The sequence below is a fragment of the Tachypleus tridentatus genome, chromosome 9, assembly GCF_004210375.1.
Source record: "Tachypleus tridentatus isolate NWPU-2018 chromosome 9, ASM421037v1, whole genome shotgun sequence".
NCBI classification, from domain to species: domain Eukaryota; kingdom Metazoa; phylum Arthropoda; class Merostomata; order Xiphosura; family Limulidae; genus Tachypleus; species Tachypleus tridentatus.
Window position 1 is genome coordinate 85,605,204 of NC_134833.1, and position 258,287 is coordinate 85,863,490.

The 258,287-nt window shown below is 33.7% G+C and overlaps 5 protein-coding genes and 1 long non-coding RNA gene across 9 annotated transcripts; 4 read left to right on the forward strand and 2 right to left on the reverse strand.

Moving 5' to 3' along the window:
* The first annotated feature begins 300 nt into the window (after positions 1–300).
* Positions 301–29,343, forward strand: LOC143225667 (uncharacterized). Its single transcript, XM_076455488.1, has 8 exons — positions 301–830; positions 4,331–4,495; positions 15,695–17,623; positions 18,584–18,663; positions 21,603–21,709; positions 24,054–24,319; positions 26,439–26,593; positions 26,971–29,343. The coding sequence occupies exons 2-8, from the start codon at positions 4,339–4,341 to the stop codon at positions 27,130–27,132; spliced, it is 2,856 nt and encodes a 951-aa protein (XP_076311603.1). The 5' UTR covers positions 301–830; positions 4,331–4,338; the 3' UTR covers positions 27,133–29,343.
* A 25,468-nt stretch (positions 29,344–54,811) lies between these two features.
* Positions 54,812–71,463, forward strand: LOC143227412 (serine protease 33-like). Its single transcript, XM_076458864.1, has 7 exons — positions 54,812–54,917; positions 56,950–57,213; positions 61,739–61,815; positions 64,523–64,608; positions 65,155–65,435; positions 66,832–66,989; positions 71,263–71,463. The coding sequence occupies exons 1-7, from the start codon at positions 54,812–54,814 to the stop codon at positions 71,416–71,418; spliced, it is 1,128 nt and encodes a 375-aa protein (XP_076314979.1). The 3' UTR covers positions 71,419–71,463.
* A 17,203-nt stretch (positions 71,464–88,666) lies between these two features.
* LOC143227170 (uncharacterized) lies at positions 88,667–90,993 on the forward strand. Its single transcript, XR_013014917.1, has 2 exons — positions 88,667–88,742; positions 90,701–90,993. It is a non-coding gene; the product is annotated as an uncharacterized LOC143227170 (long non-coding RNA).
* A 4,228-nt stretch (positions 90,994–95,221) lies between these two features.
* Positions 95,222–153,707, forward strand: LOC143227413 (transmembrane protease serine 9-like). The gene is made up of 16 exons (XM_076458865.1): positions 95,222–95,383; positions 103,521–103,678; positions 105,216–105,476; positions 108,508–108,587; positions 108,749–108,834; positions 114,433–114,719; positions 116,507–116,664; positions 120,816–120,970; positions 126,819–126,935; positions 138,968–139,179; positions 142,322–142,492; positions 143,820–143,896; positions 146,802–146,902; positions 149,297–149,565; positions 151,566–151,723; positions 151,907–153,707. The coding sequence occupies exons 2-16, from the start codon at positions 103,567–103,569 to the stop codon at positions 152,060–152,062; spliced, it is 2,400 nt and encodes a 799-aa protein (XP_076314980.1). The 5' UTR covers positions 95,222–95,383; positions 103,521–103,566; the 3' UTR covers positions 152,063–153,707.
* A 6,555-nt stretch (positions 153,708–160,262) lies between these two features.
* Positions 160,263–215,035, reverse strand: Zwilch (zwilch kinetochore protein). Of its 4 annotated transcripts, XM_076458673.1 has the most exons (17): positions 214,874–215,035; positions 212,361–212,491; positions 211,693–211,751; positions 209,574–209,669; positions 208,545–208,777; positions 203,290–203,459; positions 201,191–201,276; positions 199,457–199,606; positions 195,472–195,543; positions 186,197–186,290; positions 185,603–185,749; positions 184,199–184,278; positions 181,744–181,900; positions 180,595–180,760; positions 163,962–164,060; positions 160,959–161,080; positions 160,263–160,499 (listed from the first exon to the last, which is right to left on the reverse strand). In XM_076458673.1, the coding sequence occupies exons 3-17, from the start codon at positions 211,741–211,743 to the stop codon at positions 160,435–160,437; spliced, it is 1,788 nt and encodes a 595-aa protein (XP_076314788.1). In that variant the 5' UTR covers positions 211,744–211,751; positions 212,361–212,491; positions 214,874–215,035; the 3' UTR covers positions 160,263–160,434. The 4 variants fall into 4 exon arrangements, 3 of the variants coding, with proteins under 3 accessions (XP_076314788.1, XP_076314787.1, XP_076314786.1); XR_013014918.1 differs by lacking the exons at positions 212,361–212,491; positions 214,874–215,035 and adding an exon at positions 214,349–214,536 and having other exon boundaries at positions 163,962–164,034; XM_076458672.1 differs by lacking the exon at positions 212,361–212,491 and having other exon boundaries at positions 214,874–215,034.
* Positions 215,036–231,040: 16,005 nt separating this feature from the next.
* On the reverse strand, positions 231,041–240,376 carry LOC143225668 (MICOS complex subunit MIC13-like). The gene is made up of 4 exons (XM_076455489.1): positions 240,247–240,376; positions 235,647–235,788; positions 233,031–233,082; positions 231,041–231,331 (listed from the first exon to the last, which is right to left on the reverse strand). The coding sequence occupies exons 1-4, from the start codon at positions 240,264–240,266 to the stop codon at positions 231,219–231,221; spliced, it is 327 nt and encodes a 108-aa protein (XP_076311604.1). The 5' UTR covers positions 240,267–240,376; the 3' UTR covers positions 231,041–231,218.
* Positions 240,377–258,287: the final 17,911 nt, after the last annotated feature.

Sequence of the window (258,287 nt, forward strand, 5' to 3'; positions counted from 1 at the left end):
TTAAAAAAATAAAAGATTATGCTTACAAATTTAACAGCCATATTTAGGGGTGTGCTAACGCTGCAAATCGATCATTCAGAGTGTTTCAAGCGCCAAAATAATCTGAGGTTGTAGTATTTCAGTCAATACATTTTCTTATTTATTATGAGAATAGTATAAATGAAAAACCCAACAATTTGGGCCCGGCATGGCCAGGTGGTTAGGACGATCGACTCGCAATCCGAGGGTCGCGGGTTTGAATCTACATCACGCCAAACATGCTCGCCCTTTCAAATTATCACACTATTCCTTGGTAAAAAAGTAACCCAAGCGTTGGCGGTTGGTGGTGATGACTAACTGCCTTTTCTCTAGTCTCACATTGCTAAATGAGGGACGGCTAGCGCAGATGGCCCTTGTGTAGCTTTGCGCGAAATTTAAAATGAAACACAGCCAACAATTTATAATAAATAAATGGTCTGTTGTTTGATGACTGGAACCGCCAAGGCGTAACCAGGTAAAGAAGTACGTCTACAAATAGTACGGGTTGCTGCCACGTTTCCCCAGTGTAGAACAAAAACGAGTGCGCCTCGGTCCATAACGGGACCCGAAATGTGCAGCAGTCACTCGGTCTCGTCAGGTCAGTACAGAACCGGTCTCTTGTTAGCGTGTTAGCAGCCATAGTGGCCGCCAGACGAAGGGTCAATAACACCTCTGACGGCGGCCTATCTCTCTAATTTTCTATTTCTCCAAAGTCCTGTCAACAGCTGTGACAGAATGCTAGAGGGATGGTGTCTCCTACCTGGATATTTAATCGCAAGGTAAAGTAATCGCCCCTGCAACTTAAAAGTTCGGTAAGTAGCATGTTCCTATAGGGGTAAGAATTACGTATTAGACAACATTCTTCCGTATTTAATTTTTTTTTTTATTTATCTTTACGAACATGATTACAAATATTTTTCGTTACTTTGTTTGAAATCTGAGAAACTGATCAGTGAACGTTTGTAGAAAATTAGATAGGTTTGTGTTAGTACTATGTGATTATGGATTTCCCCTAGGAAGAACAAAGGTTTGCTTCAGTGTAAATATATATTGTGCTGTCTGCAGGTAAGTTACCGTACATCATCTGAATATAAATAATGTTCCAAAGCCAGTAGAGACCTGATGTGTTCTCTGTGGACCCAAATTAAGGTATATGAATCTAGCTTACCCTTCCCCTCAGGCCTCTAGGGGTGCGGAAAGGAGGAAGCGGAAGGAAGGCGGGCACGAACATATGTGCCTGGGATGAGGTCGTGCTGGCTGAGTTCATACAGGTAACTTGCTGTGTGATTTGGTGTTTGACGACAAGACTGGAACGTCGTGTCCAAGAAAGTGGATGAAAGGAAAGTGGAAAAGACCTTATCCAGTTCAGAAGGGAAAATAAAAATGTGTTTAGTTTTAATCCAATAGAATCCTGATGGATAAAAAGTAATATAGGGTGTGTCAAAACAACACGTCGATCGTACACGAGGAGCAAATTTAACCAAACTTCTTGGAAATAAGAGATTTCGTAGAAATAGTTTGATTTTTATTTGTAGAGCTACTCTACAGTGTTGTCATTGGAAGTTCGTAAATAATTTCTATTTAACTACTGTCCGAACCTACACGACATCATTGCATAACAAAACCTGACGCCATTAAGAATATGGTTCTTTCAACTCTAACAGCAACTCGTCTGTGAAGAGATGAATATATTCTGTGTATTAGAAGGTCATAAGAAGGAGTCTCACGAACCGTAATGCCTGTGTGTGTATACATAAGTATATATATTTTTTTTTTTTTGTAAAATGTAATGTTTTCATTTATAACAAAAGACTTTGTGACATTAGAATATTCTTTCCACTATTTCGTTCTGGTGCGTTGACGAAGTCGGACATCTTATGTAGCCAGCTAAGTACTTAGTGACCAAGATATTCTACCACTGGAACTGTTTCGTTAAGTATACCAATTATTTATCTAATACAGAACACAGAGAGTATTATGTGTGATATCGAGTTTATAATTCTTTGCCACAGTTGGAGCTGTTATTCTTGTTGATGTTGTAATTAAGGTTAATTTTGAAAGACTGACTTTTTAATCAATGACAATATAGTGTGACGGTTCACCTTGACATTCAGCAAGTTGTTGATTTACTATACAATTTGATTTACATCTATTTTTAAGCTTTCTTTTGTAGCCAATATTAAATTATTAATCAGGTATAGAGTTTGGTTGTTATCCAGATATGTGGGTGTGGAATGTGATTAATTTACTCATAATTGTGTAATCTGATCCTTAAGAAATTCGCCTGGAAAACGTTACGAAGGCAGACAGGAATATTTTAACTGTTTAGATGTTCTAGTAGTATAAGTGTTGTCTAAAACCTTCGTTATTAACAGTTAGATAATACAGTTGAGTTATAAGCGATTGTTTTGTGCTGATTATTTACCAATATATCCATTTCAAAACAAAATCCTAGATTGATACCAACAGAAGAACGAAAATTTGTAACAAAAAGAAAGTACATTGATTTAACATGCAGATGATATCATGGTAAAAAATTCATTACTTACTTTTATATATATAAATTTAAATCATTTTTTAGAATATGGCTTTGCCCCACCATCAATGTAACGCCCTTATGTCTGTAGACTTACAACGTTAGAAACCTTGTTTTGATACCTATGGCTATCAGAGCACAAATTACCTATTATCTAAGTTTGTGCTTAACTACAGACCAATCAACCATAGTCTGGCCTGTTTTAGTATTATTTTTATTTCATTATATAAAAATCATTTCACACTTTGATTTTCTTTTCACAGCTGGATCCATTCATACAACCTTAAAAACTTTTAATTGTAATAGCTTTAATTGTACAATAAGGTAAGAATGACGCTATCGATATAGAGGTATTCATTGTTTAGAATAACTGTTTTTTATATTTGCTGTGTTATTTTATTCTTTATTGAGTAATGGTTCATTGGGGATGACATGGTCTTCTGCTACAGATAGGTTGTTTATACTTACGTATCTCTAAATAATTCATAGGTACATAACACTTCAAATAAATCTTTCATGAATCTTCTCTTTTCCTTCTTTCCATCATTAAAATGTTTTATTTTAGATTAAGTAAACCATTCATCAGTTTGTATCAGTTTTGATACTCCAGTCACTAAAATGCACCCAACCAGACCAGATAAACTGTTCATAACTTGTGCTATGCAAAGTATGTTGCTTCCTTAACAAAAACAGTTCATTATTGTATGCTATTCTACAGGGTGTTCGGAAAGTCACTGGGCAGTTTTGTAATCATATGTCTATTCAGTCTATTTCAAGCCAGCAACTGAAAGCGGTGTTTAGAAACAAAATAAGAAGGATCCAGGCCTGTATTGATGCCAACAGGGGTCACTTTCAACATTGTTTATAATTGTCATTCATATTTACCGCCTGTATTCTATATTGAAGCATGTCTGTTAATAAATATATGAGTGCTCAGTGACTTTCCAAACACCCTGTAGTTAAGCTGTTCATTATGAAACACATCACCTAGTATAAACCATTCATTAGTATATAACAACTCAGTTAAAGAACTCATCACGATATACTGCTAAATTTCAACCATGTACACGCTTAAGTTAAGTATTATTCATTATATGATATCTACATTTATCACTATATACCTCTCAAGTTAAACCGTTTGTAATAACACTACTTTAGTTAAGCTGTTGGTCATTATACAATACTTTAGTTAAATCGTGTGTCATTATTTAGCGCTTCAGCTGGTGATTCATCACCACATGGTACTCCATTTAAACCTGGTCACCAGGTTAAACCATTCTTTAGTTACATACTACTCTGATTAAAGTAAAGTATTCACTACTGTTTACCACTTGTGTTAAAGTGAAGTGCTTAACTTGATGCAAGGGAAAGGTGGACGAATTTCAGAAAAACACACAATCGCAATAAAAAGAAACCCAAAAAAGTAGCACATTTTCAAAGTAATTAACTGGTTGGTAATCACGAATATCTTTAAGTAAATTTCGTTATCAGTATGTGACTTTAAATTAATTTAAATGATGGTAACTGTGCTAGCAAAACTAGTCGGCTGTAATTAATAATAAATATTTTACCTTTTATTACTCAAAAAAACGACCGATTTTTTTTTGTATTTTGCACTCTTGATATAGTAGCCTGAAAAAAAACTATTTTAATTTCTGTACCTTAAATCTTTGCTTATACCGTATTGCAAAACCAAACCAAAGATAATTGTTTCTTTTTAATTTATTTAAATGTCTCAGCAAACAACAGTTGATTTGATTATCTGTTTTAATGTAGATTCATTGATGTTGACAATGTCTGCAACTTTGAGAACATTGATGTTGACAATGTCTGCAACTTTGAGAACATCCATGAGACAACTTCAGCCATTTCAGTTTCTTACAATCTTTATGACGTTGGTGTCTATGGGCTTGTCCAGACCGGCTGCTCCCGTGGATCGCTGTAAGAACATTTTTGTTTTATTTATTAGCACAGCGTATAATTTTAGCACTTTAAGTCTGTCTGGAGACTGTTCTTGTTTGTTTTGTTGAATTTCGCGAAAACTACACGATGGACATTCGCGCTAGTCGCTCATAATTTAGAAATGATGAGAAGTGAACAACAACCATCACCAACTCTTGATTTACTCTTTACCAGTAAAAAGTTGGATTTTCCGTTGCAATAAAACAGCAGAAAGGCAGAACAGTTCCGTATCGAGAATCGAAACCGCAGCTTGTGACACAAGCGCCACATCCGCCCAAGAAAACTGTATACTTTTGGTAACTAAAGGAAAGATACCAAGGTTATCCGTCACAGTTCTTAATTTTTAAATACTGAGTAGAGTGAAAAACAAACTATCACCTACCATCCAAACTAAGTAAGGGATCGACTGCTAATTTTATAATGCATCTACAGCTTAACGTACGAAAAAATATTTTAAAGCTGGGTCGTCAACTTCGAAATTTAGTTAGATATCCCAGGGCTAACTCGCGCGCCTAATAATTTAGAAATAAAGAGCTATGATATATAAATATAATAATGTTCATGCATATGCATATATATATAGATATATGTACACACTATACAATAAAAACCTGTATAAATACAAATGTTATAGCGTATGTATATGATACATCAAACGTCTACAAGACAAGTCTCCCGCTGGTAAGTATACGGATTTACAATGTTAAAATCAGGGGTTCGATTCTTCTCTGTGAACTCAGCAAATAACCTGATGTGGCTTTGCTATATGAAAACACGCACACTACGAAACAATATTAAATCTAACATTGTTAGTGTGTATACAAATAATGTGTTTATATGTGTTCACTAAAGTTGGGCGCGGCATGACTAGGTGGTTAATGCGCTCGAGTCGCAATCTGAAGGTCGCGGGTTCGAAACCCCGTCACAACAAACTTGCCCGCCCTTTCAGCCATGGGGTCGTTACAATGTTACGGTCAATCCTAGTGTTTGTTGGTAAAAGAGCAGCCCAAAAGTTGGCAATAGGTAGTGATTACTAACTGCCTTCCCTCTAGTCTTACACTGCTACATTAGGGGCGGCTAGTGCAGATAGCTGTCATGTAACTTTGCGCGAAGTTCAAAAAGAAAAACAAACATTATCAGATCGCTTATTGTTAGAATAATGTTTTGTTTTATTTCATTCCAAACGCTAGGTAAATTTATAAGACAAAGTAATTTTGGAACGATTTGTTTATTTTGTTGAATTTGACACAAAACTACATGAGCGCTAACCTTCCTTAACCTTAAAACAAAAAAAAAAGATGGATTAAATGAAAGCCAGCTAGACATCACCCATCACAAACTCTTGGACTACTCTTCTCATACTGAAACTCATTACAAACTCTTGGACTACTCTTATCATATTGAAACTCATCACAAACTCTTGGACTACTCTTCTCATACTGAATAGTGGGGTTTGGCTCTCACTCTTAAACACATACACGTTCCAAATTACTGAGATAATATTTTTTTCTACTGTAATGGGACTCGGACCCCAGATCCATAGTCCAACACATCAAACACTGGGTTAACCAAGTCCATATAGCTATGAGTAATATTCGTTATTATTCTTATTACGTCAATGAAGACTCATTTTGAATTGTTTATACAATTATTCTGCATTTTTGTATTTGAACACGACGCGTAAAATTTCTATAGGTTTGATCAAATAGTGTAGCATGAACTTTTAAGTATTTTAAAGTGTTTATACATGGAAATTCTGCATATAATAAAGACATATAAACAATGTTTTACAGAGCGTAACTCGCAAACAGTACTCCTTAAAATTAACACATAAAGAATACGTTTTTGCTATATAATTGACAAAAGTACTTTTGTAATAAAGAGCACTTTAACAATGTGTATTTCATAACATGTTAGCATTACTTGTTTTAACTTATGGATACGATGTTTATTTTTTAACTTCACTGTAAAAACGTTAATTAACTCATGACATTTTAAATGTAGTTTTATGTAAACGTCTTACAAAGCCCTTGGTCATGAAATATGAGTTGGGACACCAGGCCTTGTTTATTACAGATCAGACAAGCGGAAGTAATTCAGTATATTGCTATGCCTGAGGCCTTTGTGTGTCTGGGTTACGTGAGTTTCGAGTAAATTTTTTTCCTCTTAACTTCTGAGGTTATGGGGTACAAACCCAAAAGGGGAATGTGTTCTGTTTTGAATCACATAACCCTGTAGGTATACACGTTTCGTCATTAAAAGTCAAGGGTGATTTTCTCCTCAACTAAACTCCACAAGTCACAAGACTTGAATTACTGCTAATGTGCTCTTCCTGGTACTCAGATGCAGTAATGTGTTTTTTTTTTTTTGCTTCTTTAAATGTTATTTTAACAAGCACCTAAAATAAGGAAGTGTACAATATGTAAACCGAAAGAGCTTCAGAGATAGTTCATGTAACAACCATTTCTCTGAGCAAACCCTATTGAATACGGTTTTTTCAATCATAAGCGAAACCTTGAAAAGAAATAAATAACGTATTAATAACATTTCTTACTTAATTCAGGAAACAGCAACAGAAAACGCGCAGACACACACATATATTGATGATACATAATAAGCTTTAACTGAACGATCTGGTGAGTTAAAACAAAATACTCCATATAATAAGCGTAGAACTTTCGTCTAGAGTGAAGAGTAAAAATAAAAAATAGAATAGTGCGTGAATCTTCGTATAATTTCAAACTAACCCACCGTATTAAGATAATTGTTGTGGACATTCATGTTTTATAAGCGCACTCGCCATTATTTTCAAATAACCGTATCTGTATGTATTCGGTTATTTCTTTCAACAATTGTAGTTTGTAGATGCTTTAGTGATTTCAAGAATCGCATTTAGAGTATTGTTGAAAAAACGAATAACGTAAAGCAGGCGTTAAGGTCTCACTATGTTCAGTCAACCATGGTTGACAGTCATATTAGAAGACAAAATCTTGACATGTACCTTCTTTTTCAGTTATTTATTTCACTTTTCATCTGACTTGACGTGTTAAATTTTTTTGTTTTAGAACTTTGTTGAAATTGATGCGTTATAACACTGACTATCAAATCCAAATTATTCGGTTAGCAGACAGTAGCCCAAGAGTTGGCTGTGGGTGATACTGACTAGTTGTCTTCTTTTTAGTCTACTAGCTCAAAATACATTAACGGCTTTATGTAAACAACTAATTGTGCATCTCTGTGCGAAATTGTGAAACAAGTAAAGAAACTTTTTTCGAGGTTCTGAATAAACTTACAAAGTGCCATGGCTGTATTTTAAGTGTTTCTTGTGGCTAAGTACATTAGGTTATTGAACCTAAATCTTATTTGTACAGTACGAAGAATGTATTGACTCAAATTATCTAAGTACTGAGGAAGAGGTGTTACTGTCTATTTTGTATCATCTTAAGGCAACCACACTTGGTAAACTGCAACCTTTTTTCTGATAGCCAAATAATTTCCTGAATAGGCCTGGCTTCTTTTTAATATTTAATTCTTATTTTAAGCCATTTAAACCAACGTAAGTTATTTTTTATTTTGTTAAATTGGATTGGAAGACCTGTTTTATACAAGGTGTTCGGAAAGTCACTGTGCACTTATATATTTATTAACATACATGTTTCAATATAGAATACAGGAGGTAAATATGAATGACAATTATAAACAATGTTGAAAGTGACCCCTGTTGGCATCAATACAGGCTTGAATCCTTCTTATTTTGTTTCTAAACACTGCTATCAGTTGCTGGCTTGAAATAGACTGAATAAAATATGATTACAAAACTGCACAGTGACTTTCCGAACACCCTGTATATTGATTTATTTTTTATGCATGGTTTGAACCTAGTTTCTTAAATTATTTTTATGCATTATTTAGGTAATATGACGATTTAGTATATATATATATGTTTGCTGGAGTTAAAATTGCTGTTTATAGCATTAATACAAATATGGCCCGGCATGGCCAGATGGGTTAAGGCACTCGACTCGTAATCCGAGGGTCGCGGGTTCGAATCCCCATTACACCAAACATGCTCGCCCTTTCAGCCGAGGGTGCGTTACAATGTTATGATCAATCCCACTATTTGTTGGTAAAAGAGTAGCCCAAGAGTTGGCGTTGGGTGGTGATGACTAGCTTCCTTCCCTCTAGTCTTACACTGCTAAATTAGGGATGGCAAGTGCAGATAGCGCTGGTGTAGCTTTGAGCGAAATTGCAAAACAAACAAATAATACAAATACTAAGATTGTGCATGTTGTATACGAGCCATATCACGTTGTTACAGCCCATGTCGTCACGTCTGGTTTGTTTGTTTGTCTTGAATTTCTCGTAAAGCTACACGATGGCTATTTGCGCTAGCCGCCCCTAATTTTGCAGTGTAAGACTAGAGAGAAAGCAACCAGTCATCACCACCCACTGCCAACAAATAGTGGGATTGACCATCATATTATAACGCCCCTATGGTTGAAAGGGTGGCCATGTTTGGTGCGAGGGGGATTCAAACCCTCGACCCTCGAATTACGAGTCGAACGCCCTAACCACCTGGCCTACCGGGCCTTTTCACATCTGGTAATGCTCTATCTGATGACTGACAGTAGCCTTAAGCGTAGATTCCATTGTAAAAGTCACTGTCGTAAGACTGTTATGTTCAAAACACACCATTCTTCTTTGTATGAGTTCCATAACCCATTTAGTTTTCGAGGACAATGATTTTCCAGCGCACGTTTCAACAGTCGAATCACAAACTGGGTCATGCGGAACTGAAATAAAACTTTTAGTTATAAATAAAACCCATAACAAAAGTATGTGTTATACGCAAAAATAGAGAAAGATACAGTAGAAGTCGTCTGGAATTCATTAAACTGCAGGTACAGACAACAACAACATCAGTTTTAATGCTAGTGTGTGTATTAGTCAACCAACGACAGAGGTACATAAAATACTAGTGTGTATTAGTCAACCAACGATAGAGATACACAAGAATATCAGTAAATAATTTACAATGTTTCTTCAATATAAACTATCCCAAGGTTAGTTTCAGACTCGCTTTTAAGAATGAAGTGCTCATAAATTACAAGTTTCAATTTCCTTGTCTTTTCTGTAATCCTTTTGTCTTATTGTTTAGAATACCCTTATTATTACCATCCTACTGTGTGAATTGTTATAACTATTGTCACACATTTGAAAAGGTGGTAGATAGTTATTCTTTACCTATAATAATTCAATAACTGTCTGCTTTACTCTATGCAAAACTAGTATTTATAATGAAGTTCTATAAATAATTATTATTTGAATATATTTGTTTTTGAAATGAATGACACAAATGACACCTTCCAAACAATATTTTATTTTGACATAAGATAATAAAACGTTTTCTAACTTGCGTTAGTTTATCGTGACCTAAGCAATAAATAACAGAACTGTTTTTGAAGGTTTCTTTTCTTAATATTTTGCTCCTTAGACGCAATAACCATTCAGTCTATTAAAATACGTTTTTCACACCGATAGTTTGTATCAGTATATTAAAGTCATTAGTTCGGCAGATTTGTTAATTGTTAAAATATCATTATTTTTATAAACTTAGTAAAATAATTAATTAAAAGAGAATATTTTTGTAAGCTTTGAGACCACAGTCTCATACTCAAGGTAGCACAATTCGCCCCTCAGTTGCTCAACGGCATATCTGCGGACTTACAACGCTAAAATTTGTGTTTCAATACCCGTGGTGAGCAGAGCACAGATAGCTTATTGTGTAACTTTCTACCTAATTCAAAACAGCAACATACACTATTCAATAAATAATAAGCAATATATTAAAAATAACAAAAAAGGACAAAGGGATATAACGTTTGTACATATGCCTTAGAAGACAAATTTAAATGAATACCTATATAGTCTACTGGATAGATTGAAAAACAGAAAGCTCAATCAGTGATATTAATCCTTATTATATGGTGTAATCTGATACTTCTTCGTTGTGCTTGTAAATTGACAATACTTGACCTTACATCCATACAATAATTTTGTCCATATTTGTTCTGCAAAAAATGTTAATAGGTTTATTTAGAAAATTAATTTGAAGTACAAAGAATCTGAGAAACTTCCTTAAAAGCTTAGTTACTGGGTATAGAACAAGAATAATTTAAGATTACAATTGTTTTTATAACCGTAATTGCAATGCTGTAAAATAGTATTTAGTATTGTGGTTGAGTTGTGAGATTGAAGATATGAACGGAGTTATGTAATTTACGGTTTAAAGCTTTTGTATAACCATACTTAAACATTAAAAAAAATTGCAAAGACGGTAGAGAACAACATTAGACGGTTAGTTTGATAGAGCAAAGTTTTATTTTCTTAATAATGGAATATGAAAGACCTGTGAATAAACACCATATTCCTTTTGTTACAAATATAAATACAAACATTTACCCAAAGATTGCGCATTTGTCATGCACTCCCAATGAAGGGCAGAAAACGGATCTGTTGACATATTTAAATACGTTCATTTGAAGGGTATAAGACACAACATTGTGACCCCACCAGGTTTTTTGTTGTTTTTTTGTTGTTGTTGTTGTTCATGACACGTTTGTCCTAGTTACGTGGCCTGTTCAAAAGTACTGGATGAATTATTCATACGGTCTTCCTATGTAAACAAGTAACACTTTGGTAGTTATACAAGTTTTGTACTTGGATTAAGTGTAGATCAACGACAGAATCAACTCCAAGAAAACGTTTTAACTTCGCGTTTATATATTTATATCATATCGTGTATTCTAACTAAACATAGTATGTTTTATTCCTATATGTTAGTACAAGTACTTCCCATTTTTTCTCGATTACCCCGCTGGGGTATCGTTAAGTCTATAAACTTAGAATGTTCAAGCCAGGTTTCGATTTCTTGCGGTGGACACAGTAGGTAGTCCACGGTAGCTTTACCATAAAGTAACCATAACATACTCCTTTAGTTTTATTGCGGAATAAACTGTATTTCATTTTTCAATATACTGAAACTCGTTATTAGCGTCTGTCCCTGAATTCGTGAAGGAAAACAAATAGAACTTCCATTTAGATGAAATATCCACCAGTTAAAATTAATTTAACTTTCATACTTAGTTTAACTGCAGGAAAGCTTTTATCTTGTGTTATAGTCATCGACATGCAACTGTTAAAATATGTTATCCGATGTCATTTGTCGCTACATTTAAAGACATTCAACTGTAGCAATCTCATACCGGGTATTATATTCAAGCTACTTAACTGCACAAAATATGTCATCTGACGTATGTAAGGACACTTTAACTGCAAAAAAGTTATGTGGTAACATATTTTTAGAAAATACCTAATTTCTTATTCAAAATATACCTAAAAGTTCTTTTCTGGTTTCAAATTCAACAACGTTTTACTACAGAAAACTGTTACTTGATAAATGCACATGTGACAGATATATATCTAATTGGTTATTGTTGATTTGTTACGTTAATTTTCAAGTAATGTTTTTGATAAAAGAAATGAAGACAATGTGTAGTACTTAATACTAATTTTCCTTTTTTTCCTAATTTTCCTTTATTGAATCATTAATTTTTAGCAAAAATACTTTATTACAAATTCTAATTTTTTCTGTACAAAATATTTACGAAACGCTTCCCATATTTTTGTGAAAATACATAAATCGTATTGAACGATGTATCGATATAATCGTATTACGGCTTCACGTTACGTTACTCATATCGTATCGCTGTATTGCCACATCCTTAATATATACCAGACAGGGTACCCGTACCCTGGACAGAAGTTATGTAAATTCATGATTAATGAAAGGTTACCTTAGGACAAGAAAAGTTGTTTCCTTTATATATAATTAAAAACCCCAAAAAACACCAAAGCACCCATAAAAACTGCAAAACACAAAATGTGAAACTGTAACTTGAACGTATCTCCTTATGGACCCAACAAACATTCATGCCAAATTTGGTGAAATTCCATTAACAGGGGCGAAGTAGTGCTAAAATAATCCGCAAAAACACTCGTAAAAACAGCAAAATGCAAAACTGAAAATGTGTGTTTGTGAATTTCCCCATAGAACTAATGAACTTCAATACCAATTTTGGTAAAAATCTATCCACATTTTCCGAAGTATTTATATGGACATAGAACAGACACTACTATTATTTTTACATAGATGGCGATAGTGCATTAGATCTGCGTTTGATGCATACATGACGTCATATCTACACCCTTCAAATGGAGAAAAATAAAGTTCCTTGTGACAGGAAACGGGGGGAAAACAGGAAAATTTTGACCCTTAATGCAGATCTACTTGCACACAGGATAAAAAATTTCGTGACGTTGGGAGTTGCACATTGCGTAATAAAAAAGTTTTCCAGTATCATTCAATTAACATTTCCATTATAGTATGATATATTGTAGATGATGGTAATAATAGGTTAAATTAGCTTTGAGGTTCGCGTCTGGAGCATAAAACATTTCTAAAAAGTTCCGTTTGTTATCTTTAGATACAAAAATAGTTTAGTTTAATTTACTCTTGGAGTTTAGCATTTGCAAAAAGTAATATATTCAAGAAGGTAATTTAAGGTAGAATGTTCATTTTTCTCAACAAATAGTTCGTACTAGGTTATGTTTTCATAAAGTTAAAACAAAAGCTGGAAAAAGTGGTACTTAATGCAACAGAAAAGTCTCAGTAAACTTATTGATGCTTATTACATAGTGTAAATTTGTAACCTGTTGCAAACAATTATTATTATTATTTTTTGCATATCCAAAACAACGCTGAGGAAAAGCAAATAATTTGGGTAATACGTAGTTTTTTGAGTTGCATACACATTCTGCCAATACAGTATTTGTATTTATGTATTTGATTATGACTTTATACATAAAAAAGTCCTATGTGAGTTATAATCCAAAGTCACTAGCACATCCTTTAAATTTCAGACAGGGCCGATTTCAGAAACACATAACCTAGTCATTTATGAAGTTGTGCAAATTAAATAACTATGAAACGCTCTAACTTAACGAAATGACACAGTAATTGGTTATTATACAGAACGGACTCGGATTATTTATCATTTAAATGGAGTTATTGCATTATACAAAATCCAGTTAATAAAACTATTTCTAAATTAGCTACAACAACAATATAAAATGAAAATATTACTTTTTATTCAAGATGTCGTAGAATGGAATAATTGTGTATATAGCAAAAGTTGTGCACTAAAAAACGCAAGTATAACGAATACAAAACAGATTATATAACAATATGAAAACCACACTATATACATTATATCCAGTTTCAAATCAGGGGGCTCTAAAGATATGGTTTCTGAAAACTTCAAAGATGCCAAACATGTAATATATATATATATATATTTATATTTATAAAAAACGAGGCTTACATGAATTAAGTTACGGAAAATTACATACCAAAGAATGCCTCTCAGAAACACAAGCATTACAACAATCTACTAGGAATCAAAGAGAGAGATAACATTGATGTACGTGATACACGTGAGTAAATGAAGTTTTGGGCAAATTACGTGAATTTAAGGTTTGTTTCGGGCAACACATTTCATGCCAATTTGTCACTTAATACGAATTACAAAATACAATGATTTAAACTGGACCGTTATTGGACAGGTTTATATATGTTATCGGATTTGTTAATAAATATATACGAGTTTCACTTTTGACTATTTCATAGGTAGTTTAGGTATAAAATATACTTTGACTAAATGCACGTCTATAGAGTTTATTGGCCGCGCCGCCATCACGGGGAACTGTTCTGTGAAAATGATATAGCATCTCATAATAGATCTAATACAAATACCACTATATATGTGGATTTTTTTTTTTTTAATTTCGCACAAAGCTACTCGAGAGCTATCTGTGCTAGCTGTCTCTAATTTAGCATTATAAGACTACAGGGAAGGCAGCTAGTCATCACCACCCACCGCCAACTCTTGGGCTACTTTTTTTACCAACGAATAGTGGGATTGATCGTTACATTATAACGCCCCCACGACTGAAAGGGCGAGCATGTTTGTTGTAACGGGGATTCAAACCCAATACCCACAGATTACGAGTCGAGCACTATAACTATTCACATATTTGTGTGTATGTAGAATAGAACATCACAAGAGGAGAAGTTGTTCGGGATCAGAAACTATTTGTCCCAAACATTTTAAACCCGCGACCCTCAGATTATGAGTCGCACGCCTTAACACGCTTGGCCATGCCGGACCATATGTGGGAATATTCGTCCAAATTTAATACTGTTATTTTAAACTCTTAATAGCATAAACAACTTTGTATCGCTCAAAATAGTGTAGTCTTTTACTTTGCTATGCTAAGACAATTTGACTTATCAAGTAATGTTTTACTACTTCTATTCATTTTTACAACACCTTTTCAAAGATTGAAATTGTATTTATTTTGGGAATAAGGCTTTTTCAACATTGAATAATATATATCTATTACATAAGAAATAATACGAGTAATCAAGCTTATGTTCTAAGTTTAATAATTGTTAAACATTTACATTTACATATTATACTTATTTAGCGGCCTGGCATGGACAAGCGTGTTAAGCGTGTTAAAGCACGCGACTCCTAATCCGAGGGTCTCGGGTTCACGCCTGCTTCGTGCTAAACATGCTCGCCCTTCCAGCCGTGGGGGCGTTATAATGTGACGGTCAATCCCACTATTCGTTGGTACAAGAGTAGCCCAAGAGTTGGCGGTGGGTGGTGATGACTAGCTGCCTTCCCTCTAGTCTTACACTACTAAATTAGGGACGGCTCGGTGCAGTGGGCTAACAACCTACTCACTTAAATACCTGTTGAAGAATCCGCAATCGACTGCGGCCCTATGTTCCTTGATGGAATCTAATGGTGATAACTAAACTAAACTAACTAAAACTTATTTAACAATGTGTATAATATATATATAATTCAATTCACCTTCATAGGCAGTGACTAAAGGAAACTTCTGTTCCCTGAATCCTCATGTTTTGTGGATGTTAGTTGAAGTTTAACTTTAAACTATAAAGTCATTTTGAATAATTTACCCAGTACTAGATGTTATAAACTCTCGAATTTTGTAACTATATGTTTGAAGTACATTTCTATTTCTTAGGGAAGACTTTGAACCTCAGCAGGAAACCCTGTGAAGACGCCGCTGGCGAAGTGGGTGTATGTATGTTCAAATGGGACTGTATCAATGAAAATGGTGTGTTGCTTTCTACCTGCACCAATGGATTCTTATACTTAAGTTGTTGTAAATTTCCTACATCTGATATGACACCTACTTCCGTAGAAGATAACATGACCTTTGATAACCAGCAATATAGTAGAGAACCTGAAGTACCATCTAACACAACAGATGTTTCAGTGTCAGTATTAAGTCAAAAGAGTGTTCCGCTTAACCTGGAATCAACAACATTCTCTCTCGTGACGTGGACGAATTTCACAGAAGAGAATTTCTTTAGTATTTCTTCTAGTCTCGCGAATAATGTGAAAGTAAAACCAACATCCTCAAACCTTCACTTAACAGAAAGCTCATCCATAAAAGTAAGTGGTCTTTCAGAACTTACTTCCACTAGAACCCATCCAACCAACAATCCTCTACATCTAAATTCTTCCGTGGTGGTATTTGTGGTTCAGCAGCTGACTAATGCAACAGAACACAACAATGCTTCGTTCGCGGTGAATTACAATACAATTGATTCTACTGCAGAGATAGATACTGGTAAACCTGGTAACACTGTTGCAGATATGTTTGATTCAACCACTAGCTCCTCGATCTTCATAGAAGAAGACACTAGCACAGGAGCAGGATATTTCAACATTAATGAAACCAACCACAGTAATAATGACAAGATGACTACTGATAACAATTCCAATAACTACGTCTCCGCCAATTATGATATTCAGGAAAATCTTGACTCCAGTATTTATAATGACGTAAGAAATATTACAATTTCAACAAAATACCCTAAAGTTTCATCCAAACTACCACAAACAACGATAAAACCTCCTGATAAAAAGGTGACGAATGTCAACTTATCAACATCACATCCTGTTTCCAATAAGTTTCCAGCTGCACATATTCCAGAAATTGTCACTCAGCTAGAGCCAACTATGCAGTTTACCGACTCCAGTACAAAACCAAATTATAAAGAAGAAAATCAACTAACAACTACAAATATATCAGACAGTGAGAAAACATCACAGGTCGTATCAAGTACTTCAGAACAACAACCAGATGAAGTATTAAACATACCAGACAACGAGAAAACATCACAGGTCGTATCAAGTAGTTCAGAACAACAACCAGATGAAGTATTAAACATACCAGACAACGAGAAAACATCACAGGTCGTATCAAGTACTTCAGAACAACAACCAGATGAAGTATTTTCAGATTCCAATAACCAAGTAATTGTGGTAACGGAATCAGTAATCACTGAAAAAGATCCGTCGTCAAAGTTCGACAGCATGATTTCCAATTCAAATGTCATTTCTATTATTCCTACACATAATTCTGAATCATTAATTTTAAACACAAAACTTACAACACATACTGTGGCAGTTAATTCATTGACAGCAAATTTCAACAATCATCTTCACAATGTAACATCTTCTTCTGATTCCGAACATGACAATTTTCAGGTGTTGACATCTAACGAATATCTGTCGTCAACGGTTCCCGTCTTTGACGCGATTAAAACATCATTATTTATGACAACAAAACCGATTGTGAACACAGGCAGCAGTACAAGTACTGGTCCGAATGTAAACATCGTTAACAGTAGCAATGCAATTTCACCACCTAATAACAAATTAGTTACCGTAATCCATAAAATAGCAAATAACGATAGTCTTGGAACCTCATTTGTCGAGACTAGTAGTGCGACACCATCAAAAACAACAGCGGCAATCAGTCTTACCAGCGGAAACGTAAATACTGGAATATCCATGACAGTTAGAGCATCGACGATGTCTATTAGTCCAACAAGTTTAGCTCCTGTTACAGGCACTAAGCATAAGTGGGACTACAGGAAACGTAAGTTAGATTTTATTTCATTTTATTTTCGACAGCCAGTAGCAAAATATGACTGCACTGGACTGACATTTGGACAATTTCAGCTAATGGCAATTCTGGTCTGAACTGTTCATTTTGCTTAGAACTATACTTAAGTTTAAACTATTCTATTATTTTTCAGAAGTTTTCTTGACAAATGTCATTATCAAAGAAAGGGAAGGTAACCTGTTTATTTCTGCATGTGTTCAGTGTGACAAATCTCATGACAAACAAATTAACTACTTGTATTCTCAAGACCTGAACATGACCTAAGAAGGATGAAAAGTTGTTCTGTATTTAATTTTAATTAAATAATTAAAGTTTTAATACCCATACCAGCCGTCTTAAGAATACATTTTTACTTCAAGTGGGTTTCTCGTCATCACGAATTAACGACTTATCAAGTTTACTAGTCACATACAGAAGTAGACATGTATGCGTTAGCCCTGACCATGCATGACAGTCTAAGAGTAAGATTAGCGTAATATACAGCTTGTTACATCCTGTTCAAGTAGAATATTTGACAAGATCAACCTGTATGGAAATGTTGGTAAAAATTAATTGAATATGCTTTGATAAATATATTTCCTTTTTCTAAGTTATAAAAGGGTTACAGCCATACCATCTACATATTATAATGTAGATACTGCAACGGTAGATTTTAGTCCCACATGTTTAACAAAAAAGGTAGTCAGTCGTGTTTGTTACGTGAAAGCTTCGAGCCCAGTAGGTAAAATGTGACGAAATATTAAATGGCAAAAGAACTCTCATATAAAATATTCAAGTGAAGTACCTAAGGCCAATTAGCTTTAGAACACAAACTTATGGAGAAAAATGGTGGTATTTTCTTTTCAATATTAAAGGAAGAGAGGATAGCTAATAAATTATTTTATCTTACAATTTTCAATTCATATCTAAACTGTGACTTTGTCTTACCCATAGATTGTGGAGTTCGTTCTCTGAGGCCTTATGGTAGAATAGTTGGTGGTCGTAATTCTTACTTCGGACAATGGCCTTGGCAGGTAAATCATACATATAGATATGCATATAAATATTTCAATAGCGGCAAGAAACGACCAGTTCTACTATATTTATTTAAAACCTTTATAGAAACTTCAATAATTTAGTAATTGTGTACGAAAAACTCATCTAATTAAAATATATAGTCTTTGAACACAATTTTTCTTGCGTTTCAAAAATCGCTAAAAATTATAATAACGATTTGAGTCGCAATATTTCTGTTGTAAACTAAACAGTTGTATTTATAATTATCGATATTTTGATTTAGATATTTTTCACGAGATCGTAAAAAGTTTTACTTTGAATATCATATGGGATAAGAAAACATTCTTCACTTAGAAAGAATATTCTAAAAAGCCTAAACAATAACGACTAGTTTAATATTATATTTTTCTAGATTAACAACTCTAATCATCTTTTTATTTGAACTATTTCAGTTTATATTTTCAAAACTGAACACACCAACTATCTTAAAATAAATTGTAAGATTTTACCGTTAGATATGCTTACATAATTACGCTTTGATAAAGTATAAATTTACTCTTTTGATAAAGTAAGAATATCGGTTAGTTTCTAATACAAACCGAAGAACGAAGAAAAACAAATAGTCTGTCATAACTGAGGTAGTTAGGGTTTGTACATGTTTATCTATATATGTTGCATAAATCTTTTGAGAAACAGCTAAAAGGTTTAAACGGTACTATAACTACTGATTTGATTGTCTACCCATAAAATCAGAACAGTATTTATCGTAGCTTTATTTAGCATGACTTATTCATTCTCTCGAATGTAACGTGAGGGTTTTGAGGTTTTTAAGGATGCCAACGATTGTTGCTCCACAAGAAGTTTTTCTTTACGTTTTAGTTGTTTGACGTTGAACACAAAGCAACAAAAGAGCTAACTGTGCTCTGTCCACCACGGGTATTGAATCCCAGTTTCTAGCGTTTTACACCCGCAGACATGCCGCTGTGCTAATGAGCTGCAGTTAGATGTAGTTTTTAGTGTGGCTAGAAGAAACAGAAAGATGGGTGAAAATCTTGTACATTTTATTTCTAAACTCTGTTCGTGCATGTGTGTGTATAATAAAAATACAACGACCACTTTATTGGCACATTAGCTTTCCGAAACGGAATATCTTACATGTTATTTCCACACAACTCAATGAACTACCAAAACAGTCAATAAGTTATACTTTACTGTGGTAGTTCACAATAAATGATTGCATTAAAAGGAAGAGAGAATACAACTTTTTTGAACGAATTATGGTATAAAGTTTATTTTTATAATAACAAAAATAGCAAAAAAAAGTCGATAAATAAAACCCATGCTCTTATTACACCGAAGTCGCAAGATAATATTTATTTCAAGACATTTCATGTTCTTTAGTTTGATGTTTACCAAAAGTAAATTAATAACGATGAAATTAACGCTTGGTTATTTGCTTAGAGTGTTAGCAAAATCCTTTCAAATGTCTTATGAAAACAGTATCATTTTTAATATATCTTAATAGTTCGACGCCAGTGGGATAACCGTAAGTTTGCGGACCTACAACGCCAAAATCCTGAGCTCGATTCCTCTTGGTGGACATATAGAGAGCCTAAGTGACTTTGCTTTAAAATTAACAAATTTAAAAGTTCACATTTATGTGGAGTTTCGTGCAAAGCTACACGAGGGCTATCTGCGCTAGCCGCCCCTAATTTTGCAGTGTAAGACTAGAGAGAAAGCAGCCAGTCATCACCACCCCCCGCCAACAAATAGTGGGATTGACCATCATATTATAACGCTCCTACGGTTGAAAGGGTGGCCATGTTTGGTGCGAAGGGGATTCGAACTCTCGACCCTCAGATTACGAGTCGAACGCCCTAACAACCTGGCCTGCCGGGCCTTTTCACATCTGGTAATGCTCTGTCTGATGACTGACAGTAGCCTTAAGCGTAGATTCTATGGTAAAAGTCACCATCGTAAGACTATTATGTTCAAAACACACCATTCTTCTTTGTATGAGTTCCACAATCCATTTAGTTTTTGAGGACAATGATTTTCCAGCGCACGTTTCAACAGTCGAATCACAAACTGGGTCATGCGGAACTGAAATAAAACATCTAGTTATAAATGTTACGGTCAATCACACTATTCGTTGATAAAAGAGTAGCCCAACAGTTGGCGTGAGGGGTGACGACTAGCTGCCTTCCCTCTAGTCTTACACTGCTAAATTAGGGACGGCTAGCGCAGATAGCCCTTCTGTAGCTTTACGCAAATGTCTGGTTACAAACTGATTAAACAACTGTAAATTTTAATACTGGTGCCAACCTTTATCCAGAAACAAACTGCATGTAAGGAATACTGGAAAGAAATGTTTTAATTATATAATTATTAGAAATGGAAAGATTAAGTATCCGCAAGCGAAAATTGTGCCTTCATATGTTATTATATGATATAGGGTGAGCTGAAAAAGTTGTATAATCTCGCACATATCTTCAGGTTATTCTAGTCGAAGGCTACACTTAATTACAGGACTTTTTTAACACGCAAAACAGTTCTCAGGCTTTGGTTGTAACGGTACATTTAGAAGTATGCACGGTATTTAGTAAGCGAATATTGTTTTTACATTAAAAGTGTTAATTACATACATTTTTAGCAAATAATAGCACCAAGACGATTAGTCCAAAATGTTCGTAATATCCCGTGTAAAACTGCAAAATCGAATCCAAATAATGCAACAAGTTAGAATGTAGATATCTGTGAAAAATATGCATTTTTCAGACACATTACAACGATATTCTTAGCTACGTTTATAAAATTGTACTGTTACAATATAGCTTACGCACTGTAAGGTTAACACTTCGTTTAACCTGTAATATTAGTGAGGTTTTAGTGATATTTTTGTGAGTTTGTTTGCTGGTCATTTTTAGGTTGTGTTTGTGGGTTTTTGTTTCATTAGGTTTTGGTGAAGGAAGCAACGTGGTTGGGACTCTTCCAGAAGAATAAGTGTGGAGGGGTGTTGTTAAACTCTAAATACGTAATAACAGCTGCTCACTGCCAACCAGGGTAAGAATATCTCTATTACTGAAACAACAATGAAATAGGTAATATTACTAATTAAGGAGATAAATGTACTTTCACACTTAATTTTATTTTATTAGGAAGAACAAAACATCAAGTACTTTTAAGATCTGTTCATAAAGCAGGATGACCAATTTAAAGATTATTTTAGAATAAGTTTAACATTATTGTTTAAAACCTAAACTTAATATAACGATAAAACACTTAAATTAAGTAATTCGTAATACGATATAAAAACCAACAAATATACATAATAATTTAAGTTTTTCACGTTTCACTATTTCACACCTAAAACCAATATATATATTTGAAATTTAATGCTCGAAATTACAGAAACAAAATGTTATACTGTAACCTTGCTTGTTTTAATATTCATTATTCAGTAATATCAAAATACTAACTTATGATGGTTAAACACAAACTTTCTATTTAAATTATCATTTCTATAAAAGTTTTAACGGTTTTTAGGTTTGGTTTGGCTTAAATTTCGCGCAAAGCTACACGAGGGCTATCTGCGCTAGCCATCTCTAATTTAGTAGTGCAAGACTAGAGGGAAGGCAGCTATTCATCACCATCAACCGCCAATTGTTGGAATACTATTTTGCCAATGAATGGAGGGATTGACCGACACATTATAACGCCTCCACGGCTGAGAGGGCGAGCATGTTTGGTGCGACGGGCATTCGAACCCAAGACCTTTAAATTATGAGTCGAGCGCCCTAACCACCTGTCCATGCCGGGCCTCAACGGTTTGTTAACTGTATTTAAAAGACTGAGATCTGACTGTCTTATTCCAACGTTAATTTACTATAATTCTGGTTTTCAATTTACCAAACTGTTTTAGACTTTTTAAAACTTTTTTGGATTATGTAAGATACGTATGTTAGCCCCTCCTGGGTTTAGCAAAATTGCTCAAAATGTCGGTCGACAATTTGCTTGATTAACTCTTTGTAACTTTTGAATCAGAAATGATTAGCATTCATTTGAGATCCAACTTTTTGTCTACTACCCATCTCAACTCAGTAGGCATCAGATGGGGCGAATTACGATAATCAAAATTATATTCGAAATTAACTCGCTTAAATATGTAACTTTGTTTTTTTTCTAGATTTTATTAGTACTGACTTTCGACCAGAGCAAACTGCCTGTTTCGAGCAAAATTAAAGGTCGACCATATAAAGAGTACAGCTAATTAAATATTCATTTCTCACGTTGTAATTTGTAAAGATTAAAATCATTGTTTCATCATTTGAGTACGTTTTTAATTACACTTACTTTATTGTTCTATTCTAGAAAAATCGGAATTTAATAAGTACTTACGACAATATATACAAAATCATATAAACATATTTATAATAAAAATATTTACTAAATTAATAATACGATATGCTACCATATAACAGATCTTTTCTTTTCCACTTCAAGATAAGAAGGGCGCTTAGGATATTTATTTTAAAACTGTGGGTGAATAAAATGTTGAAACCTTATTAACTTAACCCGGTGAGTAAGGAGTAAATCTACGGACTTATAACGCTAAAACCCGGGATTCGATTCCCTGCAATGGACGGAATACAAATAGTCCTCTGTGTAGCATTGCGCAATATAAACACCATTAGCAACTCAACTAACTTAAAAGTATATTTTATAAATCTGCGTTGTCTTTAATTTTATATTATTTAATAATGTTTATCTACTACTCTCTAATACTCTTTCGAACTTTAAATATACACGATATTTGAGTATTAACATATTAGACTTGTGCTCATTGTAATACGTTTTGAAACTGAGAAGGAGAAATCATGAGGAAGGTATCACAAGTTTTTAATGCTGATATAAACACTGTGTGCACATATTATTAAACTATTTTGCATATCGTCTTCTCTCTGAGGTACAGCAGAAAGTCTGCAAGCTTATAACACTGAAGTTTTGAGTTTCTGTACTTCTAGTTGGCACAGTTGTATGGCTTTGTGCTTAACTACGAACAAATAAATTTTTACATCGTTAAATATTTATCCTGTTAGGAATATTATTCAGAAATTATAAAATGAAATCGCTGTTTCTTGTATTTGACTACGTGTGTACAATGCTAAATTTATTATTGTTCTATATTTACGCATAGCACAATGTTAATAATTTATAAATATCGATTTCTTAATAGCAGTTACATATATCGTTTACCGAAAGTGTTATTTACTACGTTAATGATAATTAATTTTCTGACACTCCAGAAGTGCTGTAATTAATTACACAAGCTAAGATTTTCAGATGATTATTTTCTTTATCGTACTTGAAACTATTATTTTATACTAAAATACTACGTATTTTGTAGGTTTCTGGCATCCCTGCTGGTTGTACTTGGAGAGCATGACGTGGGTGGGGATTTTGAATCTTTGAAACCTGTAGTGAAGAACGTAAAGAGAATGATTGTTCACAGAAACTACAACGCTCAGTCTTTCGAAAACGATTTGGCGTTGTTGGAACTGGAGACTCCCGTCCAATTCCAACCTCACATTGTACCTATCTGTCTCCCGAAAGACGGAGAAGATTTCACGGGAAAAACTGCCTTTGTGTCCGGCTGGGGAAAGCTTTTCCATGGTAAGCATTAGTTTGTGTGCTACGAAAATTAAGCAGAACAGACAAACAAACAAAAAATCAGGGTATTATCTTCCTTTTAATGACTCCCAGAAAAATCTGAATTTATCCTTTGAATATTTGCATCTACCCGATTAAATCTGGTCAACTATTTATTAGAATAATTGATCAAAGATATCACATTGATACCACTAGAGATATCAGGCTGATTCTGAAACTTTTCATTGATTAGTTACAATTTTTTAACTTTCATTACTGAAATAAATTTATGTCTCTTGGTAGTGTTAATGATAATGCTTCAGAAGATGTGTTGTTACGAGATGGTATTTTGCGAAATATGTTTTGTTTTTCTATCATAACGGTAACGAACTTTAAGCCCCTTGTGCTTTTTTGTATTAATAAATCCCTAAGTGTATGAGTACAGCAGAGGGAATAGTTATAAAGAAAGAGAGTGAAAAAAGGCATAAAAGTAAATGCAAAATACGTACGAAAATATAACAATTTCATCGTGTGTAAACAAGCTGCAGCAGAGTGCAGTGTCATAGTTTTTATCTAACCAATCACAAAGTACCACAACAGTAAAATTTGCATAAAAGTACAAGCAATCATACAAAGTGCAGTAGTAGTAGTGCATCCAGTATTGAATCCCAGGACTGAATATATAGACTCAACAATAATTATGGAATCTGTGAGAGACAATAGTACAAAACAATTACTATGGGAGTTAACACCGTTATGGTTAAGAGTGAAGTAAACCAGAGTACAGTTTTATGTCGCTAATTTACACTGTGACTGGTTATTATTCAGCTAATCAGGAAATTACACGCCAGTATAATCTTTTTTTTTTTTGTAGTTAAGCACAGAGCTTGGGCTATCCGTGCTCTGCCAAAGACGGGTATCGAAACCTGGTTTCTAGTGTTGTAAGTTCACAGACAAACTGCTGTGCCACTGGGGAGAGTGGTATAAAGCTTCTAAATAAAAGTACAGACTTTTACGAAAGGTCCTCTAGTGAGAAATGATAAACGCCAGAAAACTCGAAAGAGTAGCGTGATATTAGCTATCGTTACAAGAACAGAAATACTGCATGAAAAGTGTGTAGAAATAAAGATTTCGGCTGAGAATGGATCCTTCAAGTTTTCGTGTTTCAGTAGAAAGTGCATACAAGACTGGTAAGTGAAACTGGCATTGTTAATAACAGAAATAGAAAACCGAAACTCCCGAATGATGATACTAAGTATCTCAGAACGGTCGAGTACAAATCTTGCCAATGACCTAGAGGTGCGAATGTTACCTCGAAAACATAAAATGCACATTAATATCCAGTAATCTTGAAAAACCACTCTTAAAATCACTTCTGAGACATGTGCCCTTTACAGGTTAATCCAATTTGATATCGTTTGCAACAATATACGATAGTTTATTCGACAGCGGAGTGGGCAATAGTATTATAGTGGATGGGCAACATATACGTTAGAGTAATAGAAGTTTCACATTGTATTACAGCTAGCTATGTTGATGATCTACACAAAACTGATAGGACCCTAACTGTTGAGAAACACATGTATATTTTGATACATCATGCTGTTCTCTCAAAAATATAATTGATGGTGTGACTATTAATTTTCTAGCAATAAAATAACCCCAAGCATATAAGAGATAAGTTGAGACGATGTATTGATGTAAAATACTGATGCAGGAACAACATTTCTTAATTGTATGTTGACAAACTGTATAAAAAAATATTTAATGCTTTGGGTAAAAGAAAAGGTTCGAATACAAAATATTAGTGCACTGTATAATTTTTATTTTTATTTTTTACTCTGCGATAATGTTTTGCATCATTAATAAATTCACTATCTAGTTATTGTTATTCGTTACCCGTAACTTGTGTATGTACATCGCTTGTGTGGTTCCGTAAATAATATTCATTACTGTGCACAACTTAATTTTTCTCGAAATATATATGCAAAAACGGCTCGTTTGGGTTGAGAAAATATTTTACGTATAAAAGCGAACAACGTTTCGACCTTCTTCGGTCATCGTGATGACCACGAGCCGTTTTTGCATATATATTTCTCTGCAAGTGGATTTTCTCGACATCACTGATTATTTTTTCCGCTAGGTGGCCCTGTTCCGGAAATTTTGCAGTACGTGAAAGTCCCCATAGTAAGAAACAGTAAATGCCAACAGATGTTCCTCGAAGCTGGCCATATTAAAGCAATAAGAGACAATTTCATCTGTGCTGGATACGAAACTGGTGGCCAAGACTCTTGTGAAGTAAGTACTATTCAAGCTTAACGCTTGTCCTTCTAATGTTTCATAATATAGCAGTTCCAACGTATTGAACTGAAGAAACGTTAGTAAACTACATGCACTATTTCGTTGTCATGTCAATCATCTCTTTGAACTACATAATATATTTTTAATATAATGATTTAAATGTACATGGCTTAATGAGGGGTTTCTGCTTTATTCATTAAAATATTGCATTTTAATTTTATTCTTAATTTAAAATACTTTATCTGAGGCATAAACATTTTCTATTAGGAATAATATACACAACTGGTAATATATTTTGAAAAAAAACCAAAAAAAACTATACCAATGAAATAAAAATTATAATTCATTTTTTTGTGTTTACTTCTACCACTTAGGGCGACTCTGGGGGACCACTAATGGTACAGAGGGACGACGGTCGTTGGGTTCTTGTTGGAACAGTTTCTCACGGTATTAAATGTGCAGATCCAAACCTCCCTGGTGTCTACATGAAAACGACTGCTTATAAACCTTGGATCGAGAGTATCCTCAATTCATGATTTTCATGAAGATCTATCACATTTGCTGATTGACTAATGACGCACGCACAAGAGGCCCTCAAGGGGCAGCTGTTGGCCAGATCAGATTTTATAGAAGTATCTGCATTAACATAGGTTACACTTATCTAGTACTTTACCAAAACATTAAATGCGTATTACAAGGGCCTTTGGAGTTGACTTGGAAGAACGAAATAGTTCTAACATAGAAAGAACTTTAACTCTACAATGTTATTTTGGTCCTCGTAGTATTGAAACGTTGCATTTTTACTCAGTTTCTGTGTAAAAAGAACTATTGTGAAACGTTGCATTTTTGCCCGGTTTCTGTGTAAAGAGAACTATTGTGATGTTCGAAGAGAGAACAATTCATTGAAATATTATACATATATATGAAAATATGTTGTGTTTGTTATCTGTTTCAAAATGTTGTAGTTGAAGTTTACAGATATTATAGTGTCTTCTATTGTATTAAACTTCTATAAAAAACACATCCATACCAGACTTTAAAAGTTCAAAATATCACTTAAGAAACCAAAAATACTCATCATGTACCAAACACAACATGTTTAAGTGTATATCAATAACCTTTACTTTTATCATGGAATCAATATTGAAGAAATTGTCATATTTCTTTTGTTTAACGATTTCACAAAAACAAAACAGAAAACAATTAAAATTAAAACGTTTGCTGTTCTAGCGATCAGTGGATGGTACTGTAACTAAACATATTGTTTTATTTTTCTTTTCAATTTAAATCTCGGCCCTAAATAAGTAATAAATTTACCTTAAAAATGAAAGGCATTTCTCTAAAGAAACTATTTATTTTCGATGAGCCCCCCAGTACTGCAAGAAACCTGGTTTCTGTATCCGTGGTGGATATAGCACAGATATCCTCTTGTGCAGCTTTGTGCTTAATTCCAAAAAATAAATAAATAATATTTTAAAAGAAAAAGGGTAGATCATAATTTTTAAGTAAGTTACTAAATATTTTACAAACACGTATACATACACTATATATTTTTTACAATGACCAATCTTAAATAGTTTATATGTATAAATGTACAATATACGATCCATTTCTTTTCTCTACTATCGTATTCAACTTGCACAACCTTTCGTTAATTTTGTAACTTATCCACTAATTGACTGTCTATTTGTGTTTGGTGATTCGATATGTATTTTTGGCAGCATTTTAGTTTAATATAATGAATATCAAAAATGGATACTGCAACCATGATGGCATCAGTACAACTGAAGAATAAATCATTTACTTTATTTGATGACATATTTTCTAAGTCTTCTCTGGTTTTGTGTATAATAATGAACGTATATTAATATAAGTACAATGTGTTGTTGGTTGGAACTTAAGATGTTAAAAGTTTGTCTGGAAGCATACCCTTCTTTGCTCTTTGAAGTCAAACATTTACTAATATTAGATGCCAATGCAGGTAAGTGTAACAACCAATGTTATCTTCCCTATAAGTTACACTTCTCTGGATTCTAATCTTTTATAGCAAGAATTTTTTAAAGAAGATGGATTTGCCTTTTCGATTGCTAATTATAATACTATAATATATCAATGATTTTAAGTCCATACACATTAAAATAAATACAGTTCGTACAAAGTAACAAATTTATGTTTTAAAACTTCAAGTCATCTACTAAGGATTTACAATGCTAAAATTAGAGATTGGGTTGCCCTCGGTGAACACAACAGATAGCCCGATGTGGCTTTACTATAAGCAAAATACCCACACATACATACAAACACAACTTCAAAAACAACTGCCACGTGTTCTGTCAATTTTGAAACGTATAATGTGTTTTATTTAGTCCTAATTTAATTTAGGTATTAGCCTGAACTTTTATTACAAGAGAAATAAATATGCATATATACATTTCTATAGATACATATCTATGTATGAACGATATGATATCATAATCATATGGAGAAAAAAAATTATCAAAGCATTATAAACCCTTGTTTTCTTTAACGTAATGCTGCAAAGAAAACTTTTATAGAGGTAAAAGTGTAAAGACGAACTCTACGGAAGTGTTATACCGTTTATAATTTTAATAAAAATCCAACTGTAATCTTACTGTAGTGTCATATCGCTGTTTTCTTCATAAAACACTGTTAACAATAGGAATATATTACTAAAGCTGTTTATAGATGATTCATATAATTCTTATCGCAACTTGCATTCACCTCTGTGGTTTAATCATTGCTCATTGTCTTGGTTTAACATTTTTGTTTTGTTTTATCAATTTTCATTGGTCATGTAAAACCTTTTGAAATTAAATGCATAAAGATATCTTAAAAAACTGATGAATAATGGTTATTGAAGTGGCTGATTTATCTAACTCTTATTTCTCTTACACTTTTGTTGCGATGCTCGAATGTGCTACATTCTTCTATAAAATTCAAAGTGTGTGATTTTCTTTATTGCTACTTATTAATAATTATTAAACGAAAATTTATTCTAATGTATCTTAATCAATTTTTAGATTGAACCTTTGAATAATTTTGTAAACCATCAGAGAAATATGTAAGAAAATTACATAATTCATGGAATATCTGTTTCTAGAACTCTCGCAGCATCTCATGCAAAGCAAGTAAGCTTACTAATTTTGTTTCATAAATAATGTTTCATGTGAGTGAGTGTTGTTTTATCTGGACGAAATATAACATTTCATAATAATTAGTGAATTTAAAAAAAAACGTATTAAATATGTTTGTTACACGGTGTATTTGTGTATAAAACCATATGAAACTAAATTGCAGTTAAGAAGTAGATTAATCAAGCAAAAGTAACAAGAAAAACTCTTCGTGTAATATAATTTATTACAACTTTTGTCTTTAAAAGTCTTCTTTTTTTTTTCGTAGTAAAAGTCATTGTATGAAATACAAAATAAATTATGCGTTGTGTCAACGTTTAACATTTTGACAAATGTTTTGCTTATCATTGCGCCATCTAGTAGCATATTTAATAATTAAAATTTACTCAAAGTATGCAACCTTCGGTCATTGTTTTACAGATCAAATTTCAAAATGATCATAGCAATACATGTAGAAAATTTACTCTGATGGAGAATAATTTAAATCCATGAATAGCTACAGCCTCTATTTTAATGATTTATAATAAACAAGAAGGCAAATAGAAATTAAGGAAGCATGCGTATAGGAATAGATACTTTTTACTCAGAGTGACACCTAAGCTATTCACAACTTGCTTGAAATATATATGTTCTTTTCCAGCATGTTTTGTATAAGATATCTAATCATTTCGAAGGGGATTCTGTTGTTATTGCTAAATTAATTTACACATAAACGTTCAGTAGACGAATGTAAGTTTTTCCATGTGAAGTTTCTTTATTCACTTATTAAAAATACTTCATATGCAAGTCATGTATGTATAATGTTTCGAACGTTAGGCTTAGTTCAAGAAATAGGCTAAATATTCAAAAGAGTTGCACTTTTAAAATAACTCCCTTATCCATAACCTTTATGGAATATTACATGTTTAGAATTAGTACAGAATCTATGTCGTGAGTGAAAGATTTCGTCTGAGACTCAGACAGGTTTTTCTGACTGCCTGCTGAAGAAGGCTTCCAGAAAGTTTCCAAAAGTTAACATAAAAAATATTAAATATTCCTAACAATTCCTATAATAAGTATACTTTTCTTAAGATTAGATTTTTTAATCTTATGTAAAAATATATCACATATTAATCGATACCTGCAGTATAAATACACATCTTGGTGAGGCGATCTTAAATTCACTAACCATGTTATACGCTAATTATCATAGGCAGGGGAACGTGTCCCCCATCCTCTAATTTTGATGGATTAGAAATGTGCCACTTTGAATTGGAAATAAAGACTCGTGTATAGTTATCATAGAAAGCCGCTGTTTCAGTTTTGAATTTAGTGGTTACGGTTAACATAGCAAATAAAGTGCCCCTAGTCATACTTCCCACCTCCATCCCTACCAATTGATATATTTCCACTGCTTACGCTAATTATTAAACTTTTAATAAGAGTCTCGTTTTCACAATGTTTACTTAATGAACTGATAAATCGCTAAGTTAAGTGAATTGATTTATTAGAATTTTTAAACTAGGATTGCTTTGTTTTAACAGCAAGGAAAATTACCCGACTTTAATGTCTTTTTTAAGAGTTAAAGTTATAGTTTTGTATTATTAGAGTAACTTCCCATTTCAAACACATATATAGTATTTGATATATTTAACCTGAAACGACGCCATATTTAACACACGTATTAAACGACCAGGTCAGAGATTTCAAAATTCAGGCATGCTCATTCCTTATTTAAAATTGCTGGCCAAAAGGAAAGCAACTATTTAACAACACTTGTCGCTTACATGGATACTCTTAACTGAATACAGTGACTAACTGTTACTTTTGTAATGCGTAATAAATTGAAAATGCAGATCGTATTCAACGCCATATGCTGACTAGAACTTTGGGTCTTCCGATCCACAGTCCAACTGGCTAACGCTAGGTCACGTACAATCAGCTAGTTATAGATGAATAATCTCACAGGGTATCGAAAAAGACAACTGTGATCACAAACAACAAATATATAGTTTGTATCATGTCTCTGTAAAAGTGTAAAAGTCATGCAGTTAACGTTAAAATTTCTATAACTTATAACAATGTTATTATTCACCTTTGAACAATAATTCAATAAGATTTACACTGCAGTAAAAATCCTTTGTCCATTTCCCAAATACAACAAGCTGTATTCTTCAGAAACACCTTTCTTTCTAGGATTAAATTACGTTTTTGAATTTTAATAACAGTTTGATGCTTATATAACTCGAAGACGAAAAATTTGTCTATTTATATTTTTGAAAAACGAAAACACGATTATCACGTGAAGAAGGTGTTTAATGTCTTTTATACGTCACTGCAAAACAACAGTAAAACTATATCTGCATTTAACATTTGATTCCTTACGATGTTTGAAAATTGTCTTTGCTTCATCTATTGATCCAATATATTAAAAATTACAATAAAATCTCGATTATGTGCTTTCTGAGAAAATATCTACTTCAGGCAATATACCTTATATAATTGTTTTATATTTATATATTAACTGTTGACTTTCAAGTTCTGGTATCGAACACAACCGGTCTTTTCAATTGTATATATTATAAGCACTAAAAATAAACTGTCGTCTCCAGCGGTAAAATAAGCCTTATTTTCATCCCATTTACTTTTAAAGGTTTATACACATTTTTTTTTTCTGTTAAGTATTGATTTTTTTTTTTATTTTTGTAACAGGATACTGTTTTTGCACTTCAGAAAGGTTATTGTACGTTTCCAAGAAGATCATTAATAACTAGGAATTTCTAGTGCTGCCATCTACCCAGTTTCATCGATAACATTTAAAGTTCATAATGAACTGTTGTTATTTGACTTTTTATGTTTGCAAACTTGACACTTACATTCGTGTGACACGTTCTTTTCCCAATAACAAACTTATTAGATAATATACTGTTTGAAAGCATGAACTATGATTATGAATTGTATGTGAAAGAATTTGTGTTTGGAAATAAAGTCAATGAAACATTGTTATTACGCCAATATGCAAAACGTCCTTAAAGACAAAACTCTATTTACTCTAGCTACACTGTTTCTGGATTTATGACACTTCTAGAATACACAATGCATAGTTCTGTTAATTACAAATCTTTATATATCTATAGTATATTAATTTACTTTTATGTTTTCATCAACGAACTCTTATTAATAAGAAACAAGTAATTCTACAAGTGTTGAAGTTATCCGTGGATTGGTGGAGCTGGTTTTCTGTCAGCCATTGCAATTAGTTTTATGAACGTAAGAGGAAAGAAACGTGAGATCAAGTCTTACGTTTAATTTGGTTGATTGCTATATATGTGTGAAATTATAGTTCTCTGTATGTACATATTTATTTTTAAAATATTGTTAATTCTTTCTCTTCTCTAAATAAATGTAGATTTTTAATTATGGACTATTTTGTTTTTGATACAACAAAATCAGTTGTCAAATTCGATTTGAATATAGCTAGAATCATATTTTTGTGTACACTTTAATCCGCAGAATTGCTGATACTAGAATAGAAAATATCTGAATCAAATCACAGTATTACCAAATAACTGATATTCTGTTATTAAATTTTTGTGGTTGAAATTTTATTACATTTTTTTATTGTATTGTTTCATAATAATTTTTACTGAATATGGAATTAAATACCTTTTAACATTGATGGTCTTAAAATTTTTATTTGAAAAGGGCGACGGTTTGAGCCTTTGATTAATAATCACATTAAACGAAGATATAATGAGATATGTTTTTCGGGATAGTAGTCAAATGCTGTGTACACCATGCCAATGTTTAGGCGTATTTTATATATTTTTGATTGTACAGTTTTGAGACGTTTTCTTAATATAATTTGTATTTAATTTCATATTGCATTTTACTTCATGGTAATATTACATCGATTTGCTTGTATTATCTTGTAGTACTTTTTCTTTATTATGAATTTGTTTTCGGGTCATAAAAATGTTCATCATGTTGTATTTAGTTTGAAGGTTGATTTAAACCAATTATTTCCTTTCTTGAATGCTACCTGATTTCGTAATAAACAATATAATCTTAACAATGTTCCGTTGGAGCTCTTTTCTTTTCAATTTTCTGTCACTTTCTAAAAAAATTAAAAAACAGTTTCATCTCTATTTGTTTTTTCAGTGGAGGAAGAAACTTCTCGATGGTATATTAGTGAAAACACAACACATATTATCATTTATCTATCCATATGCTCGTATGAGTACGTGAATAAAATAAAAACAAATAAAATCTTCTCAACTTCTCACAACATAATTTTAGGAAATATATATATGTTAATTTATTTTTACGTTTTCATCAAAGAAGCCTTATTAATAAGAAATACAAATGTTAAAGCAACTGATGGATTGGTGGAACCGGTTTTCCATCAGTGAGTGCAACGTGTTCTGTGAACTTATTTAAGAGGACAACTGAATTATCAATATACTTATTTCTGTACAATTTGCTTTTAGTAATGTTTTGTATTCAGTAATAACTTAGTAAATTGAGGCTTATTAACATGAATTAATAAATTACTTTCATTGTTATACATATTTTTAAATTACGCTCTAAGTGATCATGTCAGTGCATTTTATGTTCTGCAGTAGATGGGTGGATGATAGTTTATGAATATATATATATATATATGTATGTGTATTCTTTTAATTCATCAGTCATAAAGAATAAACTGCATGATCGTTTAGTTGTTTTTCATCAAAATAAGTATGAAACGGCGACTAGCTATTATTTTTTCAAAGTTAGTTAATTTTCCTTAACAAAACACTCCTGTAATAAAATTTATTGTAAATGTGTTTCAAAAAATGTTCACTCTTTTTTTTAAGAAATCTGAAAATACAATTTTCATGTTAGTCTGAGAAGACTTGTCGTCAACGTAATGTGCTGAACGTTTGATGGCGCTAGTGCATCTAGCACCTCACAGCAAAACTAGAAAACTGGTTTCGGCACATATAGCCAAAACAAACTACAGGAAACAATATTATACCAATAAACTGATAATAATAAAAAGTACCACATACGTTTTGTAACCAGCATCATTGCTTGCTGCGTATAAAAACATGACACTTTGTTTGTTTACCTTTAATTGGACTCATCTGATGCGGTATTTAAGAATCGGTTTTAAGGTCCTTCTTAGAAGTGAATAAAATTTGTTTGCTTTTTCATACAAGCAAAATGTAAACGTTGTATTTGTTTTTTTTATTTTTTAAGATTTGTAATAAGTTAAAAAAGCTGAGTTTATTTCATGGTTTAGGCTTGCACTTGCATCATATTTGTTTCTGCCATTAATCACTAGAATATTATACAGCAAAGTTACCCATTTTATAACAACATTAACATCCAAACACTCAACGAACAAAGTAAAAACTAACGTCAGCTTGTGAAAATCACTTTTTAAAATTAATAATAATTCAGTGTTACAGTGGTAGTTTTCTATTATTCCTAGCCAATTTAATAATTTAACCGTTTTTTAAGATACGAAAGAAATCAGGTACACCGTATTCTCCGTTTGTTTATTTACTCAGAAAAAAACGTTTCAATAAGAATTTTCTTTCTTTATTACAGAGGCCCGGTATGGTTAAGGATCGAGGGTTCGAATCTCCGTCACACGAAACATGCTCGCTATTTCAGGCGTGGGGGCGTTATAAAGTAACGGTCAATCCCACTATTCGTTGGTAAAAGAGTTGCCCAAGAATTGGCGGTGGGTGGTGATAAATACCTGCCTTTCCTCTAGCCTTACATTGCTAAATTAGGGACGGCTAGCGCAGATATCCCTCGAGTAGCTTTGCGTGTAATTCAAAACAAACCAAATAATCTTTATTACAGAACTAAAACATTTGTCACATAATTGATAGACAGGGGTTTCTTTTACGTAAAATTTTGTCATAAAGAAAAAGGTTAACGGGGTCAAATATATATTTTTTTCAATATTTAGACCCTACACTAACTTAATCTGCAGCTTTATACGTATGTTTGTCTAGCTAATTCCTTCCGCGGTTCTAGAGCTGGAAGGACCAAATGTAACAAGTAGACTCGAGGTGACCTGGGAAGTATTTTTTAGCCATCTGTGTTAGCCATCATTTACATATCGCAACAACAGAATATTAGCTCTTTAACGGAAGCGTATACGTCTTGTTTAAGAACAGAAAATTTTCTTTCTTACTCAACAATACAGCATTAGATATTTTACTCAACAATACTGAAAACGTGGTGCTTTAGTTAGTTATAAAATTGTAGCTCCCTGAAAAAGAAATCAAACATTGGGTAGCTTACAAAGTAACAAAATAGTCGCTATCTTAAATTTGTTATTAAGTACAAGGCTGCGCAATGGGATATTTTTTGTCTAGCGATCACGATGATAGAAACGCAATTCTGGACTTTCCGATGAGCTACGGAGAGGAACAATAAAATATTAATTATCTTATTAAAAAAAAACAACATAAAACAACTTTCTTCTCTCACGGCAATGAAACATTAACTTCTGACATCATAATCAAATCAAGGATCTGACCAGTCGTGTCTAGTGCTTAGCGTGCCGCACTGTAGATCTGACTGTCTATGATTTTGGATCAGTTATCCTAAAAACGCGCTGCGTACTTTGGGGCCATAGGTGTGTTCTAAGAATAGTAATCAAGTCCCACTACCTGCTTCATGTAGCTCGTAGAGTTGACGGTGGGTGCTACTAAGTAGCTGTCTTTTTTTCCCTAGTTTTTCAGTTTAGCATTACGTACAACTAGCACATATGCGCCGTATGAAGTTCTGGGCAAATTTTTGAAACAAACTAAACAAGATAAAAAACATAATTTTACTAATACTTAAAAATACATATTTGTTTTATGAACCATAGAATGTAAATTTCTTTTCTTCCAGTTTTAAGGAAAACTCATTATATTGATAATAATTAAAAATAGAAAAACTCTTTTTCTTTAGTTAATGAAAGAACAACAATAATTGGCACACTTTTCTCATTTTGTTAGTTATTTTGCGTCTTTTCATAATTTTTATGTCATTCGACTACCAATCAACTATGAAATATATTATAAATATCTATATTTTGTTTGCAAGAAAAAAAAAACAGCTAAAAGCGCGTTCCTCCCCAACTGCAGTGAGAACGTGTGTTTGTTTGTTATAACAAAGCAACATCGGGATATCTGCCTGTCTACCTAGGGGAATCGAGCCCCACATTTTAGTGTTGTAAACGAGAAGACTTACCGCTGTCACATCGAAGAGCACAATTAATACAGAAACAAAGTTTGTGACAAGCACATACGTCCTTGGGAAACCCAAGAATCCTGAAACTTTGGTGCAAAGCAGATACATGCAAGTAGGGAGTTTGAATCTCTTAAACGTCTACTTCTTTTCCTTTCGTTAGCATGTTGTCCCACATTGTCACAGCGGGATATCTGCGGACTCACACCGCTATAAACCTGGTTTCAATACCTGTGGTGAGCAGAGCACAGGTAGCCTATTGTGTAACTTTGTTTCAATCAGTCTTAAGAATCTTAAAGTGTTTATTTTAAAGTTTTTACCTGAATATTTGACGATTAAAAATTCTTATGAATTAAAGTGGTATGGATTTATAAATTACAAATTTATAAATAATCAATAAATCTGTTAAGCTAATAATGAAAACTAGAAGGCTTAAAAATATAACATATGGAGGTAACTGTTGCTAACATTTCAACAGAATGTAATATGATACAGTTGAACTACACCTCTTTGTTGTAAGATGTCCTTCAATTTGACAACTTTTACTTTCATTTCCGCTGACATCTCAGGATCAGATGTTAGCGAATCAAAGCATTTCCTCTAATGATGAATAGCTAGAGGAAGTGCCTCTTTGTGGCTATTGTCCAAGTGCTTTAAGCCGGACTGTAGGTCCACAAACCTGAACATTTTTTTAACCTCTTTATTCTACTAACATAGATTTTCCGGGCTACGATTTGGTAACAGCTGACAGAGACTACGTTATTCTCGGCTGTTGTTCCTGACATTGAACCTTAAATTTAATAGAAAACCATCATCGCAGCAGGTCAGTGCCTTGGTTTCTAGACTCAGCTGACGGAACTATGGCTCATGCTACGACAAGCAAGGGGAAAGGGCTATCCACAAGATACAAGCGGGGGCTAAAGTTTTTCGGTGTCCAACATGTTCTAAGTGCACTGGGAAGGTGTGTATTTCAGAAGAGATACCCCATAAATTCAGTAAGCATTTTTTTTTATCCTGAAAAGGTTGGTAATTGTTCTTGTTTAAGACTTGTAGCGGGTACTAATGAACGAGTATCTAAACTTACTAGTGCTTAACAGTGTTTATTATTCATGTATTATAAACGTTCGTTCTCCACAGTAAAATTTTAGCAAACAACTGTATGCTGTAAACGAAAGTTATTGAAGTAGTGATTTAATATTAGGAAAGCCACACAAGCATAACGCGAGTGTATATGTTGCGTAGGTTGTGTTCAAAATGTGTTAATAATTTCATGTAATAAAATCATAGGTTTTCAAAGTTAGAGACATTAGTCAATGACGTCGTAAAATAATGATCAATGTATATTCATTATTATGTTGATTGAATATTGATATATATGTTTTCTCTGTACCAAATCTTACATATGAATTGGGTAGAATTTCAAAACATCTTGTTTCTCTTTATATATACACATCCAATCATCAACACAGATGTTTAATGAAACGCTTTCATTAACATTACGTGTGCTAACAGTGAACAAAGTTTGAACAACGTGCATATGCTATGAAATATGAACAATCTCATTTAATTTCACCAAGTTAGTTCATGATAAGATGTTGAGACATTTACACATCGGCATTCAATCTACTTATGTTTGCCATTGAGTCAAAGCAATACCTTTCTAACCCGGTTACAGTTCTGGTAGGAAACAAATTGAAAACAAAAATGACATTTTACAATGCAAAAGTATAGGACAGGGGCAAGCAAAGAAGGGTTAGGTGTGGGGAGGGTTAAAAGAGTAATATGAAATGTAGTTAATTTGTTATTTTATTTGTAGTATCAGGAAACATAATGGTCTAATGAACTGTTCTATACCAATTTCAACAAACCTCAATTCTTTAGGTGCACGTAAGCTTTCAAAAACACACATAATGGGATTATCAAATAATGATACGTGAGCAACCATGAAGGTATATGTAGTTTGTTTTGTTTCTTCTCTGTCCGACCTGCACCTAGAGGCTGCGATTTAAGGTTGAAACTGCTAACTTGTTAAAAATGAATAATTTAATTTAGCATTTTCAAATGGCATGTGTGCTGGTTGGCAATACATTTCAATGAGCTCTTGGAATAATTTATCGATGAATGAGTAACGAAAACGGCTGTGACACGATTGGTTTATTGGTGGTCTCATGCAGATCTTCATTGTTGAAGATCTCGTCATAGGACGATAATTTAACAGCTTCAAAATAGTTCTTATGTTACAATAAATATCCAATTTTCTGCAACCAAGATTTGTTTTGTTTTGGATTGATTTCATACGCCAGACAACTCCTTTCATAAGGAATTTTATATATCATCCTTTCAGACGCGCGATGAAGCCCATGATCAATGGTAACATGGCATAAGAACACAAGCATACACCTTGAAGACTGAAAATCTGCTCATAACGTGTTGCACCACCACAGCGAATTTCCATTTGGGTTATATAGTGGTTTAAAAATGATATGTAGACCACAGCATGGTAATATGCTCGTGACATGCTTGCGGTTAAATAACTTACATTCTCGAATATCTCACTTGATTTGTGTTCCATTTCTTTACTCTTTGTGGAAAGATATGACTGCATTCCACTTTTCGTTGTTGTTGAAGGAACAAACTATGGGAAACTGTAGTTAACGATTTTGCAGCAATGTTATAGAGAGAAGTTAAAACAAACACTTCTAGTAGCGTAATAAGATTAAATAGTAGTATATTAAATAAATTAATTTAAAAAAGTCTCTAAGACTAGCATGACTATTGAAGCAGAACTTTCCTTTGAAGTTCATTCGTGTTTACGTATATTCACGAGTTAACTGTCCAATCGTCAAAATACCTGTTCTTTCATCTGCTAAAATGCTATGAAAAGGGTGATTTTAATCTCTTTCTGTATCTTTTCTATAGTAATATCTTCACAATACTCAGTTGTACCATTATGCATTATTTTCTTATCAGAGTAGCATTCTTCAGTTTGTTTGTTTCGAATTTCGAGCAGGGATATCTGCGCCAGTCATCCATAATTTATCAGTCAAAGACTAAAGGAAAGGTAGCTAGTCATTTCCACCCACAGCCAACTCTTGGGATACGCTTTTGCCAAAGAATAGTAAGATTGGCCGTCACATAATGACGTCTCCACTGTTGAAAGAATGAGCATGTTTCATGTGACGGGGATTCGAACTCGTGTGCCCCAGATTACGACTCGACCGCCCCAACTACCTAGCTAGGCCAGGCCAGCATTCTTCAGGACTGTGTTTAAACGATCTTCGAGCATCTTATCATTATCACCATGTCGCTATCATAATGTGTAACAGAATATTATTTCACTTCATGTTGAGCTGGTTTATCAAACCCGTTCATGAAAATAATGAAAACCGTATAGATATATCACGAAAGAACGTACATGTATAATAATAGCCCAACCGTTGGCAGAAGGTTTTCATATGCATATCATGTCACTAAAGAACGTATGATGGCCCAACTAGAGGCCAGCAGGTTGTATCTGGCCTCCTTATTGAATTCATCAAGCAGTTACGCCGATATGTGAATTACGCGTGCAGGTTTATGCATTACAACAATGGAATTATAAACAGCTAAGGAAACAGTTGAATTTCAGAAATGATACAAATAACGAGTAATATCTCTCCAGTTAGGCATCAATGAGTTTACAGATTTTAAACGTTAAAATATGGGATTCAATATCATTCTTGGTAACTTAAACATGAACGTAATTTATTTTAAGCCTATAAAAACCGGTATCAATCATTCCTTGTAACAGTCTTGTTTTGCTAACATTTGAATTTATCGCGTTAATCAATCATGGAACGGCCTTGTGGTCAGAACACGAAACTCGCAATCTGTGGATTGCAGGATCAAAATCAGTTTCTAAGCAAGTTTGCTCCTTCAACGGTGAGGACATTATAAGTAATTATCGCTATTCGTTGGTAAAGGTGGAGATGAATAGTGCTGGTTAGGTCTCTTATCTGTAGTCTATCAGTTCAAAATTAGGAACCATGACGAAGATAATTTCTTGAGTTAGCTTTGCACAGATTTAAACAAACAAATGAGTTAAGATGATTATCTCACAGTTGGAAAGCATTCTGTGAAATGGTGAAAATTGTAGGAACATTTTATGGTCCACTCACCTTACGTTATTTCCATTTTTATCTAGTGTGATGTGATTTTAGAATTACGGAAAACGTTCAAACGTAGAGATTAGGCGTCATAGTTGTACCAACTTAACAGTCAGAAGTTGTTTCTAATGCATTTTTCATATAGGCAAGATTTGTTTTCTTTGTTAAAACTTAATTAGTGAAGCTTTCTCTATATAAAATATATATTGTAATAGCCACTAGTCATTTTCAACTTATAAAATAAGTTCTTCAGGTGTGTTTTGGGGCCAGAGATCTTTAGAATGGTATTTTGAATCACAATGCTGCAATTGTGACGCCCAGATCACCTCCATGAGACTTCAAGAACAACTACATGCGATGTCACAATTATGTTTAATCATTACCTACGTCCTGTAGTTTTTTATCCGTTAGAAATATAAATACTGTAACCATTTTTGATCTGCATTCGTAATTTCTTTTTAGTTGTCCTGAACGCATTTGTGTAATTGTCTGAATCCATAAAATATTGAATATTATATAAAAAAAAACTCACAAATTTGAAACAACAGTGATCTTAATGGAGTTTCCTAACTTGAGAAAAGTAAGGTGGCCGGAAATATATGAATTTCGAATATCTAAACGCTTTGCTCGTGTTTGGATGTCGAAAGTGTGTTTACACTTCCAAAGTAAAATGAATACATAGTTCATTTTTATTTAAAACTGTAATATTGTTTCTAATGTGTATGATGTGTTGATCACATAATTACAAACTTTGTAATCACGTCTATGTGTGTAATGGAGTGATTAGAAGCTTAACAATGCAATGACTTTCGATACTCAAGTGAATGGTATTTATTTTCTTTGTCTTTTTTAGCTTATTTCGACTGAGACTGGTTCAAGAGATGATATATATAAATGTGTGTGTCTGGATATGTTAACTGACATGATAAAAACGAAAACTGACACACGACCCGTATTAAGGTTGTCTGTGCAACATCTCTGAATTAAGATGTATCGATACTGTTTATGACTATAAACCAGCTTTCGTTTATATTCCAGTTTAGATGAGACTAAGAGATCATTCAAAAGCAAAAATAACTATCCAGTCTAAAATATTAATCGCAGTAGAGAAGAAGCCGTGAATATCGTGATGAAAGTAACAACTGATATCACATATAGATAGTCTCGGAATCGTAAACACACATGTAGACAGTCTTGGGATCATAAATTTATATATAAAGTACCCTAACTACATAAAGCAGAGTCAGACAAAAAAGAAAGAAAAACGAATTATATGAGATGAACCATCATGAAGATAGAATATTATCTGTATTGTAACAATAAAAATACAGTACTAATTAAAATTACCAAAACCAAAAAACTAACTGAATGATTTAGATCAAAATCTTTGCTTAAACCATAATTTTTAAAATAAGAATCAAAAAGAATATTTCCCAACAAACAGTTTATTGTTACCACTAGCAAGTGTTTTGTAACGGCTCTTTTATCTCTTAGACATTGTAACCTGGGGATTTATTGACATGAGTAAAGTCAGTACAATGTTTATATAAGTTATAAAACATATAGAAATGTCTCCAGTGTATCATACCGCCCAGGTGGTGAGGAGGCTTGACTCGTAATCTTGGGATTGTGGGTTCAAATCTCCCCCGCACAGAACTAACGACGAGCACAATAATTTCTAGAGTATTTTTAATCTGTTCACATGTAATAGAGAAGTAACTGATTAACTTCTCCAACACCATCCAGGAGATAAAACTAGATCGCAAGACCTTAGCCGTTTATATGTCTATTATAACAACAACATACGTACACTGCTGGCCAAAATCCTAAGGCTAATGAACATAAAAAAAATATATACATTTTGCGTTGTTAGACTCAACCACTTATTTCAGTGGAGCTTCGAAAGATGAAAGTAAGGAAAGGAAAAATAAAAACGTTTTTAGCATTTAATACTGAAAATGTTAACACTATGAGATTAGCCTAAATACTAGATGATCAAAAGTTTAAGATCATATCAAAAAGAAGTCTTAAACAGGGTAGAAAATGCCCAACAAGAGGTCTCAGCAGTGTGTTGCACGGCCGTCATTGTGAATAACTTCAAACATTTGCTTTGGCATGGTCGATATAAGCGTTTGCAGAAGGCTGGCTGGAATGTTATTCCAAGTGGTAAAGATGGCTTCACGAAGATCATGCACTGTTTGGAATTGATTCCATTTCTATAGATTTGCCTTGCCATCCACCCACAAACATTTTCAATGGGGTTCAGTTCGGACGACACGCCAGATGGCCCAAAAGAATCACGTTATTCGCCATGAAAAGTCCTGTGTCCTGTGGGCATTGAGGATTGCAGCGTTGTCCTGCTGAAGGATCCAGTCATTTCCACACAAGCGAGGACCTTCAGTCGATAAGGATGTTCTTTTCAACATGTCAATATAGCCAGCTGCTGTTTGACGACCCTGTATAACCTGAAGCTCCATTGTTCCATGGAAGGAGAAAACACCCCAGATTATGATGGAACCTCCTCTACTGTGTCGTGTAGAAAATGTGTCCGGTAGGATATCCTTATCGTGCCAGTAACGTTGGAAGCTATCTGGATCATCCAGGTTAATTTTTTTCTTATCAGACAACAAAATCTTCTACCACTTTTCTACGTCCCATGTTTGGTGCTTCTCAGCAAAGTTTAACCGAGCTGTTTCGTGGTGTAAAAGGAGGCGTGGCCTTTGAAGACGTTTACGGTTTTTAAAGCCTTTCTCTCGTAGATGCCGTTTTATTGTTCTTGAGCTGCATTCTGAGCCCGTAAGGGCTTTAATATGGTTCGACGATCGGCTGATGTCTTGCTGGACAGCCCGTCAAATTCTCCTGCTCAATGTCGGTGAAATTTTCTTGGGCCGACCACTTGAAATTCTCATTTCGCATCCCTCAGGGTTTTTAAAGAAATTTGCAACAGCAGTTTTACTTCGCTCAATCTCACCAGCGATGGTATGTTGAGAGAGACCTTGCTTTTGCAGCTCGACAATTCTCTCAAGTTCAAAGTTTGTCAACGTTCTAGCCTTTGCCATGTTTTTACCCAATGTAGCACAGGAGATGTCAGTGAGAGATGTTGACAACGCTAATGCTTAAACAAATGACTACATTTTATTATGTGTTTACCGATTAACGTTTCGTTTCAGTATGGTCTTAAACGTTTGACCAGCTACTATTTATGCTAATTTCATAGTGTTCACATTTTCCCTATTAAATGCTAAAAAGTTTTTTATTTTTATTTTCCCTTTTCTTACTTTCATCTTTCGAAGCTCTACTGAAATAAGTGGTTCAGTCTACAAACGCGAAATGCATAATTTTTCTTTATGTTCATTGGCCTTAAGATTTTGGCCAGCAATGTATATATCTAAATCAATCAGTTTCGATACCCGTGGTGGGCAGAGCACAGATAGCCAGTTGTGTAACTTTGTGCTTAATCCTAAACAGACAAACACACTAAAAATGACGTAAAAATTACATGTTAGGATGTTTTCAGTTTATTATGACTTTTCTTTCAAAATGTATATCAAATCAAATGATAATGAAGCCAATTTTTTCTGGGTTTTTGTTTTGCCACACCCCACACCAAGCTAAGACGGTCAATATATTCGTTTTGTTTGACACTTTTTCGCTTAAAGTAACAAATCATTTAATCAAGACTGATACACCATTTTCAGTTACTTAGGGCATCTTTTTCGTCCATTTATTTGTATTGAATAAATCTAGGATTTAGATCTTTTAAGAATCAAGCACAAACAATCCATTTTATAGAGGAAGTTACTGCTTATGTAGATGAAGGTACAATTGTAAATTTGGTGCATTTGGATTTTCAGAAAGGATTTTGGGGGATAGGTTGTCTCATTGGACAGAAAATTGGTTGGATGGAATATAGCAGTATTTTTTATTTTTTTAATAAGTGTCATTCAGTCAAGCTAGATTGAGGTCGCAAATGGGGAATCTCATGGATTAGTGTTAGTATCTTTGCCCTTTTCGATCTTCATTAATGAAAGAGATGAAGGAATCGGGATAGTCAATCGATTATATAAATTTGCTGATGTTAAAGATTTCGGTGTTGCTATCTGGTTCCGGCATAGCTGGGTGGTTAAGACACTCAAGGGTCGCAGGTTCGAATTCCCGTCGCACCAAACATGCTCACTCTTTCAGCCGTGGGAACGTTATAATGTGATGATCAATCCAACTATTCGTTGGTAAAAAAGTTGCCCAAGAGTTGGCGGTGGGTGGTGATGAGTAGCTGCCTTTCCTCTAGGCTTACACTGCTAAATTAGGGACGGCTAGCACAGATAATACTCGTGTAGCTTTGCACGAAATTCAAAATAAGCCAAACAAGTTCCTATCTGTTAGAAGAAGGATGCTGCATTACAAAATTATTTGGATTATTTGCTGAGTTGGACGAATAAATGACAGATGGCTTTAATATTTAATAATTGTAAGGTAATCCATGTTTAACACTGCAATTTGAATTACGAGTATAATGTTATGTACCATGTTATGGAAGAAAAGAAACTTGATGTAGTGGCTGATCAGTTTCTTAAGCCGTCCAAAAAATGTGTTATTGTTAGAGGAAGAACAATTAGAATTTTTGGTTGTATCCACAGAAGTATTGAATACAAGTCTGCATAGGTTATGATGTCATTATATAAGTCATTAGTCAGGCCACAATTTGATAACTGCGTTCATTCTTGAGCTCCTTATCTGAGAAAGGACATTGAGTTGTCAAAAAAGGATAGGTTAAGATATCTGAAGTTGTTTTCTTTTGAAAAAGAAAAGTTGAAAGCGGTATCTGATTGAGGTGTATATGATGGTGAAAATGGTATGACTAGAAGACACAAATGTAACTGTTTGCAGAGTGGGAGTTAACTTCAAGTAAAACAACTTTGTTTCTCTAACAAGGTGGTTAATCTTTGGAACGGGTTGTTTTCAGATGTTGTAGGTACAGTTAATTTATGCGAGTTTAAGAGGCAATTGATAAATATTCAAATGAGGCTGTTTTGACCAGTATTTATATAGGTTCGGTTTTATCTTTCAAATTTATTTAAAAAAAATGAAAATATTATGCTTTTATTTTCTTGCAGGTTGTTCTATAATGTTTTTAACAATCTGTTAAACTAACGTGCATAAACTAATCACACGTGATTATCAAAACGTAAACTTAGAAATATTACTAAAGAAAATGACTTTTTTACTAAGCAACTCAAGAATCTGTGTGTTAAAATTGAAGATGTAGGTCAAGGAGTCAGAATAATATATTTAAAGATCGTTAAACCTTCACAGTTTTACTTGTATCTGCACATACTTGTTATATAACTGAAAAATTTCCTTATTTTCATTCTTGCTTGTTATCTTAAAGGTCTGGTTTATCCTACCACATGTAAAAAACACCTGATTAGATGTAAACCACGTTCATAAAAGCACATTATAAAATAAAACCTATATTTTTAGGTTTTGCAATATATATTACTAGGTAATACTCAAATTTTTATTGGCATATACAGTGTAGAGAACTTTAATGATATAAATCGATTTATGTATACGAGAAACGATTACAAACCTCTTCCAATAAGAGATGAAATTTTGTGAAGCTATCTAACTGAGACACATGATATATTGCAACGTCAACAACAGACTAGATATCATGTTTTTTTTTTTCTTTTCATAAACACAAAAATAATCTTGCTTACACTGTGTGACACAGTGGACGAGAAAGCTCAATGTACTAGCTGTGGCTAAATATGGTGTAACACCTGTATCATGACGTATTTGGAAAATTCTAAACGTCATGTTCATTAGAGTAAGTGGAATTAAATAAATTCTAACTTTTCTTTTCTTTTCAATTACCTAGTATAATTAAACTTTAGTAGCTTAATCTTTTTACCAATGATAACAGGATGTTCCCTCCCTGAAAGAACCCTTATGGTCATATATAGATATCTTTAAAATAATTAAATAATGCATTTAATATTATTCCTTTTTTGTTATTGCTATTTATTATTCACTTGGCAAAAGATAATATATATACAGTCATGTGAAAAAGTTAGGACACCCTATAAAAGCCTGTGTATTTGTGTGACATTTTTGAATATATAGATATTTAATGTCAATTTTAACAATAGTGAGAGATTATAGAAATATGACTAAACAATTAAAACTGAAAAAAATACTTTTCAAGATCTTCTGTAAATGTAATTCTACAAAAATACATATTCTAACTGAGGAAAAAGTTAGGAAACCCTACCCCCTAATAGGTAGTGTTACCCTCTTTGGCTGAAATAACTGCAGTGAGACGCTTCTTGTAGCCATCTACCAGTCTTTGACATCAGTCTGAAGAAAGTTTGCCCCACTTTTCAATGCAGAATTCTGTCAGCTGTGAGATGTTTGAGGGGTTTCTTGCATGTACAAATCATGACACTTCCACCTCCATGCTTTACAGTTGGTATTAGGTTCTTTCCCTGGAATGCTGTATTTGATTTACGCCAAACATGTCTTCTGTTCTGGTGTCCAAATAATTCAATTTTGGACTCATCTGTCCAAAAAACATTATTCCAGAAGTCCTGGTCTTTGTCTAGATTCTCTCTGGCAAACTTCAGTCTGGCCTTGATGTTTCTCTTAGAGAGCAAAGGTTTCCTCCTTGCACACCTCCCATGCAAGTTAAACTTATGCAGTCTCTTTCTGATTGTAGAGGCATGCACTTTCACATCAACATTAGCCAGAACTTGCTGTAGGTCCCGTGATGACATGTTATGGTGTTTGGGGACCTCTTTTAGCATCTTGCGGTCTGCTCTCGGGGTAAACTGGCTTGGACGACCAGACCTGGGCATGTTGGCAGTTGTTTTGAAAGCCCTCCACTTGTTGTCTATTTTCCGGACAGTGGAAAGGCTGATTTCAAAATTCTTTGGGATCTTTTTAAATCCCTTACCAGACTCATAAGCTGCTACAATTTTCTTTCTGGAGGCCTCAGACAGTTCCTTTGCTCTCACCATGGTGCTCACTCTCATCTCAACAGGCAGGAGCACACCAAATTAAATGTCTGAGGTTTAAATAGGGCAAACCTCATTCAAAATGTTGAGTAACCATCTTCTAATCATGTGTACCTGGTGTGATACAATTGTGTGTGAGTTGAGCCATTTTAAGTGGGAATAAATGTGGGGATGTCCTAACTTTTCCTCAGTTAGAATATGCATTTTTGTAGAATTACATTTACAGAAGATCTCGAAAAGTCTTTTCTTCAGTTTTAATTGTTTAGTTATATTCCTATGATATCTCAGTATTGTTAAAATTGAGATTAAATATCTATATATCCAAAAATGTTACAAAAATACACAGACTTTCATAGGGTGTCCTAACTTTTTCACATGACTGTATGTATAACTGCTAGTAACGTTTCATGATTTAACACATGGAAAAAAAAAGCAGCATTGATGGCAGTACCATCTTCTGTACTTTGCAGAATTGTACCATTAGTTCCACATATCACAGAGAACACATTCTATGGTTACGTGTGTTTTTACATTCAGACCCTAGGTTCAGGATAATAGATGTTAATGCCAAATTTGGCTCAATAAATAAAACTAGATTTCTATCTCATTGAGCGTGCGTAGGATATTACTGAGATATTTGCATGATACCCTAAAGTAATTTTAGGTATTAAAGATGCCCTAGAAAAATCTCTAACGAAAGAGTGGTGGAATATATTTATTAACACTCATATTTTAAGTATGAAACGTCGGTTACTGGTTTCCCTTGCTGTTCGAGGTGACCATAGCTCATATTGAAGTAAAATGTTATAAATTGGTAAAGATACAAAGCTATCTTTATCAAACGCTCATAGACTGATCCACCAGTCACTTGCATTTCAAAACACGTCTAATCTTCACATACTTGATTTGCATTATAAACAACAACAACTTTGGAGCAAGTAGTTTCATGAATATTATATTTTAAAGTGATGTTTTTACAATGTGCATGATATTGTCTTAAAATAGTTTGAAAAAAAAACTTTGAGGACTTTGTTCATTTTTGAGAAAAACTTCATTGTACAATAAGATGTACTTAATAGGTTTCCAATATACATCGTTCTATAAACTTAAGCCTCAGAGCTCTTAAAAACCCACTATGAAAAAATACATTAACGTTTCATGCATATCAAATAAACAGTTGAGTACCTTCTTTTAGAGCTGAGTGTGACCTAATGGTCAGCGGCTGAGCTGAAAATCAGAAGGTCTCAAAGTCTAGTCGCTGAGCACACCATGGATGCATTATAAGAGGAACAGTCAGTTCTCCTATTCGAGTAACATCAACTATAATGTAAGTAGTGGCTCGCCTGCCCTCTGGTCATTAGGGATATCATGCCTCAATATTGAGTCGATTAATAATTTGGCCATTAAACGCAAGTGTCACATAAGTTACTGCTGTTCTTATTGAAAATACTAAGTACGAATAATACACAAAACTGAAATATTTCAACCTAAATGTAACTTTATGTGTACTTGGCTACACTTGCCTTAATGAGGCCGGAGATTTTTGTATGATTCAGACGAAACAGTATCTAATTTGTGCTACTGACGAGAAACATGACATAGAATCAAGAGCATCTGCCACGTCAAGAGGCTTGTCTGTCTCTTTGAACCGAATAACAAGATGAACCGACATTTCTACAGAGCTCCCACTGCTGAAAATGATAAGTTTTTCATCAGTATCATGTCTCCATCGCTGGACTTCATGATTCACAGTCTGACATGTTAGCTATTAAACCATGTTCTTTCTACCAAAACTATTTTCTTCTAATTGAAACTTAATAATCAATAATCAAAACCAAAATCATGTTTATGGTTGTCGTTAGTTATGAAGTTTTTAATGTGTTTTGAGCAAAATTTCCCGATGTGAGAGTGAATGGTGCAACATGTTTCTTTCGTTGTCTTAAAGCTTTGTTAAGTTGAAAATGATCACCTTAAAACTTTTGTCTAAACTTTCAAACGAATCTATCTAGATGGATCCGAGGATGCTCTGTAGATTTAAGATCTGGATTCTGAGCAGGCCATTTCAAAACACTAGTAACAGTGCTTTGTGGTAAGGGATACTAGGTATTCGACTAAAAAATACTGGGGCAAACATGGCAAAAAATGTGTTCAAATAATATATCTGTAAACACTTAAGATATACAGCCGCTTTACAGATATCTCACGCGTACATTTTACAAACCATAACTCTTCCATAATCACTCATAATTACCACAACGTAGACTTCAGTAAATTGATCATTTGTCTACTTCCAAAACCACATTCGACCATCCTGAAAACTGAGTTAAGTGTCTCTTATCATTCAGTACTCAATAAATTTGTGACAAGATGTAAAGATTTCTTTAGTAATAGTTTTTACATCAAACGAAATGTCGTTAAGCGTTTTTGTGCAGTGATGAAAAGTTTACTACACGGATCACACAGATTGTGCCTTTTCTCACATGGCCATATTGGATGTTATAAATGAGTTGCATGGGCGATTTCTGACATATTTTTATAATAACCCTTCTCTTACTAACTCCAACAGCACTCGGCCAACGTGAATACTTTGTGATATTCTGAATAAGAAATTGGCACATCAGATTCTATACAAATGTTGTAATGGTGTTCAAACGAGACCCAAAACTCGAGCGCCTCCGAATAGTTCATTATTGTTCTTTAGGAGAATAAAGGGTCTTTTTTTACATATCATACTATCAAGTAACTATTAACTAAACGGTCTCATGTACAAAACAAGAAAGTAATCAAGAACTGCAACTGTTATATATTTCAATTTTCACTCTTTCAAAAGTCTATATATTTCCTTTCTCAAATTCATAAAGTTCAGCATCTTGCACGTGCTTCACACTGTTCGTCTTTTCTGTTCGTATCTTTGCATTTTTGCACTTCAGTTCCCTTGAAAAGTATGATAGACGGTTTACTTAAATTGTGAGAGGAAAGCACAAAAAATTATTTTTCGCAGACCAGTATATATTATCTATATGTGTTTATAATCCAAAAAAGCTAAAGGTACATGTACTGGCCCAATCCCTCGAGTGTTCAATTGTGAAATTATAATTCAGTCAATGATATATTAAGTTATATTTATTTGCAATGAATAAAATAACCTTAAAAACAACTATTGTAATGTAATCAATATTAATAATGTTTTGGAGGTATTAAGCATAAGTTAAATTTATTAATACGGTTTTATGAAGAGTTCAATGATTTTCTACGAAGCTTAATTGATAAATACAAATGGAAGGAATTTAAAGATAACAAAAATATTTCTGTTTTATTATTAATTCCTTCGTCAGATAAATGTGCAAGTCATATGAGCAAATCTTATGTTTTTGAGTTTGTAAACATAGATCGATTAGCGATTTATTCATAGTTGTTTGTATTATGCTCCTGATGAAGAAACAATTTCTTATTGATATCTAACCAATTCTTAAGTCTCACGGCTAGACACATGAAATGATTAATTTCTGTCAGGTTTTTTCTTCTAACGATTTAAAGCAGAAGAGAATATCGAATAAACAAAAACAATAACTTTAACTTTCCAAAATTTAAACCTGTCAGAGAACTTATGAAAAATTCAAGTAGCCCACCAGTGGTTGTTGATTACAATCCTTTAGGGTCAGGAGACTTCCCCCACCTACTACATAGGTAAACCTGCTCTAGCCCCACGGCCACGGGGAAATAGAAACGCAGAGGAAGCGCTGCTTAAACGAGATCCGATAAGGCAATGGCCGGGTAGATATCCTCGTCGTGTCTTGTCCCACGTGAGCCAGTTTACCACGGTCAAGGTCTTGTGGCTATCACAGGAACGACATCTACTGGGAGAAAACGGAGGCAGCAGGCTTTGTTTCAGTAAGTAATGAGTTACCATAACACAGTCTATGTCGGTCACTTATTGTTGTATTTGTTATTCAATACAGTTATTACTTTGGAAGCATGTTGTATTCGTGTAAGCATTTTCATTGTGGCCATTCCAATTTATTTTCATTTGCAACCCACAAAACATGAATCGTCAGTTGTATGATTTACATTTTTTGTTAAATAATTTTTTTCTTCAAAAATGACTCATGGTGTCATAGCAGTCTAAATTTAATGCATTCATATAACTAAAAGCTCAATTCTACCTTTTCACTACGGTCTACCTATAGTCACTCCCGTTTAGCCAATACACATTGTTACTTGAAACTTGTTTGTTTAATATATACAGTGGTCACCAATTCGTTCATGTATTATACATGCAACTTCCTGTTTGATAAGTCAATAATGCTAGTTTACTTGTTTTTATCATCCATATTGTTCTATCGACATTTATATTTTTGTTTCTTTCTTAGAGCAATTGTACATTACTAATCTATTTATAAATTGTGGTTCTATATATATTATCTCCTTTCACCCTACTTCATTCTACACATATTTATCCAATAATTAGGTTTATTCATTTCGATTGTGTTTAGCCTACTCATATTGCCACAAAAAATATTTTTAAGTTTGTTTTTTCGATGGTTTATTTATATATTTTTTCAGGGTTATTAGTTTACTTTATCAAAATAATATATGCGAAATAACTTCACTTGTTCTGTGATTTAACCAAGGATTATTATGGTTTCATACAATCGCTAATCTGATATATAAAACACCACGTTGGTTTTGCTTCTTAACCACATCTACTCGTATTCTTTTAGCCTATTCTAAAGATGTACAGCTTCAATAGGCTTAAAAGCAGAATAATTTCAGTTTCATTTCGTTGTTATTTATGTGACATCAAAGGTGATTTTAGGTATTGTGTTTCAATATTCATTCATAAGTTTACTTCGCTATAAACTGTAAACGTAGGAATGTTAAGGCCAAGTTTTAGTTGAGAAGAACCAATGTTTTACCAAATATTAAATTGGTTGGTCTGCACCCCGGAACTAGTTGGTCTCCTTACGACCTGTGTGATTTCTCGTGAATACTTTTTGTTTCATTAAGATGCAGTAAGTTCATCCATTTATTCAGGCCAAGAATCTTAGCCCACGGGCTTGGGTATCGGGAAAACATAAAAGGATTTGAAGTGTTGCCTTTCTTATCGCTTATCTTAGTCTTTATTTACGGGCATAAATATTTCTGTAATCCTAGTTAGCGAAACATTATAACGAATCCCGATAGCGGAACATATTATCACACATACAGAAAAAGAGTAATAGCCCACGTAATTATAATGGACAGTTCACTATTTTTACAATAGTTTGCACTGTGTTTGAAAAAAAAAATTGCTATAAGGTTTCGTTATTTGATGAAATAAAAACCAAAGAAGTTAAGCTGTGAGCTGTGTCATTTAGTGAATTTATTATTTGATTTTCTGTCCTGCTAAAAGACTCATTTAACGGTACAAGATAGCGAAATGTTACATTATTACTCACAATCTGGTCACTAAATACATGAAACGTTAGCGAGACTCACAAAAGAAAAGAAAAATGCTTGATAAGCAAATGACTTCACAGTCTTGTCGTTGTTTCATTTTTCTTGTATATATTGATTTATTATTTTTCGTCAAAATTTTATAATGTCCGAAATGAAACTTTAATACACATGAGGATAATTTTATTTACAACCATCATTTTGACATAAAAAACAAACAAACAAATAAATGAGATCGTTTCCATTTTCTTTATGTGTCCGCTTACAGCGTTTGTTTGCGTAGCGTTTTATAACTGAACAAAAACTGTTTTGTAGTCTGACTTATAATACTGTGTTTACCTTAGTTAATGCTTACAACCACAGCGCCAGTTTTAAATCTGTTGTAAATTTAAATATTATGAAAAAAAATTATGTAGAGATTAATTGTAAGAAAATTAAAACAGATTTTCTTCATTCTTGAAAATAATCATTTTCTTTATAGCAAATGAAATTTGAAGTAGAGTATTGGTCAAAGACTGGCGGGGAGGCAAGCGTGACCTATTGCTTAGTGTGACGGATTTTAAATCCGAGAAATTCTAACCTTTGCCCTGCACTTTTGGGCTGTGGGTGAGTTGTAAGAGTGACGCTCGAGACTCACAACTCAGTCAGACAGAAGTAGTCCACAAGTTTAACAATGGGTGCAGTTGGGACTAGTTGGTTTTTCTCTTATCTGTCAACTTAAAATTAGGTGTAGATAACTTTGATGTGGCAATGCAAGAATATCCCGAACAAACAAACAGGAACGGCGGTATTTAAATTGTATATCTAAGGTAATAATAGTAATATATTATTAATTATACATTTAAGATTTCTTTCATTACCTACCGCAGGTGATACCCTACACAAAATGAAAGATCTTAAAATATAGTTAATGAAACTAATTGAATTTTAACTTTGATAATAAAAATGCCATCTACTTTTGAAACAAATGTCAAATCATAATTTAACTGAGTTCACGGTTAAAAATACGTATATTTCGAACTTCTAGTACATGAACGAAGTAGATTGAATAAAGAATAGAATTAGAAAAGTCCAAGTTACGAAATAATATTTTTAAAATCCACTAAGAACTAGATATCTGAGGACACTTCATCTGTTTCATTCGTTGTATCGCAGGTCAGAAGATAAACTCAACGGGGAGGCATTACGCGGATGTTTCAACCTGTCATCCTGAAGACATCAAAGAACACATGAGCTAGTAATAGGATGTCTTCAGAAGTCTTGTGGCTCCTCTTGGCGTTAATATTTCATATTCAACATGTTTCTACATACAGCAACTTTCCAGCATACCATAGCCGAATCCGTCAAAGAGGTAAGTTGAAATATTGCGTGAAAGTTAATGCTCTGTTGAATTTCAATTTCTTCAGATTCTGTGAGTCAGCTAATTTTTGTATCACGCTGAAAAAAATGACTGTGCGTATTTTCACGTTTCGATGTGTGAACATTTAAATACATCTCACTTGTCTTTCGGGCCCAGCATGGCCAAGTGTGTTAAGGTGTTCGACTCGTAATCCGAGGTTCGCGGGTTGGATTCCCGGTCGCACCAAACATGCTCGCCCTTTCAGCCGTAAGGGCATTATAATGTGACGGTCAATCCCACTATTCGTTGGTAAAAGAGTAGCCCAAGAATTGGCGGTTGATGGTGATGACTAGCTGCCTTCCCTCTAGTCTTACACTACTAAATTAGGAACGGCTAGCGCAGATAGCCCTCGAGTAGCTTTGCGCTAAATTCAAAACAAAGACAAAGACACTTATCTCTCTTGAACGGATTATTTGCAAGGACTGTTCTAGAGTTATATGAAGTGTCAAATTTTATTAGTTAAATCTTGCAAAGGGTGTATTGTATATATGTATATATATTGCTGATGTTAAAATGTAACTAGAATCAATAATTCAGCAGAAAGTGCAAACAATTTAGTGCCCGTGGAAAAAAAAATGTATAATACTACACGCTATGATGTTTTTCTAAGCTATGATATAACTCATTATATGAAACCAAGTTGCTGTAATATAAACAAAAAATTAGCAAAACAGTATGCTCACGTACACAAAATGATATTGTTTAAAAGCCCAGGGGGTCTGATTGAAGACTATACGTTAAACATCCACTGGAAAATATGTTCACAGCAATTGCTTGGCCATATTTGTGTGTGTGTGTTTAATAGCCGTTTTTTTATATACATATAACAGTCTTAGAATGTGCATTGTGTTAATGACAACCAAGACTAAGGGAAGTAATTCTTGCATATATAAATTACGCTTACGAGTAAACACCTGCTATCAAGCTTTGGAACTGTGTTATTTCAGTTCTCTGATGTTTACATATTATTTAAGTGAACAGTTTTTGCTGTGTAGTATTCGAAACACCACAAAAAGCAAGTTTTCTTATTACTTCTTAACTCGTATATCTAGTTTAATTTTAATTGGTTATTCTTAAATCTAAATTTGATTACAGTTATGGTTTACTAAAAATATATTATTTCCTACAAAATTACATTGAACTGTGAAAGCATTTTGTAAGGCTTAATAAAGTTATTTAACAGAACTATGTTTTACTGAAGTAAATATAATATAGTTTACTTCAAAGCGTTGAAAATTTTTATAAGCACAAATTATAGTCAACTTTCCTCATTATTTGAGTTATTTACTTCTATAAGATGGCGTTATGTCTACAAATGTTACATCAGGAAATACAAAATAAGATTAGAATGTTGTCTTGATAGAGTAAACCTGTTTGATTTCTGAATTGGATCTTGACAGACCTAAATCTAAAGTCAACCAGAAATAACGTTATCTAACATTTTTTGTCAAATGGTCAAGGGTCAAGATTACGTTACAGTCAAAAAAGGTTCGGTCTCCCGAGATAACTATTAATGCCGCCATAGTTATTAGACGCAAAGCACAGGAACGGATGGCCATTAAAGGACCAGCTCGTGTAACATCATATGTTGCATCCCGGCAAAAAACAACAACAAAAAAAACAGCATAAAATGAGTTTCTAAAAATGTGTCAAATATACCAGTCCATCGAACAATTGCTCGGTGTACCCCTGGGCTAGCTCACCGTCCCCGCTAAAGCAGTATAAACTTTTATAACTACCAGTCTTATTTTTTCTTCATATTATATGGTGTGAAATATTTAGTGAACAAGATTATCGAACATTAAGAGAAAATTAAATAATTTAGCTTGTAACAAAAAACCTGCTTTACAGAAATAAACTTTAACTGGCAGACTCATCAAGGTTCAACACAGTATTAATAAAGATAATTTTTTTATTTTGTCTTTATGTTACTGGATAATAAACTTAAATTTTTGTCTGATATGCATTCATTCACTGTCGATAGTTTATGTTTTAGAAGTACAACAGTTTGCCAGGAGAGGATTTATCCGGGACTTTTTGGAGCTGTATAAGCGACCTCTACCGATCAGAAAGAGTATTTTTTCTCTAGATGATTGTACTGGAAGAGGTCGTTGTGAATTCACACTATCTTGCATGATGTCTGGAGGTCAGGTTGGATCATCTTGTGGTCCGCTGTTTACGTGCTGCATTTATCCCACTGAGGAAAAGATTAATCCAGAATATTACGGCCTTGTGCGTAATGACCCATGTAAGCTTCAATTGTTCTAATTTATTGTCATGCGATATCCATTTCTTACTTAAGTATTTACCCCTGTATTTACTAAAATATATTTATATCTTCGTTCGTAATTTGCAATTCTGACAAACGTTTCGAGATAATTTACATACAAATTATTTTCAAGTAACTCAACTATTTACAATTAATCGAAGTTCTTCTTACCACTGCTGTTCGGTATATATATATACATGTATATATTAAAAAGGACAAAATAACAATATAGAAAGACTATGAAATACTGTACCAAAATGTGTGTGTATGTGAATAATGTAACCGTTGTTAATTTTGATGTTTCTCTTGTGATTGGATATCTTATGTATACCTGGCCGAGAATTATAAAATGGTTAGTGTTATAAAATTATAAGGTGGATATGTCGGCGTAACGTTCGTATCCTGTTACTTTGTAATTAAGCACCAACCTGCACAATGGACTATCTGTGCTTTGCCCACCACAGGTATAGAAACCCGATTTCCAAGGTTGTAAGTCCGCAGACATACGAAAAACAAACAAACAATATTTTGTCAGAAATATGTATGCAAAAACGGCTCGTTTGGGTTGAGAAAATATTTTACATAGAAGAGCGATCAACGTTTCGACCTTCTTCGGTCATCGTCAGGTTCACAAAGAAAGAAAGAGGTAACTGACCGGAAGCTGACCACATGTTTGGAAGGGGTTGTGTAACTGAGTGTCTTAATGTAGAGGGCGATGTTAGATGTTTGAATATATAATTTTATTTATTTTATTATATTAATATAGGTATAAAGGCGTTCCTTTATATTGGTTTATTTTGGGTTTAAGTTGTTGTATAAGTAAGGCTTCTTTAATTTTGCGTTTGTTTATATTTGTTTCTTTATTTAGTATTTGAGTGTTTTCTATGGTTATGTTGTGTTTATTTGACTTGTAGTGTTCGAAAACATGTGAGGGTGACTTTTTATGTTCTTTGAATCAGGTTTCCATTTTTCTACTTGTTTCTCCAATATAGAAGTCGTGGCAGTTATCACATTGTATTTTATAAATAATGTTGGTATGGTGTTTGTCAGTGTAGTTTATAAGTGAAGTTAATGTGAAGTTAATGTTGGGATGTATAGAGTTAATGTGATTGAAAAAATTAAGTATGTGTTCTGTAGATCTGAATCCCGCAACCGTGTCATCTACATATCTGTACCAGTATAGTGGTGGATGTAATGCTGTGTTAATTGCTTGTGTTTCAACTTGTGTCATAAAAATTTTGGCTAGAACTGGTGATACTGGGTTGCCCATGCTTAGGCCATTTGTTTGTATATAGTTGTGGTTGTTGAACATGAAGTTTGTCTTTATCGTGGTGAATTCTAGAATTCAATCACATTAACTCTATACATCCCAACATTAACTTCACATGTGAACACGAAGAAAGCAATCAAATATCATTTCTTAACCTCAAAATTACAAGAACCGACACACAATTCAAAACAGAAATCCACCGACCGAAAAATCACCCATACTGGACTATATATTCCTTGGGACTCAGCACATGAAACAAAACAAAAAACTCAACATACTAAGAAACTAAACCAACACAGCCATAGAACTATGCTCACCAGATAAAATTAACGATGAATTAGACAAAATAAAGCAATACTTCATCAACATCAATAAGTTTCTTCCACAAACCGTAGAAAACAGTATACGCACACACCTAGACAGAAAGCAAAATCAACCAACAAAAGTAAATATATCTCACGAATCAAAAATCACGAAACCATATACTGCTGCATACCATATATTCCCGACATCAGCAGACAAATAACCAACATTTGGCAAAAACTAGTAACAAAATATGACATTCCAGTTAATACCAAATTTATTCAAAAACCAGGCACAAAACTGAGGTCTATACTATGTAAAAATTGCACTGACAAACACCACACCATTATTTATAAAATACAATGTGATAACTGCCACGACTTCTATATTGGAGAAACAAGTAGAAAAATGGAAACCTGATTCAAAGAACATAAAAAGTCACCCTCACATGTTTTCGAACACTACAAGTCAAATAAACACAACATAACCATAGAAAACACTCAAATACTAAATAAAGAAACAAATATAAACAAACGCAAAATTAAAGAAGCCTTACTTATACAACAACTTAAGCCCAAAATAAACCAATATAAAGGAACACCTTTATACCTATATTAACATAGTAAAATAAATAAAATTATATATTCAAACATCTAACACCGCCCTCTACATTCAGACACTCAGTTACACAACCCCTTCCAAACATGTGGTCAGCTTCCGGTCAGTTACCTCTTTCTTTCTTTGTGAACCTGACGATGATCGAAGAAGGTCGAAAAGTTGTTCGCTCTTCTATGTAAAATATTTTCTCAACCCAAACGAGCCGTTTTTACATATATATTTCTCTACAAGTGGGTTTTCTCGACATCACTGAATATTTTGTCAGACTGTAGTAGGTCAAGATCTGGCAGTGGGTACTGTTGACTGTCTTCTCTTTAATCTATGAGTTTTACATTAGATAAGCATAGATAGTCCTCAAATAGCTTTAGGTAAATATCCCAAAACAAAATAACAACAAAGAAAAACACAATAACGCTTTTAATAATGTCCACAAAAACACTAGTTTCTTAATACTCTAGCGACTATCTTTTGGTGCGATAACAATCGTAAGATATTAATGTTATAACCGTCCTAAGTTCTCGAGCTGATTTAATGTGATAACCAACCTAATTTATCGTCATGACAATCATCCCTCGTCTTCAGTGTCACAACTAACTCAAACCCTCAGTGTGATAGTCAACCCAAGTTTTCATTGTGATAATCATCCTAAGTTCTCACAGTTACAATGAACCAAGTTTCGTAGTGTTATAGTAAATCAAGGTTCTCAGTGAGATAATCATTCTTAGATATATTATCGCTTAGTATCATTCATTTGCATTAGTGTTTCAAGAATGATGTATCGATTGCCACTTTTCTGTGTTTGAGTCTTAAGGACAATAGTACCTTAGAAAAATGAAAACCGAAGTATTATCTTGATATTGTGATAATTACTGTTGTTATTTTATGTTGTAATATCTGAGTTATATTAATTCGCCAGGATTACTGTTGAGTCACAAGTTGAAACTAAGAAACGTTTTTCAGTGTATGAGCTGGTGATGAAAATTGTTTTCCTTCTTCTTTGTAACAGTTACGAATAAGCAAATAAAATAAGAAAATTCAAATTTAGAGTTAATCTTTTGTTTTCTAGCTCTCTCTTTTGCGGGTAACATCAGCAATATGGCAAAGTAAAATTGATAAATGAATAATGTTATTTCGACAGTTCAATTTCAGTTTAATCATTTCCAGCTGTATGTTTCTAATATTCCGAATAATACCATAGCACACTGTAATTAGGTGAACATAAAAAAACAAAAACTAGTCTATTCCACTTATATAGTTTACTCATAACTTAGTGAAGACGATTATGCCGGTTGAGAGAGATATAAGTAGGTTTCTCTTTTTTATCTTGAGAGAGAGCGCAGTTTATGTGTTGTATTTTGTTTTTTCTCATAGCAAAGTCACATCGCGCTGTCTACTGAGTCCACCGAGGGGAACCAAATCCCTTATTTTAGCGTTATAAATCTATAGACTTACCACTGTACCAGCGGGAGACATGTTGTATTCCAACCTTAAAGTGTTTTTTTTTTTCATACTTTATAAATAATGAACAATTTAGAACCTAAATTAATCACAAATTATTGCATCTTGTCGTTTTCTGGGGATTTTAAATGCTCAAAAATACGTTGTACCAGCGGGGGACATGTTGTATTCCAAGATTAATGTGGTTTTTCATATTTTATAAATAATGAACATTTTGAAAACATAAATTAATCATAAATTATTGCATCTTGTCGTTTTCTGGGGATTTTAAATGCTGAAAAATACGTTGGCAGCTGGTGTTTTAACCGAAACTCGTAGCTGGAACGACGTAGGCATATCCTCCTTTATCGTTCAATTTTCGCCGGTGACACTCAGCTAATACAGATAATGTTCGAAAATCTCTTGAATAAATCCAAGATCCTTGTAATCCACCATAAACGGTTGTTACTTTCATACTTTGTACAGTAATTGTAATGAAACTTCTAACGTCTCAGTCTGTTGAAAGGTTCCAACTGTAGTTTATTGACTTTGAAGATCAAATTATTGTCTTTTTTATGAATGAAATAACAAAGACGGAATCTGGACGACTAGGTTCAAATATTTTTGATGAAATAAATTTTACATATGAAATTTATATAACACTATTGACTAGCAGTTTATAAGTTGCACCGTCAGTTGTCCGTAACAAATAAGCTGATGTTTGTGTTACATAGAAATAAATAGAAAGTTACATTTTATATCAATTAATGGTATTGTTTTAACCAAACATATTTCTTAGGGATTTTAGGTTGTGCAGTAGTATTACTAAAATAAACCTATTAACCTGATTAAGCCTATTCGCGTTCTATATTTAAGATTGTGGTAGAAACGCAAGAAGAATCAGCCGTGTTGTGGGTGGAGATGATGCATCATTTGGACAGTTTCCTTGGCAGGTGAGATTTAAAATTTATTGTTATCTAACTGCTAAACTGAAATTGTACACGTTTCTAATATGAAGATTTATCCGAAGAATCAGGATTATTTTTGAGAAAAAAAACGACAACATATTTCTCATTATTTTTTTCTTGTTAAGGAAAAAACTCAAAAATGGGCTATCTGTGATCTGCTAATCGCGGGTATCTAAACCACGTTTTTAGCGATGTAAGACACACCGAGGGTCATTGATTAATTCTAAAGCAACTTATAATAATGTATTAACTAGCTAGCCTGCTAGAAGACAAAGCTAAGTAGCACAATTTTTCTGACGTTTTCATTTTTATCGCTACTCATACGTGGCCCGGCATGGCCAGGTGGGTTAAGGCGTCCAACTCGTAATCTGAGGGTCAAGGGTTCGAATCCCGGTTGCACCAAACATGCTCGCCCTTTAAGTCGTGGGAGCGTTATAATGTAGCGGTCAATTCCACTATTTGTTGGTAAAAATAACCCAAGAATTGGCGGTGGGTAGTGATAACTGGTTGCCTTCCCTCTAGCCTTACACTGCTAAATTAGAGATAGCAAGCGTAGATAGCCCTGGTGTAAATTAAAAAAAAAAACAAACAAATACTCATGTATATATATCTTGATTTTTATTGCTACTTCTGCAAGAAGACTCATCTCCCCAAAACTTCGATTCTCACTCTCATGTAACCTAGACAGTGTGAGTCAGCTACCGGTAATTTTCGGCACAAAAATGTCAGGTACTTTTGGTTTGGATTATCAAAATATATTCCTTAAAGATATCATTAGAAACATAAGCTAAGCTATTTGTGCTTGAAAGTATCAAATATTTTTGACTTACTTTGATAACATACTCTATGTTCCCTTGAATATCAATAATACAAACATGTTTCAGGTTCGCTAGTATGTGCACATTGGGAAATCCGGGAAGCTTAATCTACCTGTTTTCGTTTACATAAATTTCAATTTATAGTTGCTTCAGGTGAAAAAATAATCTTCCGAAGTATTTGTAAATAAATTGTAATAATCAATTATGATGATGAATCCGGTAAAAGTGTGTATTCGATATAATATACGTGAGATCAACTTTTACTGGTGTTACAGAAATGATACGTCAACTATATATATATATGCTCGGTTTGACCAGGGACTTAAGACATTCGGCTAGAAATCTCAGGGTCGAGGGTTCGAATCCCCGTCACAACAAACATGCTCGCCATTTCAGTAGTGGGCGTTATAATGTCACTATCCCACTATTCGTTGGTAAAAGAGCTGGCGGTGGAGGGTGATGACTAGTTACCTTTTCTTTAGTCTTAAACTGCTAAATTAGGGACGTGTAGCGCAGATAGCCCTCGAAATTCAAAAACAAACAAACTATATATAAATACCCACGTCAATCTCTTAAAAGTATGTATTTGACATAATGTAGGGGAGGTCAACCATTACTGATATTACATAAGCAATATGTAAACTATACATAGGCGCATGTCAACCTAAAGATGTGTTTAGAATTTCTGGAAAATACATTTATACGTATTATAAAAATGTGTATAACTTTTCTCAGGTTTACTGCACGTACACTACTAGTACTACTTACTAATAAGAGCTGTTTTAATCCAAGTTATGAATACTCTGACTACATCTCTTGTCGTGTTTAGATATTCTTTACATTTTCCTGTAGTTGTACGATAACATTAAGGTTCCCCTTTATCCACATTAAACCCAAATAAGTATATTAATTAAAGTACAGATGACAAAAAAAGAAGAAAAGAAAAATGTCAGAGTAAATTTTGTTTTCACAAAACAGCAAGTTGCTCAGTATGGATAACACATGATGTCTCCTGAAACGTTAAGAAAAAGATATCCATATACAATATAAACACTACTCTTCCCAATGAGAATATAATAAATTCATATATATATATATATATAGGTCTGAAGGACTTTACACGTTTAGTCACCTGTATTCTTAATATGTAAATAATTTTGTCAGAAAGGAATCTTTTTTCAGAACTTTATTTCAGAATATTTATTACTTATAGCGATCAACTGTTTTTCCCTTGCAAGCTTACACCTTAAAAGCAGTTTATTAATTTAGTGAAAATAACAGTAGCAAATAAAAAATTATATGTTGCCTTTGATTGTTTAAAAACTATCTGCTTGTGGCGTGTATTCTCTCACTTCGATCAAAGTAGACTCTTCCCTACTCCTGATGTATCAGTGAAAAAAATACGTGGGTTTGTAATGCTTAAATTTGGATTGCGATACCCGTGGTAGGCAGAACACAGATAACCCATCATGTAGCTTTGTGCTTAATAAGAAACACACACATACAGAGAATATATCGAAAATTATGTAGAATATTTTTTATTTTGTACTCCAATACACTCTATTATAGTGTTAGTTGTAAAATGAGAAACATCATAGTGTACTACATAGAGCATTTCATTTACTGTTAAGGGATCTATTTTGAATATTAAGATCTATCAAAGGGTCAAGGACCAATATAAATTCAACAAATATAAAATTACGACTACTTAGATACAATTGTTTTTAATATTCGATAGTAAACCATTTGAATGAATGTTGGCTAAACAAAATATTTAAAGACAACTTTTTTTTTAATTAAACGTAATAACTTAAGGTATTTTAAGTATGATTTTAAACTCCTGTGCTTTCAATTAAAATTTTCTGTGTCGTTAGGCGCTGATAAAGGTTAAAGGAAGTCGTTGTGGAGGAGCTTTGGTTGGTCGTCGACATGTCGTCACAGCTGGACACTGTGTGGCCAAGTATGTCTATATATAAAACAAACGTAGTGGAACTGCTAAAGAGTAATCGTAGTAACTGATTTAGCACCAACTTACTACTGCAGTTATTATTTCTCGTCATATTTATTATATCTATATAATTCTGAAAATAATGCATAAGGAGAAAGTATGCAATGAACGTAACATGCAATTGTGACGCATAGTATAAAACAGAGCTATATCATATGTATATTCCGTAATATCGTTAGTCTAAAGTAAGAATAAATGTTTATTATAGCCTAAAGTAATTTTATTATATCATTTATGATGTATTTTCTGTTAGAATGTATTTCCTGAGCTTAAATATCACAAAATTAATTAATCGCACTTGCAATGACTGAATTTTTGGAATGTCAGATTACATTTGGTTTATTATTTGGATTAATAATATATTAATTAGGTATTTTAAACTTATTTATGCCTATATCTTTAGCAAAATCTTAATATAATGGTACACGTACGACTATGGTTATTAATTATTGTGTATTTTGTTTTCAAACCACATGTAAAGCTCCAAGTGTTTCGCAGGTCGCAGCACGAGCCTTATAAAATTGAGGTAAACCTCGGAGAGTATGTTCTTAATTCCAAGATTGAAGGCTTACCCAGTGAAAAGTTCGGTGTTTTTGAGGTCCGTCTGCATCCTAGATTTCAGTTTACACCGCAAGCAGATAGGTTTGACGTGGCCGTATTGATCCTCGACCGTCCAGTTCAATACAGAGGCAATATTAGACCCATATGTCTTCCTGAAAAGAACGCGGACTTCCTCGGTCAAATAGGCTATGTCACGGGTTGGGGAGCTCTAGAACCAGGTACAGTTATTTTCCTTTTATTTTTACATGTAATTGGAAGAAAGAGCAAAAAACGAATTTGAAAAATCATATAAATTATGTTTTAGCCACATGTGTTATGAAGTATTTTAGAAAATCACAATCACACCCTCCAGTAAAACACAAAACAACTAACAGCGCGAAAAAATAAACATGAACATAAGTGTTTCTTTAAAATGTCAGTACTTCAGCATAAGCAAATAGAATTTAATACGGGAATGAAATAAGCCTAAATGCTAGTAAGATTTGTTTGTTTGTTATTAAGCACAAAGCTACACAACGGGCTATCTGTTTTGTGCTTAAAACGGGTATCAAAACCCAATTTGTAGTATTATAAACCTCCAGACTTATCGATAATTCACCAGTTAGGGGAAAGAAGAATGAATGAGAAGCAACAAAGATACTGTAATATTTTTCACTGGTGTCCATTGTTAGAAGTATATTGTTTCATCGTATGTTTCATACAATTGCTACAAGAATACTGTTATGTATCGCAAGTAGACAATTGACTCATGCTCACTACAAACGAATGTTGCGTATTTTATGTTAGAGCAGCACAAATTCTTGTTTTATGATTTTTATATCATAAAGTGTTAATGGGTTATCATTCTGGAAATCTTGCAGTTAATTTATTGTTTAAGTTTTATATGTTTAAAATTATAATAATTTAATAAATCTTCAGTCCAGAAAAGATCGGGCGTGGCCTAGTAGTTATCATGAGGGATTGTGGAATGCAGTACACAAGGTCTGTTATATGCCGCTAACACGTTATGCACATTCAGATTTGGGAATTTGACAATCAGTTACTCGATTCAGTCCTTTTCAGCTCATGTACTGAAAAAGGTGCAGTCCTGTTTAGCCCATGTACTGAATAAGGCGCAACTCGGGTCGAGTATTCTAAACATCAATTCAACAATTATTTTCTTGTACTTAGAAATAAATAACGAGTTGTTTGAATCTTTCATTTTGATAAACTTTATTATTATTATTATTCTTGCTTGAAAATATATGATAGTGCAATGCACCATTCTTATATTTTCTTATGCAAGAATAACTCCTTTTTGTTTTATTATTAGAACAAATAATTAAAAATTTTAATGAAAATATAATGCAAAAAAATGAAGCAAGAAACAAAATTTTCAACAACGAAAAACTAAATTCTTACAATAGAAATTAAACTAAGCCCAGGAGGCTCGAAGGTAAACATGAGGCTTATGACATTATTAATAGGAACTGTGCAGATAGTTTTAAGCTTGAAAACAAACAACAACAAAAGAGAATCTGAAAGCTTGGATTGGTGTGAAAGTCAGACTAATGTTAAAATTCTAGCCAGTTTATTCTATAATGTTTTATTTCACACATCATGTGCCTTTTGCAGGCTCGAAGCTCCGCCCGAAAGTTTTACAGCACGTGCCCGTTCCTGTTATTAATAACCAAGTGTGTGAAATATGGCATCGACGTCAAGGAATTCAGATTCGCATCCACAGAGAGATGATGTGTGCTGGTTACGAACATGGCGGAAGAGATGCTTGTCAGGTACCATATCTGTTCGTAATCTTGTTTTTTTTTTTTGTTTTAACACTAATTGTATTATAAAGTTATCAAGAAAGAAAGTTCATAATCTTGTATAGTGTGTCACCAAAGGATTATAAATATTTAACTTCTCCAAAATTAGGAATAACTTTTTCTGATTTATTTTGTTTCTGTGGAGAAGCGTATGACGTTTAACATAATATTGTGTTTTAAATAAGTAAAAGTGAGAGCATGCTTGCAATGTTACAATTATTAGAGTTGCCAAGAAATGTACGAGGCGTGTTTTAAGACACGACAATATAAAATCCGTGCTTATTGGTTCTTTGCAAGTGAAATGCCAATCTAAGGTTTGCAAATGATGATCGCATATAACTTTGAATCCCTGGTTTGAAAAATCACACACAAATCTCTCTGTTAAAAGGTTCTACGGAAACGTTAGAACAGTTCTTTCTCAAATAACATCAATGGTTGCTAGTTTAGAGTAATATTTTGACAGGGCAGGAAAATATTATTGACAGTGAAGAGTAATATTATTAACAGTATAAGGTAATATTATTGACATTATAAGGTAATACTGTTGACACACTAGGGTTTAATTATTATCAGTGTAGGTAATATTGTTGACAGTGCAGAATAATATTATTGACAGTGTAGAGTAATATTATGGAAAGGGTTGGATAATATTATCAATAGTGTAGATTAACATCATTGACACAGGGTATTTTTCGGAACTTTTTAAATAAGTTGTTTGACATTTCCATTTTTCTCTAAATATTTTCATACGATGCTACTGTCGACGTTCATTGGAAAGTAATTTTTCCATTAAAAATTTGTTATGTTATCAAGTTGTTTATATAAATATTCATATAAGCTAGTGATCTAACAAGTATAATGAACCAAGATTTTAGCTAAATGTTCCTTGAATAACGATGCAACAAAACAAAATTTTTTAGATTAAGATCACGTGATGGTCAACATGACGTTTTATATGGCACGATAAAGCACATGACAAATGTGACTTTAATACTTCACACTAAAACAATTAATCAATGTTGTAATTAAATATTACTTCATTTACATTTGATATTTTAGACGTTGGTTACAATTTTTAAGTGTTACTAACAGTTACTGTGTTTTAGTGTCAAATAAAACATTTAACTAAACATAAAGCGTTGTAATACACTGCTGGCCAAAATCTTAAGGCCAATGAATATAAAGAAAAAATATATATTTTGAGTTGTTAGACTCAACCACTTATTTGAGTACAGCTTCGAAAGATGAAAATAAGAAAAGGGTAAATAAAAATGAAAAACGTTTTTTAGCATTTAATAGGGAAAATGTGAACACTATGAAATTAGCGTAAATACTAGCTGGTCAAAAGTTTAAGATCATACCAAAAAGAAGTCCTAAACAGTAGTGAGTTGCACGGCCGTCATTGCGAATAACTTCAAACACTCGCTTTGGCATGGCTGATAAAAGCGTTTGCAGAAGGCTGGCTGGAATGTTATTCCAAGTGGTGAAGATGGCTTCACAAAGATCATGTACTGTTTGGAATTGATGTCCATTTCTATAGACTTCCCTTGCCATCCACCCCCAAACATTTTCAATGGGGTTCAGTTCGGGCAAACACGCTGGGTGGTCCAAAAGAATCACGTTATTCGCCATGAAAAAGTCCTTTGTCCCGCAGGCAGATTGCAGCGTTGTCCTGCTGAAAGATCCAGTCATTTCCACACAAGCGAGGGCCCTTAGTCAATACGGATGCTCTGTCCAACATGCCAAAGTAGCCAGCTTCTGTTTGACGACCCTGTATAACCTGAAGCTCCATTGTTCCATGGAAGGAGAAAGCACCCCAGATTATGATGGAACTTCCGCCACTGTGTCTGTAGAAAATGTCTCTGGTGGGATATCCTTATCGTGCCAGTAACGTTGGAAGCTATCTGGATCATCCAGGTTAATTTTTTTCTTATCAGAGAACAAAATCTTCTACCACTTTTCTACGTCCCATGTTTGGTGCTTCTCAGCAAAGTTTAACCGAGCTGTTTCGTGGTGTGACAGGAGGCGTGGTCTTTAAAGACGTTTGCGGTTTTTAAAGCATTTTTCTCGTCGATGCCGTCTTATTGTTCTTGAGCTGCATTTAGTGTCCGTAAGGGCCTTAATTTGGTTAAACGATCGGCTGGTGCCTTGCCAGACAAACCATCAAATCCTCCTGCTCAACGCTTTCGAAATTTTCTTGGGCCGACCACTTGAGATTCTCGTTCCGTAACCCTCAGGGTCTTTAAAGAAATTTTCAACAGCAGTTTTACTATGCCCAATTTACCAGCGATGGCATGTTAAGAGAGACCTTGCTTTTGCAGCTTGACAATTCTGCCACGTTCAAACTCTGTCAACTTTTTAGACTTTGCCATGTTTTTACCCAATGTAACACAGGAGATGTCAGTGGTGGATGTTGACAACGCTAATGCTTGAACACAAATGACTAAATTTCGTTTCGTGTTTACTAATTAACGTTTCGTTTCAGTATGGTGTTAAACTTTTGACCAGCTTGTATTTAGACTAATTTCATAGTGTTCACATTTTCCTTATTAAATGCTAAAAGAGTTTTTTTATCTTTAAAAAACTTTTGGGTTACTCTTTTACCAACGAATAGTGGCATTGACCGTCATATTATAACGCCCTTTCGGCTGAAAGGGCGAGCGTGTTTGTTAACTATTATACTTCAGTTGGTTTCATTCTTTCTTTTAAAAAGTGATACAGCGCCCTCTCTCAAGAAGACAATTTAAATGCCATTGCGTTAATTTGATGTTGAGGACACTAGAAAAGTTCAACTAAATCATAGGCATAAAAGCGTGAAGTTGTTTTTGTCAAAAGAAATCATTCGAGCACACCGACACAGGAAGATAATTTTCTGGATAGTACAAACCATTCTATAAATAGAAGGTCATTAGATCCCATACAAAGAACTTACACAACGCAGTCTAATAAAAAAAACAACTTAAACCATGAAACTAAGTCAATTTCAAAATAATAGGCCTGGCAAGGCCTAGTAGTTAACGTACTCTGGTTCTGAATCCAAAAATTCGTGATTTACGGTCCGTTGCTGTGTAAACGCTCTTTACATTTGGGCTGTAGGTACACTTCCAAGAGTGGCAGCGAAATCTAACTATTCTTTTAGTCAATAGCAACCAAGAGTTCACCCTTGGTTTTGTTAATTAGCACCGTTCCCCTTAATCCATCAATTCAGAGTTAGGGACATCTATGCACAGATATTACTGCATAAACATTTCTTTAAACAAGATTACAAATTACTGAACACACTATTTGCAACAGAAGACATTTAACCTATCAAAGGACTACTGACATATTTCGTCTTCGAGTGTCGAGTTAATTTAAAATAATATTTAATAAACCTTATACTGCAATGCGTTTTACTAATCTCTGCTATAGAAATTATAATTAAAACTAGGATATGTGACATGTCATATTAAGGACATTAACTTGTGGTTGACATCCTAGTGTGTACTGAAGTTTGCTGTACGTCGTATTTATCGTATAAATTTAGTTTCGGGTATGAAAATATTCATTTTTTAATCCATTTCCTTCGGCTGAATACTGAATGCACAAAATTATATTTATCTTAAAAATACCTTAATATTTTCACCATGTTTATTTTTCATGTACAGAAATAAAGCACATTTAGATGTCTCTTAGGTTACAGAGCCTGTTTACAGAAGATCTATGTGTGCATCGCCTCACTAACTTGTAAAGTGATAGACCAGATAAAAGCATCTACATCATCTACAACTAGTTATTGATCTACTAAAAGACAAACCTGGGATTTGGCCGTATATCATATAAAACATTGACGGCTCCAAAGTGTACAGAGCGATTTGGCGTCCATAAGACACTAACCACGACCCTCCGGATTCATAGTCCGACCCAATAGTCACTAACCAACGTCTAGTCCTATTATGTCTGTATGGGTGTTTCCTTATAACAAAGCCACATCGGGTCATCTGCTGTGTCCACCGAGGGGAATCGAACCCCTGATTTTAGTATTGTGAATCCGTAAACTTAACGCTGTACCAACGGGGAACAGCCCTATTATATAAAAAATAGTCATAATTTTCATAAATTTGCTTCTTTATTATAACAAATGTTTGACTCATGAAAAAGTGTATCCCATGTAATAAGAAACGGTTAGCTTGTGTTACACAGTAAGCATTTTCTTAAATGTACGCGATCAGTCTGAATGCATGTTTTTATTTTCTATTTTTAGGGTGACTCAGGTGGACCACTGTCAGTTAATCATTTCGGTATCTGGTATCTTATAGGAGTAGTTTCTGCTGGCTATTCATGCGCCAAACAGTATCAACCTGGGATCTACCATCGAATAAGTAGTTCGTCTGATTGGATATCAGCTAATATGGTTTGACATAGAACATTTAAAGTTTAACAATTAGACTTTTCGTATCTTTACATCGAGACAAGATAACTTTTTCATTAGATGTGTTACATAACTTTAATTAGCTGAGATTCGACAAGTCAACATACTTAGTTTTCACGTTTGTTGACCTGAGAAAAGATGTAAACAGCTTGCATGTATTATTAATTTTTTTCTTTTACCATAATACTTTCCTTTACGTAATTTTCCCGTCTCTAAAAATTGCATTTTACAACTTTTTTGCATATATCATGTAATATTTTTTTAAACTTGTATTCAAATAATGGAATATCTATCTATTTATTAAATTATGTATTTTATTTACGTGTGAAAAGAGAATGTTGTGGTATTTGTCTGAGATTATACTCATTCGAGGGTACGTTCATGTGAATATGTAATACAAGTGTAATAGGTATTTAACTTGTAAGTAAAAATATCATCAATTTTATGTATTCCCACATCAGACTAAATCTAAGAATGGAAATAGGTCATTAACATTATTATTTTTTCTCTCAAGACGGAAAAGCTAAATAGATTATGAGAATTCTCACTTTCACAAAGCAGGTAAGGGGCACCTTAAGGTAAGGTATAGATAGATCACTGTGTAGCTTGGAGCTAAACAACAAAGAAACATACATCTGAGAAATTTTGTGGATGAGCTAATGTATGATGCAGTTTTTCATTTTAGAAATGTGTTGATAGGTAGAATAAAACCAGTAACAACAGATTTCGTACAGTTATTTCAAATCTTACATAGATGTTTTTCATTGGTATATCGAAAAACAACAGTTGTGGAATTTAGTCTATATTTGCATATGTGCATCTGTTTAGCATCAAGCCCAGTTCTCTTCAACAGTTTTTTCAAACATCATCTTTTACTCGGTAACGGTAATAGTTATTTCACGATAAATATTAAAATATGTCTAATTTCAATAAAACTAGAGCGATAGCACGTAACTTTATCTACTTTATTCCAAAATATACACATCACACGGTTGGTACTGCCGACCAAGTTTAGACAAATATATAAAATGTTGAAATCAAGGTATTTATAAATAAAATAATAAACTTAGGTATAATTGTACTTATTTTACTTTTTCTTTATTACTGTATTTTATTAATGTAAGATAATTTATAAAATTTACCGAGACTCAGTGGTAAGTCTCACAGTCAACAACCCTAGAATTCTGTTAACTTAATTTTTAGTAGTCAGAGTACAGGTAGCTTCTTGTGTGACGTGTTTAATAGCAATAAAAAACCTGGTAGCTCTGGAGATAAACTGTAGTTTACAGAAAAATGTTTTCTCGACGCTTATCCTCCAGAACTTTATAACTTAACTTTAGTATATCTTAATAACACCCCATTCATTATCCGACTCTGATAAAGAAGTTTTAGACGTATTTAACATATGTTGGATTCTCTAGTACAGAATAAAACAATAGGCAGTTAACATGAAATGTACTCAATGTTTTAAAAAGGTTATTTCCGATGTTAGGTACTTTTACATTTATAATGCTGAAAAAAAAAACCGTGGTTTTTAAACATACTTATTAAGCATATACTCTGTTAGATCTTTACTTTCAAAGATTTTGGGAAAGAACTAACAAATGGAAGATCTTTAGCACTTCGTTTTCAATTTCTACCCACACCTTCAATACTATCCGTGCGATTTATTAATTTGAAATACTTTTACGCTGGTGAAAAGGTCCTTATTTATTTAATACTTTTTTCTATGTTGTTTTAAATAGTTTAAACAGGATTTGATATAATGACGGGCCACTGTTGAGTCTAACCGATATCGTTGTTTAATGAACTGATGATCGAAGTTATATTGATGACAATTCTTTTTAAAACTATTCCTCCCTGTTGTTGCAGATTATTTTGTACTAAGGTAAAATACATTTTTCTTTTTGACTTCATTATTTTCTTTTTTTTAGTAACTGATCCATTGGCCATCAGTATTTATTTGTTTATAACAACAAGACTATATCATATGGATGTTTGTACTGTATACTGATTATAACAGATATACCTTTGGTGTAAATAAACGTCATTCTTTAAACTTAATAAAACTTAATATTGTTTCAAATGTGTATAAATAGTCATTGTATAAAAACAGTTTGTGAAGTTCTTAAAATGTTTATGAATATTGCAAAAATAAACTTAAATTGTTTTAAAAGCGGAGCACTCAGAAAATAGAATAAAGGTGACAACACTACATTTTTTGATAGATTGATAGAGAAGTGATGTAAAATTTTCAAATTAGGTTTTTTTCTCACTTTATAAATGAAAAAGTAAAAATAAAAAAATTCTCAGTGTAAATTGTACTTACGTTATATAAATTCTACGGCTCACAATAATATCAAATGCTTAATTCAAACTTGATAAGATATTTCTGCAGAATATGTAGAGTACATTAAATTTGAAAAAAAATCACATACAGTTTTGATAGATACGCATTGAAAGGATCTAAAACAGTGATAATATAATGTAAGTGGGGCCAGGCATGGCCAGGTGATTAAAGCGCTAGGCTCATAATCCGAGGGTTGAGGATTCGAATTCCCCGTGAAAAGAAACATGCTCGCCCTTTTAGCCGCAGGGTCTTTATAATGTGACGGTTATCCCACTATTCCTTAGTAAAAAAGTAGCCCAAGAGTTGGCGGTGGGTGGTAATGACTAGCTGCCTTCTCTCTTATCTTTAAGTGCTAAATTAGGGACGGCTATCGCAGATAGCCCCTGTGTAGCTTTGAAAGAAATTGAAAACACAAATAACCAAATTATATAAATAGATTAACACAGAATCGTGCATTTTCATAAGCAATGTGATTATGTTATGTGATAAAGGATGGTCATATAAAGTTTGCTTCATTGCTATAAAACACACTATAAAACAAAGTAGTTTTACGTATTCAATATCACTCACTTAAGATTTCACAAATCAAAACGTAAATATATCGGAGCGTATGGATGTTGAATCAGGTAAATATTATTATGACAAAAATCAGTTTTTAACCATGTGAATGTGAACGATCAAAAAGTATCACTAAGCTTTTCGCTTACGTACTCATAATTAATGACTGATCTGACTTAGCAGTGTATTATTTGAGTCTTTCTTTTCCTCTACCTGTGTATTTTATTCTCTCTCAAACAAATCTTGTTGACCCTATGGTTGTTGTGATATTTTGTACTGACCCATTTGACGTCAGTCATCTTGAATATTTCACACTAATTTTCAGATTACTATGTTAGTACCGTGCATATATATTAGTATTGTTTATTTTAAATCTGTTCCTTTGTTTCAACTGAATATGATTTGTGTACAGATTATAAAGCATGGTTATGTAGGGGTGCTTTCTGAGATCCTGAAGAATTTATGGTAGAGAGAGAGGAGGAAGCTGAAACTGAGATGGTGAAATAATATCATTTTGTAGAAGTAACAAGGATAAACAGTCCTCTGGAATAAGGATTATTATCAACTGTGTTAAGTAAGAAGGATAGTCAGTCTTCTGGAATAAGGATTATTATCAAGTGTATTATGTAACAAGGATAGTCAGTCCTCTGGAATAAGGATTATTATCAACTGTATTATGTAACAAGGATAGTCAGTCTTCTGGAATAAGGATTATTATCAACTGTGTTAAGTAAGAAGGATAGTCAGTCTTATGGAATAACGATTATTATCAACTGTATTAAGCAAGAAGGATAGTCAGTCCTCTGGAATAAGGATTATTATCAACTGTATTAAGAGTCATCTTCATATTCTTAGTCTGTCCTCAGGAATGAAAGATTTTAACACGGTTGAAGAGATTTTCGGCTGTTGTACTAACTTGCATATGACTGTTACCTCTAATATGCAGAAAGGTATGGTGATAGGGATGAGTTATACTGGTGATTATCAGTCCGGATGTTCAGAAAAAATATAAAGTGTGGTCAATAGGATTTTTGTTGCTAGGCATCAACTAAGTTGTCTGGTTATCAAACGAAACTTCCTCGAAAGATCTGCGACCAGTGACAGAAGTGAAATGCTTGTGGTGAATGATATTGGTCAGGAAAAATAACAAAAATACCAAGTGAAGCACCTACAGTTTCATTACAATATTATAAAGTTTTGACACATTAAATGTTTTGCAGGTTGCCAAATCATATTGATGACATTCTAACTTCAGTTGCAAAGGTACATTCTTAATATGAAATGCACCACTAATACGTATCCTACCGCTCCTTTTGGTTTTCCGTTACGACCTCACCCAGTGACATAGCATTCACCAGAAAGTATATATTTCAAAATGAATGGTGTTACGCAAGCACAACGCTAGAGACACTGGAAGCAGATAACAACAGATTGTAATGGATTCTGGAAAAGAAGAGGAAGCGGTCATTACACATAGTATTGCCCATAAAAGATATTTCTTATGAAGCAAAAACAATTGATGCAGATTTTATACCTGGGATAAACTACATCAATTGCAAGAGGCTAAATGGCAAGATATAGTAGAGTTTTAGTTGGTTTTGGCAACCAGCCTATGTTCATAGACATGATTGCGGGTTTGGACAACATTGGACTGTAGAACACGTTGTTATTCCCTGTGATGATAAACTAGCATGCAATTGAGTGTCTGTGTCTCAAACTTGCGAAATAAAGACATCACTTTTCCCTGTTAATTTCAACTTTGTTTTGTCAAATGATAACGAATTGAGAGTATAAAGATAAATGGTGGTAGTTGTTTAATGTCTTCGTTCAAAGATCGATATATAGGGGATGGGCTTATTGTGGAAGTTACCAACTAGATTTCTTGGTGGAATTCAATGATACAAAAACACTATCCAGTGTCAATCAGTTTGAGCTAGAGAATAGTGAAATGCGCGTATGTAAATTGAGTTGGACACTGTAGTGCTTTTAAATTGCGTACTGATGCCATCTTCTGTAAGTTTTTTCCAAAAAAATAAACTACATTCCCTCAAAGAATTATTTGTGCAAGGCCTGGGATTGTGACAGTATTTGTCTGTAGTTATGAATATTGAGCTATTCAGGTTCCAAAGTAAATGGTCATTGTGACAGTGACAATAGTAGTTGTAGTACAGTTTAAGCATGTTGAAGGATGGAAAATATAATATATGGAAGACGCTTGGCTAATGTAGTAGTTATCATTAAAGGAATAAAACAACTATAAGATCTAGTATGGACTTTTGGTGAATTAACTTGATAACACACATTTATACATTTCTTTATTAAAAATGTCTGAATGTGCTATAAAAGTATATGACGATTCAGTGTGATAATTCTAACTTTTAGCTATTGGCAAATCAAAATGAATTATGAAAGCAGATTGAGAACTGTTTTAATGATTGAATAAACAATGTATGTATTCCATATTACACTATTCAATGAGTTTAATAAACAGTGTATATGTTCTATATTACACTATTCAATGAGTTTAATAAACAATGTATATATTCCATATTACACTATTCAATGAGATTAATAATCAATGTATGTATTCCATATTACGCTATTCAATGAGATGAATAATCAATGTATGTATTCCATATTACACTATTCAATGAGTTTAAGACATCTGACAATTTACAGAGATCATACAAACTAAAACTTTGCAATGTGAACAATGTTTCATCTATATACGATATTTTGAAATATCAAGAAAGATTTGAAAATAAAACATGTAAAATAGTTATTAATGTATATAGAAATGAAGTTTTTTAGTCATACATTGGGCATTGACAGGGTGTTCAGTGCTGATATCAGAATTTCAGTGATAAAAACTGAAACGACTGATGAACTTCAAAAATTTGGAAGGTATGATTGTGCATTGAACAATGTTTCTGCCAAGGAATATCCACATTGCTCAATATTACTAAGATCAGCAGTACAAACAGGGAATCTTACCTGTGAGTAAGAACATGATAATTCGTTAAACCTCCATATCTTGGTCACTGTGCGTTGATCAAAGCTGATGTTGTGTTAATACAATGGGTGGAGAATAAAAGCCGTATTACATTGCAGTATACTGACAAAGCGAGAATTACAAAGGATTTTGTAAATATAATATGTATTGGGTTGAGGAATAATTCGTGAGCGTTTTTTCAAGTTAAAAAAATATTTCATGTCATTTGGCAGATAATTTTTTGCTCTAATAGATGGTGTGTTTGATTTTCATATGTCTTTAATTTTTGCTTTCATTTTCAGTTCATTAAATGGAATGTCAAGTGGACAAAATCGAGCGTTTTTGACACCATCTGCTTTTCGCATTTAATTTCTTGCAATTTCGTTTACAACAATGCATGCTATATACCTAGGTATTACATGAAATAAAGTATCATAATAAATGTTTTGGGTGTAATGTGTTCATGCATTGAAGTATTGTATAGTCTTGCATGTAATGCTTGAATGAAATTATTTAAAAACGCTCACGAATTATTCCTCAACCTAATATAAGTTAGAATGTACGTACAATACGATATATATATATATACAGGGTGAGCCAAAAGTAGGTGGACAGTAAAAAAACATTTATTTAGTGATCACGTATACGTACAAGACAATTATATTAATGAAAATAAAATGTTATTTATTAACGCAAATGCTCAAATTGTTTTCCTTCTTGATTTATACAGCTTTGAAATATACCTCTTACGCTTCGACAACCATTTTTGCACAAGTCACTCTGGGCATTAATTTCTTGAAATGCATCTCTTATGTAATTTTTTAAATCACCGACACTTCTTGGTTTTTGACTATAAACTTTTTCCTTGAGTACTCCCCAAAAGAAAAAATCCATAGGGGTCAAGTCCGGTGAACGTGCCGGCCAATCGATTGGACCTCTTCGACCAATCCATTTCAATGGAAATGTTTCATCAAGATACTCACGAACTCCTTTGGAATAATGTGGAGGGGCCCCATCTTGTTGAAAATAAAAGTCATGTAAATTAGGTTGTTGCTGTAACTGGGGAACAACTTGATTCCTTAGAATTTCGAGATACTTATCTCCTGTAATTGTTCCGTCCAAAAAAAAAAAAGGTCCATAAACACCAGAACTTGAAATATCACCCCAAACATTGACACCAGGCTGATTTAGCTGTTGTTCTAATGTTAAATGCATGTTCTCACTATACCAGTAAACACAATTATGTCTATTGACATGACCGGATAATTTAAAAGAAGCTTCATCACTCCACACAATGTTATCTAAAATTCCTGGGTTTTCTTCAATCTTGTTCAGCATAATTTCACTAAATTGCAGTCGCCTGTCTGGATCATCCTCCAATAAGCCATGAATTAGTTGTGGTCGATAGGGTTTCAACCCAATTTGCGTTATAATTCGCCTAATAGAGGTTTGTGGTATGTTCAATTCCATAGAAGCTCTTCTGGTGGATTTGTTTGGACTTTGAACAAATGCATCGGCAACACGTTGCTTATTATTCTCTGTACAGACTGTTTTGGGTCGACCAGTTTTAGCAGCATTAAGGATTGAGCCAGTGGCGTCGAATTTGTCACGGATACGGTAAATAATTTGTCTTTTTTGGAACTGGAGTATCAAATGTTTCAACCCACTTTCTCCTTACGGTTTCAGTATTTTGAGATTTCCAATACTCTTTTAACACCCATATTCTTTTATCTGTATTTAAAGTATTTGACATTATGGGTTCTATTAACAATCTAAAAAAAAAGAAAACAGATTAAATTAAAACAAATGTAATTATAAAATTGTAATTATATAACGAAAATAATATAGTTGCAACATAGTTATAATATACAATTGCATTAATATAACCGATACATAAACCTATTCCAAATGCTGTCCACCTACTTTTGGCTCACCCTGTATATATACGGTCAATCCCGCTATTCGTTGGTAAAAGAATAGCCTAAGAGTTGGCGGTAGGTTGTGATAACTAGCTACCTTCCCTCTAGTCTTACACTGCTAAATTAGGGACAGCTAGTGCAGATAGCCCTCGAGCAGCTTTGCGCGAAATTCAAAACAAACCAATCCATCCGGGTTCTTGTTTGAAAACGCATGTGCTATTCATTTGTACAGGCTTTCTTTCCTGAGCAGCTAACAAACTATTGCCTCTAACAAGGATATCAATGTTCGAATCTCAGTTTCTGTTATTATATACAGTCCGTCTCTGGACTCATAGCAGTAAATTAACAGCTGATATGACAATATAAAAAAAGTACTTAATTAATAATTAGACTGAGGTGATTATGTGGGCTACCAACCATGTCCACGTTATAAATAATTTTTTTTTATAGTCTGTCGTTGAGTATATGTTTATTTCTTTAATCGTCCTATTGTATAAGTTTGTAAGCACGTTTAATATTGCGAAGAAAATTGTTTTAGTTATTGTACCTTAACACCAGCAAACTCGTAAAACAATTAAATGTTGTGATGTAGATTGTTTTCGTTTAAATAAACTTGTACAAATTTTGGTATTGTGAGAAGATGTTTTAGTTTACATGTAAAAATTTCCGCAATTTTTGTAGACGTTGCTAATACTATATTATTCTGATATCACTTATATTTAACCCGTAAAGTAGAAAATTCATTCAGTAGTTTCCGAGCTTAGCGATAAAATAAATATATTTTTCGTTAAGAATTTGCTCTGCTTATGATACATTTTAATAGTAAAAACACTTTTGATTTTTATAGTTCTAACCTTATCAGGCATTGCTAATATTAACACTTAGAATCAGAATAAGCCACTTCAGAAATAAACTAAAAACCAAATTGGTAAACAGTAACTGAGCTAACATATTTTTTTAAGGTCACACCTAAAAAGATTAGAATGCACTGTTTCATCAGTTGGGCACTCTCACTGATTAAAATAATAATGTATAGCACTCTATATTAAAGACAGAACGATTAAAATAATCTAAAACTAAGAGTATGAGACACATTTTACAATCTAACTAACACTGTTAATGAAAGTAATAATAGAGAAATAATAAAGTTTAATTTACATATGGAACACATAATTTTTACTTTATTTCAACTGCTATTACAGATTTAATTTTCTTTGAAAACGAAGCACTAGTATAACATGTCTGGGTGTTTCTCAAACTTCCATAAAATGTTTTTAACCAAAGAAAACTTTACGGGTATGGACAATTTAAACTGCACGTGTCACGAACGTTTTACAGAATAGCATTGAACATTTTGATAAACTACTTTATTATAAGTGTATGGCAATAAATTTAGCATCATAATATATTTTATAATTGAACCTTTCATGTTATCTAATTTTTAATTTCTTAACGAAATGACCCGGGATGGCCAGGTGGATAAGACACTCGACACGTAATCTGAGGGTCGCGGGTTCTAATTCCCGTCACACCAAATATCCTCGCCCTTTCAACCGTGGGAACGTTACAATGTTACGATCAATCCCACTATTCGTTGATAAAAGAACAACCCAAGAGTTGGCAGTGGGTGGTAATGACTAGCTGCCTTTCCTCTAGCCTTACACTTCAGAATTAGGGACGGCTAGCGCAAATAGCCCTCGTGTAGCTTTGCGCGAAATCCAAAACAAACAAACAAATTTTACGAAATATTTGAATCAATTATCAATCTACTCCTCTAAGAATTGCACAACTTGATGGCACTCTGACTTTCCCATTATGGATATTTTTTTCTCTTTCTTTAAGAGAGCTTCAGATTCTTCAACCCAATAGAAAAAAAAATGCAAAATTTTAGCACCTTATGTTCTTGTTTTAGTGGGATAATGATATACGTGTTTAGTACGCACTGACACGTCCCTAACCTATCCTTTATGTTTTAATTCTCTTTTACATTGAAATCGGAGAATATAAAAATTAAACAAAGTGATAATGGTTCGAACATTAAAGACAATATAATTATTGGGAAGACATGGTTGTAATCAATCGAAGAGTTGATGCATTTTTTACGTGTCAGTGTTTTATTTCATGTCACATATACTTCTGGAGTCCTATAAACTAGAATGGCATTTTAATAACACTGCTGAAGTGTAACATCCGAAACGAAAATGAAAAATATTGTTATATATTGTAAAATATAATCATATGATGTGAAACAGGGAAAAGAGGTCTAAAAGAAATGCGTCGATTAGATTAATACACATCGATATTTATTTTAATTAATGATGACACTTTGGTAATTTTTAATAAAATATTATAATTAAATTTATGTTTAATAATTTCCACGTTCCATTTGCTCTATTAAATATGAAAAATATAAAAATAAATAACTAAAAATAATATTCAAATAAATAATTACGAGGTTTTTTTTCACAGTATTTGCAGTATTGCATTAGAAGTTATTCCTACAACATTAACTTAAATTTAACATAAACAAACGTTTGATCCTAATTTTCAAATAATCATAAAGAAAGCCACCCTGCTATCTTTCATATCTTGACTGGTTTTAGATTCCTTTAGAATAACGACTCATATTATTTTTATTTTGAGAATATAAAAACAATCACATTTTTCCTTCACTTTAAGACGTTTGGAGTGTAAGCCCCATTAAGTTTCTTTATTTGTTTGTTTATCAACGAATAGTAAGATTGACTGTCATACTATAAGGGCCCCACGGCTGAAAGAGCGAACATCTTCAGTGTGACGTAGATTTGAACCCGCCACTCTCAGATTACGACTCTAGCACTCTAACCACCTGAAAACATAGAGCTCACTACATTATGATTTGTTTTATCTATTATATGCATTTTCACATTATATCGGGGGGGGGGATATTTGAAACATCGTCGGCACATCAGGTGAATAATATTTCAGGCTTGCTTGCAGTTGAGTTCAGAAGTGTAACGTTTTCTTGATTTCAACAATCAGAGAAACGACAGTGAAGCGTCGCTTAGAGAGAAATGTCTTGCACTAATTCCATTTCCACACATTTAGTACATTCAACTTTGATTAGTGTGCAAACGGTGAGTATTTCTGGTATTGAATTACTTATTAGTATGTGAACCAGTAACGTAAAAGTGTTAAAGAGTATGCATACAAATCTTTTAACAAAAACATTATAATTGTTTAGTTGTAAAACAAAAAACATATACTTGCGTTTCCTATCATAGGGTCAAAAAACGCCTTAACACTACATCAAATTGTCAAGTAAAAAATACATGTTTTAGACTGCTGTTGTTGTTTTTTCTTATCGTGTGAAAATGAATTTTATTATTTTGTTATCAGAAATACTAACAGTTCAACGAACTGCACACCAGCAAGCACAGACATAACTTTTCATAATTTGTGATCTGAAGAAAAATGTTTTTGTTTTTCTCAAAAACATGACATTCCGTCAAAAACAACACCGCTCACTTCCGACTGTCTGATTAAATGATTACAGAAGACAGGTATTACAAGTTTTGATTGTAAGTAACATGGGTCATAAAGTACCAAGAATATACAAAATCATCAGGTTCAATAACTTTGAAGCACTATAAGACTGATATGACAATAAAAAATAAAGATCAAACCGGACTACAAAATGGAGTACAAATTATATTTACAATTTTTGTAAATACACAGTGCACGTTAAAAATGAAGTGAAATAATACTGCTTCTGTGAACAGCGAGAGAAAAGTCAAACATTTTTAATGGAAAAAAAACAAATCAAATAATGGTTATAAAAATCCCCAAACATAACTAATATATAAATGATTAGAGTTAGCATAAAATCCGCTATTATAACGAATACGTAAATAATTAGTGTTAGCACATTATTCAGAAATATCCTTTACAGTTGATAATGAATCTTAAACTGTTCAGATTTCAATGTATGTACTTCCTTACCTCTAATTATTTAAATTCAGTCTTCTGATAAAAATACAATAGCTTCTTTTTTCTGATTTCTTTGGTAAATTATGATCAAATTAAGACAGCTGTATTAGTGGATTTAAAACACAGATTAAAGTAATTCACAGAGATTAATAAGGCGAATGCTGGAATAACTCTAACTCCACAAATAAAAAGAAACTATTATCAATTTGTAAAATTCCCTTGAAATATGGAAACATTCAGTGGTGGTTTTTGTATTTATATTCTTAATTTGATTTTGATGAATTTGAAGAAGAATTACGTTTTCTATAGGCTACACTGAAATTGACATATATGATAAAGTTTGCATACGAATATTAATGAATAGTTAGTTAATTGATTGTTTGGCTTTTATTCGGGCAAAGTAACTAGGCAACATGAGCGAAGCAATCGGAAAAGAAATTTAAAAAAAAAAAAAGTAAAATTACTGAAATATGTAAAAAAATAATCACTTTAAAGCGAAAGCCAAGTCTCGAAATAAAAACTTAAAGAGAATTAAAAAGGCCAATAGCCCTTAAAAATTTTAAAATCCAACTGAGGTGGAGAGAGTCACCATCGTCACTGACGTCAATGTCAGGGGTGAGCCCATGGTAAAATCATGTTTAAAATGATGCCTTGCCAAGATCGTGACTGACGGCACGATAGTAAAATGTGGACTATTGTGATTTGAATGTCACATAGATCACATATTTATGCATTAGTCTCAAATAAAAGAAGATGATGTAACTGTAACCAATGCGTGGTATATCCAGGACAACTTCCACCTTCCGACTCGCGAATGTTCTTTAAATTCCTCTCAACTATAACTCATCTAGAAAATTCCAGAGTTGCATGGGGAGTAACCTCGATGGGTATATTCTCAATGGCGTTCAATTTCAAGAGGTGTTTGGTATGTTGTGGTGAAGATGTTTCCACCAAAATATATCCTGAGCGTAACTTCTTTATTGACTTGGGGGAACCAGTAAGCCCTCTAATCCCTTTTGAACATCTGATCTAAGGATTTCTTGAATAAGGAATGCATAATTAGAAATCGAGGTACAAGATCTGACTGTGATGGCTACTCTACGTGGTCGTTTTCGGATAATCTGCTTTTAGTTTTATTTATTTTTCTTGGATGAAAGTATCTATAATAAATAAAATACAAAGTGGACCAGTCGAATGACCAAGGGGGATCCCAAAGGCCACCCTTCTACAGGAATTTAAGGCCAAAGTGATGTGTTAGAGTTGGACTTCTGAACCACCAGGATCTTTTCCTCATCTTCAAGGGTCGCCACGCACAGCAAACACGTGGGTGGATATTTAGATCCCAGGGGATGTAAACTGAAAGTACAGAACCTTCTCTGGGAGATCCTCTCACAACGTACAGGCATCCATCACGAGAGGAATACTGACGAAATAATGTTCTTGATTGTGATGATTTTTAACACTGTTGATTGAACGCTTCTCTCTTTTTGATTTACTATGTGGGAAAATATTTGATTAAGGTATTGTGAAATTACTTCCTACAAGAAGAAATAACGATTTAGTAGTGTCTGATCCTATGGGGATGAGCACTGGTTGTGCTGTGATAGGCTTTTTGTCGCCATCTAGTGGGATTTAAGTAAGTGATAAAAGATTAGAATCCAATAAAAAATATACTTTAACTTGGTGTACTTTCGCAGGGTTCCCAAATTGTTCTTTTTTAAGAGTAAATAAAACCGAAATTAACATTAACAAATATTTTAATTGCTCTTGAAGTTCATACACCATGCTGTATTGTAGATTACAGAGTGCATTATCTCTCGTGATTCATGACACGCTCACTTTTTACTGACATCACGACAGTACAAATTGCGTTAAGTGTTCCTTACGTAACGTCATTTTAGTGTCTATTAACTATTTTACAGCACATTACTGTTTAGTAGTGCGAGCAGTTAGTATAGATGACCTTTTCAGACGATGTTTAGCCTCAATTCGGAAAAATGACCCATTGTTCAAATTAGATGACATTTAGTAATTGTAATAAGGACAAAGCCTGAAAAGGATTTGTGTAGTGTTATAAGCATGTGCTGAAAAATTTGGAAGATTAGACGGCTTGTCCACCATTATTTGATAGTTGCTAAATTGTAAACACATCTTTAATTTCATAAAATATCTGTACAAATCCTAACGCCCTGGAATGGTTCAGCGGCAATCTACAGGCTTTTAAAGATAAAAGTAGAGTTTCGATACCTGCAAAGCGTAGATCACCCATTATGTAGTCAATACAAAAACAAAAGTACCTGTTTTCAGGTAAACTGAGTATTTGTTTAAAAATTTGTATTGTACGGGTAGGAAGTTTATAGAAGTTTGTTTTTTGTCCTTCAGCAAGAAAAAACGCCAAGTCAACAGTTTAAATATTTCTAGTAACGAATCTCTATTTTAAATCAGAAAAAAAGTGCTAAAATCACTTTCTTAAAAACAAACAGAATAATTTAAGACTCTATATCGAAAGTCATTATAAATATTTTATAAAAGAAACAATGGGTGTACATAGGGCTATGCAATGAAATTTTAAAGTAAGACAACTTTAATAACACCATTTGAAAGGTGCTGGTTATATTCTATTTATTCATTTTCTCCCCTAAAGTACGCGAAGAACCAGGAGGTTTGAGAAATACATTGCTTATATATATATATTATAATAATAGTTTGTGTTTGTCCTGGAACATGGCCAAATGTGTTAGGCGTTCAACTAATAATCCGAGGGTCGCGGATTCGAATCCCGGTCGCACCACACCTGCTCGTCCTTTCAGCCGTGGAGACGTTATAATGTGACGGTCAATCCCACTATTTGTTGGTAAAAGAGAAGCCCAACAGTTGGCGGTTGATGGTGATGACTAGCTGCCTTCCCTCTAGTCTTACACTACTAAATTAGGAATGGCTAGCGTAGATAGCCCTCCAGTAGCTTCTCCCGAAATTCAAAAACAAATTGACAAATTCTCCTGAAAATGCAAACGCACCTTACAATCTAAATGCGCGTGCGCATCTACTTCATTTCAAAGATGTAAACATAAAGGAGTATGTAACAGTAGACATTTTGTACAACAACGTATTAAAACTCTGATGAGCTTTAAAAAAAGGTTCAATGTTCTTTCGTAGGAAACCATTAGAAATTTGTTTATTGATAGTATTAATTACGGTAAAATTGGGACTAACCCAAATGAAGCTCAAAAAACGTACACAAGTTAGTGAGTGTTAATACACATTTTTTTATGGAATAAAGGCCTAACTAATGCTAGGCTTTATGTGGACTTATAAGAGTTCGGCATCTGGGATTAGTGGGTTTTTTTCTTTGTTCTATAAATTCTATATTTAAAAATGTACCGTTATAATAAAGATACTATATTACTGCAAATTTTGTGGGTCTCTACTGGTATTATATTACTTTACATTTGTTTATTTGTCTACGACCACCTCTTACACTTTGTCCAGTAGGATCCAACTCGGCAGGCAGACACAGGATGACTTGTGGAAGGGAATGTCTACATCTAGACTTCATAATGCCAAAATAGCCTTCTGAGCGCGTTTTAGCCACTCTTGATATCTCCCTGATAGAGGAAGTTATACTCTACACAATAAACATGATATCAGATTCTGGTTCATACCCCCTTTCACAAGCTAGTGGGACCAAAGTTGCCACATTTGCCTCAGGTACTACTATTTGGTATCGTAACGATTTTTCTAACCCCCTCTCACTTGGGTAATTACATCAACAACTGGAAAAATGGAGGAGATAAATCGATCTATTAGAGTAATTTAAACCCGCAGAAGATCAAGAGTATTTTTAGTCGTGTAAACAATTATATTACTTGCAAGTACGAAACAAAATTACGTTTCATCAGCTGATGAATATTATTATTTAGATAGCTTCTACCTAGAGTTACAGTAGGTATCATATCATAAAATAATTTGATTCGGAATTCTTCAAGATAACAAAATATAGTTTTGATGAAACTATAGCTTTGAAATGTTTAGCTGGGGGATGGGGAGATTATTCACCCCAGTGACACAGCAGTATGTTTGCTGACTTCCACCGCTAGAACAGGCTTACGATACCTGTGTGGACAGAACACAGATAGATCATTTTGTAGCTGTGTGCTTAATTCTAAATAATCAACCAATCAAAACCGAGCGATCAAATAAAACCATCTTAAATGTTAGTATATTTTCTTTATAATTGCATAATAACATATATATTTTACCATAGTTAACGTTTTTTTCTCTTGTACTTCATACTTCAGTGGCTCAGCTGTAAGTCTGGTAGCTTATAATGCTGAAATTCGGGTTTCGATACTCGTGGTTACAATAGTATAGATAACTTTGTGCTTAATAACAAACGTGTTTACTTCGTAAGTCTGGTATGTCTGCAGATTTGCAATACTAGAAAGAGTACTTTGATAGCAGAACACAGATAATCAATCCATTGTGAAGCTTTGTGCTTAACTTCAGACAAACAAATTGTACTTCATGGCGACGTCTTGTAGCGTTTATCAGCTGAGAATCGGTGACGCTAGTTGATTTTATTTTGTCAGTAACATTTAAATATTTCTTTTTTATATTCAGTCTTCTAATTTTATTTGGTAAAAAGTATTTTCGTACTTTAATTGTAAGTGGTCAAAATATTCAAGTTTCTTTTGTAACTGAAACGTGGAGAAAATGCCACCTTTGATTAGTTTGGTTTGTTTTGAATTTCGCGCAAAGCTACAGGAGGGCTATCTGCACTAGCCGTCCATAATTTAACGGTGTAAGACTAGAGGGAAGGCAGCTAGTCATCACCACCCACCGCCAACTCTTGGCTACTTTTTATCAATGAATAATGGGATTGATCGGTCACATTATAACGCCCCACCAGCATGTTTGGTGCGACGGGGCGTTTCATTAGTTGATTATTCAAATACAGGTAAACATCGATATAAAACGCATCGATAAAGCGCGATAATCAGTTGGGTGCGATGGGGTCTTAGGCCCCAATTTTTTTTGTGTTTCTACAGAGGCCGCCGCTTAATATTACCACTGCTTAATGTAATCAGCCGGTTAATGTGATCAAAAATCAAAAACCAAATCCACTTCAATCTTTTTGTATGGTTTTTACGCCGCATATTGTGATCAAACCCCGGCCTGCATGTAATAATTCCTGGCGCTGTCAGCTGCAGTAAAGTACATAATCTGCCAGTCATAGGATAGCTCTCAGTGCGTAGGCAAGAAGTATCAAAACTTTATTTTCATTAAAACCACAAGTCATCCTTGATCGACCGATGGATGACGAAGGATGAGTCATATACACTCATACACCAGTGACAGTGGCATGAAGTGCTGCAAACGATAGCGTCAATGTTGAAACCATATAAATTTCTAAGAAACAGCTCGCTCCCCAGAAGCTTTCAGACGAAATGCGGAATGTAATGCGGAACCAAGGAGGAAGACAACAGACACTTTTGGAGGCTTTTGAAAGAAAGAAGACTACTGAGTAACTATAAATTTGTGCATTTCAACTTGTTTTATGTGCTTACTATATTTTATTGTTATTAAATTTTTTGAAAAATCCGTTTTTTGTTTCAGTACTGAATTCGTATTTTAAACTTTGCCATGACATTTTTTTATCTGGTAATTATTTGACTTCAGTTTGTACTTCGATTTTAATAATTAGTAAATAAATTATCAAAATTAACTACTATATGTATTAACTTTTAAAATTGAACTAATTTTAATCAGCGTCTAATCGTAAAAACGATCACATGATTGCTCTGACGGAACTACTTTTAGAATATCAGCCCCCATCAAAGTAATGAATTCGATAAATTTCTTTAGAATTCTGCTTTTTACATTTAATTTCAGTCTTAAAATTGAGTTTAATAAATAAAAAAAAAAAAAAAAAATGCTATATCATTGGTGTAAGTAGTTTTGTTTGTTTTTCTTTATTTCACTACAAAACGCGTAAATTTTGCATTATCGCTCACCCCGAGGGTCAAAAAAATATATAATCAAATCGGTATAAGGCGCAATCAGATACAACGCGGTCGAATTTTTTGGACCCCAACTAGCGCCTTATATCGATGTTTGACTGTACTTTATATTTATTAAACGTTAAAGTTCGTATCATAGCAATATTTAATTTTTGAATAAAATTTAAAAAAGCAAAAATATATATGGTCGACAATGTATAATTGATATCTATTTGAGTAAATCAAAGCCAAGTTAATTGCTTAAATTCAAACAAATATGAAATTTCTTGTGCTGTAAATGAAATGACAGAAGAAATTTTACTTGAAATTTTAGGTACGAAAGATATTAGGACGGTTTACTGTAAGCTGAAAGGTGGAATCCTTTAATAATTACACCGTATTAAATTTCGACCACGTAATTGGATCAGTTTAGGAAAGAATGTGTAGTATCAGGGAAAAACATCAATTATTAGGACTTAGCATGGGCCAATTTATTTCCCTTAAGTGCTAAATTAGGGACGACGAGTGTAAGAATCAACAATATATATATGTATGTGTGTGTGTGTGTGTGAGTGAAAACTAAAATTTCGAGAAACTTTCCTCAAGCCTACAAATATAACCAACGCGACGCGTCAAAAGACAGTATATATTATTTGTTTGATATAGTCGATATGCTATAGTCTTGGAAGTTATAACTGTGATTGTTATAATGGTTATTAATCGAAAACTTCAAATATTTGACCAGCAATGTTTATAGACTTCGAACATTACAAACCTTTTAACTTCAGCGATGAACAACATAACGTGTGATCAGAGAAGAACACAGAATTAATTAGCTCTCTGTTAAGTAAGTTTCATCCATACCAACTCAGAATTAATTTGTTCATCGAGAACCCTTGATAAGGCACCAAGGAAGTTCCAGACCGGACAGAGGACTCAATATTGTTTGTATGTTTGTAAAACTTTTGTGGGTAAATCGTTATTTGTAAAAACCGTCATTGTGAGTTGTGTTATTGTTTGTATATCAAAATATATTTGTATTAAAAAAGAAAACCGTGTGTATCAATCTTATTGGCAAATATCATAAACTGAATACATATCAATATTTATTTCACTGCTAAAATTAAAATTATAATTTAACACATTTTCGTACTATTTGAAACTGTAATACTTAACTTTGTATAAACATGGATGAAAGTTATACGACATATGTACGCTCGTGTGTTATCAACTGAAAATTAATTTGTTCGGGTTATTTTTAAGAATAATGCAAAATCACAACACCATTACATACAACTCACATAAATTCAAGTGTAACTGACGATACAAAAATATGCGTAAGATATCGTACTATATACATACAATAAAAAGACACTTGTAGAGCATATATTTTAAAAGCACACAATTCTTTAAAATAATAGAAAGTTCTAGTTTAAAGCTTGTTAGATCCAGACTAGGTCATAATTGTTGTTATTCTCTATAGCATGACCTGTTCAAGGATGTTATACGGTGTTTCATGGCACACTTACGTACTGCCCAAATTCAGTGTGTCTGTGAGTCTTCTTCACTACTGTCCTATGGATCAAAGATACTTCCGGATTCTTGCAAATCAGATAGCTATAGAAAGAGTGTGAATTGACACGGCTTTCGAAAAGATCCGGTCAAACTTATATACAATCAAAACTGACCTACCCTGTACTCAATTTTCATAGATTGTTCTTTACTTGCCAGCTAGACTCTTATCTTCTTTAACTTTGGATAAATAAAATTTGTTTAGTTCTGTGTAGGTTTGTCAAGTTTTTGTCTATATTGCTGACAACAAGAGAATCACATTTCCTTACACCCGTCACATTTTCAAACGTTTTGGTAACAGCAATGGTCAAACACCTGCGTGTCCTGAACTTCGATTTGCATAAAAGTGGTTACATGGTGAAAAATATGGAAACTTTAGCAAGAGAGAAGATAACAATAAAAATAAATAATTAACCCTAAGACGGCTTGGTAAGCTCACTGGCTTGTAACACTAAAATTCTGTGCATGGTTCTCCGTCGTTGAGGTAATGGAGATAGTCTATTGTGTAACTTTGCGCTTAAAACAAAAAGAAGCGAAATATTTTGTATCGTAGCTAGTTAAAATAAAACACTCATGATTAATACATAAACATTACTGGTTAAAAGATAACTAACAATAAATCAATTCAATAGATAGAATATCATTTTATTAAAGTACCCGGACTGGATGAAATCTATATAATTACAATTAGAACTATACATAAAGACAACAATAAATACAGCCAACAAACAATGTTTAATTAACGGGTTTTGAAAGTACTAGGTGATTGTAAAGAGCTAATTAAACAAAGTATTTTAAGTATTGACTTCATGTTCGTTACACTTCTTGCTGTACATTGTCTTCAGGTTACTTAATGATGAATATCATTTTCTGCAGAGAATTTCCAAATTTGCAGAACTATATATTCTTGTTCTTATAATGTGGAAACATAACGTGAACGATACAGCTTATTTTTGTATAGTATAAAAGGAATAGTGCGGATTAACGTTATTAATAGAGACACAAACTCGAAGAACCGACACAATGGTAAATGATATATGTATAAAACTAAAATGAAGAGTAGTAAATATTTCATAGTTTGCATGTTTGTTTTTGAATTTCGCGCAAAAATACACGAGAGCTCTCTGCGCTAGGCATCTCTAATCTAGCAGTGTAAGACTAGAGGGAAGAAAATTAGTCATCACCACCCACCGCCAAATCTTGGGCTATTTTTTTTTTTACCAACGAATAGTTGAACTGACAGTTACATATAACGTTCTCACGGCTGAAAGGGCGAGCATGTTTGGTGTGACGAGGATTCGAATTCGTGACTCTCAAATTGCGAGTCAAGTGCCCTAACCACATGGCCATGCTGGATCTCATCACTTGCTTTTAAAATTCAAAAATCATGTTATGTTGTAGCCTACAGAGTGTATAATGCTTCTTATGATTCATTGCATGTTCATGTTTTACTTGCGTTATGACAGTACAAATTGCAACACTAAGTGTTCCCTATGCAACATTATTTTATTGTCTGCAAAAGATTGGCAAATAATACATTACAACACATTAGTATATTGTGGTTTGAATGGTTAAAACAGGTGACTTTTCCAAGCAACCTTTGGTTCCCTTTCGGGGAAATAAGGGTGAATTTCAGACGATTCAAAGCATTGAAAACTAATTTTATAAAACTGCTTAATACTGGCATTTATTTATTTGTGTACGAAATTGTAAATATCCACTACAGTACTATAGTACGAGTTTTGCAGTATTTACTATGCAATTAACTTATAAAACATACCCAAAATCCACAGAGGAAAGAGAACTCCAAACAGGTTGATTTTTTATGTTTTGATAATTGGTTCTTAAAAACACGATTAGAAAGAAAACTGTAAATTTAGGCAGGCAAGATAACGTGATTCTAAAATAACATTTTCTTCCTAGTACAAGATTAACATTCAAAACTGGTAGAAAAAAACAAACTTATAAAACAATAAACTATAATTGTGTAATGTTATGTACATAGCGCCAAACTGAAAGTTAGCATCATAAAAATTGCCATTAAACTTCAGGAGAAAATATTACATTTATTCCAATTATTTTAAGTTTCGCTTTACAGCTTCTTCGAGAGTACTTTATATAAATGCTGTTAAGGCATGTTATGTCTTCTTTATTTCATTTTTTTAGAATTATACAAAACCTAATTAATTTTTAATAGTATTATGTCATATATTCCCTCGCTGATACAATAGTAAGTCTAATGATCTACAACGCTAAAATCAGGAATTCGTTTTCTCTCGGTGGACTCAGCAGATAATCCGATGTGGCTTTGCTATCAAAAACAAACAAACAATCAGTCAAAAAATTTGGGTTCCATATTAAACAATTACTACATTTACAACAGTTTCCTACCTATTTGATTAATATCACTATTAGGAAGTATTTATATGTTTTGTATAATTCTAGATGTAACAAATGTTCTACAGCTAGCCAAACTCTTAATACGTTAAACAATGACAAATTAAAAACTGATTTGTTGAATAAAAGAGGGAGTGAAAATACATTGAAACTTGCAAGACTTGTTAAAACTCAATAGGACGACTGTCGTTATAGGAGTATAGAGGACTGAACACGATTCTGTTCTGTAATTTGTCTTGTTTGATATAAAGGTGACTGCTGTCTGTAGGAGGACGAAATTTTGTACAAATTCCATTTCAAGTACGAATATGATTCTATTATAGTTTTTCCCTTTTCTTCTGTGAGAACTTGGTTTCATTTTTAAAGCAAAACAGTAGTTATTCAACCAAACTGGATTCGATGTTCATGGTGATATTAAAATCCCGAATACTTGTTCGTGTGATTACTATAATATGCAGCTGAAGAAGAAGAAAACTTTGACCAACTATATGAAAACTTAATATGATTGAACAATTAATAGGACTTATAATAATTAGGTAATAGAGCAAAGAGATGATCAGTACGCCTGGCTAGCGTGTCAGGTTTTGGGTCGTAGGATCCAATGTTTGAGACACGCATCTGTCCGCATTTTTATCTGTGGGAGTGTCATATATATCAGTAATTTCTGTTAATCATTCCAAAGAGTCAGAATCTAAGGTTTCAACACATATCGAAAAGATAATAAGTTACGATGTACGTTTAAAGCTTTACATTTTAAATGTCAAATTAATGAAATGTTTGTGATTCAACTTCCGATGATCACAAGCCTAAGAAGTACTACTAACAACAAACTACCCCTATAGAAATCCTTGTCTTCAATATAACGTTTAATATTAGCTTTCACTATTAATTTTCTATGTCATTAAGGTATTCGAAGAAAGAGTTCAGTGATGAGTTGTTGTGAGTTACAGTTAAAGTAAACCTCACATACAAGAAACAGCTTGCAGATGCATACATTTACATAGTTTTTACACAGAGAGGTTACCTGTCAAAACCCTAGGAAGTTATTGTGTGTGACAAGCTGTTATGTAGTGATGACCCATAATTTTTCATCATTTGGTTTTACTCATGAAATTACATGTACAAAGCAGAATTATCCTTTGTTTGCAGTCACGAATTCTCATGAAAGCAGGATAACAATATTGTATTGACAACGAAGAAGACGACCTTTTCCAGCTTCGAGTCGTCGAGTCGGTTATTAACTTATGTGAAAGTTGCCACAATAGGATCTTTAAGGTAAAGACTTCCATACATTTTTCGTACGGATCAACGACCCTTGTGAAAGTGTTCTAACTGAAGAAAGAGAAACAATTTTCGACGTGGTTTATCAAAATATTGATTTGAAGTTTTATGAAACAGTTTTTAAAAAGATGTTTAAGGTTTCGCTATAGATCAAACACGTAACAAGATGAAATGACTAGGTTGAAAAAAAGAAATCGATAAAACTCGACAACTTAATATGATTTTCGCATAATGTAACATTTTAACTGGAACATCTTATTGTTTAATACTATCATGCAAAGAAGGGTAAAGTGCAATTTCCTTGTAAATAAGAAATTTGTGAGAAAATTATCAGTGTTATGTAATTACTAATATGTATGTCATTGTGATTGAATTCTAAGCTTTTAAGAAACTATTCATACAATACTTCCAGCAGTTGACGTAATCCACGATTATTGTGTATTGTACTTGTGGAGCTGAAAAATAAATATATAGCCATAATGATAACATATAAAATAAAAACAGTCAATTGCAGTTGTATAAGCAATCTGTTGATTGGTTAAAAATTAAGTGTGACATATAAGGAATTGAACATATATGTAAGATTATTGGGAGCATGAATATTGGAGCCACTAACTGTTTTCGGAAAACGAAAAACAGTAAAATCAGTCTTAAGACACTAGACAAAAGAATTTCGTAACCTTCTCCGATACTGTCACGTGTGTGTATACGTCAAATCCAAAATCAACACTCTCAGAACGAGTCTGGCTCTTGGAAAGGTGTTCAGTAGGGGAGATTGACCTGGTTCCCCAGCACAAGAACACACGGCTGGTGGGAAGCTTCACAGTGGGTTGTATAGAAGGAACAATCGGTCAAGATTCATGTGAGCTCAAAACATCATGAGCTGTTGGTTTTCGGTTTGATGTTGACAAATAAGGTTAGTGATATATCTTCCTTTCTCATGCGCATTGAATAAAGCTTTAATTAAGTCTTGAAATTTAGGGTGTTTTTTTAGTAAAATGACAGTGTACAAAAACTCTAGCTACCATATTTTAATCAGATATTTTCATATAGAAGTAAATTCTCTAATAATATTATTGTGTTTGGTTCAAATGATGTGTTTAATAGAAAATACTGCGTGTACCAAAGATATTGTGTTATTCGAATGTTCTCTTGCTTTGTGGTAAGGTACTATTTAGATAATTTTATACTTAAAACTGTAGTGTACATAATACGGCATGTGTGTATCATTTGCTGCAGTAATTTATATATTCCGTATTGTATGTAACATTAGTTTAATTTCTTTTATCTATCGTGCACAAAATTGTTTTAAATACCCGTATTAAAAGTATGAATTTGGTGATTAGAGCATAATTAATTTATGTGTTTATTTTAGGCCGTCGTTCAGAAAACTCATCTTATATGAATTAGGCGGCTGAAGTTGACAGTTCTTATAGTATTGTAGTAATGTAGTACATCGAAATTAGTATTTCTCATGATTAAAGTAGTTCTTCTGTACACCTTTTGATAGGCATGTAAAAATCCACAGGCACAACACACAAAACGCTAATACTTCTTTCTCATAATACCTCATTCTCACAGATTGCTTGTTACGTTGTCATTATCTTAATGCAAAGCTATTTGCATCTGTAGAGTTCTCTGCGTTATGTCCAACGTGAGTAACCCAGCTTCGGGTTTTAGCGTTATAAGTCAGTAAACTTATCGGCTGTGCTTCTTACATTCTACTTACATAACAAAAAAAGAATTACAATACATAAAGTACTAAATATGGAGAGTAAATACTTTTCTTTTTTTACAAAATAATACATGAAAATTGACTCTGACCCTCAAACAAATCGACTAATTAAGTATCAGTATTTTTACTATTTACTATACGATTGTTTTATTAGTTAAATTTGGTATACTTTTAAAGTTTCATAAATGTTAGTTGTTTTTATTGTTGTTGCTGTTGCTGTATATACATAATCTTGCTATTGGACTGTACAATTAAATTATAAAATGTGTCAGAGTAATTTGTGTTAGGTGTTAAGTTACTCTATTACACTGTTAGAGCTTTTTGATGAATTTACACCCTCATTAGACGTTATTACTAAGGATTATGTAAATGTTTGAATACACTGGTGTCACACTTTAAGACACATGATATTTACGTGTATTATATTAACAGAATTAGTTTAAATGTTTAATATATTTAATTATTTTTTCATGTTTTAATATTTATTTCTAGCTTAAGAATCATTTTGCATTATTAGCTCGCATTAGAAATTTCGGAATAACCTTGGTTTACTAGGATTAGTGTACAAAATATCGTTAACAATTAGGAAACCTAAGTGATGAATCAATACATTTAATCCTTATAAGTACGAAAGATGTACTTTATTAGCTGTATTAACTATTGGTTTGATTTTTTGTCTGTAGATGGCTTGCTTTAATTAAAAGTTTATTATAATAACGTTGATTTCTTGTTAGTACGAGTGTATTATATTCAGTTAGAATCAGGACGAACTGTAAGTAAATAAGTATTTGTTGGTGGTCGATGTTTTAAATAGAATTGAAAATATTGATGAAACTGCGTATGAATACTCAACCTAAACAATCTCTCAAAGAACTGAAAATATTGTTTCACCATCTTGTTCGTGTTGAAACAGGTATTGTTGAAATAACTGATAATACTATCACCACTTCTAGCACTACACATGTTGGTTCGAGTGGTCAGCAACAACAACAACAATAAAAATGACGCTATCCGCGCTATAGGTACGTGCATGCTTTATTAGGGAGACTGTACAATCATATTATTTTATTATAATAGCTCTGAGGTTGACGTTGTCTTGTGTTGAATAGATCTCTTCCCACACCAGTTTATCACTTCAAAATTAGGGACAGCCATAGATAGTTCTTGAGTAGTTTTACACGAAATTAAAGAAACATAAACCATGTTTGTCGTATCTTAGTAGGTGCTAGTTACAGTAAATATTGCATGTTTGACATATTATTACATTATTATTTACTTTCATTCATAAGTTCTTATAATTAATATGTGATGCTTTTATGGGAACATTTAAGTAAACAACTGAAGCTTGAAGAAAATGTAAGCTCTACGAACATGTTTATATATTATTTAGTTTGGATTTGTCTTCATGCAAAACTCTTTCAGTCTCTTTACTGCAACTGAAATGTTGGTATAGTTTCATCTAGCTGGTGAGGCATTAAAGATGTGCAAGTTCGCTCGACTAGTGATGCAGGAAGTGACGTTTAATTAAACATGGTTTGTGGTGCAGGAAGTGACGTTTCATTGGCTCTAATGCAATTACGCCCAATAATAGTATGCGACTTCAACAAGGGAATTTCACCCAACTTTTTTTTTTTTTCTCACACTATTGCTTCTCCTTGATAATCTTAGGCATTACATAAACCTTTTCTTAATGAATACATTAGTGGTTTAACAAATACGATACTGTACATATCACAGTAAAAATAATAATGTAATCTTACAGATCATTACTTTGCATGTCTCATGTGGCATATACTTTCAACCATTAAAGAACAGAGCTTAGGCTTAACAGGTTACAACTGTTTGATATATACGCTTTGTATCAGTCAAGTGATGGTTGCACATTTATATATCAACACAAGTTTCCATTGTTGTCTGCATAGCCAAATACTGATTCTTTCTTCTAAAATGGGGAAACATTTCTCTTTTTATTAGATTTATTTAATTCTTTGTGCATTTTGCTTAATAAGTATGAATTATTGTTTCTTGATTAACGAAGGCACCAAAATCTTTGATTCCTTATCACACCAACCAAGAATGTTTAATTTGTTTCATTTAAATAAAAGAAAAGTCTATATTATTATCACATATGAAAATATATTATTTGTACTGATTATGGTTGAATATCAGATTTGATAATTCTCTTTATAATATACCGTCTTTTTCTGAGAGGCTTCAACAGAGAATCAACTATACTGAAGAAAAGTGGATTTTTATGAGGTTGTTTGTGTTATTACGAATTTTCGTACACTTGTACTAAGGAATCAACAATAGAATATAAGTGTTTTAATATTTATTACCGAAACTAAAAAATTCCGAGTTCTGCACAGTGGTAAATGGTTTTGTATAGAAATATAGATGCTCAAAGTTGTTTTTTTTTTAATCCCATAGTAAGAGCTAGTTAAGAGAACATTGTAACTGCGGTCACGTGTAAACCGGTGTCTTTACATATACACGGATATGCAGGTGGTTGACATTAAATCATCCCCTGACAAAAATTTCTCAGCTTTGATGCTGTTAAACTAAGCCACTGACCTTGAAATTAGTCCTCACTACAGCTAGCTCCTTCCGAGCGAAAAAGTAGGACGATTAACTAAAAACTAATTTTATTTTTACCTGTTTTATCGTTTAAAATTACTTACTGTTTGGACGTTACAAGGTTCATTACATTATTCTCTGTAATAAACCTCATTTATATAGATAATCCACAGTTGGTTCGTCTCCAGCCATAGGACGTAGTTTTTGTGTATGCATGTGTAAGACAATGTTAACATGTCTTTTCACACATGTTTCACTTATATTAGTCTATTATTCGTCTTTTTTACTAAGTTAATTATTTTTTTTCATAACCTGCGGATATTTGCTTTGTTTTCCGAAATGCCTAACTTATTTTCAAGTCGTTCGAGAAATTCAATTTAAACATTTACATTTCATATTGATAATAAGAACGCAATTATTTCATTGTCACTTTATTAGTTTTGGAGTTTTCCTCACAACATAATTCCAGGAAAATAACCTGATTTATTCACATGTTCATTTGTTGCCAAAAATTCACAGGTAATAACGACGTCACAAACGACTTGTTTATGTTCCAACTTTTATTCGACATGAAATTTATAGAGTGGAAATGTAACCCCTAACCATCAATGAAAAACTTATTTTTTAATCTTCAGGAACGTGCTAGTTTTCATCCACTCTTTGTTCCACTGGTGTAAATTAGATTTCTATCGAACAGTTTTTATACGAGTTCACGAGCATCACGGAGCATCAGTAGAGTCAACAAGACTGTGGCGTATAGTTTGTTTTTATGTTAAATGTAACAATTCTTCTGTCCCATTCGATTGTGAGAAACATCAAATACATATCTACAAACTATTTTTGCTATATCAAATTTAGGACAATGCAATGTTACTGACCTGCAAACTTGTTCCATGAAGGCTTTTCTTCCTGCGGTGATTGATCTTTAAATATTTTAGCGGTAAAATTCTACGTGTTCTGGTGTTTCAGCTGCGATCACTGACAACGTAGCTATGTGTTAATCCTTACGAAAACTCTCGTGGAGAATACGGGTAATTTAGTGTCCACACTAAATTACCCAGTAACTGTTGGATGACAGGACATTGTTCTCAAGTACGAATTATAGTCTGTATCTTTATTGACTGTCAGGTTAGTAAGCAGTATAATGTAATCAATATCTGTAATGATATACTGTCGACTTCAGTAACGTTGACACAATTAGTTTTGTTGGGTAATCAACTGGGAATGCCTGCTAAGGTAATGTATCCTAATAACCACTTCGAAATTTACATAAGCCAAATATTGCATTGGGGCCTGGCATGGCCTCGCGCGTAAGGCGTGCGACTCGTAATCGGTGGGTCGCGGGTTCGCGCCCGCGTCGCGCCAAACATGCTCGCCCTCCCAGCCGTGGGGGCGTTATATGGCACGGTCAATCCCACTATTCGTTGGTAAAAGAGTAGCCCAAGAGTTGGCAGTGGGTGGTGATGACTAGCTGCCTTCCCTCTAGTCTTACACTGCTAAATTAGGGACGGCTCGGTGCAGTGGGCTAACAACCTACTCACTTAAATACTTGTAGAAGAATCCACAAGCGATTGCGGCCCTATGTTCCTAGATGGAATCTAATGGTGGTAACTAAATAACTAACTAACTAAATATTGCATTAGATTAATTCCTACTAATATAAAGATGCATATAAAATATATTAGGATTGCAGCATTAATTAGCTAAATCGAAGAAGATTAGGTTTTGGAATAAAAAAAGTTTATCATATGAACTGTATTTAGATTAACTTGAATCGAAGCCTTCTTTGTAAATTTTTCAGCTATTGTTTAAAGATGCAGCTTACAAATTTGTTAACAGATACTCTAAGGTAGAGCAAAAAAACTATAACCTATAGCTTGAAGGTTTGTTTGTTTTTTGTTTTTTAATTTTCCCGCAAAGCTACACGAAGGCTATCTGCGCTAGCCGTCCTTAATTTAGTAGTGTAAGACTAGAGGGAAGGCAAATAGTCATCACCAACTGTTGCACTAATCTTTTACCAACAAATAGAGGGATTGACCGTCACATTATAACACTCCCACGACTGAAAGGGTGAGCATGTTTGGTGCAACGGGGATTCGAACATACCTTGAAGGAAATCAGTTCGTAGAAACAAGTGCCTACAGGCATTTAATGGAAACAATCAAAACCACGATTCACCTTGATAAAGACAACAATAAGTCAACCAACCTTACGAGTGACAAAACAAGCTAAATGCTATATTCCTCGAAGAGAAATACACTATTTTTTTTCAATCTAAGTAGGTTAACACCAACTTTTTGAAACCAAACTATCCTTTGGTTTGTAAATTGTTTCTTTCAAAAACATAAACAAGTTTTGGTTTTTGTTGAAGAAATTCAACATATAAAATAGGCCACATAAAACAATAACGTGAACAGCAAACGTAAAGTGAGTCGCTGTAATTTTACAAACCAACAGAGTTGCAGCTAATGTCAAACTACTTTGCAACCAGCACTCAAAAGTTTCGTAAGTCTGTAGGCTGCTTATTTTCTTCATGATTTTTCTATCCCACTTTATTTGTCCAAAAACTAGTTACATCTTATACATTTATTAGTGTTCTTTTAACAGCAGGGACCTTAGTGGAATCGAATTTAATAAACCTTTCCTGTTTCTTGTTTACTTTTCATCACCTTGGAGAGTAAGCATACAATGAATTATTTTTCGTAATTTAATTGATTGAAGAATCTCATCTGGTTGTTATCAAACAGGTAAGCTAATAAAGCGACCTTAAAACATTTGTACAATTAATTAACAACTTAACAATAGCTGAATTTGTTTCAAAAGAGGTTTTACTTAATTAGACAAAGCGTTATTCCAATTTGTCTCTATACGTACTTCAATTTTTTCAGCTGTATTTTGTGTTGAAAGTTAGGAGTTTCTAACCTGGGGGTGCAGGAAACGTTTGAAGGGTGGGTGGGATTCTTGTGCTGATAAAATTTTGGTACCTTTGATGTAAGTTCCAATAAAAGCCTTCAGTATAAAATCTAAAGATGTGGCACTGAATATGCGTTTTGTTTTATCTTGAAGAAGTTAATATTTGTGTCTATTTTCTATTTGGTTTGAATAAGTTTATGATTTCTTTTTTTTAGTTTTTCTATTTTAGAGAATAAAATATAAAAATCATTTGGTTTACTATATGTGTTTAGATTTGCATAAATATCAAAGTGTTAGATAATTTTTCAAGCATTTATGGTGATTGAGTTAGTTACACTGTAAGTAATTTATATTTATATAAGTCACTCAACAATATTAGCATTAACCTATTTACTAATTCTTATGAAGCCTTCAGCTAACAACTTGTATTTTTTCGTGTATTTCGCAATTTTGGTATTAAAAAAGTACAAAGTCAAACAAATGTAGTTGGGTTTTTTTTTTTGGATAATCGCGTGAAGCCTCAGTAAAACTATCAGAGTTATCAGTCCCTAATTTTGAGCTGAAAAGTAGAAGGAAAGGAAGTAATTAAATAGCATTCATGCCAACGTTTAAGCTATTGTAATAGAATATAGTAATTTGACTGTCAGACTTATAAAGAACTTATGGCTTCAAAGTACAGAAGGCGAATTTACGAACCTTGGATCCTCAGATTCCCAATCTTACACATGAACCACTAGGCCACGCTCAGCCCATCAGAGAGTTAGATATACTCTATTATAATAAATATATTTGAATCTAAAGTCAAGAATATTTTATAAGACTTTTAAAGCGCAAGAATTTATAGGACTTATCAAGTCATAATATTATTTTTTCATTCTTTTGCCAGTCGGATAATAGTAGCGCGTAACTGCAGTGATAACAGGCGGAGGAATGAATTAATAAGTAACTTGTAAGTAAATTGAAAAGTGTTAAATCATTAAGTTTTGAACACATGATTTCTTATCTTTATAATTAAAACTGTGATAATTCTACATTTAACGTTGTTAATTAATTACTTTGTTGGAGTTGATAATTACTGACATACTCTTTATTGCAAGTAAAGTAATCTGCAGGATTCAGGTGTTAACATAGATAAAAAACGTTTTATGTTCTGATTTTATGCCTTGTTATGGTATTACCTGGCATCACTACACAAGCAACAACAGAATGGTCCGGCATGGCTAGGTGGTTAAGGTATTCGACTCGTAATCTGAGGGTCGCGAGTTCGAATCCCCGTTGCACCAAACATGCTCGCCCTCCCAGCCGTGTGGACGTTATAATGTGACGGGCAATCCCACTAATCGTTAGTAAAAAAATAGCCCAAGAGTTGGCGGTAGGTGGTGATGACAAGCTGCTCTACCTCTAGTCTTACACTCCAAAATTAGGGACGGCTAGCGCAGATAGCCCTCGTGTAGCTTTGCGCGAAATTCAAAACAAACCAAACAACTGAATACGCGTACGTATATACATGTTATTTTAGGACCACATTCATGTATGAGGAGATGAAAAATAAAATGTTATTTATTTTGTTCATCTTAGTAAAATTCTATTAATAATTCCAGTTGAAATAAAACTCAATATATTTACCAATATATATATTCAGTTAACAATAACCATAAAGGTGACGGCTGCTGTTGGCTGGTTGTTATTAATATGTTCAAGTGGCTTATCTTATGTTTTGCATAAGGTATTGCTTAAGTTTAAAATACTAAACATTTACTGCATGATGTGAGATTTAAGTTCAAATCTTAAGCTCTATTTCGTTTTTATGTAAAATATTTTCCTGCAGGATATTCCATCTACACCAGAGTTCCTTCCAGATGCTGTGATCGGCAATGTTTCTTAAGTTGAATGGTGGTAAACACGTATCCCAAGTCGGTATCTTGTTCCTGATCTTTGTGATTTTGTCAAGTTCTCACGGTCAAAGAAGCTACTATCGTCCTCCTTGTAAGGAAGTTTCACTTTGTTCTTCTTACTTGTTCTTTAAGTTTAACTACTTGACCCCCAGAAGAAAAATTTGGAAAGGTAGAAATGAAGTTAATCTTCATGATTCATGCATAACGGAAACAGGCATATACCAGCTACATACACTAAATCAGCTATCGCATAGATAGCCCTCGAACAGCTTTGTGCGAAATTCAAAACAAACAAACAAACAAACAAACAAATCAGCTATCATATATAGATGTTCTCACTGATCATTTTGTGAAAACAAACAGATTAGATCTTAAGACAAACAACTATAAGGAAAAAAATTATCGCTAATTATAAAAGCTACGTAGGGTTGCCTACTGAATTTGAAAAAGGAATCAAACAAGATAAGAATATAAGTGGACATGTCACTTATCTGGTTAATGATCACATGGCAGACTAAACCGTCTCGACTTTACATGGAGAATAAAATCCCCACATTACTGGCTTCCCCACTTTGTCTATCGAAACCTCGATGTTTGAATAACATCTCAGCTTTTACTGTTACAACTTTCATTTAGTTAATTTTAGAATATTACGTTACAATAGAGTAGCATTTCACTATTGAAAGTTCTAGTTCTATTTGTTTTATCAATGAGGAAGTGTGTAATATAGGAAATGTATTTTCCATGTAAAGTCAAGACGGCTTAGTCTGCTCTGTGGTCATTAGCTAATCAAGCGACATATCCATTTCCATTTCTATCTTGTTTGTTTCCTTTCTTTCACAAGTTCAATAGCCCCGCCTGCATAACTTTTATTTAACGTTTACATTTTTCTGTATAGTTGTTTGTTTACTTTTTTTTATAAACTGTTTTATGTGAGTTATTAAGTTATAGAGTGTATTTTAAGGCTCTATAAATTTTGCATGGGATAATAATAATAACAAAGGAAATAGTTAAACATCGTGAATACTGTTTTACTCTATCAAACGATGAATACTGGTTTACTCTAACAAATGATGAATACTGTTTTACTCTAACAAATGATGATAAAATAATAGTTATTGTTAGTATTAAGTAGGCGCTAGGCATATTAAAAAAAGATAATGGTAAACTAAAGAAATTTCAGCTTTGGTTATTCACCGGTTTTCGACTTTGGACACTCCGAATAGCTGAAAAGCGTTATGTGCACTGAAAATAGAGCGACTGCGTCAGGTGACTCTTCATATCTAGTATCTGATTATCTGCAGAAGAGAAAGTCCAGATAATTATTTTAATGTTTGAATATGGACGCCTGTGACATGTCACCGTAGAACGTGCTGGAACACTCTCCAGTTGTTAAGAAAAAAACAAGTAATATGCTAACTTTCTTCATTTAGAGTAAGTTACCAAACAATATGATACTGGGAACTCTACAATATTTCTATAGTTTTTCAAACCAAAACTTGTCATTTAGCATTTTCCCTTAAAGTCAAGAAAAAATATATCGTTACTTATCTGCAGTGTTTTGTTTAAGGTAAAGGTAAAACGTTATAAATCTGTTATGCTTTTACTCAAAATCTATCTATTTCCAGATGAAAGATATTCTCGTCCGACTAGCAGAAGAAATGGCTCTCAAAGTGCCTGTTACAACAATGGGCTTCAACTTCAATGTTCCTTCTCACTATACTGTGTTCTCTCCGGAGGCACATCAGTGTCGTCCTGTGGAGACAGCCTGTTGTACGCTTGCTGTGATTACAAACGAAGACCGACACGAAGGCACAAGCTTGCTCCACCACAAGTATCCTATCCTTCATCTCCAGTTCAGTACAGAACATTAAGCACACGAGTCACTAGTGAGTTAATGTTTCGGTGTTTCCGCTAATATACACTTAGTTATTATTGGAAATGACCAGGAACTTATTTTGTTTTAATAGTTCAATAATTTGATTATACTGTGTGTTTGTAATATATATACATATTAATTAACTCGTTAATTCTGTTCGTATAGCTAATACAGCTCTTCATATAAAGTTACGAACATTTGTAGATAAATATGTTTGGAATGTTGCATTAACGCTGATGTGTATTCCTGTGCTGAAAGTTATTCTAAGAATCAATGATTACAAGCATAGAAGGATGTTATATGATGTACAGTAATCCCGTCATGGCCAGGTGGTTAAGGCACTTGACTCGTAATCTGAGGGTCGAGAGTTCGAATATCCGTCACACCAAACATGCTCGCTCTTTCAGCAGTGAGGGCGTAATAAAGTGACGGTTAATCTCACTATTCGCTGGTAAAAGAGTACCCCAAGATTTGGCGGTGGGTAGTGATGACTAACTACATCCCTTCTAGTCTTACAAATTAGGGACGGCTAGCGCAGATAGCCCTCGTGTAGCATTGAGCGAAATTATAAAACAAACATATATATACAGTAATTTGTTTTACAGCTAATATTTTTGCCGGTACTGAGCCCAGATATAACTTCTACAGTCATGAACTGCCTGTTTTACTGGCATGTTCATCGTATAGAATCAAATATATATCAATTTAGGTATAAACAAACAACTCTAAAACACATGGAATACATTTCATAAACTTGGTAGTTCTTAAGCAGCATCTAAACGTATAGCAGATATTAGTACCATACAGCTATTTGAACAGTCGATTGTCCACGATGGGACAGCAGTAAGAATTTGGATTTGCAACGCTATAGTCAAGGGTTCGATTTCCCTCGGTGGACATAGCAGATAGCTTAGTGTGGTTTTACTATAATAAAACACGCACACGTACAGCGAATTAGAATTTTATGAACTATCAAATAGTTTTTAACAAGTATTCTAAAAATAAAGTGATCGTTTCTCTCTGGTATCATTACGTATAGTAACTGAGGTGTAAGAAAGGCTTAGACGTGAGGTCTGTCTGTGGCAGTTGGCACCATTTACACCTCTGGAAGGCACCGAGAGTGTCTTGAAGGAGAAGAATGTCTAGGCAATAATCGGTCTTCACCCACGCACTTACCAGCATCTCTGGAATATCGCAAATGAGATGACGTTTAGGACACACAAAAGGTGCCATATCTGGTAACCTGAGCCTTAGAGACAATGCTCTTAACACCCCCACCACCACCACATTTAAACTACTGGAGAGAAATTTAAACGTCAGCCTCCAGCTGCACACCGTAACTGTTTATCTGGAAACAATTTCTGATCTAGTCGATGAAGAACAGGTTTTGAAAGCCGGTTTAATCACCAAGTGTAAACTGTATTAAATTTTACTTATTGTAAATTATCTTCAGTGTCATTCTAGTTTATATTTATATTACTTTGTGTGGTAGCTTTTAAATATTAAAGACTATTGCCATGCGGATTTAATATGCATGTTAAAACGCATATTATTAATAAAACCGAAATTGTATTCATACAAGCCACAATTTTCGAGTCCCTATTTTAATACAGTTCGGTAAATATGTTGCATTAGTTAGTTAGTTATCACCATTAGATTCCATCGAGGAACATAGGGCCGCAATCGCTTGCGGATTCTTCAACAAGTATTTCAGTGAGTAGGTTGTTAGCCCACTGCACCGAGCCTCCCTAATTTAGCAGTGTAAGACTAGAGAGAAGGCAGCTAGTCATCACCACCCACTACCAACTCTTGGGCTACTCTTTTACCAACGAATAGTGGGATTGACCGCACATTATAACGCCCCCACGGCTGGGAGGGCGAGCATGTTTGAAGCGACAGGGCGCGAACCCGCGACCCTCAGATTACGCGTCGCACGCTTTACGCGCTGGGCCATGCCAGGCCCAATATGTTGCATAATGCATTTAAATTATTTTAAGGCAGGATTTTAACACTGTTTTAGAGCAAAGTCACATTAGGCTATCTTGTCTGTTCATCGCAGGTAATCAAACACCGGATTTAAGCTTTGTAAGTCCATAGACTTGTTGCTGTCCTGTGTGGGGAGAGTTTATATCTTAGTTTGCTTATGATTTCAAGAATACAACTTTTCGTTGATTACGTTTTGTTCATCTTCCTTTTATATAATTTTTGTTTATTTGTTGTTTAACACAAAATTACACAATGGTCTGCCTATGCTCCACCTACAGCGGGTATTTAAATCATATTTTTAACGTCACTAAAACCACAGACGTACCATAGAGCAGGCTAAAGTAATGGACCTGTTGATGAAAAGTAGCTTTTTTATTATTAGTGTTTATTAATATTAATTAGTGGTCATCAATAAATAGGAGTTATACAAAATCAGTAGTTTATTATTAATTTGAAATGTTGACTAAAGGTAATCGCTACTAATAAGTCAGTTCATATTCTAGGTACTTTCTGTGCAGAACTGCCCAAGTACTGTCATAGGATACCATCCACAGCAGCAATCACTCCATAGTCTAGAATGCATGCCCCTAGTTTGGAAATTTGGTTAAAACACCTCTACCAACATCCAGTGGTTCCCTTCCCTCAATGACACAGTGGTTTGACTTCGGGTTTACAACTCTAAATACTGGGTTTGAATACCCGTGGTTGGCAGAACATTCATAGCCCATTATGTAGCTCTGTGCTTAACTATAAACGGTCAGTGGTTAACTCCCTACAAGCACGTTTGAAAACGAAAAAAAAAGGAAAAACTAAAAAAATTAACCTTTTATTTTCTCAAGATGATTATTTTAATGACAGCTTCTCTATCACCTTTCATGGTTCTTTAAGTTACTGAAAAGGTGTTACTGTGCTTATTGACAGAACAATAGATATTGCATACATCGATACTATCCTTGACATCTTGTTTACACTACCTAAGATTGACAGTTAACATAAAACTTAACACCTTGCTCTAAAACATGGCTGATCTGAGTTTCTCTTACTTTTTTTCTCAGGGTGTGGTCGTCCAATAGCAAAACCTCAAAGCCGAATCATCGGAGGTCAAGATGCTTTGTATGGTGAATTTCCATGGCAGGTAAGAATTTATTATTGTTCGTTTTACTATAACTTTGTTGACATTATGATAATAAAAACACAGTTTTTGTTACACAGTAAGCTATTAACTACACCTAAATGAGCAATGAAAACCTAACGAGTAGAGATGTTTTAATAATAAAATATTTTTTCTCATATCAGGCCCATATAAAAATTTCCCGTCAGCAATGTGGGGGCGCTCTTGTCAGTGAGAACTTTGTTGTGACAGCGGCTCATTGTGTACACAAGTAAGTTTTCAATAATACATGAAAAATATCAAATTATTATTATTAAGGCATTCTGAGACACCATTACATTCATTACTTTAGTACCCGCAATTGATTATGTTTCTAAATCTACTATTCTAAGATGACAATACACGATGTCCGAAACATTTTGGGTTATGTTGTTATGTCCACGATTCGGAGCAGAAGTTCTTGAAAAACAAATTTTGTTCCAGCTTTGGTGTTTTACTTTTAATGATGACAATACACAACGGATTTCGGTTAAAAGATGTTTGAAGCACCCATTAATTTGACCACAAAGTACTTAGAATCCTCCTCTCATGTTAAAATAACGTTACAGGCTCATATAATGTTAATTAATAATTGCTATTTGATAAATGATTTTCTAAAAATAATTGATGTACAAAAACCTAATGCTAACAAAAGTTACACAAAGATAGCATCAAATACTCAGCATGATATTTCCCGTCTAACGCCGAAAGGTCTTATACTACAGTAGCTTTACAGTTTGTTTTTTGGCTAAAAAATAGGAAAATAAGAGTATGTTCCAAATACTATAAAATATTTCCTTATTTGGGTTAGCAATACTTAAGTTTCATTTACTTAGCGTTTAAACCAACAGTTATTAAAAAGTCTAATTTTCCTCACATTTGTTAATTCAGTGGCTTCTTCTTTTTTGATTCGAGAAAATAGGTTCATCATACGGATAGTATAATTACATTTTATTCTGTATGTGCTTTTTCCGTCTTGTTAAAACGTGGTTCGTAAACTTCATCCAGTCGTTTTAATGAGTGAGTTAGTTCGCAGCTAGTTAGACAGTGAGTTAATTATATGGGTATTTATTAGGCAGTTGTATTTGATTACCTTTTGTTCATGGAACTGTGTAAACTGTAAATATTTTGTCGAAGAAATAAAAGGATTTAGCTTTCTGTAAGTGGCCTGCACTTTGCAATGCTTTCACTGAATGAATAAAAATACCCCGTTCAGAGATTGAAAGTTTTAAAACACCGATGTCAGGACTGTGGTGATTTTGATTAAAGGAACACAAATCTTGTTTAAACTTTAAACTGACGAAACGTTTTCAGTACGAAAACAAGAGAATGTTGGAGATAATGAAACTTTGGAAAGAACAAGAAAAAATACAGATTTATTTATAAGATCAAAAAAAAAAAAAAAAATCAATAATAGAAGTTAGAAAAAGAAATGTGCGATTTAAAGAAGACTTAAAAATAAAAAGATACTTTACTAAAGTTTATGGGTTATGAAACACCAATCTACACAAATGGCTATCTAGTCTATGACCTTCATGGGTATAGAATCCTGATTGTTATTGTTATAAGCCTACCGGCTTGTTGCTGCAAACAAGATCGAAAGAGCTAATAATGATGGATAGAAAGATTATAATACAAAATTGCAAAGAGGGAAAAAATACATTAACAAAGCTCAGAACGATTATGACAGCAAAACTATCTAACTAGAAAAGAACATCAGTGACAGAATAAAACGCCTAGAAAATGAAATTTGTAACTGCAAGGATAAAACTAACTACATCTCTTCCCGATAATTACAATACCAAACATCATTAAATATGAAATACGAAACTAGAACCCATCTTGTTTACACCGACTACCAGTACTGCTGTACAATTTATATCTGCAGTACCTTTATGGACCACTACAACTATGGCATCAATTTCCAGAATATAGCAGTCTGATTGAAAACGTAACCCAATCAAGAAACTAACTAATTATGACAGAAAGGTAATATGGGAGGTGTATCTGTCTCATTTCGAAATACTTTCCCAAGTGTAGGGGTGAAATATTGACAACATTTGCTCTATTAAAAAAGACTAAATTTAAAAATATTACGCTGCATTCCAAATGATAGCCTAAACAAATACCAAACATTGGTGGCTCTTTTGTCAAACGGGTTCGGAGTGGCAAACTACAAGAAAGCTCCCAAAGCAAAGTATAGATGAAGGACAGACCTCAGCCAAATTTTCAGAAGTTGTGAAAAGACTTGTTTATCAATATTATCTAGACCCTTAAAGCGGGAAAAAATTTCTTAAAGGATGATGACATTCGAATGAAGCAAAGTAAGGATACTTCGTGAAATGAAATTATCCAATTTGCGACCGAACATGGTTCAATTAAAGTTGCAGTTAAACATCTTGAGTTAACACACATTAAGTGAAAATGAAAAATAAACCACAAGAAAGAAGGTTTCTCAATTGCAACTGAAAGGGACTTATTGCCAGGAATTGCAGATAAAGCCTGTAGGTACTAAAAAGTTTTCCCAGAAACTGTCAGAGGAATAGAACCGTTATGAATATTGGAATGTGGACATTACAGCGAAGACTTTGATGAATAAGCCATTAACACTGAATCAAGGAGAGAGCGTCTTGAATGGAAGTGCTACATCTGTCTCAATAGAAATGAATAATGTATTACTTAAAGAAACCAATCCGCGAGTTATTCAGCTTATTGCTTGATAAGATTTCAGCAACAATTTATGGTAAATAATAACGAAAAATGTCTTTTTTTTTTTAAGATAACATGACTCACCAGCCCTCTGGATGGCACACATTTCTATATCTGTCATATATAAGACACTGAGTGATATATTTATTGTCGTCAGGGCACTATTCCATCAAAACGATAAGATATGCGTGCTGATGGGTTTAAAACAGCAAAGACTTAATTGATTAATAGCTATGTACCTTTCATTTTAACTTCACACTGTTTAAGTAACTCGTTTAACTACTGCTAATAAGAGTGAAAATTAAGAGTTTTAAACTAGAGCGAATAACATGTACGTTCTTGAGTAGCTACACATTATAATATTATTTAAAATAATTCTTCAGTGTAATCGTGTAGTCACACAAGAGCTTATTGAAAATATAGTAAAGAGATGTGTAGAAACTATGTTCTTGCAAGCTACGCTAACATGCTCATACTATTCTAAAACAACTATTAAATTCACATAACTTATACCTACGTGTATACAGTATATATCTTTGTTGATGTGGTGAAGCATTACTGTAAGTTAGATATTTTAAAGTCCCATTGCCATAATCTTATAAGCACAACAAAAATCATGTGTACCGAAACACGTGCTTCACTTGTTTTGAATTTCGCGCAAAGCTCTACGAGGGCTATCTGTGCTAGCCGTCCCTAATATAGCAGTGTGAGACCAGAGGAAATGCAGCTAGTCATCACCACCCACCGTCAACTCGTGGTCTACTCTTTTACCAACGAATAGTTAGATTAATTGTCACATTATAACGCTCCCACCTCTGAAAGGGCGAGCGTGTTTGGTACGACGGGGATTCGAACCCGCGACTCTCTGATTACGAGTCGAACGTCTTAGCTTACCTGGCCATGCCGAGTCCAAACGTGCTTGAACTACAACAGTTTATAGTTTTATATTTTTATAGTTTTCTCTAAATCTGTATGCAGACACACAAACAAATATATACACTTTAAAATTATTTCAAGTATATTTACATTACTGAAATGGACTTTTCATTTTGATTGATAATAAAAAATTAATCATCACAGCTTAGTTAGTTCTGTAAAACGTGAATTAACGCAGTGATATAATCTTAATCATAATATCAATTTTTAGAAATAAGGCCAATGGCGGCCCGGCATGGTCAGGTGGGTTAAGGCGTTCGACTCATAATCCGAGGGTCGCGGGTTCGAATCTCGGTCGCACCAAACATGCTCACTCTTTCAGCCGTGGGGGCGTTATAATGTGACGGTCAACCCCACTATTTGTTGGTAAAAGAGTAGCTCAACATGTGGCGGTGGTTGGTGATGACTAGCTGCCTTCCCTTTAGTCTTACACTGCTAAATTAGGGACAGCTTGCGCAGATAGTCCTCGAGTAGTTGCAGTCGAATGCAACTGTTTTTTCATGAAAAGAAGAGTTGATTTCGAGATGTGGCTGAAGCTTGTGAACCTTTGGCGTGCGAGTAAGGTTAAAGTATTTGTGTTTTTTGGGGTTTTTACTGACACCAAGAGATGTATCAACCTTCATCGTTTTGGGTCGAGAAGCTCTTCTTCGTACCCATAACCTTCATCAGAATGTTACTCAGGATTTAATGAGAGCATGGTTTTTGGAGGCGATGTTATTTTTAAACCATCCCTTATGAGAAATTTTCCATTTCCATGGAAATCGTTAAAGTCTTCTTTTTCCTGCATCCTCAAACCCTAAAGGTCCACAAAAGTAATACTGCGGATTCTAAAGATATTTTCTTTAGTTAAACAATGCACGAAAGAACACAAAATAATAACACTTAATTTCTAAGACTCTTCTATAACTGTGATTTTTTTCTTGTTCTCTATTTGTGCTAGAAAATCCGCTAAAAATCAGCTAAGCTCTTCGATGGGTTCTTGTGGGAAAAACTTCGTAACATTGTTTCAATAGAGCAATATCCACCATCTTATTAAACAAATAACCTTTTTAATATTGCTGTTCGTTTAATTGCACACTCAGTTATATGTGTCTTTTACTTGACAGTGAAAAACTGGAAATAAGAGTTAACAAAAAGTCTGTTGGGTAAACGGAATTTTTGTAAAAACATGATGACCGTGGAGAAAACTAATGAAAAAGGGGGTCCTTAGTGGTGAAAAAGGTTTGGAACCACTGTTCTAGACTTTGTGTCATTTGGCTGTAGGTGCCCAGCTTGTCACCATATCTCTCATTTGTTGCGACGATACGTTAATGCAGGTACCTATAAAATCGTTTTCATAAATTACATTGAAACTGGAAAACAAGAAAAGTGTGCTTCATGGAATGAAATTCACTTCCGTAAAGATAAAGTTTACCAAGTAATTGTGGTCAAAACTGCAGCCACATATGTATTAGATACGTTTTGGCTCTTTACTTGTTTATGTTATATTATTATACTTACCTTTCATTAGGAATATAAAAAAAAAACATGTTATGTATAGTTCTGCAAAGAAGACAAGTTTATCGCATTTCTTCAGCTTTATATGAAACGTACTACTTTAACGAAATATGTTTTCAAGATTCAAAGGTTTCAGTGATAAGAATTGCGTTTTAAGTTTACTTGCAGACGATTATATGTTAACAACTAAATACAGTTTGACAGCAGATACAAAGCTTTAAGAAAGAAAAACTAGAAATATTACTTTATTAAGACCTAAGTTCAGAGTATTCGGTGATAAAATAATTTTAGCGTAAAAACAAATAATTGAAATTCAAGCCTGAGACAGTGTTTTAAATTAATAAATATTGATTGTGCAACGTTCATTTCAAAGATCAAATTTTGTTTCTTTAAAAGAGTTGAAATGAGTAATATAGTAACTTATATTATCAAAGTAAAATGTAATTATTCAGATATGTTAACGCGTAGAATTATACACGGATCTTTGTCTCCGTTAAAATACTTTTATTCACGAGCTTTTGGTCCTTTACTTGAGCCTTCACTGGACAGCATTATACTGAAGGATAAAAAAAAGCATCCAGGCAGCAGTCACAAAACTAACTTACATCTGGTATTAATGTTAATTAGAAATATTCATTTGGTATTTTAACATGTATATTATCTACTTTATATATTGTTTACTTTACAGAGCGAGGCTACATGAGATGACCGTGGTTTTGGGTGTGTACGACATCCAAGACCAACGCTACCAGGACCTGCCTCCTCAATATTTCAGTGTGAGTGAGGTCAAGATTCATCCTCGATTCCGCTTTTCAGCTTCCAATCCTGACCGCTATGACGTTGCATTATTACGTTTAGATCGACCGGTTTATTTTCAAGAGCATATTCTGCCCATCTGTTTACCACAATATGGGAAAAGCTTTGAAGGATTAAGAGGACTTGTTACAGGTTGGGGTAAAACCGACACTGCTCTAAGTAAGGAAGAAATTCCCCATAGATCATATTAGTGAAATTCCTCCGTACTTACTGTTTCTTTAAGTTTTGCTATACTATTAAAAATAGAATAATTTGGGTAACGGATAAAAACCAAAGAGTACAATTTTAAATCCCCAAACTTCTATTATTAGAAATAGAAAAAGCCTTACTAAATAATCTATAATAATTTTGTTAACGGATAAAATCAAAGCGTAAATTTTCAACCTTTCAACACAGAATAATGCACTATGTGAATTAGTTAATAAATTGTTGTTTTAACTTCTACTTAGCTATTCTAGTTTATTGTTTTAGGCATATAAAAAAAATCAAAAAGGATTTTTAATAAACTACACAATCTTCCAGGATTCCCATTTCTCTAAATTGACAAGAGGAAAACAGATCTATCTACTTTAAGGACCGCAATGCACATTCGCGTTGAACTAATTACTCCTTGGATTAAAGATGAGGCCTAACTCGTTATTTCTATATACATATTTCTAAATTATTTATACGCCAAACTTCTTGTGGGTTGATTATTTTGTTGGTTACACAGAGCATTTAAACAGGCATGCTGTAAATATCACAACTAATTTCATTAATAATTCATGGTGTTCCTGTGTATTTTGGATAGAAAATGAGTAATTTCACTCAGTTGTAAAAACAAAGGAAAAACAAAGATGATACAATATGTGAATCCCATCCAAAAATACGTCTTTGTTGTTTTATAATTTTAAAGAAAGACAGTCAGCCAACAACGCCTTCTGTCAACCTTTGTCTGATCGAATAGAGAAATTTTGACCCTCGTTTTTAAAACTCATCCACGTCTCCAAATAGAAGAGCGCGTTTTTACCACAAAGGGTCGCGAACTAGAATTTACGAATTCACCGTCTGCTCAGGCAAATGTCTAGTCACTGATTCATATACGAGATAATAGTATTTAACTATCAGTAAAGCTACATTTATTTTCGTTACTACAATTCCTTCCCTATTGGAACTCTCTCTTCGTTTACTTTAGCACGTCATTCAGTGACACAGCGGCATGTTTACGAAATCACATCATTAAAAACCGAGTTTTGATACTGTGGTGGAAACAGTACAGATAGCCCATTGTGTAGCTGTTTGCTTAATTCCAAACAAGTGAACAATCAATACTCTATCATTGTATACACAAAATCTTGAGTTCCAATACACAACGTCAAAAAGCAACGTCCGGTATTACCAGGTGGTTAAGGGGTTCGAATTTCTGTCACACCAAACATCCTCGCTCTTTCAGACGTGGAGACGTTGTAATGTGACGGTCAATCCCACTATTAAAAGAGTAGCCCAAGAGTTGGCTGTGGGTAGTGATGAATAGCTGCCTTCCCTCTAGTCTTACATTGCTAAATTAGGAACGGCTAGAACAGATAACCCTCGTGTAGCTTTGCGCAAAATTAAAAACAAACAAACAAACAGAAAGCAACAATTACATTTTAATCTTAAAAACTGAAGACCAGAGACTGTTATAACTTGTTTCGAAATTGAGTAAACAGCCTCAGTAGCAGTGGTGTACGACAGTATGCAGATTGCGTTCCTATAATCATTCTATTATCTGAGCCAATTAAGCCCCAAGTATAAAAAAATATTACCAGTTTCATTACGACGTTAGATCGCAGCTATCCTCTTAAATGACGTGTTTCACGTATTTCGGTCTATGATCTATATTATCAAGCACGAATCTAAATAGTTGCTAAAATTATCAATACACTTTTGAAACACTTAAGCTATTCTTTCACTGGCTTCACATATAGGCAATCGATATGGGACCAGAGTTCTTCAGAAAGTTGATGTCCCAGTAATCAAGAACAGAGACTGTGAAATTTGGCATCGTAGTCGAGGAATTGACATTCGGATATACCCAGAAATGATGTGTGCAGGATACGAACAAGGTTTAAAAGATGCATGTGTGGTAAGTCAAGAAATTATTGTGATTGTTAATATCAACTTAACGAACTGTCTGTCGTGATGACAGAGTTAGCACAACGAATAACCTAAAAACAGTTTTTAAAAGATTCATAATTTTGTACGCTTTTGAATATTTGACTGTTCTCCTGTCCATGCACAAAGAACAAATATTGAAGAAAATAGTACAAATATGTAAAATAAGTACATGTCACGTGATTAGAAGATGTTTGTAGAAGTGTCTGTGAAGGCTAATCAACTAAGACTGAGAGGGAGTGTCATAAAGTGATAAAACTATAAAGAGGTTACAAGATTAGATATTAATAATTATTATAACTGAAGACTAAAGTGAAATAGTTTACTTGTTTGTCTGGTTTTGAATTTCATTTAAAGCCGCTATAATACACACATACACACACAGATATGCACATTAGTGTCAATAGCTTATTTAACAGAGCAAGAGCACTTGTGTCTTGAGTTCTAAACGTAAAAAAAACAACAGAAATTCAAAAGAAACTTATTTTTACGAAATTAATTTTTTTAAACATTTGGAAAATCTGTAAAGCAATAAAATAGTAAACGGAAAGGGATTAATACTTGAAGGTATAAAGAATAGTAATAATAATTAATAAAGGAACAGGACAACCTATAACATAGATTGTCTATGAGTAGCTGATATATGTTGCTAATAAAAGAAATTTTATTGTTCCTTATGGTGTGAAGCACAGTTTATCTTCATCAACGTAAAATGTTACTGGTGTTTCTGGAATAGGCGAGTATACCTAAACTAATCACGAAAAAGCAAATTACTTACCTAAAACGATACATTACGAAGCTTTGTAAATAGTGATGTTAACGTAATAATTTAGCCCATAATAAATAGAATGAGCAATGGAATACATGAAATTAACTCACTGCTCCTGGTGGCTCAGCGGCAAGTCTGTAGGCTAAAATTCAGGCCTCAATTCCTGCTGTAAGCACAGAGCAGTTAGCTCATTGTGTAACTTAGCATTTAAACAAACGAAAACAGTAATCTCATTTATTAATTTAGAAAAAAGCAATCATAAACATATTTATGTAAATGTATGTTAAACGTTTTATTACAATTACATTTTAGTTCAATAAAACAAATTTTAGAAAATGATATCGATTTTCACTTGATCAGAATTTTTTGAAAATGGAAGGATTACTTTTCACTTGTCAGTTAATACCGAAATATTGCTTATAATTTACATTGATAAAACAAAATCATTAGTTTTTTCAAAGCTTCGTGAGGATCAAGTAATGGTAAGGTGATTTAGTTTAATAGGTTAATTAAATAAAATGAGTTTTTCTGATATGTACTGCTAGTTATGAGCGTAGGTTAACAAAATCACTAAGAAAAGTAATGTATAATAGTGAGTTTGGTTTCATTAGGAAAAATAGCACAAAGATAACTGTGCTTCTCTTTGAAAGTAATTACTGGATGAGTCCACCAGTTGTGTTAATGTTGAATTTTTTTTGTTTGTTTTAGAATTTCGCACAAAGCTACTCGAGGGCTATCTGTGCTAGCCGTCCCTAATTTAGCAGTGTAAGACTAGAGGGAAGGCAGCTAGTCATCACCACCCACCGCCAACTCTTGGGCTACTCTTTTACCAACGAATAGTGGGATTGACCGTCACATTATACACCCCCACGGCTGGGAGGGCGAGCATGTTTAGCGCGACGCGGGCACGAACCCGCGACCCTCGGATTACGAGTCGCACGCCTTACGCGCTTGGCCATGCCAGGCCTTTTAATGTTGAAATTAACAAATATAAAATCATGTCGATGTTATGCTATTGACATTCTCTTATTTTTTCTGCGTAAAATTTGCAGATCTTTGGCAGCTGCAAAACGATCTGAACTACAATAGAATATTTCTTAATATTTGTGTATTTTAATGTGCGAAGTATTAAAGCGCATACTGTTTGCATTCCACACTTTCACCTGCAGTGTTGCGAAAACTGGTGAAGGCAAAACACTTAAGCAGTGAAAAGGTTCAAGGTTTCTGTTTCAAAAAACACAAGTAATTAATTAAACGGTATATACACATAAAAGATATGACACTGATAGCATTATCATTTGGAACATTTCAGCGTGAATATTTCAGCAACATATGGGACGATTGGGTTAAAGTGTGGAGTGTATTCAGCTGTTGTTGTTTTGAATTAAGCACAAAGCTACACAATGGGCTATCTGTGCTCTGCCCACTATGAGTATCGAAACCCGGTTTTTAGCGTGTAAGTCCGCAGACATACCGCTGAGCCACTGGGGGGCTATGTATTCAGCACAGTATAATTGGTCACATCTTAGGCCTGGCGATCCGCTACCCAGTACACTGCCTGATCCTAACATTTCCAATTAGTCCTTAAATATATGACATGCTATTTTAATACACTGTATGTGAAGTAAATTTGAAGAAGTTAAAACCGGGGTATTTGAAACTATGGTGCTCTAACCAAATATAATGGTGAAATGTCTAAACTATTTTCTGATGCACTTTTCACTAAATTAATAACGAAAGAAATGAAATCCTACACGTAGAAAGCTAGAGATCTATCTTGTTTGTTTCTTAAAGTGCAGGTTCTAATTTTTCTCTATCGCAGTTTTCGCTTCATTATAAAAACTAAATAATTTCTAGATTTTATACAAATAGCAGCTGACAATAACACCTCACTCGTTCTTCGTTGATATCAATTCCTTGTCTTATTAGATAAATCGATGGAATGTATTTAAAAGATAAGTATGTAACCAAGGACTTTTTTTTTCTAATTGCACCATTACTGTGGCCTGAAGCATCCTTTGTAGAAGTTATTGGGAAGGTATGTGAAAATATATTCTTCGGTTACGAAAAGTTTAGATTTTTGTAGCGAATATTTGTTTGTTAAATTTTTCGCGAAACAACACAACATCTTACCTGCGCCCTCATAAATGTGGGAATCGAACCATGAATTTAACTTTATACATTTTATGTGCGAAGAAGTGAATAAACGCATTAACAATTTATCATTACCCAGCTAGCTGGTTGTTTCGTCTGAAACATCTCTAAAACATTTGCAAAAGAGAATAAAGATTTTTCGATTATACATTTCGAGCACGGTTATCAATATCTGTTGTTCAATTTTTCACTCAAATTACTTTCCTTTTTTACAATACATCTCCAACAGCAAATGTTTCTTATCGTCTTTTTTCTGTACATCATGTAGAAAACAATTTCTTCAGACCCCCTTTCTTATAGTATATTATCAACAATATATGTTTCTTGTCACATTATACAAACATGTGAAGCAGATAGAAAATCGGGGATTTGAGGGGCATACTCCTCTGGAAAAAGTTTGCAACTAGAATGATTATTTGGGCCCATTGTTATGTAGTGTTGTCTAAAATATGAAAGAAATTTGGAAAAAAATACACATCCAAAATTAACGTGAAGATAAACAGTTTAATATCACTTTTACATTAAATTGTATTTCTACCTTAAGTCCCTTTACTCAGGTCCAGCATGGCCAGGTGGTTAAAGCACTCTACTCGTAATCTGAGGATTGCGGGTTCAAAACCTCATCACACCAAACATGCTCCCCCTTTCAGCCGTGGGAGCGTTATAATGTGACGATCAATCCCACTACTCGTTGGTAAAAGAATAGCCCAAGAGTTGGCAGTGGGTGGTGATGACTAGCTGCCTTCACACTGCTAAATTAGGGACGGCTAGCGCATATAGCCCTAGTGTAGCTTTGCGCGAAATTCAAAAACAAACAAACCCTGAAGTCAATATTGTTATTTTTTTGTAGCACACCACCTATGTTTGTATTACATCAACAATAAAATAATGTCTCTGCCATGTTGTCTGTAATAGGCAAAACTAAGTTATAAGTTAATTAAGATGATTTAAACAAGATATATTGTAAATTGTTTACTGTTCTCTTATTAAATTCACACAAATATACGAATCTAGTAGGTACCATAAGGATACAGTTACAGACATACGGTTTTACTCCATTAAAAATGTTTTTGTTATCCAATTTACTGTCGTTGTTTTTTAACGAAATTTATTAACAGTATGTTGAGATAGTAAATAGTGAACAGTAGCTATTTGGCGTTTGTAAATGTCAATGATTTCATACTTTGTTTATTACAAAGGGCGATTCTGGAGGGCCTCTGATCATGTACCTCAACAACAGGTGGACTCTAGTCGGAATTATTTCCGCAGGGTTTGGTTGTGCAGAATCTCGTCAGCCAGGGATCTACCATCGTGTTTCTTCCACAGTGGACTGGATCTCGGCTAACATCCACTAGCCCAAAAGACTAAAAGGGGTGACTGTGATATCTGTCAACTCAGGGTGTAAAGCCATCCGTTCGTCAGTATCTAGTAATGCTTAACACCATTGCTATCGATAAAGAATTTTTTTTAATTTTACTTTTTTTAAAACAAACTAGGGGCGCTAGCGTCGCATAGAAACTTCATAATCGTAACCAATTCAACATCGAAACCTTTGGGAGTACTTCTTTATAACAGCCAGTAATTATTAATAATAATATCATCAAAATCAGTATTTAGGTCATAAGGGAACCTACAGTCTTATGATTTGGATGGTTCTTGATCGTATACTAAGTGGAACGTTTTAAAATCAGAATTGCGGTTTAACTCTCCCTGATATTATACTTACCGCATACCGAAATAGTTTTTTTTGTTTTTCGTAATGACTGCTGTACTTGTCGTTATTATAAGCTGTCACTGATATTGTTGAAACCTGTTGATCGGGGATGTTGTTTATGTTAGTTTGAATTACACAAAACGAAATGTTATACAGTCTTCATTACACAACATACACAGACTGTGCGGAGGTAGCGAATTATTTCACAATCTTTATCATTCATATAGATATACATTTAAATAATAAAATATTTACGTACATATTTTTAGGATATAGGAAAGACCATTTTTATGAATTTTGAGATTTTCAGAGATGTTTCCTAATTAAACATGATTACATCACGGAAGTTTTTGATAAATTAAAAAAACTCGAGTAATATTTTTTAAAATGAAAAGAAAAGATCAAACAAAAAATGAGATTTTTGAAGTAAATATTTTTGTTAAAGTAAAAAAAAAAGTTACGTTAATGATAAGACTTGATGGCATTATCTACGTAAAAATATGAAGACGGAAAATTATGTACGCTAACCTTGTTCTTGTGTATTTTGTTACCAAGAAAAGTGAACGAAACCTGTACCTATATAAGCTGTTTTAGACGAAATAAATGTGCAGCCGTAAAAAGATTGTTTCGGATAACACAGTTATTAAGTGGAGACTTAGAAATACTGAACAAAAGGCATAAATGTTCTAAGAACAAAATTCAAGATACAATGATTAAAACTTTCGGAAATTTTGAAAAAGTATTTTAGAATAAATCAAGGTTGAAAAGTTATTATATATATACACACATATCGAGGACATTCAAACTCTAGAATTTCATCAAAAACATACGCTGAAAAATAAATACTTATTCACACTAAAATATAAATATCAATAACAATAAATTATGAAGACACTAAAAATATAAATATTGCTTTAAGAAGGAATTACAAAAAATACCATGGATAATATTAAAAGGATGAATTTTACAAATACAGAGATGTTGCATTGCAGAAACAAAGCTGGTGATATACAAGAATGGAGCAATAAATAGTGTATAGGAACAAGAATGGAGCAGCAAATACTGTATAGAAACTAAGTGATGCATTCGCATGATCGCTACATAATAGCACAAGCAAGAGTTAACACAAAGCAATAGATACAATTATTCAATCATAACTGAATTAAATTTATCTTATTTTTGTTTGTTAAAATTTTAATCTACTGTGTGTCTGTACTGTTATGTTGGGATAGTGTATTGTTCTTGAAGAATTGATATCAGCCATCCATATATTTATTACCTTTTTAAAAACAATTTTTCCTTTACTTCTATTAAAAGAAATTCATAAAGTTATTTAAATCTATTTAGTATAATTCTCTTTCTAAAGCCCGTGCATATCTTATGATTGTGATTTTAGTGATATTCATGTTTGTTATTTAAACTTAGATAATGTTATGTCTATAAGTTCACTTTATACTAAAAAAAAATTCACTGCGTCTGCAGTTGAGTCTTTGTCTACGGCTGAGTCTATGTCTAGCTAAAGCTGACCATGTAGACGCTACCCCAGAACTGCAATTACTGCACTAAAAATAATATACTCTCAAAGTTATGTGTTGGTTTTGATATCCCAGGAAACACATTCACTTTCACAACCAAAAGATTGTACACTGTTTTATTATTAAACGAAATTAATTCAAGAACTTACATCAGTCAGCTGAAGAATATCTACTTGTCTATTATAACGTTGTATCCAGCAACCTGACAAACAACCATCTCTCTTTGCCATGAAGAGGAAACGTTATTTAGATACTCCAGCAATACGAGCGGAAAATGTGAGAGAACATGGTTGTGTTAATCTTATCTGTCTAAACATCTGCCCTCCAGTGGCTCAGCGGTATGTCTGCGGACCTACACCACCAGAAACCGGGTTTCTATACCCGTGGTGGGCAGAGCACAGATAGCCCATTGTGTAGCTTTTCGCTTAATTTAAAAATAACAATAAAAATAATCCAAACATCTTTCAGCTCTTAGAAACCAGGTTGGCATGTTTGTATTTTCAAGTTTGTTGATATTGTTGTTTCAACTCAATTCTTTATTCATATATATTCCCCTACAAAGGGCTTCTTTCTAATGCATTTTTACATAAAAATCCCTTTGTGAATCTCAAGAAATATGCACCATCATCTTGATGATGATTGGATTAATGTATATCTTAAACGAAGGAGGACACCTTCTGATACACCACACACTAACATTCTTTTTTGAAATAAAAGTTAATGCAAATCATTTTAATTTAATAATAAATTCTGTGGTGTAAATAATTAAATTTAAACGACCAGCTCGGAATGTTACATCTAATGTTCCTGATTTTGTAAATAAAACTCAGAAAGTTGATTAATTGTTGCACTAATGTAAATTCGACCATTAATACAGTACTTTTTCACTAAGGACCGTCATGCCGCGTAGTAAAACAGTTAACACTCGTGAGTCTGGGAGAATAAAATGTGGGTAAAAAATTAAATATGTAACATATTTACTATTGTGCTTTTATTTTTATTTTAAAGTGCATGTGACGTATATTCTTGACTGTTTTGTGCAAGTCCCGCCTGTTCTAGAAATTTGTAGAACGTTCGTGACTGTAAACATTACCAATACTTCTTTGACGAAGGCACGCTAGAACATTGTTAAAATTTCTCCAAACTTGCGTGATTGCTATACAAAATCGGCTAGCTGAGAGACGAAAGAAGAATATTATTGGACAGCTACAAGCAGTACGTTATAAGTCGAGAAAGCTATAATTGTGATTAACGCCTATTAATCGGAGAACTACAAAATTGAACCAGAAAGATTTATAGGTTTCGAATATTACAAACCATTCAATTGTAGTGAATAATTTTGGACATTAGTATTTCTACGAGGACATTAAATAATTTTATCGGTTAGAAGTAAGCTTGTAAGTGGTATGAGGCCAATCAAACCTAGTTAGCTTAAGCGAGGTGCAACAATATCGACTCAGAATTATTTTTCTCGTCTTGGACCTAAATCGTCGATAAAACATTCAGTTCTAGAACGAATATAAAACTCAGCATTGTTTGTAGAATCCTGTATATAAACTATCATTTGTAATAACTATTAGTAACAACCATTCTTATAAATTGTTTGATTAGTTTGTTAAGGAAGAAAAGCACAAAGCCACATCAGGGGATATCTATTCTCTGCCAATGGCGGGTAGCAAAATCCGATTTCAGAGGTGTGAGTCTGCAGACATACCACTGTACCAATGAGGATACGTTATAAATTGTATTGTTTTTATATTTGTAGATTAAAATATATCTATGATAAAAGAATTGTGGACATCAGTCTTATGAACAAAGAGCATAAATTTCATATATAATAACATTTAATTAACTACTGAAATATTAATACGTAACGCACGTTAACGTAATAAATCGGAGACTCCGAAATAAATTATGATATATAACTAACACAATAAAACTCCTTGTTTTTTCAAATTAACTTTGAGAAGTTTTAATAATGAAGAAGAAGGTTATAGTCTTAGCTTGAAATTTTTTATTACTATTTAAAAATTAGGACTATACCACCATACTTTAACATAGTCTTTGTTTATTCTCTAAATTTATTCCAAATATTTCATCCTTAACATGAGCACGAGACGTTGTCCCTTTCAAGATTTCAGACACAACGACCATCTTTATCCTGAGGGCTTTCGTCTGTGGACTAGTTATATTAGGGGCACAGAGGAATTTGATCTCTAAGAAGTAAGACATCCCAGAAACATTTGAAATAAAAACAGTTTTGAAGGAAACATATCGTTATAATATGATCATTGCTAATAAGAATGAATGGATGTTGCTTACTATAAGAGGTTGGTTATTTCGTTGTCGATTTGAAACAGGCAGTGCGTTTATAATGAAAATTCGTGAGGCCTTATAAATTATTGTACTTCTCGCATAAATTTAGACTAATTCAATAAATGTGCATTTGCAGTAATATTCATGTCCTAAAGCCGGATTAAATTACCTGGATCTAAAACAATCTGCTGTTAGGTTTAGCTCAAGAAATATAGTCCTAATTATGTTTTTATTCAATCCCCAAGTATTTATGTATGTAATAGCCTGTAACAAAGGCAAAAGAACTGTAGTTTGGGTTGTTTGTTTGTCTCTTTTGGAGCAAAGTCACATTGGGCTTTCTGCTATATAAACAGCAGATAATCGAACTCCGGATGCTAGTGTTGTAAATTCGTAAACTTACCGCTGTCTCAGTAGGAAACATTTTGTTTATTTCTTTGTTTTCTGTTAAACATAAAGCGACAGAATTGGCAAACTGCAATCTACTCACCGCGGGTATCGAAACCCAATTTTTAGTGTTACATGTCTTCAGATTTATCACTGAGCCACTTGTAGCCAAAGGTGCACAGTAGATCATTTGCCAAGCTACACATCGAGTTATCTGCACTCTGTCCACTGTTGGTAAGTGAACACTGGAGTTTGCATTGTAAGTCCGTGACTTATCAATTGACACGATGTGCGACGGGGGTAGTACTTGAGAGAATAAAGTAAATCCGACGTACCACGGAAATTCGTTTGTAAACACGTTTTCAGTGAGGATAATGCACAGTTCCATGAAATCGAGATCCGGGGTAAGTTCAACGTTTAGTGTTCCTAGAGGAAAGAATAAACAACGCCCTGGGGCTACGTTATGTCCTAAACACCTGGTACGATTCGTCATGAGAAGTGACAATTCCTTTTCAGTAATATGTTATACCTTTATCATACCGAATTAATTCATACGTACGATAGAAAACAAGTACGCTTCCACGTTATCAGGCGTGCTAGAATATTAATAAAAGAGTAAGAACAGAGTTAGGAATATGAAACTAAAATCAAATCTTTATTAATTCGTATCTTGAAACAAAAACACAAAAATAACGATCTTCCCATATCTTGATTCGTTTAGTACGATCTTTTAATTGTATTATCTGCAGGAAAAATGTTTGTTATATGAAGTTTCAGAATGTATCTCAAGATGACTGGCATGGATATTAAAAACCTTTATTAAAATAAAGTAGAGAACAACCTTTCAATCTGCTTAGGTCATCTTCAGGTTAATATCTGTACTAGCCGTCTTTAGATACATTTTTACTTCAAGTGGGTTTCTCATCATCGCGAAGTTTCAGAATGTAAAGCGATCAAGTAAAATATTTGAAAACATGTAGAACATTTTTTTTATTCTTATCTTTCTCTGATTTCTAATTAGTATTTTCTCCCATATCAAGTATTGATGATGTGGGTTTACATATTATCTCATTAAAAATGATTATCACTTTTACTCTTATATAATGTCATACAATCTTTAAATCTCGCTTATCCACCACAAGTCATTAACATAATAAAAAACTGCATTTGCTCCACTTGAAATTTTGTGCGATATCTACTTCGTAGTATTTTAACGTAACAAAACTACTCATACGTTAAATTTTGATATTTAGTGAATTATTTCTGGCTAATTCTAAGTACATAGTACTACCAAGTGAATTTTCTGTATCACGTTCACATTGTAAAATGCCTTGTTCTTCAGTTCGTCTGTTGTACAATATTGATTCAAGGTAAGATTGTAGAAAATACATCGTAGAATATTAGATTATATTCTAGGTTATAAGACAGAACGCTAATCTGTGCTACAAGTGACACGCATTTCATAGAACGTTAGTTTTAAAAAACATAGAATTAAAATCTCTGGTAATTCCAACGTATTCGCTACACAGACCAAACAAACGAACTTCAGTAAAGACAGACGTCAGTTTTGAATCGGCTGACCTGGTTTAGATTTGCTTGGGGCGACGCCTCTTATCTGGAACACCAACCTGGGTAAGGGTACAGAGGCCGCTGCACTTGACCGTCTACAAAATGCGATGGTAGGCTGTAGGTAGCCTATTTTTCTGCCATATGATTACGAGGTTGTTTTTGACGTAGAGCTGCTTGTGCGCACGGTCAGAGTAGAAGATCAAATACAGTTGTGCCCATGTTATTCATCTAAGTGTCAGTAGTGGTATCTGGTGGTCAGTGGGGGAGCAGGTAGGCGTTTTTATGTTTGCTAAGAGAGTATATTATCAGTGGTCACCACGTTTTTCGAGTATATTTAATTCTTCACAAAAATGTAAATAATAACCAATTCACTAGTACTTTAGTTGAAACAAAGGTCTTCTCGCTCAGACCACGGAACAAATTTTTGGCTTCGCAAGAACAGCAACTATAATTAATTGCCGATAATGAGAAAGAAAGTGAAAGATGTAATATTTTAAACGTATTTCACACTTCCGTGTTTTAGTTTTTCATTAATGAGAAGAGATAGGGTGTAACAGTGTTGACATTTATGTATCTCAAAATAGACTTAGATAGTAAAACTAATAATGACAGGACTACATTTTGCCGTGTTGTAGCTGATAGTCAAATTTTAACGAGGTTAGAGCCATTTTTACACAAAGCGTAGCAATATGTATGTGGAAGTGATTGACCTAAAAATGCGTTTAATTGTGGAACTGGTATTTGGGAATGTTTACTATATAACCTATGTACAGAGGGAGATACTGCTAGCCATTAAAGTTATGCTTAGCTAAAAATCGGGTTTCCATACCTGTGGTGGGCAGATTGTATTATAGTACATTGTGTAACTTTGTACGCAAAAGCGGGCAAACTAGTAAATTTAAAAATTAGAACTACAATTTCCATATCAATATGAATTATAATATAAACCAAATAGAGTGCAGAAAGCCAACGACTGTTATATTGTGTTGGTTTGCCAATTTAACAATAACGATATTTCTGGGATAAATTTCGTTTCAGGCTTTCTAGCCTACCTATTCATATGATATACGAGTATACACATACGTATACATATGTGTGTGTGCGTGTAGATACGTTATATGCCAGATTACTAAGTAAATACAGAAATGTATTTTAAACATTTGAAATATAACCACTGCAGTAAAGAAGTTACGTCTATTTATGATCTCGGAAATATTGTATCTCAAAGACTTACGTCAACATAATCCAGAATGTTAAATAAAAACATACACCCTCGCATTTTGCATCTAAAGCAATATCATAACAACAACAACAAACATTGAAATTTCTAGCAATGCCATCTGTCATCAGCATAACTATGTTACCTTATGTATCTCTATGTCTAACTATGTTAATTTAAATATGAAACAAAAATATTTGACTTAATTAACTTAATAGCGATAAAAGAAATTAATTTAATTTTAGTCTTACCTGAGGTACTAATCAGTGTAAACATTTGATAGGACTTACTCGCAGACTTCTTGTGTTATTTGTACATGTTAAAACACAGAGAAAATCGCTCACCAAAAGAATAAAACAGTTGTGAGTTGTGAAATCAAATAACTCATCTTATACTCAAGTGTTTGAAGTGAAAACTGAGACCAGTGAAGATTCAAAAACTGGGCCTGAGGTACTCCAACAAACATACTCGCCCCTTCAGCAGTGCGAGTGTTATAATATGACTGTCAATCCAACTATGCTTTAGTAAAACAGTAACCCAAGAGTTATCAGTTTTTGTTGAAGACGAATTTTTTTCCCGCATTCTTTCACTATCAAATTAGGGAAGACGTTAGCCCTAAGGTAGATATGTGCAAATTCATAACAAACAACTTAAAAAATTGTTTCTCTGGTCACAGCTACCACGTTTTTGGTATCGAACACAGAAATTCAAAGTCATTACTCACTAGTTTATCATGACGAAAGTAAGAAAGGGATTTTATTGATTTTAATATTCAGTTTAATTTCAAAATATTTCAGAAACTTTAATTTTAATGCTTTTCTCTATTTTATCGTTGATACTTATAAATAATGTTTTGAATTTCGCACAAAGCTACACGATGGCTATCTGCGCTAGTCGTACCTAAATTTACAGTGTAAGAGTAGAGGGAAGGCAACCCACCGAAACGTGGGATGGACAGTCACATTATAACACCTCATGTGTGGTGTGACCGAGATTCGAACTCTCGACTCTCAGATTACAAATCGAGTGCCTTAACTATCTGGCCATGGTGGGCCCTTTGTTCCAACAAAGACAATCCTCTCTAAATCTTCTCTTAAGTTGAATATAATTTTACCTTAGTCATTAAGATATTTAAATTTCGTTCACATGTTTTTATATCAACACTGTAATTAAAACATTACAAAATGCAAAGTGTGTATGTATTTCTTATAGCAAAGCCACATCGGGCTATCTGCTCAGGCCACCGAGGAGAATCGAACCCCTGATTTTAGCGTTGTAAATCTGGAGACATACCGCTGTACTAGTGGGGGGCACAAAATGTAAAGAATAAATAAATAAAAATACCAATAATTTTTTTTCCTTTGTAATTTTTGAAAAATTCACCAAGTTTTTGGTACATTTGCTCAAATACCATTCTGTTCTTTGTTACTGTTTATATAATGCTATAAAAACAAGCAACTGGCAACTGTTTTTTTATGCAGTGAAAAGCATATTTCAAACCACAAAGTTGAAATAAGAATATTTTTCAAATACGACGCTGTTGTGTTAAATTGTATTACACATCATTCATGCAACAAGCTGTTAAGGGGAGAAGTAGGCTAGCCAATTTCCGGTTCATTCAACAACAAATGCACTGACCCGGTAATAACTCATATTTATGTATACGATACGTCAGGCATGCACATTTCGTTTTATTTTAACAGTATATATGTAATACACAAAATATGGAAAATTTTTGGAAAACAAATCGTTCTTCTGTTTATAATAGTAAGTAGATCATAAGAAACCAGTATTAATCTACCTCCGCCATAAAAAAAATGAGCTGAATAGCAGTTTCGTGAAAAGTAAAAATTTGTAGTATATTTATTAAAATAATTAAAACACTTATTAAAAATTGCAAAAATCATGTATTTAGGATCGTATGTACAGACAATGTTTGGGAGTCGGTAAGTAGTCGTGAAATATGTCACCACAATACATTGTTGTAGTTATTTTAAAACTTCACATTAATTCAATTAAAAAAAAAAATTGAAATTCTTTATTATTCTTATCATCCTTATGACGGCGATAGGATTAAATTGATCTAAAGAATGAATCTTATAGAAGCTGTAAAAAACACAGAAACGCACGGTTAGGTGCGCATTGCCAGATAAAGGAACATGCGAGTCCATGCGACGTCTGTTGGTGAAATGAACTCAGACTTCAAGGTTTTGTCATCTAAGTAAAATATCACGACGTTAAATATGTGACACTTATATGATCTAAGCATTTTTTAAAAGGTCGCATACACTTTCTTGTAAAATTAACTGTCATCAGATTACTGCGCTTTTAAAAACAAAACCAGAAGTTTACAAAAGATTTATTTCGCAAATTTCGTAGCATCTTACAATGAAGTTGATTAAGTATATTGCGTCTAAATATTGTCTCCGTAAGCCATATTAACAGTTTTTGACTGGCTGAAGCTTAACTTCATTGCTGAGTTTATTTCCTTATTCAATGGATAAAAACCTGAGATCCTAATTTTATATTTCACCACCGCTCTGGGCCCGGCATGGACAAGCGTGTTAAAGCGCGCGATTCCTAATCTGAGGGTCACGGGTTCGCATCCTCGTCGCATCAAACATGTTCGCTCTTTCAGCTGTGGGGCCGTTATAATGTGACGGTCAATCCCACTATTCGTTGGTAAAAGAGTAGCCTAAGAGTTGGCGGTGGGTGGTGATGATTAGTTGCCTTCCTTCTAGTCTTACACTGCTAAATTAGGGGCGGCTAGCGCAGATAGCCTTCTTGTAGCTTTGAGCAAACTTAAAAACAAACAAACAAAAATAATGGCGCCAGAACAATTACATAAAACAATAGTTGGATTTCTATTTGAAAACTCATGATGAAGTATATTTTATTTGCATCAAAATACTTAGTTTTTAAAATAGAAAGCGTCGTAAGTAATTAAATTTAATTAGTAATAACAAACCCATGTTAAACAAATCTTTTAGCAAACTCTACCGATTAACTTCACTTTCGATACAAAACGAATGCGAATTAGCCGTCAGTCCGAATTTTCTGTGTTGTAACATAGCCGAAATCAGATCCAAGTATTAAGAGTGTTTTTAATCTCAATACGAAAAAAAACATACGATCAATCTAATTAATTTAGTGACTTCTTGTCTGTGATGGTGAAGTAAATGCCAACTAATAGAAATTCCAAAGTTAGAGAATAAAAGAACATATTAGTCCAGTTTATTACGAACAGTAACTGTAACGTATTAATTCCATCAAGAAAAAAATTGCATTAGTCCTTATTTTTAGAAGTTATGTCACAAATAGAACTGTGCGTAATGGCATTTTGTTCTACATAAAAGTGTGGTCGTACAAGCTGTTATAATGAACATATCAAGGCATACTCTCAAAGATAAAATTCTATTACAACATTTAATTCATGTTAATATAACCTTTATGAATATGAGCATTATTTTTACGGGCTGAGTTAATAAAAACAGAATACGGTGTAACGGGTGATGAACTTAACGTTTTCTAGGTATATTACTGTCTCTGTTCTTATGTTTAAAAACCGAAGCCGCTAATCAGCTCTTATCACTATCTACTTTTAAAGGTTATTGAATGGGTAATATTTTTCATGTGATTGTATATTTTATGTAAATAAAGCCACAAATTACTGCTTTTATTTTGTGGCTTTATAAAAAGCACACCAGATCATGATAGTGATTCGCAAGGCTATCATAACATGTGTATTCAAAGGTGATAACTTTTCTTTTAATTTGTTCACGCTGTAGAGACTAATAATTGCTGCATTCCATTTTAATAAATGTGGAAAATATAACAATCTGTTTTTTCGCTTCGCTTGTGTATGTTTTAGGTTCTAGTCGTTGGACGTACTTCCACTGAAAATCTGAATGAATAAATGTTACGAAATCTCACATGATACAGCTGACTAAGCGAAAAAATCGAATTTTAAATTATTGCAGCCTTAAACGATGGCGATAAGTCTCTGTACTTCGATACTCGTGGTGGACACACCATAAGTAACCCATTGTGTAGCCTTGCGCTTAACTATAAGTAAAACATTTGCGTATATATATATAAATGACACATACACATATGTGTGTGTGTGTGTATCATGCCACTATATATATGTCGTGGTTTACAAATATAACACTTTCAGTTGAGCCACTTTCAGCTTAACGTTATGGATAAAAATTATAATATTTGTCTGCATCAACTAAAAATATCCCAGGGTGCAAGCTACAATGTGGGATTATAAAATGTACCCCAGGTTTTGGAGGTGACTGAGGAATTAGGACCCACATAGCGATGTAAATACACCTGCTATCAGTCTTAACCTCCATTCGCCAGTCTCACATAAGAAATAAAAAAATTATCAATAGGTATACAATCAGAAATAGCAGTTACGAGAGCGTGATTTGGGTGCTCTTGCCCACAAAATCCCACATCTATATCGCCCTTCACTGCCTGCAGACTCTTCTGGGCTGGTGTCTGCTCTCCCAAGTTAAGAAGTAATTGAAATAAAAAATAAAGTATTGCAATTTAGAAGTAAGTAAGACGAAATCTTACCTATTCATATTAGCATTCCAGATCCCAGGATGGTAGAAAGGGACTAATTGACACCACAGCAAACGCACTATGCCAGCATGAAGCGTCCCATCCAGCTGTCCAAACTAATATAGCTTCCAACCACCACCCGTTCATCAAGTCTATTCTAAACAAGCCTTTGTATGCCGCAAGGTTTAGATCCGCATAAAGTAGTGCCAAGTGACTTTATTCTTAACTAAGAATAGTTATAAGAAATTTTAAGTAAAATTTATCTGATTTTTATTTCCTTTTATTTATTTAATACGTTCTTGTACTTGCTACAGAATAATTCAATAATTTTATTTAAAGTTTCTTTATTAAATCCAGTAACTATTATTTTTTGTATCAGCATTTCAATATTACTGATAAAATATTGTAATTTATCACAAATTTTGTAACATCTGAATAATTGTAAAGTTACAATGCAAACTATGAAGTCAAGAGTATTGTACATTACTATTAAAAGAGGGTAAACCATAAATTGAAAAGGTAAAAATATTTCCTTTTATCCAAAATATTTACATTGATGTTCTCCTCTATTATTTTAATTTCTAAATATAAATAATGTATTTTAGTATTATGTATTAAATTATTTTCTGTTTCTAATTCTGCTGGATAAATAGTGTTAATAACATTATTTATTTCAAGATTACTTTTACTAATTAGGTCATCTATATATCTGTAAGTTAAGGTACAAATATATGGACTTGTGTAGTTTTTTTATAAATATATTTTCATAATAGAAAATATATAAATTAGCTATACAAGTAGAATAGTTAGCTCCCATTGGGACTCCTATTACTCATTTTAACACCTGTTTATTGAAAAATATATAATTATCATAGATACGGAAACTTAATATATCTCTTATGTTTTGGGAACTAAATTTTCTTTTTTCGATTTCTGTAAAAGAATAACAAAACTGTTCCATTAAAGAATTTAAAACAAAGATTAAATCATTTTATGGAATTGTGGTGAACAATGTGATGAAATCAAATGTTTGAATATTATTTGTTTGTTTACACCTTTTAGGTATTTTAAAATAGGTTGATTATTTTTTATTATCCAAAAGGTATGTTTTTTATTATTAACACTTATATTTTTTTATTTTATCAAGTAAAATATCGAGTAATTTATTTAATAATATAGCCGGTTGTTTGATAATTGTTCTTATTGAATTGGAAATAAATCTAAATTTAATTGGAGATTTATGTAGTTTGCGAATAGCACAAAGAAACAGTAAATATACATAAGAATTTTGTTTAGAATAAAGTTTATTATGAGCTTTAACAAAATTGTTAATTACTGTATCTTTGGTTAACAATTTTAAATGTTTGTATACTATTGATTTATTTTATCATAATTAATGTGTAAAACGTTTCACAAATGATACTAATGTTACAGTTAACCTTATCAGTTAATTTGCTGTGCTGTAAATTAGTGCCTTTCTACCATGCTGGGGGCTGAAATGTTAACAGCAAGAGGTAAGTTTTCACCTTACCTACCCTTAAATGTTAGTGTTTTATTTTTTTATTTCAATTAATTCTTTACTTGGGAGAGCAATCACTTTCCCACAACTGTCTGCAGGCAGTGAAGGATGATATGAATGTGAGTTGTTGTGGGCTTGAGCACCCACATTTTGCTCTCCTAATTACTCTTTCTAATTGTATATCTATTACTATTCTTTATTTCCTATGTGAGAGTGGCGAATGGAGGTTAAGACTGATAAACGGTGTATCCCCACCGCGATGTGGGTCCTACTTCCGTAGTCACCTCCAAAATCTGGAGTACATTTTATAATTCAACATTGTAGCTTGTAGCCTGGGATCCTTTTAATCTATGCAGCGTTTTTGTTTAATTTGTTTTTGAGCTAAAATAACAAATTACATATTTAGTCAGATGTTTAGACGTGCATTTTAAACGTCGTCCTTTCTTACGACTTTACTTATTTTACTATTTACCAACATTAAATTGCAATATATCTATCACTAATTAACTTCATAAAGCTTGAACAATTATAATTAATCAGAGGTTAGAATTTGCTATTTTTAATGCAGTCCTTCCTCATGACTTTAAACGTAATTATACATATATATATTGTTGTTGTTTTTTCCGTGTGTGAAATAATAAAAGCGAAAGCTTAACACTTAAGCTTTCACATTAGTAAGTAAACTAGCATGTACATAACGATGTCCAAACGTCATGTTCATGACAAGCATATTAAAACCATGTGGATTTGCTTCTCTAGTAAAGCTGGCAAATTAATTGCGAGAACAAAAACTAGTTACTTTTTGGATTACAGAGTCTTTGTTTCCGGTATGATAAAACGTCTTAATGTTATGATTAGCTTCATAATTTACTTATTTGATGGGACGTGTAGAATGGATTGGAAATATTTTTTATTGTGGAAGACGGCTTATTATTGTTCCTTCATCAGAACGCAATATCGCGAAGACAACTCCTAACTGATAGCATCTTTTACCTAAGTCTAACAAACGTGAAAGCAAAGAACTTGATTTTATAATACTTGCTATATATATATGGTATGTTTGTAGCGTTTAGTAAATGGTTAGGGGATATTCTATTTGGTTCTTTCTTGTTTTTTTTCACTCAGAAATTGTGTGTATTGTAGTTAGGTTTTGCCTCAAAGCTACACAATGGGTTAGCTGCGCTGTGTCCACCGCTGGAATCGAGCCCTAGATTTTAATCACTGCATTTTGTCAAAGTAAGTGTTTACAAAATTCTTTTTTTAATGGGCTAAGTTCCGAAAATAAATAAATCTAGAAAACAAAAGAGTAACTTCTAAAAAACATGTACTAAACCAATTTCCATATTTGGCAATATTCATTAATGTCTAAGGAAAATTTACATAAATATATTTAGACTTTGAATAGTTTCTACACACCCAAACACCAGGCATTCACACTTGTAATTTAATAAATAGTAACTAATATATTTATATATATATGTATTGTGTGATGAGAAACTATCAGCATATGCAAAGTGATACTTCAGTTATAAAAACTAAACATTCACATAATCTATAACAATGTGGTACCTACTAATCCAATCGCATGTAAGCTACAAAAACCGAACCTGTTTTTTTTTTATCATCTCAAGTCATATATAAGACCTGAAATCTGAATATGTACCCATCTTATGAATTATAATCAACTAGAGCTTGTACAACTTGATAGAATATGGAAAAGGGTGAAATGAATTTGGATATTATTGTTGTTTGTAAATCACTGTGTGCATTTGTGTGCTTAATATGAATAATTTACTTCAAAAGTCGTTTTTTTCCCTTTTTTTTACCTTTACGATCAAATTCTACATACAAAGTAAAGTAATAATTGTTCAAGAAACAAAAGGTAAAATGTATGCAGTATTTACGATTTAAAAAAAAAAATAGACTCGATATGGCCAAGCGTGCGACTCGTAATCTGAGAGTCGCGGGTTCGCATTCCCGTCGCGCCAAACATGCTCGCCCTTTCAGCCGTGGGGGCGTTATAATGTACGGTCAATCCCACTTTTCGTTGGTAAAAGAGTAGCCCAAGAGTTGGCGGTGGGTATTGATGACTAGCTGCCTTCCCTCTCGTCTTGCACTGCTAAATTAGGGACGGCTAGAACAGATAGGCCTCGAGTAGCTTTGTGCGAAATTCAAAAACAAACAAACGATTAAAATTGTTGTATCAATATACAGTGGAGCGCCATTAAGCCGCGGACTAGTAAACCGCGAAATCGCTTAAGCCGCTGCAGCAAGTCTTGTGAGCGATGTGAGCGAGGATTATCGCGGCTCACCGCTAATTTAAGAACGTGTAAAAACGCGGCTTACGAATTTAATCCTGGCTTTATAACTTCAAGGGGATATTTAAAAAGGATTTGCTTTAATTTGGGAAATAAATAAAATATATTCCAATAGAAATCGACCGTTAATCTACCTTATCCGCTCTCTATGTCAGCTTTATGGAGGCCGCCATTGTTACCGAATCACACCTCTCCATACATTAAAGTTAATCCGCGGTAAATCCGTGAAAAAAGTGATCAATAATTAAAGTATTATTTTTAATTCGATAATCCGATATAATGATCACCCAATGGCCCGGATGAGGCTCCTCGGCGGAGCTGTTGGCGACTTCAGCTTTTCAGTCACAAAGGTTTAAGCCGCGGGTAAGGAGGTTGACCCCCCAAACACCGCGGTTTAACGGCGCTCCACTGTATACGACATTATTGGAGTCATGAACTGTGGTAGGTAGCGAGATGTACTTATTCACTAATAAAATTCTATTATATTCTGCATAATGTTTAATAGAAATATATTTTTATGCTTTGCTTTTTGTAGAAAATGTCAATATTTCATGATTTGCGTTCACAATGTTAGTGAAAGGAATTTCATGTTCTGAATCATTGACATTTCCTGCAAAAGCAAAGAATAATTACATAGAAGGAATATTCTGGACCAGCTTATTCTTCACCATAAATTAGAAGTAATACTTTCAAATTTGCTTTATGTCACAGGATTCTTATGACGTCAGTGTTTGTAGTGGTGTGTAAATGGAAGATGGAGTAGTGTAGAAGTGTAATATTTTGAGTATGTACGTAAGGAATACCTGGTATTAATTCCATTAGAAATGGTAGCAATAGATGGTGCAACTTTATAATGATGACACAATCATTTTTCATCAATGCCTCCATCCTAACAATGACGCAGCACTTAAAGTCTTCCAGAAAACCATCCAAACCTCTGCAGTGAGATTCACTTTTGATGAATGGTAGGTTGGGTCAGAAAAGCATGGCGACCAAGCACGATGGAAGAATATACCAAGACCTTCTAGTCACGCCGCTGATATAGAAAGATGGGTATAACATGCATTTATTGTTCCTGGAGCGTTGTTGTTGTCTTATTATTACAGTCGTTTTGTTCACAGAACTCAAACCATGTAGCAAGTTGTTTCGATCTTAATGTACTTCATACTATTTATGGAAGAATAATGGTTGTCAGTTCCACTTTGTGCTTACTTATCAACATAATCTGCACGCGTGTGGCACCTGGTGTCGTATCAATAAAATAATGAAATGCGCCTTTTCATGATCCCTTATGCAAGGTCCACAAAATATCTCGTCCGTATGTTACACGGTTCGCCCACAATTACACAAACGAAATTTAAAATCAGTGACCTATGGGCAACCAAAAAGTTATTTTAAAAGTAAGAGTATTTTATATTCCGGCGTAAAAATAAGAATTTGATTGAAATTTAGTGAAATGTTATTAAGGAATTAATACCAGACTTATTTGTTTATTGTCACGCACAAACTACATCACATCAAGTATCGAAACCTAATTTCTTGAGTAATAAACTCAACGTTTCAGCTGAACCATCGGAAGTAGAGTGGTAGAATATGAAATTAAACAAAATCAAATATTTGCAGTATCTATATATCCACAACGCATTAAAATATTAAAGCTTTATTTCTTTTTTTTCGAACTACCTACCATTTATATTTTACTAGTGTTAGTGTTACAAATTAAACAAAAGGATTTTCCATTTCCTTTATATGTTTCTATTTTTAATAAAAATGTAAGATTTTGTTCAAAATGTTTTACATAGTGTTAGTCAAATATAATCGCAGAGTTATATAAGATGTATTTTATGTTTTATACAAAATAATTCTTAATAATGGATATCACAACATAATATATATTATTATATACCTCTTGAATTGTTTTCATTTTTTTCAGTTCATTTACGATTTTTATTCTTATTTTAAGTTTTAATCTAATCAATGAAACCTCTTTTAAACTTCAGTTTCTAAACGTTAGTAGCACAATTAAAAACTTTTAAAATGTTTAATGGTTGTAGTTGCACATGCTATCAATATTCTAGTGTGTTCAATAATTTTAGTGCCTGTGATGTTGTGCACTGAACATAAAAGAACACCTGAAAAATCGAAAGAATAAGTCAAGGTAGTTTTATAGAATTGTATTTAACCCCAAAATTTCTGTTTCAGGATGCCAGGTTCTCCTCTCTCCTTACACGTCCTGTTAGCCTCCTGTTTACTGTGGCTTTCCGTTTTAGATGACATCACAACTACCCAGGCTCAGCACAGTTTTAACAGTTTCAATGAAGTTGATTTATTTACCAATGAAATCAAATGGCATGACACAAATATCGACATACCTGAAAATATGACCGTTTTTAGGCTTAAGCGCAGCATATTTGGTAAAGAGAGGACCCTGAGACCGAATCTTGCCACGAATATATTTTCGCTAGCACGCTATTTCTTAAGTAGGTGAACGTCAATTTATTGTAATTCATTTTCTTTATATAGTCTTACAAAGTGTATATTATATATTATAAAAACGTTATATAAAGAGTTAGAAAGATACGATGAACAATAGTACATACACAGGAAACATAAAGAAATTAGAAAAAAACGGTCAACATATCTGTATTAAACAACAAACAAACTATACATGATTATAAGAGGTCTTTACTCCATAATGCATGTGTAATTTACAGTTTCCACTATTGCACCCCACGAAGTCATCATGGGATTGTATTAGTGAAACATCAGGCCCGGCATGGCCACGTGGGTTAAGGCATTCGACTCCTAATCTGAAAGCCTGGAGTTCGAATCCCCATCGTACCAAATATGTTCGCTTTTTCAGCCATGGGGGCGTTATAATGTAGCGATCAATCCCCCTATTCGTTGGTAAAAGAGTAGCCCAAGAGTTGGCGTTTGGTGGTAATTACTAGCTGCCTCCCCTCTAGTCTTACCCTGCTAAATTAGGGACGGCGAGCGCAGATAGCCCTCAACTAGCTTTGGGCGAGATTCAGACAAATCACCGAAACAAAGCTTTCACATTGTTCATATCAAAGCTACATTTACTAAAATAATTCCATCTGCACAATAAAGAAGGAAGATAAAAGATAGGCCAAAGCAACAATTAAATCGTTCTGAAATTGGATTCGATTAATACGTCTTTAAGCTCTAACACTAAAAATATTTATGCGTTCACAAAAATATTGATATAAACATTATACTTGTTTTGCCTTTGTGTTTTCCTTTTGAAGAAATTAATGTTTTCTTGATACATGTTTATAAACCATCTATGTAGCATACTGACAAAGATAATGTTTTCTATGCATTATGGCCAGCTGGTTCGGGCACTCGACTCGTAATCTGAAGGTCACGGCCTCGAATCCTCATCACATGCTCGTCCTTTCAGCCGTAGGGGCGTTATATTATATGACAGTCAATCCCACTATTTGTTGGTAAAATAGTAGCCCAAGAGTTGGCGGGTGGTGGTGATGACTATCTTTCTTCCCTCTAGTTTTATACTGCTAAATTAGGGATGACTAGCATAGACAGCCCTCGTATAGTTTTGTGCGAAATTCAAAACAAACAAACACTCTTTGCATATTACTATTGTTAAACGTAATTTTATATGTAAATAATGTTATAACGTTCGCAAGAAATTCTTAACAATGTCTGTATCAGAAACAAAATTTTGGACTTCTAAACCTGAGGAGAATTGTTTGTTTGTTTTTGAATTAAGCACAAAGGACTATCTGTTCTCTGCTCACCACGGCTATCGAAACCCAGTCTCGAGCGATGTGAGTCCACAGACATATTGTTTTGCCACTGGTAGGCAAGTGAAGAGAAACTCATACACTACACAACTTTAAAAATGCATTATTTGACTTTTAAGATTGTTTATTTGTTTTGAATTCTGCTCAGAGCTACTCTCGGATGATTTGAGCTAGCTGTTCGTAATTTAGCATCGTAAAGCTATAGGAAATGTAGCTAGTCATCGCCATCCTCCGCCAACTCTTGATTTACTCTTTTACCAACGAATATTGGGATTGATGGTAACAGTATAAAGCTCCCACAGCTGAAAGTGCGAATCTGTTTGGTGTGACAGAGGTTCGAACCCGGGAACTTCAGATTATGAGAAGGACACCATCACCACCTAGCCATGCCAAGCCAACGTTTAATTAATGTTAATGCTAATGTTAATTAACCTGTTAATGTGAAAGCATGAAGATCTAGGTGAGATGTTACCATATTTCCTGCAAATTTAAACTCATTAAAGATTATTATAAAAGTCAGAAAATTGTGAAAAAACTATTAGCTAATTGCCTGTATGTTAAAAAACAAAACTGTTCTGCTTTTATTCCAGGTTGGCTTAAAAATAGTGGAGTTAGAGAAATCAAATGATTAACGTCCAAAATAAGTTAACAGATTTGGAAAACTTGTACATAGAGCTATTTACTATTATTATTGAAAAGTGAAAATCTGACTCATTATTCATATTATAAAATAGCTTTCTATTAGATATCGTACTGAGGCTGAAGCTGTTTATACGCTTTAAATATAAATACAAACATTATCAAATATAAAGAACCCAGTGGTAAATTTTCATATATTTCTTGTGGCTAACACTATATGACGGATTAGTATATTTCAATTAGAGCTATGTAGATTTACGTGTACAGCTTGCCTTAAAAGATTTAATCCAACATATTATGGAATGTTGGCAGACAGATCAAAGTTGTCTGGCAATGCCCAAGAAAGGTTTTTGTATACAAAAGTATATCCAAAAGAGTTATAGTACCATAAGAAAGACAACAAGTGTTAGCTGTACACTTAACTGATATATTTTTAGTATTATCTAAAAGAGTTTATGCACAAACAAATACAAGATATTTAAGAGGACATTATAAACCTTTGGTAGAACTCCTATAAACCAGCATCATAAAAGCGAAAGGCAAATTAGTTTAGGCGCCCCCCCTTCCCCTTTGGGAAAGGGACACTAAGTTGGAAATCTATAATGTCATCCTTAAGCTTTGGCTAATCTTTGTAGATTAGCGACATCTGATGACAGCAAAATAGGTTTAAAGGCAAAAACCGTTAAACCGTTTGATTAAGCTTCAGGAAAATGTTATAGTTTTCAGAGAATATCAGAGAAATATTTCAAACATATCTAAGAGAGAAACGCAAAAGTTGGAATAACTTTTATGATTCTCAACACGAAAAGTGCTAACTCGCTCAGATTCCATTTCAATTTCTTTGAGAAATCAATATACCGAAAAAATTCATTTTATGAATACTTCAGCAGAAAGCATAATTTATTTTGTGTTACTAAACTATGGTTTTTACTCCATTGTACAATTTATGACACTGTAATGTTCAATTTTTCGTAACCGAAAACAAAATATTACATCTGGCTGAACTCGTTTGAATATTTGCAAAAAAACTAATGTATCACATAGTAAGAACCTTCTAAAAATATTTGGTTGATGAAAGTAGAGTAGCCAAGGGCTGTGCATTGCTAGCTTTTCATTTTTTTATCTTTAGCTCTACCTCAGAATTGCTTCCATCAAGGAAATACGTACAAGTGTGGAACTTCGTTAAGTTGTTGGTTCCAGGGTAAAAAGGCTATGGACTTGTGTAATGGTGGAATGTTATGGAGCTGTTGTGTCCCCTCGAATGTTAAACCTGCCTCTCACGCTAAAATAGAAAGTCCAGGTAAAATCATCATTTCCTAAAATATTATACCCTCACAAACAAACAAACAAACCAGCAAATGGAACAAAATGTTAGAAGTTTTGACATCAGAGAAATTAGTATCGCAAGTTTAAGTATAAGTGATTATTTTTTTTATAATACTTTTATCATCATTTTATAGTCACTACAAATCAGACATGCCTTAAGTGGAAAAACAAACAAATTAGTAAACGGAACAAAGTGTTTTAATATCAGAGAAACTAATTTTGACACATTTGTGTGTCCGCCTTAGTTTGATATTGTCTTCTAACAGGAAAAACTAGTCAACAACATCTGACAGTTTGTTTTGTTTACTGTTGTTTTTCTACTTGCTACACATGATATTGTTTTATTTTATGATAATGATTTAAGTAAATAACGACTATTCATAAAGCTGCTTTACATAAATTATCAAACTAATCACCTAAACTATTCGATTTTCCAACTAAAACAAAAATATTCACTTTTGTTGTCAGTCTAATAATTTCAAACCAGTTTTTATTCGAGAAGAATCCAAACATTAACGGGAATACGTATTTAGTTACTTTTTCTTATGTTTTATCACAATAAAAAGTTAGATTCTTGCCTCTTTCTAGTCACTTACAAATCTATTATGAGTGTTTTGAATGCAAAATAATTACACTTTATTTTAATGAAGACAATTTGAAAACCAGAAATTCCTAATAATTGACTGATTTATTCGGATTTTCAGCAATAATTATTCGATAGAAGGTCTTTGATGGAATATTTTTATATGTGGACACCTTGCTCAAGTTACTGTTTATTTAGATTTAAGCACAGAACTACACAAAAGGCTATCGCTACTCTGTCCACCACGGGTATCGAAACCCGTATTTTAGAGGTATGAATCCGCAGATATACCGCTCTGTTACTGGCGGTACATCAAATTACTCGTATCTAACAGTAAACAGAATAATGCCGGAATTTATCACAGGACGACATTTTTGACGTGTAGACGTGTAAAGTTAAAAAATATGATTTTGGTTTCCGTTCTTTCCATTCTTTCACAGAAAAGTAGTAAAAAAACAACAGAAAACTTTTGAACTAAAACTTAATTGTCGTTAAATGTTGTACTTTATTTTTTAAAAAAGCTTTTTTTTGTAAGAGATTTGTATTTTTAAAAAATCTCAAATTGTTATATATATATATATTTTTTTTTAGCTTATTTTTCATTATTAGATTGTAAAACGGAACGGACAAGTATTAAAAATATAAATAAAAATTAAGTATTTAATGATTATTGGACTGTGATACTGATGACGAATATATTTTACATGTTGATAACCAGAATGTGGAAAGACGTACGTAAGGGATTCCAAAGTAGTTGGAGGTGAAGACACTTCATTTGGGGATCAACCATGGCAAGTAAGAAAGTTCACATTAAGTTTATGATACTCGTAGCTCCTTATTGGGAGGAATCAGTCAGCTAAAGCAAAATATTTAATAATTATTCATATTGGTACCAGCCATGTAGGTAACTAACCGTATTTAGTTTTTATTTTTCAGTGTATAGGTGATTGTACAGTTCACAGTCATCATCAGGACAGTTAATGGCAACGGTCGTTACAGAACGCAAGGTTCAAATAATAAAGAAAACGTTGTAACTAGCAATGATACATGAAGCGTGAAATGTGAGAATGTGTCTAACAAAGCAACTGATAAACGAAAGAAGATAGCGGCTAAAACTAACAAAGTAAAAAAAGAAAATCAGAGAAGTGCTAGAGAATTAAAATAAAACATAGTTATAAATACAGTAAGAGAGAATAGGATAAAAAAACTTTGACAGTTATGAAATACGTAAGAAAACACAAAACAAACAAACAGGCTGCAGCAAATTAACCGTAAAATAGGATGTATGTGAAATGAAAGACATTATTTTACTTGTTTTCTCGGCGAGTAACACAATCACATATAGTGCTGAATGAACTATAACCAAAAAACATATACAATAAATCTAACCATACAAATTATTAAATATACGTTGTATTCCACAATCCTTTATCGGTTAAAAAATGCTTGATTATACACAAACACACACACTCAATTCAAAACCTTTTAGAATTTGTTCGGATTAAACTTCTCTTCGAAAACAACTAGAAGTTATTATACCAGGTCTCAGTCAAAAGCAAATAAGTTTGTTTGCTCGTTTTAAAGATTACATTTCTATCAATAAATGGTTCAAGATTGTATACCACTTACTATGTTCAGACTGTTTCAGGTTTTAGGTTTTGATTTCAGAATGGTTTATTACTTAACGGATTTTCACCACTTCAAAGTTTTAAATTTTCTGTTTTCACAACTGGTTAAGTACTTCTTAGTTTACTGTTGGTTTATTAAAGATTTCTTGTTTTATTGTATATTTCACAAATGTCTAGAGAGCCTCTCCTATAGGTTTTCTAGAATCTCCTAAAGTTTATGATTCTTCTCAATAAGAAAAGAACTAACACGTTCGAATTCCATTTTAAGTTCTTAAATTTTTTATAAAATCAATACAGAGAAATTTAGCCTTTAAACATTTCAGAAAAACCGTAATTTTAATATATTTCCTGTTTTTCTGTTTTTCCAGTTTCAAATGCTTCTGTTACTTAGCAATTTGTCAGTTCTAACTGGTAATTGCTTTTGTTTACAAGTTTCTTTGTTAGAGACGTTTTCGTATCTCAACCTTCACGTTTCAGTGTTATGTACAAAAATATTTTTTTTTATGATTCGAACAATACATTCAATAAATAACGAGTATTGTCCTGGTGTTAGTAAAGTGTACTATCACCGAGACGTCGTTAAAAAAATAATAGTTATCTAAATACAGGTTTCTTAAGGCAGTAAGCCTGGCAGTTTTTGCAGAGCATTATGCATAGGTTAATAGTTGTGTATATGCAGCTTTCTTAAGTTATTATTAAGCAGTAAACCTAGTAGTTTTTGCAGTAAAACACAATGCATAGATTTTCCATTCAAAATTTTGTCATGCAGACTACCTACTAATACATTTGTGTTTGGCAATTTATTACATGTCTTTGTTCAAATCGTATAATGTTTATTGAATGCTTTAAACATTATCCACAAATTAAAATGAAAACAACCATATCATTAAAAAAAAAAAAACAGTTATCGATTTCTTGTTATTGCAGTTCTGCCAGGGTATAAACGCTCTAAACAAAAATTTTCAGAGCAAACAATATGGTTAGGTTTAATTATCCCTGTTTCTAAGTAGGAAACAGCATGCAGTGTTATATCATTTAATATTATAACGTTAATCAGTAATTTGTCGTCTTTATCGAAAGTTATTTAAACTTAATCGATTAGGCTCACTACTAGATTCGCTACATATACAAAACCATAACTCCCAAGATTTCACCAATTATTACACCAAACCTGTATTGTCATCTCGTACATTTACAAATTCTTATTAAAACTAAGTGCTGCACACTTCACACTATTTACAGTACCCAATTTATAAAATAAAAAGTGGTGGAAGTAACTTAGAACAAAAGAAATTATCATTATTGTTTAACTTTAAGCTTTTGTATTTTGTTGATATCCTTTACACCGATATTCTAAACTGATGTTGACCCAGGGAGGTCGAAACTTTGTTGTTGTTGTTTTTTTTGTTTTAAGTAAAAGTTTTTAATATGTATATTAGCCATTTCTAATATATGTGCACATATATATACACATACCTTTAATGTGTTTGTTCCTCATCATCAGGGGCGTAGATCCTGGGGGAGATGGAGGGTATAAATCCCACCCTTCATTTTAGGTCGGGGGTATGGTGCATACAATCATTCCCCCTACAGTTTGGTCTGTTGAATTGTTTTATTGCATCACAGGCCAACAAATTGTGTATTTGTTTTTGTGATTCTCGTGTTCTTACCAATCGAATTACATAATTAGGCCTAGATGTAGGCTTTTTCAGTACAACTTTAATATAGGCGTGCTTCTAAGCTTTTCGATCTAAGTTATAGTTCGTAACTTCGTAAATATCAGTCAGTAGGCCTAAGTATCGTGACAACAAGATTACTCTGTGACTGCATGTTTACAGCTTTCAGGTTCACGTAATCAGAGATTACCAATTTGCAAATTGAACAGTCCACATATGTGGTTGCAAAAATCGTCCCCCCCCCTCGGGTGTAAAAAAATCTACGCCCCTGCTCATCATTATGGAACAAAGTTTAAATTTCATATCAAACTTCTGTCAAATTTTCTTTGAAAATACTATAATACAGTTATTAGGAATAATCATTATGATTCTAGAACATACGTTTCTGACTTGCAGGTGGCCGTAATAAAGAGAAAATTTCTTTCAAGAAAAATAGCTTGTGGAGGAGCCTTGATTCATGAACGATGGGTTGTAACAGCAGCTCACTGTATCTACACGTAAGTCGTATACCTGTGAACAGGAAAAAATATAAAATGATAGGAAGAGAAAGTTTATTCTATTTGTACATAATGCATTCAAGGAAGCACTTCATGTGATACTTGTTTTACATCTGACAAAATTCTCTATCGACTATAATACATTTTTCTAACATGATGTTAATCATCTTCATGGGAGTTCAGTTTATTAAATTATATTTCTTGACTTCTAAATGGTTAAACGGAATTCAGCTTTGTTGTCGTTTGAGACTTGTGTGGAGGCTTTAAAGGACTCGATTGTCCTAGAGCTTATGAAAAGAACGCATCAACGCTAAAACATATGTACATGTACACTGCTGGCCAAAATCTTAAGGCCAATGAACATAAGGAAAAAATATGCACTTTGCGTTGTTAGACTCAACCCCACTTATTTGAGTAGAGCTTCGAAAGATGAAAATAAGAAAAGGGAAAATAAAACACTTTTTTAGCATTTAATAGGGAAAATGTAAACACTATGAAATTAGCTTAAATACTACCTGGTCAAAAGTGTAAGACATACTGAAACGAAGCGTTCATCGATAAACACGTAACGAAATTTAGTCATTTGTGTTCAAGCATTAGCATTGTCAACTTTTCCTATGTTACATTGGGTAAACATATGGCAAAGGCTAAAATGTTTACAGAGTTTGAACGTGGCAGAATTGTCGAGCCGCAAATTTTGCTGAGATTCACCAAACATGGGACGTAGAAAAGTAGGAAAAGGATTTGTTCCCTGATGAGAAAAAATTTAACCTGGATGGTCCAGATGGCTTCCAACGTTACTGGCACGATAAGGATATCCCACCGGAGACATTTTCTACACGACACAGTGGAGGAGGTTCCATCATGATCTGGGGTGCTTTCTCCTTCCATGGAACAATGGAGCTTTAGGTTATACAGGGTCGTCAAACAGCAGCTGGCTACATTGGCATGTTGGACAGAGCATCCGTATTGACTAAGGGCCCTCGCTTGTGTGGAAATGATTGGATCTTTCAGCAGCACAACGCTGAAATTTACAATGCCCGCAGAACAAAGGACTTTTCATGGTGAATAACGTGATTCTTTTGGACCACCCAGCGTGTTCGCCCGAACTGAACCCCATTGAAAATGTTTGGGGGTGGATGGCAAGGGAAGTCTATAGAAATGGACGTCAATTCCAAACAGTACATGATCTTTGTGAAGCCATCTTCACCATGTGGAATAACATTCCAGCCAGCCTTCTGCAAACGCTTTTATCAGCCATGCCAAAGCGAGTGTTTGAAGTTATTCGCAATGACGGCCGTGCAACTCACTACTGTTTAGGACTTCTTTTTGGTATGGTCTTAAACTTTTGACCAGCTAGAATTTAGGCTAATTTCATAGTGTTCACATTTTCATTGAATGCTAAAAACGTTTTTTATTTTTATTTTTCCTTTTCTTATTTTCATCTTTCGAAGCTCTACTCAAATAAATGGTGGAATCTAACAATGCAAAATGCATATTTTTTCTTTATGTTCATTGGCCTTAAGATTTTAGTCAGCAGTGTATGTACCAGTTAGCATTTTTAAAGTCTATTTGCAAAATATGTTTTAACTGTATTACATTAACCAACACCACCTGGAATGCGCTGTGACAAACGTACTACGACAAGTTGCTATAGTTAGAGAGAGGAGATGAATTGTTTTAGCTATTATTAAATTCCTCTTACTTCTGAATTAATTAAATAAATAATACAAAACTTTTGTTTGTTTTGAATTTCGCTCAAAGCTACACAAGAGCTATCTACACTAGCCGTCCATAACTTACCAGTTAAAGACTAGAAGGAAGGCAGATAGTCATTACTCCCTACCTCCAACGTGTGGGCCACTCCTTTACCAAGGAGTAGTGGGATTGACCACTGAATTATACGCTTTCATGGCTGCAAAAGCGAGCATGTTTGGTGGGACGGGGATTGTGAGTCGAGCGTCCTAACTACCTGAACATACCAGGCCTTAAGGATGTGAAACTAATATCATATTATCAGTCAAATTCCTGACTGTTTTCTTTTTATGAGTCGAGCGCTCTAACCACCTAGACATGTAGGGTCATACAATAACACCATGGATTTTTGAAACGCTAATTTTAGGACTCGAAAAATTAACAAACATAATTAAAGAGCAAAAAATTTTTTAATCTTATTAGTGTAGGATTACAGTGATTTTTTACTCAATCAGTTAAAAATTAATGGTTTCATACTTTGAATATGAAATCATCACAGCGTTAAAAATAAGATCGCTGTTCTATTACTCAATACACGAACATTTCTTAATTTTACAACTTTAATAGATTTTGCGTTACATCACAAATACATGAATATTTGTAATTCAGAATTATCTTTTCTCTCTGATATTTCTACAGAACTCCTGCCAGCTCTCTGAGGGTTCGAGTGGGTGAATATAACATTCGCGAAACCTCTGAAATTTACCCATATGAAGAGTACACTGTCCGACGCAAAGTGATCAACGAATTCTACAACGCTGCCACCTATCAGAATGATATTGCATTACTAGAATTATCTCAGCCTGTGGTGTTTAGGAAACATATCGTTCCTGTATGTTTACCAGAGAAAGATGAAGATGTATGGGGGAAAACTGCAACAGTTACAGGATGGGGACGTAAAAGTTACGGTTAGTATAAAATTGGATGGTTAGGCTGTTGGTGTAAGAATTACTACACTGATATAGTTAGGCTGATGGTGTAAGAATTACTACACTGATCTAGTAAGGCTAATGGTGTAAGAATTACTACAATGATCTAGCTAGGGCTGATGGTGTAAGAATTACTACACTGATTTAGTTAGGCTGATGGTGTAAGAATGACTACACTGATCTAGCTAGGGCTGATGGTGTAAGAATTACTACAATGACCTAGCTAGGGCTGATGGTGTAAGAATTACTACACTGATCTAGCTAAGCTGATGGTGTAAGAATTACTACAATGATCTAGTTAGGGCTGATGGTGTAAGAATTACTACACTGATCTAGTTAGGCTGATGATGTAAGAATTACTACACTGATATAGTTAGGCTGATGGTGTAAGAATTACTACACTGATCTAGTTAGGCTGATGGTGTAAGAATTACTACACTGATTTAGTTAGGCTGATGGTGTAAGAATGACTACACTGATCTAGTTGGATTCTGTTAGGTTAAAGAAGTGAGAATTACTAGATTAATGTAGCTGCATTATGTTAGGTTGAACAAGTCAGAATTAGTGCAGTGATGCAATTGGATTATGTTACGCTGATGATGTAAGAATCAATAAATTGACGTAACTGGATTTAGTTATGTTAAGGAAGTCAGAATTACTACAGTGATATGGCTGGACTGTGCTAGGTTATAACTTTTTCTGGGGCTTGGGACGAAATTATAATGTTCAGTCTATGGGTAGATTAAGTTGTGGGTCGACTTTAATTTCTTCTCTGTTTCAGTTCATAGATAAACAACTCTTCCAATCTCAGGTTTAGTTTCTGGTACACAGAAACACACATACAATATTGAATAGTTACTTATATCTCGTTTATTACTCAGCATGCCAGTGACGTTTTTGGAGGATACATTGGCTGAAATATCTCGCAGCTGATTATGTGTTCAGGTTGTTTGTTTTATAGTAAAACCACATTGGACTATTTGCTGTGTTCACCCCGAGAAATTGAACCTCATTTTTTAGTGTTGTCAGTCCGTAGACTTAATGCTGTTTCATCGGAGGATTCTTCACGTTGCAAGAAGTAATGCATAGTGTTATTATTCATATATATATCTAAAATGTGCAGGTTCAGTTGCGGTGAGCAGAGCGCAGATAAGCTACTGTGTAGGTTTGTGTTTAAAAACAAACAAACAACATAAGTAAGACTGCTTTATAAATATTTAAAATTTAGCCTACATGTCATAGTAAATACCTCAATCAGAAGTAAAAAAACTCTGATGATTTAATCTAGCTGGAAGAACAGAGCGTCGTTTTTTTAAAGAAAGGAAGGTTACAAAGGGGTGTATGTAAACACACATTTCAAATCTAATAATATATAAGGCTTTCTCAACCATCAGATTAACTGAGCTAACGCAAGCTGATTAAGTGTGTGTGTGTGTATGTATCTCCTGAGAAGAGAGGGCAGCATTTCGGGATTTATATTGAAGCATTTTTCATCTCATTAAAACACAAACAATGCCTTTGCAACAGGACATAAAATACTGTTGAAACAACAGTTTCTGAGAAGTTTCAGGTCACAAGAGTGTGTGTTGACTTGTTATATACATATATATAGCTACATTCGAAACTGCCTCAAGTTACACTAGTTTCATTTACATTTAGGTATATTTCGTGTAAAATAATACAATATTTATCTTTACTTCTAATTTTATCAGTAGGATGTTACAATTATTATTGATGGCAAACTGAAAGGTATGTTGCGTCTATTGATACCAAATTTAGATATATCTAAATTCATTAATGTTACTATCGTAGGTGTCATACTTAGAGTGTTCAGTATTTCAAATAAACATTTCTCGTTTTTGTTATCACCAAACATTTACACCTTGAAACGTTCTTTCGCTGAGTTGAGACTTTATTTGTCTCAATGTGCAATAGATATCGTTTAGCTAACATAGCTGTTATTTTACTATTTGGGAAAGGTGATCGGACAGTTCCGAGTGTCCTCCAAAAGGTAGACGTTAGAGTAATAGAGGACACTACTTGTCAAAATTGGTACAAATCCCAAGGCCGTCAAGAGACAATCTACGATACCATGGTTTGTGCAGGTTACGAAGATGGTGGAAAAGATTCCTGCCAGGTATAAAATAGTCATCTTAATTACCTTGTAGAAAGTCGTAATTTATATTTTGTTTCCATGCACTATTTATTAGAATTATTTTTTATTACTATGAAGATCATTAAGGTTTGTCGTAATCTATTTTGTTTCCCACTTTTTTATTACTATGAAGATCATTAAGTGATATTGTTCTTTTTTGCTCAGGGCGATTCTGGAGGTCCTTTGACCATGAAGAAAGACGGCCGGACAAAACTGATTGGTTTAGTTTCCTGGGGTGTAGGATGTGCAAGACATAAATTGCCAGGCGTCTACACAAAAATATCCTCTTTTGTCGAATGGATAAAAGTATATGTGCATTGAAGATCCATAAATGGGAAACCAGGTGGCATAAAGCTACGAGAACCAAACCAGAATCTAACATTTGACGAAAAGGGCATCGTGTAACTAAGATAGGAACAAGTTATTAGTGAAAAGAAGTGCGAAACGTTGTAAATGATATTTATAAAAGGAGGCGAAAAGGTCCACACACAACATCAAAGATGAGGGTATCATTTTGAAGATGTTTCGGCTTCATTCCTGTTAGAAATATGTCAGTTTAGACTATTGTGAAGAAACTTTTCCACTTAACAGATTCATTTCCGCTGGCACGGAAATATGCTTCGAGTTTATTCTGGATTTTATTGAAGATATATGTATTTGAAAAACTCAGTACTTGTTCTTGAAGTATTACAAACAATCACACAAGGAATGTTGAGAACACGTTTCAGAAAGATACCCAGTATACCATAAACATTTTTACGCAAGAATACTACATGTAAAAAAAAAGCAAATTCTTCGTTCTGATACACTGTACTAATGTGTAAAAAATCGTAAAATTAAGATGATGGACACAAAAACAAAAGTGCCAACTCGCGAAAAAAAGAAAACTTACAAATTTTCGTCAGTGATTTTCGTGAGTGTTTACAAGTCATAGAACTTCATCTCTGGGTTGCTTGTGAAGTTTCAGGAACTATCAAACTTTGTTACAGTATTTTTTATTTAATATGATAGTTTATTTAATTCAATGTTTAACCCTCAGTTTTTCAGGACTGTATATCTGTATATAATACCAATCCAGATAGATATACAAGGGAAGTATGAAAGGACTATTATATTGGAGTGACAGAAACCACTCCTTCCAGAAAAAATAAACCAAATTTGACACGTAAATTAAATTCCTTTCAGAACCGTTATTCACTTTATATGGATATAAAAACTGCTATAGGGAATTTTACTATAATCTTTTTTCGGTGATAAAACCAGCGGTTGGTCGAAATGTTAGTAATAGTTCATTTCATCAACAGGTGACCAATAATTTCAGTAAAGAAAAAAATTAAAAATCATAGATGTACGAATAACGAGGCAGTTGAGGCGAGTTTCCTATCTCAAAAGCGTGAAGGGTACCTACTCCATTTCCAATAAATTTAGGTAGATTTATGGTTTCTATAACCTGAGTTTAGATTTTAGTCCAAAATAAGGACTGGCTATAAACTGATAAATACATAGTGTTCGGAAAGTCACTATGCACTTGTATATTTATTAACAGACATGTTTCAATATAGAATAGATTTTGGAAGTAAGATATACTACCTGATCTCTAAAATACATTCCAGGAGAGCATGCCTCAATACTCCCCCCCCCCACAATGCATACGGAAGATGCACTTTTGACATTGCCCCTTTCCTTTACACGTCTTTAACTGATTCGTTGATAGAATTGTTACTGTATTTATGATCTCGAAAAATGTTATGAGAGCACGCGAGATTTATTTAGAGTCATTGTGGTTTCTTAGTTGACTAGTCACGAGGCTAAGGTTCTACTTAACTCATTCTACTCATGTGACCCCCGCTAGTACAGCGGTATGTCTACGGATTTATAACGCTAAAATCAGGTGTTCGATTCCCCTCGGTGGGCTAAGCAAATAGCCCAATGTGGTTTTGCTATACGAAAACACTACTCATGTGTTCAGTTATTTTATTGATAAAAACATTGTTTAACTTTTAGATTGAATAGTTATAAGTAAAGGCATTGGTTATCTATTTACCATATATACTGCTGTAATACTTATTACGTCATACTGCAACAGTATATAAATGACATATCGTTGTATTCCAATTCTAAATGTTTCACCATATGATAATAACAATAAAAGCCAAAGTCTGAAAAATGTTCTTACTTCTAAACAACCATCTACATTTTTCATTATCTAAAAGTAATCTGCTTCGAAGTCATTGCAGTTTTGAAAATCGCTTCTGTAACAGGTTCTGGTGACGCCATTGACACTTTCATGATTATTCGCTTCTACATTTACCACAATGATTGAAAAACTCCTCACTTTGGAGCTGTGGGTACGTTATAAGAGTGATAGCTCTAACTATTCTATTATAGTTGTGCACAACCTAGAGGTGGGTGGTGTTCGCTAGTTTCCTTACTTTTAACCTATCACTTCAATATTAGAAACAACTGGCGCAGACAGCCCATGAGTAGCTAAGTGCGATAATCAACAAAACCGCAAATTCTTGTGTTACTCTTTTACTAACGAACAGTGGGATTGACTGTTACATATAAAACCCCTACGGCTGAAAGGGTGAACATCTTTGGTGCGAAGGAGATTCAAACCTGCGCCTTTTAGACTATAATTCGAGCGCCTTAACCACCTGGCTATGCCGAACCTCCTCTGAATTGTTTTCGTTTGTTTGTCTTAACACAAAGCTACACAATAAGTTTTTTTATTCTGTACGCAGAAGGGAATCGAACCAAGGATTTTTGCATTGTAAGTCCTTAAACGTACTAGGGATCTTGACCTTTGAAGACTAACACTGTAGATTTTTTTTTTAGATATTTTGTTGGTTTGTTTTTGAATTTCACGCAAAGCTACACCAGGGCTTTCAGCGTTAGCCGTCCCTAACTTACCAGTTGAAAACTAGAAGGAAGGCAGCTAGGCATCACTACCCATCTCCAACTCTTGGGCTACTCCTTTACCAACGAGTAGAGGAATTTACCACTGAATTTCACGCTTCAACGGTTGTACAGGCGAGCATGTTTGGTGGGACAAGCGTCTTAACTACTTGGTCATACCAAGCCTTGGAGGTGTGAAATTAATATCATGTTATCAGTCAAATTTCTGATCGTTTTCTTTTTTAACGAAATGTGAAAATGTATGTATTACAATTTCAAACAGCCTAAAACTGAGTTAAATTGTAATTTAAATTTATGAGTTAAATAAATGTCAAAATGTACCCAATGTATGATGCTTGCGACCAAGATTGATACACACAGTTTCTTTTTAATACAAAAATATTTTAATACACAAACAAAAGTTTCTTGATACCTTATTGAGGGTTTAGGACAAGTAAATTAATTTCGAGATGATGTAAATATAATTCACTTAACAGAGCGCTAACTGGCTCTGTATTCTTCTTTCTTCGCGGATCACATGTCGAGTTTTTCCACCGTTTAAGTTATGTAGTGTTTTCGTTAAAATACTACTGTCGGATGTGAATCCACTAAAGTTTAACAGTTTGTAATGCTTGAAATCTATAACGTTCCTGGTCAAATATCTGAAGTTTGTGATTAATAAGCATCATAACAACCACAGTTATAACTTCTGAAGCTTATAGGACACCAACACCAACTATTGCAAACCAATAATATATATTGTCTCTTAGCACGTCACGTTGGTTGCATTTATAGGCGTGAGGAATTTCTAGAAATTTCAGCCCGCACAATACTGACGATACACTAGTGTTTACGTACACATACATATTATTGATTCTTACACTCATTTACATCTTTAACATTGTTTGTTTGTTTTTAATTTCGCCCAAATCTACCCCAAAGCTATCTTCTGCGCTAGCCGCCTGTAATTTAACAGTTTAACACCAGAAGGAAGGCAGCTAGTCATCACCACTCACCGGTATTTCTTGGACTACTATTTTTACCCACGAATACAGGGACTGACTGTAACATTATAATACTATCATGTCTAAAAGGGCGAGTAAGTTTGATGTGACAGGGATTCAAACCCACGACCTTCAGGTTGTGAGTTGATTGCTCTAATGACTTGGCTGTGCCAGGCCCAACTTCAGTAAATGGGCGGGAATTTCGCAATACAGATTTAACAGTATAAATTATGTGCATTTCTAAATATAAATTTAACTTAAACAATAAATGTTATCTGATGTCCTTGTGATTTAGAAGCCATTTGCAATGCCGGAGAACGTTTTAAAGCCTAAAAGTATAATTATTAGTGTTCATGAGCTCTGAATTTAAAGATTAATGGTTAATATTTCATTGTCATAAAAGTATATGCACCACTTTTCTGGACTGCAACTGCACTAAAAGATAAAAGAGATAAAATCTTAAGTAGCCCAAGAGTTGGTGTTTGATAATATTGAAGAGTTGCCTTTACCATAATATATTAATTGATAATTGGGTAATTAGAGACAGTTCCCTTAATAGCTCTGCCCTAAATTCCATAAAAGAAAAATGCACTTTAGCATACACAAAATAAATCCATTTTTCATCTATGGAGTTTCAAAGGAAGCCTTTCGTACATGTAAAATTATTTTTAAATTAATATTTAACACAAGCTCATCATGACATATGTGGCAATCAACATTTATTTTGTTTCTACTGGTGCATACTAGATTGAAATCTTCATTTGGAAACAAATTTTCAGTAGAAACAGCCCTACAGTCGTCCTCATAGAACCATAGTTTACATTGTAAATACAAATTTTCTGTTTTGTTTATTAAAGTATCACAAGTGATATTTTTTTTATAAATAATGCCTTAGATTTATTTATTTTTGATTTAATGATAATAAATTATTTTTGAAAACATCTAATTGTAATTTAGATTTATTTATTTTTGATTTAATGATAATAAATTAAAAATTTAATTGTAATTTAAATCTAATTGTAATTTAGATTTATTTATTTCTGATTTAATGATAATAAATTATTTTTGAAAACATCTAATTGTAATTTGCATTCATCGTAAAATACACTGGATGTTATTCTCAACAGTATTTTCATCGAATTGCTCTGCTCTAAACAAATAAAGTACCTCATAAGAAGTGTTTTAAAAACACATTTGGTCCAGGGATGGCCTAAAAGTATGGATTCTCAAACTGTGGTATGTGTACCACTGTTGGTACATGGAACTAATGCTAGTGGTACACAACATAATTTTCGTGTGTTTGTTTGAAGTTAAGCATAAATGGACTATCTTTTATCTACCCACCATTGGTATCAAAACCCAGATTCTAGCACTGAAGTTCACATACCATTGAGCCACAACATAAAAAAAATCATAAAATTTGCAATAAGCCCTCAATAAAATTTCCATGTACATGTATACACTAGTTTCTCAGTACCACATTTAAAAACTATATGAATAAAGATATAATCAAATCCTCAGATACAATCCTAGTGAAAGTTGTGTTCTTGTTGTGAGGAGAGAGCTTTTACTTAAAATTGTTACATTATCAATAAAATGATTGTTGCACATACCACAGTTATTTTTCTAATTGTCTGAATCTTGAATACCCAATAAGTAAAATTTATTATGAACTTTTGTTTGGGGTGCCAATCAATAGATGGCACAAACGTTTTGGTTAAATAAACACGTGGTTAGGGCATTCAACTCATAATCTGAGGGTTACAGGTTTGATTCCCCATCACACCAAACATGCTTGCCCTTTCAGCTGTAGGGGTGTTACAAGGTTATTGTCAATTCCACTCTGTTGGTAATAGAGTAGCCCAAGAGTCGGCAGCAGGTGGTGATGACCAAGTGCCTTCTCTCTAGTCTTATACTGTTAAGTTAGGGACAGCTGGTGCAGAAAGCCCTTGTGTAGCTTTGCAATAAGTTTAAAAGAAACAAAGAGAGATACTGATACATATGCTATGTCCCTTATTATAAAAGAGACTATAACTGTAACATGCATTTCCAATATGTAAATTCTATTTTGTTCTAATGAATTGTTAGTGTTATTGTAGTGTAGCAGTGAGCTTATTTCTGTTTTAGTGATAACTTTGATCTATAGCAGGTAAATAGCAAAGCATTTATAAGTGTTGCAGTAGGATGCAAAATATATTTATTTATGTTGGACACATACAAATGTATCAAATTTTTGTCATTCATTGAAATGATGGAAATCATGTGGATAACAAAATTGTGAAATTAATAAAACATTAATGAATTATTTAATGTACATCTCGGAGCAAATTTTATGTATCATAGCCAGCCAGTAAAAGTAAAATAAGAATTCAGTAGCTTAAAATAAATAAAAAACATCTAGAATAATACAGAAGCTGAATACATTATATTCAAATGATTTTAGAGTCTCATAACATCATTACAGTCTGAAATTCCACATGTGCTCATGCTCTACCTGCTGACCATGCACCATGATAATAGCTCTGTAGGGTACTTTCCACTGTAAAAGGCTCTATTCAATGCTAACATGTCCAAAACACCACACCAATATGATTGCTTCCATATTTGATATAGTGTTATGTATACAATTGGTTCTCAATACTCATTTCACACTTTAATAGCACAATGTGGTATAACTTCATATGAAATAGAAGGAATACCCATTTCATCCTCCAGCTGTTTGAGGTATGCAACAATTGAACAGGAATGTTATGGAAACAAGTTGTGTAACTTTACCAGACAGAAATCCTTCTTATGCGGAACAGGATGACAGCTTTTTGCCAATAATCCTTACGATCACTGATTCTCACCTGTTATAAAATATCACACTCTGCCCACCATGGCTGTAGTTTTTTTTTGTGTCAGAAACAGTTGTTCCAAATCCTAATGAAGAGTGAAAAATATTCAATGGCATTACACAACTGACTTAATGATGGATAATTTCAAAATTTTGTTTTGATATATGCCATCCCAACCACTTCATGTTGGTTGTAGTTGCCATGTGAATTAATAATTTGCACATTCAAAGTCATTTTAATATAACATACTCAACCATTTGTACACTTTGATGACTTCCATCACTTTTTGAAAGTAAGCCATTTGCTTAACTACTATTTCTAGTTAGTATTTCATCATAGTTTTTCTATGAAACACAATAGTTGCTAGTATACTTTGTAATTGCATAAAAAGAATATATTGTAATCCTAATGTGATAAAGTTAAAAGTTACATACATCACAGTCACACAAACTACTCTAATCTAGTACCATGTCCAAACATGCATATATTTATAACAAAAGCATACTTATCCATTAACTTCAATAATTGAGGATATTTTCTCTCACTCTCAGCTGTACTGAATCATGATTGGAGATCTATTTTCTCATGCTACATGTATACTACCAAGCATTTTTGTATTACTCTATAGTTCAGTTTTAAGAAATTTTGTACCATAAGCTCAATACAACTTTTTTTTAAATTTTAAAACAGTTACCAAATATGCAACCATACTCATGTTATTTCTGTTATGTCAAGTATACCAACTCCTTCATCACATATCTTTAATGTAGTGTATTAAAATCATTTGAAGAAAGCTAATACTGTAATAAAGTTGTTTGATAATATCACTGGTTGATCAAGTGATGAGTAAAATAACCACAGAGAAGAAAAGTTTGCAAATAAATCTTGTTCAATTGCATCTCAACATAACTGATGCCATTAATTATTGTTAGTGTGACTAAGGGGTGAATTAAATGTTTATGAAAAAGAGAAGAACTATTTCAAATTCCTAAGCCACAATACAGCTCATTACAAATTCAAGTAAGTTTAAAAAAAAAATAGCAGTTGGAGTTATTCATTCACTTTAAATAAATTTCACATCTATTTTACTGCAACTAATAATATAAAAGAGGATGCGTGATGTTAACAGTGTCGTTATATATGTACAATGCACCATGTCCAATTACCCCTTTCAATGTGAACTTCTACAAAACTATGGTAAAATTTTATACAAAAAAAATATCACCAGATGAAAGAAAAGTGCTCAGTTTTACATTACAGAGCCTTGGTGATACTAAATTTGAAGAGTAGTATAATATTGGAAAAACATCAACATAAAATTCACTATCATAATCTGATATGCTGATCTTAATCAATGAGAAATGGCATTAACATAATTTTGCATTAATTTATTTTATATTATCATATCAAATTCAAAGCAACTGACAGAAAGAATAATTGAATTGGCATTTCAAAAAAAGAAAAAAAGTCTTGTCCAACCATAGCCAACAGTTATAGGTTCAGTTGTTCACACCAAAATCCTAAACATAAAATTACTACATTGTTCAGTTAGGAATTATTCAGTCTGTATCTCAGCAATAGTATGAATATTTACAAATACTTTATATTCTGAAATGTGTTTTGAAATAATCAATTGCCATCTTAAATATCCAAATTAAAATTATACTTTATGTGGAGCTTAAGGTGTTTTAAAAATAACCCCAAAACTTGTATCACTTAAAAACCACACAGGATATTAAGTTGAGACATGTATAATAACTTTCTAGAATGTCAGTAGAATAATTTATATATCTAATATCTTTATTTAAATATATAATGAATACATACAAGTAGTTTATTTTGACAAGATGGTTATAGTGAATTTAGTCCACTGTTCTTCATATAATAATGAACAATATGCTATATTTGATACAAAGGAAATAACAAAACAAAGTAGACAAAGTTGAAATTGTGTTCATGTTTTTCGAACTGTATCTTGAATACAATTGATCTTGGTTACATAATTGAAAAGCTCTTGACCTGTTGAGAAAATAAATGTTTTAAATAACAATAAAATATTTTGAGCAGAGACAGAAATTTCAGTAGGTTTTGAAAAATGTTATATGGAATCATGTTATTCTATGTACACGAGTACAAATACACAATTAATAGTTTCATTTTGAGTTTATTTATTGATTATAAGTATTACTTTATTACGAGTTACAGATTTCACAGTAAAGAAGAATATTTCTTAGAACATATATACATCAATTGCAAGTATACAACTTTTAAAGGTAAAACCTTGTGTGCTTGAAAATTATCACAATAGTAATCAAAATGTTGTACTGTTCTAAAAAATGTTCCTCCTTAGTACCAGGGCTGTAACTTCTAATAAAGTAATACAAGTATGCAATACACCAGTAACACTCTTGCACATCATTAATAAAATAAGAGCTTTTAGTTCATAATAAAGATATATTTGATTAACAAACAACTGACCTGTGGACTTGCACATCAAGCAGTGATCAAAAGGAGGCTTAGTTGCTATTTGGCAAATATTTTGAACCTGATAATGTTTATCTCGGCTTTTCAAAGAGACTCTCCATTCTAAGACTGGTAACCTTTTGTAGAATAACATATGAAAAAGGTTAATCCGAACTGTACCACTTTATACAAAGCACTATATAGATGCATATGTACATTTTTTTAACTTACGAGGTCTGTTCAAAAAATACGCGGACTGACGTCATAAAACAAAATGTACTTTATTTAGAAGTTACAGGTCTGGGACCCCTTCAAAGTACTCTCATCCCCAACGCACACACTTATCCCAACGGTGTTTCCACTTGTTGAAACAGTCCTAGTACACTTCTTTTGTAATGTCCTCCAGCTCCTTCGTCGCATTTGCCTTAATCTTGAGAATCGTCTCAAATCATCTTCCTTTCAAAGGTCTTTTGAGTTTGGGGAACAAGAAAAAATTGCAAGGAGCAAGGTCAGGTGAGTAGGGGGGTGGGGAAGAACAGTGATCAAGTGTTTGGCCAAAAACTCACGAGTTCTGAGGGCTGAATGGGCTGGAGCGTTGTCGTGATGGAAAAACCAGTCGCCACTCCTCCACATTTCTGGCCTTTTACGATGGATGGCGTCCCTCAGACGTTTCAGAACTTCAATGTAGTAAGTCTGGTTCAATGTGGAGCCTTCGGGGAGGTAATTGTGGTGAACAACACCCTTAGCATCGAAGAAAACTGTCAGCATCACCTTGCCCTTGGATCGAACTTGGCGAGCTTTTTTGGGTCTAGGGGATGTTTCACCCATCCACTGGGATGATTGGACCTTTGTTTCAATGTCATAACCATAAACCCATGATTCATCACCTGTTGTGATCCTTGACAAGAAGTTTTCATCTTCTTCTGAACGATCAAGCAGTTCCTGACAAACCTGGACGTGATGGGCTTTTTGTTTGTCTGTCATCAAGCGTGGCACAAATTTCGCAGCAACGCGGTGCATCTTCAATTTTTCAGTCAAAATCTCGTAACAAGATCCAGCTGATATCTCACACTCTTCAGCAAGTTTCCTGACAGTCAGACGTCGATTTGCTCGCACCAGGGTGTTGATTTTGTCGACGTGTGGGTCGTCAGTTGACGTGGAAGGACGTCCAGGACGCTCATCATCTTCAATGGACTGTCGACCATCATTAAAACATTCATGCCACTTGAAACATGCCGTACGCTTCATAGCAACATCACCGTAAAGCCGTGTTAAACATAGCAAAAGTTTCAGTCGCAGATTTTCCAAGTTTAACACAAAATTTCACAGCAAGTCGTTGCTCCTTCAGGTCATTCATTCTGAAATCCGCCAAACAAAAAAAATCGCACTTCACTTAAAACCGCGTAGCTGATACACAAATGAAGATATCTGCAATTGGGAAATGGCGTCGTAATCAGTTGATCTGTGCAAACCTAGTGACACCAAGCGGATTCCCCTGGAACCAACTGGAGCCGTGCAATTCAAACAGTCCGCGTAATTTTTGAACAGACCTCGTACACAAGGTAACTGTTGTAGAAATATAATAATTTAACAAAAATTCTAATTTAAGTTTACTTCATAAATGTTTAACTTCATATAATTATAGAGACTGAGTACATTGAACTAATATTATTGAAGTTCCTCATTTCCTATGGTCCATGTTGCCATAACCAAAGAGAGATCTTGAAAAGAGCACAACAGCAGAGTTTCCACTGCTAAATACTCTATTATAAGTTTATGTCCAAATTGCATTAGTCTTCCCTACTAATTTTCCATAACCTATTTAGTGTACAAGGACAACGGTTTTCTACAACAACATTCATTAGGTCAGCCATACAGACTTTCTGTGGCAAGTAATTTGGTTGATATGTCTTTGTTTGGAATAGCACGGATATCTATTTTATTCTCCAGCTGACTGAGACATGCAACAGTTGTAATTTGTGAAAAACAACATTTTGACATGTGATGTGTGTTGCTTTTCTAGATAGAAGACTTTCTCATGTTGTGAACTGTCGCCTAAGACATGTGGACGGTCTTTTATCAGTGACTTTTATATTCATGGATTCCTTATCTTTAACATAGTGTTGCACTTTGCTTACCATCGTTAAAGTGTTATACATTGCACATCTTTTATTATATGGTCTTGGTATATCAAGTTGATCTATATTTTTTGCTTTCTAATGATATTAAACAAAAGAGATTCCCTGTTTCTGAAATCCCAAATCTTCAACCTTAGCAAATCCTTCTGGTTTGAGTGTATGTATATTTTGCACTAGAAAGAACTGTTGCATACCTTTCTCAAAAGTGATCAATTTTGCACGGTATTGCATTACCTATAAAATGCTAAACAAAGTTCAAATGTAATTCTGATAATTTTTGGCTACCAGGACTTTATATCACGTGACTTGCTGATTGATATATTTAAAATCATTTGGACCTAACATACTTAACCCTCTGTTATATGTTTCTTACACACATAACATAACTAATAAGAAATTCATAGTTTAACTTGAAAAACTACTACAGGTAATGTGGAAATAATGCATCAACATTAAATACAATTTGATAAATTAACTGAAGAATCACTAATATTGTTGAGCAATTGTATAAATGGCCAAAACAAATTCATCATACTCTGCTTAAACAAATTTAAGTTACACTGAAATGTTGCAAAAACATGTGCTGCAATTATTATTGAGGTATTATGTACTCTACAAAACAGTTCCATAGATTTCACACTACGAAAAAGTAGATAAAACTACAATCTAAATTTCTAATCTAAAGTACCGACTTCTCATTTTTAAATTACAAAGATCTTGGTAGTGCTATGATGTATGCATTAACATGGCAAAAAGTTATAACATTATTGGAATATAAACAAATATTTAAATAACAGGAAGTAAAAATAAAAAAAATAAATAAAAAGATAGACTTAGAGGTATGAAGTGGTATTGTAAAGATTAGATCAGCAACTTTTACCTTTCTAATAACTGGTGGACACTGGAGATCTGTATTGGAAAGTGAAAGATATGGTCTGAGTCCACATTCAGAACTGTGGAATAAAATTTTAGGGATTCTCTAGAGGTAAAGGTAAAAATAAGAGTCTGTGAATACAGCTTAAACAATGAACAAATATATCCCATATATTAAAGTGTCTGAACAAATACATTATTAAAAAGTGTACTGGCCACAAAACCTTATTGTTTCAACAAAATTTCTATTAGATACAATAATCCCTTTCTTTTATCATTTTATTAGTACTTCAACATCATAGTTACAAAGATCTGGATAAACCAAAAGTTTCTATAGTTTCTGAGTTAAAGAAAACTTTGTGTCCTTATTGATTGATGCATCACATGAACTGCAAGCAAAACTATTTTATTTTATCACAAGATTAATGGGTTATAATTGATAAACTCTTGAAACAAATTGAGCTGAAATTATGACAATATTTATACTCAGAAAGATAACTCTGTAAAATAATGAAATCAATGAGTTTCACACAGATATTTTAGTGAAGATATGAATTTCATATTAGTCCAATAAAAAATACACAGGTTCAATAGGTTATATTTAAATGAATTTGGAGCCTCACTTCCTCACTAGAGTCCATGCTGTCACATCTGTTTGTGCTCTCTCTATTGCTCATGAATCATGACAATGGCCCTGCTACATAGGTTCTACTAATAAAGATGCACTTTTCAAAATGGAATTATTTTTTATCTAAACTCCCAATGTTTAAGCAGTGTTTCATTGTGAATATTTTAGCTATCTTTCTTTTTACTGTATTCATCAAAAGAAAAGTTAATACAGGGGATTCAAAAAGGTAAATTTTCTCTAAAAAATCTTAAAATTAAGAACGTTATTATGGCCTTTTTCCAAATTTAGTCTATATTTAGGCTCTGACATAAGGTTCTCCTGTCAGAACCATTACACAACTTTTTTCATGCATTTTAGAAGTTACCTAGTAAAGAAAGATGATAGCCTCCCAAGAAGCTGTTTAAACTCACAGATGTCACAGATGCTGTGTCTAGATTTTCCTGACATGCCTTTGTATGTAAGAATATGAATAAGTGTTTCATTCTACATTTGTGTGAGGTATGTGATGAGTGAATGGATATGTTATAGAAGGAATTCATTCTTGCATCACTTCTGTAATTTTGCAGACAAATATCCTTTCAATTATATTGCATGTTATGGCCAGGGACATATGGATGTTGTTTTTTTTTTATTATCTTCATTTTGTGGAATCTCTCTTGTTACAATATGCCACACTTTTCATATTACAACTAATTGCAGGTCTCTTTCTGGATGGTCTTGGTGCTACAAATTAATCCATATTCCTTTATTTTTCAATGTCTTTAAGAACAAGGGACATCTACTTCTATACAATTATAATTTCTTGATCTAAACACATACTCATGAACTTACTGCATGACTATTTTGCAATAATGAGAGCTGCAATAATCTCTTTCAAAAAGCAACCCATATTTAATGACAATACATATTCTACCAAATGTCAAAAAATGTTCTGATGTGACTATATTGGCTGTCAAGGTCCCATGACTTGCATATTCAAAATCATTATAATATAATCCCATTTTGCATATTCACAAACATTTAAACCTATTAATTATGTCTTGCTTTGCTAATATTGTGTGTCCTAAATGTAACACAGCTAATTATTTCTCCCTTGTGATATACATTATCTTTAAACATGTCTAATATTACCATCAATCAGCAATCATAACAGTTATCCAAGATAAAAACTGACCACATTAACATAGTTGTGTTTAAGTTGTATAAGTAACACAAACAATTAACAAGATAATTAAGCATAGGAGCTTAACACAAGTTCTTGTGGTCAAGTTATGACACTTCTAAGCTCATTAGTTGAAATTAATGGACTTATTTGAATATATATAGCATATTATTTCTTGGTAACAACTAATAATTACAACTATGAATACTAAAGAACTTCTGTTGATCTCTCAGTTATACTACAATATAATTTCAGGGCTACAATTTAGAATTCACTTACATATTCAAATGCAAAGGACTGGAATAAAGTTAAACAAAAATATACATACATTAATAGTTTTAATCATTGTGTTAAGACTGTACAGGGAAGTCAGATATAAAATTAACGTTTTAAACCATAATTTTCAAATGGATACACTTAACTTTTGAAAATGAAACACTTCTTACAAGTCAAAACTATCAAAAGTTAAAATTTTCCTACAATGAAGATATATTATCAAAAGGCACTAACCCTCTTGCACATGATTAGCTATTCTTGTTCAGTGCTGCCCTCTACATGCAAAATTTTTCTCTGTGCATGTCAAAAGCTTTCTGCTCTCCCTATTAGGATTGCAAGATTCAAACATGTCTCTCAGGCAAATCATCATGTGTCACATCCTCACCGATAGGAATACAACATGCTTATGTGACACTTGCAACTCTCTCTACATTCCTCTACCAAACTATCACTTTGAAGTTTGGCAGAAGAGGGCAGTACCAGAAGAAGGGTGAGAAATGAGAGAGGTAAGTACCTATCAGAAACATATTTTCAGAATAGAAATATTATAACTTTCAGTACATTCCTTACCTCCACTAACAAGATTAGCTGGAATTCCATACTGATAAGGAGGAGGGAACAACAGAAATACCCCCCAAAAGCATCCAAAGGATATCCCTGTAAATAAGAGATTCAGATCTGAAGATATGAAAAGACAGACTGAACCACTTTTGAGCCAGGTATACTCTTCATTCAACTGTAGAATGTGTAAGATATAAGGGTGCAATATGAGATGGGCACATCCAAGTGGGAGAGAATGTGGCACTGTAGAAATATACTTTAACTGAGTCCTATAATGAGAAAGGTGGGTAAACAAATGGTACACCCCAAGATATAGAGTGGTTAGGGTGCTACAAACCATACTTGGTAAGTCAACTTCATTGAGAGGCCAGTTATGCTGTGAGTGTTGGGGCAGTTGGCAGTGGGTCCATCAATTCGACATCCAATGAGGAGCGAGTCAGAATTTCGATTAGCCACGCCAGCTGCCTACCAACAGTGGCCTCAAACCTCTCGGGTAATTTTGTGGTTAAGTACGCAATGTGGTGGGTGATGGTGTGGTTGAAGTCAATGTGGAGACTCTCAGCAAAGTTGGATTGATGGATTGAACCAGCTAACAAAGAACCAACTTGAAGTGTGAAATTGGATTTTCTTGCCAAGAACTTAAGAAAAGCCAGGCATGAAGACTTAGGACACAAAGGGTAAAATGTAGAACATTCACTCTAAGTTGACAAAGAAGGTCGGCAAAAAGTGGAAGAGGGACAGGAGGGTAGAGGATAATTTTCTGTAACCATGGAAACCAAAGTTAAGATGGTAAATAAGAAGCAACCAGGAGGATCAAACAAGAAGTGGATGAGAGAAATCACCAGATGAAGTAATTAGATGTGTGGGTACACGAAAAGATACTTGTGTGATCAATCCTGGCTGAAGGCATCAACGACCAGAGCCTAGGGATGAGAAACAGGTGACCAAAAGAGAGGTAATGCATTGTTGAAACCTGTAGCAAAGGCAATCATGGGGAAGAAAGCCACCAATGATGAAGATCTCTAAAAACAAGGGGATGTAATCCCCACTCTGTGAAACATTATTTGGTTGGGGTATGAAAGATAATTCAAGACCAAATTGAAGCATTTGGCTCATGACATGGAATAAGATGAGCATAATGTGTGTGAGCCCAGTATAAAAGATCTAACATTTCAAAATGGAGATATCTCTACCTGGTACTCCCTCAGTGGTTGATATGTGCCATCACTGTAAAATTATCTGAATGAACCATTACCAGACAATGTCAGACAAGAGAAGGGAAGTGATGTAACACCTAACATAAAGCTAGAAGTTTGAGAACAGCGATATGCAAACCAATGGTCTGAAGCCTCTTAGTGAGTGACCCATGTCCCCATCCCCAAAAAGATGCATCAGTGAAAAGATGTACACAGGGGAAGAAGCAGCACACCCACAGAGAAAAGGAATGAAAAATAAAAGTAGTAAAAGGATCCCAAGTCAAAGTTCCATCATTTGTGAAGCTTCCACTGAAGAGATAAGATGACTGAGGATGACCAGTGATGTCATCAATGCCCACATCCCTAAAAGCAATAGAACCTTGCAAGCAATAAGGGACTGCGTTTGATTGATTGATTTAGTGTTTTATGGCACAAAGCAGCTAAGCTATCTGTGCCAAACGTCCAGTAAAAGGTAAAAATAAAGTAAATGTAGTAAAATACACAAAAGGAAATGAAGGTAAAACAAAACATCATTGAAAAACAGAAAAAGTATAAAACCAATGTTGACACCTAGTCTACAATGTTAAGAGAGAAAGCAGAGTAAAAGAAGTTGTAAAGTACTTACTATAGCAAAATAGTAATGATCATAACCCGCCAGGAAGGCTAACAGGTAAGTTCAAGAACCACCGTCAGTCACCTGAAGTTGGTCTTTCCAGTTATGGTTACTAGTTATGTGTCATTATGGCCAGTACTAAAAGGTAAAGTAGTAAAAGTGTTAAATGACATGCAGCAAAAGTGTAATAACAACTGGCCAGGACGACTAACGAGTAGTTCAAACGGATAGTTCAAACAGCAGTGTTAGTCACCTGAAGGTGGCCTTTCCAGTCCTGGTGTCGAGTTATTTAATGTTCTGGCCATTTTCCAATGTCAAATTGAACTAGAGAGAATGAAACTGTAAAAAAGGAACCACAATTAAAAAGGTGTAATGAATAAATATGCAACACTTAAATGAGATTAAAAAGATTAATGGCCATTAAAAACCTAAAAAATTTATCAAGGTGGACAGTGTAACCATCACCAATAACACTGTCCAATGTTACAGATAAACCCTGGGAAAAAACATGTTTAAAATATTGCCGTCGTTGAGAATTGTAACGATGGCAAGAAAGTAAAATGTGGCTGATAGTGGTTTGAGTGTTACACAAACTACACATTGGTACATCAGTTCCAGATAAAAGAAAACAATGAGTTAAAAAACTGTGACCAATGCGTAGTCTAGTTAGAACAACTTCCTCCTTCCAAACTTTATGGAAGCTAGATGGCCAAAGCCCAATATAGGGTTTTACTTGAAAAAGCTTGTTGTTGCGTTGCTCACTCCAAGTGGACTGCCAGCTGGCATGGAGCCGAGCCTTGAATACAAGACCATACATAGTCCATGTACGGAATAGGCACAGTGGTGACAGTGCCGGAGAAGATAGATTTAGCTGCCGTGTCTGCAAGCTCGTTCCCGCGAACACCAACATGGCCTGGTATCCAGAAAAACTGAATTGAAGTAGCAGTTAATGAGAAATGGGCCAGTCGGTTTTGAATATCAGCGAGAACAGGGTGTGAGCCAACGTGTAGCGATTCCAGGGCCAGTATAGAACTAAGTGAGTCAGTATAAATAGTGCAACTGGAGTACTGCTCAGCTGCAATATGATCCAGGGCAAGAGATATGGCATACAGTTCAGCAGTGAACACAGAAGCTGTAGAGGGAATTTTGCGTGCAACTACCAAACCGCAGCAAACCATAGCAGAGTCCACTGAATTACCTGATTTGGAACCATCTGTATAAATGGGAACAGAATGATTGTTTGAAAGATGCTCATTAAATAAAAGAAGGTACTTCCAATCTGAGTATCTGCCTTTTTCAGATGACTGAAAGAAAGGTCACATTTGGGGGCTGTAATAAGTCCTGGTGGGATGGGCTGACCTGTGGAATCTGCAATGTTATCCAAGGACAGACCCAATTCATCCAATTGCACCTGGATGCAAAGGCCAAATGAGCAATGGTAGATCGTCTGTTCTGAAAAAGTATGGCCCACCGAGGAAGGAAAACATATCCCCAGCTGGGATGCTTTGTTAAGGAATGAAGTTTCGAAGAGTATTGTATACATAGTTGCAAACGGCGAAGGTGCAGAGAAGGTTCATGAGATTCAATGTATAAGCTTTGAACTGGAGAGGTACGGAAAGCCCCAGTGCAGAGTTGAAGTCCTTGGTGATGAATGGGGTCCAGCATCTTTAAGGCCGAGGGTCTGGCAGAGTCATAGACCATTGATTAGTCGAGTTTTGATCGAATAAGTGCACGATATACCTTTAACATTGAACATCGATCTGCTCCCCAACTGGTAGAAGAGAGGACACGGAGGATGTTCAGTGCTCTTGTGTATTTGACCCAAAGCTGCTTTAAGTGTGGTATAAAGGTCAGCTTACAGTCAAAGATAAGCCCCAAGTACTTGGTCTCAGGGACCACTGGCAGTGAAACTTCACTGATATGAAGTTCAGGATCAGGGTGAATACCCCGTTGGCAGCAAAAGTGCATGCATATGGTTTTAGAGAGAGAGAAATTAAAGCCGTTCCCCATAGTCCACTTCAGTACATGATTGAGGGCAGTTTGTAGTTGCCACTCAATATATCTCATGTTCGACGACTGACATGAGATGTGAAAGTCGTCGACATACAGCCCATTCGCAATAGTGAGAGGGAGTTGTTCAGTGATGGCATTTATCTTTATACTGAAAAGTGTGACACTCAAAACACAGCCTTGATGGACTCCAAGTTCCTGTACAAAAGAACGGGAAAGTGTCGAACCCACATGAACTTGGAATCTCCTGTCCATTAAAAAAATTTTAATAAATATGGGTAAATGGCTACGTAATCCACATGTATGGAGGTCTCGCAAAATGCCATACCTCCATGTTGTGTCATAAGCCTTCTCAATGTCAAAGAATATACATACAAGATGTTGGCATTTGAGAAAGGCTTCTCTGATTGATGTTTCAAGATGAATTAGGTGGTCTGTGGTGGAGTGCTGTCGTTGGAACCCACACTTGGTGGGCGAGAGGAGGTTGTTTGATTCGAGGAACCCAACAAGACGAGCATTAACTATCCTTTCTAAGGTCTTATAGAGACAGCTCATCAAAGCAATTGGACGGTAGTTTGAAGGAATCTTGGGATCTTCCCCTGGCTTAGAGAAAGGTAAAATAATAGCCTGGCACCAGGCATCAGGAAAAACATTCTCCTGCCAAATCCGGTTAAAGACAATCAGAAGGACATCAAGAGAAGCAGGACATAGATGGTGCAGCATGTCATAATGAACATCATCAGGTCCAACAGATGTACTGGCAGACTGATGAAGGGCCATTTTCAGTTCCACTAGTGTAAAGGGACAAATATAGTCAAAGAAACAGTCAGTTCGAAAGGAAAGAGGTGAACGCTCTGCCCGAGTCTTGATGCCCAAGAAAGTAGAGGAACAAGCAGAAGTGCTAGATACCCAGCAAAAGCTTTCACCTAGAGTATCAGCGATGCTCCCGGACATCAGCCACCTCCTGACCATCATAGAGTAAGATCGAGAGGGGGAGAGAATTGTAGTGCCCATTAACCTTTTGAATCCTGTCCCATATGATCTTGGAACTGGTGGTAGAAGATATGCTAGTTGTGAACTTTATCCAAGATTCCTTCTGGCTTTGACTTCTTACCCACCTAGCATGTGCATAGGCCCATTGGAAAGCGATGCGGTTTGAAAGTGTGGGATATCTACAAAAAGTATCCCAGGCCCATTTTTGAGCCTTCCGTGCTAAGTGGCAAGCAGGATTCCACCACGGAAGAGGATATCGTGGAAAACGTGTCAAGGTTTTAGGAATACACTGAGCAGCTGCTTGTATAATACAGCCACTTACTGCTGGCACACAGTCGTCTATTGATGGCTGATTTACGATGGCAGAATCAAGTTCTGAAAGAGCAGTGAAAGTGGACAAGTCTGCCTGATCCAGCTTCCACCAGGGCACGTGGGTAGGGTGGCATCGACCACGGCCGGTCTCTCTCAAAAGGATAGGAAAATGATCACTGCCTAGTGGATTATTGTCAACCCTCCATGAAAAATGGGAGAATAATGAAGGGGAGCAAACCGAGAGATCAATAGCAATAAAGGACTGACTTGGTGCATGAAAATAAGTGGAAGAACTAGTATTGAAAAAAAAAAGACTGTGATCATAGAGCATACGCTCTACAGAGCAAACCCTCCCATCAATAACAGCACTTCCCCCAGAGAGGATGATGTCCATTAAAGTCCCCTAGGATTAGAAATGGAGATGGCAACTGTTTAACGAGAGCATCAAGGTCTGATTGATTATATGTCTCTCCAGGGGACAGGTAGAGAGAACAAACAGTGATGGTACGAACCAAGGAAACACGGATGGCTACAACCTCCAAGGGTGTGTTGAGTGACAAAGGGAGGGTGGGAACATGCTGATCAACCAATAGTGCCACCCCTCCATGTACTCGTCCATCACACAGCCTGTCATTTCTGTACAGAGAAAACTGCTGAATGGTGACTGTATCAGCAGGTTTGAGAAATGTTTCTTGTAAAGAAAGACAAACAAAATGGTAGGAAGCAATTAGTGTTTTGATATCATCCAAATTAGAACGTGAACCTCGACAGTTCCATTGTATCAAGGTGGCCATTTTTAATGATGGGTAGGTGAAGTGGCTGGAGAACCATTCTGTTTACGACCATGTCTTTTTTCCTTACTGTCCTTAGTTGGAGGAGGTCTATCAACCTCCATGGATCCTGCCCTGGATCGATTGGGCAGGTCTTTGTTGTTAGAAGGGGATTCCAGTGACTGAGGACGTGAACGAATGATTGTTTTGCCTCTTGGAGTGGGAGAAAAAGATGTATCAGAAGAAATGCCTGTATTCGAAACTGAAGGATGTAGATCTTGAGGTTTGTTGGAATGTATGGAAGTAACAGATATGGGTGTGGAAGTCGATTCATCAACCTTTTTAACCATGGAGGTCAAAAAGCTTTTCATTTGTTTTGAAAACGATTCTCTTGGAGGCACAGAAAGATCTGTCTGCACTCCCACTGTAGTTGTGGAATGAAGTGCAGTAGCATATGTCCGAGATGGAGTGGTGGGCAGCAATTTCCGAGCCTCAGGATAACTAATGTTATGTATCGTTTTCAAACACTGCACCTCTTTTTCCTCCAACCATTTAGGGCAAGAACGAAAGTAAGAGGGGTGAGAACCATTGCAGTTGATGCAATGTGGGTGCATGTCACATTCATAGGCATCGTGGTCGAGCACATGTCAGGGAACCACAACGTGATGTCTTTGAGTGGCCGAATCTCTGACATTGGAAACATTGGAGAGGGTTTGAAATGTATGGCCTTACTCTGCAAATGAGATAACCTGCCTTGATGGTGGCAGGTGCACGTGATGAAGCAAATGTCAAAACGAGGGTATTTGTTGGCAATGTAACTCCATCTTTGCAAGTGGAGATGCGCTTCACTGCAGAAACTCGAGTGCAGAGACCAGCGAGAATCTCTGATTCAGGAACGTTCTTCAAATCCCTCTCAACAATAACTCCTCATGATGAATTCATAGTAGCATGAGGTGTAACCTCAATAGGTGTATCCCCAATTGCCTTTGAATTCAAGAGGAGTTCACTGTGTTGGGATGTGGATGTTTTAACCAATATGTCTCCGGATTGAAGCTTCTTCAATCAAAGTCAGTAGACTTTGGAGAGCCAGCAAGTCCCTCTAGTCCCTTCTGAATAAAAAAGAGGGACAATTGCCCTAAAGGTTTTTCTGAAAGAGAATGTAATATAAGAAAATGAGGTACGTGTGTTACAGATGTTGAAAATTGCTGTTCAGTCTTCAAGACGTGGTCGCTTACCCATTGACTTTTTCACTATTTTATTGAAATTTTTTGAAGGAGGATCCATAGGAAAAAAGAAAAATTTCGGTACCCACTGACCCCACCCACCAGGGAGCCCTATGAGGGGACACACTACAAAGTCATGCAAGGACAATGCAGCAACGCCAGGGTTTCGTGAGCAATATACCCAAACACCAGCATCAGATACAATGTCCATAACACCCATTGAGAACTTCCAACACTGGTACTTGGTTAACTCTAGCCCAAGTGGACCAGCCGATTGACCCAAAGGGGCCACCCAAAGGCTGCCCGTCTACAGGAATTCAAGGCCAAAGTGGTGTGTTAGGGTTGGACCCCTCAACCACCAGGATCCTCTCCTCCCCTTCATGGGTCACCACACACAGCAAACACGTGGGTGGATGTTTAGATCCCAGAGAAGGTAACCAGACAGAACAGAACCTTCCCTGGGAGGTCCCTTCACCTCGTGTGGATTCCTGTATGTGGTGAGGGGACCTCCCAGGAAGGTTCTGTTCTACAGGATCTAAACATCCACCCACGTGTTTGCGTGGTGTGAGGAGAGGATCCTGGTGGTTGAGGGGTCCAACCCTAACACACCACTTTGGCCTTGAAAGAGGTCATGGTGATCCAGTGATTCTATTGAACAAAGTCATAAATGAGAGGGTAGGCTCAACTGATACAAGTGTTGAAAAACACTCCCACATGGACAAAATATTGAGTTGGTCTGAGAATGGACTTCTCTAGTTTGATCAACTAGCCCACTTGAGATACCACTAAAAGGTTTGTTTGTTTGTTTGCTTTGAATTTTGCTCAAAGCTCCTTGAGGGTTTTCTGCACTAGCCATCCCTAATATAGCAGTGTAAAACTAGAAGGAAGGCAGCTAGTCATACCACCCACCACCAACTCTTGGGCTACTCTTTTACCAATGAATAGTGGGATTGACCATCACATTATAATGCCCTCATGGCTGAAAGTGTGAGCACGTTTGGTATGATGAGGATTCGAACCCGTGACCTTCAGATTATGAGTCAAATGCCTTAACCCACCTTGCCATGCTGGGCCATACCACTAAAAGGAGCTGTTGAGTATGACTGGCCAATTCCTTGTGGAATAAAGCTAGAAGAAGCTAGTTATTCATGTAATAATAGAATCAAATCCCCAGAGCATGGAGATGTCAAGCAAAAGATTGAACTACTTGGCAAAATATGTAATGAGCTGAGGTAAGTCCAAAGAGACAATTTGAAATTGATAAAGTATTCCGAAATGGATAAACCAAATAAAAGGATGAGACAAAGGTAGTATCAGTATATGTAGATTTTCATTTTGACTATCCACATCCCCAGAGAAAATGCCCATCTCAGAGTGAAAAAGAAAAGATTTCATGAGGAACCATGGCAGCGAAATGAAGAGGGTCAGATAAATCAATTACCAGTTGCCAATCCTTACTATAGGTTTCCTTGGAGACAATGATAAGGTCAGAAGAGAAACCTAGAAAGGCCTGGTGCAAGAAAAATTCCTTAATCACTTTGGACCAATGCTGGCTGATCATAGGATCTTAAGGAGAAGAGTAGGAAACAGGGTAAGGAGAAATGGGAAAGGGGAAAAGAAAGTGGCCAACATATTGTTCTGACTGAAACTAAAGCACCCATTGGTCACCAAAGAAGGAAAGCCAGTGAAGAAGAAACTTGAACAACAAAACTCACACCAGACCTAATCTCATTAGAGAGTCACTGGTACTGGTGGTAACAAGGTGTGCATTGTCATGGAAATCAACAAGAAATGCCTTGAGAAGAAAGGACAGAAAACATTAACTGATGGCACATGAGGCTCTGACTGAGACAAACAGGCAACAATATTTGTAAAGATGGATTGTCACTGCACCAATGTCATGCAAGGCTCTAGAGATTCTGAGACCATATCAGAAATGTAAAGACTTAGAAATAGGATCATATGTAAATCTCTAAGATTTGTTGAGGATAAACAGACCAAAGCCAACATGATATCATGAGCTATAAGGTCCCAGCAACAAAAAAATCACATACACAATGTCAGAACTAAAGACAAAATCAAAATATATACTAAAGTGTAGGAGAGAAGGCAAGTGTATCTCCAGATAATCCCTCAGGATTTATATGGAAAGCCTTAGATAGGAGGTGTATAGAAGAAATATACTGTAATGGACTGGCAAGGGTAATATTGGGCATGAGTAAGATTGACAGATGACTCAGGAGCCAACCTCCAAATAAGCAATAAGGAACCTAACAACTGCTAGTATAAAAATAGATGGAACAATGTTAGAAAATTAGAAACTGATTTAAAGTCTGCAAGGGCCTATTCTCCTTACGTAATTCCAAGGTAAAATGATCAGCATGAAGCTGAATGTTAGGTGAGGGAGTAAAAACCAAAAAGTGTTGAGAAAATTGTTCATGCAATAATGAAAGATGAAAGTTTTCAAAAATAAAGAAAAGGGATAAAATGTCATAAATCTGAAATACAAAATCCATAAAGACTGCATGAAGCCCAATGAAGGGAAGGCAAAATATGAAGGTGGAAAAAGATGGTTAAATTCCTCATCAGCTTGCACAGGATCAGTCTGTTCTGGAAGAGCCTGGTCAACGTCTAGTGACAAAGATTGTCCCATGTAATGCCTGATCTTCTGGCATATAAAAGCAGATAAACCTACTGTTGGATTGCCCAAACCTAACAGAAAATTCTGGTTGCTGATGTAATCCCTGAAGTAGAAACATTAACTTTGGAATTCATTGCAGAGTAAGGTTTACCAAATTACAGTGCAGAAAATAAGGTGACTAGTTTCGAAGCATATAGTAAAGATAGTTGCATACAGCAGAGGTGAAAAGAAGGTACATGAGACTCTGTGTATAAGCTCTGAATTGGGAAAGTGAGAATAGCCCCACTGCAGAGCTAACATCCCTAATGATGAAAGGGATCCAGTACCTTTAAGGCTGAGGTCCTGGCAGAGCCATAGACCAGTGATCCATAGTATAGTTTTGATAAGATAACAGCAAGATATATCTTTATCAAAGAACATCAATCCACTCCCCAAGTGGTGGAAGAGAAGACATGGAGGATATTCAGTGCCCTTGTACATTTGATCCATAGCTGCTTGATGTGTGGTATAAAGGTGAGCTCATGGTTAAAGATAAGCCCCAAGAACTTTGTCTCAGGGAACACAAGCAGCACAATTTTCCCAATACGGAGTTCAGGATCAGGGAGAAGAGGTTGTTTGATTTGAGGAATTAACCAAGACAACCATTAACCATCCTCTTTAAGGTCTTATAAAGACAGCTCGTCAAAGCAATTGGACGATAGTTTCAAGGAATCTTGGGATCCTTCCCAGGCTTAGAGAAAAGTAGGACAATAGCCTGGCATCAGACATCAGAAAAAACATTCTCTTGCCAGATCTGGTTAAAAACAATTAAAAGAATAGCAAGAGAAGCAGGAGATAGATTGCGCAGCATGTCATAGCGTACATCATCAGGTCTGACCAATGCACTGCCAGACTGATGAAGGGCCAGTTTGAGTTCCACCAGTGTAAAGGGACAATTATAGTCATAGAGACAATCAACTCGAAAGGAAAGAGATGATGACTCTGTCGGAGTCTTGATGGCTAAGAATGTGGAAGAAGAAGCAGAAGTGCTAGATACCTAGCAAAATCTTTCACCTTGAGTATCAGTAATGCTCCAGGTATCAGCTACTTCCTGGCCATCACAGAGCAAGATTGAGAAGGGGACAGAATTATATTGCCCACTGACCTTTCAAATCTTGTCTCATATGACTTTGGAACTGGTGGTAGAAGATATGTTGGTAGGGAACTTAATCCAAAATTCCTTCTGGCTTTAACATCTTACCTACCATGCATTTGCCCGTGCCTGCTGGAAAGAAATGTGGTTCGAGAATATGGGATAACAACAAAAAGTATCCCAGGCCCGTTTTTGAGCCTTCTGTGCCATGTGGCAGGCAGGATTTCACCAAGAGCAAGGATATAGTGGAGTACGTGTTGAGATTTTAGGAATATATTCAGCAGCTGCTTGTATAATACAGTCAGTTACTGCTGCCACACAGTCATCTATTGATGGCTTACGGATGATGGAAGGATCAAGTTCTATGAGAGCAGTGAAGAGGGCTAGCTTGCCTGTTTCAGCTTTCACCAGGGCATGCGGGTTGGGTGGCATCAACCACGGCCAGTCTCTCTCAAGATTATAGGAAAATGATCACTGCCTCATAGATTATTTTCAACCCTCCATGAAAAATGGGAGAAGAGTAAAGGGGAGCAAATTGACTGAACAGTAAAGGACTGACTAGGTACATGGAAATAAGTAGAAGAACCAGTATTGAAATGAGAAAGGTTGTGATCAGAGAACATATGCTCAACAGAGCGACCCCTCACTATCAATATCAGCACTTTCCCAGAAGGAATGATGTCCATTAAAGTCCACTAGGATTAAAAAGGGAGACAGAACTGTTCAATGAGAGCATCAAGGTCTGATTGATCATATGACTCTCCATGCAACAAGTAGAGAGAACAAACAGTGATGGTATCACCTAAGGAAAGACGCATGTCTACGGCCTCCAAGGGTGTGTTGAGTGGCACAGACAGGGTGGGCACATGCTGATCAACCAACTGTGCCACCCCTCCATGCACTCATCCGTCACACTGCCTGTCATTTCTCTACAAAGAAAACCCCAGAAAGTTGACTGTATTGGCAGGTTTCAGAAATATTTCCTATAAGGAAAGACATACAGATTGGTAGGAAGAAATAAGTTTTGATGTCATCCAGATTATAACATAATCCTCGACAGTTCCATTGTATCAGGGTGGCCATTTTTATTTACCTGTTGGTGAAATGGATGGAGAACCCTTCTGTTTATAAACACACCTTTTTTCCTTACTGTCGTTATTCGAGGGAGATCTATCGACCTCCATGGATCCTGCCCTGGGTTGATTGGGCAGGTATTTGCTGTTGGAAGGGGATTCCAGTGACTGAGGACGTAAACAAATGATTGTTTTGCATCTTGGGGTGGGAGAAAAAAATATATCTGAAGAAATGCCTGTACCTGGAACCAAAGGATGTAGATCTTGGGGTTTGTTGGAATGTATGTAAGGGACAGAAATAGGTGTTGAAGTTGATTTATCAACTTTTTAACCATGGAGGTCAAAAGACTTTTCATTTGTGGAATGAAGTGCAGCAGCATATGTCTGAGATGGAATGGTGGACAGCAATTTTCAAGTCTCAGGATAAGTAATGTTATGAATCGTTTTCAAATGCTGCACCTCTTTTATTTCCAACCATTTAGGGCAATTGATGCAATAAGGGTCTGTTTCACACTCGTAGGCATCATGGTACCTGCCTCAGCAACGAGTACACAACAAGGAACCATGACATGACGTCTTCGAGTGACCGAATCGCTGACACTGGAAACAGGAGAGGGTTTGGAATGTATGGCCATACCCTGCAATTAAGATAACCTGCCCTGATGGTGGCAGGTGGACGTGGTGATGTAAATGTGAGAATGAGGACATTGGTTGGCATCATAATTAAACTTTTGTGAATGGATATATGCCTCAATGCAGAAACACCTTGGGTGGAGAAACCAGTGAGAATCTCCGACTCTGGGATTTTCTTCAAATCCCTCTCAACAATAACTACTCATGATGAATTCAAAGTAACATGAGATGTAACCTTAATAAGTATATCCCCAATTGCCTTTGAATGCAAGAGGAGTTCACTGTGTTGAGATGTGGATGTTTCCACCAATATGTCACCAGATTGAAGCTTCTTTACTGACTTTGGAGAGACAGCAAATTTTTCTAGTTCCTTCTGAATGAAAAAGGTAAACATTTGACCTGAAGATTTGTCTGAAAGCAAATGCAATATAAGAAAATGAGGTACAACAAGTGGTACAGATGGTGAGGATTGCTGCTCAGAATCTTCAAGAAGTGGTTGTTTACCTATAGACAGTTTTTTCACTATTCTATTAAGATTTTTAATTGAAGTATCCATAATAAAGAAAGGGAAATTTCAGTGCCAACTGACCCCACTCACCATGGAACCCTACAAAGCAATGCACTACAACGCCAAACAAGAACACTGCAGAAACACCAGGGTTTAGTGAGCACTATACCCAAACACCAGCATCAGATACAATGTACACAATGCCTGTTGAGAACATCCAACACTGGTACTTGGTTGACCCTAGCCTAAGTGGATCAGCTGCTTTTAACCAAGGGGGGCCACCCCAAGGTTGCCCGTCTACAGGAATTCAATGCCAAAGTGGTGCGTTAGGGTTGGACCTCTCAACCACCAGGATCTTCTCCTCCCCTTCACAGGTTGCCACGCACAGCAAACACATGGGTGGATGTTTAGATCCCAGAGGAGGTAAACTGAAAGAACAGAATCTTCCATGGGAGGTCCCCTCACCACGTACAGGAATCTACACCGAGGGGCAGTTCCAATGGGGTGGGGGAAGAGCAGAAGGCTTGTGGCATGTGTAAAGAAAAAGTTTGCATATTGAGGGTAAAAGAGGAAGTGGTCTATTGGAACAGTATGTTTCTTGGATTAACAACATATAATTCCTGAGGAAGTTTTGAAGAACATTTAAAACAAACTGTTTACATTCAGTTATTAACATACTAGTGTTCAGGAAAACTAAAACATTAAATAAGAACAATTCTTTACTCTTTGACCCAGTTATATTAATAAAAGAGACATTGTAAACCTTGAGCATATTAACTAAAATATGGTGAAATTTGAATTCAAATTTTATAAAAACATTTTATAAAATACATAATAATATTTATTAATTAAAAATCTATACTTTTCAAGCAAACATTTTTAGGAAAACACATATCAACAATTACTCACCGAGTGTAAGAACTAAGAGTCTGTCTTGGAAGTTGGAGAAATGTTTTGCTAAGAACAATAACTTCTAAAACATTGTGAAGCTTTTGAAGTTCTGGTAATGCTGATACTACGTTACCAGAAGACTGTAAAAATGGTTGTAGTTGTTCCTGAGTAGCAAGTTCTAAACCTACAAAATAATATTAAAAAAAAAGAAAAACAAATATCTTACCAGTTGGTTTAATCATGTCTGGACAAATTTACCAATAAATTTAAAAACAGAATCATATTATTTAAATTAAAAACAAACAAAAAAAAACATTGTGTCAGAAAATAATCAAATATTTTATTCCTTATATCTTTACTGAAACTACAGTTTATCATATATGTGCCAAAATAAACACTTGATACTATGATTAAATACCAGTAGCCTGCTGTTTAATACTATAAGCCCAAGTTTGACAATTAACTAGTTTTTACACTGTATTTATTAAATAAAACAACATATTTGATTTCTCTTACTCTTGCTGCAAGTTGAATTATAACTAAGCATTTGTTACACATACTCAGCCTAATCTAATGTTACACTACACATTACACTACTAAAATCTAAATTAATAGCTTATACCTACTATTTTAGTCCACAATCTTACTAAACTTAGTTATTTTGTTCTTATTTAACTTTAATTTCTAAAGATAACGATAATAAAATCAAATGGCATTCAAAAATCCATAACATTGAGAATTTAGCTTTCTAATGTCTTCTCTTTTTAAACAGTGCCTTTTGTACATATATCCTTGTGAGATTATATTTTCTATTTATGTGAGTGTGTTCGAGATAAAGAAATAGTAAGTACTGCCAGAAAAGTAATATTTTATACTGTATACTAATATAGACAAAGTAGGTGTGAAGGTTGTTCTGTGTCATTATATGATGTAGATTTACATGTTTTATTTTAAATATATAGAGCATATTCAATATGAATTTTCAAAGGAATGCACTTAAATTTTTACCAACATATATACATTTTTGGTTGCTGTATCTATTGATAACAATAAAAATGCTAAAAATGAAATTAGTGGAAAATATTCAGCTTACACAAAAGTTCTATCAAACTAAGATGAAGAAAATGAAAGAAGTTTGTAGTTATTTCAAAAGACGTGTTTATTTACCAACAAAAATACTTGTGTAGTCCCTACGAAGTTTCTCTACTCCGATTTCCACCAGCATTTCTAGAGGTTTCACTCCTTCTAGTGATGGTGTTTCAAGGTCCTCATGATGAATTTGACGTATATATTTGCCAAGAGTTGTAGTGTTTTTTCTAAATATCTATTAAAAAACTGGTAATAAATTCTAAGTTACAAGTAATTAAATATTTTTTTTAAATGTGTAAGAAATTGGAAATTCTAAATACTATTACAATAATCTGCAGAACAGGTAACATTTTTATCTGCTTAAGATGTTTTTGTATCTCATTCACAGTAAAACATGATACTTACTGATTTAATGGAAACATTTCTATAATGTGTGAAAACAGCATGATGATAAAATTTGAAATTCTTTAATGACATATCATATGAATATCTTAAATAAAATGAATATCAACAGTAGTTGCAGTTACTTAGAATTCCATTTTCTTCACTGCACTAAAAATTTATAAGAAATATAAAAAAAACAAAAGCAGTGCAAAAAAAAATCTATAAAAAGAAATCTATGTACACTTGGAGTATTATAACAATTGCTACTGATTATAAACATCCATTTCTGATGATTGGTTTCAGAATTGCTTGCTTATTTTCCTGAAGAATCAGGTCAGAGAACCTTATCATTCAGAAATAGGCATCCCTAGTTTTGAACTGTGGACAAGAGGGAAGTTAGCAATCACATAACACATTGATAGAACATAATATGCAAATATGTAGGTACTGTTGTGAATATTTTAATAGTTTAACAAATATGGGACAAAAGAACTACAAGAATCTGTTTATTAGCTAATATTTGGTACTTAAAGTGGGATGTTACCATAAAAAAAGTACTTATTCATGCAAAATAAAAACACAAACAATGGGTCCAGGAAAAAAAAAAATCTAAAAGAGAAATACTTTGCTTTGGCTGAAGTTAAGAAACTTCTCTAACAAATAACAAAGACCAAGAAATATTTACTGGACATATTTCAAATCACCAGAAAGTCAACTTGTACCTTATTTGCTGCTGAACATATATTAGGACAGTCTACTTAGGATATCATTGGGATTAAATGCACTACCCTGCCAACAAAGCAAAGATTCACACTTATACTGCTATGTGAATTTAAAAAAGTCAGAATTAGAAAATAAAGTTTTATACAAGTATGGAAAGTAACTGTTATAACAAAAAAAAAAAATTAATTTATACAATAACATTTTAGAAAAATTATTGTTTTAACATCATACAAACCTAAGAAACAAATTATTACATAACAAAGTTTGGTTTGTTTTGAATTTCGTGCAAAGCTACATGAGTGCTATCTATAAGACTAAATGGAAGGCAGCTAGTCACCACCATCCACAGCCATTTCTTGGACTACTTTTTTTACCAATGATTAATGGGATTGACAATCACTTTACAACACCCACACAGCTAAAAGAGGAAGCATGTTTGATGTGAAGGGGACTCAAATCCATGACCTTCGGATTACAAGTCAAGTGCCTTAACCATTTTGGCCATCCTGGGCCAATAACAAAGAAAACAAAAAAAAACATAACCTACATAAATACTAAAATCTCTACTTCAACAAATAAAATAAAATACAAAAAATTTAAAATGTCTCAGCCTAAAGTGATCGTTTCATCAATAATCAGATATAAAATGAAGGGTTATCTTTAATTGCAAATATTTAACTATTTCATATGTGGCAGTTAGGTTTATGACACATAGGTCTATTATACTTTTGCCATTTCAATTTTCATTTCACTCTCTGTTTATTAATGAATTTGAGGCAATAATTGATAAAAGATGTAGGCTAGAAACATTGTTAATTGTTTCTAAAATGTTTATGCTGAAGATTAAATTACAAAAATTCAGATATGTCTACGTTTTTTTGTCCTAAAAATAAGTTTATTCTTTCAGATTTATGCCAAATGTGTCCAGCTTATTCTAGCTTATTTTATGCTAGAAATATAATTTCAACAATAATCATGTGATATTTTTTGCTTGCAGATGAAAGTACATAGTTCAAATACTGTTACATATCAGTGTTACCTTTTTTAGGAACTTTTGATAACAACCACTGACTTTTAAAGATTTTCAGTATTGAAAAATGCATAAAGAAATTCTGCCTTTCATAATGAACCTCCATCTTCAAAGATGGTCAATATATTAATATCTATATATTTCAGATAAGCTGTATATAAACACTGAAAACTGAATATTTAACATAGGCTCAATAGTTTTTTACTGTACGACTTATTAGCTGTAACTTACTGATTAATAAATAAAGAGTAAATAAAATAAAAAACTATGTACAAATAAAAATAAATATTTATTACAGTCTCAAAATTTTGTGAGGTACATGAATTTATAAACTTCCACTACTAGTTGCTTATGTAGTAGTCAAGAATAAGAAATATTTTATAAAATATAACATACCAATGGTCTCATTTCTTTTGAATTCAATTGTTTGAAAATAAACAACAGAGCCATCTTGAGTTCCTCAAAAGAAGAGCAGCCTGAAAATGTAAGTCTTTTGATAAACCAAGTGGCAAATACATAAAATACAAAGATAATCCACAAGAAAAACTTTCCTAAATTACAGCAAGGGTATGCAATTTTTATGATGTCCCCAGTAGATCGTTACTTCCACACAGGTATCTTATCACTATGTTTGTCAGTTTCTTTTTAATGATCAAGTTAATACAAATTGCTTAATTTTTTTTAGTAATAACTGATACTCTAGATCACAGTTATACAGAATGACAAAATGTGAATCACAAGTTAACATCCTTATATTTATAATGCACACATCATATTCTTCATGTGTGCATTATAAATATAGCTTTATTGTCACTCTTATAATCTTTCAGCAACAGAATACGAGTATGGACTCACAAAATATCAACCATATATTTTTTGTACATGAATTCCTTCAAATGAAAAAAGTATATTTTTCAAAATATTTTCATTGACCTGTTACAGTTATTCAAGTATTGTCAGACTGAAACTGATAAAATGAGTCAAGAAACTCCAGATTAAAGAGGTCTTGGGTTACAGCTCTTTCAGAAAAGATGGTCAAGGGTACTTCACCATATTATCTACAATCTAAGTGTAAACATGTAACATCAGCACTTGGCTTGGTTATACTTGGTGTTCACTGTAATCCTTGTCAGTATCAAAGAACTGTTAAAAAGTAAAACTGTCTCTAACATATTTTAATTTATGAACTTGATGTCAATTTTGTGTAAGAAAAAAAACTAAATGATGACGGTGATTAACATCATTTTATAACAGTGGTTTTTGCTTTTGCATGGCTATAATATTACAATTTGCAATTGTTTAATATGCATTAACTGTAAGAAATACAGCAGACCAATTAATTATGAGTGTATGAAGTGCTTGTGGCACAAGGCTTAATAAAATGTTTTTAATACTGTATTAGAAAAAAAAGAAACCCGTTTAATTTTTTTTTAATTAAACAGGAATACAAAGATGTGCTATGTCTAAACAGAGTTAAAACAAGTCTTCTATTCTTATAATGATTAAGCAATGAAAAAATAACCTTTACTTGTGCAAATATTTGAAATGCACTGGTAAAATGAGATTGAACTTTTAACTAGTATTACACAGTTTGATGGGTTTAATAAGTGTATGTGTAAAGTAGGTTAAGCATACATACACAAACATACTGTGATGGAATTGAGACCCATGAATCAAGTGCCCTTACCACCAAAATAGTCTGCAATAGAAAGCATTCTATTAATCCATGTCCTTTTATATTTATTGTTGTGTTAAATGTGTTAAAGTTCATCATTAGTAACTTGCTTTAAAATCACTAACCTGACAAGAGAGTCCAAAGATGATCAGTAAAGTCCAAACTTTCCCGTTTACCCAACACAGCTGCCTCTAGACAACTGTCAAAATCAGTAGGGTCAAAAGGAACGTGTTGATTCTCAGTCTTCCTTCGCAGTCCTCTTTCTTGTAGTCCTATATATGCACAAACATAAGAAGAATATAATTTAGGATCCCTGCTACATTTAACACCACTAGATCACATTTTAAATAAATCCTCATGATAACAAAAATTATTATTTTTTAGTTATTTGTGTTCATAATTTGTATGAAACTACAGACACAGCATTTTGATGTTACAAACATCTAATTTGAACTGGTGCTGCATTCAAAAGCCTCGTGACTCACAGAGATCGATATTTAGGTGGGTCTGTTTAATATATATTTTTAAATTAAGAAATAAACTCAAACATAATAAAGTTTAAATTATAATCTACAATTTGATACAAAATTTATTGACATCAATTCATAAAATAGCAATTCAGTATAATTTTGAATGCAAGCTAACAAATGTGATGACATGGCCTTTAATGATCCATCTAGAAAGGGTTGACACTTCAGATCACATTACAATGAACCAACCTTGTATCATTAATGTCAGTTGATCAGTCAGAGAATGGTCAGCTTCTTGGGGACTCCACACTACTTCCCCTGTCTGTAAGCCACATATCAAACCCTGAGGTCATAGTGAAAAAAAATCACAGAATCATTATATAATCTTGAAGGAAATCATGTACTAGAATAAACCTTCATTAAATAAAAAACAAAGAACATTTTCCTTTTTGATTTTACTAATTTTGAATCTTGACTGTAATACTAGAACCTACAATAATTATCTTATTCAGTATACAAATAATTTAAGAAATATAAATACATACATGTTGTTAGTTGGTAGTTGTAAGAAAAGTCATAACATATTTGTGAGTTTAATTCTATACATTATCTTCACCATTTATTACCAACATTAAATTTCAAACTTTTTTGAACAAAATTGTAAACAAACTATGCCCAGTGTTCAGTAGTATCTTGTTGTTGTTGTTGTTTGGAATTAAGCACAAAGCTACACAATGGGCAATCTGTGCTCTGCCCACCACGGGTATCAAAACACGGTTTTTAGTGTTGTAAGTCTGCAGACATACCGCTGAGCTACTGGTGGGGCCAGTAATGTCCAAGATGTTACATTCAGGATGGCTATGCATGTTCCTAAATTTTTTATCCATTTTTCGGATTTTCTAGTCTGAACAAGTGTACATGCAACACAAGACAATATGTACATTTTTCATCATTATTTAACTAAGTTAACACTACTTTAATTTGTAGTTTGGTTATATAAGAAAATAAAGTTTCAAATATTCTTGCCTCATGCCATGGTATCACAAAAAAGATCTTCAAACACAAATATTGCAGTATGATGCAAAATGATAAAAACCTATAACCAGAGTGCTTTTTAAATGTTAACATTTCTTCTTCAGGAGCAATAGGAAGAAGATATGTCCATCTCTTGAAAGCATTTGGGTCACGTGGTTTGTTTTCATTTTTCATCAAGACTTCATGAACAAGATGAAATATTGTTTTATGAATACAAAATAAGAACAGCATCAAGATATAAAAGAAAAACAAGATAATATAAATAAATAATCAAATGCAAAGATTAAATCAGCCACATCATTTTCTGCATTAGTTCAAGAGTTTAAACCAAAAAACAATCTACAAAGGAATATGAATAGGAGAATTTATCTGGTTTATACCTATTACCACTAATACTGTGCTATCTGTCACTGAAGGACCTTCCTCATCTACCCCAGTCACAACACTAACACACCCAGTTCTAGAATTTGGATGATCAGTTCAACATCAGCCAGTAGAGAAACCATTGGTTTATCATGGGAGATATAATATGCTCAGATAATTATCACTTCCAGAGTGAACAAGTGGAATAGTAAACAATTTGTCTTTTTTCCCATTTAAAAGGATCACCTTTAATTATGTTATCCTCCCAACCAAGTCATAACAACTATCAAGTATGATAGCTACACCTTATCCAACAGGTTTGCAGTGCTACCAGAAAGAAGTATTCAAAGCAAAATTCTAGTTAAGTAGGTTAAAAAAAAATTCAGTCAAAGAGGCAAAAGATTTGGAAATCCTTGCCCAATTATCTTGCTTGGAAACTTTTCATAAAATAATGGGTTTGTTAGCATGTGACTGAATTATAGATGCCATTAAAGATGAAGATATGAGTATTAGGCTGAAGTAAAAATGTACATCTTTAAAGGAAGCACTGCAATTGGAAATGGAACTAGATTACATTTAGGTTGCAATTAAAGATACCATCTCAAAGTTATGGGACTGTTAGACCAAGTAATACTGAAACACCAATTATCATCAATAGTGTAGAAGAAGAGAAAATATTAGTTAGACAATGAGTTAAACAGAACAAAGGAAATAAACCATAGGACAACAGATATTTTATGTGTAGCTTGAAGGAACATATTGCAATGAACTACAGGCAAAAACCTTTTTGAAATAAAAGCTAATATGAAAGGATACCAGAATGAGCCATTATAGATGGGTAATCTGGTCAGTACAATTAAGATTGTAAGAAATCAATAATTGTTACAGAACCAAAAAAGACAAGGCCCAAAAAGAAACAAAGAATACAAACTAACAAAACATCAAGAAAATAAAAACAATGTAGACTTATGAAGAAAAATTCAGCTGAAAATACTCCAACTATCCCAAATAAGAAAAGAAATTCTCAAGTTGAGGAAAACTATCAACAGGTCCATGAATTTATTGATGGAAGACCATGGTTCAGGCTGATTGACACTAGTTTTACAGCTACAAAAGTCATTCAAACTGATGTATTAATGAAATATGAGAAATTACCTCCAAAAGTGAAGAAAGAAGGGCTGATGCAAACAAGAGGTAGAAACAATGTTCTATCAAAAGGGAATCTTCTCTGCACTCCATGGTAAGTAATATCAAGAAAAGTGCATGTTGGGAATTAAATTAATATGAAGACATGGATGTGAGGTCAGGCTAGCTTCAAATTGACAACAAGGAGAATGGTCAATGAATCATTAATATGAGAAATACTCATATCAGGAGAAAGCAATAACCCTTCATCTAGTGATTGGTGCATATGGAATCAAATACTCAGATGTGCCTCATGAATGTGAAAAATAAAGTTGTTGTAGATGACTTTACTCGGAAAGATATAAATTATGCTTGTGATGAAATAAAAGGGAACAATGATGTTAATTTTAATAAAACAGAATCCTATAAAGGTATGGCTGTAATGTTCTTGCCTCAAGAAAGGAAAACTTTAAAGATAAGTAGGGCTTTGAAGACAGGTGTTCCAACACAAAGATTATTTTTGGAACTACATCAGACAGAGAACAGACAAATGGGAAGCTCCAGAAAAGAACTAGGATGGCAATCCAAGCCAAAGGTCATCCACCATACAGTATATCAGTAAGGGAATGTCACTTTGAATATCTCTATACAATAAATAGTCAGTATAATCTCAATGTGAAGAAAAGTACAGAGTTTCTTGTGAAGCTACTTCTAGAGGATTATCAAAGATTGAGCTTACAGTGTAAACATTTAATCAAATACCCAGGATGAACTCACTTAGTGACAGGAATGGCCAGAAACTTTGTAAATTAACAGTTTAGTGGAATATTCATGAAACTCTTCAATACAGAACTGGTTTTGGTTTAGATTTCTATAGCGCAAAGCAACTAGGCTATCTGCACCAAACATCTGGTAAAAAGTTAAAATTAAAGAAAAATTATTAAAATTCATAAAAGGAAATTAAGGTAAAACAAGACAAAGTTTAATTTTTGAATAAAAACATAAGTTGCACTAATTCCACTTTTTCCATCTAGTGTGTTGTAAATAGAAGTTGTAAAGGACTTTCTGTAGCATAATTGCAATTATCATAACTCGCCAGGAAGACTAACAGGCAAGTTCAAAAATCACCATTAGTCATCTGAAGTTGGCCTTTCTGGTTCTGGTTTCGGGTTATTTGACATTACAGCCATTTTATAATTTCAAATCAAACTAGATGTACTTCCATACGTAAAAAGAAATCACATTAAAAAAGGTCTCATGTATAAATTAAAAAACTAAAAAAACATTTCTAAGGTGTCACCATTGCCAATAACACTCTCTAACTTTACAGATAAACCTTTGGACAAAACATGTTTAAAATGGTGCTGTTGAGAGTTGTAATGATGGCATGACAGTAAAATGTAGCTTATTGTGACCTGAGTGTTACACAGACAATACATTGGTTCATCAGTCCCACATAAAATAAAACTTCCTCTTTCCAATTCTTATGGAAGCAAGACAACCAAAGTTCAATAGAAGGTTTTATTTTAAAAAGCTTGTTTTCACGTTGCTCACTCCAAGTGTACTGGCACCTGGCATGGGACCAAGCCTTGAATACAGGACTACAGTCCATGTGTGGAACAGCCACAGCTGTGATAGTGCCATAGCAAACAGATTTAGCTGAGATGTCAGTAAGCTCGTTCCCATGAATACCAATGTGGCCTGGTGTCTATAAAAACTGAATAGAAGTGGATGTTAAAATGAATATCGACGAGGACAGTGTGTGAATTAACTTGAAGCAATTCCAGACCCAAGAGAGAACTAAGCGAGTCAGTATAAATAATGCAATTTGAGTTCTGTTGTACTGCTTAGCTTCTATGTGATCTAGGACAAGAGAAAAGGCATACAGTTCAGCAGTGAAGCTGTAGAGGGGATTCTATGTGCAACCACCAAACCATAACAAACCACGGCAGAGCCCACACAGTCACCTGATTTGGAACTATCTGTATAAATAGGAATGGAAGGATGGTTTGAAAGATGTTCAGCAAATAACAGGCAGTATTTCCAATCAGGAGTGCCTGCTTTTCTCAGATGACTTAAAGATAGATCACATTTGGGGAGTGTAAGAAACCATGGTGAGATAAGCTGACCAGTGGATACAGCAATGTTATCCAAGAATAGACCAAATTCATCCAACTGCACCTGGATATGAAGGCCAAAAGGAACAATGGAAGATTGTTTGTTCTGAAAAAGCATGGATAATCAAGAAAGGAAAACACAACCCCAGGTGGGATGCTTTTGTAAGAAACAAAGTTTCAAAGCATACAGTAAAGACAGTTGCAAACAGCAGAGGTGCAAAAAGGGTTCATGAGACTCTGTGCATAAGCTCTGAACTGGGTAAGTGAGGAAAACCCCAGTGCAGAGCTAACGTCCCTGATGTTGAAAGGGAACCAGTACCTTTAAGGCTGAGGTCCTGGCAGAGCCATAAATCAGTGATCCATAGTCTAGTTTTGATCAGATAACAGCAAGATATATCTTTACCATAGAACATCAATCTGCTCCCCAAGTGGTGGAAGAGAGGACATGGAGGATGTTTAGTGCTCTTGTACATTTGACCCATAGCTGTTGGATGTGTGGTATAAATGTCAGCTTACGGTCAAAGATAAGCCTCAGGAACTTTGTCTCAGGGACCACAAGAAGCACAACTTCACTGACACAGAGTTCAAGTTCAGGCTGAATACCCGTTGGCAGCAAAAGTGCATGCAAATGGTTTTAGAGAGAGGGAAGGTAAAGCCGTTTGCTGTGGTCCACTTCAGTAAATGACTGAGGACAGTCTGTAGCTGCCGCTCAATATAACTCATGTTCAACAACTGACATAAGATGTGAAAGTCGTTGACGTAGAGTCCGTTTTGCAACAGTGAGAGGGAGTTGTTGAATGATGGCATTAATTTTTATACTCAAACATGTGACACTCAAAACACAGCCTTGAGGAACTCCAAGTTCCTGTAGAAAAGAACAGAAAAGTGTCAAACCCACATGAACTTGGAATTGCCTGTCCATTAACAAATTAAAAAAAAATGGGCAAATGGCCACTTAACCCATATAAATGGATGTCTCGCAAAATGCCATACCTCTGTGTTGTATCATATGCCTTCTCAATATCAAAGAATATTGATACAAGATATTTTCATTTGAGAAAGGCTTCTCTGATTGAAGTTTCAAGTTGAATCAGGTGGTCCATGGTTTGAAGCTGTCATTGTAACCCACACTGAATGGGCAAGAGAAGGTTGTTTAATTTGAGGAACCAACCAAGAGGAGCATAAGCATCCTCTCTAATGTCTTACAGAGAGAGCTCATCAAAGAAACGGGATGGTAGTTTGAAGGAATCTTGGGATCCTTCCCAGGCTTAGTGAAATGTAGAACAATAGCCTGGCATCAAACAAAAAAAAAAACATTCTCTTGCCAGATCTGGTTAATAACAATCAGAAAACAAGCAGGATAAATGATGTAGCATTTCATAGTGTACATCATCAGGCCCAACCGATGTACTGCCAGACCGACGAAAGGCCAGTTTGAGTTCCAACAGCATAAAGGGACCATTATAGTCATAGAGACAATCAGCTCAAAAGGAAAGAGGTGATGACTCTGCCCGAGTCTTGATGGCTATGGATTTGGAAGAAGAAGCAGAAGTGCTAGATACCTAGCAGAAGCTTTCAAATAGAGTATCGACAATGCTTCAAGTATCAGCCACTTTCTGGCCATCTGAGAGCAAGATTGAGAGGGGGGCAAAATTATATTGCCCACTGACCTTTCAAATCTTGTCCCATATGACATTGGAACTGGTGGTAGACGATATGCTGGTTGTGAACTTAATCCAAGATTCCTTCTGGCTTTGCCATCTTACCCACCAAGCATGTGCACGAGCCTTTGTTTTTGAGCCTTCCATGCCATGTAGCAGGCAGGACTCCACCATGGACAAGGATATAGTGGAAATTGTTTTCGAGGTTTTAGGAATATATTTAGCAGCTGCTTGTATAATACAGTCAGTTACTGCTGCCACAGTCATCTATTGATGGCTTATGGACAATGGCAAGAACAAGTTTTGCAAGAGCAGTGAAAGAGGGCCAGTTTGCCTGATCCAGCTTCCACTGGGGCACACCAGTCAGGTGGCATCAATCACTACTAGTCTTTCTCAAGATTATAGGAAAACGATCACTGCCTCATGGATTATTGTCAACCCTCAATGAAAAATGGCAAAATAATGAAGGGGAGAAAATTGAGAATTCAACAGCAGTAAAGAACTGACTAGGTGCATGAAAATAAGTAAAAGAACCAGTATTGAAAAGAGAAATGTTGTGATTAGAAAGCATACGCTCTATGGAGCAATCCCTCCTATCAATATCAGCACTTCCCCAGAGGGTATGATGTTCATTAAAGTCCCCCAGGATTAAAAAGTGAGATGGTAGCTGTTCAATGAGAGCATCAAGATCTGATTGATCATACATCTCTCCAGGTGACGGGTAGAGAGAACAAACAGTGATGGTACGACCAAAGGAAACATGGATGGCTACTGCCTCCAAGGGTGTGTTGAGTGGCAAAGACAGGGTGGGCAAATGCTGATCAACCAACAGTGCCACCCCTCCATCACACAGCCTGTCATTTCTGTACAATGAAAATTGCCAAAAGGTGACTGTATTGACAGGTTTTAGAAATGTTTCCTGTAAGTAAAAACATTCAAAATGATAGGAAGCAATCAGTGCTTTGATGTCATCCAAATTAGAATGTAAACCTCGACAGTTCCATTGTATCAAAGTGGCCATTTTTATTTATGTGTAGGCAAACTGGGTAGAGAGCCCTTCTGTTTATGACCACGTCTTTTTTCTTTGTCTTTATTCGAGGGAGGTCTGTTGACCTTCATAGATCCTGCCCAAGGTTGATTGGGCAGGTCTTCATTGTTGGAAGAGGATTCCAGTGACTGAATGATGGGTTTGCATCTTGGGGTGGGAGAAGAAGATGTACCCGAGGAAATGCCTGTACCTGGAACCAAAGGAAGTGGATTTTGGGGTTTGCTAAAATGTATGTTAGAGACAGAGATAGGTATTGAAGTTGATTCATCAACTTTAACCATGGAGGTCAAAAGACTTTTCATTTGGTTTAAGAACAATTCTTTTGGAAGCACAGAGAGATGCATCTGCATTTCCACTGTAGTAGTTGAATGAATTGCAGTAGCACACGTTTGAGATAAAGCGATGGACAACAACTTTCGATCCTCAGGGTAAGTAAGATTTTGAATCATTTTGAAAAGTTGCACCTCTTTTTCTCCCAACCATTTAGGGCAAGAACAAAAGTAGGACGGGTGAGAACCATTGTAATTGATGCAAATGAGAGTCCATTTCACACTTATTGGCATTGTGATCCTTACCACCACAAGGAGCACACATCAAGGAACCACGACACGTCTTGAGTGACAGAGCCGCTGATACTGGAAACATCCGAAAGGATTTGGAATGTATAGCCGTACCTTGTAATTAAGATAACCTGCCTTGATGGTGGCAAGTGGACATGGTGATGTAAATATCAGAATGAGGAGATTGGTTGGCATCACAACTCCATCTTTGTGAGTGGAGATACGCCTCACTGCAGAAACTCCTTGGATGGAGAAGCCATCAAGAATCTCTAACTCAAGGATGTTCTTCAAATCCCTCTCAGCAATAAATTCTCATGATGAATTCAAAGCAGCATGAGGTGTAACCTCAATAGGTATATCCCCAATCACCTTTGAATGCAAAAGGAGTTCACTGTGTTGAGATGTGGATGTTTCCACCAATATGTCACCAGAAAAAAGCTTCTTTATTGACTTTGGAGAGTCAGCAAGTCCCTTCTGAGTGAAAAAGAGAGACATCAACCCTAAAGGATTGTCCTAAAGAGAATGTAGTAAAAGAAAATGAGGTACAGGTATTACAGATGTTGAAGATTGCTGCTGAGAATCTTCAAGATGTGGTCATTTACCTGTGGACTGTTTTTCACTATTTTATATAAGTTTTTATTTGGAGGATTCAAAATAATAAAAAAGAATATTTCAGTGCCCACTGACCCCACCCACCATAGAGCCATACATGGTGATGCACTACAATGCCAAACAAGAACACTGCAACAACACCAGAGTTTCGTGAGCACTATACCCAAACACCAGCATCAGATACAATGTCCACAATGCCTGTTGAGAACATCCAACACTGGTACTTGGTTGACCCTAGCCCAAGTGGACCAGCTGACAGACCCTATGAGGACTACCCCAAGGTTTCCTGTTTACAGGAATTCAAGGCCAAAGTGGTGTATTAGGGTTGGACCCTTCACCCACCAGGATACTCTCCCCTTCACAGGTCACCATGCACGGCAAACACATGAGTGGATGTTTAGATCCCAGAGGAGGTAAACTGAAAGAACCTTCCCTGAGATGTACCCTCACCACTTACAGGAATCCACATCGAGGAGATGCAGAACTAAGTCACCGTTATAAACCATATGATGTTGCAATTTGTCAGCTGTAATGATGACATTGAAATCAGATAGGCCTAAACATCAGGATATTTCTAGGAAATTTGATGTCAAATCTTTTAGTACATTGAAGAGTAGATTATAAATATGGAGTCAGTAATGCATCAGTAAAGTATTCATAATAAAATTGTCTTCTAGCCAGTAGAGGAAATCAGGCAGCATGTTTTCAATTTTAGATAAGTATGTGAATGTAAGTTAGCTATTATGCATACTGAATTACTTTGTACAAGTTGATTTTTATGTTGCATGGTACAGTTAACATGGCTTTAAAGATAGGCCTGCGATGTACAAAGTGTGAAAGCCAGCAAAAATAATTTATCATCATTTACTTGGATTGAATTTTCAACTACATTCTCCAAATAATTTTAAAGAACTTGTCTGTTGAAATAACAACGTTATAACAATACCTTCACCAGAATGATACACATTTTCTAAGATGGAAAACGTGCAAAAATATTACATACCTGTAACTTCAGTAGTTCTTTATGTAGAGTAAATGCTGGACTTCTTTCATCACCAGAAACAGGATGAACATTCTGAAAAATTAGTTATTTACAGTTAAATTAGTACAGATAGATTACTCTGAAGAATAAAACATGCATAACTGGTACTTGAAACTCACCTTTCTAAATATATAAAGACATTTCAGATTAAAGAAGTAAATTAAATTAAATTAATAAAAACAACGTGTAATAAATACTTATGATACATTAATATTAATGACAAATGAAATGGTCTTATACAAAAGTTCTGTAGTCTAGTTGAATGTAATTACCAAGGGCATGCACTGTGAGACAAAAAAACAACAGAAACAAACAGGATTAATGCCAGACGAAAAGGAAGAGCCTGGACTTATGAAATCAACTGTGATGTGCAGATTGAAAGTAAGGTCTGAATACTGAAGAGAAGGGAATGTGAAGATAAGCCCTACAGAAAAAGACCATCAGAGGGGGAGAAAACTCTCACAATAAATCAAGAAACTGATGGAGATGTGACAAAGATTACCAGATGCTAATCTCCAGTGTATTGGGAAATGACAAACAGGTGGGAGTAAATTTTATAGAAAAATAAAAAACCTTTTCAATAGTATCCTTGGTCAAAAGTCTGATACTACTTTCAAGAGATACTGGTGGGAGACAAAATCCTCCGAAGGAAGGAAAGGAAAGAGGACAGGAGAAGGGAGACCAATGGAAAAGATCTGTAGCATCAATGATCAGTCACAAAAAACCCAAAGCCAAATAGGCCTTCACTGTTCCTGAGCCCAGAGGATTGTTATCAAATGAGACTGCTGATGCTGAAACCTACAGATAATGAAAAAATGGATGGGAGAAAATGAATGAAGTAGAAGAACAGAAAAAACTAGTTTTGGGGGATCAAAGGAAAGCTTCAGCTTGATTGTAAGCCAAGGCCTGTGTTAACCAGTTGAGAATGATGAGTATGCTGCCACAAAAGTGAAGAAACAATATATTTTACCACAGCATTGGATACTACAGGAAAAACATAAAATTCTGAAGAATTAATAAAGAAAATAGGACAAAGTGAGAAAGATAACATACTTGAGAAGAAAAATCATAGAAGGGCATAGAAAATCGATGCAACACCATGGCTGCATGGAATAATTATATATAGCATTAGGTGGCAGGAAAAACTGTTTAAAATCCATGTCCTCACAGACAGGAATTATAAGAAGAGAGTTATCTCTTTCAAAGCCTGAAGAAGGTTCAGATCACATTAAATACTCTATTACCCACAATACAATAGATATCACATATTCTGATAGAAAAAGTAGCACCCAATGTCATTTTGGTTGCCTGTCTAGAATGAACAAAGTCTAGATGTTCAATCCTAGACTGCATGGAAATGACCCTCTTTGTGTGGTTTGCATTATGGAAAATATGAGCTGCAAACACTGCAGAGGCAGAATTGTTTGAGAAAAAAACAAAACTAATTTCATAACACTTGGTTTTGTAGATATCGATACTTAAACCAAACATTGAGATAGAGAAATCTCATACAAGCAAAAAGGAAAAAAAAAAAAAAAGACTTCTTAATATATGTGACAAAATGAATAGTGAGGATTGAACAATTAGTACAGAGGGAGTCAACTGCACTAAGAATCAGTGTTGCACCCCTACTGGTAGAAGGTTTCACATGCTCATTTAAATGCAGTTATCATGTGGATACATAAGAGATTTGGTGGGAGACTCATGGCTAGAACCTGAACCAGTAAAGCTAAATGTGAGAAAAGATTAAATATTGTATATCATAATATATTAAATGAGTGGGACAGAAGACATATAATATGTCTTCATCCCACATCTTTAATTGTGAGTGTATAAGTTAACCACGAACTGAGGTATTACAAAGTGGACTTGATTAAGGGTAAACAAAGTGTTAGGATAAGGGTAGGACCCTTGAAAGATAATACAGGAAGACTCATATCTGTTGATTATAAGATGGCTGGGTTATTAACTTTTGCTTTTTCTTAAGTTTTTATTAAAGATTTGATAGAAAGAAACAAGATGACTGCATTAATTCTGAGCTAGTTATGAAAAATTGGGAAGTTTAAAGAACGATATTGCTCCTAGGCCAGATAATATTTTTCTAAGGGTTTTGAAGAAGGTTAAAGATTTTATAAGTCTGCCACTTGTTATTATTTTTTGGAAGTCCATGAATAGTGGGTAGGTCCAGAGAATTGGAAGTTAGATAGTATAACTTCTTTTTTTCAAAAGAGGTGAATAAAAACTATCCCAGTAATTATAGACCTATTAGTCTTATATCAGTTGTGGAAAAGCTTTGAAAAGTCTGATAAAAGATGCTTTGCAAAGTCATTTAACAAAGTTTAGAATTTTTTTAGTTAGTCAACATGGTTTCACTAAGGGAAAAATTCTGCTTTACTATAATCTTTTGATTCTTTGAAAAGGTTACTGCTTTTGTAGATGATGGTAATAGTGTAGATTTGGTATATCTGGATTTTCAGAAATCATTTGACAAGGTGACATATAAAAAGCTCATAAATAACTCTCTCTATGTAAGGATAATTTAGTAAATTGGATTAATGTCAAAAGTGGGATACCTTAGAGATCATTCTTAGGTCCTTTGCTCTTTTTCATTTACATTAATGACATAAATGAAAGAATGATCACTAAATTACTAAAATTTACAGATTATATTAAGGTCTTGGGTGTTGCTAGTTATGAAGAGGATGCTGCTGATTTACAAAAGGATTTAGATCATTTTCTAAGTTCAACAAATAAATGCAAAATGTATGTGTATTATTATAATTTGAATTACAAGTATAATGTGGATGGGAATAATCTTAAGTATCATGAAAAAGAGAGATCTTAGTATAATAGTCACTAAGTCTCTAAAGCCATCCAAGCAGTGTGATGTTACTAGTGGTAGGAGAAATAGGATTTTAGATTGTATCCACAGAAATATTGAATGCAAGTCTAAAGATGTTATAATTTCATTGTATAGATCATTGATTAGGTCAAACTTAGAATACTGTTTTCAGTCTTGGGTTCAGTGCCTTAAGAAAGACAATAAATTGTTGAAAAGGGTTCAGAAAATTGTCATTAAAATATTGCTTGTTATGGAGGAGTTATCACAAAAGGATAGGCTGAAATCTCTAAAATTGTCTTCTCTTGGAAAAAGAAGAGTTGGGGAGATATGGAAAGATCTGATTGAAATGTTTTAAGATGTAAAGGAATTTGATGGTATTGATGATGCTGAATCATCATTTTCCATATCTGACAATAAAAACAGTAGGACAAAGGGACATAAATATAGATTTTGGCAGGGTAGGAGTCATCTAAAGCTAAGATAGGTTTATTTTTCTTACAGTATTGTTGGCCTATGGATGTTGTGGAGGCAGTAAATTTAAAGAAGTTTGAGAGAAAGTTTGATAAATATATTAGTGATAAGAGTTGGCTAAGATTTTTAAGAAAATTATTTATTAATAGTTTTAGTTTAGAGGATAGAAGAGCCAAGATGGACCATTATGTCCTATATTGTTAGAAAACATTATGTTAAAAATAACAAAATTTATACCCTAGTCACTAATTTTCAATTAATTCAAATTGAGGAGGGAAAACTTGAAACAAGTATTTATATTATTTAAATAAATATGTCTACAAGTTGGAGAAAATACAATTATGAAAAATTAATTTAGTTAAAAAAATCTCAAATCTTCAATTTCCAAGCTTTTAAGGTATGATATAGGAACTGGAAACTATATAATGATTTCATTTTGATCAAATATACATACCTTTTTGGTTTACACACTTCACAGAATCTTGGATTGATATACAGAACTACAACAGTTATCTTGGTTTGTAGTAGCAGATACTAGTATATACTTTAATATTTAAATGTGTTGATCTTTTGTTCTTTAATTTGCAAAGTAAATGCATTACAGTGAATGAACAAGATACCAAATACACTTACAAGGACGCAGCTCACATCACCATGGGGAAGTTCAAAGATATGTCTGGCTTTGTTCCATGTACAGTCTAATGTCATCCATCCCTCTGATGCAGTGTTAGGAAATTCTGATGATGATAATAAACAGTATGAAGCAAAATATGATGTCTCTGTCTGAAAGAAAGTTTAACATTTATTTAAGATATCACTAACATAAATATATAGTATCCAGAGTATAAAATCTAAATGTTTCAGTTAATATTGAAAGAAATAATTATACATGCACAACAGTCTTTACACTGTTGTTTATTAAGTTTCACTAACTCGCTAATTACAGCCCAAAAGCTGACAAATTGTATGGTTTTCAAAAGTTACTTCTATTCATAACAATTATATGAATACTGAAAACATTTATCTTATAATTTCCCATCATTTGTTCTAATGTAACTGACTGATAGTTTTCTTTAGCAAAAATGCACATAATTAGAATTAGGTACCTCTTACATGTCTCAAACCAAGCTTTCAAAGAGATAATTAGGTAGTTGCAAATTATTTTTCTTTCCCATTAATTTGAAACTGTTGCTAGCAACTATATCCTTCTCTTGAATTAGCTACAATTGTGTCATAATTGATTATTTCATGCATTAAATGTTAATGAATATATGTATAAACATTGTTATATTACAAAGTACAGAAAAAAAAAGCAGCTTGATTTGACCAGATAGCCCACAAATACCTGGATCAACAAAATCTATAGTATTTCACTGCTGGTAGCCTACAACAAAAAAAAGTATTTTATTATCAAAAGTTAACACTAAAAAACCCAAAGCTGATGAAAAATTAGAAGCCATAAGGCTTAATTTCTGTGTCAAACATGGACAAATTGGATGTTTAAAAAAAAAACAACCAAAAAACTGCAGTTTACATGATTTTTATTTCATTATTATCTTGAATGAGCAGTAATTCAAAGCCAGTAATTCTATCACACTGTCACCAAACCTGCAATATAAAGTCCAGATAGCATTAGCCTAGTCAGCTAGCCTATGTGCTAATCCCTAGGCAATCAATGAAATGAGTCTAACATCCCATTTTTATATTTAACTGGAGTTCAAAAGGCATTGCAACATCAGTAAGTGAAAAAGTCTTAGTAACTAAAAGTAAAGTAACTTTCTGTACTCAGAACCCTGCAATGTAAGAGACTGAAATGCTCGTCTCACAGGATTACTGATAACCAAAGAGTCAGATTCTGAAGGCCCTTTTCAAATGTATACCATCAACATTTTTTTTAATATCTTTGAAGTTTTCCAATCAAACTACATACTAATCAGCAATTTGCTAACTTTTTAATACAGATTTTGAGCCCCTCATAACTGACCAGTTATGATGACATAACTTGATCTCTATGATGTTCACCTCCCAGTGGTACGTCTGTGGACTTACACTGCTAGAAACTGGGTTTCAATACCTGTGGTGCCTTGAGCACAGATAGCCCATTGTGTAACTTTGTGTTTAATTACAAACAAACTTTATCTCAAGACAGCTGGTATGCACATTAAAACTTTTATTAATGAAGGTCAAATCTGTGTTCTCTACTTTATTTTAATAGCAGTTTTAATACCCATATCAGCCATCTTGAGATACTTTTTACTTCAAGTGGGTTTCTCATCATCACAAAACAAACTATGATGTTAAAAGTGCCCTTAAAAACTCTTTTTGTTTTAGTAGATTTATTTTTGGAAACTTATCTCAAATACATACCAGAAGGTGATTCTGAGATAGCTTAGCTTGATGCTCACATTTCAAGTCCATAAGTGAAGGCAAATCATCTTTTGACAAAACAGGCCCTGTGAACAAATTTCATAGCAGCTTCAAGTCAATAAAGGTTTGAATCATATCATTCTTTCAGTTAGACAAAATGCACTATACAAACAAATCCCAAAACAACGTATGTACATATATAAATTCATTTTTTAAGGTTTTTATGTTTCAGTAACAAGTGATCAGAAATATTCTTTTGATATACTTCACAGCTAACTTAATGTAATAAATGAAATAAATGTGAATTTTACTTTTTCATAATTACCACAGAACATATCTTCATTTGAATATATTATTGTAATAGTATTCCACATTTCTATGCAGTTTCTGCATGTTATGACATTCTCATTTACCAGATATCTTAAGATCAGAAGCACGTCCTAATAATTTTACAAAGGTGGAGTCAAAACAATGAAACTTTTTTCTTAAGCTAGTCTGTATGTGTTTCCAATTCAAACAGGCAATACATAAATCTGAGCCCTTAAGACAGTATATAGGATATTGTCTGAATTATATAATCTGTGGAACTATCACATTTTAAGCTTTCTTTGTTTCATTATGACATTTAACTTAAGTACTTCCACAGTTCTCTCTCTTTATTTAGGTTCTTGTTTTTCTGCCATCGACCTCACTAACCAAACAGTACACAAGAGGCCTACCCAATTTAGGCATTGTAACATTGTGTTTGTTAAATAAAGAATTTTATGTATAAAACTGCAACTGTATTTGCTTGTTTTCTCATAATGTCCATGTACAGTCTGTTCTTCACTTACTCTCTTTCATTGCAGGAAGCAACAACACTCAATATAAGATTGACTAATGTCACCTTTTCCCATGGCTGCCAAAACATTTTTCCCCTTACAGCAGAAAGTGACAACAATCCATAAGCCTGAAACTATTGACAGACACCAGATGTGCTGATATCTGGGAGCTTGAGTGGGGAATACAATTACAAACAATCTTTCAGAATAGGGCAATAGCTAGCAGATGACACAAGGCACTCAGGCACAAATATTAGCTGATTGTCATATTTTGTCTATGTTCTTACCACAATTCATGCAAGTTATTGATACCATAATGCTAAGATATGCAATGTAAATGTGTCTTATATATCATAATACATAATACAGCCACATATACTACTAATCTATAATCTTTTTTGATAGAGAAATGACATTGATTATAGGAGAGACCATAAAATCTAATTATGCAGTGAAAGATTTAAATCCTTTTGGCTTTTCTTCTAGACATCAATATACCTTAAACCCACAATAACAAACAACATGAACACTGTTTTACAAAATAATAACAAAACTATAATCATATCAGTCAAATCTGTTACAATGCTTTTTCTTTAAAGCTAATTTACATTTCTAAAATAATTGAAAGATTTGTTGAAAAAATTGTGATTTTAAAATTACTTTTAAATTTATATACCTTGCCCTCAGCCTATAATAACCACAACTTTTCATTTAAAGCTAACTCAAATTATGATTGTAGTCCAAATAATTTTTTATTACAAAGTCAATGCAACTTGTGTATATATTTTAAATTCATTAAAAAATCTTGTTTGAGATAAAAAATCAATAAGTTTCATTAAATGAATGGTACATTTATATATTATGCAGAAATATTTCTAAAAAGATTTTATAAGTAATTATTTTTATTTCTCTCTTTTTCATCTTTATTAAGTAATCTGGTGACTATACAATATTTTTGAGATGTATTCAGTATTGGACTAAATAGTTCCTTTAGGCAACCATCACGTGAAATTACCTTTAAATAAATGTGGATATATTTTTAATTTAATTATATCAATCACATTTAACCAATAAACTATATACACAACTTTTATTATAATTGCTAATGCTGGTTTTGTAAAAAAATTACCAAGACTGCAGTCAAAAGGTTACTATAATTTTATAAACCTGCATGTGAAGCACAGATACTGGTGTAGAACTTACAAAACAAAATGTAGATATTATGTGTATACATTTTAAACTGTTCTCATAGAGCTATCTAATCAACAGAGTTTATACCTGTGGAGTTCACAATAATCCTACTACAAGAAGACTGGCCCCTATGATAACCAATATACACAGTATTTTGTTGATCAGACCCATCACACAATACCCAAACAACCACAGATAAGAAATTGGGAGGCAATTCTTTTCTCAAAGCAGCTCTACAGTATTGATTTAGAAGATATCTGAAAATAAAATATGGGTTCAAATGTATTAAAAATTATAGTACCTTAAAATTCATATAAAACAAGATAAAAGAATACATCTAAAGCATTTGTGTTATTATTCTGAAGTAAATCTGGAACTCAATCTATTGTATTTTTTGACTCAGACTATGAACATACTAAAAATGAAAAAATGTACACATACAGTGTAAAGTTTGAAAAACAAAAATGAGGATTTTTATATATAGAAACTCAGGATTTTTTGCTGTTGTTTAATTTAAAAATATCTACCAAGTATTTAATATGAAACTAATTTGTTAATTTTATGTTTAAAGATGCAAAGTAGTATTATGAGTCCTAAAGCTTACCACCAAGCCACAACGACACACAAAAGTGGATGAAACAACCTTTCTAAATTCACAAAAAAATGTTGCCATAGAAATAAACAAATGGTACCTATGTATAACTTACAAATAACTTAAATATAGAATTTTCTTATTAAAGAACCAATAGAACAAACAGGTGTGATATCTCACTTCTAAGCTTGAATAACATTTCCGATCCAAATTAAATTATTCACTACTTCACTAATTACTTCATAATTCATATTTTTATTGTATTTCTTACATACCACATAACAAATATTTTCAAAACCTGATGTTTATCGTCATGAATGTAACAGACAAAGGTACGAGTTGTACTGCAAACTATGTTTTGTTTATCACTGCAGAACAAGTATTACAATACCACATTGTTTGTGCATGTGTGATTCTTATTATACATGTTTATACATACACACATTCTGGTTTTTATTCACAGAACACACACACATACATATTATAAATTGACATTTTTACTCTATGCTATCATGAGCTTTTACCAATTTGTTCACTCTATAACACTGTTTTTGACATCCAAGTTTTCATAACCAACTACAATGTTACTGGATAACAAACACTAATCTCTTTTTTTGCTTTTCCATAACTGCATCATCCACTTCACAAGTAATTTCTGTTAACTCCAAAAACATTAAACCTTCTACCACTTAGGCTGGTTGGTTGGTTTGGTGTTTTATGGTGCAAAGCAACAAGACTATCTATGCAAAACATCTGGTAAAAAGTTAAAATTAAAGTACAATTATTAAAATTCATAAGAGGAAATTAAGGTAAAACAAAACAAAGTTTAATTTTTGAGTTAAAAACAAATAGCATTAAATCTAATTTTTACATCTGGTCTACAACGATAAGAAAAACTACAGAAATATAAGTCAAAAAGGACTTTTTCTAGCATAATTGTATTTGTAATTATCATAACTCACCAGAAAGACAAACAGGTAAGTTCAAAAACCACTGTCAGTCACCTGAAGTTGGCCTTTCCAGTCCTGGTTTCAAGTTATTTGACATTACAGCCATTTTCTAATTTCAAATTTAATTAGATGTACTTTGATTATTAAAAGCAAATCACATTAAAAAAGGTCTAAAGTATAAATTGAAAAACTTAAATAGCATTAGAAAGAGTGAAGGCCTTTAAAAACTTAAAAAAACATTTCCAAGGTGGACAGTGTCACAACCACCAATAACACTGTCTAACGTTATGGACGAAACTTGTTTAAAATGGTGCCGTCATTGAGTCATAATGTCAGCAAGACAGTAAAATGTGGCTTATTGTGACCCGAGTGGTACACAGACAACACATCAGTGCATCAGTCCTAGATAAAATAAAATGATGAGTTAAAAAATTGTGACCAATGCACAGTCTAGTTAGAACAACTTCCTCTTTCCAATCCTTACAGAAGTACGACGGCCAAAGTTCAATAGAGGGTTTTATTTGGAAAAGCTCATTTTCACATTGCTCACTCCAAGTTGACTGCCATCTGGAACCAATTAGTGCATCAGTCCCAGATAAAATAAAATGATGAGTTAAAAAACTGTGACCAAGTGGTAGTCCAGTTAGAACAACTTCCTCTTTTCGATTCTTATGGAAGCAAGACAACCAAAGTTCACTAGAGGGTTTTATTTTAAAAAGCTTGTTTTCACGTTGCTCACTCCAAGTGTACTGGCACCTGGCATTGGACCAAGCCTTGAATACAGGACTACAGTCCATGTATGGAACAGCCACAGCAAACAGATTTAGCTGAGATGTCAGTAAGCTCGTTCCCATGAATACCAATGTGGCCTGGTGTCTATAAAAACTGAATAGAAGTGGATGTTAAAAAGAAATGGGCCAGTCAGTTCTGAATATCGATGAGGACAGTGTGTGAACTAACTTGAAGCAATTCCAGAGCCAAGAGAGAACTAAGCGAGTCAGTATAAATAATGCAATTTGAGTTCTGTTGTACTGATTAGCTTCTATGTGATCTAGGGCAAGAGAAAAGGCATACAGTTCAGCAATGAACACAGAAGCTGTAGAGGGGATTCTACGTGCAACCACCAAACCATAAGAAACCACGGCAGAGCCCACACAGTCACCTGATTTGGAACCATCTGTATAAATAGAAATGGAAGGATGGTTTGAAAGATGTTCAGCAAATAACAGGCAGTATTTCCAATCAGGAGTGTCTGCTTTTCTCAGATGACTTAAAGATAGGTCACATTTGGAGACTGTAATACGCCATGGTGAAATGGGCTGACCAGTGGATACAGCAATGCTATCCAAGGGCAGGAACAATTAATTCAACTGCACCTGGATATGAAGGCCAAAAGGAGCAACAGCAGATCATCTGTTCTGAAAAAGCATGGCCCATCGAGGAAGGAAAACACAACCCCAGGTGGGATGCTTTTGTAAGAAACAAAGTTTCAAAGCATACAGTAAAGACAGTTGCAAACAGCAGAGGTGCAAAAAGGGTTCATGAGACTTTGTGCATAAGCTCTGAACTGGGTAAGTGAGGAAAATCCCAGTGCAGAGCTAACGTCCCTGATGTTGAAAGGGAACCAGTACCTTTAAGGCTGAGGTCCTGGCAGAGCCATAAATCAGTGATCCATAGTCTAGTTTTGATCAGATAACAGCAAGATATATCTTTACCATAGAACATCAATCTGCTCCCCAAATGGTGGAAGAGAGGACATGGAGGATGTTTAGTGCTCTTGTACATTTGACCCATAGCTGTTGGATGTGTGGCATAAATGTCAGCTTACAGTTGAAGATCAGCCCCAGGAACTTTGTCTCAGGGACCACAGGCAGCACAACTTTACTGATACAGAGTTCAGGATCAGGGTGAATACCCTGTTGGCAGCAAAAGTGCATGCAAATGGTTTTAGAGAGAGGGAAGGTAAAGCCGTTTGCTGTGATCCACTTCAGTAAATGATTGAGGGCAGTCTATAGCTGCTGCTCATATACCTTGTTTTGATGACTGACATGAGATGTGAAAGTCATCAACGTAGAGCCCATTTCAAACAGTAAAAAGGAGTTGTTCAGTGATGGCATTTATCTTTATACTGAAAAGTGTGACACTCTAAACACAGCCTTGAGAAACTTCAAGTTCCTGAAGAAAAGAACGGAATGTGTTGAACCCACATGAACTTGGAATCGCCTGTCCATTGACAAATTTTTAATAAAAAGGGCAAAAGGACACTTAGTCCATATAAATGGAGGTCTTGAAAAATGCCATACCTCCATGTTGTATCATAAGCCTTCTCAGTGTCAAAGAATATTGATATAAGATGTTGTCATTTGAGAACAGCTTCTCTGATTGTTGTTTCAAGTCGAATCAGGTGGTCCATGGTGGAGGACTGTCACTGGAACTATCGTGTAGGAAAGCTTCCACTTTTAAAAAGTGATTTCAGATTTTTAATACTAATAAAATACACAAATTGCTACTTTTATTTGAAAACCAAGATCTGTTTTATGATCATCACATTAAAATAAATATTTGTTTGACAGATTTCATCTAAAATGATGTCACTCCCATCCATATTTATGAAATTGAAAATGCTTGATTTAATCTATCAAAATGCAATTCAACTTAAACAAAATTCTAAAATTAACTCTAAGATGGAACAGCTAACTTTCAATAAAACTCTCATTCAGCTCTTCTGTTTCTGTTTTAAGACCTGTATTTTGCTCCAGAATACAAATTATTTTAACTACAAAGTTTTTACATAACCATTCAACTTTATTCTGATCTCTATGTTTTTGTTCTTTTTTCAACAACTTGCAAATCCTAAACTTATTGCAACCAAACCATGAAAATCAAAAACAAAACCTGACACAAAAGTAGGCCTAACACTAAATCTTGCACCCTTATTTTTCTCAAGGATGGATATTTAAGAACAGCCCTGAAGGACCACATGATCCACTATTTTCATATTCCATGTTAAATAACTAGAAATAGTAATTACAAAACATTAACTTTAAAGTTTTAGAAGTACTACTGCTAAAACTGACTCCTGACAAAACATGCCATACTTAGCTAATTTTTAATATAAATACCTTAATATAACAAGATTAAGTGAGAAAGTAGTATGTATTACTCGTATAAACTTTGAAAAAGTTTTAAAATTTCCTAAGCAAGAATCAAAATTTAAATAAATATTGCAATTTTTTTTCTCATTAAATGTACAACTTAAATGAAGTATAGAGAGAATAAACAAATGTTGGCAGACTAGTTTCACTGAATTTGCATCTTATCAGTGATGCTTGGGAGAGCACAACAAAAAAGTACAGTACGCCTCTTAGAGGAGGTCTCCAAACAATTTGAACAGATTTTCTCTAACCACATATACAAATAATGTATAATTAGTAAAGTTTGAAAAAGTATATATGTTAGTTTTCTTTTAAATTATGTATCTAAATGAGAAAAAGAAACAATTTATTAATTGGTCTGTCAAACAATTAATAATAGTTATTTGTGGCAGGATAGTCTCATATCAATCCTAAGGTATTGTAAGTTATTAGTGATGAATAAAGAACTTTAAAAGTAAACCCCAAAAATATTAATACTGTATGAATTTATAGCTAAATATCTTCTCTCAAAAAGTCAACATTCTGTAAAAATTTCAGATGCGAGAAAAAAATAAACTTCTTTTCAAGACAGAACTTTTATCACATTTACTCAATATTATTATCTGATAATGTGTGTGTATGTACTATAATTCTCAATTAAACAACCTGGCTTCTGATGGATCGAGAGGTTTGTATTTAAGATTCTTCTGGTTTGTATTAGGAGAGAGAGTAGGCGATTTCTTTTCATCATTATCTTCATCATGATAACTACTTTTATTCAAGTCAAAAGGGCATTCAAGTGGACATCCAGTCAGGTCTAGTTCACTTTCAAAACTATCTGAAGATAAACTTGTCAGATCCACAGACTTGTGGGCACCTGAAGAATTTTTTGTTTCATTCTGTTTAATCAAACAGGTTTCTCAAATTAATAAATTATTTTAACATTGCTAAATAAAATACACTGATACAAAGAAACTTATGTAAATCAAGGAAAGAAATATTATGTAATGTTTGTAAATGTGTAACCATACATTCAAAAAAGATACTCTTAAAGAGACACAAAATATCTTTGAATGGATAAGAATAATAAAATATAAGCATTAGCAAATTTTAATAAACAAAGTTCTAATTTGTCATAAATATATACTTAATGTAAAACACAGAAACATTAAGTACAATTCCAAAACAATCACTCACACTTTTAAACACTGAATATCTTAAAAAAATTAATAATTTTTTAAACTATTACTGCACTGTTAAGAGTAGATGGTTCAAGTATATATTGTACACAAAGCTCATATTTCTTGATAAAAAATTTTCTATAGGTTTGCTTTATTGCCCACATGGTAGGTAAATATTTATCTGTGCAACAAAATCAAAATGTAAGGACAATATTAAAACATAACAAGGAAGGTTCAAAGGTCTTTTATTAATGCTAAAGTTTCTGTATGTGCAAATATATATGTATATATACATATATATGTGTAGACTAAACATATGAAGTTATATACATATATATTTATGTGTATACTAGACATATGTGAAGTTATATATTTTTGTATTACCATAGATAATAAAACTAACCATTTTGAGTGACATTTTACACCTGTCTTTAATCCAACTACCTGTATTATTTAAATATTAATTTCTTCAAACAGTCAGCCTTAACTTCAAGGATGAGAGTAATTTCTTCACCTTTATTTTTCCCTGAAGAACAATGGAATTTCCTGTTGGCAAATTTAAAAGTGAAAGAAGTGGTGACTTGAAGTCTGATATTTCCACTTCATATTTCTAAACAAAAAGACACAAAGATGATGTGAAGAAAAGCTCATTTAAAACTTAAATATACACTAATTCATTCACAACATGTAGAAAAAGGTTTTTTTCCAAAACACTATTAGTGTTGCAGGTGAATAACTACTTCTACATTCTACACCTTCATAAGTAATGAAAGAATATATATTATTTCAGGCAAGTTTTAAAAAACTGCAGATGTTCTGGGTTTTTTAATAGATGTAAGAAGAAACATTTTGTATAAGGTAATAAATTTGTTCTTATCCTCTATCTTAGACAAGGGTTACATACCATAATAATTATTCAGTAAAAGTTTATACATGCTGTATCATGCTTCTGTATCTTTGTTCTCTTCATGTGCATGTTATATTTTAGGTTAGACTGATAAGTAAATTTGTACAATTTAATATAAACTTGGAGTTTATCTTCCTGGATTATGAATAGTACAAATTCAGTGTTGTGAGAAGAACATGGAGATATATTTTTTAATGTTTGTGTCCCTCTGTAAACAGTACATAATGGACTTGGAAGCACACTTGTCATTTCTACCAGTAAAATTAAAATTTAAACAAGCAAGTTTATAAGTAATAAACAAGACTACATTCATGTCACCTCTGATTGATCAGAGGGCAACTTTTATAAAATTCTATTAGTTAAGAATTGGTCTATCTCAATAAGTCTTATCTCTCTGGCAAGCAACTGAGGTGTCAACTTTAGTGACTAAGGTCAACTGCATGTGTATTTTTACTTTTCTTTGTGTTTTTAATGGCTTGTTATTGTAAGTCTGTGCAGAATAGAAAATAATACATTAGACCACTATTCCAGATCAAACATAGATACTTTCTTAGGATATGGTTTGTCCCCTTCTTACCATATGCTTGTTTTGATTCCATTAGCAATAGTTATTACAGTGCACCTCTCCATTTAATACGAATAATGCTTTAATAGGATCAATTGGATTCTGCCAACCAGAGCATCCCAAGTAATCAATTAAATATAATTTTTCTTCTTTAATATTAACTTTCAATATGAAAAACAATGTATCAAAAGTGTTCTTCAAAATTGTCATCATGTGCCCTTAATTTTAATACAAGGTGTACAAGTTCCTTAAATTATACTACTTGGAAACTGCACAGATCATTGATTAGATAATTTAGGATTGTGGAACATTGCATTAATAATTTCCAACCTGATTTTATATTGCAATATGCAATTGTTCAAACTCTACCCTCTTTATTGAGTAAATGTGATTCCTATATGCTCTAGCATCTCACTGCAGTTATATAATGAATTGTGAAGCCAGTTAAGAGTAAAACCACAGCACAACATGACATTTGTTTTGCATTTGTGTTTAAGCCTTTTTCATTCTTTGCAAAATATTTCCTAAATTTACTACTCATTGGAAATTACTTATAGCTTATTTATCAGAAATCAGTGTATAAGCAGTGAAGTGTGGTAATTCTATAAAGAAATACAAAATACTTATAGCTTATTTGGTAGAAATCATTGTATACATAGTGAAATGTGATTATATTCTGAAATATAAAATACTTATAGCTTCTTTAGCAGAAATCAGTGTCTACATGGTGAAGTGTGGTGATTCTATTCAGAAATAGAAAAAGCTGTACAGTTTCTTAAACATATTAAAAAAAATGGACATGTAAGCAATAACTATACATACAAACCATTGATTTACATTCTTTATGTAAGCTTATTAGTTGTTATTACAATTAGCACATTTCAAAATGTTAAAAAAATATCATATTGTTTAAAAATCTATAAAATTTATAAAGTACAATTTTTTTTAAATCATACAAAATGTTATCAAACAAAAAACAGCAATTAATTCAAACAAAAAGTATATTTTTCAGTAGTTTTCTTGGTATTTTAAAAAGTTTTAATAGTTTACATGCTGAATGTAATGTAAACTTTACTACATGTCAATAAACTTGACAATACTTAAAATGCTTAAAGCAGTATTTCACTTACAAAACTTTCAGACAACTAATGCTATACAAACCTCTAAAATGTCTTTTACTGAGAGTGAAACTTCTTTTTTAATTTCAATCATTTTTAGTACTGAAATAAAAACAAAACATATAAAGTTTACTCCAAGAAAAACTGTAATAACTCAAATTCAAAACCAAAAGCTTTCGTTTTCAAATTATAAAAATTACTTTATAGAGATCTAGAATCAAGTCTAACTTAAGTATATAATTAATAAAGTATAGTTAGTAGTTAGAATAATTACACAGAATGCACTTGTTTTATCATATTGCACTATTATGACATAAGTTAATACCTTCAGGTTTGATTTAATTTCAAAAACATATTCTGAACATTTTAACAAAAATGACTAATAAATTTCATAAAGTATTAAAGGGACAAAAAGGAGATTATTAGCCCATCTAGAATGTCCCTACCAGCTCCAACTATAATCACTTCCAACTACTCATGTTTTCTTGAATTTGTTAAATCTTCTGCCTCCACTACTCTTTGAGGCAACTCATTCCAAAAGTCAAGCACTCTGTTTGAAAAGTAACACTGTCTAATGTGCAGACAATTCCTACACTGCAAAATTTGAATTTATGAACCCTTGTACTACTGTTTTCACTTCCAAACACAAAAAGGTTGATGGATCTGTATTGTCAATACCCTTAATAATCTTAAACATCTCAATCAAATCACCTCTAACCCTTCTCCTCTCCAGACTTTAGAGATTTTAGTCTGTCCTCATAGGACAATCCCACCATTCTAGTGGATCTTCTCTGAACTTCCTCCAACAATTCAATGCCCTACTTGAGGAAGTGAGTCCAAAACTGCAAACAATACACCAAATGAATCCTTACAAGTGATCTATACAATGAAACAATACTATTCCTTATCTTGTATTCAATATTTCTATAGATGCTTCCCAAAATCCTATTAGCCCTGTTGCTAGATACAATCACTGTTTAAAGATAACTTAAGTGATTTTTCAATCATAACACCAAGATCTTTTTATTCAACCATGGTATTTAATAGATTCCCATTTAAATTGTAACAATAATTTAAGTTTTAAAAACCTACATGTATCTCCTTACATTTTGGATAGTTAAACACCATCTGTCACATACTGACCCAATGCATTATACATTCTAAATCTCCCTGTAAGTCTACAGCATTTTCAATACGGTTTGATACCTCAAACATGTCAAAATTCTGTTAGTCATCCCAAAGTCAATAACTAATATAAATCAAATCACCAGAGAACCAAGTACAGAGCTTTGAGGCACATGGATTGTAATTGTGACCCAGTCAGATCTAATTCCTTTTATTACTTCTCTCTGCTTTCTACTCTCCAGCAAATGTTCTATTCAATTTAATAACATTTCTCCCACACCCACAGATTTACTTTTGGTAACAAGTCTTTTGTGAGATGCCTCAAACATATTTTGACTATCAAGGTTAACCAAACCCATGGTATTGCCTTCATTAACTCTTGTAGTAACATCCTCAAAGGATGTTAGATTTGTTAGGGAAGACTTTCCCTTAGTGAAACCATGCTGGCTCTTTTACACTATATCAAATTGCTTTAAGTGACTCTACAATGAATCTTTAATTATACCTTCCAGAACCTTTAAAACTACTAATGTAAAATGAATAGCTAGATGACTTATGAAGTTAAAATACAGTTATTTGAACTTGTTTTCAGTAGAAGTGATAAGATTCAAATGTTTAATTTAAAAACAAATATAACACTAAGAGGAAATGCATCTAAGATTACCTTAATTTCACAAAATAACATTAACATTACAAAAAATGTTATAAAAATACACTTCACAAATAAAGTATGTACTTCAACACATAACCTGAGCATGTAATGCTCAATTATAATCTCAAACATTGTAACTTTTGCAATAAACTGGTTCAAAATGGATAGAGGACCAGAAAGAAAGATTTATAAATAACTGTGTCAATTATGAAATGACAATGCTGATAGCCAAGAATTAAGTATTAAGTTGAAAACCTCACAATCTAGAATCAAGCATGCTATTAACTACTTCTACTTTAAAAACATTAAGTTACAAAGTGACATGAATATGTAAGTGATAATTGTTCAAGACCTAGTGTTTGTAAGTTTTCAGTTGTGTTAAACTACGTTACAACACCTTTCATCATTACCTGATCACATACACAATATTTTAATTTTTGGTTGCTAAGGTCAAGTAAAAATAAGTCTGTTTAACATCCCCACCTGCTTTCTTTTTTTCACACAGTCACTTTTCATCTTTTTTAACTACTTTTTTTCAATTGAAAAATTACTTCAAGGAAGACATCTAAAACCAAAATTAAATAAACACATTTAATCCATTTTGTATTGTTTTGATTAGAAAATGAAACAAAGACTTCTGTTTAACATGTAACCTTTGCAAACAAGAAATAATTATGAAAAAAAGATGCAAGCTTTCTTTCAAAGAGGTCATTGAAAAAAAAAAAAGACCTCCTCCTTCCATTTTTTGAAAGCTCTGGATGCTAAACATTTGTTTTTTACTTGGCCTAATGCATGATGACCAGATAAAGAATAAAAAAAAGGTACTCTGATATTGAATTTTGTGCTAATTTTATTATACTTTTTTTGAAAGTATTCATCATTTGTAAGCACTTCTTTATGGTCTACACACACAGGTACTCACTGGCACATATACTCATCATAGCTATAAGCAGACAAACATGTACGCTTGCAGTTGTACATTATACAAGTAATTTATTATGAACTCTTATTCTGATTCATACATACTACTATAAGTCTACCTATTAACCTAGAAACAATTATTGAAGTGCAAGTTAAAGCTTAAAAACTTCTACAGTTACTATGACAAAATGATGGTCCAACTGCTACCCAGTCAGACAGGCCTACTCTGGTGCATAACTACTGATACTAGTAATACTGATAATAATTAAAATACGCCAGCAGTATACTGAAGATGAAACCTTTAGAGAAGTTCAATGGAAACAAATTTAATATGATGTTACTGTGCCCAATAATGATTATTATTAATGTCCAATAAAATGAATAATAATGCACTGAGAGCAAGATAACCACACATTATAATTTAAAACATATTGTTATAATATAAGGCATAATACAAACAATTCACAATTAAATTTAAACAAACAGCAGAAAATTAATCAGAGACTATAAAAAAAAAGCAACTTACAGCTTATCCTGAACACTTTTTATCCTTTCCAACTTCAAGTTAACTTAACGTTACTGATACTATTATAAATGTAATATTGATTGAAGCTTCGTTTTCAAAACATTTCAAAATGAAACTTTTCCCGCTACAACTACTGGCCTCTACATTTTGGCAGATTTTTACAAATTCTTACATCCAAACAAAATTAAGTTAATTAAAATAACATTCTTGCCCAAATAGCAATATTTCAAAACATATATAGCAGATTTACATTTATACTACTGATAGAATTTTAAGGAAAAGTAATTAATATGATTTTTAAAGCATATATTTTCCAAGATGATTGGAGCTAACTTAAAAATGAACTTTTAGTCTCGATGAGCTCCGACAAAATAGTAATGCGATATTATCCTTTTTTCGACTTGAAGAAACTATAAGATAATAAACATAACTTGTGGTTTCAGTCTTTCAGTGGTATATTTCAAGGCTTATAACGTTAAAATCTAGATTTCAATACCTGTGGTAGACACAACACGCTGAACAAAAAGAAACCAGTATACGATTTCAAATTGAATTCTTTAACTCATGATTCTACTTAGTCACATTTTTTTTCTTTTTTAAGAATAACAATAATTTTCTATATACCACATAAATTAAACACAATTAGTTTTTCTACACAAAATTTTAAAAAACGGATGAAATTTAGAAACATATGCAGATAAAAATAGCACGCAAATACATGTTGGAGGATTTGAATAATAGTCTGACATTTAGAGAACTCGACTCTTTGGGTCACAAAGTCGAATGTTTTTCATTAAACATGCTTGTCACTTTTGACTGTTTGTACCTTAAAATGTTAATGTCAATCTCCCTTTTTGTTGGTAAAATAGTAGGCTAAAAGTTAGAGGTCGGCAGTGTTGACTTCCATTTAGTCTATAATTTCTAAATTAGGTACAGCTATCACAGATATTCTCGAGTATCTTTGAGCCAAAGTAAAAAAAAGAAACAGAAGGTATGTTGTAACTATTTAAAATCTTAAACATATATGTCTCGATTAGAAACTACTTGAAAATGTTAAGACGTAAAAGCAGCATATAAATTTTACTAATTATAATTTAATTATAATGAAATGTAAATATTTATGCCCACAATCGACAAAGAATCTTAATTGTTTGTTTTGTTTTTTAATTTCGCACAAAGCTACTTGAGGGCTATCTGTGCTAGCCGTCCCTAATTTAGTAGTGTAAGACTAGAGGGAAGGTAGCTAGTCATCACCAACCACCGCCAACTCTTGGGCTACTCTTTTACCAACGAATAGTGGAATTGACCGTCACATCATAACGCCCACACGGCTGAAAGGGCGAGCATGTTTGGCGCGACGGGGATGCGAACCCGCGACCCTCAGATTACAAGCCTTAACATGCTTGGCCATGCCGGGCCAAGAATCTTAAATTATGATCAGCTGAGAACAAAAGTTTTAAAATATGCTACATACTCGTAGGCAGGAAGTGTGCTGCGGGTACAATCGAGACTCAAAATTGTACCCATATATGTACAAAACATATATAAAATCTGTAAAAACAGCCTTAAACCACAGCAGAAAATATTTTTATGGTCAAAATAACGCTTGTATGTTTTATATATATATATTTCAATTTTTCACAGTATATATATATATTCCTGATAACAAAAAGCAATTGAGAACTTTTGCTGAATTTGGTTTTAAGGATTAATTTCTTTAATCTATCCGTTCAAGAAATATATCTGCTGTTTTATGAAATGTTGATATTATATTCTACTTTATCTCGATCATAGACGACTTGCTGACGGTTGTCACATGCAGAGGAAATATTTATGCATATTGAAACTGTGCTGTGATCTGACCATCTGTAGAGAATAATGTGAATGGAGTTTTGACACTTTTTTACCAACCGCTTTTGAAGCTCTGAGAATAGTAGTTCAGATGAAAGCGTCAGAGACGCTGAGCAAGTCCAGTCCTTGTTCTAATATGCCATTTTATACATGCTGTACTTCATTTTAATATTATTTTAATATACTTTTATCCTAAACGCAGTATATTTAACCTTAATTATCATTACTTCACAGTACAATAGTTCATCATTTTCTTAACATAACACAACGTTTTGGGACAACAAGGGATTTATTAGTCCATCTTAGCTTTTCATACTTTAAACTAAATATACTTAAAAAACACAAAAACATGAAGCTAATCCTTATAATTTATTTATTTATCAGGCTTTTACTTAAACTAATTTAATTTTACAGCATCTACAACATACTATATATATGTAAAAACGACTGGTATGGATGAAGAAAGCACTGTGTAGAGGAGCGAACGTTTCGACCTTCTTCGGTCATCGTCAGGTTCACAAAGTGAGTTTTTCTCGTCATCAAAGACTAACCACGCTGTTAGAACAATTAAACTGTCTTAACTAAAGATGACCCTTAACCTGCCAAAATTTATAATTCTATCCACTAGTCCTACTATTAAATATGAAAAGAAAAAATGATGCATTACCACTACCAATTCTTTTTAAATTCTTAAACACCTCAATTAGATCCTCCTAATCATTTTTTCAGCTTCTCCTCACGTGACAACCCCTCCATCTCAGGTACCATTCTAGTTATCATTCTCTGAACCATTTTCAATAATTCAATGTCTTTCCTTAGGTACTGAGCCCAAAACTAAAAACAATACTCCAAATCTGGCCTAATCAATGGCCTATAAGAGCAAATTATAGCCTCTATGTACTGGTATTCAATATGTCTGTAATTACAACCTAAAATCCTATTTACCCTACCACTAGCAACTACACACTGTTAGAATGGCTTAAAGACTGACCGACTATTACACCAAAATTCCTGTCATTCATGACACTGTTAAGATTAATTCCATACAAATTATAGTTATAATTGAAATTATGATAACCCATGTGCATTGTCTTGCATTTATTATAATTAAAACATATTTGCCATTTTCTGCCTAACTCAACAAACGATTTAAATTTTTTGCAAATCGGCACAATACTCTCCACTGCTAGCAACATTCAAGAACTTGATATCATCCGCAAATTTAAATAATGTATTGACTATTTCTTCATCTACGTCATTGATGTAAATAAAAAAGAGCAAAGGTTCTAATACTAAGTCCTGAAATACCCCACTTGCGACATTGATCCACTTTGACTGAACTGTATTTATAACAGCCTTCTGCTTTTTTTTCATCCAACCACTTTTTGTCCAATTTCCTAACTTACCTCACACACTTATTAAGACATTTTTTTAAAAAGCCTTTTTGTGGCACCTTGTAAAATATTTTCTGAAAATTCAGGTATACCTTACCCTCATCTTTGTAAGCAGTAACCTTTTCAAAGGATTTCAAAATATTTCTGAAACATGATTTTTCTAAGTGAAACCATGTTGACTATCCAATATGACTCTAAACTTTGTTAAATGACTTTATAAAGCATCTTTCACATATTTTTCAAAACTTTTCCCACAATTAATGCAAGACTAATTGGGTCATAATTACTCAGACAATTTTTGTTACCTCCCTTTAGAATATGAGTTACATTAGCTAACTTCCAATCTTCTGGTACCTGCACACCATTCAAATACTGATAACAATAGTAAGTGAGCTCGTATATATCACCTCCATCAAAACCCTTGGGGAAATATTATCTGACCTAGTAATCTTGTCTGTTTTTAAACTTCTCAATTTTTCTTAACTAGCTCAGAATTAATAGTCATTTTGTTTTGGCCTGCAGTATTTAGTTTTCATTTTAAATATAATATTTTATTGTATATCTTTACTTCAGTGTCAATTTTTTTCTCATTCAATACATATGTAACAAAATAACTAAATCGATCCTTTTACGCTTTAAATTATCGAACAACTATTTTTGCTCAAGTTAAATGCTGTGTTGTAGGTTTAACTTTAAGATTACCCTAATGTGTATAATATTTTATTAATAAATTGGACAATAGTATTCTAATGTAGAAAGTATGTAGACGTACCTTTACGAATACCAGGAATATACTTTATTTTATAGTATTTTTATTTCAGTTCACAGATGATTAAACATGAATATAATAGCCACTTCTCTAAATATTTCATGAAATGTTTATTCATAGAAAGACTTCAATTTTAGAATGTAGTATTCAGGCATCCCGATACCCTATTCGTAAATAATGACTATTTGTAATACATAGCAAATACAGAAAATGTTTTGGAACTAACAAATCAAACAAACACGATAGCCAAAAGAAATTTTGATTATGAAATTGGATAACCAGAACAAAACTCTTTAATGAGAATACTGTACTGATATAATTCGTAAGGTGGTCGTCATTTACGATTATTAAAGTATTTGACTGCTGTAGCTGGATAGAGACGAGAATTTGAGCAAAAATAATTGAAAAATTGCGCTCTTGAGACAGAATACAAGTTTTTAACTTGATATCTTACAATATTATATTTCCTAAGCCAGTGGCCATTAAAACTATAAACATATAACAGAAACAATCTAGCTAGTAGTACTCTGTACAAATCTTGTTACTGTCTTTAACCTGAGATTCATCTTGAAATAATACCAAAATTTCCCCTTCCTCATCAAATCGGTATATTCACGTCAGGTTTGAGTAAAATTTTATCCACTTTTTGCATGTAAGTCATCCCATGTAAGTTGAACAGATATATCTAGCTCATAAACATGTTAATCTTTATTTCTTTTAAGTAAAGACTATTCATACTGTGGTGGAGAAAGCTATTAAGTTTATTTTCCCCTAACTGCTTTTGAACCTTTTTCGTATTCTGGAGTAATGTATGCTCTTTCCTTAGGAAATGTTACTCAGTACTGCATGTTTTGCAAGGATGTCGACATTTGTGTCTTTTAGTGGTAGATAAGGTGGCATCTAGAGGTTAAAGCCCTATTTATTTTGTAAGGAAAATTACTTGGCTAGTCACGTTGGTAGTGCTAGTCATCCAAGTTCTACATGTATATTGAATATGGAACTCGCACTGACATATTTCCGTTAAGAGGGTTTCAGTGGGAGAACTATTTGATGTTTTGTCATATATTTGAGTTTTTGGTTGAGAGCTTGAAAATATTATTCCATTAGATTAAGAAAAAAAAAAGCTTAAACTGAATTTTAAAAGTGGTATATTTTTGGGAATATTATGAGTAGGGAAGTATCATGATGGTACCTACGAAAATAACAATGGTGTGAAAGTGGCTGCAACTGACCAAAATGAGAACTTTGCAGTTTTCTTGGTTTTGTTGCATTACCAGTGCTTTGTGACCAACTTCTACAAGATATTCCTTACCGTTATCGGCCCTTACTAAGGCATAGCCTCACTTGAAATAAAATAAAGAATGTGAGAGAACCAATGATGTCGAGAAAACCCACTTGGAGAGAAAAATATATATGTAAAAACGGCTCGTTTTTTACATATATAATGTGAGAGAACATTCCAATCCTTAAAATGTGCTTTAATAAAAGGATTGGTTTGTCATACTCCGGTCAGGATTGTGAATTTCTACTACCCAAATGAATCTGTTCATGATAATCATATGTTTATGGTTCCTGAATGTTAAAGGATTTTTATGCATGGTGTTAGAATAAATCCTCTTGAAGGGAGTAGATGTGATTGGTAAAGGATCATTTTAAGGAGTAATTTTGATTATTTAAAGGTTTATATAAGCAGTGTGTGCATATTTCTATGTTAAGAGGATTATTGTTTATGCATTCTGTTTCTTTATTAAAGAGTTTTCAGTGCTGAACTTATTTAAGGTTATATGGTTGTATTGTTTTTGTTTTTACATATTTCTTTGTTTAAAGGTTGTGACATCTAGGTCACGTGCTTTCAGGGGCTAGAAAAGATCAATACATTTCTCAACTGAGCCTTAAGTTTAAAGTTTATTGGTTACAATATAAAATTTATTTTTTTTTTGCTTGAAGAGTAGAAGACAGAAAAGCATGATAAATGAATACAATACACATTTCTATATCCTTATAATATTAGTTTTTATTGGGAATCTATCATGTACTTGTGTAGGATTCTCATAACACATGGTCTAGAAAACCATGATTTGCTTGTGTTTAGGGTGGGTTGTTTGGAAGATATTAACAGTATTTTTCTTCAATGATAGTTTAGGTGATTTCAAACAGTTTGGAATAGGATCTAGAAGGGTAAGATCTTGAGAGTATCCACTGTATTGCAACAAATCATTTATTTTAAAGCTTATATGCAAACTTTATTTATGTTTAATAAAGACTGCATCCATTCCATTTCAGATCAACTGAGTAAAAGATTAAATAAAAAAATGCAGAAAACAAAAACTCTGGTTATAGCAAGAACTCAGTCTGAGAGCACTGCAATGTTCTGAACCCAGAGCATTCAATAACCATGGTGAGAGCAATATCAGTATCTAATATGTATGCAAAAACGGTTCGTTTGGGTTGAGAAAATATTTTACATAGAAGGTTGAAACGTTGTTCGCTCTTCTATGTAAAATATTTTCTCAACCCAAACGAGGCGTTTTTGCATACATATTTCTCTACAAGTGGGTTTTCTCAACATCACTGAATATCAGTATCTCCATCTGTCCTTTTAACTAACAGGTTGGAAAGCACTTTACTGGGCAATCCTGAGTGCCCAAATGAAACTCAAATTGTTAAATCTTGTATGCAAAAGCATGAAATAAATTTATTTCCTCAAACCATATCACAAAATAAAAACAACCCAAGCCAGAGAAGAGACATCTCTAAAGCCATGTGGTTCTGCATGGGTTTAATCAGCAGTCTTTCTATAAACTTGATAACAGATAACATGTTTGAGACTGCCTTCTCGTGCAATATCCTGATGACATCATCACAAGTGGTCAATTTCATGAGATTCACTTTTGAACTCAGCACTATGGATCCCTTGGTTTTTACCAGGGTCCAAATTCAAAGACATCCACATTCAATTCATCAAGTTATATCTTATACAAATCCTCCATGGCATGTGGCCCACATTTGGTCAACAAGATTTTTTTGGCTGGAGATCTCTCAGTAAAAATATTCTTTGTTGGAGAAATTATCTCAAGAAAGACAAGAAATGCTTTTGCTTTAATGGCAGTTTCTTGCAGAAAAAAAATCAAGCAGCACATCAGTATAATTTTAATAAACCTTGCATAACTACTCTAAATTTTGGGTACAACTTGCTGCTGGACTATGCAAAACCTATTCTCTCTATCAATTGCAAAGTTAGCCTAGTGCCCTAGTTTTTACATTTAATAAAGAGTAATATTATTTGTTTTATATTTATTGCTCATAGCATATTAAATGTGAGCCAGTTCTGATACTGTATTGGATCAGAATAATCAACCCATCTTATGTTAGGGAGTTATGTGCTATGTAAACCAGGTGTTTAAATACTTATGTTATAGATCTCAATGGTCAAAAATATATTTATCGACTTGGAAATTGGTTTCCAAAATGAATGTCTACAAAACAGAGAAGTATTTCAGGTACACAGATTATTTAACTTAAATTGGAAGGAAGTGTATATTTCTTTATTGTAAACCACAGTGTGTTGTATATTTACAAACCACTGCTATACTAAAAGAATACAACATAATATGCCCTTGTGATGCTAAACACAAGCTAAAGTATGAATAGTATATGGAAGAATCATAGGCTAATATTTTGAAAATCACAAACAGGAAACAAAAACCAAAATGTGCTTTACTTAAGCATGCAAAACCTCAAATTTTAAGTCGTACTGCATCATATGAAGTATCTTTTATGCTTTTAAACATAAAAAAAAAATTCTAAAATGGAGTGTTGTAAGACAGTGTGCAGTGAGAATAGCACGTGCATTTGGGGATGATAAAATATCTATAAGTTTTAAAAGTATATCATCTTATCAGACTGTAATGAAGAAAGTGAAATAAATTAACTTTTCTCCACCAAAATAAAATTTATTGTTCAGAAATGTAAATATTTGTTGATAGCTTTGGATTAAAGCAGAGATATCAGTGATATCTCTCAAATGCTCATTTTTATTCATGGCTTTACAATACATGAAGAACTCCTGAAGATTCAACCTTTGGATAGCAATATAAAATGAAGTAACATTTTTGCAGATCTTGTTTCTATTATTTGAATACAGTGGGTTTCAGAAGTGCTTTTGCATTGTGACTGATGGTGTAAAAATAAATAACTGGCAATAAAATGGGATTTGTCAATTTGCTTAAGATAAAAGGATCAGATACCATCACACCACACTGCATTTTACATAGGAAGTGTTACGTGAGTAGATTTTGTTGATAAGTGATATAATGAGCAGTATTGTCAACATAAAAAGCATCATAAGAGGGAGTAACAAATTCAGTAGACACAGCAAATTCATATCTTTTTTCAGGCCCCCAGTGGCTCAGAAGTATGTTTGTGGACTTACAATGCTCAAATCCAGGTGATGATAGCCATGGTGGGCAGAGCACAGATAGTCCATTGTGCTTAATTCAAAACATCTTTTTTCAGAAGAAATGAATGCAGAATCTTCTGATTTTCGACTGCATTTGAATAACAAATGGCTAAGAAGGGAAAGTGTTTTTAGCATTTCTTAGAGAACTCCTGCTCTCTTCAGAATGAGCAAATTTGGCAATACAGAGCAGTATGTTCACTATCTGCAAAATATAGACTTCCTTTGCTTTTTTGTCATCTCTAACATATATGGCTGATCAACTGAACCTCAGCTTGTAAAATAGGCAGCAAAATGTCTCCTAAATAGTTGGATAATAGCAACGTTTATCAAAACAAAACTACACATATTTAGTGTATGTGTCTTACGTATACTGATTTTATTTACTTTTTGCCTTGAATTGTTAACACATGATAGCACAGTAGAGTTTTCAACTATTGCAGAATAACTGAGAATACTGAAAAAAAAAAGAAAAGATTTTCAGACTTTCCCACATTAAAGCCAAGTCTTCAATTAAGATTACTGTTGATTGATTGGTTGGTTTGGCATTTTATGGTGCAAAGCAACTAAGCTATCTGTGCCAAAAACCCGATAAAAAAATTAAAATTAAAGTAAAATTATTAAAATTCGTAAAAATGAATCAAGGTAAAACAAAACAAAGTTTAATGTTTGAATTAAAAACTTAAATAGTGTTAAATCCAATTTTTATATCTAGTTTACAGCAGTAAGAGAGAAACTACAGTAATATAAGTTGTAAAGGACTTTCTGTAACATAATTTTAATTATCATAACTAACCAAGATGACTAATGGGTAAGTTCAAACATTGGTGTTATTCACCTGATATTGGCTATTCCAGGCCTGGTTTCAAGTTATTTGACGTCACGGCTGTTTTCTAATTTTATATCAAACTAGTTGTATTTTAATTCATAAAAGGAATCATATAAAAATGTATAATTTATGAATTAAAAACTTAAATAGCGTGGAAAAGGTCACTGGCCTTTAAAAACTAAAAAATATTTGTAAGTGGACAGTGTCATCATCTACAATAACACAGTCCAATGTTATGAATAAACCATGGAACAAAACATCGCTAAAATGGTGCTGTTGTTGAGAGTCATAACGACAGCAAGACAGTAAGATATGGATTATTGTGACCTGAGTGTCACCCAGACAATACACTGGTATATCAGTCCCAGATAAAATAAAACTATAACCAATGTGTTGTCTAGTTAGGACAACTTCCTCTTTCCGATCCTTACGAAAACAAGATGGCCAAAGCCCAACAGAGGATTTTATCTGGAAAAGCCAGTTTTCACGTTGCTCACTCCAAGTCGACTATCAATTGGCACAGAGCCAACCCTTAAATACAGGGCCATTGTCCATGTGTGGAGCATGCAGAGCCATAGACCAGTTGGATCGAATAAGGGTACAATACATTTTTAGTATGGAACATCGATCCAACCCCCAAGAGGTGGAAGAGAGAACATGGAGAATATTCAGTGCCCTTGTACACTTGACATGTAGCTGCTTGATGTGTGGAATAAAGGTAGCTTATGTGATGTCGAGAAACCCACTTGTTGAGAAATTTATATGCAAAAACGGCTCGTTTGGGTTGAAAAATATTTTACATAGAAGAGCGAACAACGTTTCAACCTTCTTCGTAAAATATTTTCTCAACCCAAACGAGCCGTTTTTGCATATAAAAGGCAGCTTATGGTCAAAGAAAAGCCTCAAGAACTTTGCCTCAGGGACCATGGGAAGCACAACTTCACCAAAACAGAGTTCAGGATCAGGGTGAATACCCTATTGATGTATGCAAACAGTTTTGGAGAAATAAAGGTTTAAACCATTTGCTGTGGTCCATTTAAGTAAATGACTAAGGTTAGTCTGTAGCTGCCGCTCAGTATACCTCATGTTTGATGATTGACACAAGATGTGGAAATTGTCAACAAAGAGACCATTTGCAACTGTATGGGTAGTTGTACACTGATGGAATTAATCTTTATAATGAAAAGTGTGATTCTCAAGGCACAGTCCTGAAGGACTCCAAATTTTGAGGGAAAGTGTCGAACCAACATGGACCTGGAATCACCAGTTTATTGAAAAATGTTTAATAAAAAAATTGGTAAATTGCCATGCAACCCACAGGAGTGGAGGCTTCGCAAGATGCTATAACTCCATGTTCTGTCATAAATCTTCTAAAGGTACAAAAATAGAGAAACAAGATGTTATTGCTTGAGAAAGACTTTCCTGCTTGATGTTTCAAGTTCAATAAGGTGGTCCATGATGGAATGCTGTCTAAAGAACGCACACTGAATGAGTGAAAGAAGGTTGCTTCATTCAAGGAACCAAACAAGAGAAGCATTAATCATCCTTTCTAAGATCTTACAGACACAGCTCATCAAAGCAATTGGATAGTAGTTCAAAGAAATCTTGAGACCCTTCCCAGGCTTAGGTAAAGGGAGTACAATAGTATGGTGCCAAGTATTGAGAAAAACATTCTCCTGCCAGATCTGGTTAAAAACAACCAGAAGAATAGCAAGAGAGGCATTAGGGAGGTGGTGCAACATCTCGTAATGAATATCATGTGGTCCAACTGATGTACTGCCAAACCAATGAAGAGCAAATTTAAGTTCCACCAGTGTAAGGGTGCAATTATAGTCATAAAGACAATCAGTCCAAAAGGAAAGAGGCAATCATTCTGCCGTGTTTTGATGGCTAAGAAGATGGGAATGAAGCAGTGGTGCTAGATGCATGAGAAAAGCTTTTGTCAAGAGTATTGGTGATGCTTTGAGCTTTACAACTTCCTAGCCATCAGAGAACAAGATTGAAAAAGGGCAGAAACATACTGGCCACTAATCTTTCGAATTTTGTCCCATATGATTTTGAAACTGGTGGTTAAAGAGATGCTAAAGGTGTATTTAATCCAAGATTCCTTCTGCCTTTGACATCTGACCTGCCAAGCAGGTTCATGGGCTTGCTGAAATGCAATGCAGTTTAAAAATGTGGGATACCCACAAAAGGTATTACAAGCCTGTTTTAAAGTTTTTCTTGTCATGTGGCAGGCAGAATTCTACCAGGGATAAGGGTATTGTGGGAAATGTGTCAATGTTTTGGGAATACATGAGCAGCTGCCTGTATACAGTCACTCACTGCAGCCACGCTGTCATCTATCAATGGCAGAATCAAATTCTAAGAGAGCAGTGAAAGAGGGTTGAGTTGGCCTGGTCCAATTTCCTTCGACGAACGTGGGTAAGATGGCATTGACCACGGCCTGTCTCTCTCAAAATGATAGGAAAATGATCGCTGCCCTGTGGATTACTGTCGACTCTCCAAGAAAAGTAAGTGAGGAGTGAAGGGGAGAAGATAGAAAGATCTAGAGCAGTAAAATACTAAGTGCATGAAAATAAGTATGAGAACCAGTATTGAAGAGAGATAGGTCGTGGTCCAAGAGCATATGCTCTATAGTATGAGTGCAGATAGCCCTTGTGTAGTATTGCACAAAATTCAAAACATTCTATAGCACGACCCCTCTCATCAATACTAGCACCACCTAAGAGGGGATAATGTACATTAAAATCCCCCAATACTACAAATGGGAGATGGTAAGTGTTTAGTGAGGGCATCAAGATCTGAATGATTACAGACATCTTCAGGAATCAGGTAGAGAGAACAAATAGTGATGGTACGATCAAAGGAAACACAGATGGATACATCATCCAAAGGTGTATCAAGTGACAAAGACAGGGTGGGCACATGGTGATTGATGAGCAATGCCATCCCACCATGCACTCGTCCATCACATGACCTGTTGTTTCTGTACAAGGAAAATTGCCGAAGGGTGACTGTATCAATAGGTTTCAGAAACGTTTCTTGTGAGGAGAGGCACATGGGTTGGTAAGAATCAATCAAATCCTTAATGTAATCTATATTTGATCAAAAATCTCAACAGTTCCATTGGATCAGAGTGGCCATTTTTATTTATGTGGAGGAGAATGTGGCAGAGAGACTCTCTGTTTGTGACCAAGTTTTTTCTTTATTGGATGAAGATCTATAAACCTCCATGGATCCTGCACTGGGTCAAGTACATAGGTCTTTGTCTGTGGACAAAGATTCCAATGACTGAAGGCATAAATGAATGATTGATTTACTTCTTGGGGCTGCAGAAGAGAATGGACCTAAGGAAACACTTTAACTTGAAGGAAGTGGAACTAAGCAGTCACTGGAAGGAGTGGTAGAGACAGAGATGGAAGTAGACATAGATGCATCAACTTTTTCAATTATGGAGGGCACAAGATTTTTAAGATGTTTTGCAAACGACTCTGTTGGAGGCACTGAAATACCTGTCTGCACTCCCACTGTGGCAGTGGAATGGAGTGCAGCAGCATATGTCCAAGATGGAGTTGGGGACAATAATTTCTGAACCTGTGGATAGGTGATATTATTAACAGTATTCAAGCATTGCACTTCTTTCTCTTCTACCCATATAGGGGTATGGGTCACTACAGTTAACACAGTGTGGTTCCAGGTTGCATTTGTAAGCATTGTGGTCTTTACCACCACAACGAGCACTTATCAAAGAACAGCGACATGATGTTTTTGAGTGATCAAAGTGCTGACACTGGAAACACCTGAGAGAGTCAGGAATGTAAGGTCATACCTTGCAGTTCAGATAACCTGCTTTGACTGTGGCAGGAGGATGTGGTGACATAAATGTTAACATCAGAACATTGGTAGGGTCCATAATTCTGTCTTTATAAGTGATGATTCGGCACACCACAGTAATGCCTTGGCTGGAGAAAACAGCGAGAATCTCAGATTCAGGGTTGTTCTTTGCATCCCTCTCAACTATAACTCCTCTGAAAGAATTCAAAGTTGCATGGGAAGTAACCTCAATGGGTATATCCCTAATGACCTTTGATTTCAAGAGGAGTTTGGTATGTTGTAGTGTAAATGTTTCCACCAAAATGTCTCCAGAGTGCAACTTCTTTAATGACTTTGGGAAGCCAGCAAGTCCCCTAATTCTTTTTAAATAAAAAATAGAGACATCTGCTGTAAGGATTTCTCAGATAAGGAATGGATATTCAGAAATTGAGGTGCAGAATCTGGCTTTGATAGTGACTGTACAACAGAGTCACTAAATTTTTTAATTTATTTTGTTAGAAATAGAGGTATCCATAATAAAGAAGCTACATTTCAGTGTCCCCTGACCCCACCCACTATGGATCCCTATGAGGGGAAGCACTACAGTGCCAAACAAGGACACTGCAGCAACACCAGGGTTTCGTGAGCACTACACCCAAACACCAGCATCAGATATAATTTCCACAACACCTGTTGAGAATATCTAACACTGGTATTTGGTTGACCCTAGCCCAAGTGGGCCAGCTGACTAATCCTAGGGGGCCACCTGTCTATAGGAATCCAAGGCCAAAGTGGTATGTTAGGGTTGGACCCTTCAACTACCAGGATCCCCTCCTTCACACTTCATGGGTCACCATGCATGGGTGGATGTTTAGATCCCAGAGGAGGTAAACTGAAAGAACAGAACTTTCTCTGGGAGATCCCCTCACCACATACAGGAATCCACACATTAAATCTTTAGCTGGAATTGTGTAGCTGCAAATTTACCTTTTTCTTTTTTAACAAAGAGTCACAACAGTTTCTTGATCTTTGTTTTTACGAAGCTCTTCTTAAAATTAGAAAATTTGTATTCATATTGTATGAAATGTTTGGAAGCACATATACCCATGAAAGGACTTTTCACAAAGCATGTGAAATCAAAGATATGAATAATGACACACACTATGCATTGACTCATGACTTCCAGCATTGAAGTTGGTTTCAAATCACTAGTTAAAGAAAAGCCTCCCCCTCATCAGTCTTCTTGTGAACAGATAAGGTTAAGACCAAAATAATATTTATTAAAATGAAAATTTATATCTTACTCTCTGGTTAAGATAATGATCAAATCCATGGTCTCATTAACAGGAAATACTGAAATCAGAATAATTGTTTTGAATTTCAACGCTACATGAGGTCTATCTGTGCTAGCTGTCCCTAATTTAGCAGTGTAAGACTACAGGGAAGGCAGCCAGTCATCACCACCCACTGCCAACTTTTTTACCAACAGATAATAAGATTGACTATTGAATTATAATGATTCCATGGCTAAAAGGGTGCACATGTTTAATGTGAGAAGGGAAATTAGAAAAGTTATTTAAATGTAAAATTAATAGGCAAGGTAAATGTTAAAGAACAATAGTATATCAAAGGTTTTAATTATATGACCTTATTACAGTGTTATGTGTGGCTTGTAAAACTTTGTTCAAATTATTCCTTTGGGCTACAGTGCTTGAAAAGCTGGTCAACTCTGCTCTAAGATATCAGGAACTGAACAGTCCAGTCTCAGCATTAAAAGTTAAACTGTCTGTTCCTGAGTACATCTTTCTATACAACAACTAAGAGAAAACATTCTAAGAAATGACCCAATTAACATTTTGCTTACTTCACATTACAATTATATGTAGTTTTTAAAGACCTTTAATTACTCCAAGAATCTATAGCACATTACTGCAAGATGTGCTCCATTTAATGAAATTACTGCTTTTTGTGGTGGTGTTCATCTGTCATGCACATGATATAAGAAGTTTCCAAGTCACATCTGAAGTTGTTATTTCTGCTGTCTTAATGAATGCTTAATGTATAGAAATATATTCATACAAAACAATGACATGAATGTGAGGACTGAGTAATTAACAGTACTTTCCAAGTGAAATATTCACATATACAAGTAAATACACAACAATTAAATGAACCTGATAAATGGAAATTTAAAACTAATTATTAAGAATGACTACAAATTAACAACATAATACACATGTCCAGGATATAAATAATATTCAACTGAAAGGAATAGATTATGCTAAAGTCAGTAAGAAGAGGTATTTCTACAAATAATTTATTAATTTGGTAAGAAAATGACAGACTGGTTTTTAAATAGGTAAAAGCTAAAGGCTTTATCCTGTTCTTGAAGAATATGTTCTATTTTGAGAAATTCTAATATGTGTACACACACAGTAAAATCTAAGTTTGCATTATATATATAACCTGGATGCAAAAAATACAAAATAAAAAGATATGGTGCATGTAATACTTTGATTACATTTAAAGAAATTAATTTTAATATATGTAGGACAATCATCAAAAGTAAATTGAATGTGTCAAAGTATTTGGTGTTATTTGCATATTAGTTTATAAAAAAAATTATTTTATTCATAATTAAAAACTTACTTTGTAAAATATCATTTGAATAAATGTAAGCAGCCCAAATACAAAAGTTAGACACTAAATACTGTATAGACTGAATCCACTAGCCTAACTTAAATAATATATGTTGATGCAAGCTCACTAATCTCCTACGAGATTGCAATAGGCAACAGGGATCCATAAACAGGTAGTTAAATATGGGACACTCGGTACACCTTCTGCCTGGTCTTAATCAATTCTTCAAAACAATACTTTTGAGGATCCTCAGGTGCTTAAGATCCTACCATTGTTTAACAATGATTACGAATTACTGAGTCATTTAACAATTTAAGTGAAATTCAATACTGATCCTCATTATATTTCACACACTCAATCTTGTAGCTGTCTGACTGATAATATGGATATAATTGAAAATGAAACGTAGATATATAGTATTTTAAACAAATTTATTGTCATTATTAACTAAAGACATTTTAATTACATAAAGTTTTGTACATACATGTTGTAATTCCAACATCTAAATACTGTTACATGGTCACAAGATATCTCAACTTGTCAATTCTGATCTACTTAAAACAGAAATCTACAATGGCTGCATAATATATTTATTTTTCTAAGGTAGAAGCAACAGAGTTCTTAGCCATTGCAAATCCCTTCCTACTATAATCTTTAATAAGAGAGGGTAGGTTGGCCAGTGCTGAGCATGTATACATGACACCTGTAAGAAATAAAGTATAGAAATTGATATAATATGTTACATATATGCACCTTTATAACATGCAAAGATTATCTGAAAAGTACAATGTACCAGAAAATATTTACTAAATATATTTTTTTAAATAACTGCCTTTTGTTTACAGATGATTACATCAGCCAAATCTGATACCATTTAAATGAGACATTTCAATCACTTCATAAACTGCATTAGAAAACTTGTTATTCTTCCTGTGACATATGTGTTAGTTTGTTGAAAGTTTTGCTTGTATATATGGGTTTTAAAAAACTGTTAAAAGATACTGGTTTATAACTTATCCTTGTTACATTTAATCTTCAAGTACTCTTAATTTTTGTTTTTTTCCAAAATTCTAATATCCTCATGGAATTGTATCTAAATTACACTTTTGCTGATAAAACAAACTAATCACTCTCAAAAGTTTGTTATAGTTTTTTAGAATTATTACTTAAGAATAATTTTTTGACATATATACAACATAAGGTTATCTTAATTTTTATATTTTGAACTTAACATTCCAAAATCCAAGATAAAATCATGCATTTTCTTTCTCAACAGACAACTAAAACATCACAACAGTTTTCACAGATTTCTCTTTCAGAATATGCAATTCTTAGACATTAACTGATACTTCTTACTCAATTTCACTTGTTCAAAGACTTAATGCATTAAAAAACTCTATATAATAAAGTCATGTAGTATGATGCCAAAGTCCTTGTTTATCTTTCTTTAAAAAACACATTTAATACAATAATTTTTCATTTGAAAAATAATTATGAGGGTTGTTACTAATTTACATAAACATTTTTGCTGCTGTTTTCACTATGGTATCAGAAACAATTCTAAGCCCATTTTACATTTTTTGTTGGTAAAAAATTACAGTTTAGATGCAATAAGTATCTTTCAGATTTCATTCTGATACAATTTCACAAATAAGAAGTGCCACAATAAGTATAATTCAGCATATGTATTATGCAAGTGATTAATCAAAAAGCAAGATTTTCAGTGATCTATTTAAACTTTAATTCAACTGTTAAAGAAGCTGGTATTTAAACTGAAACTGTTATGGTAAAAGTTATTAACTTATAGATATTTATATATTTTTGCATATTTTCTGCATCTACATGTTACTATTGACACACGGCTTGTCATAGTGGGTTTTTTATAAATTGTATTACCCATGAATTTTTTTTTTGAATTACTTTCTTTGTAAAATGCTTATGGATAATATAATGAATACAGTAAAAACAGTTAATATCACCTTAAAGATGTATTAGGTCTACAATACACTGACCTTTTCTTTCATTATCATACTTAAATTTTGATATTCTTGAAAAACATTATGCTTTGAAAACATTTGTAAATATATTAAATATGCTTTTATCATGACTTAAAAACAGATGAACTTTACTAAGTACACTCAGAGCCTGCATTCTGACATTGTACAGGTAAAATCAATGAAGAGAAAATAGCTGTTATAAATGAGAAACATACAACACAAATGTTATCAAATGTTTCACATAAAACCATTCAATATTCAACATGCTTTTAGCGAACATTACATCTATGACTTGCTAAAGTTATCCGTGTGCTAACTGGCTATCTAAACATAGAAATACATTGCATAAAAAATTTCAAATACTTAATAGGAATGTGTATAATTATGAGATTCCTGTAAACTTACCACAGTTCCAATAATTCACAGATTTTCTTGATAATTCGCTTCTATCAGGGATCTAAATTGATAAAAAAAATGTACTCAAATACACACTAATACACACTTCACATAAGTTTCAAAAACACTGAAAGTGCCAGTTTTTGCTAAGTTATGTTATATACATGGCAAAGAATATGTGCTAAACAACTTGTTATATTGAGACTTGCCTCAAAACAAAAATATCTATGAAACACTCAAATCACAATAGATAAGGAACAGATAATTTAATAACACTAAATGCAGCCGTTATTTTACCCTTTCAGAACTTTTATACACAAGTCATAAATACCTCTGATAAGCACTGAGCTATAAAACAACTGAACATGTCTGATGTTTTATTCATGATGACTAACATGTTAATATTTGACCCGACTTTTACCCAGATATATTGCAAGTGATGTAGCTACTTCTAGGTATGTCCTGAGCTATAAATCATATTTGGCAATTAACACGGTTGGTTACGTCTTTAACATATATACTATCTTACTTATTCTATAAAACAGGCCTTGTCAAATATTTTAAGGTCTAGGAGACAGCCACAAAACTCAGGAGCCAGATTTGTCAAACCTGACTTCACTAGTGCTTAGAGTGCATATTAATGACAACAGGATAACAACACCCAATTGATAACACTGCCTGAACTGCTTTTTATCTCATCTGAATCTAAACATGTGCACTGATTAGTTGAATTTAGAAAAAGGAAAAACAAAAAAAACAAACAAAATGGTTTGAAATTATTATGTTGTGTAGCTGCAGCACTTCATTCCTGAATAAACATGAAGTGCTGAATCTACCATTAATATCCTAAAACAAAGACTGATTTAGATCTCACATAATGCAAAAGTTAATTCTGGACTACCAAAATTCAAGAACTATTCAAGATTTGAGTTTCACTTATCACATCCTTTAGCATGAATAAAATGGGAGGAAAATACTAGACTCCATGTTGAATTTTAAGTTATCATGACAACTCAGCAACTGGCACTTTTATGGCCTGTTATAAAATACACTTACTTTTCCCTAAAATAATGGATCATGAGCACACATAAAAAAAAAAGATTGATTTTCATGAAAATATATAATTGTATGCAACATTCATTGTCTGATGGATACAAATATTAAATATTTTCAAAAATAAGTGGATGAGATTGCCCTGGATTGCTGATAAAGATATCTTGTATTTTTCCATTTATTGGTGAAGAGGTATTACATAACTGAAACACCAATTGAAAAAAGTAGATGAAAAGGTGATATGTCATAAAATCACAAAACAATACTTATGAAAATCTTAAAATACAGCAAATACCTACTGCTCTTACCCTTTTCCTAACCAATATCCATTTTTTAGAAAAAAACTCATCAACAAATTTTTTTTGAAAATTTAGACCAATCAATCCGAAGTTTCCTGCACAATGAGAAAGTGGTTAAAGAAGTATTTTCTGTCCATATTTGAGCTCAACTGCTATATTTCATCAGTACAAATGGCTGATATTTGGGTTAAAGCATCATATAAATATGGTAGATGTCATTTACATTTTACTTCAAAAGACTAGCAAAAATAATTCTTGACTTAAGCACAGCAGGATTCTTAATCTCCAAGTGAGAAACTATAAATTGGTTACCTCCCTGAGTTAAAACTTATTGTTCCAGTAATAAATGATTTGAACTGAGTATGCCAAATGTTTCCACTACAGGTAAATTCAACTGAATTTAGTGCAAATAGAATGATTAAAAAAAAAAAAAGACAAAGAAAAATAAAGTTTAGTTTATTTCAAACATAGTGGATGAATTGCTGCTATGAAAATCACAGCTTTAGTTTCCAGTATTTTAAGACAATGTTCTCTACTTTTGTAGTTTCTTCCTGAGCCAATTATTATCATTACTGGTACTATTATATAGCCTGTTATCATTTTCAAATTCAGTAAATTCATTAATTATAATTACAAACTATCAGTTCTTTTATGTAAGTTATATTTTATAATTTTTACACCTAATTCTTGACCTTCCTCAACCCACTGACTGCTGACTCAGTTTAAAAAAAGAGAAAGAAAATTAAGATGTTTAATATCATCTATTAAGCTTAAATGAAATTCTTTCTGTAATATGGATATCATATTATTCTTCCCCATACAATTAGAACATTTCTTTTTTAACTTAAGATAAAACAACTTCAGATAAAATAAGAGAATATATAATTACAAATGCATATACACACGTAACACAATAACCAATACATTCTGTGATTATCTTGCATCACTCTCAGGACAGAACAGTTTATATGAATATCCAGAGAAAAAAGCTTCAACATTTTTTTAATTACACTAGTAGGCTATAGCAGGTTATTCAAATTATTATAGTTTCTGGACTGTAATTAATTGTAAATCTGAGTTGACTAGACCAAAAAGCTACCATACTAGACAAAAATGTGTTTTTTTACCATTCATTTGTATTCAGTTTAGTACAAATAATTTACAAGTGACATATAATTCACTAGATCTTAATTCTCCTTAAAATTACACAAGACTATATTACAAGTCACACATATAAACCTTTTCAAACCATCAATTACTCAGCATCACATGCCTTTTGTGTATATTCTCGGGCTCCTGGCATAATATTGGTTACTTTATGAAAAGCATCCGATGCTTGAGTTCCTTCACTCCATATTCCTTGGTCCACAGTAACATACACAGCTCCTACACCAATTCCCAACTTCAGTGCTGTCCTTTATAAAAAATGTAATGTAAAATTAACTTTTATTATAAATAAAATTGTTCTAAAAATATTTAAAAGCAAACTGCTTCTATTAAAATATCTAAATGCATTTATATACAGTTTCATTTATCTGAAGTTTAGATTATTTCACAGTAGCATTAAAAGGTTATCACTGAAAATAATGAGTATATATGTGTCTAAACATGAAACCATGGACTCTGGTTGTATATTTTATTTGTTAGCCTTTCCAAAATGAGAAAATATTACTTCAGTATTTGTGTTTGAAGAGTGGACAGGTACCAGAGGATTGGATATTAGCTAAATGTAACTCATCTTTTCAAGAAAGGTGATAAAAATTGTCCCAGCAGCTATAGACCCATTAGTTTTAAATCATTTGTGGAAAAAAACTTTCGAAAGTCTGATGAGAGATGCTTTGCAAAGTAATTTAACAAAGTTTAAAATCATACTGAATAGTCAACATGGTTTCACTTAGGGAAAATCTTGCTTTGGAAATCTTTTGAAGAGGTTACTGCTTACATAGATGAGGGTAAGGTAAATAAGGATTTTCAGAAGGCATTTTACAAGGTGCTACAAATAGATTTTTAAAAGAATTGTCTCTACAGGTGTGGGAGATAAATTAACAAATTGGATAAAAGAAAGCTGAGGGTTGTTAGAAATGGAATTCAGTTAAACTGATTAACATTACAACTGGGATAACTCAAGGCTCAGTCTTAGGACCTTTGCTTTTTGATTTACATCAATGACATAGATGAAGGAACAGAAAATAAATTACTTAAATTTGCATATGATATTAAGATTTTGGATGTTGCTAGCTTTGGAGAGTATTCTGCTGATTTACAAAAGGATTAAATCATTTATTGAGTTAAGAAGGAAATGGCAAATACACTTTAATTACAATAAATGCAAGGTACTACATGTGGGTTATCATAATTTAAATTATAAGTATAATTTGTATGGGACCAGCCTTAACAGTGTTATGTAGGAAATTGATCTTGGTATAATAACAGATCAGTCTATAAAGCCATCCATGCAGTGTGCTGTTGCTAGTGGTAGCAAAAACAGGATTTTAGGTTGTATCTACAGAAATATTGAACACTAAAGAGACTATAATTTCCTGGTACAGGCCATTTATTAGGCCAAATTTACAATACTGTTTTCAGTCTTGGGCTCATAAATTAAGACAATGAATTGTAGAAAAGGGTTCAGAGAAGGGTTACTAGAATGGTAATTTGGATGAAGGTGTTATTATACAAGGAGAAGCTGCAATATCTGTTATTTCTCCTTCATAAAAAAAAAGTTAGAAGGGATACAATTACAGTGTTTAAGATTATAAAGGGAATTGATGCTGTTGATGTATCATCTTCAACAGTGAAGACAGTAAAACTATGGGACATGTAAATTTTGGAATAGTTGGAGTCATCTTCAGCCGAGACTTTTATTTCTCTAATAGGATGGTTGGCCTTTGGTACTGATTGCCTTCAAATGTTGTAGAGGCAGTAAATTTAAGTGATTTTAAGTAAACTTCAATTACTTGAATAAGATAATCTTTTACTATTCTTTTCGGAAGAGAAGTTAAGACCTTTTAACTCATCAATCATTAAATTATTCTAGCCCTCTTCTAAATATTGTCTATTAAGTCAATATTCTGTCTTAGATGAAAAGAACAAAGGTGTCTATGAACAGTATTCCTAATGAGGACTAAGTAGTGATTTGTATGGAGATAGTTACATTCCTTGATTTGTAATCAATGTCTATATATGCACCCTAAATTTCCATTAGCTATAATACCAGAAATAAAGCACTGCCATAATGGCTTGAGTGAAAATCATTTACAAAAGTTGAACAATTGAGTGATTCTCATTTAAAAATGTATCATTCTAATTATGATAAAACAAATATTCTATCAATATCTTGTACTTAATATGATTAAATGTTAGTTGCTAAATATTTATCTAAATTACCAACTGACTACCGTCATTCTGTACTTCCTCAATATACTCACTGCATCTAAGGAATAACAAAATGCTTGATACCACTAGCAACCTTTACCACTTATCTAATTATGGTCTGATCAGTATCATTAATGCAAGCATGAAAAATATACCTGTCCATTCTCTTTGATCCAAATAACAAGTAACATTCCCATAATAATAAACAGATGAGTAAGGAAAGAATTACTTTAGGGAATACACTGCTTTATTTTTTATTAAAGGATTTTGTAAAGTTTTTATGAGAATTTGTTTTCTCTTTTTCTCAATACAGAAGTTAAGACCAACTGTCTATAATTTCACTTACCATCCCTTTAAAAAAAAAATGGATATTTCAGTGTCAAAGATATTACTTCAACCTCCCTTTAAAATGCAGGATATTTAAAAGCTCAACCATCTACAAGTTTCCAATGAGAACCTTGCTGTTAATGTCATTATAATGGTCCAAACCCATTTTTTAACATCTTTAAGATACCTCAAAATTTTTTGCTGTTAATTTTAACATTATCACCCAGCTATATCTCCTAAGCCCTTTATTTCAAATTTTTTTTAAATCAAGTTTCTAGCTTTTTATACATTGCTATAAATGTTCTCTCTTATCTATCACTTTAAACTTATAGCACTGATCCTTTATGTGTTCCATTATATCTTTAGTAAGCTATTTGGTCTGATTTTCTTGTTTATATTTTTCTCCATTTAAGAACATGCTTACATTTACTTAAAGCAAGTTATTTTTAGAAACTTCAACAATCTATTCCAAATTATCTTTTAAATCATCCCAATTCATTAACGACAAATATTGTCTAAAGGCTGATTGGTTTATTTATTTGGTGTTTTATGGTGCAAACCAACTAGACTATCTGTGCCAAACATCAAGTAAAAGGTCAAAATTAAAGTTTGTAAAAAGGAATCAAGGGAAAACAAAATTAAAAATTTAAATAACGTTAAATCCAATTTTTATACCTACTTTCCAGCAGTAAGAGAGAAAGTATAGTAAAACAAGTTTTATAGGACTTTCTGTGACATAATTTTAATTATCATAACTTGCCAGGATGGCTAACGGGTAAGTTCAAACATCAGCGTTAGTCACCTGCAGTTGGCCTTTCCAGTCCTGGTCGAGTTATTTGACACCACAGCAGTTTTTAAAAGTAATACAAGTTTTAAAAGACTTTCTGTAGAATAATTTTAATTATTATAACTCTAAAGGCTTCAGCACTGGTTTTCCGAGAATTACGAAATAAAAGTTTCATTTATTTTTATCTCAAAACATAGCAAAATATCAAATATAATAATGCACTGATCACTACACATATACTACAAATATTCCCTACTTCAATGCCTTGTTAACAGTAATAGATTGTTACTTAATGCATTTTATTTTACTCTCTTATTAAGTAACTGCAGTATCCTTCAACAAAATGCCATAACCAAAATAAAATATGTAATTTTAATAAATGCTTGTTTGTATGAAGAAGTAGAATATTTACAATATATTTAAAGTTCAATAGCAGACAAGTATTTTTTTCAGTTCAATAAGATTTGGTTTCAAAATGTTCAGATACTTACTAATATAGTAAAATGAAATGCATTAATTAATAATCTATTGTTAACAAGACATTGATCACTATACATGTACTCCAAATATTCCCTACTTTCAACAACTTAATGCCATTACCTAAGATCCCAAAATTGAATTCAGTGTTTCAAATGTGGTCAAACCAGTTGGAATGAAATTGAAAGTACAATCTGTTTACAGTTGAAATCTGTATTTATTAGTTCTGACGACCTGTAGATTTAACCTAATACCGATAGTAATACTAGTAGTAATATTAAACATTAAAATTTAATTTTCTTTTCCACAAGAAGTTCCAATACCACTAGGAAGAGCACAATGTTTGGTTAGTTTTAAAGGCAGATCACTCAGAACATTAAGATTCTTTACTTAGTAAACCTTAAAGTTGGCCAAACTTCCATTTAATTTAATTAAAATTCAAGCCATCAACAACTCTTTACAGTTGAAATCTGTATTTATTGGTTCCAATGACTTGTAAATTTAACCTAATACCGATAGTAATATTAAAATTTCATTTTCTCTTCCACTAGAAGTTCAAGGACCATTAGGAATAGCACAATGCTTGATTGGTTTTAAAGGCAGATCAATAAGAACATTGAGATCCATTAATTAGTAAACGTAAGAGTTAGTCAAACTTCCATTTAACTTTTAAAATGCGAGCCCTCTCAGCGATAATGTTTTAAATATCTTATTCGGTATTCCTCACTGAAGGCTAAGCCTGACCAAAGTTCTGAGGCGTAATCAACATTTAAATTTACTTTCTGAAATGAAACGAAATAAGATTTTCACGAAATTAGACAGAGTAATAAATAATAACTTTTAATTAATAATTAGCTCATAAATTTGTAACAACTTTAATTTTTCATTCTAATATTTAAAACCTTACTTCAAGAGAGACATAATCATCTTAGATAAATATATGTCTCCTAGGTAGCGCTAATTCTGCAATAACCGCCTCGATTTTATATTTCCAAGTGCTTTCAGCAACAAAGTATTATTATTCTATTGGAGATTACTGAAATACGACAAAATAATTCCTATTTTAAAAACTTATAACTTTAATTGATAAAGGCGTTATATGTAATTAGATGATTTTACATTTATATATATAGATTAAATTACCTTTAAATTATAAACGTTAGCACTTAACATCATAAAGTGAATTGTTCAAGTGAAAGACAACAGTCAACAGTGCTCAGAGGAAAATTTGTAAGATTATAACACTAAAACAAAAAACAAACGGATTTTAATACCTGTGGTTGGCATAGCACAGATGACCCATTGTGTAGCTTTGTACTTAACATCTAATCGACAATAGTTATTGCAACTTATAGATTATTATTATTATTATTACTTAATTAGTTACTTTAATATCATCTTGTCACAAAATATTGAGAAATCATCAGTATTAAAAGCTGTTATATACACTACATGGCCAAAAGTATGTGGACACCCGACCATCACACCAATGTGTGCTTGTTGAACATCTCTTTCCAAAACCATGGAAATTAATATAGAGTTGGTCACCCCTTTGCCGCTATAACAGCCTCCTTTCTTCTGGGAAGGCTTTTCACTAGATTTTGTAACATGGCCGAAGGGATTCGCTCATATTCAGCCACGAGAGCATTAGTGAGGTCGCGTTCCAATTCATCCCAAAGGTGTTTGATGGGGTTGATGTCAGGGCTTTGTGCAGGCTAGTCAAGTTCTTCCACACCAACCTCGGCAAACCATGTCTTTATGGACCTCGCTTTGTGTATGGAGGGTACTGTCATGCTTAAACAAAAAAGGGCATTCCCTAAACTGCTGCCACAAAGTTGGAAGCACACAATTCTCTAGAATGTCATTGTATACTGTAGCATTAAGATTTCTCTTCACTGGAACTAAAGAGCCAGCCAAAACCATGAAAACAGCCCAAGACCATTATTCCTCCTCCACAAATCTTTACAGTTGGCACTATACATTCAGATAAGTAGCATTCTCCTGGCATCCGCCAACCCCAGATTCGTTCGTCAAACTGCCAGATAGTGAAGCGTGATTCAATACTTCAGAGAACGTGTTTCCATTGCTCCAGAGTCCAATGGCACTGTGCTTTACATCACTCCAGCTGATGCTTGACATTGCACATGGAGATCTTAGGCTTGTGTGCGGCTGCTCAGCCATGGAAACCCATTTCATGAAACTCCCGACGAACAGTTCTTGTGCTGATATTGCTTCCAGAGACAGTTTGGAGCTCTGTATTGAGTGTTGCAACTGTGTACAGACGATGTTTAAGCGTTACACGCTTCAGCACTCGGCGGTCCTCCTGTGAGCTTGTGTGTCATATCGCTTCGTGGCTGAGCTGTTGCTGATCCCAAACATTTCCACTTTACAATAACAGCACTTACAGTGACCAGGGCTGCTTTTACAGTGCAGAAATTTGACGAACTGACTTACTGAAAAGGTGGTATCCTTTGACAGCGCCACGTTGAAAATTACTGAGCTCTTCAGTATGACCCATTCTACTGCCCATGTTTATTTTTGAAGATTGCATGGCTGTATACTTTATTTGATGCACCTGTTAGCAATAGGTGTGGCTGAAATAGCCGAATCCACTAATTAGAAGGGGTGTCCACATACTTTTGGCCATGTAGTGTATGAGCTGTATTGGGAACTAGCCAAATTCTTTCAGTTTAGCCCATCCTGAGAGCGAGACATTATTGGTGTAATTAACAACTGAAAATACCGAAAACAGGGAATTTTTTTCATTTGATGAGAACATACATTCTATACTTTACAAAGTTAGAACGTGAGACATATTTATTTGATTAGCTATGCATTTAATATATTTTTCGACTAATAGATTCTCTTTACGAATCAATGAAATTGATTCATGATTACATTTTTTTAAATGTACAATAATTTATTTTATAAAGTTAAAAATGTATCGGAACCCGATTTTTTACAGTATAGGTAGACAAGCTACTGTACCACTGGGGGATTGAAACAATATAAAAAAAATATATATTTTAGTAAACATGTGACATTATCTTCAAAAGGCAAAAGAAACATAGGAAATTTCAAGTAAATTTCATATTTGTAATTTGCACGTTAGAAAGAGTTTTATGTACGAAATCGATTTCCAGAAGTTGAAGTCTGTCCTGTCAAAACCTAAATTTTTATTTAAAATCTCTTTATTTTTAGCAGTTTCTAATGATTTTCTTGTATTTATTTATTTTTAGCTTTACTTCTTTAAGTATTTGTATATTGTCCCAGCTTAATAAGGTGCGATTATTTCGTTTTACAATGTCCTCAGTAATAATCTCTCAAAACAGAATTAGTCAGATTTTTGAAATTATATAGAGTTACTTCAATCGCTTGTTGAGGTGCTTTGGTGATAGAAAAGAAATTTTGGAGGTATATTAGAAAGTGAACATGCGTGTTTTTTTTAAAGAATACTGTCAGTATTATTTTGAAATACATTTAAACCAATAGCTGATAGCTTGCCTAAGCATACCGTCTTTGGCTCTTTTGTAATACGTTTTCGCCTCGAGAGAAGATTGTTCATTTCGTTCAGTGAATCATAACTGATCATAAAAGAAAATGGCTATAATAGTTGAAAGAAAAGAAAATTATAAGCCATTGTTTCGAAATCCACTGTTGCCCCTAATTTTATATTCTTATCGCAACAATATAACCCATATCTTTGTATTTTCATATTTTATTCTGTTGAAACTGTATTTTAGTTGTTTGTCTCAAATGTACATCTTTGATATTTTCCTATGAGGAAAACTTTACTGGTATTTTATTCTTAATAGTGGAATTGTAATGCACTGGGATAGTACAACCTGTCAAGTTTGTTTAAGCATAGGGCTTTACAATGGGCAACAACGCATTGTAAACTGCATGAAATAGAGCCCCAAATCTTATTGTTGTAAGTCCGTCAACTTAGTTTAAACGTGTTAAAAGTGAAAACGTTGGGCATGCTTTAAATATAATTCTTATTAGTTTATTATTTTATGTAAGTAACTTTGGAAATCTGAATTTTCAAAAGAGGAACCAGAACAATAATTTTTTGACTCTGTTAATTGGATTTATTTATCCTAATTAGTGAAAATGTAAAAAAAAAATCAAACTATCTCCAATGTTCATTGCCAAAAATATTAATCTATTTTAACCAGAATTTATTGAATAAATGCAAAAAACATAAAACAGTAATCTAAAGTGAAATATGTTTGATGAAATATAATTGAAATAATTAAAAATGTTTAAATCATCATTAAACATATGACGTTTTAGAAAGTCAGAAAGTCTGGTGTAAGGTTGAATTGAAATAATTTAGAAGTGTAAGATTAGAGGGAAGACAGCTATTCATCACCACCCACTGCCAACTCTTGGGCTACTCTTTTACCAACAAAAAGTGAGATTAACAGTCACATTATAAGGCTCCCACGGTTGAAAGGACGAGCATGTTTGATATGACGGGGATTCGAACCCGTTGCATTCAGATTACAAATCAAGTGCTCTAACCACCTTGGACCCAATTTTTGAATCTCCAGAGGACGGCTACAAGGATAATATCTGGGATGAAACGGTTGCATTAGGACGACAGGTTAATATCTCTAAAATTGTTTTATTTTACAAAGAAAAAGCAATAGTGAATCTGACTGACGTGTTTAAGATTGTTAAAGATGGTGTTGATGCATCATCTTTTTCGTTATTAATGGTGATAATGGTAGGACTTCGTGACATCGGAAATTGGTGATTTTGGGTTATTTCGATAGATCTAGATGAACGAAAGTTGACACAACTTTTAAAATAAAAAACAAACAACAACCAAATATTAATAAAAATATGACCTGATTAAATCTATATGAATTATAATATGGCGGTACAACATCTGACATTGTACCATTCTATTTATATTTACCCTTCGCTATTTAAATGGTATTTCTGATTTGTGAAACGCTTGAGGAATCATCTTGTAATGTATCGTACATCTGCTTAAAGATCAACACTGTATTTTTGAGTTTTACTGTGCCGTGAGTTTTACAAAATACTGAAACTAATGATTTATTATATATATATCATTCCAATGCCCGATTTTAAAGATAACGATACTATTGGCCCCATATTTTATTTTTCGCTATCGATGGAGTAATCACTTGATGAAACTTTGATTAAACTGGTATGTTAAATCGATTGGTATATCTTCGAATAAGTTTTTCCCCCATTTGATCAAGAACCACGGCTTAACTTAATCACCACATTTAAACTCCCACATCTAGAACAATTTAAACATGTCAAATTTCTACATCGTTTTACTTTACATTTACTAGTTAACTTTCTCCATGCTGGCTTTCATGGTTTCGAGTCAACTCATGTGTCTGGTCAGCGACCTGGACATTTAAAATGGTGCCAAACATCTTCCTTTTGTTTAATAAATTTATTTAAACCTTTTCAGAAAGATTACTTTTCTAGATTCATATCAAGGCGCTGGGGTTGTTTGTATGTGAGCTTTTTCAAACGATGTGTTGGTTATATTTAGTTGTAGCAGTGTTATCACAAGTACAGAATAGTATACATTGTGATACATACTGTAGTATATATATTTAAGCAAAATACTAGTTTCTGTTAGTTGTATAACAAATAAATAACTGTTTGCAGTAGAAGTATTTTTCAAGCCCCTCTTACATTATGTGGCAGAGAACATACTGTTAGTATAGATCATGCGTCGTTTAAATTACTCATTAACTATAAAAACTGAAAGCTCTGGATACGCGAACAAACACTGACTGATTCCAACTGATTCCAAATACGAGGTCTGTTCAAAAAATACACGGACTGACGTCATAAAACAAAATGTACTTTATTTAGAACCCCTTCAAAGGACCCCTTTAGGACCCCTTCAAAGTACTCTCCTCCCCAACGCACACACTTATCCCAACGGTGTTTCCACTTGTTGAAACAGTCCTGGTACGCTTCTTTTGTAATGTCCTCCAGCTCCTTCGTCGCATTTGCCTTAATCTCGGAAATCGTCTCAAATCTTCTTCCTTTCAAGGGTCTTTTGAGTTTGGGGAAGAAGAAAAAATCGCAAGGAGCAAGGACAGGTGAGTAGAGGGGGTGGGGAAGAACAGTGATCGAGTGTTTGGCCAAAAACTCACGAGTTCTGAGGGCTGAATTTCGCAGCAACGCGGTGCATCTTCAATTTTTCGGTCAAAATCTCGTAACAAGATCCAACTGATATCCCACACTCTTCAGCAAGCTCCCTGACAGTCAGACGTCGATTTGCCTGCACCAGGGTGTTGATTTTGTCGACGTGTGGGTCGTCAGTTGACGTGGAAGGACGTCCAGGACGCTCATTATCTTCAATGGACTGTCGACAATCATTAAAACGTTCATGCCACTTGAAACATGCTGTGCGCTTCATAGCAACATCACCGTAAGCCGTGCTAAGCATAGCAAAAGTTTCAGTCGCAGAGTTTACAAGTTTAACACAAAATTTCACAGCAAGTCGTTGCTCCTTCAGGTCATTCATTCTGAAATCCGCCAAACGAAAAAATCGCACTTCACTTAAAACCGCGTAGCTAATACACAAATGAAGATATCTACAATCGGAAAATGGCGTCGTAATCAGCTGATCTGTGCAAACCTAGCGACACCAAGCGGATTTCCCTGGGGCCAACTGGAGCCGCGCAATTCAAACAGTCTTCGTATTTTTTGAACAGCCCTCGTAAGTTATCAGAAAATAAATGCAGATGGACTTTCTTCTGGGCATTTGAAAGCTTATCCATTTGAAAAATGTTTTCTGATTCAAGTCGTACTGTCTTTGTGAAAGCTGAAGTGTAATAATCAATAATATTAGGCTATACAAATAGTGAGTGCTTTCTTAATTAAGAGGCGCCAAATATGATGAAACACTGTACCTTTGAAAACAAAAGTTAAACCATTTTGATCTAGCTTGAACATTGATTGAAGTCAAGCAGGGTGAAATTTGTACTAAAGTACGTAAACTCTGACAGCTGTATGACAAGCACAAATGTAGAGACTGATATGAGGTGCAGCTATTGGCTCCAAAGTCTCTAAGACGAGTAACTACAAACATATAGCATGAAAATTGGAAGGATGTATCTGTATGTAAGTCACACGCCCCATTTTACGTGCAGAAACATTCTATTTTCTAGTCATATCTCTGTAGAGATGTAGTATAATAGTTTACACACTGTTTGTTTGATTTGAATTTCGCGCACAGCTACTGGAGGGCTATTTGCACTAGCCGTCCCTAATTTAGCAGTGTAAGACTAGAGGATAGGTAACTATTCATCACCATCCACCCACTGCCAACTCTTGGACTACTCTTTTACGAACGAAAAGTGGGATTGTCCGTAGCATTATAACGCCCCCATCGCTGTAATAGTGAGCATGTTTGGTGTGAAGGGGATTCGAACCCGCGACTCTCAGATTAAGAGTCGAGCTCCCTAACCACCTGGCCACGCCGGGCCGGTGTATCGTAGGCAACATCACCCTGTGTGAAAAGCTATTTTACGAGTTTTGTTACATGATTAACAAGCTATAAAAAGAGTTTGAATTGTGGAAATAGTTTTAGCTCTTTTGAAAAAAATTCTTTTGAGCCTTGGAACAACCAATATATGTTGATGAAGTCTTGTGACCCTTTGTTCGTTACAGCTAAACGCGTGTTTCTTTGTCTTGTATTCTTTTTTAGTTGGGCCCGTCATGACCAGGTATTTAAGGCACTCGACTATTAATTCGAAGGACACGGGTTTGAATCCCCCTCACACCAAACATGATCGCCCTTTCAGCTATGGGGGTGTTATAAGTGACGGCTAATCTCACTATTCGTTGGTAAAAGAGTAGCCCAAGAGATGGCAGTGGGTGGTGATGACTAGCTGCCTTCCCTCTAGTCTTACACTGCTAAATTAGGGACGGCTAGCGCAGAAAGCCCTCGAGCAGCTTTTTAATTTTTTAAAATTATGATTACCATTTTGACAACTTTTGCCATGTGCCATCGTTTCGTTTCCTATGATAGTTGCTTATTGATAAAGTATTTTAATTCTTCGCATCGAGTCTCTTTTTATTTTTTAATTGCAAAAAAGTTTATATTTTATAATTATTGTTCATTTAGTGGTTAGCTACCCACTTGTTTTCTCTTCTTTCTGAGCAATGTTATACCACACGAGAGTGTTTTAAGGAAACTCTGTAAAGTCAAAATATATTTTCTATATGCCAGTAATACTTTTTTGATACTTTTTTTAGTTTTAAATCTGTTAAACAGATACTGATTAGTTTTTCTCAGATCTGAAAACGAAAATTTGAAAATATTTATTCATGATTTCTGTGGTGTTAACACTTCTATTTATAGAGATATGTTTACTTTTTCGTGAAGATAAATGGTCTTTATGGACACTTGTTCCATGTTTACATTTGAGTGCATAGTTCTAGCCTGATTCGAATTAACGTATTTTAGGATTTCCTGGCAAGCTGTGTAAGATAGGATTAGAGTATCATTTCAGGACAAAAAAATCCTTTCTGTGCTTTAAGCGGAAGTAACGTATCAAGAGGAATTTTAAAGTATTTTAAAGATGATTGTATTTTATTCATTTTTTCTCTAATGTTTTGTTATATGCAGCAAATATTTTAATGTATTACACTATTAACTTTCTAAAAATGATTTTCTCCCACCAAGAGATCTGGGAGAGTAGTGGTTTCTGTTAGACAATTTATTTTCGGTCTTTATAAGATTTTCTTGTATTTAAAGTTTGTATTAATTCATTGATTTTCTAATTGCCATGTAGATTTACGTTTTAAACTCAAGTGGTTTCAGTTATTTAATTTGTTTCAACACTGGGGTTGATAATATATTAAAGGTGATGCTTTTAATATGTTTTTAATTTTAAGCCAATAACAATATCCAGTATCTGCGAAGTTCCCTTCCTTTGCTTGTAGTTTTGCGGGAAATTCAAAAGAAACAAACAATCCTTTATTTATTATTGTGACAATTATTCAGGTTACTATAAGCAAACGTGCTAAAATATTGTCAATTCATAGTTCGCAAGAATACTAAGAAGCGTGCACAAGATTTATACAACTTCAGTATGTATATCAAGTTACATGTTTCAATATCAGTCCACAGATCAATCGTTAAATGATGCAACATCCTTTCAAGCTGGTTCAGTGGATACAAGCATTCAGATAACTGCTTGTGTAACGAACCACCGTATACATTCATCACAGGTCCCCATATACACTTGCTCTTGGTATTTCTATCGATTATACACTGCAGCTGCAGAGGTGTTTTGGTTAATTTTGCCATTGAAATTTACGTACACTGTTTTGAATAGCAATCAAGTGCTCCTAAGTGTATATTGTATTAAAATGCTAACAGAGCACTTCAAATATCAAAGAAACAGCAAATGTGTTTAACTCTCTATTGAACGCTGTAAAGTAGTGGTAATACATGTATCTTTGTTGCTTAACAAATGTTTTGATCCCATAATTGAATACTCTTATCTCCAGGCAACTGGCTAAATAAACCTTGGAGCTGTTTACTTTGGTTCTTCAGCTGAATAATATTGCTTTTACGTAACGTACCAATTAAGAGCTTATAAAGATATATTTCATAAAACTGTATTTTTCATGTAATATAGATCTATTTAAGCAAGAAATTAAGAACAACATGATTTTCACCGCATTTTCAAAATTCTTGCGTTTTTGGTATACTGTCTTCGCTACATGGTAGGACAGTTATCTTCAGAGATTGTTAAAACTGTTGTATATTATTTTTTGCAATTTAAAATGAAAGCTAGTATAGGTCAGATCTTATTTCCATAGTTGATGTTCTATTACATTGAGAGAACTTTCTTTTTTTATGGATATCTTCAAAGCACTTCTGGTACAATATCGTGTAAATTTGAAATTTTTCCCCAAATTTAAATAGTACTGCTGATTAAAATTAAGAAAATAGTTTTATTTTATTTTAATTAGTTTTATTGTATAGAATATCTAACTTTGAAGCAATAACAATGTAGATATTTATCGTTAAATATTGAAATATGGTTTACTCTAGAAACTCCTAAATTTTGGTTAATATAAATCATTTGCCTTGCACGTTTCATAGATTTGAAACAACTTTACATATTTGTTTGCAAAACTTCCAATAAGTGCTTAGACAACATCTGCAAAAGATGGTAATCATCAGTTACAATTTCCATTATGCTAATTGAATGCATGCTTTGCATAAAAATTAAAAACAAACAAACTCCAAAGCTACAAAAATTTTACTTGGTGTGAGATAATAATCTGAAACGAAAATAGTAATATTTTGTTGTATTTTAAATCATTATCTATATAAAATTTTCAGGAATGCATTTTGCGAATACTGCACCTACCTGTCGGATATTGGTGAACCTGAATACCACAACAACACAAATAAGTTAGGAACATTAAAATAGCGAATAAGCCAATAACACATACATTGGCTTCTAGCTTTTAAATACTGATATTTTACTACCTTATCAGCGAAATCGTTAACTGCAGCTTTGTAGGTAACAGCTTTCGAGTGTTTTGTCGTTCGTAGTATTTATTGTGTGTGAAATTAAAAAGGTTTTCCCTTATTTCAAAATTTCTCGCAGACAGTCTCATATAAAACCTAGTTTTTAAAATACAATATATAATTGGCTAAATGCGTTGAATCCATCAAAAGAATAAGAACATTGGATCTTAACTACAAGTACTTTAGATTACCACTGAGCAGGTAGGGGAATACATGATTCGTCTAAAAAAATCATGTTTCGTACATATTAGCTTAGTTTTACTTCACTTTTGATGAAGACTATCAAGAAGTTTTGAAAAAAACATAAAAAATGATTTATTTTAGTCACAAATTTAATCCCACAAATCTGTTAAATGTTTTTTAAAAAATTTAAAATTTAATCATATTATTTACGTGTAATGTTCAAATAAGTGATGTTAAAACGAAAACAGACATTAAATTCTGGTTATCATACAAAATAATTTCTTCTTACGAAGAAGAAAACTCCTTAATATCACAACCCTATGTTTGTGGACTTACAAATCTGGAAACCAAACTTCGATACCCGTGATGGGCAAAGCACAGATAGCCCATTGTATAGTTTCGTGTTTAACTATAAACGAAAGAAGAAAAAAAAAGAGTCATTTCATTTATTCAAAACACTAAAATCAAGGGCTCGATTCCCTTCGGTGCAAACAGCAGATAGCTCGATGTGGCTTTGCTTCACTAAAAAAAAATGCACACGAAAGTGCTCTTGCGTCTGGGTTGATTTGAATATATTTTCTGTATGTCATTTGAGACCAATTAACCCTTCCATTTCTATTTCTCATTCGAGAAATAAACGTTTGATGAAATATTAAATATTGGAGACGTCAATATATTAATAAACATCTCACGATTATGAGGAAATTACAGTTAACATTTAGAGAAAGCTTAAAGTTTCAGTCAAACAATTTGAAATATGTAAAGTTATATCATTAAATTTAACTATTCTTTGTAGCACTGAAGAAACGCAGCAGCATTAAATTTTGCTAATTCATAACAACGGATGGAACTCTAAATGTAATACTTTGATTGTAAATTAAAGAACAAAATTACGTCTCAAAAGAACGAACGATGGATCATTTAGAGTAACATTAAATATATCAGGTATGTGTAACTGTTTTTCTAATTATTATCTTTAAGTAAATTACAAAACTATGTGTATTGTTTTCAGGAAATAAAATGAGTTTTAAATACTGATTGTGTAGAATTAAGCACAAAGCTACACAATGGATGATTTGTGCTCGTCCATCTTAGGTATCGAAACACGGTTTATTGCGGTGTAAATCCGCAAAATACCGCTGTGCCACTGGGGGTCAATTTTTAAATAACGAACCTCTTTTTCTGTGTGTGGATGTTTTTCTTATAGCAAAGCCACATTGGACTATTTGCTGTGTTCACCGAAGGGAATTGAACCCCTGATTTTAGCGTTGTAAATCCGAAAACTTACCGCTGTCTCAGAGGGGGATCTCTTATTCTGTTATAATACTCAAAGAATGAGTAACAAATATATTTCAAGTTAGGAAATGTAAGCACAGATAGAGAAAAAACAACCATAGCATTTGTAAAAAAAAAAAAAGTTTTATAGAAGATAGGAGATATACGAAGGTATGTTTCTGCAATATGATATTAAATCACATTAGCTACACGAGCCAATTTTACAACGAAAATCATTCTTCATGAACTAAATTTCAGTGTGCTGGATATTTAAAACATACAATGCAACACTGAAATGGAAAATAAAATAAATGTGGATCTGAAAACTATGCTCCTAGTTTTCTGAGAGTTTACTTTTCTTTAGGATTTGTTTTTGAGTATTTATATCAAAATTTGTATTATTATCTGTCTAGTTGTTTATATTTCGCGCAAAGGGTTATCTGCATTAGTCTTTCCTAATTTAGCAGCGTGAGAGTAGACGGAAAGCAGTTTGTCATCATCATCTACCTACTGCGTACTCTGGGCTACTCTTTTAACAACGAATAGTAGGACTGACTGTTACAATATAAAACCTCCACTACTGCAGGATGAGCATGTTTGACGTGACGAGGATTCAACCCGCGAGCCTCAGATTACGAGTCGAACCCCTTAACCACCTGGATCTTTCGTTATCTAGTTGACGATTTGTTTGTTTGTATGTTTTTGAAATTCGCACAAAGCTACTCGAGGGCTATCTGTGCTAGCCGTCCCTAATTTAGTAGTGTAAGACTAGAGGGAAGGCAACTAGTCATCACCACCCACCGCCAACTCTTGGACTACTCTGTTACCAATGAAAAGTGGGATTGACCGTGACATTATAACGCCCTCACGGCTGGAAGGGCGAGAATGTTTAGCGCGACTCGGATGCGAACCCGCGACCCTCAGATTACGAGCGCATACCTTAACGCGCTCGGCCATGCCAGGCCCTCTGGTTGACGAAGACAAGATAAGTAATATAAACATAATAGTAACCGTTCACTGGAATTTTTTTTAACTTTATGTTATTGACTATAATGGAAATTGATGACTATTACCTATTACCTTGTAAATAAACATTTATTTTGTTTGTTTTTCTGGATAATCGTATGGAATGCAAAATTTCAAACTATGTGGTTTTATTGGAACCTGTTAATAACAATCTATACTTCTGTTTCAAGATGTGCATTATTTATAAAAAGAACTATAATTGAGAAAAGCTTTGTAATACCAAAATATGGGGAACGACACATTTTGAAAGCAGGGCTTATTTTGCTATTGGGGCGATATTCTAGTAGATTGGGGCCAACTTTAACATAAATAACAGATTATACTCAACATTTGCTTCCATGTGTTATTATACCTCTGGCGGAATAAACCGTCATTCCTTTTATAAAGCAACTCGAGGAATAGTAAAATATCAGATTATTTTTTTATGTCCCTGCAGTAGTGTTCAGTGACATCGTAAAGCGGTTAGTTGGATTCATTTTCGATTTCTGGACTTTCAGAAGTCGATATTTATCTCAAATCAGCAATGGACATAGCACGAGAAACAGAATAGTGCATTACACATTGAAATAAATGTAGTTCTTATTCATACAAAACTGTAAATTGTGCTTTCGGAACGCTAGAGAACTGTGACGTATTTATAGTTTTAATTATCATTTGTGAACAAAATTCAAAACAGCTGGAAACCACTCAGACCCTGACACTACCTCACAGCTCTTCTAGTCACCATCAAGGCAACCATTTTACCGCAGTCTGTCCGTGAAATTTACTAACAAGGCGCTCTTTGGTCACATTGGATATGCTGATGTGTAGTCCTAACTTTCTTTAAAGTATTGGAAGATGAGCCATGTACCAACAGCACGTGCACATACCACAAATACCACACCCAATGACCAATTTTCTCTGAAGGTTTGCAAGCCTTACTTATTAGCTATGGAAGTAGTCGGTCTTTATAAACTCCGTACAAAATGCTTTTTTTTATTTAGAAACACTCTTCTGTAATCAAATAGTAATAATATGTTAACATTTACCATTTCCTTAAAAACAAATCTAGGTTTATCCAGATTCCATGTACGATCTCTTGCCAGTTTGAGTAATCTTTATTTTTTTCAATCATTAACCACAAAATTCTAGATAAGGGTTACGAAAATGACAAATTTCAGATAAATTATAAAAAAGTTAGTGCATGTGGTTTAAAATCTTGAAAGAAAATTATGTGTGCCTCAACAATTGTGATGAGTATATAATACGTATGCCATTTTAAGTAATCTTGCTCTTGTAGTCAGTAATGTTTTTTCCATGTATGCATGCATATAATTAATTATACCTGTGTATAACTATTTCAGCAAAAGCTTAAAATTTTTTATTGGAGTTATAGTTTAAAACTAAATATATCTGGAAATTTGTTAAATTAGTCCTCATGTAGACTTTGAGAGAAGGTGTTACTCACTTGTCATTAGAAAATTGTATAGAGACAGTGAGAAAGGTTTATGATTTAAAAGAGTTTATTCCAGCGGCTGCTTGTATAGTGTTATTTAATACTGTAATTTAAATTTTCATTTCATGTTTAGTTAGTTTCATTTACAGTTCTTTTTATCTTAATTTTATTTAACATCAATTTTAAACCTGTGGATGCATGATGTAATATAAAAAGTAAATTAGAATAAAAAAGAAAGCTTAATTGTTTTCATCAGGTTTGTCTATTTCTTCTTTTCTTTGCTTGTTTTAACAGGTCAGGTTAAGTTAGTAGTTAGTATGCTTACACTGTGAATCGGAAGGTTCGTGGTTCGCGACTTTGCAGCAAACCTGCGTTTTGTACTCTTGGCGCGTTATGAGCGTGACAGTAAATACTACTATTCGGTAGCCAAGAGTAGTTGAAGAGACGTAGTTATGTGTTCTTGACTAGTTGTATTACTTCTAGTCTATCAGTTAGATATAAGGAACCATTCACGAAATCCCTGAACCTTTTATACGGAGTTTGTGGTTTATCTATGTGATATAAATACCATAACAAACGTATTGCGACCGTACAATATGAATGCATAGTGCCACTTCAAAGTCGTAACTAAAATCATGTTAAAGCTGTAAATGTCAGCGTATGAGCAGCACCAACTTGTATGATGTAAATAAAACTAATGTAATCTTCACGAAATAAAATGAAATACTCATCGAGCTAGTGCCACATATCATAGCGGGATTTGTGAGTCTGTAGGTTAATATAGCCTTCACTAATATCTAACAACAAAACATTTTAAGACATGAGGTCCTGATATGTTATAAAAACGACTGGATATAATATTCTAGGACAACTTCTGTTGTTAACAAGTTAGCACCACGTTTGCAAATTGCAATATATTCGAATAAAATTTTCAAATTGAAATGGTATTCTCTAAATACATTATAATTTTATTAATAAGACTAAATAAGGAACTGCTAGTATTTCAGATTCATTCGTAAATTTGCTTGTGATTTTTTATTATTAAATAAGAGCAATAATGATTAACTGGTTGTTTAAAGAGAGATTGATTGATTGTTTGGAATTAAACACAAAGCGACACAATAGGCTATCTGTGCTGTGCCCACAACGAGTACCGAAGCCCAGTTTCTAGCGGTGTAAGTCCACAGACATACAGCTGTGCCACTGGGGGCGCTTTAAGACCGCCGCCTGACATTAGGTATATGCAAAAACGTTTTTCTAAGTAATTTCAACTACATCTTACGGTCTGCAATCGTTCATAGCATAACCAGGATATGTAAGATTCATTGGATGAATAATAATTTATTAATCTTAAAGGAACATCAATTCTAATTTGTCAGTGGAAAAAAAAAAAAGAGAAAAGTAATTTCCGGCCATAAAAAAGAAGTCAGACAATTCGAGACGAACGTTTGGAAATTAGATTTAACTTTTAATAACTGATGAGGGTGGTCTGTGGTTTTAATATGCGCTGATTAATGTTATGCCTAGCTAATAAAATCGTTTTCTGTCGGGTTCCTAGATAACTTCGAACTATTCGTCATAAATACCAAGGTAATAACATTAGTCTGTAGGTTTCGTAGTAACAAAGTTAAGTAACGCAGCTTGAGCTCTGAAATTATGCCAATATGAATAAAGAATTGCATATATATACAGGGTGTGACAAAACTAGGTATGCAGTGGTAATATTATTCAATGAGAATAAGGAATTGTGTCAGAAAGCTTGTAGAAGTGTAAAGGACAGCTTTCAGTATTTGTCAAATATGACATTCACCAGTTTGAGCATATTCTACAATACCTTCTATATGTTTTGTAATAAATATATAAAGAACTCCATTTGCTATACTCTGCGCTCAACGCTGACACAATAGTAATCTTATTACATAATTTCATACTGTAATGTAGCAGCTATTTCCCATCTGTGATAGTGTAACTTTAAAATATTTAATTTCGAACTACATTTTGATGCGTGTTTCGTTGCGAAAAAAGCGTAAAAATGCTAAATTACCTAATAAGACTAAACTCCAAGCAGTAATTTGCATAACTTTTTTTTAAAGAAAAAAAGAAAAACTCAACTCTTAAATAAAAATTGCTCTTTCATAGCACGTAGTAGTCTTAAGTTCGAGAACTCAAATTTATTCACTCTTTTCTTCCGTGTATCAGTGTGAACATATAACTCTTTTGTATCGATTTATCCCTCTGACATTCTTAACAATTCCGTAGTCAGCCTATGAAAATAAACCTGGTAACTACTCAACTATATGATTTATTGATTTTCAGCCTGCAATACGTTCATAATATTACTTTATGCATTAAGTTCTTAAAATAGAGGGTATATATACATATGTATATAATTACTCCAGATTATTATTCATTATATTATTTACTATTTCACTGAATTAGAAATAGAGAATACTAAAATATCTGGTGTTGAAATCTATTTATAAATTTATACATAAAAGCTTGTACATTGACAAGTACAACATGTTGGTCATTCGTTAAAAAACATGTTTCAAAGTTTGGGGATTTTCTTAGCCTACTAAAAACATCATTTGACCTGTGTAAGTAACTAAATTTTTAATATATATTTTCTATTTTTGATTAACACGATCCTATCGAGTTTATATTAACGCTCTGATCGAGTTAATCTCAGGCAATTGGGAATTTATAACCTGAACAGCACCTTACATAACACGCTGGTCAAATGATCAAATCATAGATCCAAAGTTAAATTAGGTAATTTTCCTAGTTACTCAAGGTTATTTGTCCAAATGCGAATGTAATTTGACCGAACACTGATCAGGAAGGAAGTTAAGTATTATGTTCGCATTACTAAAACAGTAGCATAAATTACTGTATTTTCTATTTAGTAGTACATACTAATCTTTTTGCCTTAAGTTTATTAGGATATTTGTAAAGGTACGGAGAATAAAATTTAACTTAAATATATATACACTTATGTTTTGTACCTTTTTATCACGGTTTTTCTTCGATTTTGAATTTGTTTTGAATTTCGCGCAAAGTTACACGAGGGTTATCTGCACTAGCCGTACCTAACTTAGCAGTGTAAGACTAAAGTAAAGGCAGCTAGTCATCACCATCCATCGCCAACTCTTGGATTAACAGTAACTTTATAACGTCCCCACGGCTGAGAGGGCGAGCAAGTTTGGTGTGAAGGGGATTCGAACTTGCGATCCTCAAATTACTAGTCGAGTACCTTAACCACCTGACCATGCAGGGCCTTTTCTTTGATACCTTGTTTATTAATAATTATTTTTCTCCTGTTTCACAAAAACTGACTTAGACAACGACCATCGAATTGAACATGAAAACATGGGGAATTTTAACGCCCAAAAGTATTTTTGTATTTAAATTATTTTTCAATATTATTACACGCGGAAGCTTAGGAATAAATGTTTAATCTGATATACTGTGTATCTTCACTTTCTTGTATGACCAGCATCTCTAATTAGCTTTCTTACTAGGATTTATATGGTGTTTTTCGTTCTATCTATTAATTCACAGTCTTTTAATTTCATCCAATTAAGGTTTGTTGAAAGCTTCGACGAGGCCTACCTTCGAGAAGGCCCGGCCCGACCAGGTGGTTAAGGGTCTCGACTCGTAATCTAAGGGTTGCGGGTTCGAATCCCCATCACACCAAACTTGCTCGCCCTTTCAGCCGTAGGAGCGTTATAATATGACCGTCAATCCCACTATTCGTTAGTAAAAGAGTAGCCCAAGAGCTGGCGATGGGTGGTGATGACTAGCTGCTTTCTCTCTGGTCTTACACTGCAAAATTAGGGACGGCTAGCGCAGATAGTCCTTGTGCAATTTTGTGCGAAATTCAAAACAAACAAGCCTTCGAAAAACATGATTTTGTTGGTAAGCTTTAAAAGTATAAAGTTAACGTAACTTACTATAGAATATAACATTTTATATTTTATTAGACAAACGATATATAAAGTATAGTTCCGTTTAACGTAAGCATCATTTTCGGTTATCATTACGTTACGAATAATTATGTGATATTTTTTAAGCCATGTGTATCTTTAAGCTTCATTTTTAGTCCAGGAGCTTTCACTGTAAGTGAAATATTTTACTTAAAAGATACAGTGTAATTTTTTTATGTGTTTGTAAGCTGTCTACGATAAACAATAAACTTGTCTATTGCCAAAAATAAATAAACATCAAGATAATAATTCTATTTTCTAATTTTAAATGTATCTTTGTTTGCCAGCAACATTACAAGTCGCTATAGTTTCTCTCCCTGTTTTTATTTTTGATCGGACAATTTTTGGTTGTGGGGAAAAATGATTTTTTTTATCATTCTCGCGGTCTTTTAACCAACATTCTTATCATAAACCTGGCAATTTAGCGGTTTTATCATTATGGATAACTGAGTGCTGGATACTGTCTGGTTTGCGGA

Coding starts and splice junctions, on each gene's coding strand:
- LOC143225667 (XM_076455488.1), top strand. CDS start 4,339: ATGTTGACAATGTCTGCAACTTTGAGAACATTGATGTTGACAATGTCT. Junction 18,664..21,602: donor TCGGACAATGGCCTTGGCAG/GTAAATCATACA, acceptor TTGTTTCATTAG/GTTTTGGTGAAGGAAGCAAC. Junction 21,710..24,053: donor GCTGCTCACTGCCAACCAGG/GTAAGAATATCT, acceptor CGTATTTTGTAG/GTTTCTGGCATCCCTGCTGG.
- LOC143227412 (XM_076458864.1), top strand. CDS start 54,812: ATGTCTTCAGAAGTCTTGTGGCTCCTCTTGGCGTTAATATTTCATATT. Junction 57,214..61,738: donor CCTTGTGCGTAATGACCCAT/GTAAGCTTCAAT, acceptor TCTATATTTAAG/ATTGTGGTAGAAACGCAAGA. Junction 66,990..71,262: donor GCGGAAGAGATGCTTGTCAG/GTACCATATCTG, acceptor TTCTATTTTTAG/GGTGACTCAGGTGGACCACT.
- LOC143227413 (XM_076458865.1), top strand. CDS start 103,567: ATGTTTCTTAAGTTGAATGGTGGTAAACACGTATCCCAAGTCGGTATC. Junction 108,588..108,748: donor ATGGTGAATTTCCATGGCAG/GTAAGAATTTAT, acceptor TTCTCATATCAG/GCCCATATAAAAATTTCCCG. Junction 120,971..126,818: donor ATCTCGGCTAACATCCACTA/GCCCAAAAGACT, acceptor TTTGATATTTAG/TGAATTATTTCTGGCTAATT.
- Zwilch (XM_076458671.1), bottom strand. Junction 203,460..208,544: donor CTCGATCCATCAGAAGCCAG/GTTGTTTAATTG, acceptor TTTTATTTTCAG/ATATCTTCTAAATCAATACT. Junction 180,761..181,743: donor CTACACAAGTATTTTTGTTG/GTAAATAAACAC, acceptor ATTATTTTGTAG/GTTTAGAACTTGCTACTCAG.
- LOC143225668 (XM_076455489.1), bottom strand. CDS start 240,266: ATGATTATGTCTCTCTTGAA. Junction 235,789..240,246: donor ATGATTATGTCTCTCTTGAA/GTAAGGTTTTAA, acceptor TTTTTTATAAAG/GACAGCACTGAAGTTGGGAA. Junction 231,332..233,030: donor TGTGAATTATTGGAACTGTG/GTAAGTTTACAG, acceptor TATTTCTTACAG/GTGTCATGTATACATGCTCA.